The 275,088-nt window shown below is 38.8% G+C and overlaps 13 protein-coding genes and 1 long non-coding RNA gene across 17 annotated transcripts; 8 read left to right on the top strand and 6 right to left on the bottom strand.

Moving 5' to 3' along the window:
• The first annotated feature begins 10,363 nt into the window (after positions 1-10,363).
• On the top strand, positions 10,364-27,312 carry tpp2 (tripeptidyl peptidase 2). Of its 2 annotated transcripts, XM_042429111.1 has the most exons (29): positions 10,364-10,662; positions 12,192-12,320; positions 12,577-12,672; positions 13,097-13,201; positions 13,347-13,471; positions 13,581-13,744; positions 14,289-14,443; positions 14,553-14,629; positions 14,740-14,867; positions 14,974-15,222; positions 15,312-15,427; positions 15,577-15,748; positions 15,870-16,027; positions 16,122-16,198; positions 16,308-16,414; positions 17,255-17,409; positions 17,628-17,744; positions 17,849-17,949; positions 18,026-18,122; positions 18,220-18,357; positions 18,522-18,766; positions 19,182-19,260; positions 20,686-20,724; positions 21,174-21,331; positions 21,448-21,544; positions 21,670-21,800; positions 21,979-22,228; positions 22,617-22,736; positions 22,886-27,312. In XM_042429111.1, exons 1-29 carry the CDS (start codon positions 10,366-10,368, stop codon positions 22,973-22,975), a joined length of 3,972 nt encoding a protein of 1,323 aa, XP_042285045.1. In that variant the 5' UTR covers positions 10,364-10,365; the 3' UTR covers positions 22,976-27,312. The 2 variants fall into 2 exon arrangements, with proteins under 2 accessions (XP_042285045.1, XP_042285088.1); XM_042429154.1 differs by lacking the exon at positions 20,686-20,724.
• A 253-nt stretch (positions 27,313-27,565) lies between these two features.
• Positions 27,566-33,704, bottom strand: LOC121896821 (the record flags this gene model as incomplete). The annotated part of the gene is made up of 7 exons (XM_042410856.1): positions 27,566-28,842; positions 29,769-29,886; positions 30,039-30,157; positions 31,222-31,824; positions 31,910-32,027; positions 33,402-33,562; positions 33,638-33,704. Coding segments are annotated over 7 exons (1,572 nt in total), but the record flags the coding sequence as incomplete, so codon positions are not given.
• A 2,945-nt stretch (positions 33,705-36,649) lies between these two features.
• On the bottom strand, positions 36,650-40,426 carry mettl21e (methyltransferase like 21e). Its single transcript, XM_042417055.1, has 5 exons — positions 40,138-40,426; positions 38,875-39,032; positions 38,593-38,710; positions 38,339-38,436; positions 36,650-37,427 (listed from the first exon to the last, which is right to left on the bottom strand). The coding sequence occupies exons 1-5, from the start codon at positions 40,187-40,189 to the stop codon at positions 37,101-37,103; spliced, it is 753 nt and encodes a 250-aa protein (XP_042272989.1). The 5' UTR covers positions 40,190-40,426; the 3' UTR covers positions 36,650-37,100.
• A 1,655-nt stretch (positions 40,427-42,081) lies between these two features.
• On the bottom strand, positions 42,082-50,849 carry ercc5 (excision repair cross-complementation group 5). The gene is made up of 15 exons (XM_042431221.1): positions 50,385-50,849; positions 50,071-50,246; positions 49,836-49,951; positions 49,491-49,592; positions 48,897-48,957; positions 48,345-48,488; positions 48,049-48,259; positions 46,553-47,434; positions 46,222-46,472; positions 45,929-46,048; positions 45,149-45,362; positions 44,406-44,550; positions 44,003-44,203; positions 43,834-43,918; positions 42,082-42,746 (listed from the first exon to the last, which is right to left on the bottom strand). Exons 1-15 carry the CDS (start codon positions 50,470-50,472, stop codon positions 42,204-42,206), a joined length of 3,339 nt encoding a protein of 1,112 aa, XP_042287155.1. The 5' UTR covers positions 50,473-50,849; the 3' UTR covers positions 42,082-42,203.
• Positions 50,850-51,088: 239 nt separating this feature from the next.
• blzf1 (basic leucine zipper nuclear factor 1) lies at positions 51,089-55,808 on the top strand. The gene is made up of 7 exons (XM_042431569.1): positions 51,089-51,187; positions 51,484-51,570; positions 52,611-53,059; positions 53,210-53,409; positions 53,663-53,791; positions 54,069-54,294; positions 54,418-55,808. The coding sequence occupies exons 2-7, from the start codon at positions 51,552-51,554 to the stop codon at positions 54,601-54,603; spliced, it is 1,209 nt and encodes a 402-aa protein (XP_042287503.1). The 5' UTR covers positions 51,089-51,187; positions 51,484-51,551; the 3' UTR covers positions 54,604-55,808.
• Positions 55,809-55,893: 85 nt separating this feature from the next.
• trmt10c (tRNA methyltransferase 10C, mitochondrial RNase P subunit) lies at positions 55,894-57,761 on the bottom strand. Its single transcript, XM_042431335.1, has one exon. It carries the CDS (start codon positions 57,517-57,519, stop codon positions 56,002-56,004), a length of 1,518 nt encoding a protein of 505 aa, XP_042287269.1. The 5' UTR covers positions 57,520-57,761; the 3' UTR covers positions 55,894-56,001.
• Positions 57,762-57,945: 184 nt separating this feature from the next.
• txnl4b (thioredoxin-like 4B) lies at positions 57,946-61,011 on the top strand. Its single transcript, XM_042431681.1, has 3 exons — positions 57,946-58,157; positions 58,245-58,396; positions 60,196-61,011. Exons 1-3 carry the CDS (start codon positions 58,026-58,028, stop codon positions 60,359-60,361), a joined length of 450 nt encoding a protein of 149 aa, XP_042287615.1. The 5' UTR covers positions 57,946-58,025; the 3' UTR covers positions 60,362-61,011.
• Positions 61,012-61,989: 978 nt separating this feature from the next.
• Positions 61,990-87,470, bottom strand: LOC121910273 (tyrosinase-like). The gene is made up of 8 exons (XM_042431457.1): positions 87,420-87,470; positions 83,586-84,303; positions 83,275-83,485; positions 82,952-83,093; positions 62,796-62,986; positions 62,580-62,684; positions 62,408-62,457; positions 61,990-62,307 (listed from the first exon to the last, which is right to left on the bottom strand). Exons 2-8 carry the CDS (start codon positions 84,246-84,248, stop codon positions 62,263-62,265), a joined length of 1,407 nt encoding a protein of 468 aa, XP_042287391.1. The 5' UTR covers positions 84,249-84,303; positions 87,420-87,470; the 3' UTR covers positions 61,990-62,262.
• Positions 87,471-88,851: 1,381 nt separating this feature from the next.
• mrpl16 (mitochondrial ribosomal protein L16) lies at positions 88,852-92,230 on the top strand. The gene is made up of 5 exons (XM_042411974.1): positions 88,852-89,075; positions 90,379-90,450; positions 90,650-90,798; positions 91,282-91,575; positions 91,942-92,230. Exons 1-5 carry the CDS (start codon positions 89,006-89,008, stop codon positions 92,131-92,133), a joined length of 777 nt encoding a protein of 258 aa, XP_042267908.1. The 5' UTR covers positions 88,852-89,005; the 3' UTR covers positions 92,134-92,230.
• Positions 92,231-94,694: 2,464 nt separating this feature from the next.
• LOC121902489 (centromere protein Q) lies at positions 94,695-101,374 on the top strand. Its single transcript, XM_042419810.1, has 8 exons — positions 94,695-95,016; positions 95,121-95,187; positions 96,259-96,358; positions 96,535-96,603; positions 97,079-97,208; positions 98,692-98,811; positions 99,574-99,648; positions 100,034-101,374. The coding sequence occupies exons 1-8, from the start codon at positions 94,912-94,914 to the stop codon at positions 100,223-100,225; spliced, it is 858 nt and encodes a 285-aa protein (XP_042275744.1). The 5' UTR covers positions 94,695-94,911; the 3' UTR covers positions 100,226-101,374.
• LOC121902485 (prostaglandin D2 receptor 2) lies at positions 100,984-105,954 on the bottom strand. The gene is made up of 3 exons (XM_042419803.1): positions 105,715-105,954; positions 104,585-104,748; positions 100,984-103,413 (listed from the first exon to the last, which is right to left on the bottom strand). Exons 2-3 carry the CDS (start codon positions 104,720-104,722, stop codon positions 102,481-102,483), a joined length of 1,071 nt encoding a protein of 356 aa, XP_042275737.1. The 5' UTR covers positions 104,723-104,748; positions 105,715-105,954; the 3' UTR covers positions 100,984-102,480.
• A 22,487-nt stretch (positions 105,955-128,441) lies between these two features.
• Positions 128,442-135,108, top strand: LOC121899102 (ephrin-B2a-like). 2 transcript variants are annotated; one of them, XM_042414708.1, is made up of 6 exons: positions 128,442-128,932; positions 129,771-130,054; positions 130,811-130,903; positions 133,058-133,168; positions 134,223-134,530; positions 134,841-135,108. In XM_042414708.1, exons 1-6 carry the CDS (start codon positions 128,826-128,828, stop codon positions 134,841-134,843), a joined length of 906 nt encoding a protein of 301 aa, XP_042270642.1. In that variant the 5' UTR covers positions 128,442-128,825; the 3' UTR covers positions 134,844-135,108. The 2 variants fall into 2 exon arrangements, with proteins under 2 accessions (XP_042270642.1, XP_042270633.1); XM_042414699.1 differs by having other exon boundaries at positions 134,223-135,108.
• A 6,678-nt stretch (positions 135,109-141,786) lies between these two features.
• On the top strand, positions 141,787-144,553 carry LOC121899475. 2 transcript variants are annotated; one of them, XR_006096725.1, is made up of 3 exons: positions 141,787-142,034; positions 143,422-143,547; positions 144,310-144,553. It is a non-coding gene; the product is annotated as an uncharacterized LOC121899475 (long non-coding RNA). The 2 variants fall into 2 exon arrangements; XR_006096716.1 differs by having other exon boundaries at positions 143,422-144,553.
• Positions 144,554-146,369: 1,816 nt separating this feature from the next.
• Positions 146,370-264,872, top strand: gpc5a (glypican 5a). Its single transcript, XM_042421657.1, has 9 exons — positions 146,370-146,825; positions 150,026-150,187; positions 172,464-172,924; positions 173,026-173,259; positions 174,052-174,185; positions 174,353-174,478; positions 204,198-204,318; positions 222,843-223,005; positions 264,110-264,872. Exons 1-9 carry the CDS (start codon positions 146,672-146,674, stop codon positions 264,268-264,270), a joined length of 1,716 nt encoding a protein of 571 aa, XP_042277591.1. The 5' UTR covers positions 146,370-146,671; the 3' UTR covers positions 264,271-264,872.
• Positions 264,873-275,088: the final 10,216 nt, after the last annotated feature.

Here is a 275,088-nt window from a genome sequence, read left to right as displayed (position 1 = left end):
TGGCCGAAATGTTTGTAAAAGGGTATTAGAAGTGATCTGTGACGCACTGCAAAAATGGAGAGGAAGTGATGTCGTTAAAGGAGGGGTTGATAGTTGTCAAGTCGGTCTTCAGAGCATAAACCAAAATCCAAAAGCCTCCTTCTTTGCCGAAATGTTTGTAAAAGGGTATTAGGAGTGATCTGTGACGCAAAAATGGAGAGGAAGTGGTTTCGTTAAAGGAGGGGTTGATAGTTGTCAAGTCGGTCTTCAGAGCATAAACCAAAATCCAAAAGTGTCCTTCTTTGCCGAAATGTTTGTAAAAGGGTATTAGAAGTGATCTGTGACGCACTGCAAAAATGGAGAGGAAGTGGTTTCGTTAAAGGAGGGGTTGATAGTTGTCAAGTAGGTCTTCAAACCATAAACCAAAATCCAAAAGCCTCCTTCTTGGCCGAAATGTTTGTAAAAGGGTATTAGAAGTGATCTGTGACGCACTGCAAAAATGGAGAGGAAGTGATGTCGTTAAAGGAGGGGTTGATAGTTGTCAAGTCGGTCTTCAGAGCATAAACCAAAATCCAAAAGCCTCCTTCTTGGCCGAAATGTTTGTAAAAGGGTATTAGGAGTGATCTGTGACGCAAAAATGGAGAGGAAGTGGTTTCGTTAAAGGAGGGGTTGATAGTTGTCAAGTCGGTCTTCAGAGCATAAACCAAAATCCAAAAGTGTCCTTCTTTGCCGAAATGTTTGTAAAAGGGTATTAGAAGTGATCTGTGACGCACTGCAAAAATGGAGAGGAAGTGGTTTCGTTAAAGGAGGGATTGACAGTTGTCAAGTAGGTCTTCAAACCATAAACCAAAATCCAAAAGCCTCCTTCTTGGCCGAAATGTTTGTAAAAGGGTATTAGGAGTGATCTGTGACGCAAAAATGGAGAGGAAGTGGTTTCGTTAAAGGAGGGGTTGATAGTCGTCAAGTCGGTCTTCAGAGCATAAACCAAAATCCAAAAGCCTCCTTCTTGGCCGAAATGTTTGTAAAAGGGTATTAGAAGTGATCTGTGACGCACTGCAAAAATGGAGAGGAAGTGGTTTCGTTAAAGGAGGGATTGACAGTTGTCAAGTCGGTCTTCAGAGCATAAACCAAAATCCAAAAGCCTCCTTCTTGGCCGAAATGTTTGTAAAAGGGTATTAGAAGTGATCTGTGACGCACTGCAAAAATGGAGAGGAAGTGATGTCGTTAAAGGAGGGGTTGATAGTTGTCAAGTCGGTCTTAAGAGCATAAACCAAAATCCAAAAGTATCCTTCTTTGCCGAAATGTTTGTAAAAGGGTATTAGAAGTGATCTGTGACGCACTGCAAAAATGGAGAGGAAGTGGTCTCGTTAAAGGAGGGGTTGATAGTTGTCAAGTAGGTCTTCAAACCATAAACCAAAATCCAAAAGCCTCCTTCTTGGCCGAAATGTTTGTAAAAGGGTATTAGGAGTGATCTGTGACGCACTGCAAAAATGGAGAGGAAGTGGTCTCGTTAAAGGAGGGGTTGATAGTTGTCAAGTCGGTCTTCAGAGCATAAACCAAAATCCAAAAGTGTCCTTCTTTGCCGAAATGTTTGTAAAAGGGTATTAGAAGTGATCTGTGACGCACTGCAAAAATGGAGAGGAAGTGGTTTCGTTAAAGGAGGGATTGACAGTTGTCAAGTAGGTCTTCAAACCATAAACCAAAATCCAAAAGCCTCCTTCTTGGCCGAAATGTTTGTAAAAGGGTATTAGGAGTGATCTGTGACGCACTGCAAAAATGGAGAGGAAGTGGTCTCGTTAAAGGAGGGGTTGATAGTTGTCAAGTAGGTCTTCAGAGCATAAACCAAAATCCAAAAGCCTCCTTCTTGGCCGAAATGTTTGTAAAAGGGTATTAGAAGTGATCTGTGACGCACTGCAAAAATGGAGAGGAAGTGGTTTCGTTAAAGGAGGGGTTGATAGTTGTCAAGTAGGTCTTCAAACCATAAACCAAAATCCAAAAGCCTCCTTCTTGGCCGAAATGTTTGTAAAAGGGTATTAGAAGTGATCTGTGACGCACTGCAAAAATGGAGAGGAAGTGGTTTCGTTAAAGGAGGGATTGACAGTTGTCAAGTCGGTCTTCAGAGCATAAACCAAAATCCAAAAGCCTCCTTCTTGGCCGAAATGTTTGTAAAAGGGTATTAGAAGTGATCTGTGACGCACTGCAAAAATGGAGAGGAAGGGATGTCGTTAAAGGAGGGGTTGATAGTTGTCAAGTCGGTCTTAAGAGCATAAACCAAAATCCAAAAGTGTCCTTCTTTGCCGAAATGTTTGTATAAGGGTATTAGAAGTGATCTGTGACGCAAAAATGGAGAGGAAGTGGTTTTGTTAAATGAGGGGTTGACAGTTGTCAAGTCTGTCTTCAAACCATAAAACAAAATCCAAAAGTCTCCTTCTGTGCAAAAATGCATGTAAAAGTTTATCTGAAGCTAATATGAAGCTTCAGCTGTCCAAATTAGTCAAACCAAGTAGATATCTTTCAACATTACAGTCTTTTTAGTGCAAAAGTCCCTCTTTCTGTTACTGTACTTCCACCGCAGCTGAACAGGGAAACACTGTCCGAAGAGACACAGAGGGAATTTGATGTTAAAAAGACTATAAATGTGGCAGATATACACTTGATATAACTAACTCTGACTGCTGGGGCCTCATACAAGCTTCAGATCAACTTAACATATATTTTTGCACAAAATGACTGTGTGGACACGCTGTGGATTTTGGCCCCCATCACTTACATTGAAAATCCATTTGAAAGGTATCTTTTAATAGCCAATATGAACAGGAGGAATGATTACAGTGAAGAAAAACCTCTTTCAGTGCTCATATGGGCACCTGTTTTATGACAGGCTTGAAAAATTGTGAATCTCTCCTATAAGGAAACTGAACTACAGCCCACCAACTCTCCAAACCCCTCTCAGTGTGTGTGTTCATAGTGTTTCTTTTATCTAAAAAAAGCTGACACATATAGCAAACCATTTTGAAATTTAAAGGGGAAATTTAAAGGGCTATATTTTTTAATCCAGGGCTGTACTGGAATATCTTCGCATGATTTACAGTTAAAAAAAACTCATACTGACCCTTTACGCAGCCCCTCAGTTCAGGCTCTGTCTGAAAGAGGCAGTTTTAGCTTCTGTCTCCTTAAGGGCCCCCTCCTGATGAGTCCACTCTGCTCTGGTTGGACAGCTCTTGGAAGCTGCCTCTCAGCAGACATCCGCCAGCTCTGGATATACGTTAACAAACCATGAAACAAACTACAGCAGTAGGATTTCAGTACTTTTTCTCATTCTTTACTCAAAATGGCAACTTCTCAAATACATCAGCATGTTCAAGCAAACATCTGATCCAAAATATGTGAGTGGACAACGCAAACAACACATGGAAAAACCTTTAGCACAACAAGGTGACATGACAAGGCAAAAACATCACAAACAAAGCATTCAGGGCAGTTTGAACTTACAGTGAGCATTTCTACATACATTAACCTAAAATTGTGGAACTTCGACCATGTTTAGCATGGATATCTGACATCATAACAGCATATAAATAACGGAAAATCACAAAAAGCATAATATGTCCCATTGAAAAAAAACTGACACATATGGAAAACCATTCTGAAATGTAAGGGATTACATTAAATACTTCACTTATCATTTATGATGAGTCAAAATCTTTGAAAAAAAGTCTGCACACATGAATATGCATCAAGTGTGTTGGAGGAAAGCACAACTTGAATAAAAAAAGAAAAAACTCTTGCACACTGTCTCGCTTGCTGCAGGAACGTTTATTATTAATATTATAATTTATTATTAATATTTATTTAAGTTCACAATGTTTCGTTCTGTCGGACCTTCATTAGGTATATTAAGTGTAAATATACTGGTAATACCATGACATGCACTAATAATTGTTCCAGCAGTAAGCCAGACAGAGTGCAGAAGTTTTCCTCATTTGACAAGTCAAAATTAATATTTAAGATGTCTCAAATCGCATTCTGATTAGCAAGAGACTACCATTGATCTTAATAAGAATTTACAAACAATTCAGTTTTTACTGTCTGAAATTTTAATACAACACATTGGTACCACTTTCTGATTAAAAAAAAAAAGAGTTTGATGCTGGAGTAGGATTTTCCACATCCTGGCAACCCAAAAGATATTCTAATTAATGGCTCATGAATGATTTATAAAGCATCAGTGAATTATTTATTAACCATTAATCATTGCTTACAAACCACAGGGAGACTTGTCAGAAAATGTTAAATGATGACTAACTGAAACTCAAATTTAAGATAGATATATGAAACTGGAGTTTTGAGTCGTCACAATTCATTTTGAGATGTATAATAATATCAAAACGTAGTAAATGCTTGAACATTTGTTCAATTTTAACAACTGATTATTTTGATTAACAACTATAGTCCCCATGAGACAAAACCAAATTAGACTGAAACTAGACTGAGAAAGAGAAACAGGGAGAGAATATGCACAGACCTGCAGCCTTAGTGGTGCTTGCAGTATAGAGAAGCCATTAAGCAGTTGTATGTAAAAGTCTATATATCTATAAAATGTCATGTCATTTATATCTTCCTGTAAATTTGTTCTCAGCATGTGTACAAGAGCAACTGGACTCAATTTTCGACTTCTATGTCCATATACTTGCCAATAAAGCTGATTCTGGTTGTGAAACAGCTGGTGAATCTTCTTATTTAATTTCAAGCTCAAATGCAACTTCACATTTCTTTGGCTTTGGCAGCACTTACTAACATATTTATCAAAACATGATGTGGTAAATACCATTTTCTGCCAAAACCAGCGGTGCCAACATACTAATCTCTTTATCCCATTGAAACGTGTGCTCCACCAAATCCCTTGATCACACCGCTGATCCTCTTCCTGCTCCTCACTGGCATGAATCACCCTGCATACACAGGCTACAGCGTCATAAGGCTCCTAGACTCTGTATTGACAAGAACTAGCCCATAATGTTGAGTGATTTAGAAAACATAAGTGTAGGTACTGGCAGAGCTAGGTCACCACACTCATATACATCAGCATTTTATTTGTGCTCTCCTTCTCTGAGCATCGGCCCTGCATCATCTATGGCTGTTCAGTGAAAAAGAGTGTTATTCCCCCTACATGGGCCCCACATGCAGCAACATGGGTCTGACTCTACTAGATCTCCCTTGATTGTTGCCTACATCAAATAGACTGCAGATGCTAAAAGAGAGAAAACAGCTCATGTACCACTGGAACCATCTTTAAGTCATTATTGCTGTGGAGAAAATGATGTGTTGCTGTCACCATGATCTGAACTGTATAAACTGCAAACAATCTAGGATCCTACATTGCAACTATGAACAATGCCAAACTCAGGACATGGTGTATGCAATGCTTTAGTTTATGACAAGTGCAGTATAATGGCATTTGAAGCTTTCCTGGGGAGAGTTAACAGACATCAGCCTCTTGAACCTAATGTGAATTGACTATCAGTTTATTTTTTTCAATATGGCCTTGTAGTGACAGAAAACCGAGACATTAACAAAATGCACAAAGCAAAAACAAACTATCTTACTCAATAAGCATCAACTTGCCATTACTGGGTCTTTAGTGATTTAAAGAAAGGATTTGTTTATTCATGTGTTATGTTTAAAACAACCTAAATTTTATCCATTTACACAGTAAGTAGCAGACACCAACCAACAATACTGAAGCAATAAATTCATATCTCATTCCTGTGTTTTTGTTTTCCATTCATTATGCTGTTCAAGAGGGTACTTCCAGCGTGCTAATCTTCACATACTCTGAATAATATCCCAATATAGCATTGCACTGAGGTCAATAGATTTCTTAAATTGTCAAAAATCCCCAAAATTTGGAAATATCTGTCTCTAAGAGTTCCATATGATTACCACCAAACTGCCTTACTGACAGACAGAACAAAAGAAGCTTATGGAAACCTAACCTCCATGGCCAAGGCAATTATAGAAGTGCTCTAAAACAAAGTGTTGTGAAAGGCAGTCATAAAACAAGACAGCAATAGCCTGGAAAGAATAAGTGGTCTCTATTTTCCTGTTGACACTGATCTTGGGCCAAATTTCACAGATGGAAGAATGGACAAGGTGTTGGCCTGCCCATTGAGAGGGATGTCTGGACATGATTTAAGATCCATTCAGGTGAAAGGCACAGGGTCATCATCAGCCCACACTTGAGCCCATTGGGCCACGCCTCTGAGATCACGATGACCACATTCCTCAAAATAGCCCGACTCTGGTCTGGAACACTCTACAAACCCAGCTGGCCAAGCCCAACCCAGCAAAGATGTGGGACTAAAGAGCAGTTGGACAGCCCTTCTACCAGGAATGACGCCGTTAGTGCTTCTGCTGCTTCTGTGGGCCAAGGTGTTGGGATTAACCCTGACTCCTTTAGAATAGCTCTAAATCTAATTAGGCTATATGTCTCATTGCTCCTGTTAGCCTGTTGGATCCTTCTCAAGAAGAGAAATTACACCCTCCACACAGCAACAACCCTGCCATGCACTATAGCTCTCTGAATGTGCATATTGGGCCTCTGCGTCCATATCAGTATCACAGTTAACAACATAGTTCCTGTGGTTATCTCCTCCAAAGCTCTGTGGTTATTTTCATAGATAATAACCATGGTATTACCCATGCTGTAAAAATAACCTCTCAAGACAGGTTTATTTTTAAAAAAACAACTCAGTAATAGCATGGGAAAAACAGTAATAATGCAGGCACTTCCGCTTCATGTTTGTGAAGCTAGTAGTAAGACAGAAGAGTGAGTTTGGCTCTAACTTCATTTAAATTAGCCCTGCAAGTACATTCTCCTTTATAAGACCAAGACCTCAATGCAAGCGTTGCAAGTTGCCACTATCATGACATGGCAACCAAAGCAGTATCATATCTGTAAGCAAATATGTGAGGACAATACCGTTTTTTTGTTGCTGTATGTACCACATAGGGAAATAATGACGTTTATGACATGCATTCAGTTGAGCTATGTTGACTACGCCCTGTGGTAAACCACAAGCCTGAGTGTGTTTGTGTGTAAATGAGAGAAGAGAAGCCCCTCATATTCTGGAGCTTGAATTTATCTCAAAAAAAAAAAAAAAAAAAAAGGGGGGGGAACTAGGACATTAAAATATGTATCCAAGTACAGGAATGACATTAAACAGTGCATGGGAATGAATATGTTTGTATGTGTGTGAATGACAATGCAGAGCCATTGACAGAAAGAGGAAGTAAAGGCAGATGCCGATTCTAAGTAGATTAGTGCAAGGATGCTGTTGTTTTATTATGCACAAGCCAACCACCATGGCGGAGTTTAAGGGCGTTGGCTCACCTAAAATAACTGCACACTTTCAACTAACCCTCCCTGCTGCAGCTTGTTCTTTTTCCATTTTACAACGACAAAATTGAAACACACTGTGTACATGCTGTGTGTATAGACATAATATATATGTGTGTGAGAGTTTTGAGTTGAACAGATGGCGATTGACATGTGCAAAGTTAATCCTGGTATTATGGAAAAGACAAATAAAATCTCTATGAATAGAGCATGAATTAAATCTCAGAAGAATGCATATGATTTAGTCTGTGGAAAACAAAAACACCCATACGGATCTGATTTAAAGGCTCTGGGTACATAATCATCTTTAGTATATCTAACTCACATGAGCAGTAAGCTACTGTACATGCTGATCAAATGTGTTATTTTTAACTTGATTGTTTCCATTCTCTGACATTTTTCAACATTGCATCTGTAGAAAATAAAAATACAAACCTTCCCCCTCCCCCAAACAAAACAACTGAAATCATGCTGTGGGCTAGTAGTGCTGTTACAGCGAGAAAACTAATGAGCAACACATGCAGATATACTGATTGTCCTTTCTCCGTCCTTTCAGGGCCTCAAAGGGCCAAACCATCCATTTACAGGTTGCTGTTGTCAAGTGAAATATCCTTGTTTATGTTGAATTGTATTATTATCCAGATGATTTGGGATTTTGATGATTTTTTTTTTTTTTTATCAGACTGTGAGGTTGAAAATTGTCCTTGTATGTGTTACTTCAAGAAATACAAGATTTCAGTGACAGTGACAGACTGTAAAATTAAAGTGCATTTTCTGGAAACACGCCCATGTGATGGCGGCAAGCAGCTGCTATTCAAAGGATGGATGTTTTATATAACTGTTTGGCAGACTCAGGTAAATCTTTAGACATCAACATCCATCCATCAACCATGGCTAAAGATCCATTTATTTTGGATTGTGACAGCAGCACTGCAAAACCTTCCTTCGAATGACTTTAATTTTCTCTTGACTTGAATTTCCCTTTCCTTAAAGAGGAAAGAGCAGATACCATGAGACAAATGAGCAGATACCATGAGACAAACTAGCAGCACTCAATGTGAGTGCGGCACTCACAACTATCAGTATTATAACACCATCTAGTGGATTTGACTGTAACACTAACAGCATGGTGTGGTAGTCCTGGATGACAACTTTTAAAGGATAGGTTCATAGTTTTTCAAGACTGTTAGAACAATAGTCAGGTGTCCATATGAGGATTGTTTTACTCTCTGTAATTATTTTCCTGCTAATATTGGCCATTAAAATATCCTTTTCTAATGTGCTTACAATATAAGTGATGTGGGAAAACATCCACAGTCCTTGTTTTGTGCACAAATGTTTTTTAACGTTGATCTGAAGCTAATATGAAGCTTCAGCAGTCCGGGTTAATCAAATCAAGCGGATATCTTCCAAACTTAGTCTTTTTAGTATATAATTCACTCTTTGTGGGTTGACCGACAGTGTTTCCCTTTGAGCTGTGGTGGAAGGATCGAAACAAAAAGAGGTAATTTGGTACTAAAATGACTGTAATTTTGAAAGATATCCAGTTAGTCATATAAACTTATTTCTTAACTTTATAAAAAGCACATTTCCTGTTTACTACCAAATTACAACACTTTCAAAGAAATGTCCTAAGAATTAACAGTTACACAACAGCTACTTTTAGGGAATTATTGAAAAAGCACAAAACTACCCATTTGAGAACTGAGTATGTTAAGTCAGTCAGTTAAAGAACTGTCAACAGTCTAATTTATTAAGAAATGTATTAATTATTAATCTATGTATGAACCCAAATAGCAAATAATGAGTGACCAACTAAACCAACTTAACATCTTTTCAGTTTTTTCTTATAATTTGTAACAAATACCCTAAAAATTAACCATTAAATACCTGCAAATTACAAAAAAAAAAAAAAAAAAAAAAAATCCAGGGAATTAGTAAAGTGAGTTGTTACCAATATTTGTGTATGTGTGTTGTGGAAAATGTTTAATTGGTACTTATCTCCAAACAAATTTCCTGTTAATCAAATTGACCAACACCAACAGCGGTAGAAAGCAACTAAGTACATATAGTCAAGTACTTTACTTGAGTATTTCCCTTTGACGCTACTTTATACTTCCACTCCACTACATTTCAGAGGGAAATATTGTACTTTCTACTCCACAACATTTATTTGACAGCTTTAGTTACTTTTCAGATGAATATTTGACACAATGGATAATATAACAAGCTTTTAAAATACAGCACATTGTTACGTTTTTGGCTGTTGACATCTTACAAAAAGCGATGTGTAGTTAGCGATGTTTCCCTCTAAACTTCTGACATAGTTTAATTTCATAAAATGTTAAAATGATGTTTCACCAAAAATCAAAGATTAGAGAAAAGGTCCAAAAACTGAAAACAGATTTGTGTATCAGAACATTGTTTTTTCTTCTTTCCTCTCCTATTATTCATCTCATGACCCCTCAGATTTATCTGGTGACCCTTTGGAGGGGCCCGACCCCTAGCTTGGGGACCACTGGACAAAACTAGCTAACTGTATATAAAGTAGTTTAAACTTGCTCCATCTCCAGCAGCTACAACAGTAACATGCTGCTTACACACTGATGCTTCAGTATTAATAATCTAATGATGTCATATATAAGAATATATGTCACAGGGACCAAACCACTACTTTTACTACAATACTTTATGCAAACTACATTTTGCTGCTAATACTTATGTACTTAAGTAGGATTTTGCATGCAGGACTTTTACCTGTAATTGAGTATTTTTTCACTGCTGTATGGGTACTTTTCTTCCACCACTGTACACAAACAAGGTGAATTTGGGGCCTACTGGGAGCCATAATCCAGGATCCAGGCTTTTACTGGTGAATTCAGATAAAGCCACACATAAAATAAAATTTAGGTGTGGCTCCAATAGTATAACGAGTGTACTGATAATTGGCCTGTTGACTAAATTAGGCTCCAGCAGCCAGGTGACACATGAGAAATGTGGCTGGACAGGAGCACCGCACTGCCCCTTTAAACCACAGCTCTCCTCCCCGTCTCTCCCACCGTGTTGCTCTCTTCTTCTTCCCCATTTCGCTGCTTTGTTTTCATTGTCGCTCTTTGATCATGGCTGCTCATTCTACCGAAGAACCTTTCCCCTTTCAGGGGCTGCTCCCCAAAAAAGAAACCGGCGCCACGTCTTTTCTCACCAGGTTCCCCGAGTACGATGGTCGAGGGGTGGTCATCGCTATCCTGGACACCGGCGTGGATCCCGGGGCCCCCGGCATGCAGGTACATTATAAACCGGCAGCCTAACGTTGGTGCGCTGGTGTAGGCTAAGCTAAAGGCCCGACTCATTCACACAATTTGTACACAGTCACCTAACGGCATCAGCTAGCAGTAGATACACACAACTAACTATGACAACACGCTTTATAGCTTTTATGACAACTTAATCTGCACAAAGTAATTGATAGCAAGTATTATCTCCTGCTGTCAAATTGTGTTACAGTTTACTAACGTTAACCTGGTTAGCACACGCGCTAGCATGTTAGCATAGCAACTAACAGCTGAAACAGTCAGTCTTCAGTTTTAGTGTTAAGACTTTGGTGAATTTTGGTGAAAGAAGATGGTTGTTGCGGCCAGATGAGTTAATAATAACAGAAATAACGTCAAGTTGGTTAATTGTCGGTTGGTGAGCCGTAAATACATGTTGATTAACAGCCAGGAATCAAGTTGGCTACCTACGTTACTGTCATAGTAATGGCTAAATAAGTTAATAGGAAGCTGCTGTTTTATAGTTATGTCTGTGCAACTGGATTGGTTTGGTTTTATGGCAACATTACACCAAGTAAAGGTCAAGCACATGTCACATTGTTCTAAAAAAAGGCAAGAAGGAGACTGAATCTGACCCCTACAGTGTGTAAACAAATGTGTACATGGAGGACATTAAAGCTGCAGAGCATTTAGCATGAAGGTGGCTTGCACATTACATTGAAGTTCAGATTAAAGATAGTTTTAAAAAAAAAAAAAATTATTATGTGACTATAGGCTGTATAATATGTTCTGTGCACCTACTCCAGTTTGATGTTCATAATAGATACATTTCACGACAGATTTTAACATGTCAAAGCAGGAAATGCTCAGGTGCAATAATCATTCCTCCTGTTAACACTGGCAATTAGAAGATCCCTTCATAATGCATTTACAATGTTAGTGATGGGGGCCAAAATCTACAGCCCTCCTGTGCAAAAATGTGTTTAAAAGTTTATCTGAAGCTAATAAGAAGCTTCAGCTGTCCAAAGTAGTCAAATCAAGTAGACATCTTTCATCATTACCGTCTTTTTAGTGCTAAAGTCCCTCTTTTTGTTATGATACTTCTACCGCAGCTCAACAGGGAAACACTGTCTGAGGAAACACAAAGAGGAAATTTTATGCTAAAAAGATAAGCAGATATCCACTTGATATGACTAAGTCAGACTGCTGAAGCCTCATATAAGCTTCATATAAACATTTAAATGCATTTTTCCACAAAATGACTGTGTGGACACACTGTGTCTTGCACTGAAAGCACATTTGAAGGGGATCTTTTAATAGCCAGTATGAAGAGGAGGAATGATTACAGTGACGAAAACCTCTTTCAGTGTTCATATGGGCACCTGCCCAAAAAATTGGGAACTTATCCTTTTAATGATAGCTGAATCCCATTCAGTTTTTCCAAATTCATGACTCAGGAACAGGTAACGTAATTAGCTCCAACTGCCTGCTGTGAAAAAGAGCTATTGATTGCTGACTCCTTTTGTCTGTTGCTGCATTTTTAGATCACAACCGAGGGGAAGCCAAAGATCGTCGACATCATCGACACGACAGGTAGCGGTGACGTGAACATGACCACAGTGGCGGAACCTAAAGATGGGACGATCGCCGGCCTCTCTGGCAGAACACTTAAGGTCTGTAGACGCCTCTGACACTAAGACTATTAAAAAAATTAATGAACTGCAGCTGCCTGCTCAGAAAGATCCCATTACTGCTACTGTCCTCCATTTCAGAACATTTTGAGTCATTATTTGTTATGATTCCTTTTACCGATTCTGTGTAGCATTTTTTTTTTTTAATCTTAACTATATTTGACTAGACTATTAATCCTGAAGTCTTTATATTTTCCTTCATATCCTGTCTCATACACTGTCTTTTTATGTCATCCAGATCCCTCCTGCCTGGGTCAATCCATCAGGGAAGTATCGCATTGGAGTTAAAAATGGCTATGAGTTCTTCCCCAAGGCTCTTAAAGAAAGAATACAGGTAGGGAGATGTGACATTATTTCTGTGCTAGGCCTGTTGTGGTTTAGATCGGAAACTCAGTGCTTCCTGTGCAAGTATCACCACTCTGATAACCCCTTATCTATCCTAGACATGACTATAAATGGTCAAAAACATGTACATCGGCGGAAGTTTATTGTGTTCTCCTACTCTGATTATTTTTAAATGATACATCTCATGAGTAAACTTGTTTATGAATGAAAAAAACAAGTAAAAAAGTATTGAAAAACTGCACATATATGATGTGGTTGTATGTCCCATCCTTGCTGATAGCCTTTCATAGCTGCAGTGTTGCAGTTAGCATGACAGTCTGCATTACTACTACATGAAAACAAGTTCGTACATTGTCTTGTTATTTGTCTTGTCAGCCTCTGTCGTTAAGGTCTTGTTGTCTTTTGTCTACTAGAAAGAGCGAAAGGAAAAGGTGTGGGACCCACCACACAGAGCAGCACTCGCTGAGGTCTCTCGCCGGACAGAAGAATTTGACCTCTCACACCCAACACCCTCACAGGTCAGACCTACAAACTTGAACTACGTGTGTATGTACACATGAGTGTTTGCATGCAGTTACTAGTCACTTTATTTTGCTATCTCCTAATCAGATTTCTCTGTACTGTCTCTCTCACACACGCTCTTCATCCCGTTTCTGTCTCTAGATAGAGAAGTTGCAGAAGGAAGAGCTGCAGAGTCAGTCAGAGCTGCTAGCATCTCTAGAAAAGAAGTACAGTGATCCCGGTCCTGTATATGACTGTGTGCTTTGGCACGACGGCGTCACATGGAAGTAAGCCATACCAACTTTTTCTCCTGTCACTTTCATCTAAACTATTTACTGCTGTTTACAAATAATATATTTATCCCTGTCATTGTCTATTACTTTTTGTTCTTTTAAGGGCTGTAATTGACACTTCTGAGTGTGGAGAGCTGTCCCAGTGCACTGTGCTGAGCTCCTACAGAGAATCACAAGAGTATGCCACGTTAGGAAATGCCGAGATGCTGAACTACTCTGTTAATATTTATGATGAGGGAAACACACTCTGCATCGTCACCAGTGGAGGTGAGGTATTTGAAAGCATATAATTTCCTCTGAAGGAAAGCTTTCTTATGATGCGGTCATTTAACACAAAGAGATGACAGAATTATATATCCGTTAAAGGCGCAGTGTGTAGAATTTAGTGGCATCTAGCAGAATGGACTTGGCAGAAAAGTAATATTATATAAGTATGTTTTAATAAGTGTATGATCAACTGGAAATAAGAATCGTTGTGTTTTCGTTACCTTAGAATGAGCCCTTTATATCTACGCAGGGAGCAGGTCCTCCTCCACTGAGCCTGCCATGTTGTGCTGCCATGTTTCTACAGTAGCCCAGAAAGGACAAACCAAACACTGGCTCTAGAGAGGGCCTTCTATATTTTTCGTGAGTTTTGCGGACACTATAGCTTCTTCTACACGCTTGGAAGGGGAGGTGTATTCATTTGGTTGCAATCTGCAACTTCATTTCTAGATGCCACTAAATCCCAAACACTGGTCCTTTAAGGTGGCATAATGTGTAGATGTTCACAGTGTAAGCTCCAGTCTGACTTGCTTGTGTGCTTTTGAAGGGGCTCATGGGACACACGTGGCAAGCATTGCAGCAGGTTACTTCCCAGAGGAACCGGAGCGCAATGGTGTTGCCCCTGGTGCCCAAATCCTGGCCCTGAAAATTGGAGACACCCGCCTCAGCACCATGGAAACGGGCACAGGGCTCATCCGCGCGGTATGCTACTCTAACTAAGTCATATGTAGTTTAGCTTTGACAGTTTGCCTTCCTTCATTATTATCGTTTTTTAACCCTTTTATTTATTTATCTCTCTTGTCACTCAAAGATGATTGAAGTAATCAACTACAAGTGTGACCTAGTTAACTACAGCTACGGGGAAGCCACCCACTGGCCCAATTCAGGGTAAGTGTTGTGTAGTAGTAGCAGCAAGGGTGTGTGTGATTGTGTGGGTTCGTTTTGCACACTGTCACTGATTTTTTTTTTTTTTTTTTTTTTGTGAATTTGTCTCTCAGGAGGATTTGTGAGGTGATCACAGAGGCGGTGCAGAAGCACAATGTGATATTTGTTTCAAGCGCAGGAAACAACGGCCCTTGCCTCTCCACAGTCGGCTGCCCTGGAGGAACCACCAGCAGTGTCATAGGTACGCACACTGATGAAACACAGCATTTGATTCCCACTTAATAATAGTTGAGTTGCAAAAAACAAACAAACAAACAAGCAAACAAATCTGTATCTTCTCTACTCAGGTGTTGGAGCCTATGTGACCCCAGACATGATGGTGGCTGAGTATTCCCTGAGGGAGAAGCTGCCTCCCAACCAGTACACCTGGTCGTCCAGGGGCCCCAGTACAGATGGGGCTCTGGGGGTCAGCATCAGTGCCCCCGGTGGTGCCATTGCATCTGTACCCAACTGGACTCTCCGTGGTACCCAGCTGATGAATGGCACATCCATGTCATCTCCAAATGCCTGCGGAGGCATCGCGCTAATCCTTTCAGGTGTGTTCAGGGTCATGGACTGATATCAGGTGTTGAGATGTATTGCAGTTTGTGTAACTAATGTTAGCGGGTGATTTTGTGTGATAAAGGACTGAAACAGACTGGGATACGTCCCTCTGTTCCTGCGGTGAGGAGAGCGCTAGAAAACACAGCTCTGAAGGTTGAGGACATCGAGGTATTTGCACAGGGCCATGGAATAATCCAGGTAACTCCACTACAGCTGCTGCAGGGGATAAAATTTCATTTTCGTCTTCTGCAACAGTCTGAACACAATCTTTCGTTTCAACTGTCCTAATTCTTTACCCTTTTTTGTCTCTTTCTGTGCCACTAATCGTCTCCCGTACTACCCCTCAGGTGGACAAGGCATTAGACTACCTCACTCAACACGCTTCTCTACCCACAAGCCACCTCGGCTTCTCAGTAACTGTGGGAACGCAGAGAGGCATCTACCTCAGGGACCCAGCCCAAGTTCTTTCTCCCTCAGATCACGGAGTAGGAATCGAACCCATCTTCCCAGAAAACACCGGTACTATACATATGAAATTTTCTGTTTATTCTGTAGTCCTTAACAACATCTTTTTTTTTTTTTTTTGTGAGAAGTGTTTTCATGTTTTTTCATATCTTTCTTCTTCTGACATTCATCACAGGAAACTCTGAGAGAATCTCCTTACAGCTACACTTGGCCCTCACATGTAGTTCCCCATGGGTCCAGTGCCCCTCCCATTTAGAGCTGATGAACCAGTGTCGTCACGTCAATGTCCGCATTGATCCGATGGGACTGAGAGAGGGAGTGCACTACACAGAGGTAGGCAAAGAAATTAGTTTAAAGAGACGACAGCGATCTTGTTTTTATGTGTATTAGTGTTAACCTGGTCACTGTTAACATGTGTATGTTTTAGGTGTGCGGATACGATACAGCAGCACCTGGCAGTGGCCCCCTGTTCAGAGTTCCCATCACAGTTATTATCCCAGCCAAGTAAGTTCCTAAATCATAATGCCAGATTGTTTTTCTGTCATTCCTCCAATAAGAGGTTGTTGGAACGTGTCCATGTGTGTCTGACAGCTCTTTATCTTTTATCTAACAGAGTGACAGATAGTCGTAATCAGGAGGTGTGTTTCACAGACGTCCACTTCAGACCGGGGCAGATCAAACGCCACTTCATCACTGTTCCTCAGGGAGCCTCCTGGGCAGGTGTGTGTGTGTGTGTTTGTGTGTGTTTGTGTGTGTTTGTGTGTGTTTGTGTGTGTTTGTGTGTGTGTGAGAGTGAGAGTGAGAGTGAGAGTGAGAGTGAGAGTGAGATAGCTTTCAGGCAGGTTATGAGCGAACAATCACCCACAGTATTCAAGATTTAAAGTGTTTGTTCAAGGTATCAACCGATGAATTTTGCTCTTTTTTTGATTCACAGAAATAATGATTTGATTAATTTCACCAAGGCAAAGCTAATGTCTGAGGAAGTCTTTCATCTCCATTTTTTTAATTTCATCTTAATATTTAGTTTTAGTTAAGAATATTGCTTTAGATTTTTTGTTTGGCTTGACACACCTATAAGTGGTTTTTCAGTAGGCGTCAACAGTAATGCTTACACAGTTGTTGAGGACCATTTTATGTGGTCTTGTTACCCTTATTGGCGAGCACTTGTCCCATGGTTTAAAAAATATATATGCTGCATCCCACACCGTTAGCGTGGCCTGCCTTCCTCCTACCTTGATAACTGAGAGTGTTGCTGTCAAATAAACGATTTATTGTTGGAAATACCAAAATAACTGAACTAGAGAACGGAAAATTGTTAAAAGTCATCCATCAGCTTTATTAGATAGACCACAAGTCAGTTGTGTGAGATGTGACTGTAAATACTCTCATGTAAATGCGGCTTTTTTTTTAATCTCTCTTTTCATCTCCCTCCCCTTCTTTCTGGTTTCTCCTCTTGTTTTTTCACCATCATCATCATCATCATTCTTTCAACTCCTTGCCCCCCCCTGTTTTCCTTGTCTTTCTCTTCTACACCTCTCTGTCCCCGTGTTTCTCCTGCAGAGATCACACTGACTTCTCAATCGGGAGATGTGTCGTCAAAGTTTGTTCTCCATGCGGTGCACCTGGTCAAACAGAGAGCGTACAGAGCTAATGAATTCTATAAGTTCTCTTCACTTTTGGAAAGAGGCTCACTCACCGAAGCGTTCCCTGTGCTGGTACGTTTATTCCATTTGTGGTATCAGTTAAGGTGACTTGGAGAGTGCAAATGACTGTGTAAATTAGCTAAAGTCACCTAAAAAGGCTAGTTTTCACCTGTAGTTCTTTGCTAAATGCCATCAATAAGTGCCTTGAAGTCTTTCCATATTATAGTGTATGAATATACATGAAAATGACGTTATGGTAGAATAATTTGTGTGTTTTCTTTCTCCTCCAGTCAGGTAGAATAGTTGAGTTCTGCATCGCGCGCTGGTGGGCGAGTCTGGGTGACGTCACGGTGGATTACAGCATCTCGTTCCACGGACTCAACACTTCTCCTTCACCCCTGCACATTGTAAGAAGAGCACAGACGCACACATTTGCAACACCGACAAGTAGTAAGCTTCACTCCAGACGGTATCAGATCTCTGTTTGTGACTCTCATTTGTCTCTGGCCAGCATGCCTCAGAAGGAGTGACGAGTTTCGATGTGTCATCGCCTCTGAGATACGAGGAGGTGTCCCCCGCTATCACCCTCAAGTCGTGGGTTCAGCCACTCCGGTAAGTACACACTCGCACATGTTCATTTTGTTGCGTAATGTCAGTCCAATTCATTGTTTTGTCCTTGCTGTTGTAGGCCCTTAAGTTCTAAAATAAAAGCCTTGGGAATGAGGGATGTTCTCCCCAACAACAGACAACTCTACGAGATTGTTCTCACCTACAGCTTTCATCAGGTACGACACCGTCAGCACAACATTAGAGAAGGAAATGCTGACTTTTTGAATCTTCATGTGTGTGTGTGAATAATTTTTTTTTTTGCTCTCTCCACAGCCTAAGAGTGGAGAGGTTACTCCTAGCTGTCCCTTGCTGTGTGAGCTGCTGTACGAGTCTGAGTTTGACAGTCAGCTCTGGATGCTGTTTGATCAGAACAAGAGACTACTGGGCGCAGGGGACGCCTACCCACACCAGGTACACCCACACCTGAACCTCAGACACATGAAGAGCTTGACTGAAAGATTACATGTATTTGCTTTAACAGATGTTTTACCTATATTCCCTGAATATGTCTCTTATCTCACAAGTTGGAGAAAATTGAACTAACACACTCTCTATTTTTTTTTTTACTTCTCCAGTATTCTCTTAAACTGGAAAAGGGTGACTACACCTTGCGTCTGCAAGTGCGCCACGAGCAGTCCAGCGAGCTGGAGCGCCTCAAGGACCTGCCGTTCGTGGTTTCCCATCGTCTGTCCACCACCCTCAGTCTAGATGTCTACGAGACGCACCGTGCAGCCCTCCTGGCCAAGAAGAAGGCGAACTCTGTCACTTTGTCCCCAGGTGCCACGCATCACTTCTACGTCTCAGCCCTGCCAGATGACAAGTGAGTTGAAATGGAAAAAGGAATTTTTGTTTGTGTTATAAGATCTTATTGCAAAGATGTATAATGCAAAAAAATGCCGATTTTAAAATGAAAAACGCATAAGAATCAGCAATAGAAGCCTTACAGAAATAAAAAAAACATATTTATAATGTGTTCCAAGAGTTTGAGTCGTCCATAACGAGAGCCCTGATGAAGAGACAGCTTCCACTTTGATCCTCTCAGACTTTTATAATCTACATTTTAAATTAGCTTTGCATCCTGTGTATCAAAGTTACTGAAATCTAAATACTTGGGTATAGATGTTTGGTCAGAGCACTGATAAGTAAGAACATGTTTGTCTCACAATAGTTTGATATTTCTGTCTTTATTCTCTCCATCCTTGTCTTTTTTCCCCGTGGGTTTCTCCCTTTTTCAGAATCCCAAAAGGGACGAGTCCAGGATGCTATCTTTCTGGGTCTATCGTTGTTCCCAAGAGCGAGTATGGCAAGAAAGCAGTGAGTGGATTTGTTGTTGATATTATTCTCTTGTTCCTCAGGACATAAAAGTAGTTTTCAGTTTTATCATCCTATCTGGGACTTTTACTTATTGTTGAGTGAATGCAGAACAAACTACTCTGCAGAATATGGCAGGTCACCATGGCCAGTGTGCAGATCCCACATTTTCACCTGGTTAATGATGAAAAATCTGATATTAATGATGTGATGCCTGAAGTACTTGTGGTCCTGAGGATCAGGGTTGAATGCCAGTGCTCCAAAGCTTTTGCCTTTTCTTTTTCTTTTTTTTTTAGCTCAGACCTCAGCTGATTGACTTTGTCTTTCACTTAATTGGTTGCGGTCCTTCTAGTAAATGCATGTCTTTTTTTTTTTTTTCCTTCACTCATTTACTTTTGCCCATGCATCTGCTGTCACAAACACAGTCTGATGATGCTCATGTCTTCACCTCTGTCAGACATCAACACACTTGATCTGGCTGTTGTTTACTAAGTCATTAGATGACCGATGATACTCAGAATATTTCTAATTCATAACATGAACATAGCCAAGTTGAAATATATCCTTTTTATTTAATAACATGATTTTACTGACAACCTTTTTACTATTGGTCTTGAGGAAATGTCAAAGAAAGGGGAAAATGATTTTGCATCAGTTTATATGTATGTTCACATGTGTACTTTTTAAATGGAAGTAAATCACATGAGAAAATGTATTTAAACAGCTTGTATTACCGCTGACCTTTGAGGCTGCTGAGATGTGTTTGTGCCAAAAAAAACCACAAATGATTTGAGTGAAATATTTCTTTAAAAGTCAAAAAACAAAAATCCACTTTCTTTTGTACAATACAAGGGCAAACTGTGTGTTCTTCTCTGAGCTTATTCTCACCGTTTTTCATGAGCTGCAGGTGTTTCTCTTCACATCTCCAGATGACAGACATGTCTGAATATTTTTGGTTTACAGCTTCCATTTACCTTTGAACTTTTCTCAGCGGCTGCAATGCAAAGCACGTCGTGTCCAATTTCAGCGGCAACCTATAACTCAATATTTTGCATATTGTTTCACAATACATTGATGAAGACCTGTGTATCGTTTTGAGCCTCATACACACATAAGAAATGTACTGTCTTCAAGTCAAATGATTATATTTACTGTAGTTTTCAGTAAGGTGCAGTACTTAAGCTTTGTTGCAGAGCAGATGTAGCAGAAACAGTCAATCACATTTGTTAGACGTGAACATGAGATATGAATCTGAGCTCGTCAGCAACAAAAACATACACAACTGTTTGCCACTGTAGCATTTATGCAAGTCCAGCAGGTAGGTGGATAAACTCTGAGTGAGGATAAAAGGTAAAAAATGAAGAGAGAGAATCCTTTTTGGTGTGTTTGTGTTGTCTCTTCCTCACTGTGTGTTATTCTGACCACCAGGGGCAGGCCTCTGCAAAACGACAAGGAAAGTTTAAAAAGGTACTGGATGAGCTAGAAACACTGTACAACAGAGCGTCCACTGCTCTCCTGCCATCTGGAAAATGGCTTATTCCACACTTAAGGGATTTTGTTATATCTGCATTAATGATGTCAAAGCATGTCAATGTCGGTGTGTTGAAATATCCAACTAGTCTAGTCGTAATTGGTATTTATGTTGATGTACAGTTTTTAAGTTTTCTGGTGGTCAGTCAAATGACTAATGGATCTATAAACAATGATAGATAATGGGTGCTACTATAAACTTATTTAACTAGTTTAATGACTTTCAGTGAGCATTTTTTCTTAACTGATCTGAAGAAAGACACCCAAAAGAAATATGCAGCTGTAGGACATTGAATTGGTAGGGAGAGAGTGAGAATTTGGGTTGCTGATTCATAGTAGATATTTATTGTTTTTTTTGACTAAATTATCTTTCTGTGTCTATACAGGACATCGTTCCAGTCATCTACCACTTAATTCCCGCACCCAACAAAACAAAGAATGGAGGGAAGGAGAAGGAGAAGGACAAAGACGGAGACAAAGAGAAAGATGTGAAGGAGGAGTTTGCAGAAGCCATGAGAGACTTAAAGATTCAGTGGATGACAAAGTGTGCACAGTTTCTTATCTGTTGTTTTTTTTTTTTTCCAGCAACACATTGTTTATATCGTCTTCGTCTTTCAATTCTTTCTCAACCATCTGTCATGTCCTCTATCTGCTGTTCAGGCTGGACACCAATTCACTTTATGATGAACTTAAGGAAAACTATTCAGATTACTTACCCCTGCATGTGCAAAGACTGCACCAGCTGGACTCTGAAAAGGTAACAATACACACCATCAAGAGAGCTCGTTTCAAGTCACCTTTAGTATTATTAATGGTTTTTGTTTTCACATGTTAAAAACCTTTTTGCTGACAGTCATTTCTTCTTCTCTCGTTTGTCTTTAGGAGCGTGTAAAACGTCTGAGGGAGGTGGTATCAGCAGCCGACATCGTCATCTCCCACATCGACCAGACGGCCTTGGCTGTTTACTTTACCATGAAGACAGACCCTCGACCGGATGCTGCTTCTATCAAGACGTATGTGAAGAATAGTATCAATCAACAATAGACTAGGAGAAAAAAAATGTATAAATCAGAGTTTATATTTCTAATAAAATAGGACAGTATCTCAGGTTGGATTTTCCTTAAAGGTATCAAGCATAACTACTGTATCTACGACCCGAATCCTGACCCGTCTTAACCTCTGTGTTTGCAGCGACATGGAGAAGCAGAAGTCGTCTCTGCTGGACGCTCTATGTAGGAAGGGCTGCGCTCTGGCTGACCAGCTCCTGCTGCCCCTCACGCCTCAGGACGGCACTGGCGCTGTCGCCACGGGACAAGCTGCAGCAGAGGATGTTGGTGAACAGGTGGCCAGCAGCTCTGATGACAGCCTGCATGACGTGGCTAAAGCCCTGACAGACACATTTTGGGAGGTGCAGAAGTGGGCGGAGCTGACCGACTCCAAGGTCAGTAAAACGTGTTTTAGAAAATGAAGGAGCAGCAAAACTAAATTCAAAGTTTAAAGTTAAAGCTGACTATATACTGTATTTGTCTTATTGTCAGCAAAACCCCTGATATTTTTTTTTTTAAAGGCTAAATAATTGGTGAAACACTCTGGCACTGTAGTGTTTACAAAAGCATCTCCAACAGGGGTGAATAATGAATTTGCTGGAACTATTTTCAGCTTCTATTCTATTCTTCTATTTTCTTTCAACGCTTTCTAAAGGTTATAACTTAAAAATTCTGCTTTCCCCCGGTTTTTCTCCAGAAAATGTGAATTTGGTGTATATATCTCACCATAAAATGAACCACTTGGCATTAATTCAGTTTTTCTTTTTCTTCTCCTCCGCTCAGGTGTTGATGTTTTCATACAAACATGCTCTGGTGAACAAGATGTACGGCCGAGCCTTAAAATACGCCTCAAAGATGGTGGAGGAGAAGCCCAGCAAAGAGAACATGAAGAATTGCATCCAGGTATGACTGCAGTGACCGCTGTTCAGATTTATTAGATATTTAAAATGCTCACTCTCTATAGAATATTTAAAAAAAAAAAGAAAACGTGATTAATCAAATGTCAACTTTGTTCACTTGAAACACTTCCTGTTTGTTTGTTTTTTTTTCAGCTCATGCGACACCTCAGATGGACGCACTGCGCCACCTTCAGTGAGAACTGGCTCCCTGTCATGTACCCTGCAGACTACACACCATTCTAGACACACACACACACACACCACACACACTCATGCACGAGCAGCATGGCCATACATACATGATCCATTACACAGTAACTCCAATATCACGCCCCTCAGGGTCACATGGTCTATGCATCTGACCAACCAGCTGCTTCCTGAGAATATTTTCTTTCTTTTTAAATTCAGTTGTAGGTGAACGCCAAAATGAGGGACAACACTGAGTGTAAATGGTTTGATGAATTATAAGGCTGGTCATTGGAATGCCACCAACAGCAAAAGCTCAGCTTAACTTTTTTTAAATTTATAGTAAAAACTCTTGATACTGTCACTCAGTCTTATCTTAGTTGGGTGTTTTTTCTTTATTTTGGTGTCATCTACACATTTAGGAGTCTTTTTACATCAACCCATTCGCAGCTGTCTAAACTCCATATCATATAAGTAACCTCGTTCTCTCGTGTATATACTGTACAAGGGCCAGTATGGACACCACGGATGCATCACAAGTCTTTTAAAAAAAAATAACTGTGACTCCATCTAGTCACCTTCAACACACAGAAAAACTCAAACTGGCCATTATGATACTTCAGTGAGAAGAAAGGAGGACTCGCTGCTGCACGATGTTCGGACATACGAGGGCACGCAGAGTCTGCCTGATTCCTGAACTAAAAGGGAGGCTTGGGTAGAACTTAAAGATATTTTTTTGTTTGTTTGTTTTCTGATCGGTTGTTTCAGTCAGGCCGTGCTGTAAAGTTTAATGTTTAGTCTCGTCTGTCTTTTTAGGCTCCGACACACAACTCGAGTACACAATCTCAGAACACAAAAACAGTTGAGGTGCCTTTCTACATGTACCTTACCATTTCTGACAGGAAGAAGAAGAAGAAGAAGAAGAAAAAGCGGTGTGACGGTTTTGACCACCGGAAGCTGCAGAATCAGTAGCGCTTTTTTAACATCAGTCAACACCCAGCCGCTTGCAGTCATTTCACCCATCAGCCTTTGGTGTCAAATGTGGGTTTAAAAGCTCGTATCAGCAGTATGATGTGTCTGTGCACTGTATGCAGGCCGTCAGTGACTTGTCAGGTAAAGGAAAAGCCACAACCACACTTTCTCAACTTCCACCTGCCTCTAGAGGTGTTGCCACCCGCTCCATACAGCTGAGTGACCCAAGCCGCACATTTGACGACCATCCGACAGACCTCACTAACACAACAGATGCAGCTGCGTTCAGTTGTGAGCAGCAGTAGGATGTTTCTATGTAAAATGTTCACACAGTATTAGAGACGTTGCTCTGCAGCATTCAAAATGTTGCACTTGTACACAGTGTCATAAAATAATGTACATACACACATAACATAAAAAAATATTAAAATGCAATAGGTATATAATACAAATATTATTCTAATTGATGTATTTTGCATATATGCATGTCTTTTAGGATGTAAGGAAAAAGAATAGTTTTATTTGGAAGCAGATTTTTAGTTTGTTCCAATTTAAAAGATTTTTAATCCCAAACAAGATTTTCAAGTTATTTTCATGAGTGTGTTTGTGAATGACTTGGTGTGTATTTGTGGGCACATTTTGTTTACATGAACATTTTCTCCCAACTGAACTGAAATGATAAATGAAAAGCCATTTTGAGAGGGTAGAACATGAGTGATTCCCCCCTCCCTTATTTACTTTAACAGATCATACCAGTAGATTTGCATGTTTTATCTGATTAACTACAAATTGCATGTATTTGAAATCACAGCTGACCATTTTGCAATTTTTTTTATTTTTTTTTTTAGATTTTTTACGTATTTTTCTATTGGTTTCATTCATTTCTTTACAATTGGATAATATTAACAGACTTTTGTTTATACAACACAATGTATACAATAAATGTGTCAATGCAGTTACATTGCAGATTGACTTGAAAAGTCATCACTGCTGTGATCTTTACACTGCAAAGATCATGTAACTCTGACTTCATTTAACTTTGATAGATAACTCAAGCACATTTCAAGAGCCTGACGTTTGTTTTTCATGCCATACAGAAATTAATAGAAACCAATCTGTGTGGAACTGTAGGAAGAAATGCATCTGGAAAATACAAAACCACCTAGCATGTATTTGTAAATGCTCAGCTAAAGTGTGAAAATACATGATTTTTAGTTAACCAGCAAAAACTTGTAAAACACTGGTATGGTCCTTAAACATATCTCACCCGAATTATGTAACGTGTCTGCTATATATTCAAGTTTTATCATTTACATAAGTGATTCTCCGCCTTTTTTGGCTCATAATTCTGTAAAAATAAAACTTGTGATTTTCTGTCAAGTCTGCAGAATTACCAGTTTAAACAAAGAATGATTTTACTGTGAGAAGTTAATGTGATGATAGTTTTAAAAAAATTTGATGTCATAACAATATTGATAGAAGAAGAAAATTGATTTGCCCTCAAATGGTTCCAACCACAGGGCCCCTGGTGGTCAAGAGGTTAAGATGCTGTCCATGAATAGCAACGTCCTCAGTTGCATCGAACCGGGGCAAGTAGGTCTATCTGCGGACTCACAGTACTCTACATGACGCACCCACTTTACTACATGACACACCCACTTGGTTAGGTTTAGGCATGAGGAGGGGGGTGGTTAGTGTTGGGCTGGAGATATACTTGCTTTTAACTCAAGCCCCTAGGAACAGCACTGGGCTTTGACGCCAGTTTGACATAGTGGCCAAACTTTCATGTGAAAGAGACGTGTAAATAAGTGGATACGTTTTTTTTTTTGAGTGTCACAACCCCCTGAAATGACTCATTTTAACATCCATTCCATCCGATCACATTTCGAAAGTCGAGAAGAGTCACATGATGGAATCGTTTTATCCCCATTCAAGTTAGCCAAAGGGCTAAACCAGAAGTTAGTGGTCTCGGCTGGCAGGGGTCAGTAGGCATGTCAGCAGCAACAACAATGGTGGAAAGTTTTGAAAACAAGTTAATAGACCAAGTCCACAATTAGCTGCATATGTTCGATGTGTCGTCGCCGCTACAGATTATATATAAATATGCTTGTTAGAATAGTTGGCGTGAGAGCAGTACCATTTTAGAAGTTGACGTGGAAACCTGCAAAAATAAATGGAAACGAGTCCAAGACTGTTCCGACAAAATGGTAACCTCCTCTAGTTTCGCCATGTTTATTGTTTTAAATCATGCAAATCCAGAAGTTCTGTTTATATCCTTAATTCTTTGTTGTGCCCTCTAGTGGAATCCTCCAGTACAAGTACATAGGCAAGTATATGTGAACAATTCTGTTCACGACTCAGCCGGTTGTCTACATGTGGTTAAAAAGCAAGTATATCTCCAGCCTTAGGGTAAGAACATCCGAGAAAGGGGGGTTGATGGGATTGTGTAGTGAAGTGAGTGTGTTGTCTTAAGTCTGCAAAGACTTACAATGAGACCCTTCTCAGCTGGTGAGCTTTGCTGCATGTCATTGCTCATCTCTCTCTCCCTTCTTTTCCTATAGTAAAGCCATAAAAAGCTCCAAAAAATAATTATACTAAAAAAAAAAGATCCCAGCAACTCAGTTTGAGAACCAGTGGTTTAAATAAAATGGCTGTAAAATTTGGTTTTGCCCCTCCCTGATGTGGAAGGTGTGAGATTAGGAATGTAAAAACAGTTGCTCTAAGCCAAGGCCTTTCACCCTCATGGGAGTAAAGAATCTTTTCTGGGATGACTGTACACACACAGCCAATCAGTGGTGACAACTCATGTTTACCCAGGGGTAAGAACACCTTGTGTTTCTGTTTTTAGCAGTAACTTGTATGCACTTTCTGCAGTGGCCTCAGCACAGGCGTCTCCAAGTGCACAGCGGTTTACTGGAGTCAGTTTGCAAAGTTCGGTCACCTACAGTAATCTTTTTCACTTCTTGCATCTTTTGTGTTCCTGGTCCTTTTTCTCCGTCCTGTGTTTGGGTCTTGGTTCAGACAGACGTTAATGTTCAGGGCTCAGCTGTCTACAGTACGCGTTGCCAATGACAGTCTCTCCGAAAATGGCCTTAACTTTCACCACAGGACTGTAAACCGTCCATTTCTGGCACCAAACAGAAATCTCATATCTGTTGCTCTCACTCTGCTGGTGTCAGAAACGACTTGCTTCTTCTGGATGTTGAGTGTTTATATTTATAGTCATAAAATCTAGTAAATGCCAATATTTTACAGAATGTTATGAGATAAGGTTGTATGCTCTTAGTATTATTTTATACCCCATTCTTCCTCGATGATGTGTGGAAAAGACCTGAGCTACTGTCACTCTGTTTTGTGGTCACATGGAATTAAGTCACAAACAAGGAAAACGACACTGAATAAACATGATTTGGAAGAACTGAGCTGTGTACTGGTCATCACTTGTTCTTTTTAGGAGTTGTCTGAGCCTCATACTTGCCGAAAGTGTTAATGCATCTGATAACAGTTTCTATATTTAGTTGTGCTTTGTAGCTTGACTTACAAATTGTATGAAGCAATGCAAGCTTGTGTTATTACTGTTTTCATTACCCATTGTTACACAGTTATACAGTTTGCATCGCTTTTTCCAGAAATGACAAAGGAAAGCACCAAAAGAGATAAAGGTTGTTCCTTTGATTTATTACTGTATTAAACAATAAAAATGTAAAAAATTACAATTCTCATGCCAAAAATAGACAATTTCATAACTGATGCGGATGCTCTTAGACTAGACTTGCTCGCTTTGTATGAGAAACAGTCATATAGATATGCTGTTTACTATCAAATATTAAAAAGAAAAGCATTAAATCCTCATATTTGAGAAGCTGGAACAAGCAAACATTGCATGACAAAATGACAAACTAGGCATGTCAGTGGATTAATTGACTAATTGTTTCAGTTCCACACTGAAAGATCATTGATATGATTCAGGACAACAACTAAAGTAAAGCACATGCTGTACTTCTCCTCTTTTACTATCTGTGCTGTTTGCAGGTTCAAACAGTGAGATCAGTGCTGAGTATTATTAACACTTTATAACCTTTAACATGATCTTATTTGTATGTAAAATATGCAGCACACAGTAAAAGGCCTTTGTGACCTACTATTGTTCTACTGTTGGCTAAAAACTGCACCTAAACTTCAGTATTGTGTTCATGCAGGTGATGAATAGAGCCCAAAATTTTGTCTACATTTTTCCTAACCCTTCTGCTACAATAGATCCTCAATAACACTCTTCTTCATTGATATTTTACAAAATATAAGCACAATTTTAAATAAAACCTGTGATGCAGGTTACCTTTTCTTAAATCTGGGCTATTCTACATTTTATTACATTGAAAAGAAAATTAAATTCTTTATACTGGGTCCTGCTCTCTACTAGCAGATGCTCAGTAATAAATGATTTGGAGCAAAAAACTGTAATTGATTTGATTTTCCAAAAAGAAATGTTGGAAAAACAGTCACTTTCAACACAGGCTCTGGCTTAGGGGCCCCTCTGGTCCTGTGCAATAACTGTTCCATGCCTCTTTACTCTCTGCACGTTGCCATGAAGATCTTCATCTCCCCAACCTCAGCAAGCAAACTTGTGTTAAAGGTATTTTTAAAGTTGTCAGTGAAAGTCAGATCAGACTCAAATCTGACGCGGTTGGCCCAGATCAGAGTCGTTCCCGGTTGACAGAAATGCTTCATGGTGGCCAGAAGCTCATCCAGGAAGTCGTGACGGTAGACCACATCTGCTGCCAGAACATAGTCGTACCTGTAAACAGATGTAGGATGGGTCTGTTCCAGGTCGTCGCGCCAGGACAGAGCTTCCACCTTGGGTGTGTGCCTGCACCGCCCCCTGGTGTTCCTCACCACATTGGACCTGAGGTTACCCAGCAGCTGAGGCAGGTCTGTAGCTGTGACGGACGCTCCTGAGGATGCAGAGATAAGACCTGACATCACCATAACTATAGTAACAGTAAAAGACCAAACTGGTGCTGAACAGATTGTTGTGTGATGATGAAGCTGTGAGTACAGAGAGTTCTTTTTGGACTGAAGCTGAAGATTGAAGGTCATCCAAAGTTTTGCAATGCAAGAAACGACTCAGTTCATATGATCCTTTTCACATGGCCATAATAATTTATTATGGTCTGGATATAATTTTCAGATGACACAAGTGAAATGTTTTTTGGTAACCTTTTTTGAAGTCTTAGATTTTTTAATACACCAACAAGAAAGTCTCTGCTTGTAAATGCATTAACACACAATGGTGACATCATTTGGACAAAAAAAGCACTAAAAGATTAAACTAAAACTAAAAGATTGCTACATGAAAATTCATGTTTGCTAGATTGATTTGATTTTTTAAGATAAATATAACAGTTGCCTCAGAAATTAAGCCAAAAATGTATAAAATGATTTTTAAAAATGAGTGCAAATAAAGAAAAAAATTCTAAAATAGTTTTAAAATAGTTAATAAAATAGTTATTAATAGTTAATGGGATAAATACAAAATCACGTGCAAAATTATTGGCTAAAGATACTTCAAATAGTATTTTCAGCCAATTAAGAGTACTTTGATTTTTTTGTTATGCACATTCATCGGTTGTAGTGATACATAAAGAGGTGTAAGGTAGCAAAATCAAGCAATAGTTCAAATGCAGTAAATGCCAAAATTATATTATGCCTAATATGTTTACAGTGTTACTTTATAAAACCACTAGTTTCCGTTCTGGGTTGATGTTATTTGGAGTTTAGATTTGTGTATCATGCCATTCTAACATTTCCAAACTCCTCCTGTGTTTGTTGTCAGTATGTAGAATTCATTATATAGTGAATTGGACTGGTGACTGCTCACCCAGTAGACTGGCCACAATGGTAACCAGTCCTGTTCCTGCTCCAAGCTCCAGCACCTTCTTCCCCTGCAGGTTCACCCTCTGCCTGTTTTTGCGGAGGAAGGAGCACAAAGCCGACGCCTGCAGGATGAAGAGATAGAAACTATGGTTTGTTAGGACAAATTTGTAGTATTTTGTCATTAATAACATTGATGCTGGTAGAAAAACAACTTTAATGACTTATATCAAACAATCTCTATAACCGGTGTTCATTTAATCTCAGTGATACTCACTGCTGGCCGCATCACGGCTCCAGAAGAGTCTATGGACTCATAAATGACTATTTCCCGCCCTGCGTAATGGTAGATATTTTTATCAAAGCTGCTATGTACAGCTGTTTGTTTGATGTCTTCTGTGGAGAGAGGATGGATCAAATATTATTAATGCACAGTGAACTCACATTGCCACAACATACATTTGAAACATCAGTGGCTTGATATGGTGCAACAAAAAGAAGCATCAGTACTTTGACTGACATGGTTCACATGTGAACCAAATAAGCTCAAGGCAGTGGAAAAAGTTAGTCCCTGTTTCTCTTCCATTTAAGTATCGACACTCTACACTGGCTCTGTCACTGAGGACATTGGAGGCATAACCAAAAATTGGCTGTACCACCTTTTGGCTTTAGCACATGACTCATATCTCACATTTAATTCTTGCCACCAATCTTGCCAGATGCAGATGCAAAGCTGTTCCTTCACTTATAAGTGATGCTGCCAAGCCACAAGACAGCAGTGTGACCTTTTCTACTTGAATTAGCACAATTCATGAAATCATGTAGCACCACCCTGCAGTACCTGAAGTATATTGTGCTGACTATTGTACTACTGTCATTCTGTTATGCTGCTATGAGCAGAAGACACATTTCCAGATTCTATTATTTTATTTCTCCTTCATAATATACTTTAACATCAATGTAGAGAAGCTGCAAAGCAAGAATTTTCCTCGAAAAAGTTGAGATGGACCGAATCAAAAATCTCTATCTGTATTTATGGCAGCATTTCCTACCATAAACCATGAAAAGACACTGAATATTGAAGTTTTGCTTAACTTGGTCTTTTGGTGTCCCCACTTTTTGTGGTAACTTATCCAGCCATGCAAGTTTCAGGATATTTGCCTTTGAGATTTCTGCCTCACCACAACACAATGGAGGTGAATGGAATTTCATTTGTGATGCTCACAGCACTGAAAAATTCAACAGCAACATCTCTTTCCAGACTGTGAACAGCTCATCATCATCAAAACTACTTTGTACTGAAGAAAAAGTCTATATAACACAGAGGTATCTTCATGACTTTTTGGGTTTTTTGGGTGAACTGACCCTTTAAACAGAAGGAAACAGGACTTTAATTTCAATCTTTATGAAATACTTTTAGGTTGATTGGTGTATTTTCACCAATGAGGATTAAGACTCACCTGTAAAGTCTTCATCACTGCTTGTGGTGCAACAACTTGAATCAATGTTCTCTGGTTGATCCCTCTCATATACTTCACATTGTTCTCTGTCGCCAATAGTTAGTTTTTCATCTTCCTTTTTTTCAGAGCAACATTCTCCATCCTCTAGAGAACCCTCTGCTCTCTCCTTCTCTCTCAGCAGATCCTTGATTTCCAGCCCTGCATCACCTTCTTGCTTTTCTTCTCTAGAAGTCGCCATGAAGATCTTCATTTCCCCATCTTCAGCCAGCAAGCTCGTGTGAAAGGCCTCTTGAAAGTCCTCTGTGAACTTCAGATCAGTCTCATATCTGACCTTGTTGGCCCAGATCAGAGTCGTTCCTGGTTTGCAGAAATGCTTCATGGTGACCAGAAGCTCATCCAGGAAGTCGTGATGGTAGACAACATCAGCCGCCAGCACGTAGTCGTACCGGTAGACAGATGTAGGGTAGGTGCGCTCCAGGTCAGGGCCCCAGGACAGAGCTGCCACCTGGGGTGTGTGTCTGCAGTAGCCCCTGGTGTTCCTGGACAGGTTGACTCTCAGTTTGCTCAGAACCTCTGGAAGGTCTGTGGCTGTCACCCAGGCACCTGAGGATGGAAAAAAAAACATTACATCTGAAATATGCTTTCAAATTCATGTCTGAGAATGGTTTAATCCTCCTTCCTCACTCACCGAGTAGAGCTGCCACAACAGACAGGAGGCCAGTTCCTGCCCCAATCTCCAGGACCGCTTTGTCCACAAGACTCAGCTGTTCACGATGAGTGTCCAGGTAGTGACAGAGAGCCAGAGCCTGGGGGCCATCAATATGATCTTAACAATTCATGCTGATACCTAACAATGTGACCTTTAGTCACTGGTACCTTGATGTTGAAAAACAAGTGTTGTAAAGTATTAGTTACTCGTTCTTTAGAGCCAAAGAGCTAAAATAGACAAGAGACGATAAAAGGCGGATGTTGATTTGTCCGTTGGTGCACCACTTTCATCTAGACTGAAATATCTCAACAACCACTGGATGGATTACCATAAAATTTTGCACAGACATACATGGTCCCCAGAGGATGTATCCTACTGAGTTTTGTGATCCCCTGACTTTTCATCTGGCGCCATCAGCAGGTCAAAATCTGAATTTGTCAGAAAAGTTCCCGTTTGACCAAATACCTGCAAACCTGTACTTTGTGTTTACTGCTGATTGGCAAAATTCTAAAACACTAAACTGCAATGCTGAACATGGTAAACACTATACCTGCTAAACATTAGCATGTTAGCATTGTCATTGTATGTATGCTAGCATGCTGATGCTAGCACAGCCTTACAGAGCTGCTAGCATGGCTGTAGACTCTTAGTCTTGTTTACATTATCTCTTTGCTTTTGTCATAGACAATGCAAACCTTTAAAGGCAAAATCCTCCTTAAAATGAAGTTAACATTGTGCTATTCCAACCAGTCTACATGCAGACTCCTTTAAGATGAAAGTCAGAGCATGAAGACTTAAATGGATGATGTCAGCAGGTGACCAGCAGTTAGTGACCACAAAAACAATCACCTTTTCCTGTCAAAGGCTGGATTATCGGGCTAATTGGGCTAATTTAGTTAGTTGCTAATCCCTAATATGCACGACTACATCACGATTTAAACTGACAAACTGAAGTGATAAACTGAAGTGATAGGGGGCTTAATGTGACACCTGCATTATAACCTAACGTTTACCAAGTTAAAGTCAAGTTGAAAGCATTTATTATTTCAGTTTATCTGGTGCAATTACCAAAATAAAGTAGCGCTTAATCAAGTTACCACAAACTACAAATGAGGAAATTACAAATGACTAACTAATACATACATAGTGACCTGAGGGTGGGCCCCCAGAGGTTTATTCCTGCCCTGTTGCTTTCATAGAGTCCTCAGATGTCAAAACATGACATCATAAGCACAGAGAAGCTCTCTGCTGCTCAGCTTAAGGAAAAACTCCGAAGTTAATTTATGGTGGATTTTTCCTTCAATAGATCTTGTCTTCAGACTGTATGATACAGAACAAAATAGCTTTTTGTTTATAAAGTCTCAGTTTTAGCTGACAGAGGAAATAATCAGATGTCTTGGGATCAAAATATTGCTGATGCTGCTTTGCAAATTGGGATAAGGTTGCAAATCTCAAAAACAGCGCTACTCACCGCTGGCCATATCATGCCTGCATAGGAGTCAAGACCCTCCTCAATGACGATTTTATGCCCGACATAATAGTACACCTCTTTATCTGTCCTGAGGAAGAAACACGGAGTCCAGGCTAGTTTTTGCTGCTTCTGGACAGATGATTCCTCACTGCATGAATCATCTAAACAATACAAAAGTGAGACAATCAGATCTCTGTGGACTGAATCAACATGTAACCCATCATGGTTGAATTTACCTTTATCCTCCTTGTTGACCTCGTCCTCCTCGTCCTCGTCCTCATCCTCGTCCTCCTCCTCCACCTCTTCCTCTTCCTCCTCCTCCTCCTCCTCCTCCTCCTCTTCCTCCTCTTCCTCTCTGCTTCTCATATAATTGGTTTCCTCCATCAAGTATGTGGACAAAGTAGCCATATAAAATCCTGTTTCAACATGTTTGTAAAAACAGTGGAAGTGGATTAAAAATATAACAGTTTTTTCAGTCAAACCTCTCATTTACTTTTTGGTTGTACCTAATTTATAAAACTGTCAGTTCACATTTTGATCATTTACCATGACTTCAGCCTTTCTCTATGAACCTAATCTGATTAGTAGTTATATAATTATTTGTTTTTCTTTTAACCCTAACTGCATTTTTATAGTCTGGCCAGCTAAATTGGGAAAACGTAACTGGAAGAACACACTTCTCCAATGTGGTCATCACTGCATGCAGCTCCTCTAATCACATATTTGTGCATAAGCAGACATGTAAAACCTTGAACTAATATTTTGAAAGATTATTTTTAGTCAGAAATAAAGGTGCCACAAACATACTATCCAAATTCAAAGATTTCATCTGCAACCACTTGCCTGCAAATACGGTGCAAACCTCATGCTAAGGCGCCCCACCTGTGACATTTAACCTACCTGTTGCAGCTTTATTTTCCCAGAGAAAGAGCTCATGCGCAGACTGCATTTGCTGAAATCTGACTGCGTAGTTATAGAGACTCAGCATCTTACTGAACACACCCATCATCATCACAAGGGCATGAGGGTATTTTTAGAGCTGAGGCCAGGAGAAGTGAACACAGGCAAAATTCAAGAGCAGAGCGGATACAAACACACACACACACACACTCAGACACGCACAGCAAAGATGAGTTGATGAAGAAAGAGAGAATGACGGGAATGTCTTGATACCAACAACCAGGGATCTTTGCTTTCAGTGTCATTTCTCTGCTGATGCTTTCTGGAAGCCTCCATGGTCTGTAACCCTGCATGTACAATGGATATGACAGGAAGGAATATTAAAAACTGAAAAGAGTGGCTTTTATACAAGCTCTACTTAGTGTTTTCCAGCTGAAATGGTGAATCTTGGCTCAAATCAGTTAAGATATTAAATTTTGCAACATTAGTTTTACATAGTATTCTACAAATAGTCACAGAGACAGATATGTGATGTGTGTTTGGCTTGAAAGCATCTTGGCAGATAGCTCTTAATGTGTGTGTGTGTATGGTCATTGAAACATTAAAAACCTAAAAGGCTATCTTCTCATTTGACTGTCACTCCTCCTGCAGTACTTGAAATGAAACAACAACAGAGATAATTGGCGATGAGGGTAGGCCTCATCATGCCAAAAGTCTATTTAAAAATGACGCCCGTCATTTGGAATGTGTCCATGTTTGTGCTTACTTGCTCACTTTCCCTGCCTCAATTGCTTCACCAGAGATGGGAGGTAACAGGATCAGGCAGGCATGCAACAACATGTATCAACCCTCAAGAAAAGAAGAGGGCTCCTGTCACATAAACCCTAATCAGACCTCCCCTTGGATATATTTTAACAGCCTTTTCCCATGAAGTATCACCTCCCAGTTTCAGTTGTCGGCAATTTAAATCCGCTTGCATCCCAAAACTTTGAAATCCAACCATGACCTCAGGGTACTTTGACAAGTTAAGTGGTTTGGTCATTGCCCTGCTCCACTCTGATATATTTATTGTTGATGTGCCGCAGCCTTATTTGGATGAAAGTGAGAGTCTTAGCTCTGTGCCTCCGTGAGAGGTTGTTTGTTATTCAGAGGCCATTGAAAGATTGATAAAGTCAACAGATGTCTCTACAAAGCCACAGACACATTTCAGCTGTTGAGTATTTGTTTGTCATGACAATGAGGCATGGTGCTAGATAACCTCTGTGTCCTCCCATCTTTCTACCGCCAAACAACACGTATCCAGGACATGGGCAAAAAGTCAAAATGGAAAATGAGCCTGAAGTTCTCAGGGGCATTGGTATCACAAATTAGATATCAGATATAATAGGTCACATTACTAGCAGGTGACTCATACTTACTCTTTCCAAGATAATCAAGCTAACTGGTGAGCTTCCAAAACGTGCAATATTTGTTTGTGACGCATGTTCTTGTTACTGAAGCCACATGCACTAATATGGTAAGATGTGATATTTAATTTTAACCTCCTCAAGGATGAAAACACATTTTCCTTCACATGCTGGTGAAATATTACATGCTGGTGAAATTTTTCTCGAAGCCAAAAAACAAAAGCAAAATCATTTGATGTTACCTAAATCTTGCAGGTTTGTGTTTATTTATTTATGTATTTATTGGGACAATGTACAGTGTTAAACATAAATGTTATCATTTGATGTACTGTACAAGAGTTTTCTAAAACTAATCTTCATCTGCAGTCCCTTGGGCAGATCACAATTAAAACATATAACAGCACAATAACAAAAAGTACAAAGCAAAAAACACACAGGACACATAATACAAAATACAAAGCTACACACAATAGCACATCACATACACCCACAATGTCAACTAGAAATTAATAATGTAAGCTTGTCAAATTAAAAGCAAGATTATTTGCGTTCATGAGGAGACCATGAGATGAAATTTAGAGTCAGTGGTTACAGGGCTGAGTAGTTTTTAGCAGATTTTTTAAATTTGTATGGTCAGCATTTTAGGGCACCTCAAGATCCAGCTCTTCTTTGTCAGACTTGGCAGGTTAGCAATTTCACATTTTAGTAATTCATGGTTCTCAGAGGATTCATCCTGTACCAAATTTATTGGCAATTCTTCAAAAAGGGTTCAGATATTGAACTGGAAATCAACAACTCCAGATTTGTTGAAACCTTCCCAGGACTCAAACTGTGAAGTCACAGAGCAACAGCTATCCTAAATAAGAAACAAGGGGTCACCAGAATCCTGTTGGAAAGATCCACAGCCATGTTTGCTCAGATTGGCGTTCATCTGGCCTACACCTAAACAACATCGTCAGCCAAGAGCTGAAGTGTGAGAACATGCTGCTGATGGATGAGTTAAGAGAAAATCCCTGAACGTGACCCTCCAGGGGTGCAATTGGAGCACTGATGTCATCTTTCGTTACAGTTAGAGTGAATGCCTTACGATGTATCCAGACACTTTATTAAAGATCAACATAAATACAGCAGATACATACTGACTGTGTGTAAAAACATAGAAATCACAACTTGATTTTGTGGTATACTGAGCAAGAGACCACTGAGATATCAAACTATGAACATCATAGTCCCAAAATAAATCACATGAAAACTTCAATTGCAATTGAGTAAATAGCACCTTTCAGTTCACCAACACAATTCACAAATTTGACTGAATCAGTGAGTTCAGCAATCGCAGACACACTCACAAAAACACACGCAGAACAAAAAAAATGTCCCGAGTGCTAACAGTTCAGGCAGCAGCCTCTCCTTGGTCCTTGGTGCTCTTGTCCTTTCTCCAGGCTCGATACAGTTTGATACTCAGACTGGGGAGGTTGTACAGTTCCTCCAGGTGGAAGCGCTCCCGGAAGCGATCCACAAAGCTGTTCTCTGGGTCCAGGCGGAAACGCATGGCCCACAGGATCTGTGTGTTTTCCTGGCACAGATGGTCAAAGGTGTCCATCAGCTCCTCAAGGTAAGGGTGGGCGTACACAACGTCAGCTGCCAGGATGTAGTCGAAACAATGTGTGGCACGAGGAAAACGCTGCTCCACCTCCTGGCCCCAGATGAGGTCTGTAACCTGGAAACAGAGATGATTTTAATATTTTCTACTCTTTACTTTCAAAGGTTTGTGTTCATCACAATCTCTTATCCTGTTTTATATCATCAATCTCAGGTGTTAAGTACAATTATTTTTTAACAGAAAGTCACACCTAATTGGTGAATATCTCCATGCACCAGAATTACTTGTGACAGTACCAGTGAAACAGGTATATCTTCTACAGTTGATTTCTTCTTGTAAGTTTACAAAATTACATCTTTAAAAGTGATAACTGAAGTTTTAAATTGCGAATTTTCTGTAGTAGTTTTTGTTGTTTGTTTGTTTTTGTTGTAAAAGTTCATTTAAAGATGCAGTGTGTAGGATTTAGTGGCATCTAGTGGTGATGTTGCAGATTGCAACCAACTGAATCCCCCCCATCCCACCACCTCTCCTTCAAAGTTTGTAGGAGAACCTACAGTGGCCACGAAACTTGCGGAAAACGTAAAAAGGCCCTCTCTATAGAGCCAGTGTTTGGTTTGTCCATTCTGGGCTACTGTAGAAACATGGCAGAGCAACATGGTGGGCTCCAGGGAAGAGGACCTGCTCCCTATGTAGATATAAAGGGCTCATTCTAAGGTAATGAAAGTACAATGATTCTTTGTTACAGGTGATTATACACTAATAATACATACTTGTGAATCTTATATTCTATTTCTGCCAAGTCCATTCCACTAGATGACTCTAAACTCTCCATACTGCACCTTTAAGTTGCACTAGAAATATAGAAAATTCTACATTTGGTCTGTAACCCAAATATACACCATCAAGCAACAGAAAATGACCCCAAGTAGCAGCATACATTGCCGATGTCTGTTTTGTCAGCAGTGCCCTTTTTGCATTCTTTCTTCTAGCGAATGCCAGTCTTGTAGAATATAACTATAAAAACCTACCAGGGGAGTGTACTTGCATCTGCCCTTGGTGTTGCACATAACATTGTACTGGAGGTTCCCCAACACATCTGGTAGGTCAGTGGAGGTCACCTTAGCGCCTGGAGAAAGACAGTGCAGCTGAGACTTAAAAGGAATTACATACAAAAAGCAACACCGAGGAAAATGCATTCAAAGCAAGATTAATCCAAAGAGACTAGAAATCAATACAAGTTCGAATTACCACAGCTAAACACTGGATTGTTTTGTTTCCAAACCTAATAGACTGGACACAATGGTGACGAGCCCAGTTCCTGCACCGAGTTCAATCACATTTTTTTCTGTCAGGTTGTATTTGTCACGGTTGGTCTCCAAGAAGTGACACAACACCATAGCCTGTTGGGGACATAAGATCACAATTCACTGGCAGGGTTCAGCCCATCATTAGTATTGATGAGTTACTTATGAGCTGAAGTGACATAGTTAACATAATTAATAAAAAAAGGCTAGTGAAAGAATAAAGCTAAATATTGGAGTGTTGTAAATATGTATTATCGTACTGAGGGCCAGAGTACGGCTCCGTAGAGGTCTGTGGACTCTTTGATGCGGATCTTCAGGTCAGAAAACATGTATCCTTCCCAGGCCTCCGGGCCAAGGAGAGAGGGGTGGAAACGACGAGCCATTATGGCTTTGGCAAGCTCTGCATCTGCAGCAGCGCCTGTTTAGTCATTCACAGAAGAGAAAAATCATATAACCTTTATAGAAAATAGACTTTATTTATATAGGGTTTTAATAAAACCAGAGTTGGGAAAATGCAGAACTTTAAGTACTTAGAATAACACAAGATTAAAGACAGATACACCTTTTTCACAGCAGGCGTTTTGACTTGTCATAGTAGGTGTATTTAGTCACATCAGTTCAGGGTCCTGACATTGTTCGTGCTGGCTCACTGTCATTGTTTATTACTGCTAATGGTACAGAGCTGTAATCAAGGTATTAGTTCCAGCTGTTCTTTTCCTGCTGTGAAAAGTCACATTTCTGCTGTGAAAAAGGGAACATATTCAAACTTTATGGTGCTACTGAGGCAAAATAACAAAAAAATACCATGCAAAACAGTTAAATGGACTTCAGCACAAAAATACTAGTTTTCTTAATATTTTTTTCATTTTTGAGGCCATAGTTTGTACTGTTGTTAAGCAAATTTCCTGTTCAGTCTATTTTTACATTTATTTCATTTTGTGCACCAGTGAAATACTCCAACCTTGAATCAAATGGAATAACTGTCTCGTCTTCGATATCACATTACATGTAACATTTGATTCTCAGCTCTATAAATGAATCATATTGATTGCTTATAATGCCACTCTTATCCTGTTGTAATTGTTTGTGTGATATCATGCCAGTGTGTCGGGCTCCAGCTATGTGTCAGTGCCAATGGTAACTTGACACACAACTCATAACAGTGGTTTACAGAGGTCAGGGGAGCCCAAAGAGCGACATTTAATTTATAACCTTCAATTTATAACCTTTATGTGTGTGCGAATACACCTGGCTGCAGTTTGAATAAATAAAGCTGTTATATCTGTCATCAACAAGCCGAGATGCAGTTGTTTGCAGGGAATAAATATTTCAATACGACCACGTCTACAAGCTCTCTACAATATCTAATGTGTTTAAGACATTAGAGGTTATTTGTCTCCACAATGAACATAAAAAACATAAAAATTGTGAACTTGTTTCCAAAGAATAAAAAGCACTGCCAACCTGCAACCACTAATGACATCTGCAGTTTTATTTCTTGTTGTGTACTCCAAAATTCTTACCTTCCTCTCTGGTCAAGGAGTCCTCCATGGCCTTGGACCGCTGAGTCTCCATATCTGAAGGAGTCCGGGGTCCAAGTAGCCCTTCTTGGTCGGTGGATCCAGTAACGTCCTTTGGATTTGGGTCAACTTGGATCTGGGTCTCTATGTCACCTTCTATGGTTTTAAGTTACACATGTCCATTCAAGCAAATTACAATGATTCCCAACTTCTTGTCCAAACACCCCCCATCTGGCCTTCACCTCCACCCTACATGTCTAGCTTTCTGTGGGCAGCATGCTTAGACCCCCCTCTAATGCGCTAAAATAACTGACAGCAACAGCTGCCCTGTGAGACTGCTGAGCTGGAGCTGAGGAGTAAAGAAGATGTTTTAAATAAAGACACAGAGGAAGACAAAAATAGCTGATTTAACCAACAAGTTCAAAAAGAACTGAGTGTAAGTGATTTACAAGTAAAAAAAAAAAAAACATTAATAGTATATGTGTGTGTTTCTGAGAGTATGTTCCATGCAGATTGAAGAGCGTATACAGTGGCACAGGCTGACTGAAATGCAGCCTAAAAGAAATTTAAAGGATGTGTAGCGCTGAAGACTTGCACCTGTCTTAGTCTCACTGTCAACACATCATCAGTACTAGTTACTTAAAGATCCCCTCCAGACCAAACATGTATTAAAATATACAGAAATACTTTGCTTGGGACAATAATGATATGTTTTTCCACAAAAAAGTATAATTACCACTTCAAAAACCTTCCCTCATTAAAAAGTCCAGAATCTATGAATATACAAATATATTTCATTTGAGATGTTTAACTCATGGACACAAGATGTCTCCTATTTCACTGTAAAGTCAATTCTCGATGTATGTGCACTGGAGGCTTCAAATTTCCACATTGCACTTGTGTAAGTTGAATATGGACCGCGGTCAGCTTCCAAACTATTTGTGATGTCACAAATCATGCTCATAAGCCCACCACTAAAAATCTGATTTTCAGTGAACACAGAGAAACTTTCCCCTTTCAGCAGATAAATGTGAAAACAGTCTTCTAGTGTCAAACTCTGCACGTCATTCTGCAGTGACACTTGAACATTCAACCATAGGAAGAAGAAAAACATTGAGTGGAGGGGGACTTTAAATTTAAGTTTAGCTAGTACAGAACAAAAGCTTTCCCCTGATTAAGAAAAAAAAAGTTCTTCAAAAAGTGTATTTCAAAATTTTATTGCAAAAATATTGTCATTCTTTCACATACATACTTGTAAGCATGTAAAAATATTTTCAATCACATCAATAAAAAGCTCAGTTCATCAGTGCTGATGATTTCATGATTCCTTTACACATTAATATTTATCAAATAAATATCAAAGATATTACAGACGTTATTTGGGAGTGTGTGACCAGTTCTGCCTTTAAAAGGATGGGTTCACAAGTTTTCAAATGTGTATTAAAACATTAGTCAGGTGTCCATATGAACACTGAAAGAGATTTTCCTCGCTGTAATCATTCCTCCTGTTCATACTGGCTGTTAAAAGATCCCCTTCAAATGTGCTTTCAATGTAAGTGATGGGCTCCAATATCCACAGTCATTTTGTGCAAAAATGAATTTAAAAGTTTATCTGAAGCTTATATGAGGCTTCAGCTGTCTGAGTTAGTCATATCAAGAGGATATTTGCCACATTTATAGTCTTTTAAGAATCAAATTCGCTCTTTGTGTTTCCTCAGACAGAGACTTTGGCACTAAAAAGATGGTAACACTGAAAGATATCTACTTGATTTGACTAATTTGGACGGCTGAAGCTTCATATTAGCTTCAGATAAACTGTGAAATATATTTTTGCACAGAAGGAGGCTTGTGGATTTTGTTCCCTGTCACTTACATTGTAAGTGCATTATGAAGGGATCTTGTAATGGTCAGTATGAACACGAGGAATGATTATGGCAAGTAAAACCTATTTCAATATTGATTTGGGCACCTGACTGTTGTTTTAGGACAGACTTGGAAAAATTATGAACCCGTCCTTCTGCTCGGACAATTTATGGTTATGTTAAGCTTGAAGTTCATTTTTTCCCCCCTCATAGCTTCTTTCCCTTTGCCCTTCCTCTCCCTCTTGTGCTTTTAGCACCACGTCCTCGTCGGCTGCTCTCGAACACAGATCGGGCTGTAACCAAAGCAACTTCACCAGTACCATCACTGTCCTCACCAGAGCTGCTGCTGCTGCTGCTTTGCCTCACCCTCTGTGGTACAGCCTTAGTAGATTGAGGGACAGCGGCCTTTACTGAGAGGGCCTCGTGAATGGAGCTGCTCACACCCTTTAAAGGTGTAAGAGGAGATTCAGATTCAGTAATTACCTCTGACCCCAGAAACCCTCCTCCTGCCATTGACCTCTCCTCTTCTCTCTCGCCTCCATTTTCTCCTTTCTTCTGACTCGGGCCTGCTGACTTCCCTTTCTTAGATTTGGATGGGGAAGCCATTTCCTCCTCGATGTCCTCCTCCTCCTCTTCCCCTTCTCTCTCCTTTCTCTTCATGCAGGTGACTGCACGGCGGAGTCGCTGGCTTCGGATCGCCTGCTTTTCCTGTTGCTCCATGCGGAAGAATGAGTCGATCCGCAGCTGAGTCTAAACCAAAACAGTGACAGAGTGTAAGAATGATGTAGAAGAATAAGAGACGGGATACTATGTGCACTAACTAGTACAACAGTAGTTACCAAACTTTTTTGTCTGACGTAGCCCCACTGCTCTATCAGATGAGTTCAAGTACCCCTTCATTGGCACCACCAGTCATGTTCCAAATATGTTTTTTGAATAGATTAACTGGATGTTATTTAAAACTATTAATTTTATAAAAAGTAAATATTTATATTTTTATTTATTTATATTTATATCATATGTTTCATACAGTTGAGTTGTCAATGTTTAGGTTGCTTTGCTTAAGTTTTTATCTGTACTACCACTTGGAGTGGCAGTTTTCAACCTAATTATTATATAGTTTTCAAAAGCTAATTATTTCAACTGTTAATTCATTACCTTTAGCTAACTACCAGTATTTCAACCACTTTTAGCTGACAATTTCAACTAAGTTTCTATGCTTTTAGCTGTCAATTTGATCTTTTTATTTAGCATTATTATTTTTAGCTTATCTACTACTTTTAGCTAACCGCTAACTTCAACCATATAAAACCTAAATACTTTTAGCTAACTATTTCAAAACTATTTATCCAATACTTTTCAATGTCATTATCCATCACTTGTCATTATTAACAGTCATTTTAACTATTATTTACTAATTTTAGCTAGTGTAAACTATCTCAAAACTGTTCATCCCTTACTTTTAACTAATGTTAAGTTCTATCACAACTACTTATCCACTGCTTTGAGCTGACTATTGCAACTTCTAGTTTTCATACACTCTCAACTGCAACAGTGTTAACATGTTACTGACTCAGGTTGATGGGCAGATTACTGCTTATTATAAATATAGTAAAACTCAGCATTACACCATTTTGTAATCCTATTTTCCTTTTTATTTCCCTTCATTTTACAAATAAGTGGACCTGTGTCCAAACTTTTGACTGATACTGTACATATTTTGAAATGAAATCAATTCTGTTTATCAGTTGAATTTTCCACATTCCCCCCTGGAAACTGTAAAAGTGCCCCTGGTTGGGAATCCTACTGTACGAAGGAGACTCTCTCTCTCAGTTACCTGCTGGGTGTTGAGCTGCTTGATCACAGGCTGAAGAGTCTCCTCAGTCTTCCGACTGCTCCAGCCAAAACGACCCTGACAGAACGTGAGAGCCTGGTTAAGGAAAATTTAAAAAGTCACACATTCATAAACATGAGCACACACATACAGACACAAAGAGAAAGGATATTCTTTGAGCATGTCGATTTGTGGACGTCCCCAGCTGAAGGAGCCGCCCGACTGGTCGACAGCAGGTTGTAGGTAAGCCTGAGCCACTGCAGGGTTGGGGAACCCAGGCTGAAGTTTTAGATCCCTCAGTTTCTTCTTAACTTTCGTGTCCCGAGGGTCAGCTACCAAGCGCTTTTTCTCCTGAGCCTCCAACCACCATTTACTAAAGGGAAGGAACAGTTAAATATTATTTTTTCCACTTTTTAACATTTTTTTAAACATTTTGCCAGTCACAGTAGAGAGAGACTGGAAAGATAATGGCGAAAAAAACAGTGAAAGTTTTCCAGACTTTGAAAATCATGTTGAAAATGCACTAACTTTGGACCTGTCAAACAATTTACCAACACAATAAAACACACACATACTTGAATTGAGTTAATGGCTCCAGTCCTAACCCAGGGAACTCGTTCAGTATCTCCATGCCAGTCACATATCCGACCCCTGGCACCCCCTCCGTGTAGTCACTTCCAAGCAGATAAGCCAGGTTTATCAACTTGTTCCTGTCCAAACCTGAACCAGAACAAAAACACTTGTCCCTGATATGTGCAACATAAATGTATCAGATTATTGCTGTGATGTGTCATCCTAGCACAATGTCGACACCTTCTATTTATTCCCATTTATGAATGTCATATAATAGACCATCTACAGCAGCAAGAATGCAACTAAATAAATACCGTATGCAAGTATACAGCTGCAAATGACAGCCTGTGTAACTCATTTCATGTACAGGCACACATAGAGTAAGCCAGGGTGTCTGCAAGTTTGATACAGAACATTTTTAAGGTCCCATGACATAGCATCATGATTGTGATTTTGGTCGATGGTTTGAAAATGAATATTGGTTTAACAGATCTGATTGAAAGATGTCTGCTTCTCCCCAAAAACAAAGACCTGAGGAATTGCTATAAATTCCTTCGAATGCAAGATATTTAGAAAGACCAATTTAATAAAAAGGAAAAAGGGAATTAATAATAAAAAATGTTATATACTTCATAAGGATGAAACATTAAACACTTGGAAATCTTTTCTGGACCAACATATGTATAAGCACGCAAATACACACACACACACACACACACACTCTGAGTTGATGGCAGCCACTGACCTAGTTGGTTCTGCAGGTCGCTCAACTGGAAATGTGTGACGTATTTGTTCTGGCTGAAGAAGTTCTTGTAGACTTGTCGCCCTCCGAACAGCCACACATCCGAGTCGTCCGTGATGGTCCCGTTAGTCTGGTCCGCTCGGTCGAGTGCTGCGCACTGCGCCTCGGCCTCCGTCGGAGCTACCAGGAACGGCACGCCGAATAGCCGCAGCAGCTCCTGGAATCGAAGAGCCACAATATGCTTTAACCTCGCTGTGTTTTGATGTCTTTATGCAACTGACGCTATTTGCAAGAATTTTAAATAAGTCATATTTCATCGACAGACAATGAGGGATTGTGTGCGTGTGTCTGTAGCTGTCTCAGAAATACCTTCGCTCTTAGCAGCTCGTTATCAAAACAGCGCTGGAAAGTAAATACTGTCAGGCACTTTGGAGGTTTTATGAAGAAGAAAATGTTGACAGCTTGTGGCATTTAAGAGTGTGAGTGAGTTGGCAGACGCACACACACCCAGTAAAGACAGTGAAATAATACTGACTGCGTGTCATAGCACTGGGAACTGGCAGAGGCACCATGAAGAGATTTATACCCGAGAGTTTTTCACACACCTGCTGTTGCTTGTCAGATCTCAGTCTAAGTATATGCACAAGTTTTTACATGTTCATTTTCATTTTATCCTTTTTTTTTTTTTTGATATCTCATATGTCAACTATTTTCATAAGGATAGGTGTGAGGGGGGAGTGCCTGTGTGGTTCATATGTGTTGACGTGATATTAAAATGTTCACCTGGCTCTCCAGGTACATCTGTCCGGTGACTGTGTTCGCCATCCTCTCCTGCTGTTGTTTTTGCTCCCTCAGGTTGCTCTGCTCCACCTGCAGAGAGCTCTCCAGAGCCTCCAGTTCAGCCTGCAGCACAACACACACAACAACTCCATCAGCTGTGCATCACACAAACACACACATTACACTGCTGAACAGCTCCACCTAAAGCTCTTTTGGGAAATATAGACATTACTGAAGTTCAGAAATGCACCAATTTCCTCTTGTGAGCTCTTAACAATACTGATAAGAATACTCACAACATCAACGTTTTCAAACTCATTAATTGCTGGAGTTGGGCTGGTTTCTGCCTCTGCTTCCTCCTTCAGCTCATTCTCTTCAATCTGCCCTTTGCTGTCCTCTTCTTCCTCTAAATCCAAAGCAGCAGCTACACCGCTGGGAGACTCAGTCAAACTTTCTTCTGCTTTTTCTTCTTGTTTGGTCCCATCGTCACCGACCTCATCTGCATCCTCCTCTTGAAGTTCTTCTTCTGATACCTCGATGAAGCTCTCTGGGAAAACGTCAAATCTTTTGTTAACATCTTCTTGTTTAACAAATAATGAATAAGTCTGATCTTAAACAGGATATTACCTTCTGACTCGCTCTCCTCACTGCGTTCCGACTTCACGTCGTCTCCATTTTTCTCCTGTAGAACAATGGACTCGTTTCTCCTTTGCTCTGGTATTAAAGGATGAGTTTCAGTCTTTCTGAGGGGCTCCTCTTGTTTTTCTGTCAACTTTTCTTTGCTCGTCTCCTCTTGTGACTTCATCTGTACCTCTATCAGTCTCTCTGCCTCTTTTTGTCCATCAGATCCTCCGTGAGGTTGATGCGGCACTGCGAGGCGAAGCGCTTTATTTCTCTCTCCGATAACTTCCTCCATCTCATCTTCAGAACTACTAACAAACAAATTATCTTTGACATGTAAACTTTGGACTGTTGGGTCTACCTTAAAATAGAATTTTTCATTGGATAAAGAATTCGACTTTGGCAAAACATCTGGTCCTGTCTCTTCCTCTGAGCTGCTGATGACCACTTGTGGCACAGGATGACGAATATGCACCTGTGGCTTGGTGGGTGAGCTACTGATTAGAGTCCTACGTTCTGCTGCATCCTCCTCCTCCTCAGCCAGAGCTTGTTGGATGGCCAGCAGAGTACGTGGAGACACACTGCCATCCTTCTCATCCTGCTCCACCTTCTCCTCGTCCGAGCTGCCGTTCATCGCAGCCTGTATAGCTGTGAGTGTACGAGGCGAGGGGGGTGATGTGTCTCCCTGAGTGGAAACGGAGGGTTTAGATACAGAGGGTTTAGAGTCTTCTGGAGAGGAACCCCGCACGTCTGCGTCTTCCTCACAGACAGGACGCCACAGGGGCTCAGGTTTGTCCGCTCCTCGCCTCTTACAGCCTGACAGGGAGCTCCCAGACCAGGGAGCTGCTGCGGGTTGACTCTCCGGGACATTCTCACTTTTTCTGGAGCCTGAATGGCAAAGGATGAGTGGTAGTTTTAGATTTTTACAGTCTCTTTTACCACATGAAGAACCGTTAAAAAAAGGACCATACTAGTGGTTTGAATGTTTTAACTCATCATCTACAAATCATGCAACCTTCACTTTACAACAAGTACAAACAAACAGCCATTTGTTTCCATATATTTTATTATTGTATTCCAATCTAGAGACTGGTAATCTATCACAGTGAACAACTGTCTGTTTATTGTTTTATATCAGTAATACTACCATTGCCTGGCATTACAGTTGGTCCTTTCACTGAGTAAACACAGGGCTGCAACTAATGATTGTTTTCATTGTCAATTATTCTGCCAATTAATCAATTAATCATTTACTCTTTTAATTTTAAGAAAATACTTTAAATGTCCGTCACAACTTCCATGGATTGGAAATCTTACGTGTTAGAGTCCAAAACTTAGAGATACTCAGTTTATATTGTTAACAAAAGAAAGAAAAGCAACAAATCCTCACATTTGAGAAGCTTGAACCAGATAATGTTTGGCATTTTTGCTTGAAAAATTACTATTATACTATTATAATATTGAAAAATATTAACCAATTTTCAAAACAGTTGCCGTCTCACCTTTAATAAGGATATAGTGGGAATGGTCTTCTGAAACCAGTCGGTGTGACTCTATGTCGTGACTCTGCTGGTCGCCATCCTGTTGGTAGAGCTGCGGGGCGCTGCCGGCGCTCCGCTGGCTCATCTCTTTCTCCACACTCTCCAGACGTTGGTTCAGCTGGTTCCTCTGCAGCAGACCGGCCAGCTGGTACTGGGAAAAGTCTCCTGAACACTAAGTACAAGTGAAAAGGAGTCAATGTTGAGAGGAGGACGTGTCTGTATCTCTGCATGTCTATGTGAATGAGAGTGAAATGTACCTCTGGAGGTTTGTGGTACATAGTCCGGCGTCTTTTGGAAAACTCTTTCATGTCTTTGAGTATCTCATGTTTCATTTCTGGAGGAAGGCTGGCAAACTCCTCTGAGTTGATGTCCACAGAGTTGGGGTCATCATACATTTCCCCCTGAGACATAGTGAGAAATCTGACTTCAAGTATCAATCATCAAAAATGATCGATGATATTTTCGACACAACTCGAAATTCTTTTAGAAGATACTGACACACAAGAAAGTTTTGAGAAAGAATCCTTTTGTAAAGTTGACATTATGTCCAAACTGAGGCCTTCACTGTTAATTTAACTCAACAAGAGCAGTTTAATAAGTTCAGATTCAGTATTACTTTGCTGTAAAACACTTTAAGACAAGGGTCCAACATAATCTAAACTATATGGAAGTATTACAATGTCCAAAATACCAGATTAAATCTTGTTTCTTACCACAACATCAATATACCCAGCAGTATATCAATAGTATTATTTGTACACAAATTAAAGTCTTTCTGATTATTATTATAGTGAATGTGCTAATTTTACCTGATACATGTGATAACTGTCAAACATCTCCTCCGTATCTTTCTCTTCCTCCTCTTCTGAACTGCAGGGACGAGGGAATACAATAAAAAATTGTAAGATTACGGGTGAAATGCAGAGAAGACTGTATAAACAAAACCAGATTCTAAAAGAGACGCACTTTCTGATTTTAGTACTCGTATAATTTTGTTTATATCATTTTGTATTATGAGAAAAAAACGCAACAGAGGTCTGGTGTCAGATGTTCTTTTGATGACAGACAAGAAATTAGTCTCATTGTCAGGAAAAAAGCGATCCATGCTTTCCTTTCTATTCAGCTGTTTTTTTAAACATTTAAACTTATTTAATGTGTTGTAGTTATTGGCTCGGCTTTTCAGGAGTGCTTTTATCCTATGACTACAAAACCTTTTCTCTTTACAGTGGACCTGAACCTACTATCTAACACATGCAAAGCTGAGAAACTTTCCAGCCTTCTCTCTGTTTTCAGCTGACTTATTCAAACCTCAGGGTGTACACTTTAGATATTCTGACTGAATGTACTCGCAACTTCATCCAACATAACTAATGAATAATAATAACCCTTCCCGAGCCTCTGACCTGCTTTTGTCCTTCTCCTCTGCAGGTGGCAGGGCGGGTAGGACATACATATCATCCACCTCATCTCTCCTCACACTGGAGAGGCTGGGTAGAGGATCCTTACTGTGACAGAGAAGAAAAACAAAGAGCGTTACTTTAGACACAACCAGTGAGAATACAATATCTAGTATGAGAGTTCAGTTTTATTATTAAGCATTTACACAGTATGAAAGTAGAAATGTAGAAGAAACAAAGGCAGGAAAATCTCTGGCAGGATTTGTTTCTACAGCCAGTGTGTGGATTTAATTTGCTTCCAGAGGCTGAGTTGTCTGCGGAGGCTGATGTTACCCTCCATCTATCCCTTACCTGCGGTCTCCAAGTGCAGCTTTGATAGCCTGTCTCTTCAGGAATGTCTTGAGGAGTTTCTCATTGGTTTGTTTGGACTCTCGGCTCAGCTCCTCCTTCCTCTGCCTCCTCAGAGCCTGCAAGGAAAAGCCACGGTAACAGACAGAAAAGCTGTGAATCACATCCAATTGGTAGAATTCTGTTTACTATATTCAGAAAAGAGTTTATATGGCTCCTCGGCAACCATTGGACCCACCAGAGTCTGCTTCTTCAGCAGTGGTGCGTCCCCATCATACACAAAGACTGGCCTGATGCGGAAAAACAGCAGCTTACAGATGCGGTGGAAGAGAGTGAGGAGGTGGGCGTTGTGGACACTGTTGCCTTCACGGTCCCTCACCCCCTTCACTGCCTGGTTCAGCCATAAACTGATATCTGGAGGGGATCTGGTTAAGGTTAATGCTGAACAGGAGACAGTCAGTTACACCCATACATCTGACAGAGAGATGTAGGAAAAGAGCTGGATGGATAGAAAAATATGTTAGATAGATGGACACACAATAGTTTGGATACCAACAGCAAGGATCTGTCCCTCCAGTGTCTCGGGGTTGATGGGTTTCCCTGTGCTCTCCAGCAGCCTCCACAGTCCCTGCACTCCCATGATTACTGTAAAAAAAGTTTGAACCCCGCGAAAAAATGTACGCTAAATTGCAAACTCTGGAGTTAACTTGGTTTAACCGTCCTTGAAGAATGTGTGCATCATCGCGAATCAATTTCGTAACATCTCGACTGGTGAAAAATAAAAAACTGCACTACGGTAGCGTAGTAACATTGGTGGCGTAACTGTCCTTTGTCCGTTGAGCACACATCGACTTAGTTTAAAGGTTCCGCGTTATATGCGTCGGGTCATTTTCAACTGTTACACCACCAAATATTTTCTGGTCCTCAGTCAGTTGCAGTTTTTTGTTGCTGGTGTGATAATATAGGTAAATAACCAAGCAGCCGATCGGAGATCAGTTTTATGTGGAGAGACCGGACATGTGTCTTTACACTGGGTATTTAATTCCCTGAGGTTGGTCTGTCAGGCTTTCTAGTGTAGCGCTGCTGATTTTCACCATGTTTGAACTAATGTTAGAAATTGCTAGAGTTAATGTTAGGATTATTTTGTTTGTTTATTGTGCCAAACAGAGAATTTCTCGAAGCTGCGGCTTTCAGTTTTAGGAGAGAGGCAGAATTTGTATAACAGGAAGTTCTGCCTGAAAGATATTTATCAGGGAAAAATTCACGAGAAAACGCGTGAGAAGCCAACTGTATCCGGTGACCAAATAAACAGCTTGCGAAACACAGCGAAAGGAGGAAAGACTAATTGTTAGACGGTATGTTACCTAACAATTTATCTGAATCTCCACATTTAATCCTAGATATAGCTACTGGAAAATGTATATATGTTTAGCCAACAACTAGCCTGTTAGCATAACGTCAGCTTACTGTGATTTAGGCAGATAAACTTCACGTTAACTGCTCAGGAAACAGCTAGCTAACGCTTATCTAGCTTATTATCAGTACCTCAGCTGTTGACCTTTGACTAGCGGCCCCCTTTCATCACTGTCATAAACACTGAATAGTAACAATATTTGTTTACAAAGTGCTTTTTCTCTTAAATTTGTCTCAGGAGGATCAGCAACCCGTTCTTCGCCTAATCTACACTCTTCCTCCTCAGCTAGTGTATCCACCTCCACCATGACTGCTGCTGTGAGAGGTAACGTTAAGCTGTGAGCTGTTTTGATTAAATCTTCAGTGTTTATATGCTGCAAACTGTTGTTTACGTTTCTCACCCGATCTGTCAATTGCAGCACTTTTTCGTCACCACTTTTCTTTAAGTCTCTTCATTCTTTAGTCGATATAATCTGTAGATATGCAATAGTTCCTCACTGTGAACAGTTCATTTGGGATTTTTTTTGTATTGTTTTTAATTTTTTGTTTGTTTCTTGTTCACATGCTTCTTTATATACTTTTTATATGTATTACTGGAAGATGTTTCGTAAAACAGTGGTATCTTGTAACCCCATGTGGGATGGGCCAAATGTTAAACATTGCACAGAAAAAACAAAACAAACAACAAAAATCCTTTCTAATATAATTATTTCATCTTACATACAAGCAGGGAACTCATTTTTCTCATTAAGCTTGCATAGTCAGGTTAAATCCCTGTTTAGACCTTGTGCACTAGTATTTTGAACACAAGACATCTCAAGTAATCTCATTTTCAGATTTTGTGTCTGCTGCTCAACACTAAAAACAGACCTTTGCACTCAGCCACACATTGGGCTGGATGTTGTTTGAAAATGTCTTGTACTAAACACAAGCAGCCATAGAAAAACTGAATAAAATCCAGTATTAGTCTGGCAACAACCCTGGCTTTCAGTACATTACAGTTTTCAATAACATTTTGTTTGGGTCCAAAAAAGTAAAAGTACATTACACTAGAGAAGGAATTTAATGACTATTTGGTTGCATGTTTTTGGAACATTTAAGCCTTTGGTAATGATGTTTGTGATGTTGTACAATAAAAAGTTGACAAGGTGCAGTCAGGAACACATCAGCATTCACACTATGCCATATATCACTGACTACCACCCAATTTGTGTGACTGCATCCCACTGCATCTTCAGTATGTTTTTAGAAATATGCACACCTGCATTTAGACAGCGGTCCACTTATGATATGATCACATCGGCTATATTGTAATGCAAAGTGTGAGTGAGGCATAAAACTCAGCCCTTTGTTTGCTTCTTCCAGGTTCTGCCCATGTGCCCGTCCGAGGTGCTGGTGATGGCATGGAAACTGAAAAACCACCAGCCATCCTGGAGGTAACCACAGATACGCTGCCACCAGGTCCGTCTCCGGTTCCCCTCTTGAAGGTGGCAAGCCCCAAACACAGCCCCAAATCTACCCATCCTCCTCCCCCTGTGGCACCCCAACCTCTCGGGGTGCTCCACCTGGGCAAGGTGAGTCGAGAGGCCTGCACAGAGGTCGATGCTGTGAGGATCGTTGTCCCTCGTGCTGCTATAAGCCGAAGCAGCCGTGCAGGGCCAACTGAGGGGAAAGGAGAGACTGAGGAGCAAGGCTCTCCCCCGCTGCCTGTGGTGGAGGACTGGAGAGGACAGCTGGAGAAGCTGCAGAACTCTGAACGCAGGCTGTTGCAGGACAAGGAAGGCCTTTCTAACCAGCTCCGTGTGCAGACAGAAGTAAGGCCCCTATGAGTCAGATACACACTTAGATATTTGATTTACTAGTAGGGTGGTTTATTTTTAGTGATGTAGTGCTTTTAAATTATTACACATTAAACAATCCATTTCCTCATACATATCTTGATCTTTATTCTTTCTGTGTGGCAGGTGAACCGTGAACTAAAGAAACTGCTGGTGGCGTCTGTGGGTGATGACCTTCAGTACCACTTTGAGCGTCTGGCACGAGAGAAGAACCAGCTGATTCTGGAGAATGAGGCTCTGGGCCGGAGTCTGGCACACACGGCAGAGCAGCTGGAGCGCATGAGTATCCAGTGTGACGTTTGGAGGAGCAAGTTCCTGGCCAGCAAGTACGAAACAGACAAAATGATGTGTGATAATTAGGCATGGTTGGAGATGGAAAGAAAGAGAAAGGGATGGGACGGTGTCATCTCATCCTGGCTTTTAAAAGAAGATTAGTGTGGGCAAGCATCTGTCAAGGATGCTGGAGGAAGACAAATAACATAAAAAAAGATTATTGTTCTACAAGGATAAATAAGGAATGACTAAATCACTGTTATTATGCTGAATGCTGAATGTACACATGCATCAATGTCTCCTCAGAGTCATGGCAGAGGAGCTGACAAATGCCAGAGCAGCTCTGCAGCGTCAGACCAGAGAGGCACAAGGAGCAATTCAGGACCTGCTGTTAGAGAGAGAAGAGTTCTCAGGGGACATGGTGCTCACTCATAGGTAACATACACACTGTAGCATAACCACAAATCTATAATTTCTAAATCAACTAATGTATTCACTAAGAACTCACTTAAAAATACTATAAGAAACCTTGTTATGTACAAAAATGAGGCTTCATTAGTTGGCTATATTGACTCAGTATCTTCCAAAGATAGTCTATTTAGTACAAAATTCCAGATAGTCAGGTTTGTTTTCATTGCTGACCTTAGTTGTCTGCAATGTGCCGTTGACAGAGAAAAGGAGTCTGTGTGCTGACTTACTTTTCTGTTGTCAGATCTCTGGAGCAGCTCCTGGTGTCTCTGCAATGGGGCAGACAGCAGACATACTACCCCAGCGCACAGCCCCTCAGCACAGGAGAGCTGGCAGCAGCCAATCATAAGCTAGCAGACGCCATCAACTCCCACCTGTTGGGCGACACCAGCAGCAGTGTGGCAAAAAGCAGCAGCAGTGCGACACCTGAACAGCTCTGCAGCACACCAGCAGAGAAGATGGCTGAGAAGGTACAAAATTAGTTTTTCTTTCCCTTTTTTCCCCCCTAAAATTTTATACCATTTTTATTTTTGAATATTTGTCAAAAAATCCAAAAGGTTCACAAATGTGTGATGTTATGTTTTCTGTCTTAGGTGCTGAAGATTTTAGATCCAATTTCCTGTTCAGAAAACAAGGTGGAGCCCCCGCTCAGTGACTCGTCCCCCTCAAACTTTCTGGGCAATAAGAAGAGCATCGGCAGGTTTCACCCCTACACCCGCTATGAGAACATCACCTTTAACTGCTGTGAGCGCTGCACTGGAGACATCCTGGTGCTGTAGAGGTCAAAGAGCGGCAACACGTCTTTATCTGAGACCAGCGCAGCATCAGAGCCCACTTAAAGTGACCAAGTATGAACAGGAGCTCACTATGGAGGATATTGCTGCCGTGTTGAGTGACTTTGTTAGTCAACACCAAAAGTTGGTCATTCTGTGACATTTTCCATACCAGTATGAGTCTGTTGCTACTCGTTTTTGTGAAAAGCAGCCCTAATAATTGGATTTTTCACTATTTATGATGAGGATGATTTTAAAATCTGTAAACTTGCTGTTTATTCTCTTTAACTTGAATTTGTTTGTTCAGGAATCATGACCGGATAGTGATGAAAGAAAAATGCATTTCAGAGCCATTGTAGCCTTGTTTAAACCATAGAAAGAACTATTTATTGCTGTGTTGTGAGGTCAAGATGAGTCAGTGTTACACGGTTATTCAGACTTGAACATTAGGCTAGTTTGTTTAACACTATTATATTCATAATGGTCTGTTCTGCATCAATGGTACTGATGAACCCGAGGCCGGAAGGGTCAACGTGTTGTTGAAAAACCCACCAGACAGTTACAAACAGCAGATAGTGAGCCGTCACATACACTGTGACCACAATTACAAAAAGAACTGAGGATGCACTTTATATTGCAGGGGTTTCCCCACTTGGTATAATGGTGCTATCAAGTTTTAAAGCATTGTATTAACATTTTGTGTATTACACCCTGAAAAAGAATAATATGCATTAAGTATTTTGGAGGTGAACTAATGGAACAGCAGTAGACTGTAATGATGCTGCAGTATTGTATCAGTCTTTAGAGAAAGTGTGGATATTGTCAAGAGTTTGACTTTTGTGATGTTTCAAAAAAAAAAAAAAAGAAGCAACAGTTTTCTAAATATTTCAAAAGGGTTTATTTTGTTTTCATTGAATTATGTCAGTGATTTGGATGATGGGTATTTTTTATTTTGCATTATTTAAAAAAAATATTATGGATTTTTTTTTTCACTTCTGTGAAATGACAAGTAATATATTGCACATGTCCTTTGCAATTTTTTAAAACTAAGCTGTACACTATTTTGGTTTATTTAATCTCAGTATAGAAAACTGTGCTCTCTCTGCGGTGGTGATATTATAATTTACAGTGAAAGCACAAAAGAATATTTATACATCTTTTGCAATATTGTTTCTCATGTCAGACCAAAATAAAGACCAAAGTAGTTTCTACATTTTTGAAATGTCTTGTTCTTGTCTTAAGTTCCAATGCAATATTTTAATTAACAGTAAAAAATAATAATTAAGCAGCAATGACTACCTATTGCAACATTTTATTTAGCACTTGTTACAGTTTTTTGACATTTCCTCAGACAGTGATTATAAACAGATGTGTCCTTATTAACCAATTAATGGCAATGTTAGTTCATTCACTATCCCACCACTTCTTGCCTTTGCCTGCACTATTTCTTCCCTCCATGCTGCTCTTAAATGATGTCCGTACTCTGGTTGCAGCTGATTTGTTTTCTCTGTTGCTGTGCAGTCCAGACACTCTGTCCCTACCACTGAACCCAGAGTCTTTACGGTCCCCACTTCTAAATATCCTTTCATTCATTCTTTCTCTAGATCTTAACGACCTGTCACCATCCTCTCTTGGTCCATGACTTGTGACTCTGACTCTGTCGTTGGTGATTTCTCTCTGTGCCTGCTGTGGGTGGAAGCCATCATGCTTCCTGTTAGGCACAAACTTCAACGCCTCCTCCCATTTCCCCGTGTCCTTCAATGTCAACATGATGCGTATCATCTGGTCCAGAGTCAGATTTTTGGCTCCGCACTCCCAGTGGAGGAACTCATCCAGCGGTAAACGGGCTGTAGCCAGCTTTAGACGCTTGGCATTCGCTAGTGACAAGCCTGGCTGGATCGACCGGTCCACTAGAGCTCCGATGATGTAGACCTTCGAGTGGTCAAAGGTGCGGAGGACATTAGGGGAGTCAGCAGTGAGGTATACGAGGTGTTCATGAGGAAACACATCGACATGCTGGCGGTCAGTGGAGGTGATGAGCAGGCGATCCCAGGCCTCTGCACCGTACCGTTTGAGAAACTCGTTCTTGTAAGCCCCGTCTGGCTGCAGGTTGCACAAGTGTAGGTGGTAAGGCTCAACGGCACGCCGGTTCCATCCTTCCACCTCCATCAGCTGGGACACAGTGTTTTCTATCTCCCGCCTGGACATGTTGGGCTCGTAGCTCATGTCAAACACCAGCGGCTGACCGAACACCATGGCCTGGGCGCTCCTCCAGCCCAGAAGCTTGTCAAGGCTCCGGCCCCAGAACTGAAGGAGGAATGTGTTTTTCATCTCTTGTCCTCTCTGGTCATCTCCTTCCTCCGTATCATCTCTTTTCAGCCTCTCCTCCCTTTCTGCCTTCTTCTGCTGCTGCTTCTCCTTACGGGACTTCTTGTGGCCTTCCCTGAGGGCCAGGTACTTCAGGTACTTTTTCCTGGAGGACTTGGTGGTGAGCTTTGCCAGCATCTGAACCTCCAAATCAGTCATCTCCTGAGGTACAAGCTTCCCAGCTTGACGCCACATCGCAACCAGATCCCGGGTTGCCTCCAGGGCAGAGCTGTCCTTTAAATCACCTCCTGGCGCATCCTCTTCCTCAATGACTTGTTGTTTCTCGTCTAATGCAGCTTGGGATCTCATTACAGACTTCCATTTGTCCAAATCTACTGTCTCTCTTTCCTCTGACTGATCTGTCTGAGGCTGAGGGGCATCTTTCCTCGCCGGACTCCCAGTGTTGAAGTGGCGAGACAGGATGGACACTCGGTGCTGGCAGGCACTGCTGGCTGGAAGAAAACTGGTAATTTGCCTCTTGGTGACGCAGGATGACACAAAATGACTGCATTTCCAGAGTTCATAAAAACCTCGGCTTGTAAAGAGCCGTAACATCGTGATAAAAGCTAAACTTTCAGGACTGCAGGCGTGTCAAGTTGAAGGATTTAAACAGAACAAGAAGAGTAGCTGGCGCGTTTTTGTTTCGTTTCCATTATAATAATATTGTGAATAATAGTTGCACCCCCTCAAATGTCCAAATAAATAGTCCTGAAGTCTGGTTTACTTGTCTCAGCGTCCACGCTTGCCAAATATTGCGGAAAGGTCACGTTGTTGCTCTGTGTCACACTATAATGTGTCGTAGTGAAACGCCGCTACGTTGCATGACACCGCTTATTTGGTCTCAAATGTTCAGCCGGTTGACCATAACAAAATGTTTAAAGAATAGTGTTTTACAGTAGCTTTCATTATATATGAAGCGTCGATATAATGTATAATAATCACTTCTTTACTAGTTGGTTATTTGTTTCCAGACGGGTGTTTTATAGCGCTGTACAGCAAAGATGACGTAGTTTCCTCCTGAGCTGTCAACAGAAGCTAGTTAGTTTTTAAAGCCTTGGAAAATGAGTTTGTTTTTGCCTAAATTAACGTGCAAAAAAGACATAGATGAAGTCATCAAAGGCGTAGCAGAAAAAGTCGTAGTTTTGAGGTTTGGAAGAGACGAAGACTCGGTTTGCCTCCAACTCGATGAAATTGTAAGCAGACTGTAACATTAGCTGCCAAGCTGCTGCTAAAAGTTGCTTTGCTGTCGCTAAATCGACGTTTCTGTCCTTTTTTTCTAGCTGTCAAAAACCGCCCATGACTTGAGCAACATGGCCGCGATCTACATCGTCGATGTGGATAAAGCTCCCATCTACACCAGATACTTTGACATCAGTTACATCCCCTCCACTGTTTTCTTCTTCAACGGGCAGCACATGAAGGTGGATTATGGGTGAGTTTATTTGTCCTGTTTGTCAGCTATGATCAATGATTCAGAAGGGCTGCAATTAACAGTTATAGTTGAGGAGATGACCTCAGGAAACACTTATCTGGGTTGGCAATACCATGGAGTAACTCCAGTCAAAGAGACAGGGAAAGGATTTTTATTAAGGATGTCACAATAAGTTACATTTCCCTTCTATAAAGGAGGTGAGATCTTCAATAATAGAAAATAAACAATATACATATAACAGGAATCACTGAAGTGTTGTAATAAGCTCACTTACAGGTTAACAACTAAATTGGCAAAATGCATCTCCAAATAAACCCGCAAAATAATTATTAGTTGACTGACTTGTTAACAAATTAAATAACAGTTTCAAATAAAATTCTGCCATACTGTGAATTAACTCTAGTACTCATCATAGTTACAGAACAGTCCATAGACATTAGAAGACATGCAAGAGAAAGCATGTGCAACAAGGCAATAAAGCTGGCACATGGTCATAAATGGTGGTCAGGCAAACAACCTTTAACAAACACCCAAAATAAACAAGTGAATTCTTCAAATAATAAGTCTAAAGGTAGTGAGTACTTACAGTTGGTACTGGACAATATATTGATATTATATCAACATCATTATATGAGACTATATGTCATCTTAGATTTTGGATATCAATATTGTGATATGGCATAAATGTTGTCTTTTCCTGGTTTTAAAAGCTGCATTACAGTAAAGCGATGTCATTTTCTGAACTTACTAGACTGTTCTAGCTGCTCTATTATTTGCTTTTACCCACTTAGTCATTATATCCACATTATTGATGATTATTTATCAAAAATCCCATTGTGTAAATCTTTTGTGAAAGCACCAATAGTCATCCCTACAATATTGTCTTAATATTGATATCGAGGTATCTAGTAAAAAATATGTGATATTTGATTTTGTCCATATCGCCCAGCTCTACCAACAGTTGTGTCATTCATGCACACAATTCAGCTGAAGCAACTGACCACTATGTGTAGTAGTCACTGATTGGCTCTGGCTCAATTACCAATTAAGGGGGGCTGCAGCTCAGGCTTTCATACAGTTATTTTGATTATCGATTAATCTGCTAATTTTTCTCAGTTAGCTAATCCTCTTTGATCTAACAAAGTGTTTGGAAACAGTGACAGTTTCACATTGCTTGTTTTATCCGAGCAACAGTTCAAAACCTAAGGGTAAACAGATGTGTAAAAGCAGCACTATCCTCTGTGATAGTAAACTGAATGTCTTTGGAATTTGAGGTTTCACCTTGTGCTTTCAGAAACAGTGATTGACATTTTTCACCATTTTATAGACTAAGCAACTAATCGATTAATCAAGAAAATAATCGTCAGATTAATTGACGATGAAAAAAAATGTTAGTTGCAGCCTTAGTATTAACTATTGAGTACAAAGTGGTTTATCATAATTGTATCAATAATTTATTATATTTGAAAATAATTGTTGGTTGCAGCCCTAAAAGCAGAAAATATTCACATGAGAAAACTTGTTTAAATGACTTACAATTAACTGATCATCAGAATTGTTTCTTATTAATTTGCTGTTGATCAACTGATCTGTTTATCGAGATATACTGTTGTTTTTGCTAAAACAGCATGAAACATGGAAATCAACACTTACACAGACATACATTATACACTACCACAGACATACACATTGCATTAAAAAAACCATAATGAAAAAAGAAATGTTGGAAGACCCTCTATACATGACAGAAAACAATTTAATTTGCTGATAATTGTGTTTATTTTTTTCTTTTCTTTCAGCTCACCAGATCACACCAAGTTTGTCGGCAGCTTCAAAACCAAACAAGACTTCATGGATCTGATTGAGGTCATATACAGGGGAGCCATGCGGGGGAAGATGATTGTCCAGAGTCCCATAGACCCTCAAAATATTCCCAAATATGATCTCCTTTACCATGGAATTTAGCATGAGCATCTCCACTACTTAACTGCTGATCATAATTCATCTTTTACTAATAGAAAAAATTGCTCGACTTTCAGCAACTAAGCAACTGAAGAAGTTTTTACGTTACAGCTTGTCAGAAACTCTTGTAATAAAGTGTTTCAGATTAGGAGACTTTAATAAATGTGTACATATGTACATACAGACAGTACAGAACAGTACATTGCCCTTTACTTTGTTTACGTCTTGCTGTGTTTAAAGAATGTCTGTACAGAAGAGCGCTGTCTACCAAACCTCCAGGGAGTATCATGGGGGAGAGTTAACAGGTTGGAAAGACTGAAATAAATGCAAATTTTATACTAAAACTTTGTGACGATATGACAGATACACAAAATCTAATGGGCTTTGTAACACTTTGTTGTAGTTTATATTGTCAATTTTATTAACATTTTTTTCTCTCCATAATTTCAAACAGTTTAGTTTATGTTTGATAGACATTATGTGAGTTTTGATAACTAAGGTTCTGCAACTTTATTCTGTTTTGGGGTTGTTTTCTTGTGAAAATGTTTAGTGTCATTGTGATGTTTCCCATGGAAAACAGTTGTATGTCAGCAGAGAGATACAATGAATTTATCCAAAATACATACTGTGTTATAATAAACTTTTATATTTTATCTTGCAGCAGTTTTCTCCTGATCTCTCTTTAACCTCTATTTACAGTAGGTGTTTTTTTTAAAAACTTTTAATGGGAATTGACACGTTCTGCAAGTATAGAGTAGTAAGCCATGTCTGGATTATTATTATTATTATTATTATTATTATTATTATTATTATTATTATTATTATTGTTATTATTATTCAACACATCTGTCACATACATAAAAAATAAAATGTCACCACTGCGGGTCAGCCTGCGCGGTGCACGCCGGGGCAGGAAGCCTCCCTGGCTGGGCGCTCCAGTGTAAAAAGTCGTTGACACACAGAGCGTTTCTCGACTCCTACTCGTTTTCTGTGATATTAGTTCAAACCAGGACTCCTGCCTGTTGTTTTACATGCTTCCAGTTGGACTGTTGGTTTTGTTTTTTTCTTTATTTTTTTGTCAGTTTCCCTCCTGACAGTTAGTTTGGAGGTTTGTTTGTCGGATTGTTTTTGGCTCGTTTGGGGAACTGGTTGTCCTCTGGAGGGATTTTCTTCAGTTGGAGCGGTGACAACGGGGATTTAAATGGCGGAATGATTCATATAATCAATGAAATAAATAATAATAAAAAAACCTTCCTGTGTGAGGAGTGCATGTGGCTGACACAGAAGTAGCCCCAACCAGACCCCACCATACCGCTTTCACCTCATATTTTTCACAATTGAGCACACGCTTCCTAACCTTTTCCTGTCTAAACTAAATGTAAATAAGATTTGTAGTGAAATGATATGAAACATTCTATTATTGATGGCCATTGTAAAAGTCAACTCTATCAGTTGACGCACACGCACTGTACAGGTAGGCAGTGTGTCTCAGGCGTAACATGGACTGATTTTGACACTGAACATAAATCTGACATGCAGTCCCCCTCGCGCAGAACCGGGCTCTAGGTGGGCGGCCACCTGTTTTTACCGGTTGGGTTGAGAGAGAAAGAAGGAAGGAGAGAGGAGAGAGAGACACGGAGAAGCACAACAATAATAATAACAACAACAATGATAATAATATAAATATGACTAATAATGATAATAACCCCTGTATGCTGATATGAGCTTTCATTTATTGGTGTCCTATACTTAAGATTTTCGTATGTTTCTCAGCTGATCCACTCTCCACCTTTCTGAGTCTAAAGGTGTATTTCCACATTCGCAGTTGACTGATTGTTGCGTCTCGTGAAATATTCTCACAATAGGTGACGTCGGCTGGTAATGATGGTGAGTTGTCAGTGTGGTCAATTCTCTCTTTCATCCAGACAGAGGGCAGAGAGTTGGTGTTCCTGTAATGAACATGGGAGTAAGTCAGGAGTAATATTTAGTGTCCACCTCATCTCTGAGTCATCAAAAATAGGTTTAATGTTAAAAAAAGTGAAGGCTCACCTCTGACTGATCCACGTCTGTGCCTGTGTTTTGCCTTCGACATATTTTGTCTAAATAGAAATAATATGATAGGACAATATATATCTATCCATACTGGATATACAGTATATACATCAAAAGCTCTCTCAAAAGACTTTAAATCTTTTATTTCACAATTCATATTAATTCTTACCTTTGCATTTAATGATAACTCCTAAAATAATACAGACCAGCACAGTAGCACACACACCCAGAACAAGCCACTTCCAGTAGATTCCTGTAAATTTCTTTAGAAACCCTAAAAATAAGGGATACATTGTTCATATTCAGCATCCCCTCATCTAAAAAAATGAATTGTAATGAGATATTAATTGTTCTAATGTACAGTCATCTTTTATGCGGGTCCCACCTTCAGTATTAAAGAAACTGTATTCCATGTAGCTGTAACCCAGGCTCTGGATGTCCCTGCCCCAGTAATAGTCGTTGGTGCGGAGCGGGAAGAAAGGAGCCATGTTGGCCTTCGCTCTCTGGGCTGGTTGGACCTGGTCACTATCAGGGTAGGTCGCATCCTTGTGGTCCTGCAACCACATCTCGAAAAGCCTGATGCCAAGTGACGCAGCACAAAGAATACTTTAAAAGCCAAGTTGTTTGCAGTAAACTCTAATTAATGCACACTGAGATCACCTCAAATTCTTTTTTTTTCAATGATGGATGGGAATTTTTATTAAGAATGAATAAATAGTGATAGATGCATGACCTACTTGTCAACGAAGCTGTGATGCAACATGAATATGGGGTCATTGGCTGCAGTAGGGACCAGAGACATTGTGCCATCAAAGTAATCATGAACCAGGTTGTGCATGGAGGCATTCAGGTGTCGGGAATCTTTGGGAATATCAAAACCTGGGGTGGCCAGAGAAACATATTTAAACTCTTTTCTATTTCCTTGCCTCAATTTTTGTTAAATTGACTAGTCGATTGCTTAACAAATAACAAATTATTAAAGTTCTAGCTGCAGAGATCTGAATTAAGAGTTAACTGGTACTAATAAGAAATGTGATTTAGGTGATAAGCATTTTGACTTACCTTCTAGCTTGTTTCGGAAGCTGTTCCTAGATGTTTTGTCATATGGGAAGCTGTCAAAATGTTGTGATGCCAATATATCTTCAACATCCTCTGCAGATGGCAGCGTATTGAACATAGGATCCTTTCCAGGGTTGCGTATCACAGGCTCAATAGTATTAGAGGGAATGCAGATTATACTACGATCTTCCTTAAATGGACATATGGTCTGCGGAGTAAAGAAGGACAAGTTATAGAAGAGAAAGCACAGGGGGTTGAAAAAGAGTGGGAACAAATGAATGGCCATTTGAAGCTGTAACACCTCACCTTCCACTTTGAGAAAGGAGAAGCGCTGTCTATACGACCACCTGGGCCAACTCCCCCGAAGTACTTGTTGGTGCAGATGTTGCAGTGGTTGGTTCTGGTCCAGTCCCAATATGGGATGAAGAAATCTTGGTTCCCAGTGAGCTCCCTGATCTCTCTCTCAATAAAGAGCAGAAAAACTCGGTGCCAGAAGGGAAAAGCAGGGCCCTTGTGTGCAGCATTGTCATGAGTACCAGGATAGCTTTTAGCTGCATAGTAGTGCATCCATACATACAGATCATAGACAGTTGCGTTGTGAAATGCGTAGTTCCCGTCCACTGTTGTGTCATTGCTTGTAAGGATCATGTAATGTTTGCTGACACTATGTTTTGCCTGTTGCAGGCTAGAGAAGAAGGTTTCTCTCTCCCCGTCAGTCAGATCTGTTATCTCTTTCCTCTCTACATGGTGCCTTTGCTGACATTGGGGTCCTTTCCAGCCCGGTAGACATTGGCTACAGTCAAATCCATCATAGTTTTTCTTGCATTTACACACCCAATCATAGAAAACACGAGGCCAATTTACTCTGTAGTCCACTTGGAGGTCTCTTATAATAAGTAGTTCACACTCTCCTCTCCCTGACCTAAACCCACAAGGAGAGCCGTTCCAGGGGGGGCAACATTTCCGTGTCTTCAGAGCATCTGGTGTGGTACAGGATCGTGGAAACTGAGCCTCCACACTTTGGGGACTCAGATATAGCAGGAGGACTGGCCAAAACCACTGGAGTGACAGCAGCATGTTGGAGGAGATGGAGACCAATTTCTGTACAAACTTGCAATAAACCATCTGGATGATATAGAAAACCCACCAGCCTGTCACTGGCTGCTTCCTTTTAAAGGGTAAATGTCGTAGTAGATTTTTATGCTGCAATATTTAAATAAGTGGTGCGTAGGCACTTCTGTGAAACCTCCTTATGTTGTGTCGAATTGTTGCAGAAAAATGTATCAGAGCAAAAAAAAAACTCCCTCTTCATAAAAAGGGAGTCAGAGGTCCAAGCAGCAAAGTGTTCTTTAATGCCGGCAAAAAAGGAGAACGAGTTGCACTTTTTACAAAGTACCAAATCGCTCCAAAGATTTTTCTCTGGGGCATTGTTTTTATGTCCTTGGGTCAGCTTAGGCCACACCTTATCATCCAGCCTCCCTAATTTTTGACCAATCATTATGTTACTTTTATCTCTGTCACTTGTTGTTGGTCAAAACTCTTCAAACCAGGTTTTTAAACTGTTTCAGGATATGTACTGGCATAATTCTTCCTGATTATATCCAATTTTTATATATAAGTATTGGGAATCATTTTACACCATTATTGCCCACTTGTCTTCTGGCCTTTTATTTTTATAAGTTATTCTAGTCATTTTACACCCTTATTTCTTGATCTCCTCCAGAGGGTATTTTTTTTTAAAAGGTGAAGACTTTAATGCAGACCCCAGCAAAGTGACATGTAATACAAACACACTCAAATTTCTCCAGTGTATGATTATGATTCTTCTACTGTGCCTCTGTGCCTCTACAGTGTGATTAAATATGGTTCGTGAGATTATAACTACACCAATACAAATTGTATCCCACTAGCCCTTATTGCTTATAAACTTATAAAATTAATCTGCATAGCTTAATATTGTCTTTAAGCACACCAATGACATTTAATGAAAATACACCACATTTCCCCCCTTTGGGACTAAAAGTCCCATCGATAATGCTTGGGGATGATAAGGTCCCATTGCCAATCGATATTTATGTACACTGTATTTAGGTTCACAAACCATGTCATCTCTTAATAACAGGGATCCTGCAATATGGGGAATGGGTGACAAATACATCTAAGTCATAGGGGTTCAGGCACATTCATTTAGTTTCAGTATCATAAGTATTAGTAGTAGTCTTAGGTAGCAAGAAAACAAATCAAAAACAATCATTGGACAATACAGTAGTTAGTTGATTGTAGGACTAGATTTTGGTCCTTCCCATAATGAGGGTGGAGCAGGCAGCAGGTCAGTCTCCACTGAGTTGTCGTCAATTTCTCGCTTAGTAGTGGAGCTGACGCCCTTCCCCCCTTTGATGCCTTCTGATTCAGTGTATAAGTACTGCCTGGGTTACGGCGGTTGTGGTTGCTGTTCCTGGCGGGTCCTGCTCCTCAAGAGCCATGGAGTTGATGGTGGCTTGTGGGGTGGTGGTGGTCTGCTCTCAGTCCAGGTGGGTCCTGTCGAAGGTGGCTGGAAAGTCCAGGTATACACACCGGCCCAACCTGGAGCTGCATTTCCCCCTGGTGTTGGTCCTGTTGGCATGTGTAGGCCATCCTGGTAATCTGCATTGGATTGCCCATCCATGCCGTAATAGTACAGCCACTGTTCAGCCATGTCTATCTAGGGTGGAACATCACATAATGAGGATTGACACAGACTTCTGCCAGTTATTACTCCTTTTTCCTCCTCTGCTTCAGCATCCATCTCCCTGCCAAGCTGCCATAACTCAAGTATCCTTTTATACTTCTGCTCGTATCTAGTTGATAGTCATTCTAGTCCTGCCCTACCATATCTTTGTAGGAACATGTGAGTGCTAAACAATATGTCCTCTCCATATAATATAGTAATCATGTTGACTGTATATTTAGTGCTAAGGGGAAAGTAGGGAAAATCAGGATAGTCGTAATATCTTGCTGTTGCCTGATTATATCCTGCTGTTACTAAATCATATTCATATGTTAATGAGATTTTAGCACAGTCCTCCCCTACCACCTGATGGTCTTTTTGGTACTCCAATGGGCTCCTGGTTCCATGCTATGTATATGTTATCATCCAATTTCCATGGAGTCTGAGCCGTTCGCCTAATTCTTTTGGTTGTTCTATCTTTTGCTGCTTGCTCACTAATTACAGTAACTTGTCCGGTTACCATAACCGGCGCGCATATCCCTTTCCACTTTTTAGGTAACGTTACTTTTACTTGTTGGTTGTCGTCACACAGCCAAAATATATCTGCTAGTGGTCTTGTGCCGTTGTCTAAGGATGGTAAGATGAACTGACTGTAGTACCTATTATTGTTCATAACAATCAGTGGTAGCCCTTGATCTATTATAACTTGTTCACATTGTATTGCTGCAGTGTTTGTAGTACTATATATAAAGTAAGACATGCTGCTTGGTAGGTGTTTAAATCTCCCCTGTTCTGGCATACGCAGCCACCTATAATCTAGCCGTAGACCATCTTCTGATTCTACACCTAGCACTATTCCCAAGTCACTAACATTATTCATCGTTGTCCCCTTTTGTTTCAATGCTACCTTTTCAGTTTGTTGCTGCAGCTTACCATTGAGCGCTACCATTTTCTTTTTCATTTCTTGTCCCCTTGTTATACAGAAGGGATGTTTTATCTTTTTAGTTATTTTAGTTAAGGATGGTGTCCAGGTGTTTAGTTCATTATCTACTCGTTGAGGGCATATAGATGTATTTTTAGTCCAATTCATATTTGTTATACTCTCCCAACTTGCCATTACCGTTGCACAGTATGCAAAGCAAGTGGATTTATTTGAACATGTTTCCTCTTTTATCCCTGGAATTGGTTTTATTTCTGGCAGTCTTTTTGAGTTATAGCATGTAATACAAGCGCGTTGGCTGACCTGTCTAGCAGAATATTTTACCAATTGATAAAACAAATTGCTCTCCCATCCTAATACCTCCTCTTCATCACTTTGGTGCACTGTTTCCTGCAGGCTTCTAACTTTACGATCGTTCACATACACCCGAGTCAATTTGATCGCTTCTTCGGCATTCATTATGCGTTTGGACCTTATGTTCATACACTGATTGTAAGAGCATTGCACCCGTATTTGTACTATCCCCTCTGCCAGGCATTGTTGGTGGACTGCATATGTGTCTATTTTCACGTCTCCAGGTCCTAATGTTAGGGTTTGATTGTACTGGGCTGATCTTATGTATGTGAGTGCAATTACCTCTTCCTTCCATATCTTTCCCTCTAATGCTGCTACTAGGCCTGTGGCTAGGGCGCACTCTTCCAACTGCTCTTCTTCTGACACTCTTTCTGTGCTACTATACCTAGTGAGTATTAAACCCATCCCCAAAATTAGTAGTAGCAATGCTTTCCGTCTGTCACTCCCTGGACTTCTCTCATGCTTTTGTCTTCCAATTATAATAACTCTGTGGGTTACATTCAATGGGAATGGCTCTGGCTGATACTTCCTCTCCTGATGAGACACCTGAAGTTTCCCTGACTTCTGTTGGATCCTCATGACTCTGTCTGACTGGGGTTGAGCTACTACTCTGTGGCTCACCACTTGTTGACCCTCTAACTGTCTCTCCTCCCACTGCTTACTGACTCTCTACGTCAAGCAGCTAATCTTTGTGATCTTCTTTCTCCTTGACTTAACAGATAGACAGACAGGAAGGTGTACAATTACAGCATTTACACAAGACTGTGTGTTACATCACTGCACTGTAAAATATTTGACTGTGAGTTTACAGTAAGTATTGCCCCCTTTGGCTTGTGGCTCTTCACCTTCTGTCATCTTACCATTGTTAAGCTGGGTTTGGACAGATAGGTGTAGAGGGTTTTCATGACTGGAAGTAACCTCTTGCTCTCGTCTCATGCGAGCACAGGATCAAATCTCATCTGGAACACAGTTCAGATTTTTTTTTATATAGCCACCATGCACGATCTTGTAGTAAATATGTAAATATTTACTCCTGTAGTTATTGATTTATTTTAATTCACCACTACCACTGGGTTCTGTGTGAATATAATTTTGATAACAGTAACAATAGAAAGAAATTAATGAAAATATTGTCGAAATTAGTCATTTTCAGATCATTTCCAATGTTTCAAACACTCACACTATAAAATTATGTTGGCAAAAAGTTGGATAAAAGTTGGTCTGACCATGAAACAGTCATGACATTTACCATTTAAAGACATCATTATTGTTGTTTTTATAAATTAATTCATTTTTACTTAACCTCTATTTGACATAGAAAGCCTCATTGAGATGACACTGACAATCTTTTTCAGCAGTGTCCTTGCAGTCAATGAAGCGGCAGAGCAGTTGTGCTGTGCCATAGCATTGGAAACACACACACACACACACATGCACAACCACACATTCTTTCAGTAACAGGAGCCCAACGGTCCCTGGCAATGAAAATACTAGTGTTACACCCAGGGCTTGTTGATGTTTTTGTTTGTAAATGTACCTTGGGATTTTCACAGTTATGACCTGCCCAGTCATGTGAAGAATGGAATGGCCCTCATTGCCATAGTGGTTACACTTTAAGTGTGTTATGTGTTGTGTGAGTGTGTGCTTTAGGTGAGACATCATGAAACCACAATCTTTCACTGACCTTAAAAGACAGGTTCACAATTTTTCAAGTCTGTCTTAAAACATCAGTCAGGTTCCCAAATGAGCACTGAAATAGGTTTTTCTGGCTTTAATCATTTCCTCCTTCGTGCAACGCTGGGTTCAGCACAGAACCAGCAATCTCTCCAAAAGTCTTGCCATCACCTTTCGGTTCCTGAACAAGCTTCATTCCATCAATGATGCATGCAGAGTGTTCTCCAATATCTTCAACTGCTGATGCTGATTTCTCTAACTCTCTTGCAAGGGCAGCCTGTTCATTTTCTGCAATGAGCAATCTGGATTGGAGCATGCCCAAGGCAATGGACCAAGTGGATGAACCAGGACATCTTTAGTGTGAAGATCTCTACTTCCCATTAAAGATGTGAATCCCCCCCCAAAAAGGACATGTTGCTGAAAAAATACTCATAGAACCTGTTTATATTCTTTGAATATATGTTATACTCTATGCATGTGTAATTTTATGTGTGATTCAGACTTAATTATTGCATATTGGTGCATAAGATCTTACAATAGGCTGCACACAAACCTACTGTGCAGATACTGTAGGGTGATAATGGCAAAAAACAATGAGTGTCCCAAAAAATTAGTAAAACTACTCATTTGAAATGGTTACCATGTTTCAAAGAACTTATATGGATCCTACAAACAAACTGGTACCAAGAAGATTTTGCCACCTTAGGTGGTACCAAATTCTGGCCTGGCTCATGGACTACATGTTTGGTGTCATGGTTGCGTTTTGTGTTACCACTTCATTTTGGCCACTGTTTGATTGCAATTCAAGCGCAATGGTTTCATACTTCACTCAGGCAAAATGAGCATGTATTTCTCACACCAGTCATACTTAAATGCATGTTTTTCATTGTCAACCTCTTCTTTTCTTTTTTGTATCGGCTAGTTTTGAACAAGACATTTCATTTTATCAACCGGAGCTCCTACATTCATCAAACAACCTCGCTAACTGTGGCGACTAGTTGCAGCTGAATGATGACAGCTGAGGTGACGTGATAGTGATGTGTCTCTCAAAAGCAGTCCGTGTCAGGTTGCGGTTAAATTTTGTTCCCTGTTCGGATTAAATTGCTATTCATCTGGATCCGGACCACAGTCCGCTTGTTAAGCATGTATGATATAAACGTTCTCACAGATTTTAGACTCAAAATCAAATTCAATTTGGAGCTGGTAAATCCTGAACACCTGAGATGACCTATACCCACACATTAATACACGTAGGGCCTACATACCAACACATGTTGTAGGCCACATAAAATGAAGTGCCGGGCTAGAAATTACTGGCTACTAGTTGCATTACTTTCACAGTAAGTTACTGTGACATTTTCACGGCATATTATTGTAAAATGACAGTTGTATACTGTGGCTTCACAGTCTGCTGTGCCATCAAATTACTGTGATATAGCAGTATGTTGCCATGGAGTTACTGTACTGAACTGTGATTTCACAGTAAAAATGTCCACCAGATTACTGTGATATACCAGTAAACTGTTGTATTATTAGTGTATTCTGTAAAAGTAATGCAAATCAGTAGCCAGTAATTTACTCTAAATTTACACTTAAAATAACATTGAAAAACACTGCAAAATTTGACCTTTTCACAGTTTTTTCTCAATAAAGAGCAGAAAAACTCGGTGCCAGAAGGGAAAAGCAGGGCCCTTGTGTGCAGCATTGTCATGAGTACCAGGATAGCTTTTAGCTGCATAGTAGTGCATCCATACATACAGATCATAGACAGTTGCGTTGATAAATGCAACGTTCTCATCCACTGTTGTGTCATTGCTTGTAAGGATCATGTAACGGCTGCTGACACTATGTTTTGCCTGTTGCAGGCTAGAGAAGAAGGTTTCTCTCTCCCCGTCAGTCAGATCTGTTATCTCTTTCCTCTCTACATGGTGCCTTTGCTGACATTGGGGTCCTTTCCAGCCCGGTAGACATTGGCTACAGTCAAATCCATCATAGTTTTTCTTGCATTTACACACCCAATCATAGAAAACACGAGGCCAATTTACTCTGTAGTCCATTTGGAGGTCTCTTGTAATAAGTAGTTCACACTCTCCTCTCCCTGACCTAAACCCACAAGGAGAGCCGTTCCAGGGGGGGCAACATTTCCGTGTCTTCAGAGCATCTGGTGTGGTACAGGATCGTGGAAACTGAGCCTCCACACTTTGGGGACTCAGATATAGCAGGAGGACTGGCCAAAACCACTGGAGTGACAGCAGCATGTTGGAGGAGATGGAGACCAATTTCTGTACAAACTTGCAATAAACCAGCTGGATGATATAGAAAACCCACCAGCCTGTCACTGGCTGCTTCCTTTTAAAGGGTAAATGTCGTAGTAGATTTTTATGCTGCAATATTTAAATAAGTGGTGCGTAGGCACTTCTGTGAAACCTCCTTATGTTGTGTCGAATTGTTGCAGAAAAATGTATCAGAGCAAAAAAAAAACTCTCTCTTAATAAAAAGGGAGTCAGAGGTCCAAGCAGCAAAGTGTTCTTTAATGCCGGCAAAAAAGGAGAACGAGTAGCACTTTTTACAAAGTACCAAATCGCTCCAAAGATTTTTCTCTGGGGCATTGTTTTTATGTCCTTGGGTCAGCTTAGGCCACACCTTATCATCCAGCCTCCCTAATTTTTGACCAATCATTATGTTACTTTTATCTCTGTCACTTGTTGTTGGTCAAAACTCTTCAAACCAGGTTTTTAAACTGTTTCAGGATATGTACTGGCATAATTCTTCCTGATTATATCCAATTTTTATATATAAGTATTGGGAATCATTTTACACCATTATTGCCCACTTGTCTTCTGGCCTTTTATTTTTATAAGTTATTCTAGTCATTTTACACCCTTATTTCTTGATCTCCTCCAGAGGGTATTTTTTTTTAAAAGGTGAAGACTTTAATGCAGACCCCAGCAAAGTGACATGTAATACAAACACACTCAAATTTCTCCAGTGTATGATTATGATTCTTCTACTGTGCCTCTGTGCCTCTACAGTGTGATTAAATATGGTTCGTGAGATTATAACTACACCAATACAAATTGTATCCCACTAGCCCTTATTGCTTATAAACTTATAAAATTAATCTGCATAGCTTAATATTGTCTTTAAGCACACCAATGACATTTAATGAAAATACACCACATTTCCCCCCTTTGGGACTAAAAGTCCCATCGATAATGCTTGGGGATGATAAGGTCCCATTGCCAATCGATATTTATGTACACTGTATTTAGGTTCACAAACCATGTCATCTCTTAATAACAGGGATCCTGCAATATGGGGAATGGGTGACAAATACATCTAAGTCATAGGGGTTCAGGCACATTCATTTAGTTTCAGTATCATAAGTATTAGTAGTAGTCTTAGGTAGCAAGAAAACAAATCAAAAACAATCATTGGACAATACAGTAGTTAGTTGATTGTAGGACTAGATTTTGGTCCTTCCCATAATGAGGGTGGAGCAGGCAGCAGGTCAGTCTCCACTGAGTTGTCGTCAATTTCTCGCTTAGTAGTGGAGCTGACGCCCTTCCCCCCTTTGATGCCTTCTGATTCAGTGTATAAGTACTGCCTGGGTTACGGCGGTTGTGGTTGCTGTTCCTGGCGGGTCCTGCTCCTCAAGAGCCATGGAGTTGATGGTGGCTTGTGGGGTGGTGGTGGTCTGCTCTCAGTCCAGGTGGGTCCTGTCGAAGGTGGCTGGAAAGTCCAGGTATACACACCGGCCCAACCTGGAGCTGCATTTCCCCCTGGTGTTGGTCCTGTTGGCATGTGTAGGCCATCCTGGTAATCTGCATTGGATTGCCCATCCATGCCGTAATAGTACAGCCACTGTTCAGCCATGTCTATCTAGGGTGGAACATCACATAATGAGGATTGACACAGACTTCTGCCAGTTATTACTCCTTTTTCCTCCTCTGCTTCAGCATCCATCTCCCTGCCAAGCTGCCATAACTCAAGTATCCTTTTATACTTCTGCTCGTATCTAGTTGATAGTCATTCTAGTCCTGCCCTACCATATCTTTGTAGGAACATGTGAGTGCTAAACAATATGTCCTCTCCATATAATATAGTAATCATGTTGACTGTATATTTAGTGCTAAGGGGAAAGTAGGGAAAATCAGGATAGTCGTAATATCTTGCTGTTGCCTGATTATATCCTGCTGTTACTAAATCATATTCATATGTTAATGAGATTTTAGCACAGTCCTCCCCTACCACCTGATGGTCTTTTTGGTACTCCAATGGGCTCCTGGTTCCATGCTATGTATATGTTATCATCCAATTTCCATGGAGTCTGAGCCGTTCGCCTAATTCTTTTGGTTGTTCTATCTTTTGCTGCTTGCTCACTAATTACAGTAACTTGTCCGGTTACCATAACCGGCGCGCATATCCCTTTCCACTTTTTAGGTAACGTTACTTTTACTTGTTGGTTGTCGTCACACAGCCAAAATATATCTGCTAGTGGTCTTGTGCCGTTGTCTAAGGATGGTAAGATGAACTGACTGTAGTACCTATTATTGTTCATAACAATCAGTGGTAGCCCTTGATCTATTATAACTTGTTCACATTGTATTGCTGCAGTGTTTGTAGTACTATATATAAAGTAAGACATGCTGCTTGGTAGGTGTTTAAATCTCCCCTGTTCTGGCATACGCAGCCACCTATAATCTAGCCGTAGACCATCTTCTGATTCTACACCTAGCACTATTCCCAAGTCACTAACATTATTCATCGTTGTCCCCTTTTGTTTCAATGCTACCTTTTCAGTTTGTTGCTGCAGCTTACCATTGAGCGCTACCATTTTCTTTTTCATTTCTTGTCCCCTTGTTATACAGAAGGGATGTTTTATCTTTTTAGTTATTTTAGTTAAGGATGGTGTCCAGGTGTTTAGTTCATTATCTACTCGTTGAGGGCATATAGATGTATTTTTAGTCCAATTCATATTTGTTATACTCTCCCAACTTGCCATTACCGTTGCACAGTATGCAAAGCAAGTGGATTTATTTGAACATGTTTCCTCTTTTATCCCTGGAATTGGTTTTATTTCTGGCAGTCTTTTTGAGTTATAGCATGTAATACAAGCGCGTTGGCTGACCTGTCTAGCAGAATATTTTACCAATTGATAAAACAAATTGCTCTCCCATCCTAATACCTCCTCTTCATCACTTTGGTGCACTGTTTCCTGCAGGCTTCTAACTTTACGATCGTTCACATACACCCGAGTCAATTTGATCGCTTCTTCGGCATTCATTATGCGTTTGGACCTTATGTTCATACACTGATTGTAAGAGCATTGCACCCGTATTTGTACTATCCCCTCTGCCAGGCATTGTTGGTGGACTGCATATGTGTCTATTTTCACGTCTCCAGGTCCTAATGTTAGGGTTTGATTGTACTGGGCTGATCTTATGTATGTGAGTGCAATTACCTCTTCCTTCCATATCTTTCCCTCTAATGCTGCTACTAGGCCTGTGGCTAGGGCGCACTCTTCCAACTGCTCTTCTTCTGACACTCTTTCTGTGCTACTATACCTAGTGAGTATTAAACCCATCCCCAAAATTAGTAGTAGCAATGCTTTCCGTCTGTCACTCCCTGGACTTCTCTCATGCTTTTGTCTTCCAATTATAATAACTCTGTGGGTTACATTCAATGGGAATGGCTCTGGCTGATACTTCCTCTCCTGATGAGACACCTGAAGTTTCCCTGACTTCTGTTGGATCCTCATGACTCTGTCTGACTGGGGTTGAGCTACTACTCTGTGGCTCACCACTTGTTGACCCTCTAACTGTCTCTCCTCCCACTGCTTACTGACTCTCTACGTCAAGCAGCTAATCTTTGTGATCTTCTTTCTCCTTGATTTAACAGATAGACAGACAGGAAGGTGTACAATTACAGCATTTACACAAGACTGTGTGTTACATCACTGCACTGTAAAATATTTGACTGTGAGTTTACAGTAAGTATTGCCCCCTTTGGCTTGTGGCTCTTCACCTTCTGTCATCTTACCATTGTTAAGCTGGGTTTGGACAGATAGGTGTAGAGGGTTTTCATGACTGGAAGTAACCTCTTGCTCTCGTCTCATGCGAGCACAGGATCAAATCTCATCTGGAACACAGTTCAGATTTTTTTTTATATAGCCACCATGCACGATCTTGTAGTAAATATGTAAATATTTACTCCTGTAGTTATTGATTTATTTTAATTCACCACTACCACTGGGTTCTGTGTGAATATAATTTTGATAACAGTAACAATAGAAAGAAATTAATGAAAATATTGTCGAAATTAGTCATTTTCAGATCATTTCCAATGTTTCAAACACTCACACTATAAAATTATGTTGGCAAAAAGTTGGATAAAAGTTGGTCTGACCATGAAACAGTCATGACATTTACCATTTAAAGACATCATTATTGTTGTTTTTATAAATTAATTCATTTTTACTTAACCTCTATTTGACATAGAAAGCCTCATTGAGATGACACTGACAATCTTTTTCAGCAGTGTCCTTGCAGTCAATGAAGCGGCAGAGCAGTTGTGCTGTGCCATAGCATTGGAAACACACACACACACACACACACATGCACAACCACACATTCTTTCAGTAACAGGAGCCCAACGGTCCCTGGCAATGAAAATACTAGTGTTACACCCAGGGCTTGTTGATGTTTTTGTTTGTAAATGTACCTTGGGATTTTCACAGTTATGACCTGCCCAGTCATGTGAAGAATGGAATGGCCCTCATTGCCATAGTGGTTACACTTTAAGTGTGTTATGTGTTGTGTGAGTGTGTGCTTTAGGTGAGACATCATGAAACCACAATCTTTCACTGACCTTAAAAGACAGGTTCACAATTTTTCAAGTCTGTCTTAAAACATCAGTCAGGTTCCCAAATGAGCACTGAAATAGGTTTTTCTGGCTTTAATCATTTCCTCCTTCGTGCAACGCTGGGTTCAGCACAGAACCAGCAATCTCTCCAAAAGTCTTGCCATCACCTTTCGGTTCCTGAACAAGCTTCATTCCATCAATGATGCATGCAGAGTGTTCTCCAATATCTTCAACTGCTGATGCTGATTTCTCTAACTCTCTTGCAAGGGCAGCCTGTTCATTTTCTGCAATGAGCAATCTGGATTGGAGCATGCCCAAGGCAATGGACCAAGTGGATGAACCAGGACATCTTTAGTGTGAAGATCTCTACTTCCCATTAAAGATGTGAATCCCCCCCCAAAAAGGACATGTTGCTGAAAAAATACTCATAGAACCTGTTTATATTCTTTGAATATATGTTATACTCTATGCATGTGTAATTTTATGTGTGATTCAGACTTAATTATTGCATATTGGTGCATAAGATCTTACAATAGGCTGCACACAAACCTACTGTGCAGATACTGTAGGGTGATAATGGCAAAAAACAATGAGTGTCCCAAAAAATTAGTAAAACTACTCATTTGAAATGGTTACCATGTTTCAAAGAACTTATATGGATCCTAAAAACAAACTGGTACCAAGAAGATTTTGCCACCTTAGGTGGTACCAAATTCTGGCCTGGCTCATGGACTACATGTTTGGTGTCATGGTTGCGTTTTGTGTTACCACTTCATTTTGGCCACTGTTTGATTGCAATTCAAGCGCAATGGTTTCATACTTCACTCAGGCAAAATGAGCATGTATTTCTCACACCAGTCATACTTAAATGCATGTTTTTCATTGTCAACCTCTTCTTTTCTTTTTTGTATCGGCTAGTTTTGAACAAGACATTTCATTTTATCAACCGGAGCTCCTACATTCATCAAACAACCTCGCTAACTGTGGCGACTAGTTGCAGCTGAATGATGACAGCTGAGGTGACGTGATAGTGATGTGTCTCTCAAAAGCAGTCCGTGTCAGGTTGCGGTTAAATTTTGTTCCCTGTTCGGATTAAATTGCTATTCATCTGGATCCGGACCACAGTCCGCTTGTTAAGCATGTATGATATAAACGTTCTCACAGATTTTAGACTCAAAATCAAATTCAATTTGGAGCTGGTAAATCCTGAACACCTGAGATGACCTATACCCACACATTAATACACGTAGGGCCTACATACCAACACATGTTGTAGGCCACATAAAATGAAGTGCCGGGCTAGAAATTACTGGCTACTAGTTGCATTACTTTCACAGTAAGTTACTGTGACATTTTCACGGCATATTATTGTAAAATGACAGTTGTATACTGTGGCTTCACAGTCTGCTGTGCCATCAAATTACTGTGATATAGCAGTATGTTGCCATGGAGTTACTGTATTGAACTGTGATTTCACAGTAAAAATGTCCACCAGATTACTGTGATATACCAGTAAACTGTTGTATTATTAGTGTATTCTGTAAAAGTAATGCAACTCAGTAGCCAGTAATTTACTCTAAATTTACACTTAAAATAACATTGAAAAACACTGCAAAATTTGACCTTTTCACAGTTTTTTTTTCTGTTAACACATGACAAACCTACAAAATAAAAAGGTTAGATTCAAACAAAGACACAAGTAAAATCAACTTAAGACATTTATTTTGCAATTTTATATACATTTTACAGGTCAGTGTTACTACTACTACTGCAGGACAATGCAATTATTTTGTTAGGTTGACCTTGCAAAATCTTAAAAGCTCGAACATTAATAATAACCATCGATTCATACTTGAAGCTGCTTTACCTCCCAAATTTTGTTTCACTGTTTTCAATTTAGAAAGGTATAACAAACACAATGTAGAATAGCATACCTGTAGTCAAGTAAAATTTAGTGCACTACCATATATGAAAGGATATCAGTTTAACTGTGTAACCGTATATGGTAGAAAACTACTGGCACGTGGCACATTTAGCGGTGGAAGTTTCCACAGGAATATCTTTCTGTCAGATCTTTCTATCTGACAGAAATATTGTCCTGTATTCTTGCAGTTAATGAAGCAGTACAGCAGTTGTGCCATAGCATTGGAAACACACACACACACACATGCACACACACACACTTTCAGTAACAGGAGCCCATCGGTCCCTGGCAATGAAAATACTAGCGTAACACCCAGGGCTTGTTGATGTTTTTGTTTGTAAATGTACCTTGCGATTTTCACAGTTATGACCTGCCCAGTCATGTGAAGAATGGAATGTGTTGTGTGAGTGTGTGCTTTAGGTGAGAGATCATGAAACCACAATCTTTCACTGACCTTAAAAGACAGGTTCACAATTTTTCAAGTCTGTCTTAAAACATCAGTCAGGTTCCCAAATGAGCACTGAAATAGGTTTTTCTGGCTTTAATCATTCCTCCTGTTCATAATGGCCATCAGAAGATCCCTTCATAGTGCACTTACAATGTAAGCGATGGGGGCCAAAATCCACAGTCCTTCTGTGCAAAAAGTATTTAAAAGTTTATCTGAAGCTAATATGAAGCTTCAAAATGAAGCATCCAAATGAGTCAAATCAAGTAGATATCTTTCAACGTTACCATCTTTTTAGTGCCAAAGTCCATCTTTTTGTTATAGTCATACCTACTGACAGTAGGAAGTCAGCCTTATGTGACAAACATCATCCAATTTACATGAAATTTACATGTGTGGTCTACACTAGATACACAGCAACATGATGTATAATTAGTGGGTTTTCTCGAGCGCAACATAGTAGACACAGGAAGTGACATTAACTCCTTTGTGCAACGTCTGATATTCATGAAAATGCATATGCTTGTCAGGCAACCTCCACTAAATGTTGCTGCATTAATGAGCAGCTATCAGCTGCAGTGGCTTTCAATGGTGCATCATTCACTCAAGTCCACAAGGTATGTTGAGGTGTAAAGTCAGTTTATAATTAAACATCAAAATGCCACCATAGCCATGCTGTTGGTGTCTCTGGCTTCTGCATGTCTCTATGGCGTAGCCTACTGCACAACGTCACCCTCTTTAGTGGTTGATTTTCACTGAGTGTAATCGGCATGGTGCTAGTTGTCATCTCTCTTCAACCAGCTTGGGTTGCAAAAATATGATCTGATGTTGCCAACTCATCCCTAAATTGAAAAATATCCCAAAACATCAGTTTGGACCACACCAATTGTCTAAGAGTGGACTCTGCTCAGTTAACGTAAATAATTGCTTCTGTTTTTATTTGTGCTTCATTATTGTGGAATTGATTATGACGTAGCTATGGTGGCACCTCAACATGTTGGTATAGTGACTGTGTTTTTCTTGTTGTTTACATCATCATTCCGGCTCCAGTCTATTTGTGCAAGGACACACTTTCTCTACCAAAGTAACTACCTCCAGCTAACCATCCTTTACCAGTGGAAGATGGAGCAAGCAAAACTCATAGATGAGGCCAAGGAAGCAGGAAAACACATTACTTTTGCATTGCTGTTTACTTATAGACACACAAATGCAGTACTTCCACCCCCCCAAGCACTTGTGCTTGCTTGCACTCTCACCATGAAAGCTGCAGTGCGGCTGGCACAACCACTATGCCTGCCGAAAATATCCACTGAACTCTCTGCACTTTATCACACAGCACTTTATAACTATTTATTGTGTTTTGTTGTTGTTGTTGTTGTTTAGAAATTTGAAAGGTGAAGGCTTGCACTTTGGCACTGGTTGTACTTTGTTTGATATAGGCTATTGTATTTGTTATGCCCCGGCTGGAAAGCTGAGTTATCTTTTTGTTTCTCCCAGTGTTCCTTGTCTTGTACTTCCTGTTTTATTTTGATACTCACCTCTTGTCTCGGTCCAGGTCCTTCACTTCCTGCCCTCGTGTGTCTCCCTCCCGTGTGATTACCTGCTCTGCCCTGATGTGTTGCACCTGTGTTTCGTTTTCTTCCCTCCCCCAGTGTATATAGTCTCAGTGTTCCCTTCCTTCTGTGCCAGTTCGTCTGGTTCCTCAGTGCCAGCGTTCCAGCCTTTTTCCCTAGTAAGCCTTATAGTTCCTTACCTGTTTTGTCTTTGACCTCGCCTTTTGCCTACGGATTTGGATTATCTTCTTGTACTGACTAATCACCTGTGTACCGACCCTGCTGCAATTAAAGGACTGTTTTTTTGAACTTGCATACTGTGTTAGTCTGCATTTTGAGTCCGAGCCGTTGTTCAGTTCTTGACAGTATTTGTAATTATGTTATTGTGAAATTCAATAAAGATCTTTAAACTAAAAAATAAAGAAGCAGGGCGCTGCACCACTGTCTCACTGATAGTAACTAATATTGTAGAAACAGCATGAGAGGACGTGCTCCGTATAGTCACAGTTCGGTTCATTTGCTTAGCGCTGGTTTAAAATAAATATGTCTCTGCTGTCATCTGCTGGCTGAACAGTGAAATACACACTTGCTCCGAACCTGCATTTAAACAGCCATTGATTGTTCTGTTGTCTGACAGAATTAAGTAAAAGTCATCTTATTTGTCTTTATTTGCAGATTTGGTATTAAAGTAATCCAAATGTAACGTAAAGTGATCAAGTTCGTTACATTAATATTGTGATAGGTTACTGATTACATTTTTTAAACAGGAAATTAGCAATTGTATTATATTTGGATTTTCAGTTTTAAGTACCTGCACCAAGGAGGTAATTTAATAATTTTTGTTTACTTATAAACAAAAAGGGTTTCAACCTGGCATGGACTGATAAGGTTTATATCATTTCTCTTCATAGCTTTGTCAGGCAAATTCCTGTCAACTTGCAGAAGTTGTGTATATTCTTAGTATTGCTTTATGAGAATAGAGTGAATAGAGTGTAATTATATTACAACATTGGTGGTCAAACACAACACATGATGAGTAAAACATTTTTAATGTAATAACAAATTGATTACAGAAAAATTTATTTATGTAAGAAATTTTCAAAACCAATGATCCACTATTATGCAGGACACACTGCAACAGTTACCTCTACTTGTCCATTCCAGTAATGCTATACTGCCATCTGCTGGAGGGAAAGGTCTGGTGCTGTCTAGACCTCAGGGGCATAGGTGCCCCCCAAAGTGTATAAAATGTATTTGTGAGATTAAACCTTACATAGAAGGACACAGAATCACATCTGAGAATAGTATGCAAACAATTTCTTTAGTTTATGTTTGATAGACATGATGTGAGTTTTGATAACTGAGGTTCTATAACTCTATTCTGATGTTTTGGGGTTTTTTTCTTGTGAAAATGTTGAGTCATTGTGATGGTTCCCATGGAAAACAGTTGTACATCAGCAGAGAGATACAATAAATTTATCCAAAATACATGCTGTGTTGTTATAATAAACTTTTTTATTTTACATTCTGCATGTATAGAGTAACAGGCCATGTCTAGATTGTGTTTACAATTATTAACTTGCCTTGTCACACAAACATGATATGATATGATACATATGTCAATGAAATCTTTTTGTCAGTGAAAGTAGACTCAACATTCTCAATATAACTTAATGTAGTTCAACAGCATCACAAACTACAGCCAAAATGACCATGAAGCTAAATCAACATCTTTTTAAAACAGTTTCAACATTAACTGACTATTATGGTCTTCATAGAGGTAGGGTTTATTGCAGAACTGTTGTATTAGAGTGCATTAGTTTTAGCTGTGTGTTTGAAAAACAAAAAATAGTGTAATTTCTGTACAGTTCACCATATGATTGAACACTGAGTCTATTCAAATCTGTGTCTATGCTGATATAAATGAGCTTGCATTTATTAGTGTCCTATTCTTAAGATTCCTGTGCGCTTCTCAGCGGATTCACTCTCCACCTTTCTTAGTCTAAAGGTATATTTCCACATTCACAGTTCACACACATATTCTCAGAGGAGGTGACGTCAGCTGGTTATGATGATATGTTGTCAGTGTGCTCATTTCTCTCTTCCATCCAGACAGTATACAGAGAGTTGGTCCTGTAATCAACCTGTATTGAAAAGACAAAGACATGGGAGTAAGTCAGGAGTAATATTTAGTGTCCACCTCATCTTTGAGTGATCAAAAATAGGTTCAATGTTAAAAAAGTGAAGGCTCACCTCTGACTGATTCTCCTCTGTCTCTGTGTTTTTCCTTTGCCATATTTTTTCTAAATAGAAATGATGTGATAGGACAATATATATCTATCCATACTGGATATACAGTATATACATCAAAAGCTCTCTCAAAAGACTTTAAATCTTTTATTTCACAATTCATATTAATTCTTACCTTTGTATTTAATAGCAGCTCCCAAACTAATAAAGACCAACACAGTAGCAAACACACCCAGAACAGGCCACTGCCACTGGACCCCACCGGTTGTAGATTCCTCTAGAAACCCTAAAAATAACAGACACGTTGTTCATATTCAGCATTCCCTCATCTAAAAAAATGAATTATAATGAGATATTAATTGTTCTGACATCAGTTTTTACGATCATCTCTACCTGCAGCCTGTCTTATGCTGGTCCCATCTCCAGTGCGACGGAGGCTATGTTCCTTGTAGCTGTAACCCAGGGTCTGGGTGTCCCTGCCCGAGTAATAGTCGTTGGTGCGGAGCGGGAAGAAAGGAGCCATGTTGGCCTGCCCTCTCTGGGCTGGATGGACCAGGTCATCTTCAGGGTAGGTTGCGTCACTGTGGTTCTGCAACCACATCTCGAAAAGCCTGATGCCAGTTGACACAGCACAAAGAATACTTTAAAAGCCAAGTTGTTTGCAGTAAACTCTAATCAATGCACACTGAGATCACCTTAAATTCTTTGTTTTAAATGATGGATGGGAATTTTCATGAAGAATGAATGAATAGTGTTAGATGCATGACCTACTTGTCAACGAAGCTGTGATGCACCATGAATATGGGGTCATTGGCTGCAGTAGGGACCAGAGTCATTGTGCCATTTAAGTATCTGTGAACCAGGTTGTGCATGGAGTCGCTCAGGTGTCGGGAATCTTTGGGAACATCAAAACCTGGGGTGGCCAGAGAAACATATTTAAACTTGTTTTTCAGTTTCCTTGCTACCAGTTTTTGTTAATTTGACTAGTCGATTGCTTAACAAATAACAAATTATTAAAGTTCTGGCTGCAGAGATCTGAATAAAGAGTTAACTTAATAAGAAATGTGATTTAGATGATGAGCATTTTGAGTTACCTTCTAGCTTGCTTCGGAAGCTGTTCTTAGATGTTCTGTCAAATGGGGGGCTGTCAAAATGTTTTGATGCCAATGTGTCCTCAACATCTTCAGCAGTTGGCAGTGTATCATACACAGGATCCTTTCCGGGGTTGCGTATCAGATGTGGAGGATCAGAGGCATCAGTGTGGATGCAGATTATATGAAGACTTTCCTGAAATGGACATATGGTCTGCGAAGTAAAGAAAGACACCAGTTATAGAAGAGAAAGCACAGGGGTTTGAAAAAAAGTGGGAATTAATGAATGGCCATTTGAAGCTGTAACACCTCACCTTCCACTTTGAGAAAGGGGAAGCGCTGTCTATACGACCACCTGGGCCAACTCCCCCGAAGTACTTGTTGGTGCAGATGTTGCAGTGGTTGGTTCTGGTCCAGTCCCAATATGGGATGAAGAAATCTTGGTTCCCAGTGAGCTCCCTGATCTCTCTCTCAATAAAGAGCAGAAAAACTCGGTGCCAGAATATAAAAGCAGGGCCCTTGTGTGCAGCATTGTTTGCAGAACCAGCATAGTTTTTAGCTGAATAGTAGTGCATCCATACATACAGATCATAGACAGTTGCGTTGATAAATGCAACGTTCTCATCCACTGTTGTGTCATTGCTTGTAAGGATCATGTAACGGCTGCTGACACTATGTTTTGCCTGTTGCAGGCTGGAGAAGAAGGTTTCTCTCTCCCCGTCAGTCAGATCTGTTATCTCTTTCCTCTCTACATGGTGCCTTTGCAGACATCGGGGTCCTTTCCAGCCTGGAAGGCATTGACTACAGTCAAATCCATCATAGTTTCCCCAGCATGTACACACTGAATCATAGAAAACACGAGGCCAATTCACTCTGTAGTCCACTGGTTTTGGGAGGTCTCTTGCAGGATGTGGAGCACACACTCCTCTCCCTGACCTAAACCCACAAGGAGAGCCGTTCCAGAGGGGGCAACACATCCGGGCCTGTAGAGCATCTGGTGTGGTGCAGGGTCGTGGAAACTGAGCCTCCACACTTTGGGGACACAGATATAGCAGGAGGACTAGCCAAAACAATTGGAGCGACAGCAGCATGGTGGACAAGATGGAGACCAATTTCTGCACAATGTCCCCATAAACAGGATAAGCAGGATGATACAGAAAGCCCCTCAACCTGTCATTGGTCACTTTCTTTCAAAGGGTAAATGTCGTAAGAGGCTTAAACATTGACGTCTATGCTGCAATATTTGAACAAGTGGTACAAAAGGCACTTCTATGAAATCTCCTTAACAGAAACACAGGCTGGCAGAAAGACAGACAGACAGGAAGGTGTACAATTACAGCACTGTGTCTTACATAAGACTGTGTGTCACATGACTGGACAGTAGGTTCATCACACTCTTGCTATCTTGCTATATATTCAGTACAGTTTGTGTTGTATCAGCTGTGTCAACATGGCCATACCAAGTTCAGTGTCCTGTGTGTGTCTGTGTGTTTTTGTGTGTGTGTGTTGTGTGTGTGTGCATGTGTGTGTGTGTGTGTGTGTGTGTGTGTGTGTTGTGGTGGAAACTGCTCCCAGGGAGTTAGCAAGATGGCTAATCTGTGGTATAGCAATTTGGTTTTCTGTGTAAAATGATTAAAGGCTGCCAGGTCCATTTTTAGTGTGAGAAAAAGGTGGAAGATGCTGAGACAGTAATTTCCAAGATAAGTCACACTTGTATTATCACCAAAGTGTCAAGGTCACACATGAACTCAGAAATAATGACCAGATGGTTGAACATAATTTTAAAAATGAGGTGGAGTCTAGAAAATAAGCTCCACAAAAGGAGGAGTTATGAAAAGTATATAATATGAGGTTTTATGATTTTGCATCAGGTTTTTCTTTGTCCCGGGACAAAGGCCTCAGTTTGCTCTGTATTTTTTTTATATGTACAGTAAACCTATTCACATTGAACTCTACCAGCCTCCAGTGTATTTTTGAGTCTTTCTCTTATTAGTTTTGAGTTTAATACTAAGTTCTGGGTGACCTGAAGATTTATTTATTTTTCCACAACAGTGTGTGTGTGTGTGTGTGTGTGTGTTCTGACCTGGATGACCCTGTGTTTGTGTATGAGAGACAAACAGAGATAGAGAAGAAGGAAAGATGTGAATGCAAACATAACTTTGATTGCTGTACCATGTAGAGTTATTGTTTACTAGTGGTGCTATATAGCAGTCCTTTTCACAACTAGGTAGCTGCATTGTTTGTGTCACATGTTGCACACAGCACTCACCAGAAGAGGCCCATCACTGATTTGTATGAATTTATGCAGATAATGCAAATGTGCATGTTTTAGGACATTCTTTTTTGACAGGAAATACCTTGGCCTGCATGTCAAATCACCCAACGTGTTAATAAATTAACATTATTTTTTCTTTAAAGACTGGCCGATGCCCCTCTGTTCCATTCGTTCCTCATATGGACAGTTATTGTCATAAAAGGTGCCAATAATGCCAATAAAAGTAATAAAACTGCAAGCAGACCAAACAGGGGACACGGTACAAAATTCATTCAATGTGTTTGTTAAACCGTTAAGAGCCAAAGTCCTGCCCCACCTCTAGGTTAACCTCTATTTCATGAACTTTTAGTTCAATGTACTCCTCTGTAGAGTGTAGAGTGTTGTCTCTTTGAAGAGCTAAGATGGAAGTTACATTTATATGCTATAATACCCTACTATTACTGTTCTGGTCTGGATGAATAGATGAAACATCTGACTCAAATCAGATGTGGTTTTTTTATAGTGCTGCTATTCGATATATATGGACAGAAAACCCCATGTCCCAACTTTTGGGAAATGCCACTAATAGAAAGTCTAAATGGAAAGTATTTTTTTTATAGGTTCACATATTTTCAAGTCTTTATTAAAACAATAGTCAGGTGCAGGTGCCCATATGAAGATTTTGAAACAGGTTTGGATTGCTTTAATCAATCCTTCTGTTCATACTGACCATTAGAAGATCTCCTCCAAATGCACTTACAGTGTAAGTGACGAGGGACAAAATCCACAGTTCTCATTTTGTGTAAAAATGTATTTAAAAGTTTATCTGAAGTTAATATGAGGCTTCAGCTGCCTGAGTTAGTCAAATAAACTGGATATCTTCCACAGCTAGTCTTTTTAGCAAAACTCAGTCTCAACGGACATTGTTTGAAAGATATTGACTTGATTTGTCTAATTTGGATGGCTGAAGCTTCATATTAGCTTCAAATAAACTTTTAAATGCATTTTTGCATGGAAGGAGGGTTGTGGATGTTGTCCCCCATGACTTACATTGAAAATCAAATCTATGAATGTATTGAATTGAGAACTGATTTTGAATCGCAAATTGAATCGCTTTTGAATCGTGGATCGCTTTGAATTGCGAATTGATTGTGAATCAAATTGTGACCCCAAGAAATCGAATCAAATCGAATCATGAGATTTCCTGAATCATGCACCCCTAACTGTTATCAAACAGGACTTTACATTTCACATTCCTCGTTTAATCCCTGCACTTGTCACTTTCATATATTTCATCAAACTGGATTTACCATTGTGCATTACATTCAACCCTCACTGTTACATAATTTAATTATTTATGCACACGTCACATTCAATTTCTGCACTTGTCACCTTCATATATTTCATACATTTCATTTCTTTGTCCGGAGCACAGTCCATATTTCTTTTGTGCAGTCAATATTTCATTTCAAGTTTTATATCCCATTTCAGAACAATTGTTATTCCATTCTATAAATAGATTGAAAGAAATTCTTTTAATTTTGGTACTACGTTGTTTATTTCATTACTATAATTCCTCTATATTGTGTTTGTGGGAGCAAACGTGTATGCTTGCATTGGCTAATAAAACAGATTCTGATTCTGAATATGAACACAAAACATCATATTGCAGTTTTGAAAAAAGATGAAGAAGCCCTCAAAGAAATTTAAATATAATAGGAAGAAATAAAACTTAATCTTTATATGTTTTGATAATGAAACGTTGATTGTATTTATTATCATGTAAGTATATGCTTAAACTAAAAATTACTGAGTGACTAAGAACTAAAAGTAACTAGGAAAACCAAGTTTTCACAATAAGTGTCGGTTTGAGTTACTGTAGATTTATACATACTCTTTTATTGTGAAATATGTACAGGAAGTGTCCCTTCTTCTTCTGGCGGAACTGGAGAAACCGTACATCTCAAGTCTCTTATTTTATGGCTCCTCGCTCCTCGCTCCTCGCCTAAACCGGAAGTTGTTCCTGGTACGCCATTTTGACGAGCGTCCCAAGTCTCTTATTTTGCTCGGAGGGGCGAGGAGCGAGGAGCGAGGAGGGAGGAGCGAGGAGGGATCTCTGAGGAGCGAGGAGCAAGGAAACACGAGAGCAGCCTTCACGGAAGTCTTTCACCGGCCGACACTCCCCCTTATTGGATATCAGTTATTCATTGGACGCTACAGCTGATCAGACTGATCTGATACATCACTGCAGTTTCATACCGAAGTGGAGACAGATTACAGATTAAATTTAAGTGTATCATTCCCAAGTTTTATGTTTTATTTGTTTTCTGATTCATCGCATAGTTAAAAATCTGTTAATTGTCAGTCTGATCAACAAAAGAACCATAAACAACTTTCTTAATTTATTAGAAAGATTTTTTTTTCATGATGTTATTTCCTCCATTAAACTTTTTATTGCTGACAGATAGACTCTTCCTGACTTTAATTTTATCCAGAATAACAGTTAAACACATTTATATTTTACATCATTTATCGTCATTTCCATTCAGTCACATGTGAGGCTGAAAATTCCTGAGCGTCGGGTTTGATATGAGTTACATCATTTCCATTTGCCCTGAAACATTTAGCCAAATAAATATTTTCCAGTGCTCAGACACCTTGATCATATTCTGGGTTATTGAATGATGAATTCACTATCAGGATTATCAAAAGATACAGATGCAAATAATCAATAAATAGTAAACGCATTCTGCGAGTAGAAATGTTTCCTGCGCGTCTGAGCAGGACACAGTATAAATGCAGAACGCAGGTTTTTATTTAGGTGTTTGTTAAACAGGTAACAGGCTGCAGAGAGGAAACAGCTGCTCTAGCGGTGATAACTGTGCACCTTTATTAGTGTCAGCACAGTGCACATGTGTGCAGACACAAATTTACAGCTGATCCAGCCGTGATCAACTGTCGCCGTCATCAGAAACGGACGTCGCTTCACATGACGCTTCAGAGGAGAGGACGTTTCATGTCTCTTAAAACAAATTTCCTCGTTTCCTCTCTCCTTGCATCCACGATGGGAGGGTCTAAGACGCAAGGAAAAGACGCAAGTGAGGGAAACGTGGATGCAATTTAAGAGACTTGGGATGCACCCCATCATTCTTTCCAACATGCATTCTGCGAAGACCCGCCCCCACTCTGCCTCTGATTGGCTCTAACCCTGACATCCTTACCTAAATTCTAACCAATCTCACTCCTCATTTATTAATCGAACCAATCTAACCAACGAAGGCAACGAGTAGTAGCCAATCAGAGGGAGAGTAGGGCGGGTCTTCACGGAATGTGGTGGGGGGGAATAAGGCAGCCACAGCGACCTTGCATGGAGCGTGGTGTTTCTTAGCTGGCAAAAGAATAAGCCACGTAAAATGCTCTTATACCGACCACATAACGTGACAATTTTGTGCTTATAGTGCTCTTTTCAAGGTTAACACCATGATGTCTTTTATCAAGGCTGCTGTTGGGGGATTGACCGGTATCTGTAGAGCCCACGGTCACCAACAAGGTAACATAACGTTAGCTAACGTCAACGGCAGTGACGTTTAAGTCAAAACTCAGTAAAAACTAGCAATCAAAGACTGTCTGTAATTGAATGGGATATGTATTTATTCATTTATTTATTGGTTTAGGGACAGTGCACTTATAAACATTACAGTAAATGCGACTGAGTTAACGTTAGCCATAAAGATATTTTTAACCAGTTGTCCGTTTGATGTCATTGTCGTTATATACAAGTGAAACAGTTTGTGGAAAGGGAACAAAACATGCAAAACAAAAACATAAAGAAAACTGTTAAGATAATATGTACTATACATAGCATTATAACGATGTATTGTCAGTTATTAATTAAATTGTGCAGCACAATACGTAATTCACGCAACACCCACATTAAATAGATACACACAGTAATAATATGGCCACAATGAAACACATGCTAAAATGCTGACTTAGGTACAGAGGCACTTACCACAAATTAACAGGTACAGAGAGACATACTGGTGACAGCAGACAAGAAGACAAGTAAACAGACAACAGACAGACTGAAGATTGCAAGGAGTGATGACCACCAAAAAAAAAAATTATGTGGAGACATACAGTACTGTGCTGATGTTTTAGGCACTTTAGATGTTTAGATTCTTATTCACAATGCAGTACCATCAGAGAGGCATCTGGTCGATCCCAAATTTAGTCTGCAGCATGAGAATGACCCCAAACATACAGCTAGAGACATAAAGAACTATCTTCAGCGACAAGAAGAACAAGGAGTCCTGCAACAGATGATATGACCCCCACAGAGCCCTGATCTCAACATCATGGAGTCAGTCTGGGATTACATGAAGAGACAGTAGAACTGTGGCAAGTTCTCCAAGATACTTGGAACAATCTACCCGCCAAGTACCTTGAAAAACTGTGATCACACCAAATATTGATTTGATTTAGGTTTCTTCTGTTTACTGCACTTTTTATGACGTTAATTGATAGATAGAAAAGAGTCATAGCTTTATTTTTGAAAGCATCCTCACTTAACTTTAAGTGACTAAAACTTTAGCACAGTACTGTATGAACATTTCAGTCTCAAACCAGGATTAAATTAAACTCCACTAATGCTAACAACTCCTGAAGATGAAAAAGACACAGAACACAAGATTGAAATTGATAACACCCTGTGAATTTAGTCAATTCACTTGTTCAAATTAATTTAAACCAAGCAGTAAAATATTAGCAATAACATATTATGATGGTTCTGTGTTAGGCTGAATTTTGTCAAACATAATGCTAAGACGTGTCACCTGCTGTTTGTTCTACAGGTCTTCTGCACAGCCACTTGAAAGTCCTAACTGCTGGACTGAAGACATATGAAGTCCCTCCAGACTACAGAGGTAATGATTCATCTTTGAACCCTCTTGTCATGTATATATTATGATTTTGTGTTGAAATTACATGTCAAAGTGGAAAGATCTGTCACAACACCTGTAGTGTATTCAAGTTCATCTTCGTTTAAGGGGACATGTTTGCCTGATACTGTATTCACTGTATATGTTGTGCGTGGTCTCTCAACCTTGATTTTACCTTTTAAAGATGTGGTGCTGCCGGAGAAACCCAAACTGAAGTTTATGAACAAGGTGCCTAACTTTAAAAAGGCTAAGAGAGAGATGAAGAAGCTGCGGGATATCCAAGGCCCAGCAAGGGCAGCAAATGCTTTCACTACTGGACAGTACGCTATTGTGGTGAGTATATTTATTATCTGTAAACACTGTTGTTTAGTGATATCTGACATCTTTTTCTCTCTTATCCATTACAGACAATCTTACTGTATACTTATGCAAAATTGATGTATTAACTAGAGCTGCAACAATTAGTCGATTAATCGATTAGTTGCCAACTATTAAATTCATTAATAACTATTTTGATAATCGATTTATCATTTTGAGTCATTTTTTTAGAAAAAAAAGTCCAAATTCTGATTCCAGCTTCTAAAATGTGAATATTTTCTGGTTTCTTTAGTCCTCTATGACAGTAAACTGAATATCTTTGGTTTGTGGACTGTTGGTCGGGACTAAACAACACATTTGACATTTTTCACCATTTTATAGACCAAACAACTAACCGATTTATCGGGAAAATAAACAACAGATTAATGTTGTTTGTTGCAGCTCTAGTATTAACTATTAAGCATTTGAGAGTGACTCCCCTCTTCCTCTGATGCTCAGGCCATGGGAGGAGGTTACCTCCACTGGGGTCACATAGAGATGATGCGTCTAACCATCAACCGCAAGATGGATCCCCGGACTACATTTGCCCGCTGGCGCATTAATGGCCCATATAAGCCGATCACACGTAAAGGTCTGGGTCAGCGCATGGGTGGGGGCAAGGGAGCCATCGACCACTATGTGACGCCTGTCCGCTACGGTCGTCTTATCGTGGAAGTGGGAGGAAAGGTGGAGCTGGGGGAGATTGAGCACATCTTGACTGAAGTGGCAAAGAAGCTACCCTTCCCTGCAAAGGTGAGATTACAGATACTGTTCATCCTGCACTTTGCCCATCTTTTTGTCGCTCTAATGTATTCTGAAAGATTTTGAACTAACATATTTGATCACGTTTGTCTACAAACAATGACACCACAGATTTTGGGACTCAATCTACACACATTTGCCTACATGTATTGAAAGTTTTGAGTGTGAACTTTCAAATTCACAAATATATTGTGGGACTTAATGCTTTATGCACAAAACTGGATTTAATCAGACTTAATTTTGTGTTGATTGAATTAAAATTGAAATTTAATATCTGCTCATGTAAACTGCACTTTAGAGTCATTCAAATAACTTAATAATAACCTAATAATTCCTTGTATTGTGCGTTTCCTACAGGTGATGAGCAGAGAGAGCCTAGCAGCCATGCAACAGAAGCAGGTTGATATGGAGCAGAACAACCAGAATCCCTGGACCTTCAAGCAGATAGCGTGGGGCAACATGCTGGGTATCAGGAAGGTCCTTAGTCCCTTTGACCTCCATAACCATGGACGCTTCACAGGCAAATTCCACATCCCTGGGAGGGTGTGATGGACAGAAACCAATTCACTGTCATCCATACGTTTTGACTTCCAGGCATATTTGGGAATCTTCTTTCCTTTTTTGTATTAAAATGTATTTAATTTAACATTTTGTTAAAGGGATGTTTTTTCTTTTGCTTACAAACCTGGTAAACTTCATTATGTATTGCAATTTCTATGGTGGTATTAATGGTGGAACAAGGTTTGGAACAATACTGAATATAAATGTCTTTTTGTCTCATCGGTAAAACCAGACTGTTAAAATCAAAACAACTCTACAGATTTATTTTAAACTAGTACACTTTTTAGCACAAAATAGTTGCTTGCATAAGTATTTACCCTATTTAAATCGGATAATAAGTTTAATAGAGATCATGTCTGTAAGCAAGACGTGACAAGTGATTATAGGTGAATGAAATACACCTGCATTTTGAAGAATAGTGCTGATTAGAGCTGCAATGATTAGTCGATTATTTGATTAGTTGGTCGTCAGAAAATTAATTGGCAACTATTTTGATAATTGAATAATTATGGAAAAATCCCAAATATTCAGTCATTGCAGCTTCCCAAATGTGAGAATTGGAAGCTTTTCTTTGTCATATATGATAGTGAAGTGAATATCTTTCGATATTGATGGTTGGTTGAACAAATCAAGACATTTGAAGATGTTGCCTTGAGCTTTTAGAAATTACAATGGGCATTCTTCTCCATTTTCTGAGATTTTATAGACAAAATGATACATCGATTAGTTGAGAAAATAATAATTTATAATGAAAATGATTGTTAGTTGCAGCCCTAGTGCTGATTGGTTCATTTTCTGGTTGAAGCTACATCATGAACACAGAAACATTGCAAACATTTTTAAAAGATCATAAAGAATAATGTACAACTCAAAATGTGCTTATAATGGGGTGACCACAAACATTGTAGTACACAGCTGAGACGGGAGCTGCTGTGCCAGTAATACTTGTACTAATACCTTTCATTAAAAAGTCACGTTTCACAAGGCAGCAAAGCAACAACATTGTTACAATCGCAACTGATCTGTATCCAGAGAGGGTGTAAGTGAATATGTCTGCATTTTCTTAGTTAATAGGTATATAGGTATTTTATATTTTTTATTTAGCAATACATTCATGTCTGTAAACATGCCAGGACAGTTTTGACAGTACCCTGTCTACAGTATGAACAGTGGTGGGAGAAGTACTCAGATCCTATACTTAAGTGAAAGTACCAATACAGTAATGTAAAAATACACCATTACAATTAAAAGTCCTGCATGAAAAAAGCCTACTTAAGGAAGTACATAAATATTGACAGCAAAATGTACTTAAAAGTATAGTAAAGGTACTAATTTCACCCCTCTGACTGATATATTATTATATATGACATCAGTGATTATTAATACTGAAGTATCAGTGTGAAAGCAGCATGTTACTGTTGTAGCTGCTGGAGGTGGAGCTAGTTTGAACTACTTTATATACAGTTAGCTAGTTTGGTCCAGTGGTTCCCAACCTAGGGGTCGGGCCCCTCTAAAGGGTCACCAGATAAATCTGAGGGGTTGTGAGATGATTAATAGGCGAGGAAAGAAGAAAAAAAAGTTCTGATACACAAATCTGTTTTCAGTCTTTTGACTTTTTCTGTAATCTTTGATTTTTGGTGAATTATTGGATCATTTGAACATTTATTGAAATGAAACCATGTGAGAAGTTTAGAGGGAAAAATCACTATTTGGTGGAACTGTTAAGAACTCAGACATCTGAAATGTGACCCTGATTACACACTGCTTTTCATAAGACTTCAAAAGCCAGAAAGATTGAAAATCACTGGTTTCATCTTTAACAATGTGTTGTTTTTCAGAGCTTGTTATATTATCCATTGTGTCAAATCTTCATCTGAAAAGTAACTAAAGCTGTGAAATAAATGTAGTGGAGTGGAAAGTACAATATTTCCCTCTGAAATGTGGTGGAGTGGACGTGTAAAGTAGCATAAAATGGAAATACTCAAGTAAAGTATAAGTACCTCAAAATTGTACTGAACTACAGTACTTGACTAAATGTACTTAGTGTTACTTTTCACCACTAAGTATGAACTTTATCTAATGCAACAAACGTTTTACTAGCAGGCCCAGTGGCCTAAAATATGATCAGAAAACCGAGAATCAGGTTTAATGTTTTTTTAGGAAGGTTGATGAAAAAAATCCTAGGAGAAAATCCAAGGAGGCAGGCGGAACAGAGCCTGTGGGTGCTTTCCATTCATGGATGTATTATCATGGATGTGAATAAGAAAAAGTTCTGTGGCCCAAAATGGTTTCAATCCACAACGAATGAGTTGCAGTGCTCGCTGCCCCGTGTTCAGCCTCGCAGGTAGCGATTGTTTCTCAGAATAAAATAAATAGTTTTGCATCACAAGGAAGGTAGCTGTATTTTATAAAAAATAAATAAATATAGTGTGCCACCTCTTCTAATTGGTGTTTGATTCGGTAAATAAGTTTTAGGCTGAGAGGAATACATGCCTGACAAGCGCTACTTAGGGAAGAAGGGCTCATATATTTCACGCATGCGTGTTGTGCATTGAACTGTTCGAAAACAGCCGCGCGAAATCGGCAACACGTCCAGAAAGAGTCTCAACAGCCTAGCTATCAAAAACTTGTTTTGGAAGTGTTCTTTGTGGGAGTAACTTTATTACTTTACTACTGGCGTCGGTTTATTTAGCCTAGCCAAACGTTATTACATTAACGTTAACTGTTACATTAGCTACATTTACGTTAACGTTAATTACCTCAGACATGAAGCCTGTGCGAGGTTCTCACCGGGCCAAGCCAAAAGCACCAAACCTGAAAAACAAGACAAAATCAGACAAGAAGATGCGTAAACAAGTAACAGAACATCAGGTAAGATAAGGGAAACACTCATGTCTGCATCGGTTTATTATCACTCTGCTTGACTCGCCAGCTGCTAAACTATCTGCTCGATGCGCTCAATGTTTGTACTTCAGGATCCGGAGCCCAGTGACGATCAACATGTCAACAACACCCACCCAAAAACAGCACGGAAAAGGAAAGGTCAGAGCAACTCTTTTAGTACAGTGTCCTGCCTATTAAATTTTAAAAAATATTAACAATACACAGACGGGTTTCCACACAGGTGCGCTCCATGGTACAATAAGCAATTAACATCCTATCATACTCTGTGGCATGTATGTTGATTCTGATTTTGTATCAAGATGGCAAGAGGAAAAGATCTGAGAGACTTTAAAAAGACTGCTCAACTGGCTGGTGTTTCTGTGATTGTGTCATCAAGAACAGTGTCAACAATTACATAGAAAGGGATATTACAGTAGGGCTGCAGTGCAGAAACCTCTCATTACAAAGATGCACATTTGAGAGCTCAGTATTGCCAAAAAACCACAGGCACTGGTCTACAGAGATGTGGCAAAGAGTGATATGGTGAGATACGTCAAGAGAACGGTACATGCCTGATTGCTTGACCGCTACAGTGACAGGATCCGGTAGCTCTGTTGTAAACATGTACTCAGTGGTGCAATTTCTAAGAAATATTGTGAAAAATATGAAATCTGTCTTGCAACATGGCACAGAGAGATTGTGACCTCCGGTGTTCTATAATGTCTGTTGGTTTTATCAGCTACAGGCTAAAGCTTTGTTTTTTATTTCAGAGAACAATTTACAAAACTGTCATAATACTCCAAATGATGTGAATCATAAGCTATGGCCTTCGCAGTCACAAGATTTCGACCCAATTGAACACCTATGGGAGATTTTGGACCGATGTGTTAGACAGCGCTCTCACCACCATCATCAAAACACTAAACGAGGGAATATATTTTGAAAGAATGGTGTTCATCCCTCCGGTAGAGTTCAGAGACTTGTAGATTCAATGCCAAGGTGTATTGAATGAATGTGTAATGCCAAGCTGTTCTGGCGGCACGTGATGGCCCAACACCTCACTAAGACACTTTATGTTGGGTTTTCCTTTCATTTGTCACCCGTCTGTATATGATGCAGTTAGCCCTGGTCCAGTGATAATGTTGCAGTAAGTTAACTGTAAGATTTGGACCAACCCCAATGTTGTTACCTTCTGTCATTTTGTGTTGTTCCTGCCTGTGTCTTGAATAGCTGGAGGATCATCTTCAGTCCCCCAAAAAGTCAAAGGTCAGGAAAACTTACCAAAGTCAACCATCATTGCTCTGGAGAACATAATGGACTTGTCAATACTGTGAGTTTCACTGTGTGAGTGAGCACTTTTACTACCTGTGAGGCTCTTGTTACTCTGAAAGGCAGTATTTTCTTACTTATGGTATACTGACATATGTAGGTATTGTGTGTATTTACTTCAATTAGTACCCATTAATAATAGTCAAAATCAACTTTGCAAGGACACTGTGTTCACAGAGCAACTCTTGCCTTGAGACGGACAGAGAAGACAGAGAGCCAAGAACATCTAAACATAGTGAAAAACAGGTGAGCAAAAATGTGCAATTTAAGATTCAAATAAATGACAGAAACCTGCTGTGATGGTTAGATATTCACTAACTTCTCCAGTTATACGTTTAATCAATAAGAGCAGGTGGTTGGCTGGGTCTCTTATTTTTCAAAAGAAGGTGCTGTGATGCTGTGGGAAAGTATTTCAGCAACAAACTGTCCTTGCATGCGTTATGATATATTATAGTAATGAAAATCAACATGGAAAGTGACACTTCATCCACTATTTATTCAACTCAATGTGTATAGCAGCATATAGCTTGGTGATAGGTTAATTTTGTGATTAGTTGCAGTGTAATCTGCCCCTTTAGTCAAGCATTATAACAAGTTTTTAAGATAGTTTCGTCTTGGGTTGTGCAAATGGACAAACTTGAGATAATAAAGTAAGGAAGGCGAGTGATATTTGTAAAACTTTGACTTGATATGATATGACACAAAAATCATTCCTTTCCAGGTTCCTTACTCACTGTGCACAGCTCAAAGTTCAAGTGCAGAAACAAAAAGAATTGGAGCATTCGTCTCACCGCCACAACGAGGAGGCCAAGAAGTCGGTGGCTGGAAAGAAAACTCTGAGCTCTCTGGAGGTGAGAGACTCTGTGTATAGATAAGGAGGAGGACACACACATTACTACTCCCTGTGTGATATTTTAAAAATAATCTGTTGGATTCTTTTGACGTTGTAGTTAGTGCTGAAACAATTTCTTGATTAATCACTTCATCTTTTGACAATTCTTTCGCAACTTTTTTGTAGTAATTTCTTAAGCAAAAACATTTGTTGTTTTCTATGGAAGTGTAATGTATTTACGTGAAAAAAAAAATTGCCCTGTTTTTCTGAATTAACAAGATAATCATCTCAGATTTCTGAGAAAAGTTTTCATGGAAAAAAAAATTCTGCTCTGTTTTTCTGAATTAATGAGATACCTCAAAATCATGACTGCGGTAACGCCGCACTCTGAACTTTGTGGCGCCTAAAGTAGCGTAATTATGGTAAGAAGGGCCTCTGAGCAAGGTCCTAAAAGATACATACACGCGTTTTCTTTCATGTTCTTTCTGTGTTCTTTTATGAACATAATGCATTGTACTTTTTTCTCATGTTTGATCTGTTGTAAATTTTATTTTGCCAATAGGTTATCAGATAAAGCCTGAAGATTGCTGGTCCAGATGTCCTCTCTAACTGTTTCAAAGTCGAGTCACCCACTGTACCTGTTTGTGGAAACTGCAAACTCAAAAATAACCTCTTAGCTCTGTAGGCTGTCTGTTTCTGGGCTTTAAAGAAACATTTTTGCGTGTCCTGAGGTGCCAGCACAAAGTCGACAAAGTAATAATAACATCTTTATTACTTAAAGACACGAGTATCTCCCAATGTTTCAAACCAAAACCAAAATAAAACTGGATTAAACTTAACAGCTTGCTTCCATGAAATCAAGCTCTCAAGTAGGAATGAGAACTTCTCTTGGGAAGTATCTCATTAATTCAGAAAGACAGAGCAGAATTTTTTTTTTTCATGAAAACATTATCTCAGAATTCTGAGATAATGATCTTTTAATTTACAAAAACACAGCAGAATGATTTTTTTTTCATGAAAACTTTTCTCAGAATTCTGAGATAATGATCTCGTTAGTTCAGAAAAAAGGGCAAAATCTTTTTTTCTCACATGAATGTTTTACACCTCTGTAGGTTTCAGTTTCAGATTTGCTGCCTTTTTCCACTATTCTCTACTAATTTCTCTACTATTTTCAGTTGTATACCTCATACCTGTTGGTTGGACAAAATAAGATAGATAAGACTAAATGATTAATAATTATCCCAAAAATAATTGACAAATGAATCAATAATAAAAATAATATTTAGCTGCAGCCCTAAATACAATAAACAAGGTAATCCAATAAGAAATTACATATGTTTTGAAAATTTATCTAATCTTCTGTAGCTGCAATACAGTGAAACTACCTTGAAAAGGGCATTATGGTATGTGTGTAAATCTGTGTTTAATAATCTGTAATATTTCAAAGGAAACAAATTCTGATTATGTGTCTTGATGTCTCTGTTTTGTTTCTGGGTTTTCAGGAAGACTTGAAGGCCGTGGTCAGTGCTCTGGAGAGGACAGAGGAGCAGACTGTTTCTTTACAGCACACATGCAGCACACTGAGAGAAAGTGTGGAGGATGAGGAGGAGAAAGCTAAAGAGGTGCAAAACACTCACACATGCTAGCTTACAGAAATAAAACCAGCGGAAACACAACAGAATGTCTGTGTCGTGAACCTTTAATATCTGATATTAATTTTCTCCACCGGAATGTTCTGGCATTAATGCTTTGTTTTATAATTCATTGGTGATTAGTTAAAACAAGGTAGGATTTTTTTACACATGTGATGAGGGACTTTTAAACTCAATGTTTGCTTTTGCAGGCAGGAAAAACAAATGTGACAAGACGGTAAAATTATTTGTCTGACTTTCCATGTATCCATCCCTCTACTGGTCTACTGCATCTATCCATCAGATCATCTTTCAGTCTGCCTATACTTGGACTTCCAGACATTATGTTGAATGTTTGGATGAGAAATTCTTCAAAATAACATAGCCATTAGCCAAACGCTCCTTTTTTCATTTTTTTTCATATATTTATTAACTCTGACAAAAGTGTCTTTGAGATTTTTCTAAATTAAATAGGTTATTTCATTACTGTAGACATCAGTATTGAGGTGAGCAGTGGTAGACCTCACAAATATCAGCCAGTTTGGCAAAAGTAAGTCTACACATCTCTATTAACCTGCCCAGGGACTACAGATGGAAATTATCTAGTAGCTTAATTTGGCACAAAGCATCTTTTCTCTTTCTTTGAGCTTAATGTATTTTGTACATGGTCCCTGATGTAAATACATTTAATAAACTCACCTAAAACTGTCTGCCATAATAGGTGTTTTCTAAAGAAAACACTTCCTTTCTCAGATATTACAGATAACTCAACAAGCAGTCCTTAATCTTCCCCCTCTTCCTCCACAAAAAGGTCAAACAACATTAGAGGTGAGTATGATCAGTTTCATTACTTTCACAGTATCTGCTTGACTTACACAACTGTTTCAACTACTATAGGCATTCATATTGTTCATCAATTTTTTTTTCTTTTTTTTTGTGAATAACATGTCTGAGTATGCACTTCCACAAAAGTTGAACGGGAAGGTCTAAATACGTCTTTGGTGGTGCAATTTCTATGCAAGGTTGTTTCTTACGAAATGCACAAGAGAATGAGACATCCGGGGTTTTGTAATGTCAGTGTTGGTTTTATCAGCTACAGGCTAATGCTTTATTTTTATTTCAGAGAATAATTCATAAAGCTGTCATAATACTCCACATATACCAGAAACACACTAGATCACACAGCAGTGTTTAACATTTTTGTTTTTCTCAGGCTCGGATGAGAAAAATGATTCCAGACACCGAATCTGAGACCACTGCCCGGAAACTGGGAGAAGTCTTGCAGAAATCAGATGCCATTCATGATGTCCAGGCACTATTTATGCAAGCACACAAACATGCTGATCAATTGCTCAACCTTGGTTTCATCCCCATCTGTGGTGCTCTTTGCTCAGAGGAAACCTAGCCAAAACTCTCCTTATGCTGTCTGAAAAAGTATTGTAAAAAGGAATTACAGATCTAACAAATTTGCAAATGTGTGCACATTTTGAACATTGTTTTGAACTTTTGCGGTCTTAATACTACTCGTTCTAGTTCTTCTTTGTGTGGTTGCGAAACACCAAACCAAAAAAAAGTGCTAGTACAGTGCTTGTAACAAAAAAAATTACTGAGGCAGACAGCATTTCAAACTGTGAATTCTTGCAAAAGTGTAAGTTTTTAAATTTGGGGAATGCAACTGATTTTTTTCCCTTACAAGATGCAGGCTGGAAACCTCATATTTTTAGGGCATCATGCACAAACCAGTCAAGACTGTCTAAGTAGAGCTCAAGGATCAAGTTCAGTCATCAGTTTTGCATACTGACTGTGATATTTCACACGGCCCTGCTGCTTGTGTTTCCTGCCAAAACATCAGCTTGATATCTACAGATTAGCATTAGCATTAGCTGCAGTGCCTGGCCAGCAGGGACAGACTGAACAAACTAGAATCTGTAAACTGTTCAGTCGACTCCCAGCACTGCAACTATTGTACCAGAGCCGATGCCTCGTCAGCAAACACAAACCAGTATATTCACTACGAGATATCAAAGCCACCTGGAGTCATGACAGTCCCATAAACTGCAGCAGGTGCACTTATAGTTTACTCATAGTTTAGACTGTCGTGACTCAAGACAACTTATGTGTCATCAGTGTATAATTGAGCTATCATTTAAATTTCTCTTTGACTAAAAATAACCTTTTTGTGCATGTTATAGCTACATTTTTATTAAAACTGAATTGAATTAATGCAATATATCACTCAGTCTTACTGTGGCCCTTCTCCACCTGTCTGCCTTCAGTATTTGACAGTATTAAATTCTTAATGTAAATTATAATTTTATTGGCTGTTAAACTGAGGATGTATTTGTTTTGGGGGGGAAAAGTCTGATATTCAACTTTTTCATAATTTAAATTCTTGCATATTGGACCTTTTTGAGATGAGCGCACCCTGTAGACAGATATAAATTGGGTTAAGTCTGATCTTTTGTGATTGAATAATTGCCATTTAAAGAAATTTACTTTTGTTAATTCATATTTTAATATAGAAAGAAAATAAATGTAAAGTGCTACAAATTAATTAAGCTTTTCCCTTTTTTCAACAATGAATGAACGATGAACATGTGTACTTATATTACAAACAACAAACAATAGTAAAGCTTTCTTAACATAAATGAAGTCTAGTCAGGGACTATGATACATTCATGATGAGATGATGATCCTGTCCATATCGGGCTCTAGTTCTCAAAGAGTCCATAGAAATACATCCAGTCGCCCATTTATTAGGTGCAACTAGGACCGGATCTGAGTCACTGTTGATATTGATAAGGTACAGTCAGTATCACATTCCTTGGACTATAAAGAGACAGAGCATGCAAGCTTGAATGCTGCGTTTTCTTGAAGGCTTACATATGAGGAAGATTGCCTTAGGGTAAGGAAATTGGTGTTGAAATTATATGTTGACATTGGCGTAGTATTTACCTTGAAGGCGTTTCCTGCAAATCAACCAAAGGACAAGATGATTCATGAATTCATTTTTATGACCAATTATGATCCCGCCTTCAGCGTGTTGCAACAGAAGCAGCATTTTTGTAGTCTTCAGTCATTGAGTTTGGCAAATGACACTTGTGTCCATATATCTTCTTACTCTTGTCTGGCAGTAGAGAGGCCCAGCCTGATTCATTGTTCTATGAGTTTGGAGTTCTGGTGTCTTTCTCTGAAATGATGAAATCCCAGTGGCATCATCAATCCAAGCCACTAAATCAAATGTTCTTCTATTGGAGGTAATTTTCTGAACACACAGAAAGTGTTTGTTAGGAGGGGAAATGGCCGAAGCGGATGTAATCAAACTATGATCCAACTAAGGTCTCTAAGTTATGGTCAAGTCATCAGGATTATATCTCTACTTATAGGGAATGTAATACTGATTCAATTAATCTACTTCTTTATTTGCTGTGGCTTTCACACTCATTTGGGAAACACTGGCCTAAATCGCATGCCTTGCTTTACAGTAACTCAATACCTTAATGCTTAAAGTCTTATATTTACATAGCTCACATTTTGGTGAGTATGAGCTTTTTGTAAAAATGGGTAGATGAATGATATTTAAGCCATTTTATCTTGTTTAAAATGCAAAGGCACGCAAGTTTTTTTAGGCTTTTAACATTTGATAAAGTAAATTCTCGGCTACATCTGTGAGTTCTTAAGTGACTTCCTTCGTATGGACTCCATGGAGTCATCATTGAAAAGTCGTTCAATAGTGGAGACAAGTGAAGCTCGGATAGCACGGCCTAAGCCTCGGGCAGCAAACACATACAGCACAGGGTTGAGAGCACTCTTGATGTACACCAGGAACAGAGAGAAGTATGCTCCATAAAATGCTCTTATGTACAGCACAGATCCATTGTCAGCCAGGGCCCGCAGGAACCGACAAACAAAATAGGGCACCCAGCAAGTGAGGAAGAGGAGCATTGTGCAAAAGAGCACGTGGTACATCCTGGTCATCTTGCGGGCATTTGAAGGGGTGGAGGTTGGTGTTGTGGGCACTGCTTGGTGAATGGTGAGCATAACAGCCAAATTACTTCCCAAGAACACCAGCAGGGGCAAGATGAAACCTGCTACAGTCTCTGTGACAAACAAAGCCATGTTAAAACCATCACTCTCCTGGCATTGGTATGTCCCGTTTCTTTCTGTCAGGACGGCACAGTAGAGGTAGGGGGCAGACAGGACGGTTGCTACCAGCCATAAGAGGACACAAGCCAGAGGAACAGCCCAGTAGGGGCGGCGCAGTCGAGCCCACACAGGCCTCAGTAGACACAGGCATCGTTCCAGGGCTACAGCACAGAGGAGGAAAGCTGAGGCGTACAACCCCAGGCCTCGCAAGAACATGATCAGGTGGCAGAAGACACGGCCAAACGGCCAGCTGTAGTTGTGGGCGAGGTAGCCCAACATGAGGGGGGTACGCAGGAGCAGTACCAGGTCAGCCAGGGCCAGGTTCAGTACATAGATACGGAAACTGTTGGCGGCACGTGTCTCTTCACTGCTGCCTCTGCGTACCAGGTGACGATGACTCCGCAGTCCGAGTGCCCAAACCACCAGCCCATTCAGAGGTACGCCAACCTAAAGGAACCAAGAGGACCAGCTGTTAATTACATTGACGATGACTACCTTTTATTGCAATAGTTTGACATTTTGTGAAATACACTTATTTGCTTTTTTTATTTGCCAAGAGTTAGAGAAGAAGATCATGAAATATGAAGCTACAGCCAGCAGCCGATTATCTTAGCTTAGCATAAAGACCGGAATCATGGGGGAAACAGCTAGTGAAGCTCTGTACAAAGGTAAAGACATCTGCCCTCCAGCACCTCTAAACCTTGTTTATTTAATCTGTACAAAAATTGGAGTGTAAAAACAAGTTGTGGTTTTATGGGGAGATATGTGTTGGATTATATCTGGGCAAGAAGTACCGACCTCCTGGAGTTGGGCAAAGAAACATTACGACCCATAACCGCCTGAAAAATCACAACTCGTTGGAACAAGTTTGTGTTGCAACACTTGTTTTTTGTACAGATTAAACAAGCTTTAGAGGTGCTGGTAAGCACATTTTTTTTAGTCATGACTGTCCTATTAACTGTGTCAAGCACGCTTGTAGTCTACTCACAGTTGATGAGACTTGTGACTCAAGTCAACTAATATATTCTGCTATCGTATACGTTACTTTTTGGCTAAATGTAACCTTACCTCAATTTTCACAATTAAGGCATTTTGCACATTGTGCAAAAACTAAAATTTGAATGAATCGCATTAATGTGATGGGTGTAATGGGTGCGAAGCTACGCTAATCAGCAGCTGCATATAGCATCATATGCACTGCACAGGCATGAGTGGTATTGATCTTCTCTAACTCTCTAAAAATAAGCATATTTCCCAAAATGTTGAATTATTATTTTTAAGATGCAAAGAGCACAGTAGTAGGGTATGCTCACCTGTCAACTTGTGAAGTGGAATTTATCATTAATGTGACATTGTTGTACGTACAACAGTTGACATACATATGTATGTATAGCAGGCAACCCCTGCTATACAGATTACACAAACAAATAATAAAAACAATAAAAACAAACAAGCAAAAGCACACAGAAAAACAAACAAATAAATTTGACAAGGAAAATAGATCCATTTGTAGAAGCAGGCCGAATGTGGCTTTGTCAACATTTTCAGCCCAATATGCAGTAACAGTGTAGAATATTTATGGTATAGGGTGGCTCTGGGGCCAAAGAGGATCTCTCACCAGGAAAATGAGCAAGGTAGCTGTGATTTGGGCTCCCCTGGCTAAATCATCCTGCCAAGAGCTGCTGGAGCTGTTGGGGCTGGTTACAAGTTGGTTCACTCCACGGACAGGAAACAGGGTGCCATTCATATCAGCCATTGGGGTGATGTCAAACTGGAGATGAGCTGAAACAGTTTAAGGACAGATAATTTAATAAAACAGCAACGTAGACATCACAGTTAGTGACTATTCTGCATTTTTTAATGTTAACTGGAAACATAAAACACAAAAGCAAGCCAGTTGCTCATCAGTTGCTTTAAACACAGAGACCACATACTTCCTTCCTTCCATTCTCTCATTGTTGAATTACATTGAGAAGATAGATTATACTATAGGTTTCATGCAACCAAATAAATGTAGCATTGCAATCTGTGTTTGTATCATACATTATCTCTTCAACTCCCCCAAATAATCTCTCACACACACACACACACACAGTTGTTTTTATCACTTTAGGAGGACATTGCATTGATTTGCATGCATTTGCTGGACACCTTAACTATAACCAGTTCATGTATAACTCCAAGACTTATCCTAAGAAAATGTAATGATTAACCACACAAAACCAGCCTGTTGAGCCCTAATGGGAGGTGTGACAAAACCAGCCTGTTGAGCCCTAATGGGAGGTGTGTGTCTCTAATGTGACTGTGTGAACAGATTTGTGTCCCCCACAGCGTGATTAATACAAGCATACATACAGTACACACTCACAGTACTCGTGCCAGGTGTTCTATTAAGCAGTAATGATTAAAAAGACAGGAATCTGTTCTTTTTTTCCCCCTGGAGCCAGTGCTGCTCCAGGGCCCTGAGTGAATGCATCTAGACTGGGCATGTTTGTATGCAGCTGGAATGAGAACGACATGCATGCAAACACTCCTGTGTTAAGGAACGCACCTTTGGTCTCCACACAGTAGCAGCGCTAACCTGTGCCAAAGTTGCTGATAGCATTTGTGGTTCCTTGATTATAGGCTTATAAAGTTCAAATTCTTAGAATCTGGCTTTTAGGCAACATGAATTATGTGTCCTAAAATAAGTCAGAAAGTCAGTGTTAATCATGATTTGGATGCTAATTTAAAGAATTTGCTTCTTACCTCCTTTATTTGCCTTGTGTGTAGAAGAAGTGGAGCAGGAGATGAAGAAAAAAGGAGTGCCTGCCCTATAAGTACAATCTCTCTCCTTCTCTCTCTCTCTCTCTCTTTCCTGTGGTTACGACACTCTCCTTCCTTTGAACATATCTGTAGATAACGACATTTGTTTCGATGATATTATTCTCCAACTAATTAAATGCTGTCTTTCCTCTGTATCTAAACAGCTTTTTTTCAGCTGCTCTATGGAAGCAAATATTAAACTTAGATGTATAAAATGGCAAAAGTTCCCCATTGAACTGACATTAAGTTGTGTTCAGTTGGGAAATAGTTAAAAAGACAGTAAGCATTTAAATGATTTTGTAATTTTAGTTTTTATGGCTTTATAGAATTTTCTCATCAACACAACCTAATTAGTGTGCTCGCCTTGTTCAATTTACTTCTTCATTCCTCTGCTGCAAAGACAAAACTTTGGTGCTTAAATAGTCCCACATACTTTTAGCTTGATACATTTAAAATAGTTTATATTTGCTTTAGTGTTTTTGACTACTTTTTGCCTTTTAATAGATAGCAGGACATTATGGAAGACAGAGAGGGAATGACTTGCAGCAAAGGTTCCCTATTGAATTGAGGATGTTGCGATAACATCCTTGACACTCTAGACGCCCTCAGACACCAGGCCACATTCATTTTAGTTTCTATTTGACTTTTTATTTTAAAAAGGAAAACACTAGAACATACATTAAAACATCAGTCTCAAAGTTTTAACTCTTCACATGCATATGCATAAAAGATGGATAGCTAAAGTCTTTGAGGTTTGTCTTTTTGTTTGTTTGTTTGTTTGTTTGTTTGTGTTGTATATTGCTGGTGCATTTAAAAAATGTATGCATGGTTGTAAGTGTATGGTTGTATTTGCAAATGCACATCTATGAGTATAAATGTAAGGGTGCATGCATGAATTTAGATATATGTAGTTTTATATTTTTATGATGTACATTCATGTATAGATACATTTCTTTTTTTATTAATGAAAATTCTGCTCGTATTCAGTTGTTAACTGTGAGCATGAACACTAATCTCAAACCATGTAATACACTCACATTTTGTCACCAAGTGCCAAAATCACAGGAGTTACAGTTGTTGAGGCTCAACTTTAAACTTCTGGTGAAACTGAAAGCTGAATTATTCCTCACTTCCTCTCATTTCTCAACATACAGAACTCTGTGTGTGCACTCTTTTCACCTATCTATATTCATCACATTCCTGCTGCTGCTCATAGTGTAAAAATCTAAGAGCTACAAGTTTGACTTATTGGACAATGATTGTCTCAATGAGGGCCGTCACCTTCAGCACTCTGATCATTGCTTCTGCTAAATGAAACTTAATTGCTTCACAAGACATTGTCTGGCTTACAAAGGTGTGCTTGCGCAGTTTAGTCTGCCTGTTGGCTCAATGGTCAGTGGTTTTGTGTTGTTGTCTCACATACCGAACATCACTGTTTTAATTCTCGGCAACTTGTTGCTTGACAAACTCCTTTCTCCAAAACGCTGTCATAACTTATTGAGGTTGGTTGAGACAAGGTTCTGCTTTTTTACGACCACTCGTCTTTACCACAACAATTGCTTTACATGTTGAGCTGTTTGGAGTTGGTCAATAAAGGATCTTTAGTCTCTTTATGCATTGAAGTATTGTCCTTCAGCTAAAGTGTATGAATTACAATTTCACATTTACATTAACATAAGAAACATACTGTAGGCTCTTAAATCAGAGTTGTGTTTGGAGATAACTGATTTATTCTGTGACTTTAGATCACAGCTGAGAAATCAGGTTCTTAAATAACGGTCTGTTGTAATAGTTGGTTTTCACCAGTAGATGGCAGCGCTGCTCATTTACAGTTACTAAATTGGGAAATTCAAATGAGTCATCTCTGTCTGGATGTGGTTTTTAGGATTTTTCTGTTTTTTTTTTTGGGATAGGAATTGCATCACTGTAAATACACAAGGAGCTTTAGAGGATTCATGTCCAAACTGAATCAGAATTAATTCAATCATTTAACAAATTTGTGAGTTGACATTTGATTAATACTAGATAATAACCTTTTCTGTCTGTCTGCTTTCTCCTGGAAAAGGAACATTTCTGCAGCTTTTTTAATGAACGTTTTGTCAATCAGCCATTTTATAGCTAATTCAAACAATGTGCACAAACATGAGAATCATGACAGGCATGACATTCTTGTGAATAATTAAAACACCACACTTTTCCTTTTTATTACTGTAAGCAGTTTGTCTTTGTTCATTTATGAACCGCAAATAAAACACATGTTCATGATTTAGGGCAAAAAACCCCACCTGATTCTATAGGAGCATAAATACAAAGAATCTTAAAATTTAAACAGCGTTAGTGACCATTTAAAGAGACTTGTTACAGTGTGATGTAAAATGTGTTTTTGTGTGATATTGCTACACCTGTGAGGGAGAAGTGTAAATGTTATGATCCTATAGTCAAGATTTGCTTATTTTTTTTCATCATTCTTTAATCATTCTTACATCAACTAAATGGTTGAAAACACCTAATTTGATCAGCTAATAAAGTAATTTAATTACCCTTTTTGAGAATATGGTAGCTAGCCTTAAAACGATTTCAGACAAAAAAAACCCAAAAAACAATCTTAATACTAGAGACTTTTCTAAAATGTTTACCTTTCTGGGTTTATTATGTATTTACTATGATTACATGTAGGTTTTGAAATGTCTGAGAGGATCCAAAAGATTTGCTTAATTTTTTTCATCATCCCTTAATCATCCTTACATCCACTGAATGGTTAAAAAACAGATGCAGATGCAGGTCACTTACTGTCGTCCTCTGTAATCTTCCATATGATTTGGTTTGAATGGTAAATGCTATGATGGGTGGCAGTAACTGCAAGAGGAGGAAAAAATGATGAAGTGTTTTTTTTTTGTTTTTTTTAAACTAATGTCTTGCAAAAGGTCAGAAACAGACAAACATAAACAGGCTGTAGGTGTAACAACCTTTACAAAACCACTAACGTCACATTATTAAAATCCAAGTCTAGAATGTTACATACATGTCACATAAATGTGCAAATCTGCCTTATACAATAAATATTGACTAAATATTGATCAGTCGTGTTTGTCACAAACATGAATAATGAATGTTGTTAACTGTAAATGAAAATTCCAGATATTTTCTGGTTCCATCCTCTCAAATGTGAGCTCTGTGGAATAATAATGAGCATTTTTCACTATTTTCTGACAATTTACAGACAAACCTACTAATCAAACAATCGAGAAAATAATCTGCAGATGTATCCATAATGAAGGTAAGTTTAGTTTAGTCACAGCCCTACTTTATTTCTTTCTTCATGCCAAACTATTATAAACTAGATCTTATATGAGATATTTCACGTTATGTGTTTTGACATTTTCTAAAATAATTATCCATTGTTGAAAATGTTTTGGAAACTGTCAAAGTCTCAGACCCCCTTATGTTTCACATCAGTGTGACGTCACAGGTTAGGAGGAAGAAAGGACTTCACCTCAATATCTGATCAGTGGCAGTTTACTTTTTAAAATTCACGACACCAGTTTTCAGCTGTTTCTCGTTTTATGTGAATATTTGCTAAGAAATGAAATAATTATCACATAATATGTTAGTAAAATCCTCAAAAAGCAAAAATTATTAATTTTATATTTTTATTTCTAAACAAAAGTGACATCATCTTGTTCTATTATTTAAGTTATGAACACTTTATTCAACATTGAATTTAATAGTTAACTAAAAATGCGTATATTTAAATTAGTTTGTGGAATTGAATCATAACCGACACTGTTCTTTCCACCTCTGAATTCACCCACACTTCCTTTAAACTGGCTAATTTTAGATGCAGGGGTTTTGATCGGGGAAACCAAGCTCTTTTATGTCATCGTGAAAGAGCCGGAATGAAAGACAGCTCTCTGCTTTGTTGCACTTTGTCACTCTTTATCTAGATATTAGTTACAGTGTGGTAATAATATGAAGATATGTTTTGTTCTCACTGCGTCATATCTCTCTCAGAAATTTTCCCATGTGGTGCCTCATATGTCACACTTTGAGGACACACAAACTAAGTCAAGATGACGGCATAGTGGGCTGGAAATGTTATCAGATCATATCAGCTGTGTCTGTATGTCTGTCAGGCCTCTCATACATATCCCACATATGACAGGAAAACAGAAATCAGGCCATCAGGTTGCCCACGTGGAAACACTCAGTGAGACAGACAGGGAAATATGGTACGTCCATGCTGTAGAAACAGAGAACAAACAGAGAGAAGAAAGTAATGCTTTTTTTTTGTCGCGACAAAATCCACCATAAAAAAAACAAACTTTCACACTGCTGTCATTCTAGTTTCCTCAGTAGTAGCTCTCAATAGAAATGAAAGCAGATGAGGTTAAGTGAAGGTGTTGGCAGTGATAAATGTCTTCTTGGTGAAATTTTATGTTTTGTCCCTTCAGTTGAACTTCAAAGGAAAATTGTGATCTGATTTCCCCTTAACACTTAAATAGACATGAGCTGATGTATGATGTCAGTTTCCTTTTTTTTGGCAACACGCTCTCTTTGTCTGATGGGAAACTTTCTGATCAGCAAGACGCTACATAACTTCTTTTTTTAAAAATGAAAATGAAAACTTAAACTTATAAAGTGACACTAAGAGAAAGAAACAGAAAGCCAGACAGAGAGAGAGACAAACTGAAGAAGTAGGGATTGAGGTTTGAGGCCTCCTCAGCTGGCATATTACACATTGTGAATTTCCAGTACATGAAGGGGGGGGGCGGTCCCTGTTGCGTTTCTGCTTCTTCCCCCGCCTCCTCATGTACTTTCAACCGTTTCCCTTCAACTACTACATCATCCATCTGTCTTTTCTAATGTGTTACCTTTTTAACACGCTCACAGGAATATGATTTATTTGTCACCGAGGAGTGCAAGAGAAAGTTTTGCATGAAGTCACAGCATAGTCAGACAGTCAGAGAATCAGACAAAGTTATTCTCAGTGCTGGAGAAACAGAGGTTGTGAAAATGGATGGGGAGGCACCTTGTCTTCTCAGAAACAGAGCACTATGACTATGGTTACTGGGTTACCACAAGCAAACAGCACAGGCACTGAGATTGTGGGCCAGTTATATGCAGCATCTGAGAGGTGTAATGAGGATAGTGTTCAGGATTGTTTAGTCATTTAGTGGAAAAGGGTCTCTTTCAAAATCCCCACTGGTGACACTCCTATAACCGACAAACACAAATCCAATTCATCTCACGACCCTGCACAGTCATAATGCTCAGTTATTTCACAGGTGCCTTGATAAGAAATGGATGCTTCATGTCTGAGTAAAGGTGTAAATATGAAAATCAGACTCTTTGTATGAAGTCTTCTTTAACAGACCACTATCCAAAGACAAATTATATATATCAGCAACAAAAACAGGATGTATTATGGACATTTTGCAGGTCTGTACATTTATTTCACCCCGGTTTTTCTTAAGAGGAAGTGGGGAATCATCAACGATTTTCAGTTACTATTTGTTCAGTCTTTTAGAGGCAGTAGTAAGACAAGATAGTTTGAACAGTTCAATAAAGAAGCAGCCAGATTCTGGTCACAAATCACAAATTTGGAATTATTGTACTAATTCTTGTAACCATAATAGGGTTAGGGGTTAGGGCTGCCTCTATGCCCCCTGGACAATTAGCTGAAATGATCTTCAGCTATATAAAATCTCTTTGAATATAACCTTAAAATGGCCATAATCAATATTTTTCATAACGACAATATGTAATGTCAGAGGTGTCACTCATAGTGATGAACCTACAGAGAATTATCACCTGACTCTCCCCTCGGCTTTTATAGCGAGTTTCAGCTCATTGTTTATAGTAGGGCAGCAGAGCTCAACATATCATAACAATTCTGTGATAAAAGCACCAAATTTGGCAGACATGGTGATAGATATATTGGGAATAAAACTGGATATTAGGCCATCACAAACTCTCACCCTGGTGGCCTCGGCAGCCATTTTCAAAATGGCCACCAGCAATTGCTCAAACTTTCCTAACCCACTGGAACCACATGCAATAATGGACATAATCTAGATCCTAGTAACCCTGACAATCACATAAAATACTCACTCACAATTCTTTGGACTTTTACAAAGTAATTAGTCATTTCATTATATGGGCCATTCCACCAAATTGGTGCCTTCCATCCCCAGGACATTACATGCATAAATATGCATGAAAAGTATCTGTATAATACATTATATTATCAAGCAAAGTGTCCTGTGCTTTTTCCTAATTGCAATTTGAAGATACATCATGTAAAACCTTAATAAAAACGACCTAGAACACTAAAAAAATAAGATTTTCACCCGTCCCCACTCTTTAACACTACACTTCACCATGAAATACAGTACAGACCAAAATTTTGGACACACCTTCTCATTCAATGAGTTTCCTTTCTTTTCATGAGTATTGACATTGTAGATTCACACTGAAGGCATCAAAACTATGAATTAACACATGTGGAAATATGTACTTAACAAAAAAGTGTAAAACAACTGAAAATACGCCTTATATTCCAGTTTCTTCAAAGTAGCCACCTTTTGCTCTGATTACTGCTTTGCACACACTCTGCATTCTCTTGATGAGCTTCAAGAGGTAGTCACCTGAAATGGTTTTCACTTCACAGGTGTGCCCTGTCAGGTTTAATAAGTGGGATTTCTTGCCTTATAAATGGGGTTGGGACCATCAGTTGTGTTGTGCAGAAGTCTGGTGGATACACAGCTGATAGTCCTACTGAATAGACTGTTAGAATTTGTATTATGGCAAGAAAAAAGCAAGAAAAACGAGTGGCCATCATTACTTTAAGAACTGAAGGTCAGTCAGTCCGAAAAATTGGGAAAACTTTGAAAGTGTCCCCAAGTGCAGTCGCAAAAACCATCAAGCGCTACAAAGAAACTGGCTCACATGAGGACCGCCCCAGGAAAGGAAGACCAAGAGTCACCTCTGCTGCGGAGGATAAGTTCATCCGAGTCACCAGCCTCAGACATCGCAGGTTAACAGCAGCTCAGATTAGAGACCAGGTCAATGCCACACAGAGTTCTAGCAGCAGACACATCTCTAGAACAACTGTTAAGAGGAGACTGTGTGAATCAGGCCTTCATGGTAGAATAGCTGCTAGGAAACCACTGCTAAGGACAGGCAACAAGCAGAAGAGACTTGTTTGGGCTAAAGAACACAAGGAATGGACATTAAACCAGTGGAAATCTGTGCTTTGGTCTGATGAGTCCAAATTTGAGATCTTTGGTTCCAACCACCGTGTCTTTGTGCGACGCAGAAAAGGTGAACGGATGGACTCTACATGCCTGGTTCCCACCGTGAAGCATGGAGGAGGAGGTGTGATGGTGTGGGGGTGCTTTGCTGGTGACACTGTTGGGGATTTATTCCAAATTGAAGGCATACTGAACCAGCATGGCTACCACAGCATCTTGCAGCGGCATGCTATTCCATCCGGTTTGCGTTTAGTTGGACCATCATTTATTTTTCAACAGGACAATGACCCCAAACACACCTCCAGGCTGTGTAAGGGCTATTTGACCAAGAAGGAGAGTGATGGGGTGCTGCGCCAGATGACCTGGCCTCCACAGTCACCGGACCTGAACCCAATCGAGATGGTTTGGGGTGAGCTGGACCGCAGAGTGAAGGCAAAAGGGCCAACAAGTGCTAAGCATCTCTGGGAACTCCTTCAAGACTGTTGGAAGACCATTTCAGGTGACTACCTCTTGAAGCTCATCAAGAGAATGCCAAGAGTGTGCGAAGCAGTAATCAAAGCAAAAGGTGGCTACTTTGAAGAAACTAGAATATAAGACATATTTTCAGTTGTTTCACACTTTTTTGTTAAGTATATAATTCCACATGTGTTAATTCATAGTTTTGATGCCTTCAATGTGAATCTACAATTTTCATAGTCATGAAAATAAAGAAAACTCTTTGAATGAGAAGGTGTGTCCAAACTTTTGGTCTGTACTGTATAATGATTAAAATTCTTCAGAAATCTTTTTTTTTTTGTATTAATGTGTGACTCTATTTCCAGTTTAGACATAAAATACATTTTCTCATTGGAAATTCATAATATATTAGTTAAAATATGCATTTTAGTCGTGTCTCCAGACTCGTGTCTTCTGTCGAATGCTGTCATGAAACATAATTTTGGTTGTTTATAGCACAATAACATCTAATTTAATGTGATGAAGAAGTGTAACAATCAGTATACTGTATAATGCTGTGCAATACTGTATGTATTGTGAATAAATATGTAATTTACCACAGCTTTAAGGTGCTGGAAAAGCTTGAAATGCACCTTGAAAATGCCTGAAAAGTGCTTGATATGACTTTGGAAAAGGTGTAGGAACCCTGTAATATAAATAACCGAGTTATGTGCTTGTTAATATTTGCAGGGTTAATCTTCCAGAGATTTTCTTATCAGTTCCGAGTGGGAGTATCAACAATTCAGTAATTTGTTCCTGAAACCTGTGCAGCAATCTTTAAGAGAGAAGATTAAGAGAAATACCTGAAGCTGTGAGTGATATATCTGTTTTCTTTTTTAGATACTTTGAGGCTTATAGCGCAGTCTGTTGGCATTTGGACAGTGACACATGGCTACATGACTACAAGTTATCAAGGGTCTGATATGTTCATAGTGCGGTGGAAAATGCTTTTGGCATCTTGGCAACCATTTTCGAGTCTTTCTAACTACCATTAACATTCAAGACACTGCCAAAGTGGAGGACATTAGTTTTGGCTTGCTTCCTGCGGACCGAGAGCTGTGACCTATACCTGGCGGGAATCGTTGACCAGGAAGGATTGGATCATGACACTGTCACAGGTAGATGGAGACAAGACCATGACCTACGGCAGGCCTCCCCGCTACACACAACCGATGCTAGAGGCATGAGCCAAGCAGCACAGGTAAGAACTATGCTGTTACTTTATTTCTACTATCTGTGCAGTGCATTTCAGTGGGGCAAAATATAGGAAATGTGTATGCCTATCCTGTTTCCTATCTAATGGATAATGTGATATGAGGTAAAGATCTTTCATTGCCACATAGCGGAGCAAAGAGGAGGAGGAGGAGGAGATTACTGTATTATAAGATCTGATGTGTCTCACTGACAAGAAAACTTGAATGTATGAAACACGATGAATAGTATGATAACTTGTGACAGACATTTCATTATCTGCTTTGCGAATAAACACATTTGTTGATATACAATGTACTCCACATGGTATATTTAAAATGATGGGCAACTTATATTAACCCAAATTTCCACTTATCCCTATACATGTGGCTGTGTTAAGTCCAATATGACATACACACATAATGTTAAAAAAACAACTGTTCATTGATAATTAGATTTTTTAAAATGGTGCTTCTTGATAAATTGATCTCCAGTGTAAAAAAGAAAAAGCTATTCGGGTCACTACACCTAAGTTGGGACGTGTTTTGAAGTATTATATTTCACACCACCAGATAGAATGGTTGCAAAAGTAGTGCGTGGAAAATGTGATAATTCAAAGCTCAATATCTAATTGTTTTTATGGAATGGATTCACAATATTCTGGATATTAATACTGTTAATACTGATGTATGCGTGTGTATATACATACTCAAAAATATTGACAAACCAAGTGCACCTGCCTGTTGATTTCATGCTTCTCTTCCTTCTTTCTGTACCACTCAGCATAAACTTCACAGTATTCAAATTCACAGTGATGGTAACAGGTTTTCACAGGTGTTGTTGGTTATTTTCCAGAAGTCGGCTTTGGTTTCAGTTCTATGGCTATAGTCTAAAAATACAAAATAAAGTTTTGTATTTTGCATTTTACTATCTTGTCTGGTGTTCAATCTTGCCAAAGAAGTGCTATTACAAGTACCCTTTATCAAAGTCAAAGTGTTTTGTTATCAAATGTGCAGTACAATGGACAATGAAATTCTTATTAGGCAATGATCAACTGCGTAGTACAGCATTAAAAAGAAATATAAAAAAAGTTTTTAAAAAGCAGGTAGTAGAAATATAAAATATAAGTGGGCAGGAATTATTTACATTTACATCTCTGTTACAACTGGTACTTTGTTGTCCCATCCAACATTACAGATGAACAAACTGTCTGTCAGAGGTTTCTAATGCCAGGCTCTGGTCTACCGAATATTTGAAGAGGCAGCTGTCCACCTCATGTTGGAAATGTGGCAGTAAATGTGGGGGCAACTTCCACATTCTGTTCTCAGTGTTGCAGTGTTTGCAGTAGGCGGAGATGTCATCATTGTGGTATTCCTGAGAAACTAACCTTTCTAGGGTTTTACCAATGGTGCACATCAGGTTTGTTGACCCCTCACTAGCTACTCTCCCTGCACCTTCCTGCTGCGCTTCACCCTCTCTGACATGTGTCGGTGTCGACTCTGCTCCACAGATGGCGGATTCTGCTAGGGGAGTGCTGGGCCTTGGCTCAGCCTCAAAGAAACAGGGCTCCTCTGAGGTGCTGGCCCAGGTCTGACTGCTGGTGTCATTTGAGGGTGAATCAGAATCAGCAGCAGCCGCTGAAGTTTCCTTAAAAAAAGAAAAATAAATTCACAATGAGGGGGATTTGATACAATGGATTCTTAAAACTGTTAAATAAGCATTCATGACAATAACAGCATTATTATCATTGGGTAAAACAATACCCTGAAATTTGGGCTCCATTTGGTCGGGGTGAGGTCTAGTGTGAAATGCCTGGTGTGAATAAGCTTCCCTCACAGAGTAGACAAATTGTGATTATAAGGCTATGGCTTTAATCAGATGCTAAAAACTTCATGGCATATTGTGGAAGATAATGGGGAAGTTAACGTATGAAAGGCTACATGTGAATGGAGGAGTTGAAACCCCCATCTGGACAATCAGTGGCCACTTCTTCCAAATTTGTATTTAGCTACATTTTTGTCATTTAGCAGATGCTTTGATCCAGAGCGACTTACAATAAGTAAATGAAAGAAGCAAGAAACAATGTTTTCTTTTTACTCAACAAATAAAATAGTTCAGTTACCCTGACAGTTAGGTTGGAAGTGGTCTCCTTCCTTTTTGTGTGGGGCTCTACAAACTGCAGCCAGGTCGGGATCCATTGCTGCCTGCCAGTCTTCTGTGCTCCAAAACTTCCTGAGGGTGCAAGTTTCTTGAACTGGGTATACTACTACAGATGAGATGAAGATGAAAAAAATGAAAAAAAAAAAAAAATTTGCTAAGCTGAACAGCCAGTCAGTGATCTCTCTCACTGATGGGCTCTGCTGCTGATTCAACATGCTCAGGTTAGGCATTTAAACACATTCTCTCCATTTTTGGAAAGCTTTGTTTTACATCTCAAATCATCATAATGCCTCAAATTGAAATTTATTTCATTTATTTCCATGCTTGTGTGTGTCTGTGTGTGTGTGTGAGAGAGAGAGAGAGAAAGAGAGTGTGTGAGAGAGATTGATTTTCCCAATTAATCACAGCTTTTGTTTGTTTATTTTCCGGTGTGGAAAACATGACTGGCCTCATGGATGAAGAGTTTCATTGGAAACTACAGACAATTATATCTATCTGCATGTGTTTCTGAATGCCCGAGTTTGTACATTTCCTTTGGATTGAAAAGACAGTTTGCTGGTGATTTCTGAATTACAGTGTGTTCTGTGTCATCATATAAACTTCTGTTCTTTTAAAATTATTAAGATGTTCTCTTAAAATTTTTAAATATAGGTTTATACAGTAGATAGGATTGATTAAAATGACAAAATCTGATTGTTAACTTTGTTTATTCATCTTTAATAACTTTGTTTTAATGAAATTGTAAAATGTGAGTTGATTGAATTATAACTTGCAGTAAACATATTTTACACATTTTAAATAGTTAAATGTGTGTTCTTAGATACAGTGCTGAAAAGACAGAACTATTCAGTTTCCTGTCCAAGGTCCTCCATTACGCGTTCTGTGAGGAAGACAGGGTCCTCACTGATGGGAAGGGAGTGTTCAGCACACAGCTATTTCAGGATCTCCACACCCTGGCCCCATGCAGCCATGAAGAAGCTGATAGTTGTATGCTGCTGCATGTATCACACACTGCACAGCATGGCCACCATCAGATGCTCATTCGCACTGTTGACAATGATGTTGTGGTCTTGGCTGTGTTTGCTATAAGTCAACCACCAGCTGAATGTGAAATGTGGCTAGCATTCAGAACTGGCAGGAGCTTTCTCTACCTGGCAGCCCACCAAATAGCTGCGTACCTCGGACCAAAGATGTCATGTGCGCTGCCAGTGTTCCATGCGTTGACAGGCTGCAACACTGTATCCAGCTTTGCTGGACATGACAAGAAGGCAGCATAGTCAATATGGAAGTCATTGTCAGAACTGACAGATGCACTACTGATGCTGACAAATGGACCAAAGGAGATCCCAGATTATGTAATGAGCATTATTGAGAGGTTTGTCATACCTCTTTTTGACAGAACCAGCCCCTGCACCAAGATGGACCATGCAAGAAGGAAGCTCTTTCCACAGAAAAACTTGGGGCAGCAAATCCCACCTACCCAAGCTGCTCTGGTGGAGCACATCAAGAGAGCAGTCTACCAGGGTGGTCACATCCGGGAGAAGACTGCTACCAGACTCTGTGCTGCTATCACCATCTGACTCGGGATGGGTGAATACAGAGGGAATGTATGAGGCCCACAGGATGATGTTGCCACAAGCATGAAAATCCTGCCATAAGCTGATCTCTAGTGGCTGCAAGAGTGGTTGTAGAAAGCACAGCACGGACAAGTTTCTCTCCATCTGACAGGGTTAGAGAGGGGCCGAGTTTAGAGATGTTTTTGAGATGGTAGAAAGAGGTTTTGCACAGATGCCTTATATGGTCATCAAAAGTCAGCTGAGGGTCAAACCTAACACCCAGATTAGTGACTAATCAAAGGTGAGATGAGGTATGGGGGATGACTGAATCTAGTGTGGAGTGCCAATAAGGAGAGCTCCAGTTTTGCTGCTGTTTAACTGGAGGAAATTTGTGCTCATCCAGGACTTTATCTCCTTAAGACAGGTGCTGACATGGCTGCAGAAGGCTTGGGGCAGTTTTGATGTATAGCTGGGTATCAATCGCATAGCAATGAAACAACATTTCATATCTGCTGATGACATGTCCAAGGGGGAGCATGTAGAGGGTAAACAGGATGGGGCTGAGAACTGATCCTTGTGGAACACCGCAGGTGACAGGGAGCAATCTAGACCTGCATCCTCCGAGTGACACATACTCAGGAGAGGAGGGGACCCTGCATCAGCTGCCATCAGCAGGTCATTCACAACCCTGCGCAGGGCTGTTTCAGTGCTGAACAAAAACCTAACTGAAATTTTTCAAACAAGATGTTGTTTTTAAGGTGGTCCTGAAGCTCAAAAGCAACCACCTTCTCTAGCACCTTGGACAGGAAAGAGAGGATGGCAAGAACTTCTGTGTCCAGGGTGGGCTTCTTGAGGAGGGGGTGGATGACTGCGATCTTGAGGGCAGATGGAACACTACCGGTTTGAAAGGAGAGGTTGACAGTCCAGATGATCAAGGGGCTGAGAATGGGGATGTATGATTTGAGCAGAGCTGTGGGAATGGGGTCCAGGGCACAAGTACAGGGTTTCATCTACCAGAGGATTTCCTCAATGTGGCTCTGCCTGACACCAGTAAAATGGTGTAGAAACAGCGAGCTCCCAGATAGAGGGTCAATGAGATTGAAAACAGAACCAAAAGGAGAGTGAATATTGGACTTACATATATAATACTTATAAACATAAAGGCACATTTGGCAAATTGAGTTTTTGACCTGATGGTAACACTAGATGAAAAGTCTGAGGATCACCATGGTCATTAGACTTTATCCTCTCAGGACCTTATCCTCTGTATCAAATTTCATGCCAATACATCCAACAGCTGTAAAGATATTTGACTCTGATCCAAACATATCAACGTCATGGTGGTGCTAGATGAAAAGTCAGGGGATCATCAAAATCGGTAGGATTCATCCTCTGGGGAACATGAATATCTGTACAAAATTTCATAGCAATCCATCTGACTGTTGAGATATTTCAGTTCTGGACCAAAGTAGTGAACCAACCATTAGACTGACATACCATCCATATAGTCACGCCTCTAGTGTGGCTGAAAATCTTTGAATATGGGTTTTAAGAGGAGGAGATTGTGACAAATATTATTTGACCCTTTAGTTTATTTCTACCAACATGTTGTTCAGACGCAGCCATGCATTGCATCTATTTTCCTGTCAAATCTTTGATGTGTTACAAATTTAAAAATATGATTTACATTCATGATGTCAAGTTGCCACTATCCTCAAGTCATCCTCTTTTGCTATCATCACAGTTGACATAACTGTAAATAACCATTTTAAAGTCAAGAAATGAATATCTTTTCTCTTCTGTAGGCAGCATTTACATAAAAGATAAATGGCATCAAATTTGTTGCGTGACTTTAATAGTCATTCTGTTAGAAGGGGATTTTACATGACTCACACAAGTGTATAAAAGAGATGTAAACCCACATTTTGGTTTACTCCTGTTCAATGGGAGAGAGAGAGAGAGAGAGAGACAAATACGGAGCGTGGTGAGAGGACAGAGAGGAAATGAAGAGAGAAAAGAACACCAGTTGCTGAAAGAGGAAGTGTTTTGTCGGTGGAGACAGGTCAGTAACTAACAAACTAACTACCATATAACAAACACACATACAAACACACATACAAACACATACTTCCTGACAACTTCACAACTTAGATTTGTATCTTGAAGAGAGTCGACATAACAACGCCTGTAACATCCTGTCATTGCTTATAAAGTCTCTGTAGAGAGATAATAGATACAGAACTTTACTGATAGACTTCCGCACACCTGCACCTTTTGAGCCTCTTAAAACGTATTTGAGAACTCTTAAAACACTTTGAAGGATCCAATACTATGAACTCACGCCTGAACACACAGATATGTATTTCAGATTACTGATGATACCAAACATGCCAGGCTGAATTACAGAGAAAGGAAATGGTTTAAAGGCTGTTTAATGAAACTTTAAGCTGTTTAATGGTAAATATTGAGAGAGTAGTGAGAGAATGGTGGTTCAAAGTGTGTACAGTTCAGCATTGTTTTGTTCTCTATTGAATGGGACAATCTGAGTTCAGACAGAGATGAAAGCTTTGACACAAATCAAAGAGCACAAGGATTTTTTTTGAATGAGGACTGCAGTGACAGTCTTTTGCTCTGAAAGACTTGAACCTAAACAGAAATATAATCTATTAAATTAAATGGCAGATAGTTTTAATGTAATCCATTCTCCAAAACCTTTGCTCTCATAACTTAATGTATCTCAAGTCTAGGATACCACAAAGTTCACGTATTGATTCATGTACTTGTGTAAAGTAGAAATGATCTCTCAAAGCCAACCAGTCAACGATCATTGTGTCTGTCACCCCCTGCAGGACTTTCCTCAGCAGTGAGAGCACCAGCAATGCGGTAAGCATGTGGGTGATGAAACTACCATCAGGTCTTGTCCCAGGTTGAGGTTAATGCTAATCGTGATAGGGGTTGTTCATTATCAGACACCTAACATGTTAGCATTAGCTTCGCCTTTGGGAGATCTCAACCAAACCAACTGGAAATCATCACTAAGGCGGCCACAGACAATACCGCCAACGCTAAAACCACTGGTGCTGCTACCGGGAAGAAGGAGTCATTGTGCTACTGAGGAATATGACGCATAAACAGGCACTTAGTGAAACCTGCATGGACTAACTGCTCACACTCATACACACACAAAAGATCCTGTAGTTGGGGCACATGTACAAGAGTACCTTTAATGCTTTTAGCACATCTTTGATTTTATCTTTATTTGGGACAGCAGACCTTTGAGTTGCATCCTTTCAAACACATGTGAAAGACAACATGATTTAAGATGTTAACCTCTTAGGCCTGTGCAGACCTTGCTTGATTTCCATCTCCCTGACTGCTTTATGATTGTATTGAGTGTATTCAATTTGATGATCTGAGTACATTTGCAACAGAAACATAAGAGGAGATCTGATCACTCAAAAAAAAAAAACCCAAAACAACTGTCTGGGTGGACAAGGGTGTTGAAATAGTATCTAGTACTAGTATCTAGTACTAGTATATAGTATATAGTATCTTTTTGAAAACATCATGGTACATAGGAGCATTTCAATACTCTACATAAATGTAGTGTCATACACAAATGCAATATTTTGATATTTATACCAGTCAGCATGGAGTCCATGCAACCTCTAACATCAGTCATACTGAATATTAAGTAGAAGGAGATTTTCATCAATTTTTATCCACAATATTTAGTCATGATGATTCAGATTGTGTGCTCGATCATAATCCACCCTCTGTTTTCCTTTATTGTGCATAAATTGGCACCATGAGAGTAACTGTATCTGATACTGCAGCACTTGGAGAAAAGGGGGGGAGAAGGAAAACGGAGAAACAAAAATCTCAAACAATTCAACAAGTGAAACCAAAAATTTTATTGTAACACTAAAAACATGCATGATGTCTGTTCTGACATATGGGAGAAAATAAACTTACACTGCTTCATATTTGATCTATTTCTTTATTCAACATTTCTTTTTATTGGGATAGGTATATGGCATGGGTTAATGCCAAATACCACAACATTTATAACCTAAGCTAATTGCACTGTTCCTATACAGGCCTTTAAAATACACAAAACACTTAAATAATTGGTTCATATTGTCATGATCTGGGAAGTATGTTTACTGTTTGCCTTTGGTTAAATCATTATGACAAAGATTTGTTTCTGACAAAAGGTGGATTCATACTATTCTACTGCTGTGATACCTGATTTTGTGTGACTTTGTGTTGTATGTGTGGCATCTTCCTTGTAAGTGACAAGAAAAAATCAACCATACTTGTGACTCATGTATCTGAAGTGTGTTTTGTAGTGTAACATAGCACTTTATATATATAAAACATAACCTCTTCTGGGCAGCACCTCCTAGAAGTAACCTTTAATGTCTGGAGGAAACATTAAAGTGTGAACTTAATTCTCAATTTGGTCAGTTAATCAGTCTTAAAACCGTAAGTTCTTGTCCTGACAGTGACCTGTCAACTGTGCTCAAAGAAAACAATCAACCACAGTTTCTTAGGATATATGAAAACCTTTATTAATAGTTAAACATCTTGAGGATACATGATAAAACATAAAATAATAAATAAAAAGAATAATAAGGTCTATAAATTATAATAAAATAAAATAAAGAAAATTGTTCAGGAATAGTGACTCAAAGTGTATGAAGGCTATAAGGCTGATGTATTGCAACAGGGAATGCTGAGGGAAAGCTAATTCAACTTCTCTAAAGAAATTATCTTTTTAATTTTAACGTTATTCCACATCAACCCTTGATCACAAAGCCATGTTATGCCTTACTGTTGAAGAGTTTTGTTGTTGTAAAGATGTCAGGTCCAGCTTTGTTTTGGTAGGTGGCTTGAGCAGTGCAGTGTGGTCCTCAGATGAGTCTTCGTGGTACAGCGGTGTTGAACCACTGGGTGGAGGAGTCAAGCTGTTTCAGGCTGTTCGGGAATGAGTCTTTAAGTCAGCTTAACTCCCAGTTTGCCGTACTGCTCTCAGCAAGCAGACAGAGATCCAGTTAAAGCGTTGCTTTCTTTTTCAGGCGTTTAAGTTGAGGATTCAGGCTTTGGCTTGTAGTAACCTGAGTTTAATGCCAAATAAAGTTTAATAAGACTACACTCAAATCTTCAGTAGCGTTTACTTCAAAAATAAAATACTATTCATGGAAACACAAGACTTCATTTTACAAATAAAGCAAAAGATGCTAAACTCGTTTCAATAAAAGAATAAAACACATATATTTAGTAAAAAAAACAACAACCGAAAAACAAAGAGAGGAGACTCTAGGAAGAATTTGTCTTGGGTCATGAGTTTGGAGACCAGCTCAACTAAGTTCAGTTAAGCTTTCCTATTTATAATTTTGGTGAAAGTAGGCGGAGCTTTGGGTGTGTTTTAAATTTTTTTCATGCTAAATTGTTGATGAATATTCAATTCTTTTGTTCTGGACTTTTCAGGTGTGGTTGACTTCTACTTGAGATGGTAAATAACTTTCCTTACACTGGAGAGTTAAGTTTTGAGTTTTGCAAAATCTCACTTCAGAGTCACTATCTCTGAACATTTCATATACCATATATTGTAAAACCAATCAGAAAAACAGTTCAACATTATACATTCATTTTGTAATGAGTTCATTCTTCTATCAACATATCAAACATTAACCTTCCTATTAACATGTCCTGCTGTCTAGACATCCAACTTTAATTTGACTGATTCAACTTTCTCAAACCATTTACACTGAAGTAAATTTTAATACTATAGTGAAATGAAATAAAGTTAAAGCAATGACTATGTGAATGAATTAAACTTTCAGAAACATATTCAAATATAAATTTCACATAACTCTTATTTCATAATATCAAAACATTCAATATGACTATTGTTCAATAATACAAGAAAACTTCAACTTAAAACTCTTCAAACAGTATGTCTATATTCCTATTACTTCAGAAAATTCACTCTTTCAGTACCACTACTTATCTAATTTAACTATTAGAAAATGATTGTTTATAGGTCAATAGATCAAAAGTTAAACACTTGGGTAATTTTAAAATAATTTGATAAACTTTATTTTGAAACATATAGAATTAACAAATAATAATAATAATAAATCTATAAAAACGGAAAATAAACAACAACAACCAACAGAATTTAACTTAAGCAACTAACTGCCAGTAAACAAACCAAAAAATATCACATGTCCAAAAAAGAGCAGGAGGAAGTTAATACTTATAATTTCCTGCCCCATCTCTAATGCTCAAATCATAAACCTACATAATATAATATATTATACATAATATACTTAGTGTTAATCACACATCTGAATACATTTATCTGATGATCAGCAAGAACAAACATAACAATAATGGCATCCACCATGAGTGTCACAGTCATGAGAGAAGCAACGACCCCTCCTCATTTCTGTACCCAACGTTGTTTACTAGTCTTATGTCTGTCTTATGACTCTTTTCTGTAATATGCATAATGATTGTAGGGTACTTTTGTAGGTGTTTCCCCAACAGTAATTCATATATGACAATACAATGAACAATACAGAATGTACAATGCTTTATGATCCAGAATTACAATTACATAGTTACCAAAAATTCATTAACTCTTAACATAAAGAAATTTAACGCTTGTCACTAGAGGGCAGTAGTGTCATGTGTGGTTGATATTGTAATAAAATCTAGAATTAATATCTCCTCAACAGATAATCACACAACTATCAAAGTTATACAATTCGTTGTGTATTTACATGACAAATAACACTACATATCTTACATAATGGTGACGTTTAATTTACATGAAATTCAGGTTTGGCTCAGATTTGCAAGGAGACTTCAGGAATGTGAGTTAGAGTTTATGGCTTAGTTTGTTTAGATAAGAGAAGGGGTTTTCTGTCTATGTGTTGTTGTTATCTGGTCCTTTCTCCTGGTTCAAATGACCTCAGAAGTCCTTTATACTTTTAGTTCAGGTTATTGCTCAGAAATGGTTTCTCAGGAGGTCTGTTCAAACTCCATTTTGTCACAGTGTTTAGATTTTGGGTAATGTCCTGCTAACAGACACTCACTTGGCAAAGAGGTCAGTTCAGGGTCCAGGGGCTCTCTCCATGTCTCTCAGTTTGAAATTAAAGAAAGGCTGTTCTACCCATGAATTATCCATGAATCATTCAAGATGTCCTACAGATGTCCTGTTTTAATTAAAGATAGCAAAACCAGAAGTCAGACTTGTATATTTTGGTGTTTACATAAGAACACGTCTGTGTGTCTGCTCTCTGTGTAGTTGATGTCAACAAAACTCGAAGTTTAAATGAATTATAAATATGAAAGATGCACTTTGAACACACACAGCCAGTCTGTTACCGGCACAAACAGACATTTCAATTTCACTGCTTTAATTTTGTGACAGAAGACGCATGTGTATTTGTATATTTGTAATTGCATATTTGTTACTTAAACTATTTCTATTTTTGTAAATTATGTAAATGTTATGTAAATTAGCATTTTTGCTAAACCTGGAACGTTTACAGCTTTTATTTAATACAGATATTCATGAAGGTGCTCTGTCCCTATCAAACAAACAAACAAACAAACAAACAAACAAACAAACAAACAAACAAACAAACAAACAAACAAACAAAAACACACACATAAACACACAAACAAACACACACACAAACACACACACAAACAAACAAGCAAATAAATGTGTAATCTTTAAACCACTTTGTTATTAGTTCAGATTCCCTGAAAATTGTCTTATTGTTTATAGCATTGCCTTAGATGCAGAATATACAGCATTTTAAAGAAAACTTACCCATCCCAACCCACTCACCAACAATTTAAACTGGTTTAAAATGTTTCCATCCATGTTGAAATGGAAATCATATAAATTCAGTGTATTTGGTGGAACTTTTAGGAGTAGGTGGACATCTTTATTACCTCATCTCATTAAAGTCTGTGTGTATTGGGTGGTGTGGGTTCATTTGAGGTGATCATTGAGTCACAGCTTTCACTCATTTTTATATTTGTCACCACATTAATGCTTCTCAAGGACAAGTGCATCATCAATCAAATCTGTACTTTCATATCCTGAACTTCCCCTTATGGTTTCTTCGCTGAGAAGACTTCAGATCTGAAGTTTTTGTTCATAAGTCTGGTAGAATTTACCCTAATTTTGTTTTTATTGTTGTGTCTTTTTGTTTTTTTTAATACAGTAGTATTAAAAGTTAACAGTAGTATTTGAGCTGCTTACATGTATGAAGAACTACCAAACACATCTAAACATGCTGCCAGGCCACGTAAATACAAAACAGAGCTGAACTGGCTGGTACGGGGAAGTTGTCTCATTTTGAAACCAGCTCAGCTTTAACAACAAGTTGGACTTGTAAGAGTTTCTGTGAATAATTGAGAATAAATATTCAGTCTTTTGCAAATAAGTGGCAGTTTATATATTTTTTTAAAAATTGTGGAGTTTAAGGCAATTATGATGCAGAGTGAGGGTCTCTAGCACAACTTCACCTACTTCCAAGGTAAACGGAGAAGAGAAAGAAGTCTACAAAGATGAGAACTCCAGCAACACTTGTAGTATGAAAAACAACTTTTCTAGTTGATCGATGCGTTTCGGCTTGTGGTCTTCATCAGGGTCATCATAAAACACATTACAAATACCATTTAAATAAAGTGAGTTGGTATGAAAAAAGGTAAAAAAAAAAAAAAAAAAGTTTAAAAAAAATTATAAAAGACAACCAATCATAAACATCCAGACACATATCAGCCAATGGGACATTTACAAAGATGGGTTGGATATATTGTCATGTGGTTTCAGGCCAATCGTTGTCCAAGATTAACAGAGGCAAAGGGAGTGTCTAAGAAGGGACATGGGTGACACCATATTTTACCCCCATCTACATTTTATTAACTAGAAAGGTGCAACTAGGGGGTGGTACATAAAAGGCTTTAGTATAGTTCTGTGTATAGAGGGAGCAGAAAGATGTATAGTGCAGAAAGATGCATAGTACAACAACAATATGATGATAATTTTTTTAATCAATTTATATTGTTGTACTATGCATCTTTCTGCTCCCTCTATACACAGCACTTTATAAAGCCTTTTATCTTTACTATTACAACTATTATTATTATTGTTATTATCCCAATCAAAGTGTTTCTAAATGTATGCCATATCTTATAGGCACATTTTTGTATGCACAAAAAACCCAAGTACCACCCCCTAGTTGCACTTTTCTAGTTAATGGACCAAATATCATGGGTGTCACCCATGTCCCTTCTTGGACACTCCCCTTGCCTCTGTTAATCTTGGACAACGATTGGCCTGAAACCACATGACCATATATCCAACCCATCTTTGTAGATCTCCCATTGGCTGATATGTGTCTGGATGTATATGATTGGTTGTCTATTATAGTTTTTTAAAACTTTTTTAAAATTTATTTGTTTTTACCTTTTTTCATACCCAATTTACTTTATTTAAATGGTGTTTGTAACGTGTTTTATGATGACCCTGATGAAGACCACAAGCCAAAACGAGTCGGTCAACTAATAAAGTTGTTCTTCATACTACAAGTGTTGCTGGAGTTCTCATCTTTCTAAGGCAATTATGATCAAATAATTGAGGGAAATAATCATAAATACAAACACGAGAAGGTTTCCACACACACCAAAACTTGTTTTTTTTAATTCTCTTATAATATAAACTGCCAGTCGTGTCAAGTTGGTTTTATTTATATTGCCCAAAATTACAATATTTCCTCAAAGCACTAAAATCTGTCCAGCTTGGCAACAATCTATTGTTAGACTCTTGATTCGGATTTTTAAAAAATGGGTATGTTGTGGGGGGAGTTTTAAGGTTCAGAGTTTTTATAAATGTTTTAGATTTACTTTTAATAAATTGGTTTTAAAAGGTTTTGTAAAGATAAATCAACCTCTACTATTTCCATCCAAGACATGAAGTTATTTTTTCGGTATTTTATCTTAATGTGAGGAAATTTACATGAGAGGGGGGAAAAATGTGCCAACCAGCCCCGGTCTCCCCTACGCATGAGCCTGCGTATGGGCGGACCGGTCAGTCAGCTGATGACTAAAATACTCCTCACAATCTCCGTCCTCAATACATGGATTTCGTCGCACGAATGATTTTCTAGCCAATTACGCACAATGTGGAAAAATTCATACAAGTGCAGGAGGAAGACTCGTAACTTGATGGGCTCTCACTCAGGGATGTGTCCTCTGCGCGCACCTGGAGCCACCGGAGACATGCAGAGGCGACTGATTTTAGCCAGTTTTAACTCTGTTTCATGATACCGAGCCGCTGTGTTGCCACCTGCGATTTATTCCTGTGATGGGGACAGTCACATGGAGCTGCGGTGCCGTGATCCTGCTGGCCATCATTTGCTCATGTCGTGCCATCACTCTGGAGTCCATCCACTGGAGTAGCTCCAACACAAAGTAAGCGGATGAATCAGTTTCACACTTGGAGGAATGAGGCAACTTTCTACTGCTGCTTTATCCCTGCAGTGCAACCTAGACAGAGGAGAAGCAACCCTGACGTTACCGTTTGATGTTTCATATGAGCAGCTGTAATGTAGAGCAATTAGTGGATTGATCAATCAATAATAACTGATTCATTGATTAAATCATTCATAAAGCAAATATGCCAGATATTCTCTGGTTGCAGCTTTTCTAATGTGAAGATTGACTGGTTTTCTCTGATTTATAGCATTGTAAATTGAATGGGGCTGCAAGTAAAGATTATTTTATTATCAATTCATTCACTGGTTATTTTCTACATTAATCAATTAATTATTTGATGTCAGAAAATAGTGAAAAATGCCCATCACCAATACCTAAAGCCCTAGCTGTTGTCTCTTGAAATTACTATTTTTTCCAACCAACAGGTGAAAAGCAGGGACTTTTTCTGTTTTTTTTCCTTGAAAAATGACTTAAGCAATTACTCAGTTATCAAAATAATTGCTGATTAATTAACTGTTGATCAACTAATCCATTAATAGACTAATCATTTCAGCCCTAAAATGAAATATCTTTGAGTTTTGAACTGTTGGTGAGACAAAACAAGAATTGTGAAGGAATTGGGTTTTGGGAACTTGTGTTGGGCATTTTTCAGTATTTTGTGATTTCTATTTCTTAATTCATGCTAAAAGCTTTTAGAACATTCAAAGCTACAAGATCTTGTTGTTGTTTTTGTTTGGCATTAATCCTAAAACTTTGCCAGTTTGTGTTGAAATAATGATGCTTTTTCTTGTCTCTCATGTTATCTCACACACAGATTTACTCCAGGTCAGGGTTTGATCCTCTATCCTCAGATAGGGGACAAGATGGATATTGTGTGTCCCCGAGCAGACGCTTCCTCCGGGGGAAAGGAGGAGTTCTACCGAGTGTACCTGGTCTCCCGAAGTCAGATGGAGAGCTGCACCATCGACAAGAGGGACACGCCCCTGCTAAACTGTGACAAGCCTCACCGGGACGTCAAGTTCACGTTCAAGTTCCAGGAGTTCAGCCCCAACCTCTGGGGTTTGGAGTTCCTTAAGGGGAAGGACTATTATATCACCTGTAAGTCACTGTGTGTGTGTTTAACCTCGCAGCTCATGCAGCTCAGAAACAATACCTGAGCGCACCCACACATATATCCATGGCACATATGATCATCTTAAAATCAGCAGAATGGAGACACAGGCTGCTGGTTCCTACAGGTGGAACAGCATTTGAATCTTTGCTAGCAACTGTTTCTTTTTTTTTCTTTCCTCCTCCTCCTCCTCCTTCTCAGAGAAGAGGAAGCCATCGTCCTCGCCTCTCTCTCAATTTGTCAGTTCGCGTGAGAATCAAAAATGTGGCCTCGTTATTGGACCGCTGTCGGTTAAACCAGCATCTTAGTGGCAAGTGATGCATGAGATAGTGAGCAAGTCTGACCATGTAGCCTCATCCACCTCACCACGCTCTGACAGCACACTTCGCTCTGGCAGGGCAGTGTGATTCCAAGGGCTTACATGCCCCAAATCACACAAGGCTTTTACAGCATCAGGCAGATTTGATGGGAGCTTTCATGGCAACGTGGCTTGATGCCTGTGAGATGTTGTTATCTGACCTAAATGCTCCTAACAAGTCTATGTGAGTGTGTGTGTGTGGGAGTGACAGGGGTGACAGAGAGTTCTTGGTGCGTGTGTGTCTGTGTTTTAGTGATCGCTATGTTGGTTAGTTACTAAAATAATGGGGCTTTGCATTGCTCGATAATCTTGTATTATGATGATTGCATGAAATACAAACTTAAAAAGTTAAACACTTTATGTTTGCCTCCTCTCTCTGTATCAGCCACATCTACAGGCTCTCTGCAGGGTCTGGATAACACTAATGGAGGGGTGTGTAGAACCAAATCCATGAAACTGGTGTTGAGAGTCGGCCAAAGTAAGTACTTTGTGAATGTACATGTGTGTTTGGCTGGCTGTGAATGAAAGACAGAAACAGGGAGGTGTAATAATATGACAAACAATGCTTAAAGGAACAATATCACAGTTGTTTGCTTCTGGTTATTAGACGTGTAATGCAATAATATCACTTCCTCTCTGGAATTACTAAGTGGTCAGATGATCTCGATCATCTATTTATTCTCTTGAAGAGAGATTGCCATCATGAATTATCTCAAATCTCTAATTCAAACCACTGGCAGCTTAAGGCCATCAGTATTATCTTGCATGCAATCATTGGGTCTGGCTGCAGCAGTCAATCTTTTTTCCCCCTCTGTATTAACATCTGAACAGCAAATGGTCCATTTTTATCATTTTGTGTTCTTATCACATAGCATTAAAATGTAATAAACCAGATTATAAACATATTCACTGCCTTCACTTCAAATAAATAAATAAGCAAAAACATACTGCTTTTTTATTTCCTTGTAACATTATAACAGCAGTTTGTTTACCTCACATATCAACAAGAATGCATTATATATAAACACACCATTTCTCTGTGTGTTGCCGAATACTTTCAAAAGATGAATCTCTTCAAGCCCCCAAATGTAATTTTTGACCTCAGAAATTTGCAGTATTATTCATATGAATAATTAAAGAGTGTGACTCAGAGATGAAAAATCAGCATTTTGTGTGTTTCTCATCTGATCTTGAAAATATGCGGCTGCTTCCCCGCTGTGTTTACAAACACTGCTGCTGTAAACAAGCCTTTAAACAGCAGCAGAAAACATTAATAACTTAGGTTTAGTTGTAATCTCATGTTAATCCCAACATATATTAAAAGTCCTGTCAATCATTGTGGGGAGTCACTGCGGTTTTCAGTCATGTGCTGTGATTTTTGATGGTAACGTGTCTGTTTAGATTTGTATTCATAGATTATGCTTTTGAATTGAGATTGAAAATCATATAATTATTTTGTACATTAATGGCTAAATGCAATGATGAATGAATGATAATGCACTAGCAAAAAAGCTTACTGCACTAAAAATGTGTAAATAAATCCTTAATATTTTAGAGAAAGAAATTCAGATGGTTATATATCGGGAAGCTAGTACAGTAAGAGTCACATAGTAGATACTACTGGTCAATAATCACAAATGTTGGAATTTACTGTTTGCTGTAGTCCAGCAAATTCCTCTGCTTAAGTCTGTGGTGTAAAGTTACTCAAGTACTGTACTTAATTACAATTGTGAGGTACATGTACTTTACTTGAGTATGTTATTATGTCCTTTTTATGCTACTTTGTACTTTTACTCCACTACATTTCAGAGGGAAATATTGTACTTTTTGTTCCACTTCATTTATTTAATTTTTATAGATACTAGCTACTTATCAGATCAATATTTCATATGTAAAATGATTAATTATTAAAAATATGCATTGTTATAGATTTGACTATTGAACACTATAACTACCCCTACTGTTACAACATTAAAATTCTGCTTACAACGAATCAGTAATATCTATCTATCTATCTATCTATCTATCTATCTATCTATCTATCTATCTATCTATCTATCTATCTATCTATCTTATCTACACATTAAATGGGTCATTTTGTTTATTAAATACTTTTACTTTAATACTTTAAGTACATTTTATTGCCGATACTGAAGTACTTTCATTTTCATTTTTTCATCGTGGTATTCCTACTTTTACTTAAGTAAAAGATCTCAGTACTTTTTTCGCCACTGGTTATTTCCCAAAATTCCCTTTGAAATAGGGTGAATTTCCTCTATTCAGTTATGTGCTATGTTACATGTGTAGGCGAAGAGAGTGATAGTTTTTCCAGTCAAGAAAAAATAAGAGTCACAGTTATGACTCAAAACATAACTTTTCTGGTCAACTGAGGTTAGAAATAGTTTCACTGCCTCCTTTGTGATGCATTTCTTCCTCAATGTCAATAATCAGTCCAGAATGGAGCTCTTCTTCTTTGGGGACAGTCACCAAACTCATGATTCAATGAACATTTTTTGCACTGGAAACATTTTGACATGATGTAACCTCACCTACACAGGAATGACAAAGACATGTGAGGTATGTTACTGATGTGATTTAATGTGAACTGCTCAACCGTCCTGCTTTGTTCCAGGCTCTTCAGACCCACCTTCAACACTCCAGGAGTCCCCCACCAGATTTCCACCCACACGACCGAAATCCAAGGAGCCCTCTGCGAAAGAAAAGGATGACAAGAGCAAAACTGGTATGAAGATAAAAGATTTTGCCTGCTTGTTAAATGGTACTATTTGCATTTTGATACACAGGAACAGACTTTACAATATTTAGAGTCATCATGTGTTTGCATTGTTTTAACTTTTTAACTGAAAATTTTCCAAAACACACACCTTGTATCTTTACTTGTGTGAATGGGGTGGGGGGGGGGCGGGGGGTTAGGAATGATACTAGGGCTTATTTTCGTTATCAATTAATCTGCAGATTCTTTTCTTCATTGATTGATTCATGTTTTAGTCTATGAAATATGAGAAAAAAAGTGACAAATGTCTGCTATAATTTTACAAAACCTAAGTTAATATATTCAAGTGTCATTTTAGTCAACTAACAGTCCACAACCCAAAAACTATTCACTTTATTTTCATATAAATGATTAAAGCATTAAATAGTCACATCTGACAGTGAAATTTTGGCATTCTTGCTAGAAAAATGACTGAAACAATTGTTTTATTATCAAAATAGTTGCTGATTAATTCTCTGATGATACATTTAAATATCTTTAAAAATATGCTTTTTAAATCACCTGTCAGTATGTAAAGTCTGCTTTATTTGAGGTAAGTGGGATTAAACATGCAAAAACACTGATATAATAATTATTATTTTGCACCAGAAAGGCAAAATATTTTTCTTTACTGATATTGTCTGATGCATTTGAAAAGAACAACAAAAAAAAAGAACACAAATTGTATCCAAACTAATAAACCAGGAGCCAAGAAACACTGTCTTTATTTTTTGGCATCATTACTTCTTCCATATTTCAACTATCTATTCAAACCTTCAGGGATCATGACTCATTGGGCCATTCAAAGTCAGTGAAAGGCAGCAGACTGTTTACCAGTATGACACTAAAGATTAGAGAATATTCTCTGGTGTCCAGCTTTGACAGAGGTTTTCATGTTAACACATACTGATCAGGATGTACCAGGGCATAAACTGACTGAAATTGTTTTTATATCTCTGTGTCGCGTGTCCTGATTTACTCTTTCATCTCTGTTTCTCCTTCTTTTTTTGGTCTCTCATGACAGACGTGGGCTCAGAAACAGGACAAACAAACCCCAGTGGCAGCGGTGGCTCTGAGCCAGGACTGCTCATGTGGGTTGTCTCTGGCTGTGTGATAGTCCTTCTGGTCATCATAATTCTGCTGGCCCTGCTGTGGAAGTACCATCACCGTCGCTGCCTCCCAGATAGCCAGCAGTCTGCCTCCGTGTCCCTCAACACTTTGGCTGTGCCAAAGCGGGACAGCATCAGCAGCGACAACAACGGCTCGGACCGCAGCGATGTTGTCTTTCCTCTGCGGGCTTCTGACAGCATGATCTGTCGTCATTATGAGCGCGTGAGCAGTGACTACGGGCCCCCTGTGTACATAGTTCAGGAGATAACGCCCCAGAATCCCACCAACATCTACTACAAAGTCTAATGTTTGCTGCTGTAATGCCAGTCTTTTGCTGATAATCCTAAATTTTAACTGTCGGGGACACACTCAGGCCTAACACATTATCATGGCTACAGTTTGCATTGGATGAAGAAAAGTCACATGTGGTTTGCTCATCTAAGAGCTGTGTTGACTTTACAAGGACAAATGTCATTAATATGCTTGTTTGTATCACACTAAACAAAATTCTCCTTTCTTTCTCTTGATTTAGTGAGGAGACAATCAGAGAGGAACTGCATTAGAAACAGACTCTAGTGCTTCGTCACATCTCATTCATAACTTGTTTCCAGTTTTTAGTGAGAGACGTTGGAGTAAATGCAGTAAATGACGATTAGTTTGTTTACATTTTTATTTTTCACAGAAAAAAAAGAAAAGCAACACATTCTCGCTGCCACTGCATGTGGCAACTTTATAGGTACAGTAAATGTGTATTTTATTTAATTTATTGATACATTTGAAAAGATATCACTAAACACTAAATTTACAAGCACTTAAATGTAGATTTTTTCACAAATGAATTGTGTAAAATTGTTTGAAATGTTGTTAAGTGAAATGAAAATCATTATTTTGTGGCTTTTATTAAAGTTAAAACAGTTTCAAGGAAATCCACATTGAATCTTTCCGACCAGTGTTGCTTCCATTTCTGCATTTTATATTGTATAAACATCTTTTCAAACATACAGTAGTTATTATTAGCAAAGTTTATAGAATATGTTCACAATTTTTCAACTCCGTCTAAAAGCAATAGGCAGGTGCCCATTAGAGCATTGAAAGAAGTTTGGCCTGCTGTAATCATTCCTCATGTTCACTCTGATCATTACTAGATTCCCTCCAAATGCACTTTGGGGGACAAAATCCACAATCCTCATTTTGAGCAAAAATGTATTTAAAAGTTTATCTGAAAGTAACTTGAAGCTTCAGCAATTTTAATAAGTCAAAAAAAGTGGATATCTTCCAGTTACAGTCTTTTTAGTAAAAAAAATCCCTCTTTGTGTCTCCACAGACAGAGTTTTCCTGTTGAGCAGTGGAAGGATTGTAACAAAAAGAGGGAATTTGGTGCTAATTTGGATGGCTGAAGTTTAATATTAGCTTCAAAAAATTTTTTGCACAGATGGAGGCTTGTGGATTTTGGCCTCTATCACTTATATTGAAAGTGAATTATGAAGGGATCTAATGATCAGTATGAACAGGAGGAATGATTACAGCAAGAAAAACATGTCAGTGGTCATCTGGGCACCTGACTGTTGTTTTTAGGACAGACTTGAAAAATTGTGAACCTATCCTATAATGTATATCTAGGGCTGTGCCTACAAAAATCATCATTTGAGATGAAACTACCTGAAGAAACTACTCATGAATGGTTTGTTTCTTGTTAAAAAGGTTTGAAAGGTTTGAAGGTTCTGAAAGGTTCAGTTAAAACAATTCTCAAATGTCTCTTCTTCACTGTCTGTGTTTTCTCTGTTCTCCAAAAACAAAAAGGACAGAAAGTGAACAGATTACAGAAATGAAATGGAGGTTTGAATTAGAAAAGACTGCTGATAAATCACAGCTTCAGTTTCTCCTGTGGTTACAAAATTACAAAAACAGCACAGTGCATGAAGAAGTAGGGCTACAACTAATGGTTGTTTTCATTATTGATTAATTTGATGATTATTTTTTTGGTTAATCAATTTGCTTTTTTGGTCTATAGAATGTCAGAAAATGGTGAAAAATGTTGATTGCTATTCCCAAATCCAAGGATATAACTAAAATGTCTTGTTTTGTCCCAACCAACAGTCCATAACCCAAAGATATTCGGTTTTACTACCATAGGAGACGAAAGAATCCAAAAATATTCACAACTAAGTAGCTGAAACCAGTGAATTTAGGCATTTTTCCTTAAAAAATGACTCAAAATGATTAATCAATTATCAAAATAGTTGGTGATTAATTTTCTGTCGATCTACTAATCAATTAATCAACTAATCATTGCAGCTCTAACTTCAAGCAACAGAGAGTTGCAGCAGCACAACTAGTTGCATATCTCTAAATGTTAATTTAATCATTTCAGCAGTTTATGGAGAAAAAAAAACATAATTGTGAGAAGCTTCAAATCATTGGATTATACTTACAGGATTATAACACATTTTCTTCAGTACATATTTTTGGCTGTTTTTGAGTTGAAAGTAATTTTTTGGGGGAGGATTGGATGAATGAGTTTAGACATTGCTCAGAGGAGCATGTCTCATCATTACACTTCTAATGATGCGCTTGGGATAGTGACTGTCATTCTGCAGTGAACAGCACCATGGTAAGTGTCTCACCATGTCATATTGGGTTCAACAGGCAAAATGTGACAAAATTAAAAGTACTGTTGGATTTATTTTGCGTGAGAGTGAATATTTTTTATCATTTCTCGAAATAGCAGACTTTACTGTCATACAGGTAATCTTGATACAAAAAAGTAGGCTTCTTTATGCATTTGCAAGGACCAGGATTATAAACCTCAGATTGGTTATTTAACACGTTTCTCTAAATCTCTTATTCATGAAACTACATAGCATTGGCTCCAGTGCCATCTTTGCAGGTCAACAAATGTGTGTAATCTGTCCTATAAGACGTCAAACTATCTGCAAAGGCAACAGAAATCTTTTTAAATGTAAAAACACTCAGCATTTAATTGTATCCCGGTCTCTCCTGTGGCGCTGTGCACAGCATCCATGGGTGAACATGTTTCATGCTCCTTCAGCCACATCATGCCGCACATTTTCAACCTGTCAGCTTCCATGAGCTTCCTCTCCACCAGGGACACTGTTGCTTCTGAATGCGAGAAGCCAGGCAGGATGGTCTATGCAGGACATGTGCTTTGTGTTTTAAACAAGGACACTGCTCAGCTACAATCAAACAACAGGGAATATAGGTGAAATGGCTTTTTGAAATTTTTTTTGCAGTGAATTATGGTTTTATTTTCTATCGTGCACTTTTCTTTTTGGCCTAAGACATAAACCTTAATAAGAGCAGAAGATGACAGGCATCATTCTTATCCTGCAGCAAAATGCAATTTCCCCTCTGGCAAGAGATGTATTTAAAATATCTGAAAGAATTAATAGAAAATGTGTCAAAGACAACTTCATTACTGCTTTAATAGACCAGGGTGTGTGTGCCAACTTAAACTACCATTAATATTTCAGGAGGGAAACACATTCTATCCAATACTATAACTGATTCAAATAAAAAAAAGATCACTTTGAACTTGTGCATAGCTCAAATGCTGTACTACATTGTGAAAAACAATATGACACAAATTAGCTTCTGACTCTGAAACGCTGAGGAGCGCGTTTGTTGTCTGTGTGCATGTGTGTGTGTGTGTGTGTCTGTGTCTTCCCACCCCCTCGCTTCAAGTGATCCTTGCTCTTGTGAGATGTTTTTGTCCTATGTGAAGCTTCACAGCTGAATGGGCCGTGGTTGAGCGAGGTGAGTTCAGTTGACCCCGGGGTCACGCGTAGACAATGGGTAGCCAGGCCTCTATAGGAAGAACAAAACAGAGACCCCCGGGCTCATGGCCCCTGTCGTGGGAGGAGCCTGGTTATGGTAGGCCATTTTAGAAAATAAGGGCAGAAGTGGTGCTGCATCAGAGGGGATGTTTTGGATCTCAAGTACAGGCTTGAATGTCACAAGTGCTACCAGCATGGTGTTTTAAGTTGCCCATTTTACCTGGGAAGCCTTTTCTCAGCTCACTGTTATGCTGCAGAAATAAAAACAATGATTTCATGACCTTATGTGCTACTATACTGTCCACATGTACGACTGCTTTTCCTTTACCTTCATTCCAAATTACATAAACTAAAGAGTATCCTTGAATGTTTTTTTGCAACTCACATATAGACAGATCTTTAACTATCATTTGTGCAGAGAGCATACAGAGCTTGCAGAGGGAGGGGAGGGGAAGGGGGTCTAATAAGAGGAGCCGTAAGCTTTTATCTGACCACATGGGACGATGTGAAGTCTACAACCTCCCCGGTTCACCCACCCCCCACCTCACTTCCATATGCAGAGGAACTAGACCCACCACTGGCTTTGTGTGGGGGGTTGGGGGTCATGACTGAGCGCTCCCACTCCCACAGTGTGCTCAGGGAAATGGAGGAGAAGCACAGATAATTTGGTATCAGGGTGAAAAGTGTTCAAGTTGCTGGTCAGTTGCAAGAGTGGGAATTGCAGATCTATCACACACTTCTGGTAAAAGTGGACTAAAATATCTTGAGCCTGTTTGAGGACACTATGCAGAATTTATAGCAACATCAGCATGCAGCACAAAAGACACTTAACAGTTGAATATTTGGAGGGTTGAACCTTTCTGCTGAGAATGAGTACTGTCATCTCCTTTCTGAGCCTCTGTTAGTTGCATAAAGACAATTTTTTTTTTTAAAACAACAGAAACTCCTGTGATGGGGAAGTTGGGGTTTTTTCACTTCCTCTTTACAGTTGAAAAGCAATCATGTCTTATAGTACAGTATTTAGCTGGCTAGTTCCATCTGCTGGCCAGCTACCATACTGTATCTCGCTCATATGTTTGACAATTTACAGGATTCAACACATGACAACAGAATAATTAACCAGCAGCAGATTGAACCATCTTCATTTTGTCACACCCACTTCAGGGAAACACAAATTTTTGACTTCTCGACAGAACATATTGGTAATAACAGCATGCTTTTGTAATTAGTGCAAGTTGTATTGAAAGGTAAACAACTCTCTGCATTTCATCAACCTCCGTTAAACTCAGGAGTTCAGTTTAATGGAGGAAAGGTGATCGTGAATGTGTAAGCTTCCCAGGTTGAAGCCATCATTCTGTTTCTTTGTCATTAAACTCCAATGCATATGTATTGGCTGAAAAACACTTCTTTTATCATTTATGTAACTTTACTCAAATCTTTGTGTTGTGAACAAAGACATTGTTGGAAGGGTTTTTTTTTTCCTCTCTTGTCCTCCAAGCCACAGGAAACTCAATCTGTAGCTTTACATGATTTCCAACTGACAATAGACCGAAAATAAAGTCTAGTGAGGTGTGCCATGGCAGTTAAACGTTGCATTCATTTCAAGTTAAAAGAAAATGGCCTAAATTACGTTTAACGATTGAGTTATCTTTAAGACTTTGTCTGATAATGAAAAGCTGGAACTTTTTAAACAAAGTACAAATTCGAGGCCCTGATCATCTCCAAACTAAGCATATTAGAAAACACAAAACATTAATGTTTGAGAGCTTATTCGATACGGTTTATACATAGATTTCACTGCATAAATCATTCCTACTTCTAAAAATGCAGAACAGTGCTTGAGAGTTCATTTTGCAGACTGTAGAAACTATCAGAGGTGTGCAATAATCTATGTATGTTCTGTATTTCACCATACAGTATCATAATAATTCTTTAATTTCACATTTAAAAAAGATCTTCTTTTTAAGTGCTCAGAGAGATTTAAATTACAAGCAGCCAAAGTGTGGAGAGTTTAGTCTGCATCGGCCCTGTCCTGTCAGAGGGCCCTGAATTTGTCGCAGTACTCGACTGCTCTTCTGTTGTGGTTTGATGTTTATTCCTCATGCTCACATCATCTCTATAATATCCAGCTGTTTTGTTTTCAATCAGAGAAGAAAGTACGGCCAGGAGATGAGAGTATTGCCAGCTCTCTGTGAGCATGAAATGATACGAATATTTTGATTAAGTTCAGAGTTGAATTCTGAATCACAAACAGCAGCCATGATCATTGACATTTTATAATCCTAATTAAGTTTCAGTTACTATAATTTTTCACACAGCATGAACCAAATAGGCAAGTGTGTAGTTTTAATCATTTTAACTTATTTAAAGAAAAGTACTTTTGTGTTTTGCATTGAACTATTTAGAAGGCACAATACAAAAAACTTTGACAGCAGACTAAAATCAAAAATGGTTTTAATAACTTAAAACAATTGTTTAAATGAGTTTAGAAAACTTTATAACTTCTTTATCTGTCTCATTTTTATATTTCACTTAGTGTGTCCTGATTATTATGACATCACATTTCTATTTCAGTTACAGATGTTTTGAATCAGTTGTTGGACCTCATTTTTGTAAAAACCATATTAACAATTTTTGTGCAATTTCTGTAGAAGTGTTACTTCAAAACTAAGTAAAGTAACTTTCCCGCAAATTCACACCCAAAACTTACTGTTGTGTCATCATAAATCAATTTTAAATAGAAGTATACAACTTTTCAAAAGATAAATGTAATGAATAAGCAGCAATCTGACAAAAGAATTGAAAAATGTTTCTTTGAACATTTAGGCCTTTTTTCCCCAAAGACTTATGAAAAGAAAACTTTTGAAAGTCTTTTATCCTACAGTTCACACTCTGGGTTTATGATGGATGCTTAATAAATTTACTGAATTTCTGTGCTCAAGTTTAGGCCTATATATAAACAGTTTTAGTTATATTACTTTATATATTACAAACACTTGATCATGTCCTCTGGAGCAAACTCTAAACATACAAATGAGTATAAATCATTGAGGGTAAATGTTAACTGCCCCATATGTTTAAATGTGGCTTGGATAACAAAAACTTGTTTAATATGATTATCTATGATTCTTATTACTTTTTCTTTTTGTCTCACTATATGCAAGCCGCCAAATTATTATTTTTTAAATATGTAAATGAGCTACAGGTCGATACATGTGAATATATCAAACTATAGGCTGATATTAACGTGTTGTGGAGAAGCAACAGGTTAATTATTCGTTTCATTTTCCTTCGTTAAACGAACATATAAGCCAAAAAAATAAAGAATTAAATGAGTTCAGATGACAAAAATAGTTCAACTATGAGGCGCCGTTATACTGCTGAAAAGTGGTTTAATGGTTTAAGATAATTTATTTATTTTTATTATAATGCATAACTTAAATGGCCATAAAACTGCGTGAATAAACAGACTGTTTCCTGTCATACATGCATATAATCTGTATATTAAAAGAAAGATAAAAAAAACAACAGATCCCCTCCTGTTTTCCCTCTCCCTCCTCAGTGTGGAGAGGTGGAGGCTGTTGGGTTGGAGATGTGGGTCGGAAGTACCGTAGTTTATGTATGCTAATAGGGAGAGTTGGGGGTTGTAGCTAGATATTTACGTTCAGTGGGAGCCGCCCTTCATTCACCCACATGGTTACCAACTGGTCGCCTTCGCGCCACTTTCCTAACCCCGCAATCATTTTTAAGCAGCGTATCTGCGCTATAAATTGGCTCGCGATCGGCTCAGATTTTACTTAATGTTTCCTTTTGGTCCGGCGGTAGAAAAGTTTGCGGAATAGTTACGTATTTATTTCTCTCTTTTTGTCGGCGAGAGAGACCTACACGGCGGCCAGCCCAAGCAAGTGAGCGAAGATGGTGGATTTCGGCTGGTGAGTGTCTGCCGAGCGCATGTTTATCGGCAAGGAAGTCGGGGTTTTGGGGTTATTTTTTCAATCTGTTTTCATGTATGAAACCCCTCATTGGTGTGTTTCACGTTTGTTTTTTTACGTGTCTTAATATTATATAGGCGGAATACCCAAACATGAACGCTTAAATGATATTTTGGCGATGAAAACAGTGCAGCGTGAGGCGCATGGCAGCCCCCTCGGCTCCTCCACCATCGAGGGGAATGAGGGAGATTTGAAAAAGCTGTCCGGAGCTCTCTTTCTCCGAAACTAGTTGGGAAAAAACATCTTGATAACATCCCCGAGTTTGTGTGTGAATATACTAGTGTGCTATTTTACAAAAAGTAAGTTTGCAAATGTGTTGAATTAGCTGCTTAGTGTCGGGTGCAGTGGTGTGTGAGTTAAAGTGCCCCCCAGAACAAAGCAGCAGCACATGGGGCAGCTGTAGGCCGCGCGTTTTAGCTTAGCTAGCCTAGCCTAGCCGCAGAAACTTAAAGATAAGCATGATAACCACTGAACATACCACTAATAAGGTGACTCTACTAATAAATTAAACGCCACAGTAGGTAAATGCAGCTAATCAAACAGGGAAGATGCACCGTTCATGTATTTATTTAAAGGCGTGCTCGTTTGTTGTTGGCTAACCAGTGTCTATTTTATTAGCCTGCGAACCACAACATAAAAACGAGCCAGCTTGTTTTTACTGAAAGCACTCATAGCTGCTCCTGTGTCATCTCCAGAGAGGTTGAGTGTGACTGTGGTGAATATCGCAGGATAAAAGCCATGTTTTCATCGAGCTAACAGCAGCTAAGCTACCTGCTAGCATCTGTTCCTACATGGACGTTCAGGCTTGTTTTTTTCTAATAGCCGCGAAACCGCAAGCCAGCGCTTTCCCCCCTTTGAGACAAACAAACACGCAGTTGCAAAGATTTTGGTGTTCAATGCTACGTTTTGCGTTTAGCTTGGTTGGTTTTAAAGTCATTTATGCTAAGGTTGGCGCACTTCGAGGCGCCATGTTAAAGACGGTGGGGGAGGGGTGAACAACACCGCTCACTGCGCAGGCGCGCCCGTGTCGCAGGGAACGCGGGCCGCAGGCTGCTCATTCATGTTTTCTAGTGACCTCGTGCTGCTGTAATAAATCATAACATCTTGTACCACAACAACTAATTCCTGTAATTATCGATTAACCAGAAATAATGATGTTCAATTCTGATGGAGGGAGACGCAAATTCTTCGATTTTAGATATTTAATCACAAGGAATTTCTCACATGTGCGCCACATATCAACATGTGCAGCATGTAACTTGTTGCAATATCGTGTTTGTCTTAATAAGCTCTCCTATGTGTGTGTTTTTTTTCTTCCACCCCTCAGATCCACCTTGAAGTGAAGGAGCCCAAAAAAACTGCAACATGGAGCTGTGTGACCGTCTTTCCCATGAAGCAGGAGAGCAGTGATGCTGTAATCAGTCTGTGTATTGTCAAAGTGCTTACAGTGCAGGTAGTACTATGTAATACCTACTGCAGTGGAGGCACTTACAGCAATACCCTGACACTGATGTGCAGTTTCTTTGATGTTACATGTCATTATGAAGTACTGTCTTTGTGCTAAGGTGCATCTAGTGCAGATAGTGACATAGACTAGCACCTACTGCCCTAAGTGCTCCTTCTGGCATAAGGGGCTGTGATATGCGCCACCAGACCATTCTTAATTTCTAATTGGGCTCAAATATCTTGCAGTTCTCTGCTAGTTTTGCATAGTTGCACTACAAGAATAGATGAGTTGTGCAAATCTATGCAAAACTGATGGTGGCCTGCTTGCTCTCCACCTGTTTAGATCTTTGGTTTTGGGGGTGTCACATCATCCACAATCTGATTGCCTAATACACCCGTAACATTGTAAAAAAACAGATTTTTGCCAGTTCTCATCCAGTGACCTCAAAGTTTCAGCAGTACTAAAGTGCTTATAGTGCAGGTAGTGTTTTTCTCCTATCTACTGCAATGTAAGCACTTGAAGTACTTCTAACTAACTGCATCTTTCTGAAGCTCAGATGTCCGTAATCACCAGGGTTGATCTTTGAATCATTACTTGGTCAGTTTTGCTGGTTTGCATTCAGCTTTAACTGATGTTCGCTGTGCAAATCCATGCAAAACTGACTAGGTTGATGAACTATGTGCTGTCAGGTGGGATTGTTAAATCAGATTATTATTTTTTTTTACCACATGACAGTTTGGATAACTGGAGCTGTCCCTTCCTGTGCAGGTGGGGATTAGTAGCAATGCTGTGTACCTTGAGGTATTGCACTTGTCCCGGCCTGTGTAGGAATGAGGAGATGGAGCTGACCTGGACCCTGACCCCACTGTTGATCAGAAACCTATTATGCTCAAGCTATAGGTCCTGTAATTTGAGAAGTTTGTTGTAACCATACAAAATGCATGTGAGTACTGGTGGATTGTATGTAATTAAATTTAATTGTAATTTGTAAATTAAATTGGTGATATTCTTTCCCCCCCTCTCCATGAATTTATTATAATTATCTCTATGAAAATGCAAATCTCAATGAATGGACTCACAGTTGCAGGTGTAACATGTACCAACATTTTGGGCCAGAGTTAATAGCAGTTGTAGTTTAATTTTTTTTCAAAGGTGTGTCAGTTGGATATATGGAAAATTTAGAAATAGTCTAACTTTTTAAGATGGCTCTAACATACCCCCCCCCCAAACTGCAAAATCTTACAACATTAACCTTTTTTTGCAAGATAAGACTGGTTGGGGGGAAAAAAAGTGCAGAAGCTAATCATCATGTGATAGCTGTGCACTTTAGTCAGCAACCTTTTTTTTTGCAAACAGTAGATTTTCTGATTCTCACTTTTTTTTTTTTTTTTTTTTTTTTTAGCAATCTGATTAAACTATTTAGCACTATTATACTAAGTGGTGTCACATTGACCACCTTTGCCTCCAAATTAAGTGAGTGCTCTCACCAGCTGGGTTTATGCATTTATGTTCTAATCTTGTAACAGTTTGTAGCAGTGCTTCAGTCTGTAAGGAAAGATATTTTAGATCACAGCCCTTATTGATAATGGCTGTATCACAGGTGTTCATATTCAACAGCAGTGCTGTATATAGTGAAGGGCATGAATGATGCAAGGTTTCGTGTATTCATTTTGCATATTAAGACTTGCATGCCAAATATAGAATATGCTCATACAAATCAAGTGAAATGATCTTTAAACACCTTTACAGCACCTGAAATACGTACTTATATTCAGGACTGAGTTTGATGCAGTTTATTTCTGATAGAAACCACTATGTGGATCACACAGGTTACAATAAGGAAGTATACAAATGAAACTTTCTACAACACTCACTCAACTCTTAAAATCAGTTGAGGGAGTTAATGAAGACAAAACAATGCAAAACCAGACAAGCATATTATTCAACCTCTTACTATTTGACTGCTCATTTTCTTATTTAACCTGAATCCTACTGACTGGGGTCCCAGCAGACCCCAGAGGTATGCTTTTTATATCTCACGTGTGCTTTATTCTTCATGACTTGTCAATCAATTTGTTCCCAACGACTTTACATCATTTCATCATTTCTGTTTCTGTTTTAATTAGTGTTTTTTGAAAATACCAATGTATTGGGGTCCTTGGGGACCCCAGTCAAGAGCACCTAATTCAGCACTACATGCAGTTTTAATAGACGGAACTATTTACTGAGTTCATGTTTGCCATTGGTCCTAATTTAAAGTATCACACAATATCAGGGGTGGGGTACTCTGTCAGTCATTTTGAAGGCTTTGTACTTTGGATTCAGATGACAGTAATTACATAACTAATAATGATTTAGAAGAAGTAAGTTAACATTTTGCTATGGTGGTTGTTTCTTACAGTGGGTTATTCTTGGGGTCCCCATCTAATAGAATGAAAGTTAAAGAGAAATTAAGTGATAAAAAATGTCATTAAAATCTCAAAACCTCAGTTTAACTGTATATAGAAGAGACATGTGTTTGTCCGTAAGCAATTACTGTAATTGAATACCATTAATTACTTCACATAAAAAAGATCTAATTCAGTATAAGTTAAGAGTCAGCCAAAGGTCATTTAGTTGCACAAAGCGAATGAAACATCCTAAATTGAAAACTCTTGATAGTGACTTGTTAAGTTTATGGTAGTTTTAATGAATAAAGATCAAACCACATTACGGATTAAATGTGTTCTGGATTTAAACGGATTTGTGCATTCAGATTTATTTCATCTCTCCAGCCCACATATGAATCTATTGTCATGTGTCCGGTAGATGGCGCCGCCAGGCTTCCGTCCAACAGCGGATCCAGCAGGTAACGTTACGGTTCCGCCTCTGCTGTCGGTCCAACCAACTCTGACAACATGCCGCTCAGAAACAGACTCCTCACACCGCCGCAACTTTCTGTCTGACTGGATGTGAGTGATTATCCGGACGGGTTTCCTCGACACAAACAGAGACGCCTCACACACGCTGAAACCTGACATGTGGACGGGACTCACCTGAGGGGACTACACACAGGTTTAGAAGAAACCTCAACTTCAATACAGGCTTTTTTTTGGGAGGGGAATTACCCGGTATTTTTTTTTTTATTAAAATGGATGTGCCGCTGCGGACGAACTGTATTTTCTTCCTGGCATGTTTCTGTGGATTAGGGTTTGGAAACCCCAACAGATGCGATGAAGTGCGCAAAGTTTTCCAACTCAGGCAAATAGGACCAAATCAATTATTGCCTTTAAGTCCCAGAATAGGTATGTAGGAGTTTATCATACAGCCTGTATAACATTGTCTGGTTTATTAATTGATTGGGTTTTAGAATCTAAAAATCTTTGTAAACCAACCATTAATTGAAACTGTCATGTCATATTTCCACTTAATGAGTTGTATATTTGTTATTTTTTACCATCCTCAAAGCACCAACATGTTAACCACTGAAAGAGCTTGTGAAGTTGTTCAACACACAATATTGCATTTCTGTAGACTGCACTGTCATTTACTGCCTTCTTGAAGGAGTCTTTGTACTGGAGGAGCTAAACACACCTTTTTCAAACTCATTTTAGAGGCGTGTGTGCAGTTATAATAATAATATAGACAATAGAAGAAGAGAGCTTTGAGCTGCCTAGACTACACCTTTTTGTGTGTGTCTTCAGTGACCATATTTGTAGGAAAGATGTGTCTTAAAACAGTGCAAAAACTGTACATACTCAGAAATCAGATTGTAAGTAAAAGGTCATGCTCTGGCACATGATGCTTATCATCAGGAATAGGACTGTACAACAAAACAGCAGATTACTTATCATTGTTTACTTCACAGTTGTGTCCAGCAGTGTGCTGATAAAAAATATGCTTTTTCAATCCTGTAAAACCAAGAACTAAACCTAGTGAGATTACTTGTTGGTTGTCACAAAGGGGGGGGGGGGGCAAAAACTAAACTCTGCTTTGGAAAGCAGATAAGTGGCTTGCAGGGATAAACAGGTATTATTTTGTGTAAAGTTAGGTAAACTAGGCTTCATTTAACTTTCTGAACATCACCCATAATGTAAATCCACATGATACTTCTCCTACAAGATTTAGGGGAATTATGGGTGTGGATTTTTCATGTGGGCTGTCATTGAGTGCTGCTGCTGCTGCTGCTGCTGCTGCTGCTGCTCTGTGTTCCTCTTGGAAAAGTAAATCTTAATGGCGTTGACTACCAGCCAGCCACAAACTGCTCCCTCTTAACTTCATCAAGCTTCCAGCAGCAGATTCAATTGACAGAAAGCCCTCAGATGCCTCCTAAACCTCTAAATAACCCTTATAACACCATCACCGCTCCTGCCCCCTTAAACAAGACTGTGTGGCTGTGTGGTTTAAAACCTCAGAGCTGTAGTGTTTTGCAGAATTACAACCTGAAAAGTAAGTGGATGGTTTTGCAGATAAATTGTCTGCAATGGGTGCCTCCCATAGTGATGATAAGCACCTGGTTCAGTGGCCACTAAACCTGTAAAAACACTTGCTACTGTTTTAAAAATGCACCTTCGCTGACCTTTCTGGCAGCCTCACACAGCTAAAAGTCGAAATGCATCGTGACATTGGAAAGATGCAAAACATTTCCTTGATGAATTCAGATTAATGTACTGAAATACATCAGATAGTGTAATGTGAGATAGCAAGGAAGCAGATACGGACGATCCTTGAGTGTGATTTTTTTGAGTTATCTATAATTGGGTGTGGGCCGGTGAAAAATAACCTCCAGAAATTCCAGGAATCCGAGAGAGCCGTTTCCATGTTTGAGGCTGCCTGTGTGATAAGAAGTGCCAAACAGCCTTCAGTTGAGGTCAGAACACAGCAAGTCAGAAGTCTATCACCCCGGCCAAAAAGCTGTTGTCTGCGGCGTTGGGAAGTGGAAATAGTTGTGTGAAGCATTTAGGTTAAAAAAGCAAGACCTGGGGCGCTTTCATGTTGTCTTATCTGGAAGAGTCTGAATTCCTCCACGTGTGCCATTGCCTGCTCTGCTCCCTCCTTGAACCTCGCAGGGAGCTGATAGCGTCTTTGGCAACAGCTCCTTACACTGTGCCTAGGCATGTCAGAGAGGCTTTTGCGGAGTTTTGGGTCGCTTTTAAGATGTTTTGATTGTCCCGTATGTGTGCAGATTGCTTACATTTGTTCGGAGTGGAAAATCTGAGACATCTCCCGGGGCGAGCGATAACTCTTTGATGGAGATCTTCTCTCAGAATCTAGGTGTTTTGGTTTTCTTGCTCCACTTAAGTGTTTTCTAACTTGTGCATTAGATAAACATGTTCTTTTTGCATGTCTTTTTTTTTACCCGAAAGTTTTAGGGATGTTTAATACCCTTATAGTCAGTAAATCATTTATCCACTGCTGATATTTCACACAGACATGACCAATTGTAATTTATTTAGATTTCCACTTATTCCACTTTTGTTTTACACCTTAGTTCATTTAAGATTTCATGGATGCTTTTTTTCTTGTCGAATGCATCTGACGGAAGGAAATCTGCTTGTCAGCTCGGGCAGATTGTCAACCTGTCATACAGATAATGCGGAGAATAGTTAGACACATTCACACATTCACACCTTGGGGCAGTTTAGGGCGTCCAAATACACCTGACTTGTGTGTCTTTGGAATGTATAAAGGAAAGTGGAGCACCTTCAGGAGAGCATGTAAATCCCTTGCCCCAGTTAGTGCCTCTCATGTATTACCTTTACATTCAAGTCACAGAGGTAAGCTTTCATTTCACTGTCAAACACAAAAGGTCATTTAACAACACTTACAGGTTTTGTGAAGGTATTTGTAAAATCCCCAATGACTCTTCTAACCATCTGGATGAAATGAATATTCTGCTTTTGAGGTTGCGACTCTGTTTCCTGATTTAAACAAAGATGCTCGCTGGATATGATATATGTCTTTGCGTAATTTATTGAACTTGAACCAAAATTTTAACCAATATCAGTCATATTTGTCTATATTAATGTTATGTTTTGTCATTTTCATTCAAAATAGAGCATGTAGCTCTAGTGTTGTACAAAAAAAGCAAGAACGTGTCGTTTTTGGCTACCAGGATTAGTCCCAATTTGAGAAATAAGTTAAAAATATCTATTTTTCGTGCAACAGATGAAACATATTTTCATTGAAATGGTTAGAAGAGTCTTTGAGGACTCAGGAAATACTTTCCTAACAGCAGCAAGTGTTACCCAACATTCTGGGATTTTCAAAGATTGCTGGGTATTTATTTTTCAGGAGAATGGATGTTTATTTCTGTTACTTGAATATAATCATATCATAATGTATGAGAGAAACAAACTGAAGAAGGCAATTACCATACGGAAATGGCTGAAGATAAATGGGATACTAAGTTCTAATACTGAGCCACTCTGCTTCTTAGTCTTGTTCCTTTTTAATCCTAGCATCTGTGTTTCTGGCTTCTAACATATAACTTTATGACCCTCAGGTTCAGACCTTCAGGTGTGCATGTCCAGGAACCAGACCTGCTGCACCAAAAAGATGGAGGAGAAGTACCAGGTGGCGGCCCGGAGAGACATCCAGAACCTTCTTCAGACATCCAGCTCCAGCCTCAAGTTTCTCATCTCACGCAACGTGGCTGCTTTTCAAGGTGAGCGTCAGCTGTGTGGGAAGCACTTTTGTAAGGTATAAACTTCATAAGCGCATGTTGAGATTACAGCGCAAAGTGTTTACGTGGGTAATTGCACGCGTGTGGATGTTTGTGTGTGTTTCCCGGTTTCGAGTATACATTCAGCAGTCTGGATTGTGTGGGTGTTGTAAAAACAGTGAATGAGTCAGTGTGTGTGCGTGCAGTGAGGCTCCACTTCAGGGCAAACAGAGCAGAGTCTGTCCTCCTTCCAGATCTACCGCTACACTCTGATCTTGAGATTAGATAGTTTGTGTGTTCCTGAAGGAGACTCAGGAGGCCGTCTGTAAGGGATGTACTGAGACCTCTTTCTAATTGCTTCTGTTACTGTGCAAGGTGTCTGACTCTACTATATCGTGATAATAAAGTCAAACCACATTATTTAGAGGTCTGGAAAACAATTATGCCATCATAAGCAGCCTGCTTTGCTCAAGTGGACGTCCGCTCTTGCATTTGGTTTCAACATCTTTCTCACATTGTTTCCATTCCTCACCATCATATCACTCTTCAGCACCGACTGACAGTTACAGGCAACGACCTGCCTCGGTCTGAGTGCTCCTGCTGCCCCTGTGTGGGATGCCTCTCTCACTCTAGCTGATAGCTGTCATATGACGGCTGAAAAGGGTGGGCAACAAATACAGAGCTTATGACTTGAATGTACAGTCTCAGACATATCATTAAGCCAATTCTCTTTAACGACGTCTCTCAGTCTAAAGACATACAGTTATCCTCCTCCTAAACTCAAATGATTTATAGGAGAGTCTCGCATGATCACAGTGTTTTAGTTGCGGTTTGCAGGGGAATCGCCCTGTTTTTGTGTCGTCAGATGTTTCGTGCGTCTATTTGGGGTCTGACGTTGAGCTGAAATATTCTGCATTTGTAATAAAGGTAATTAAACATGACATCTTTAAAAAAACTTTGAACTTCAAGCAAAGTCGCAAACATTGCTGGTCTTTATTAAAGTTGTCAGAATGTTTTAAAAGACTGAGAGACTGGCACTATTTTACATTCTTCTTCTTGTCAAATCTCAAAAGAACATAGCCAACAATCATTTCCTGAAACAGCTGGGTACTTTATTTTTTTTTTTAGCCAATGCTACTCAAACAGGAGCAAATAGTGTATTTGTCGGGAATTATTTCTGGCAGCATAAGAATACCCATTTGTTGCTCGAGTGAGTATGTACTGAAACAGGACAGTGTATTTGGGATTTGAGTGAAAAAGTACTGCGCCCACATTCATGGTAATGAAGGAACAAGTCACCCTGTGCAACAGTGTGGTTCATTGATGTGTATTTAATAGTTTTTGGACGACAATGTAGGTGTATTGCACATGTATATACACACAGATCTATTTTATTGTATCAATTATTCTATTATTTTATCTTTTACTTACTTTTTTGATATATAGGTATTTGATGTTAACTACATTCCCTTGTGCTGATGTATCAAATTGAATTTCCCCTATGTGGGATCAATAAAGGTACATCCTATCTTATCTTATCTATGGCACAGAGGAACAAGTCATATCAGGCTCTGGCTGCAGTTGTTAGCAGGTTAAATTCATTGTTGGTTTTTTCATGGGCATTTTTGACAGTAAGTAAAATATAAAATATCACCAGCCTTATCCTTTAAAAACTATTTAGGCTCCTCTTTAAATTTCTGAAAGTGTATTTTTCTTTCTACCCCCAAAAGTTCCTGTTACATTCTAGGTGTTGACAGCTTTGTTCACACAGGGCAGCAGTCAAATAAGGCTGCAGGAGCTGGTAGCTGTTTGAAAATGCTCCCAAAATGAGCAGCACTCACATGGTTTCATCTGTGGAATGGCAGCCAGTGTGCGCCCCTGCCAAACCAAACAGAGTTCCCTGTCAACATCGGCTCTCATCAGTCAACAAACATTGGCGGCTGCTTGCAACATACAGGCTGCGTAATACAAATGGCAACAGATGAGACTGGAGTTACAGCGTTAGAGAAGTCATTATGTAGTGTTCTCAAGGTATTTTTGTGATTTCTTTAATCGTCATCCAAACAAGGGCTGCAACTATTTTCATTATTCGTTAATCTGCTGATTATCTTCATGATTGATCTGTGAATTGTTTGGACTCTAAAATGCTCTTCGCAATTTTCCAAAGCCCGTGTTGACATATTCAAATTGCTTGTTAAGTCCAACCAACAGTCCAAAACCCAAAGAAAACCAGCAAATATTCACATTTGATAAGCTGGAAGTGAAGACTGTTTGGCATCTTTGCTTGAAAAACAATTAATCTATTATCAAAATTGTTGGCAGTTAATTTCATGTAAATCTACTAATCCATAGTTGACTAATCGTTTCAGCTTTAATCCAAACAGTTTTTCTTGAAAGTTATGAATTATATTACTGTAGATGTTAGGATAGATTCTTATATAATTTGCATACAGAATTATGTTGGTTGGTTGGTAAAATGTGGTTTATATTTATCATAACAAAATTACAGTTGAAAAAATGTGTACTACCTCCTAAAGTATTCCTCTCCACATGTTCAGTATTGGTTGTTGTTGCTATTTAAGTACCAGTAAACGTTAATGCAATCCACAATATCTGTTTACATACACACACACACAGACACACACACACACACACGGAGCCACCCACGTGGCATTGTTCTATTTGGCCGTAGAGGTTTTAAGAGCCTTTGTCACATGGAGAAAAACTCACTGTGGCACCATATGTATGGGAAGCACGGAGGGACAGAAATGTCTGGCAGGTTCTTAGATCTTAACGGAGTGGAAAAAAGAGCTGTTTTGCCGTTCATGTGTGGACATAAAAGAAATACAAGTCAAGCATTTAATCCCTCTTTCCTATCTAGGGAATGTTCAATGACGCTGAATTAATGTGAGCGAATTGTTTCTTATTCATCTTGTGTGGCTGTGGGTTTTTGTTAAGGCTGTTTTCAGATTATAATGGCAGTGGAAGAGGGCCAACCAACTTAAGAGATCATCTTGGAATCAAAATACAAACACCAGATAAAAAAAAAATTCTCATTTTGCGTCTATCAATTAATTTTGAGAACAAGTTAAAGAGCGGAGCGGAAAAAAAAGTATCACTTTTGTGTTTCCGTCAACACCTGCAGTTTTCTTCAGTTCTCTGCTTCCCCATAAACACTCTCATGGAGTACAGGAGGAAAATAGACAGGAAGCATTTCTTTTCTGGGGGTGGGTGGGTTCAGGGTATGGAGAAACAAACAAGTCCCTTAGTTTTAGTTTGCAAATGATTGGCAGCCTGCGCTGTAATTTGAGAGACAACAGAGAACAAGCAGAGTGTATAATGCATCACAACCACAGACAGGAAGGAGGACGAGTTAAAAGGGGGCAGGCTAATGTGGTCATTTGTTTTGTGCAAAGCCTTCAATTAGGCATCTTTTATATGATGCAGCTGAAAGGCGAGGGGGGATGAAGAAATTAGAAGAATGTAGATGGATAACAGTCTGAAACACTCAGGAGACACCGGGAAATAAAACGAACCCATAAAATGCTATTTAAAATGTTTTTTCCTGGGGGACTCGACACTCATGTTTTTGTGCTTGTAATGGGCCACAGTTATAAAAAAATCTTCAAGGGCATCTTTTATGTAGAAAAAGTGCTCAATACTATAATATAATGAGTAATGCAAATAAGTGAAACAAGCGCCTGAGCTGTTAATTATGAGTGAGCCTCAAAGCACAGCTGATCTCGCAGTAATGATTCATTACATTTTTCTCTTTTCTTCAGAGCAATGTGCCGCAACATTTCAATATCTCTCGTCCTTAAATGAACCCAACCGCTGCCTTTCAAGTCATTTCACAGCCAAAAAAGATATCCGGGCAACTGGGATGGGAAAAAAAAAAAAAAAGAATAAAAGACTAAGTTGATGGAATACTGTCAAGCAGACGGTCTTTGAGCTTTCCAGCACATCACTTTTTTTCCCCCCTCTTGCTCTTGGTCTGTCAGTAAGTCTCCCAGGACTGCATGTTTTTATTCACTGGTTGTGAGGTTCCTGCACAGCGTCCACACAATGCACAAATATGCAGCCTGCTGAGCTGGGCTTCAGGGGAGATCTTTTTTCATCCTGTGCAGGTTTGTCTTACATCCATGGCAACCAACCTGTGCAATCCCAGTGCCCCGTGGGGCAGGAGTCAAACAAAACCCAGGAATATAACTCACTATGAATCAGCTGAGAGAGTGTCTGAGGAGGGGCGCTCAAATCATAGCAAAACGCTCTGAGATCACCAGATCAAAGGAATGCCCTCCTTTGGGACAGAGCTTTGATTTTAGGAACTATTTGGAAGGCAGTGTATTGCCTTGTGCTGACTGCAAAACTGAAGGATACTCCAGAGTCTGTAAATAATATAATGGGTGTGTTCCGTATGTGATGTAATGAAGGATTTTATAATAACTTTGTTCACACTGGAGTTGCAGTCAGTCGTGGTCCAATTGAACCTGAATTTAGTAACAACTTTAAAGACATACGTACCTGCACATTCAGATAAAACATCTATGATTTTACATTTGCATGTGCAGTTACATCAGCTATTAGTTTTAACTCAATCATATAAAGTCATAGCTTTGAACTTTTTGGATCCTTTGTGATACCTTAAAGGAATAGTGACTCAGTTTGGAAAAAATCTGCTCTCTTGCTGAGAGCTAGATGAGAAAATCAATGACACTCTCATGTCTGTTTGCTGTTTGAGTATTGAGCTAGAACTGGGGGGTGTTTAGCCTAGTTTAGCATAAAGACTGGAAGCAGAGGTAAATGGCTAGAAAGCTACAGCTACAAAGGCAAAAAATTGAAACATCAGAAAAGAAAACGTCAAAAAATAGACGTGAAGTAATAAAATGTGTTTTTTTTATATCCCATAACGCATCTGAAAGCCTCCACAAGTATGACATGACCACTTGAGAGCGGCTGTTATAAATTTAATGTTACTGTTAACTTGAATGTCTGCGGTATAATGCTTTTGAGGCCATCGACACTCTGTGGCTTGTGGTCTTCATTCCAGTCAATGTGTCATTTTGGTTTCCAGCCTGGGAATAAAAAAAAATCAAGTCAACATGAAACACAGGAATCCAGCGGACAGCAGTCAGTCTGCCTTTGCTTTTGCATTTGCACTGCTTCTAATTGTGAGCTACTGTTTTGTCAGGAACACAAGTGGTGCAGATGAAATGTAAGATCAAACAGTCAGGACTGAGTGTTGCTATTGTTGGACTGGAAAGCCAGCCTTTTCTAGCTCAGGACTTGCTATTTGCACTCATAAATGCTAATTGTGTTTTTGTGTACCAGCTCTTAAAGGATCCACTGCCCATCTTTTACTCATTGAATTGAGAAAGGAACATAGTTGAATGGCAGTGGCCCCACAGCTTGACTGAGAGGAGACCACAGTCAGCTGTCAAATTAGTACAACACACTCTGTGCCAAACAAGGAGGTCTCAGTAGGGCGGGAAATAAAGCTGTTCTGATTGTTGCTGATTAGACAGATGATGTTTAAGGTTGTTTTTTTGAAAAAGTTTTTTTTAAAGCAAAGTTTCTATTTCAGTGCATAAATTCAGTTTTTGTTGAGTCCAGTTAAGTCAGTGATAACGCTCATACCAGAGCTTTCTACAAGGATATGGAGTAGCCAGCCAATGGGAAAAAATAGCCAGCTATGGGGGTCCGGGGGTGTGACCTCTTGGAGAAAGATTTTGGCTGTAAAAGCCCAAATTTTGTGGCCTCTGGCACCTTCTAATGCCACTATTCCATCATAAACACTGATCTTAATTATTGCATATTATTGCATATATTATATCATAATGAACATTCACTTTGTTACACACAAAGCAGGAGAAAATTACTCAATGACAGGATAACTAAAAATGTAAATCATGGATAAAACGATGTGGAAAAACATATATACTTTATTATATATATTACTGCAGGAACTTCTATTACATCATATTTTATTTTTAAAACATGATTTGGGGCATTTCACATTAGTTAACATGATAGGTGTGAGGCTGAGTCATAGCCTACATTTTTCTAATATGACATGGGCATGTTTTACAACATTGCCTGTTTTAGTGTTTGCTTGCAATGTGTCTTAGAGATGACTCTGCTGTAAAAAGCACAATGTAAATATCGATAATTCATTAATTCGTTCATTCATTAAGCCCATAAACATCTGTGTGGTGTATATGGAGAATGCAGCATTTTCAGTGGACATTTTAATACTTACTGCGCAGTCAAGTTGCTGCCACCGGTGTTTTCCGAAGTAGTCCGTCTAATGAAGATGTCCCCTCTCTGTGCAATCAATGCAGTTTTAAATGTGTTTTGTCATCAGTTATTTTGATAATATTTGTCAAACACTGTGGACGATGCTCCGCTCTCTACTCGGCAGGAGACAACCTCTCAGCTGAGCGCGCACACACATTCATATAGAGCATGTGGGAAGCGGGACCGATACAGACAGATAAGCATGTTTCTTTATCACAGTGCTTGCATTGTTTTGAAGCAGAGGCTAGTGGTTGTAATTGTACATGCACAGCGAATTGCAACTTGTCTATCTAAACGATTTTATTCGAATTAAAAATTAATATAATAAAGTAGCCGGCTGGACTTAAATGAATAGTCGGTTGTTTGGCTGGCAGACGGTGCTTATGTAAAGCTCTGGCCCATATCATATAACCACAACATCCTGGATTTGAGTCCTGTAAAAGAATATTTTTAATTTTTAATTTTAAAGACAGTAATTATGCATTTTTGTAATTATTAATTAAGTAATTGTTTATTTTAGAAGTTTCCATTTCGAGTAAGGAATGAGAAAAAAATGTGAAATCCTACTACTGCCGAGCTTCAGAGAGCAGGCCAATCAGAACAGAGTGGGTTTGTCGGGAGGGGGCTTTAAAGAGACAGGCGCTAAAATGGCCTGTTTCAGACAGAGGCTGAACAGAGGGGCTGCATTAAGGGCCAGTATGAGTTAAATAAGGAGTTTTTCAAACTGTAAATCATGCAAAGATATTCTGGTAGAGCCCCAGAGTATGAATATAGACTTGGAAATGTGCATGATACATCTCCTTTAATGCAGGTAATGCCTTATTACTTTGTTTTTCAAATTGACATGGTGTATATTCTTAAATGCATTTTTGTTCAACTAAATTATCACAAACCCAGTGCCAGTGGGGACACATGACTCATGTTTGTCTCCTAGTGGGTTAATCTGTCCATGCCTAGAGGTTGTTGTTGTTACACCCAAAGTGATTTGAACTAACAAACTGACACAGTGACTGATGAACACTGCCATCTTTAGAGCCACAAGCTCGTAGTGAAAAACAGTAAAACAACCACAACTCAAATGACATTTTATTTATTTTATTTAGCAATTGGTATTGTGGAGTACATGAGACATGGATGTCTGTGCAGTTATTGTGGTTGGAGATGCTCTCCGTAATCTACCATTGAAAATTGAAGGACATGTTTGTCAGGTTGAACTTGTCTGTTTTACAAATGCATTATCATCTAACTGCATCACTCATGTGAAAATTATTAAATATTTATTTATAGTATATATTTCCACTATCTTCTTCTCTTTTCACATGAATTATTCTAACTCAAACCTGCTGTTATCTTTTAAATTAAATGATTCTCTGTGTGTTGCAGAAGCTGTTATTTGCAGAAAATATTTTGAAATCTCATTTGACTCATTTCTGCTACAGCTGCTTCAGAAGCCTGGCTTTCAGAAAGACATTTTGTCTGTTTACTTTAATATTCCAGTGTGATTACCAAGCCAGTCTTCAAGGGATATTGTGCAAAGAAGCTGTCCTAAAAGCAGCGCTGCAGCAGCCACCACACATACCTAACTGCTCCTTTGCAATCTACATTTCTCCAAAAATCTCAAGTTCAAAACAGTAATTTCTTTACCAAGGACAGATACTGTGTTGTGACCAGCCCTGAGTAGCACTGCATCACTGTCTACAGTAACATAGTGTTCCCTTCCAGTAAAGTTTCTATGTTGGTCACAAATTGGCTGCGCGCCGCAGTCAGGGAAAATATGCTTCTTTTTATAGGACTCTGCATTTTAGGATCTTTTGTCTTGAGGATGACTGTTACATTCCCTTCAAGAAACACCAGACTTTCTCACACAGATGCTGCTTTTTATTTTATCATGTCAGAGATTATTTTACTGTAACAGAAAAAAACACACTGCAATATCAGAGGTGTGAAATAAAAGATATCAGTTTTACAGTTTGGCTCAGTAAGCAGCATGGCAAATGTTCTGTTTGGTTGCTGTAAAACAACAGTTGTTATTTCTCTCTGCAAAATGACTGGAGGGAATCCACAAAATACCATCTTACATACATATTTGAAAATATTAATGGCTTTAGTGAGGGAAATATCAGTCTGTCAGTTCACCACTTTGGTCCAGACTGGAATACCTCAAGAACTATTGCCATGAAATTTGGTACAGATATCCTCAGATGACTTTTAATGACTTTAGTGATCCCTTGACTTTTCCTCTAGCGCCACCATGAGGTTAAAATTTTTGGTTTTTACTGAAATGTCTTGACAACTACTGGATAGATTGCCATGAAATTTGGTACAAATATACATGTCCTTAGAATGAAGTAGGTAAAATCTTTCACTTGTCCAGTTATATACTGTACATCAACATACTACATGGATTTGCACAAAGACATTTATGTATAGTCCTAAATGATGAATGACTTTGTTGATCCCCTGACATGATGAGGTTGATATTTGTAGTTTTAAAATGTCACTTTTGCTTGGATTGATGAAATTTTATACAAATTCATGCCCCCCTCAGGATGAATTGAAATAACTTCAATAACTACTTTGGTTTACGACCAAATACCTGCCAAACTCTTGACATCCCATCATCCTCAGCTGTATTTTGTGTTTAGGGCTTGTTAACAAATGTTTGCATGCTAACACGCTAAACTAAGATTATTAGAATTTTGAAAGAAAGAAAGCCTCTGTTCAGCTTCGCAGAGCTTCTAGTATGGCTGTAGTCTTTTATTTTCCATATCATTAGCAAACCATTAGTTCCAGACCTGCCTGTCAAACATAAAAGCCATCATAGTATCTTGCTGGTGAGTGGATGAGAAGCCTTAAATTTGATTAAAAACACTGATTTCAAATAGTAACTCCAACCACGCAGACGTGGCTGCGTGAACGGTGCGATGAATAGTTGCATATATTGAATATGTTGAGTGGTGGTTGGACTTGTTTGAAGATTTCATAGGTTGACACTCACAGCTGGCCCTCAAATCCTTTCTAACCTGCTCTGCGCTCCTTTGTGTGGGACCTTTCATTTGGCAGACTCTTTGTCCACCGGGTCTACAGCCGTGCCTTCTTTGTTGTCACTCCTTACAAGAGGAGTGTGTGTGTGTGTATACGTGTGTGTGTGTTGTGTGTGTGTGTGTGTGTGTGTGTATGCCAGCAAACGCAGGGGCCTCCTCGAGATTCCCACAGAATTTGTGCTTGGCTTTGTGATTCAAGGCTGGACAGTTGATCCAGGGGAGGACAGAGAGTGAAAAAGAATGCGAAGAAGAAGAATGAGCGACTGATGGAGAGAAAGTTGGGAGGATGCCAGATTCTATTGAAAGTCTTTGCACAGCGTTTGAAGTCAGAGGATGAGGATTTAGAGGGAAGCAGGATTATTCAGAGTCAATACCCTTCAACAATCCAGGCGTTTGGGCTGCTGCAATGAAACAACGTAGTCAGACTAACCGCGGCTGCTTTTCCCCCTCTGTCTCCCATTTCAGCTCCTGTGTAAGACACGCTGGTTAGCGAAGCGCTTTTCCTAACCTTGTGTCCTGTTCTCTGTGCTTAACGACACGTATTGTGTGGTCATGTTTTCATTTACAACATGTTTGTGTGCTAGAGCATGTACTGTAGCTCTGTTTCTTCCCTGTCAGTTGTTATTTTAGTTTACTTTGAGTCTTTTTGAGCCACAAAAATCCAAAGCATGCAAATTGCAATTTTTATTGTCTTTTTCCATGAATAACTCTTCAATTCCCGACTCTTGAGTTCTGTTAGTGTCAATAATTGCTGACTCTCCATCATTCTGCAAGTGTGTGTGTGTGTGTGTGTGTGTGTGTGTGTGTTCAGTTTACTGCTGATCCAGCTCATCCAGCTCATTTGACACACTTCTTCAAATCCTGGACGACTGCAAACACACACACACACACACACACACACACACACACACACACACACACACACACACACACACACACACTGACTTTCTCTCACTTTGTGTCTCTCATATTTTATCTCTGTCTCTTTTAAACACACTTGCGCACACACACCTTTTTACACACACACACACACACACATTGCACTGTACAGTATAGCCACTAACTGCATAGAGATGAGCCCTAAAAATACACACACTTGTCAGCACTTTACATTGTCTGTCTCCTGTGTGCCGGCTTGAAATGGAGATTTATGGCTGCTGGCTGTTGTCTTAGGGCCATTTTCTGGATTAGATGATGCAGCACGTTGCTAAACAGGAACTGTATTTTTATGACAGATTTACACTGTTTTTTCTTTTTTCTTTTAGAGATTTACATAGTGTTGAGCCGTGTGTGTGTGTTGGGCTAGTAATAGTCCAGTGTCATGTTTGTGCAAGAGAGCTGACTGTTAGCAACGTACAGCAAAGACTGAGCTGACACTCCACACAAACCATGTTTCTTTGATTTGGTATGTTAAGTGAATGCTTCAGGCCATAATAGTCCCTTCTTCTGGAAAAGTTTAACCAAGATTCTTTAAATAATTTAGTTGTCCAACTTATGGGTAAACCAGACACAAATTAAGGCTGTGCTTTTTTACATCCGAACATTTGACTGAGGAAAATGACTTTTTATAACTTGTATTAAGAAGAAACTGTGCAAACATGTTGTAATTTTTATGAAAACATCAGTATGAATTTATTTTCCTCTCAGCAGAACTCTTGGCATGTCTCTTAAGTTTGTGCCTCTCTGTTTCACTGTAGTCGTTTGGAGGAAAAATCACTTCTTCTGTCAGTCGTACGGAAGGAAGTATTTCCTAAGTAAGGAAGGAGTCTCCAGGGATTAGTCTGTAGTCGCCTGGGCGATGAAATCCTAAACACTGCAACACACAGCAACACACCAAGCCTACTGTCTGTTCCCATTCTCCCCTCTTCATCCCCCCCCTCCCTCCATCCTGTCCTTCTTCTCTACATGGCAGATATAATGGCATAATTGTCCTGCTTATCACCAGTATCCTGACATGAGTGACAAATGAGTGTTGTTTTTACTGCTGGGAGTCCAGTTTTCCTGTTCATCTCTGATGATATAACTGTTTGATATCAACATTTTAATCCCCCCTCTGATTTGTCCTTTGGATCTATTTGTTTTGTTGGCTCAAATAGGCTCAACGAGAAAATTTTAGCATGATTTGAGTTGTTGCTCATCTTTTTTAAATGTATTCTGTTTTTTAGATGCATATACCACAATGTGTGACACTTTTAAATAAGCTTAGCCACTGCTTCAATCACAGCTCATTCACCAAGAGTCAAACCCAAACTGCAATATAAAACAACTCTATAAAAGCTGTTTGAAAGTGGTTTGGTTTTCTGCCACAAAAATAACATATATTAGACACTTGCAAGATACATTCACACATAAGGTCACACATTTGACATATTAGGATTAAAAACATATACAGACAAAGTACAAAATGTAAAACAAAATCAACTTGACCACAACATACTGACTACCAAACAGACTACTTTGTCTGTGCTACTTCAATGAATGACATAAAAGTTGTGGCATTTTTTTAAACCCAGGGCCAGGGTTACTATCTCGTTTAAATAGTATATCACTTCCTCATCTCAGAGTTTTCAATTTTCATTAATGTGTAAATCTGTCAGTGTGATGAGAATCCAAAATATGTCAGGTTTTAAAAGTTTACAGTTAAACTTTACAGTTAAAACAATAATAGAAGCAACTTACACTAAATGTACATACAAGTGAATACCCCGGGCAAGAAAGGAAGGCAATCATAGTCTTCTGATTTCTGTATTAACTTCCATTGTTGTTTTCTACCAACAGCTAATATTCTTCGCAGTGAAGATAAGACCTGCTTTCATCTAATCCATACACTGGAAACACACAAACCAATGCAATATGCTTCCATCTGTTATAGCAAAATAATATGGACAATAAATCTTGGTTTTACACATTTTTAGCTTAAAGGGCCTAAAGGTCCAGTGTGTAGAATTTAGTGGGATCTAGCAGAATGGATTTGGCAGAAATGGAATATAATATTTATAAGTGTGTTTTCATTAGTGTATAATCACCTGAAAATAAGAATTATTGTGTTTTCATTACCTTTATATCTACATAGGGAGCAGGTCCCCTTCCATGTAGCCCACCATTTTGCACCAGCCTGTTTCTACAGAAGCCCAGAAAGGTCAATCCAAACACTGGCTCTAGAGAGGGCCTTTCATGTTTTTCGCGAGTTTCACAGCCACCGTAGGTTCTCCTACATGCTTGGAAGGGGAGGTGAGGGGTATTCAGTTTGTTACAATCTGCAACTCACCGCTAGATGCCACTAAATCCTACACATGGGCCCTTTTAAAGGAATGACATAGTATAAAAATAATATTAAAGTGAATTGAACTCAGATCTTTAGTTTAAAACATAACTCCAACGAGGTAGATTACTAATAGCTTATCAAAAGCACAGGAAACAATCCACAGTGATGTTAAACAGTAAGGGATCATGCAAAGTGACCACAATATCCACTCAAACCTTTTTACATGATGAATATTAATCATGTCATTATTAGAGTTGTAACACTTTTATTAATTGATTAGTCAACTATTTTGATAATTGAATAATTGTTTTGAGTCATTTTTAAAGAAATAATACTAAAATTCTCTTGTTCCAGTTGGAACAAAACAAGACATTTGAAGTTGTACCTTTGGGGAACCGAAGACTGGACAAGTAATTGATTAATCGAGAAAATAATTGACAGATTATTTTATTGCAAAAGAGTGTTTTGTATCAATTACTGTACTTGCTTCCCAGTAACCTAGATTTCTGAAAAAGAGTTTGTGCTGTTATTTCTTTGTGGAGAACAGTGCTTCCAGCGATAGGAACCAAAGCTGATCAGAGATGAATTTTAACAACAGCAAAAAAATATCAAATTCTCCAAAAAAAAACAGTCAAAAAAGTGTTTTTCTTCTTGTTCCTACAGTTGGATGTTTGAGCTTCACTGTGCAGAATGACGTATGTGCAGAGTTTGACACTAGAAGGCTGTTTTCACATTCATCTGCTGAAAGTGGAAAGTTTCTCTGAGCTCACTGAAAATCCAGTTTTAGGAGGCCGGCCTACAAGCATGATTGGTGACATCACAAATAGTTTAGAAACCAGTCGTGGTCCAATATTCAACGTACACAAGTATGATGTGGAAACTTGAAACCTCCACTACACATACACTGAGAATTTACTTTACAGGGAAGTAGGAAACCTCTTGTTTCCAGCAGTTAAACCTTTTGAAATAAAAAATATTTGCATATTCATAGAGGCTGGAATTTTTAATGAGGGAGAAGGAGTAGATGTCATTTGAAGGTAATGAGGTAATTATACATTTTTTTGTGGAAAAAACATGTCAGACACAAATTATTATTCAGAGTAGAGTATTTTATATACGTCTTAAAAAATGTCTGGAGGGGATCTTTAATATAGCATGAGTGTAAGCTGTGACTGAGCAGGACTACAGGAAAGTTTTTATGCATGCTTTGAAATAGACTCACCATTGTTAAAACGGGTCTCAGACATGTCTACCACTTGTAAGAAGTACGTTTTGTAGGCATACCAGTGTGCTTTAGTTCAAGTTAAATGCTTAGTTTAGGGCTATTGTGAACTAGGTAAAATTACACAGCTTACCACTTTCAGACCCTTGAACCTAATGTTCCACATCATCTTATTTTTTTATAAATGTAATGTAATTATCCAGTTCAATAGAGTAATCACAGGCGTGCTGTGTGCATTAGGTCTTCTATTCAGGCTTATGACAGCGCTGTTGGCTCCCTCGCTGGCATCTAACAGCTCCCCAAGGCCAGCCACAGGAAGCCCTCAACAGCACTCACACAGAGCCACCTTTGAAAGCTAATGAAAGCTTTATTATGATTTTATTATTTTCACTCTGGCTCTTAAAACTGCGGCGGCTCGCTCTCCTTCTTCCTTCTGTCTGGATTCTTGAAAAATCTTTACAAGTCAATCTGTGCAAAACCTGACCTGTGTTTCTGTATGTGCAACATGTATGAAGGGATATTTGACCTACACACACACACACACACACACACACACACACACACACACACACACACACACACACACACACACACTTCCCTACAAGAAGCACTTGTGCCCCCACTTTATTGACCCTCTCTGCTTCTTTTCCTGAACGGCATATTAAAGGCTATGTTCACAGCGGAGCTCTGTGCTCTTTGAAGTGTTCAAGAGCTGCAACAGATCCTCAAATATTGACTTTTAAGCCTTCTGGAGGAAAGAGAGAGCAGCAGAGAGTGTGAGAGAGAGAGAGAGAGATAGAGAGGAGGAAAACGTACAGGCACAGACAGACCGACACAGAGGCAGACGGAGGGAGTTGCCTTTTGTTGTAATTCAGGTGGGTGTTGTCAGATTTATGACAGCAGGCCCTAATTTGCTGCGGCTGAATATGTGTTTGTCAACTGTTAATGTATGTGGGGAGGAGCGTTTTTTTCGTTGATGTAGAGGAGGAAGTACACAGATAAGGGCTGATGTGTAAGCTGAGCCTGACTCCGGGCAAAATAGATTAAAATGACTTACGGTTGTAATTCTGCCCTCCTCTCCTCTCCTCTCCTCTCCTCTCCTCTCCTCTCCTCTCCTCTCCTCACCCCGACCCTCCCCTACCCTTCCCCGCCCTCCTCTCGTCTCCCCCTTCCTTCCCAGCGAAACTCTGAGCCAGACCACACTTCTGTAACACCTCTGTGCTGGTGACTGTTTTCAGTTTTAAAACAATGCCCCCTTTATTGAAACTGTAGACAGAAGGAAAAAGAAAACATCCCAGGGCTTTTTAACTTCTCTCAGGAACCCATTTTCTCTGCTGTTTGCAGGTCAGAGTGGTCAATCTGTTGGTGTTTGTGGTGCTGCTGTGGCCAAGTTAGAAAGGAGGCAAATTATCAATCCAGAGGGCCGAAACTTACTCAGAGAAACCTTTTGACGTGGGGCAGTCTGATATGGCTCAGCCAGATTTGGACTTCTCTTTCTCCCCCCCTCCTCATGCAAACATGCTTTCACATGTTCCAACACACACGCGCTGATAAAAGGCCCAGTCTTTCTTGGTGGTTTGTTTGTAGATCATAGCAGACAGGTACACTGAGCTCACTCACGCACACTGAATAACACTTTCTGCTTCACTTCAATCTCCTGCTAAATCGGGACAGTCTGTCAGGCTGCGTGCCTGCTTGTTTGTGTATATGATAACACTGCCTTGATGCAAGGTCCGATTCATTTGCCTTATCTGTTTTCTTGACACTACTCTGTGTTTTTTCATATGTTAGTTTGCTTTCTGAGCAGCCAGCCAGCTTGTCTTTCACTAGATGTAGTGAGGTACGGTTGTCAAATCCTTCATTCTTCATGTCATGTCATAAAAGCTAAAATAAGATCACTTAAAACTTTTATCCCAATCCCAACAAGCCTGAATTCTGTAGATTTTGGTGAATAATCGCTTTAATATTGTAAATGTGCACCAGTGCGTCTTGCAGAGATTACAGGCAGGTTTATTTTTACTTTCTATATCCAGCAGCTTAAGAGTCATTTGGTTTGTTAGGATAACTCGGTCAGAGCAGCCCGGTTTCCAGTTTACAGCTTCAGAGGGAGTAGGGCACGTGTATTAAAATAGACCTTATTTATTGACAGGTAAATCCAGGGCAAGTTTGCACACATTTTAAGGAATGATGATTTATAGTGAGGCAAAGTTAAAGTTCTTTTTTAATGTGAGGAAAGCTCTCTTAGTCAAATAAAAGTGCATGTCACTCAGCACCATGGAAAAACTTAGCTTACAGTAAATAGCTCTTCTGGACGTCAGTGTCAGACCTTTTCTCCCACAAACATTTGTGCAGAAAACAAAGTCATCAAACTACATCCTGGAACAACAGAACGTGCGAGTGCTTTTCTTTTTCATCCTCTTATAAGCAACAATAAAGTCATAGTTTTCTGTTGACTGTACTGACTGTACCACCCTGTTAGTCATTGACTTTCATTGTGTGTCTTTTGCTCTGGGATGATGTGAACCCACACAGCCACTGACTCATCCTCTCTAGATGGCCTTTTCTGCAGCCTATCAGATGTCACTGGGCTTCTCTGTTGTGGTCGCGGCCATTGAAAGAGGATGAATTACATTAATAAAAGCCATCTTCGCGTTGCTCAACAGCCCCGCTGAGGTCGGCTGGTGGCATTTGAGCACTCTAAACCTGGAAACACGGGAAGCTTCAAACAAATGTTTTGGTGATACTGATGTGCAGGCTCTTGAGGCACATTACAGCGCGCATTTAAGGATGCATTGCAAATAAAGTAAATATACAGTATCTACCTTTTCTCTGCTTATTTCTCTGTGTGTTTGTGTGCGTGTGTCTGAGAGAGTAATGAGAGATTTTGGTCTTTTGTCAGTTTTAAAAGGGTCTTCAACTACAAAGGCTCATCTTATTTCTCATCCAGCTGACTGATCCTTTTCCTCAATGACACTCCTATGAATACAACACACACACACATACACACACACACACACACACAATACACGCAGCCAAAGCAAAATATTTATCAAAAGATAAAGAGCCTTTATACATTTTTTTTTCTTGCTTTTTTAAGTTAGATTTTATGCATTTTAGCTTTTGGAGTTGTAGAAAGATTCATTAACTACATTTGATGACCTTGTTTTAATGATAATTAAAGATGAACTTATATGCTCAATATGCAGTATGTGATGGTCAAGAAAAGGTAAAATTGTCTCATTGACAGTAGCTAAAGCACAATGAAAACATTACATTTTTCAGTTTGTAGAAGGTTTCATTGACTCCCAGAGCAAGTCAGAGTGACCTTGAGGAAAAATCTGGATGCACATTCTTCAATTAAAAACATCTTCTGTAACATTTTAGCCTAAACGGGGGATGGAAATGAGAATGTTTGCGAGTTTACCACTGCTTTAGTAATGTTTTTAATATTCTTTGACTGTACATTTACCAAGTGTACAACATAGAAAAAAGGATCTGCTGCCTGTGGCTGATTCTGGAGATGGTTGGCAGTAGTTTGAGGAGGCATGCAACACATGTTTACAGCAGACAGTGCTGTTTTCCTCTGCTGCAAAATCACACTGATCCAATTTTCTGTATGTGCATATTAAAATGAAAAATGTCTCCCTCTGGTGGAGAAAGCATAGTTTCCATGGTTAATAATTGGCTACTTTCACATCTGCATGTGATGTTTGATCTGTACACTTTGTCAAAATATCACCTTTGAAACCATTCAGAGACAGAAGAAGCAGAGAGCAATAGTATGTAGCATAAAGGAGGGTAATAAAAATGATTTCCCCCTTTTTAGTGCCAACCGCCAGAAGCCCTGACCTTATGTGTAACTCATCACTGTCACACTTAACCAGATCATCCTACATTAAAGGAAATGAGAAGTGCAGCAATTATGGGAGAAAGGAAGAAAATGGGATCAAATATAAAAGCCTTTTAGACATGGAGAAAAGCTCAACTATGGTTGGATATGACTGAAGGGGCTGTGTGATATGTATATAATAGCTAATATATCTGAATGATAGCCAGTGACACACAAGCTTTCAAGCATTAATTGTTCATATATCAGAATTTATTTAGTATGCCAGCAGGCGAGGGAGAAGTACCCGCAGGTTGATGGGTGGCATGTTGTAATAGCTTCTTATGTTGACTTTAAATGGTGCACAAGATGGATTGAAAGATACACTTTTCCCATAATTTATTTAAAAAATAATCAGAAATTGATGCCATTTAAATGAAATATGAAAGTGTGAACTGAAAACTGCATGCATCCTCATTTCAAAACAACATACACAATCTTGTTTTGTTTGTGAAAAATACAAACAAATATAAAGTTTTTCTCACACTTTAGGGACTGTTTGCAGTTTACATGTCAGTTCAGGCATCAGATTTCGGAGAAAGTGTATCATATGAAGACATCTTTTTTAGTATTAACATAGTTGTAACGCAACTTAAAAGAATGAGACCTTCCTGACTTTCTTGGTTTTGTATAACCGCTTGTGGACTATGTGAAGGACTCTGGCTGGTTTTTCTGCAAAAATTCAAAGGGTGTGACATTTTTGCACTCTCCCGAGTGCCTTGCCTCACTCCTGCTAACATCAGCAAATGACCGGCACCCACCACAACAAAAATGTTGCTAACTTATCCAACTAGAAGCACCCTGCAGATATTAGCTCTCCAGCTCTGTGGTCCACTAGGCTTGCTGGGAGGGGGGCTGACTGACTTGGAGTGAGAGATGCTTTGCTAAAGCACCATACAACACAACATTAGAGATCCTTTATGTTACTATGAGAAGTCTAAGTGAGGAAAAATACATCACCTGTTACAGTCTTGTGCAGCTGCAAGCACGAGCAACAGGATGCTGACTGCAGCTCACTAAATGGCCACCGGTGTCGCTAATGAGAAGCAATTTGTGATTCTTACATATAAAATCTTTTAAACATGATACCCACCATGTGTCCAGCTAAGCAGACCAGACCTTCAGCAATAGAAGCCGCTCCACAGTATGAGAGTTTTTTCTATCATGCTGGCTCAGCCTCTTCTCAGTGTTCCTCCTGCTGCCTGTAATGCAAACATGTCTGCTCTCCTCTTATCAGCTGGGTCATTGACACTCAGAACACACATAGGCGAAGCAGACAAACTGTTGTGGTACCCTCATTACACAGAGATCCTCTCAGTCCTGATTTCAAAATTTAGTGTCAGTTAAGGTGATTATTTGACCTAATCAGGGTTTCTCTAAACTTATTTAGCCTAAAACCTGAATTAAATGACTGTTTGGCCATTGGGGGGGATAGAAACAAGCCACAAACATATATATTTACATATTATCACCTTATACAAGTTATGGTATTTTATTTATCTGCTGATTGGTGCTGGGCAGGTAGTGTACAATGGGTTTATCTGCGCTTTTTTTTTTTTTTATGCTGAAAACAGCTGCCTATTGCAGCTGGAAATGTGGTTGATGAGAGCAATGAGAGTGAACCAGAACACTAAAGTTACAGGTTGTAAAACCAAAACAACGAGCTGTAGGATGTTAAAAAGCTCTGTAGAGCTTAAGGAAACTGCAGAATTGGGCGATGATTATGTGGCTTTGTCACTATAAGTGACCTCCTTCATATTACACATGATTATATGACCCATCGTTGATATGAAAATAATGATTACAGCAGCTTTAATGAACATATGTGTTCTGTTTCAAAGTGTGAGTAGAGGGTCTGGTTGGTTTGACTCCTTCGGTTTCAGAAGGGAAAATTCAAGAAATTTACACTTTTCTCCACCTCCTCCTCCCAACTCTTCTACATGAGCCCCCTTTTCATGTTCTCTTTTTCTTCTCACTGTATTATTTCTGTCCTCAGGCTTACCCAGAAGCCTGGCCGCTAGTGTAGGCCTCCAAGTGAGAGACGATGCTTCACACTTCCTCTTTGGTGAAAAATAACGCCATTAACACTGCCTGCTAGGACACAGCTAGCAACTTCTGTGTGGGTGTTCCTCTAATACTGCAGACTTGTTTAGACAGCAGAATTACTGATCAGGTTATTAGCCATGCCTTTTAAAGTTTCCCTTTATGTACCTATGAGGGGGAAATAAAGCCTTGATGACAAGATGTATTTCTGAGGTGAGACACGGAGATAAAATAGAGACAAATTTGTTTACTGCACAGATATTCTTTATGTGGTTTGACAGGTGGGATTCATTAGCTCCACAATTTAATGTGGTAAACTCCCCCTGAAGCACGTGCTGTAATCCCTGTGGGATCCTTCATAACTCTGCCTGCTCTGCTTTATCCAACGGAGGGCTGTAATAATATCTAACTGTACTCCATGAGCACATATTTCTTTCTTTCTCTGTTCCTCTGCCTGTTTTCTTGTCTGTATCCTATCTCTCTATTTCATTCACGCACACACACGCGCACGCAAACACACAGCATCGATCACACTATCACAGCTGCCACTCTTGTCTTAGCCATTCTTTACACACTCTCTGTCTGTTTTTCATGTGGTGCTCTGACCCGAGTGCTTGCTCTGCAGGAGGTGCAGCTTTCTTTCTTTGAGTCTTTTACATCTTGTTAGACCCCTTATATCCGTGCGTCACCACAGAGGACCTGTGATCAAATTCTGTTCCTGGTACCTCTGTGTTTAATGTTGCCTGCTTGAGACAGTGTGCCTGTAGGCATGCCAGACCCCTCTCCGTTCCCCCTCGCAGTCCCCCCTCTCCAGGGGGCTTTCGGTCAATCTTTCCACGTCGGTGCATATTGTACAGCACTCGACCGTCTAAGCCCTCATCGCACTGGTTGCTCCCCCCTCAGCCTCACAGCCCCCTAGGCAGCTCCAGGCCTTCACCCTGACTATTGCCTCACAACTCATGACAAGCACATGAGAGAATGGCCATGGCTCAGGTATTAGCTGAAACAAAAAAAAAAAGGCGGAAAAAAGAGAGTCAAAGGGATAAAGGCGAGCTTGTTGCACTGGTGAAACATTTCCTATTGTGCAGAGGTTATTTCTGCATGTCTGTGTCTAGACATGCACAGCTTGTCTTATCATGTTCCAGGCCAATCATACCGTAATGTCTAATAATGTATTGAGTGATTGATCTGTTGTGTAAAATTATTAAGCAAAATGTATTAAAACAAAATCATTAATTGAACATATTACAGGTTATTTTAAAATGAACATTTCTATGCATCTCAATGCCATGATCATTAATTTGAATATTTAACATAACTGACCAATCTGATGAATGCTTACATATCTGTACATCTAGGAGTAATGATCTGCACCGATACAATGGATCGGTGACCTCATTATCTGGAAGATGGCAAGATGTGATTATCCACACGAAAGAAATAGTTTGACATTTTATTATTTGCTTTCCTGCCGAGAGTTAGATGAGAAAATTGTTACCACTCTGGTGTCTGAATCTTGTATGATACACTCCTGTGACAGACAAAAGAGCACAAGGTCTCCTTCTTCCCACTTGGTGCTGATGCGGCAGTCTGTGAGCCAGAATCCTGTTATTCAGTATTTTCAGGAGTATTTAAACATTTGTGTCAGACACTGCTTTGGAAAAATATCTGGACTTTCAAGGTGATAAAAAGAAAAAAAAAAGTGCTGATGATTTGATTTTGTATGGATGTTTTAAGGTTGAAAGTGAGCTTTGTAAAGAGGCTGTTATGTAAGCATGCTTGAATAATGGCAACCAGCACATGTGTGTTGTATGCAAATGGCAAGGACATTATTATAATTGCGTATTCTCTAAGGAATTAATTTGTAGAGTTCCTTTCCTCTATCTCCCCTGCCTCTTTTAACCTTCCTTCTTCCTCATTTCTGTCTCTTAACCTTTGCCTCTCCTCTTTTACTCTGTCTCCTCCTCCCTCTCTTCTGTTTTCTCTCTTGCTCTTGTTCTCACTCGAAGAACTCCCATGACTCAAGTCTCTCCTCTTCTCTCCTCTCCTCTGCTCTTCTCTCCTCTCCGCTCCTCTTCCCCCGTTCTCTCACGCTGTGTTGATAGAAATGGTTAGTTTATTAAAGCGCTGTGTATAGCTCTGTTCATATTATATCACAGCAGTTTCCACAAAGATGTGTTGTAGCCTCTTTCTTTTCCACTGTTCTTTGTCAGTTCAACTTTTGATTAGAGAACAAATTGCTCCCTTACTACATACTCGACTCCCTTTAGGGAACAACACAGGGAACCGCAGTTCCTGCTGGGACCCCTGAAGTCTAGTCTCTTCTCTTCTCTTCTCTTCTCTTCTCTTCTCTTCTCTTCTCTTCTCTTCTCTTCTCTTCAATCTGGCAGCAAGGACAACTTAACTTTGAAGCAAGATGAAGAAGAGAATGTGTTAAAATGAGTTTCTGTCTCTCTGTAATCTTCTCTGTTTTCTTTGTTGCTTTGATTGACTATCTCTCCCTCCTGCTGTCCATCCCACAGAGACCTTTGAGGTTCTGATGAGGCAGGCGGAGAATTACACCAACGCTGTGCTCCAAGACTCGTACGGCAACATGGCTGATCAGGCCATGGGCTCCGTGCGGGAACTCTTCACCGACATCAGTCTCTTCCTGCTGGGATCTGAGCTCAACGTTGATGAACTGGTGCAGCGATTCTTTGACGCCCTCTTCCCGCTGGTGTACAATCACCTCATCAACCCAGGCCTCAGCGACATATCTCCAGGCTACGCCGAGTGTGTGAGGACATCAAGCCGTGACGTGAGACCGTTTGGTGGGACACCTGGCCTCCTGGCTGATCAGATAGCTCGCTCTGGGGTCTCTGGGAAACTTCTGCTTCAGGCTTTGCACCTCGGCATCGAGGTCATCAATACCACAGACCACTTACAGCTGAGCCGTGAATGCCGACGGGCCCTGCTCAAGATGCACTACTGTCCTCACTGCCAGGTATGGATGCATGTCTCTGAAGTCAGCTTATTGATCTGAATTAATGCAAGCCTTTACTAGCATCACCGATCACTGATTACTGAAAGTAATATGCTTCACAGGGCTTAACCCAGTCCAAGCCCTGCATGGGCTATTGCCTCAACGTGATGCGGGGCTGTTTGGCGAGCATGGCTGAGATTGACAACCACTGGAGGGAGTTTGTTCGCTCGCTGGAGGGCCTGTCAGCTCGGATGCACGGACCTCAGGATTTGGAGCAAGTACTTCTAGGAGTTCACACGCTGCTTCATGATGCTGTCGGACACGCTCAGAAGAACGGACCCCGCCTCTCAGCACAGGTCAGATCCTCTTGGTGTAGTCGGTGCCGTTATATTGTTATAACTTCACTTGGGCTCAGAGTGAGGCGAAAACCAGTGAATATGATTCTGATAAACTGGAGAATAGATAAAGGATAAAGCATTCCATTCAGTCCTGAAGCGATTTTTAGTCTGAATTTAAACTGCTGCAGGCTTCATGTCAGAAAGGTACGTAGTGTGTAGACCAAGAATAAATTGCTCGAAATTGGCACATACCACACACAACAACGGGTTAGTCAAGCCAGAGCAGGACAAAACTCTCTTGAAATACATCCATGCGGGCAGCTCTGAGGTGGTCAGGAGCTTAGTAGTGAAACTGCCATACAGAGGAGGATTCAGGCTACTTCCCAGGCTTTGATTCATCTACCTAAACCAGTCTTTATCCATAAAACCCAAGTAATACATGAAGTTTTTATCTTCATATGTAATTTCTGTCTATATTGATGTTCTGTATTATGAAATGGATGGCAACAGTGTGTTCCTGAGCTTCACTGTCTTTGCTGTACTGATAAAGACACCACAGCTCCATCTAGTGGTTGTCTAGTGTCACTGCTGCTTGGTAAACTGCACATGCAGCATTCAGCAATTGGAGATAATAGGCTTGGCTGCGCTAATGTACTATGTATAAACACCTGTCACCCAGGCATCTAAAATAAAGCGTATTTATCATGCACCAGTACAGTTTAACAAGATTTGCAAAGTCTTAAAAATGCTTGTTTCCTAATTCCATGTTTAGACTAAAATTTGAGTCTCTTTGTGTTGATCGGGTATTAGGTGCACAAACTGTGTGGCCCACCGAGCAGGAGGCCTGCACAGTCAGACAGCAACCAGCACAGCAGCAACAGAGAATTCATCCCTTTTAAAGCTCCTGTCAGAGTGTCAGGGGAGTCGCTCGCTCTCAAGAGAAGGTAAGTGGGTGACAGATGCCAGATGTGTGCATAAAAAGAAGGAAGGGAAGCTCATTTTTCTGTGGTTTTCTGTCTAATTTTTAGTTAATTAAATCTGCAATTAATATGTAAAACACTTTGTTAAACAAGTTAATAAGGCGTGTGTCTGCATGTGGGTGATTATACAGGGACTTTCTGAACAGTCTGCGTTTCTACCGTACATACTACGGCGGCCTGGCGGATCAGCTGTGTGTGAGCGAGCTGGCCTCTGGTGATGGGCACTCCTGCTGGAACGGAACCGACATCGTAAAAAGGTTTGCTTATAAAGAAGTTAATAATAAAGATGACTGACAAATAGAACAAAAACAACATAAAGACCGACATGTCTTAATAAGGTGTAGGGCCATTACGAGCCTGTAGAACAGCTTCAAAGCCCTTTGAAATACATTCTTTGAACTCCACTGGAGGCATGAACACTTTTCCTCCAGAAGATATTTTGTTTTTTAATGATGTTGGTGGAGAGTGATGTCACCCCAAAATCTCCCATCGGTTGAGAACCAGATGACTGCAAAGGTCATAGCATAGAGTCACATCATTTTCATATGCCTCAAAACATTCAGTGACCCCTCGAGCCCTGTATGAATAGATCTGATTTTCCACTGATTTATTCAGTTCAATTCAATTCAGTTTTATTTATATTGCACCAAATCGTAACAGAAGTTATCTCAGGGCACTTTTCACATAGTTCAGGTTTTTCATTCATTGATGTTATGTCAGTGTTTCATATCTGTGTGAAAACACAGTGACATATTACCATACCTCTCTATGAATTTAATTTAAATGTTTAAATGTTAATGAGAATTTAAATGTTAAATGTAGGGTTAACAAAGCAATGTTGAGTAGTACTGAGGTGATGCAACTTTTTATAAACTGATTTCAAACATCACACACAAACCTCAATAACATGCATTTTAATATAATCACAGGTGAGTAGAGGTGGTTAGAGCTGCAACAATTAGTTGATTAATTGGTTAGTTGCCAACTAACTTCTGACATTTTGTGGACCAAACAACTAATTAATTGATCAAGGAGATTGACAGATTAATTATTATTGACAGATTAATTGTTAATGAAAATAATTGTTAGTTGCAGCCTCTGAGATGATCTTGCCTTCGTTTTGGATGTGTAGTTCATGAAATTACTTGAAAATACTGCAGCACACACGTGTCTTCCAAGAAGAGCTTTTGCTTTAATTTGGTGCTTTTTAAAAAAAATTTCTCGACTCTGCCAACAGAGTATTAGGATGTGGAATCACGTCTGAATTTCTTAGTTTATTAGTTATTGTTAAATAAATGATTGGTGGGGCAGAGATCCAATTTCTGGCTTTAATTGAAATCTAAACCGTGGTTCTTCAGCTCAAGACCTAACTGGACAGCAAATTTCATGGAAACCTCATCTTCTGCGGGCAGACAGACAGATAATAAACTATCCAACAGTGGTGAGAGCATGACCTTAGCAGAGGTAATATTACCTAAACGTGCACACATGCTGGGACAATTTCACTTTATTTTCAGTTTGCAGGAAGTCAAAGGTTTTCAGCTCCTGACACATCCTGCTGTATGATCCTGGCATGACTAGAGTGTTTTCACACCGTTTGACCCCGGTCTAATACACACACATACACACACATGCACACCCCCTTCACTTATATACTGCCCCCACAAACAAGCTGACACCGATGTAGAATTCATCTATTAGCTGTTAGTGCTCCCAGACATAGATCTCGGATATGAATGGTTGTGAACTGGAGCAGACAAACTGGCCTCTTTCATAGTATCAGTCAACGGCCTTGTCTCCATTACATCACAGCTCTCTATCTTACCCATGCTGTCATCACTCAAGGACCGCCTCATATATTCTCAGTCTGTGGTTGTTCCTCTTAACTGTCAGCTGCTGTCAGCACTGTTGGAATGGCAGGTGGGCCCGTATTTCAAACTACGGTGATGTTGGAGTTGCCAGTTCTGGTTAGACGGTCCATTGTAAAGGATGACAGCGTTGTTGAGATTGTTTCACAGCTGCTGTGTGAAGGTAAGAAGGAAGGAGGCGAAAAGGGGAAGAAAGGATTTCATAGCAATCTCAGCAACCGGAGAGATTCAGTCTTCTAAAGAATGTGTCGTCTGGTGTTGCTCATCAAAAACGGCATTACTATGGAGACAGAGTATCAAGGTTAAGTTTCATTCTGGCATTGACAATTTACTCTTTTCATCTTTGTTATTTTCCAACATAACACCTCAAGTTTCCATTACAAAGGCAGCAGCCATCTCTAAGAATAGAGATATTTCTTATGTGCTGGATAAAAAGGCAGGCCAGCAGGCTACAGCCTGTCTATCATCTCAGCCAGCAGCCTCTGGGAGATGTTTATGGTCTGTGGAATCTTTTACCCTCCTTCCTCTTTTCTCCTTCCTTTCCTTATTCACACTAACTTTTATTAACAGGGGCTCATTTACCTCAGGTTCACACAGAGGTTTTCATTTTGATTCGCTCATTACCAAAGAAGTAGAAGACGAGAGCTGAGGAATTGAGAGACATTAGGAATCTGGGGAGACAAGGCTCTGAGGAGAACATCGAGCCAAGTCCCTGCAGCTTTGCAGGCTTCCTGCAGATCTACAACCCAGTGTTGCTTTCTATTAGCCTAGAACCATAGATGAGTGGCTGGGAGTCAACACAAGCTGAGACAAAAGCAATAAATAACCTCCTGCCTACAGGTCATAACCCAACATCCACTGAGAGAGAGGGGAATAAAACTCACTGCCGGATGGTGGCTGATTTACAGAAGCTTATTGAGGCCTCAGAGACCTTAAACGATTGGTTCACTTCCTCTGCGTGTGTGTGTGCGTGTGTGTGCGTGTGTGTGTGTGTGTGTGTGTGTGTGTGTGTGTGTGTGTGTGTGTGTGTGTGTGTGCGTGAAACTGTACACATGCCTTTTATAACAGCTCTTTGTATGTTCTGCTGCAGATTGTTTTACGGTCTTAAAGAAGTAGTGAGTTGCACAAGAGCTTTGTCTTATTTAATAAAAAAGGAAGAGCACAAAAACATGACACATGAGCCTGAGATTTAAGGGAGATTTAATGCACGTCCTCATCTGGGTCCCTGGTAAACAAAAAGATAAAGAACAATCAGATAAGATCATAGAGGAAGAACACAAGCAGCTTTCATCTCAGTGTCTATGAATGTAGATGATGGGGTCTCGCTTCAGGGGAGATTTGGTAAACACATTCTTCCTCTCTGTTTGTCTCTCTCTCCATCTCCTGGTTTCTCACTTCCACATTGAGAGAAAGAGAAAAAGAGACTGGACATGGAATATTCCGATAATAATTTTTTGGCATATTGACAGTTTTGTCATCTGTTGTGACAGTGGATTTTATCTGTAAAAATCCAGCAATGAGTTTCTGTATTGAATTGCAGAAAAGTGCAAGCCGAGGAGGTGTTAATTTGCCCACAGTAAGAATGTGAAAAGATGCTAAATAACTGGGAAAAAAAAGATTCAATTTAAAATACCTGCAGAGCAAACAATATCAGATTTTTTGGTACCAACAGTTTGTATCAAATTCCTTGTCAGATCTGTGCCTTTGTTTACTTATTCTTTAATCAGATATTTAGTCATTTAAAGGGGACATGTCATGCTTTTTGTTATTTTCTACCATTCATATACTGTTATAATGTCAGATGTCTATGTTAAAACATAGTCAGACTTCCAAAACTTGAGGTGAACGTATGTAAAAAAAATGCTCCCTTTAAGTCAAAATCCGAGGCTTCAGCCTGTTCTGAACACTCTATTTTCAAAGGTACCCCTGCTTCCTCCTCATGATAACATCAGATTGCATTCCCACAAACAGCCGTCTGTTGCAAAGCCTTTGTTGCTAAGGTTTTTGCTAAGGTTGTTGCTAAGGTTGCCATGGGTTTTTGTGTTGTCCATTCACATATTTTGGATTGGATTCAGGCACAACATGTACGAATGTATTTGAGTTTATATTTTGTAAAGAACGAGAAAAAGACGTAAAATTCCGACTAATACTGTTTATCTATGTAGCCTCCAGAGCTGGCAGAAGTCTGCCAAGGAGCAGCTTCAAGAGGCTGGCCAGTCAGAACGGAGTGGGCTCATCGGAAAGGGAGCCTTAAAGAGACAGGAGCTAAAACAGCCTGTTTCAGACAGAGGCTAAACTAAGGGGCTGCATAAAAAGCCAGTATTAATAAATAAGAGGTTTTTTTTAACCATAAATCACAGAGATATTCCAGTGGAGCCCCATAATATAAATATAGACCTGAACATGTGAATGATATGTCCCCTTTAAAAACTTAATACATTTTGTATGTATGTACTGTGCTGATAGACGACAATAGTGAGATAACAGGAAACGAGGAGAGCGAGAGAGATGGGGAACATGCAACGAATGGTCCCAGTCTGTCTCCAAACGGGCGTTGTGGTTCATGGTTGGCATCTGAAAACCATGGGCCACCAGGGTGCCCCACTTTTGCTTCTTTTGTTAAATGAAAAAAGGGTTTTGTCTAAGAAAATATTTATACTTCTTGAAGGAAGGTATCAAAAAGTATTGTTTTGGTATCTGTGCTGAAACTCAGGTATTGTATTGGTAATACTATCAAAATATTTTAACAATACAACAATACCCAACCCAACCCTGGTGTGCAGGTTTAAGGGGTGTGGTGATTGCTATGCCTTCATCTTCATCACACTGAAAGAAAAATTAAAACGTTAATGTTGATTGATGACGCTGGACAGACGGAAGAATAAACCGTAAAATAGTTTTAACATCCCTCAAATTGGTGCTCCTATTTGGTTGGAGAGGCTGTTCCCCTCTGGGCAGAAAGGTTAAGACATTCCCACATGCTTTCTCCATCCGTCATGGATACACACACACACACACACACACTCACACACTGAAGGAATGGCAATCTGCCATGAGCCGCCTCCTTTCTATGAGCACACACACATACACTCGCATAGCAGTTATAGTGGCAAAAAGAATGAATCCAGCACTAGTTCCACCAACCATTTTTTTTTCTCTCTGTTGGAGTAACTGACTGACAAAATTGCATCAGTCATGGGAAGAGTTTATAGGGATCCTCAGGTGCCACACATTAAAATTCGGTTTGACACCTGGTCTTCAAACTTATATGTGAGCATGTGCAAGGTAGCAAATCCATTTTGGAATGTATTTTATTATTAAAAAAAGGTCATTTTTCCCCTGTTCTTTTCCCATTTTCTCTGCCAATGGGACACAACAACCAGGAGTTATAGCCTTGCTAAAAAGCTACAGCCCCAACAAGCACGATAGTCTGATGTTTAATTCATGATTACCTCCTCTGGTGGAGACTCTGCTTTAATTCATCCCCACCTGCAGTCTGTCTCACGGCTGCCAACACACACCAGGTGTTTGGCGGTGTGTTTATATTTTCAAAGTGCCTTTTTCTAATTGAGTACAACAGTTTTTTTATTTTTACGATAATAAGGCAACTGACCTTGCATGCTGTTGGAATTAAACACGGAGGGATGAATGCTACAGTATGTAGCTAAAAGATGCTTGAAGACATGTGGGCAGATTTGTGCCTGGTCTTTCGTTTTAATAGGCCAGCCCTCATGCTGGAGTGGCTGTCTGAGCGTTGACCTTTGACCTTTCCCGTGTCTTTGCTGCCCGCATAATCCTGAAGAGGTTAATCACATGGTAATAAGAGCCCTAGTGTCGTAGTGCAGGCCTCTTCACAATGTGTGGATGGTTAGCAGAGGAAAGGATTGATTCTGTAAATGTAGGTCTATTATTCCCTCATATTGTATTATATTCTATTGTATTTCATTCCTCATACATCTATTTCTTCATTTGCCTTTCATCATTTGTCTCATTTTCTCTTCCATCCCCCCACTAGACGTGAAGCTCAGGTGATTTGCCTTGGCTTAACTGAAATGACAGCTTTTAAGCTCTGCTAATAGGAATCCACTGAAGAAGCATCAAGAGCTTAGGTTACCCCAGCCTGCTCTGGGAGCATACTTCCTCATTTGAGGGTTGTCTGAGCCATGCCACAAAATCCACACAGTGCTGCTATCAGGAGACAGCATGTGTTGAATATTAAGATATCGCACTGCTTCCTGACCTTTTCAGCTTGTGACCACTTTAAATGAAGCAATGTCACAATGGTTGCATGTGTCTCAAAGTTGGGGACAGTTAGCTAAAGAGTAATTTTCTCTTTCAGAAATGATTCAGTTGAGTTGTTTTTAGAGGTGTGAGGAGGTGAAATTATTCAGTAATTAAGAAGGAAGAAGCAAAGATTTAAGCAAAGTCTGAAAGTTACATATTCATGTTGCTGAAATATATTTTTCTTTTCTTTGCTGTTAGTCATCTCATGACCCCTGACCTCCTACCTTGCATCCCCCTGCAGGGGTCCTGACCTCCATGTTGGGAACCACTGAAATATAGTATGTATATTTCAGAATATATGTCAAACTAGATGTACATAAAGTGCAGACCTCAAATAAACAAAATATCACAGCTGGTTATCTTTGTAACAGTCCACATATCAATGCCTACTCTTCAGCCATTAATAAACCTGCTGGCCAAGCCTTCGCATGGCATTCAGTAATGACTGTGCTCATTGCAGTTGTAAATCTAAATGCTTGTGCTTCAGGCCTGATTTAGTGCTGTTGTAGCTTTATTTGACCAGCAGGTGGAGCCCTGCACTTTAGGTTACACTCACATCAGAAACACGCCAGAATGCTGATCACTCCTCTGCCTCTTTGCATCAGTTTTGATGATGTATGCCACAGAGTGGTGTTTCTTATCCGTGTTGTCCCTGACAGTGACAGACAGAGAGTGGAATTTAAATGATAAACTGATTCACTGCAGAACATCAAGTCTCACCGCCTCCTCTTGCATTCGTTTGCGGTGAACTGACCTAATTTTGAACGGAAAGGAATAACCTTTTAAACATGCACTGTCAAATATATTATGCATAGCTGTCCTCTTAGTCACTCGCATGCGAGAAAGTTAGGAGTTGTTTCCCTCCATCCCATGAAAAAAACAACTTAAAATAAATGTGGTATAGAGTCCCCAGTACCTCAAAGACTACTAACTGTTCATAAAGTTGAATATAGCTGTAGTTTTTTTCCTCTCTATTCCTGCCTGAGAACCAAAAGAGTAATTTACTGTCTTGTCCTGGACTATAAACAAAAATTTGTAGTTTTTATGTCGACTCATTCTACGTCTTAATGGAGACAAACACTAAAAACAAATTAACTAAAAGCAACAAACAAACAATCCACTTGAAACATTCATAAAGGTATGCATGCTAAAATTAGACAAGAGGACGGCGGAGGTGGGTGTGCAGATTTGGATGGTTTTGATTGAGAGGGGAGAAAGATGAGAGGCAGAGGAAGAGGAGAGGGGACGTTCTTGAAGAGCTCCTCTGTATTGCGACAGCTGGCTACTGCAGATAACCACAAAACCACTGGAGCACTTGAGGTCTGGGTGCTGCATGGATAGAGTTCCACTCCAACATGACCTTATATCCTGCCTGGGTTTAGACGCAGGGCTCGGTCAGAGTACCACATCCTGACGATTATCCCAAGTGACAGAATCAAGAACTCTGTCTGGCTGACTAAATTGAGTTCATAAGTCCCTCTTGTATGCGCACATGGATGTGTGTGTGAGTGTCTGTCTACTTTAGTCCCCCCATTCTCAAATTATGCATGATTGCTCTGAACAGATGAATTTTCAATCTAGCTCTCTGGAAAAGAGAGATTTCAGTTATTTGTGCTCAGATATTATCCCCGTTGTTGCTGCAGTACTGTTGGCCTCAGCCAGCGAGACCACTGTGAGACAGTAAATTTCTGAGCCGGCTGGCTGGAGGTAGTGCATGCATACATGTGTGTGTCTGTCTCATCCCATTCATTTTTCAGTGAGTCCACTCCCTTTTGCTTCTCGAGCACAGATTCTCCCCACCAAGAGCTGGAAATGTGCCTCCAGCATCTGGAGCAGATTGTGACCCTGCAGTGCGCCAGGTAGCAGGACATTAACAGCCAAGGCCTTATTGTCCACTGATGAGCTGTCAGAGCACACCCTCACCCTTGTGTGATATCAGCCTCCATCTACCGTCGAGGAGACACACACCCGGTCCCTGCGGAGCACTCTTCCTCTTTACCTCAGATATAAATCAGAGGCCGCTGAAACCGAGGAACAAAGAGTTTGAAAAAATGTGAAGTTAATGCACATAAAAGCAGGAGCAGAGGTGGAGTCTTTGGTGAGAAAGACCACTATGTGAGCAGGATCTATTTGCTTTGTCATAAAAGGCTGTTAAAGACTCGGAGATGCTGACAGAAAAGTCCTGCCATGTGATTTAATCACAAGGACGCAGCAATATTGTTTTGATCACAAAAACGGTTTCTCACAGTGCTTAGCAGGAATAGTGCAGCACTACAGACCAGTGAACAACAGACTAATAGAGCAATTTCAGTAATGGGCATCTACAATAAAGCTCCTGATATTTATTTTCTTGTTTTGCTTTGTGTATGGAGAGAGGAGAGTGCATTCCCTTAAGTATTTTTCTCTGTTAATTGAAACAACCATAAGGTTGGGATGAATACAGAATGAAAGCTCAATGTTGAATTCAGCGTTTTTCTGCTGTAGCTCTAAGCATGTTTGCATGAGTTTGAGCTGTGCACCGTCTCACCAAGGGCGCCTTATTTCATATCGACTTTATGACTGCACATGGACCATAGCCATGTTGAGTTCTGCTCCAGAAGAGACTTAATTTCTCTTTCACAGGAGTGTGGTTGGAAACAAAGACTCTCATATCTTTGTATCATTGTCTTGGTTTATCTCACAGCTGCAGGCTTTTAACAATGTGTGAGGTACCTTCTGTTCTTTTGATTTTCCACTCATTTGTTAACTAAACATGCTTCCCATTTACCGCCACAAAGTGAAAAATGTAGTAGTCATTAAGTATTCATTACCTGTGCAATTTGTTTCTTCTTTATGCACTTTTAGCCTGGAGAATATTCTGAATGTGTAGGTAGTTCGAATTTGGAGTATTGACAGTTTTAGAAGGCAACCTTTATGCTGCTCAGTGTTTTATTATTTATTGCTTCACAACAAATGTTATAGCCAGCAAATCTGCAATCTGCACTTTCATATTTTCTTTAAATATTACAAGGCAGTATCATTTCCTTATCAAAAAATCCTGACAGACATTGGAGGTCTAGTTTGTCTTTATCAGGGAGTTTGTACCCACAGAAGACTCAGCACCTCTTTATAAGTGGAAACCTACCTTTTAACTCCTGACCTAAGCTGAAAGTGAGGTGTGAATATGCTCTCATTAATCTCACCTCCCACAGTAAAAGGCCTGAGTCTGGAGGCTTCCTGAGAATTAATCTAAATAGCTCTTTCATTTTCACTGACGCAAACACACATGTCTCCAGCAACAATGTGGCACACTGCGGGATGCCCTGAGACCAGACTTTGCTCTCTTATCATTGTCCCTGTAATGTTGTCCTGCAGTTTCTATGGAAACCAAACCGGCCTTATTAAAAAAAAAAAAGTTTCACCTTCTCTGAGTCTGCCCTTTACCTGACAGCCAAGATAAACGAGCAGGGTCCTGGGAGGAAGGCAACACAAACATGCATCTCTGCTCAGTGGCCCGTGCTCATTGGCTCTCTGCTGGAAGCCCTTATTTACCTTAATGCTGGGAGGTGGTTGGGAACGGGGTAGGCTTGAGGAGGAGGAGTAGCTGGTGAAAGGTGTGTGTGTGTGTGTGTGAGAGGGGGAATTGTGATTACTCACAAAACCTCCCATCAACAACCTTGAGCCACGCTGCAACAAAAGAAGCAAAAGAGGCAAACAACTCTTTCTGTCCCCCGTAATGCACGTGGGCCAGATGATGTCATATGTCACCTTCAGCTAATGAAGGTGATGATGACATGCATGAGCGCCGCATACGTTCACCATCTGCTCGGTTCCACCACGGTGGAGCTGCTGCTCCCCACAATGCTGCAGAGAGGAGTCGAGGCACGTCCGTACCACAAGTAGTAGTGTCCCTCGGCGCGTGTGAAAGACCGCTGCCTGCATCCTGATGACTCGCCTCGAGTTTAATCATACCTTCACACCGCAAGCGACTAAATTGACTAGTCTCTGAGGCCACTTATTTTATATCACCTCAACAACCGGGACGAGGCGACTCACATATCAGTGATCATCTGCAAAAAAATCATCACACACATCTTAACTTACAGCCTGTCATATAGCCTGTCAGCAGCCAAACATATGCTAATGTTGATACAGTAAATTATGTGTTGGTTCACCTGCTGGTTTTATTTACATGTTGAGTATTATTTTATTTTTCTGTTTCCCTGTGGTTTAAGTAAAGGAGAGCAGGCTGTGGCTGAATGTCATGGTAGTGAAAGACCTCAAGAAGATATAAATGTATATATATATATATATTAAGATATAAAAGGTGGAAAATAGTTGTCTGCTAGAAATTAGTCTACAGATTTATACACTGTAATTACATTATCTACAATATGTAAAAAACTTTTGAATCATTTATGTATTTTGATTCATATCCTCGAGGGAATTAGATTGTTGCAGTAACAGCAGACCTAACATTTCAATAATTTATGATGTGAGATATTTAAAGAAATACGAGTCCCTTTCAAGTAAGAAGACCAGTGTTTCAAATGTATAGACCAGAGTGAAGCTAGGTGGGAAACAGGGCTGCAACTAATGATCATTTTCATTATCAATTCATCTGCTGATTATTTCCTCAATCTATACATTATTTAGTCTGTAAAATGTCAAATATTTTTGAAAAATGCCCTTTATAAGATGCAAGAGACCAATGTGACATCTTCACATTGTTTGTTTTGTCCAACCAACAGTCCAAAACCTAAAGCTATTTAGTTTATAATGATATAAAAAACAAAAAGCAGCAATTTTGTTTAGAAGCTGGAAGGAAAGAGGCATTTTTGCTTGAAAAATTATTTATTGATTAATCTTGATTCTACAAGATTATCTGAATTGTTAATTTTCTGGCAAATTTACTTATTGCTCACTCAACTAATTAAATGGAGCCTCGTGGTAGTTCAGGCAGACACGGAAGCCAGTTCATTGTCACGTGTTCCATACACCCATCAATTATATATGTCCACGGCCTATTTCTCCTAATAGGTGATCTATATGAACATTGGGCTCTTATTCAGTCTGCCTTAACCGATGCTGAGTTCTGCCTTCGCTGCTACACAGCTACCTGCTCAGATTTGTTCCAGAGTGTCACATGAGCATGTCAGATCCTGTTCTGTTTGTCATTTACGGTTTGTAGTTATACTCTACACAGATTTTAAAATGTGTTTAAAATAGACAAAACTATTGATTTTAAACAAAATTACTGATCGCCTTTTGTTTTGGCTTGTCAGTGGTCATTGTCCTGTTTTATTCTGAGAAGCGATAAATTATAGATCAGTTGATTTGTTTATTTAATTTTCTTGTCAGAACATTCTGTGTATTTGGACATCACTACATTTTATTTCATATGTATGGCTGGTTTCAGTCTTTTTATTTAGTGCTCGTGCTAATACGTCAGTGAGAACGCTCAGATTGATTACACTGAAGGGAAGAGAAAGCTACAGCCACTGTGATGTAGCTACAGGTTATGAAAGTTTTGATTGACAGGTGCTTGACTCCAGCTGTTGAGTAGAGTGTAAAAGGCGTGCATTGGTGACTGAAGATGATCTTTAGATAACATCAGATGACCTTTGAGATCAACTGAAACTATCGGTCTCCACGGGGATACTCTCCTCCTCTTGTCATGTCTTGACACTTGTTTTTCTTCCTCTCTCTCTCTCTCTCTCTCTCTCTCTCTCTCTCTCTCTTTCTCTTCTGTCTTCTCTCTTCCTTGTGTCTGTGGTGAGTGGAGTTTCTGTGAGTTGGCAGCCTGTATCTGATCTTGAGGTAATTTACTGGTAGCGATAAGGAAGTGGTGCACACAGTCTTTCGTTATAGTCCTTTCTGACAGGGCAATCTGAGGCCTATAGAGACTAAATTGGAGGAAAATTTTCACTCTAGATAGAAGGGAAACATGCAAGGTTATTATTATACAAATTCAATAAACTGAAATTGAGCAGGGAAACAATCACCGATGACTGCTGCTGGTTTAATTTTTAGTGATGTGCTTATTCCAAGGACATTGGGAGAGGAAATAACTGCAGAGTAATAGCAGGAGCAAAAAAAAAATTTCTTGTTTGCTAATGAGATGGCCGAGACCTTGGCCACAGCAAGAAATGAGTGCTTATTAATGCAACTTTGGTTATTCAGTTAATCCTGACTTTTAATTTTGTTGTTGACTATATAGCACATTTTGTTTACACGAGAAAGACACAGAGACTTTGACTTGTTTGCGTTTGCCCATACAAGCTGGCATTAGCTTATATGTGCATACTATGTACAGTACATGCGTGTATGCGTGTGTGTGTGTGTGTATGTTGAGTCCAGGTTTGCCCAGCGGAGCTTTTTTTTTCTCTCAGGCAGGCCAGGCAGACCAGGGTCAATGCCTCAGGGTATCTTAGAGAAATGCTTCTCTGCTGTGGGATAGAAGAAATATGAAAGAGACCCTAAATCAAGACACAGAGCCCCATGAATCATGTCAGCGGCAGAGCTGAAGAAGAGGGATGGGACCATCTGTAGCAGCATATGAATGGCTAACTGACTCACAGTGCTGTTGACACAAGCTGAAGAAGTGTTAAGAGGTTGTGAAGATTAGCGCTGCTGCTCACTGCATAGCCTGGAAACCTGCTTCAGTCAAACATGAGCAAATCCAAATATGTTGTATGCTCCATTCGTCACTCTGACGTTTTACAGTATTGCGCGGGGCAACGTTCTTTTTTTTTGTGTGTTATAAAAATAATTTGAAATCTCATTACAACACATTGGTGATGTCTAAATCTAATCTATGCTGCTTGAATTGTTTATCAGCGTCTTCCTGAGGTTTCTCCCTTTTCTCTGTTTTAAGCTTTTTTTTAATGTGTTGAGTGATGTGCAAGATGCCCCACAGAATGATTCAGAAGGTCTTTTGTGCTTCTGAGATATGGGTTGTTTTTCACATAATTTTTAAAATTTCATTTCATTTGTTTTTACTTTTTAAATTTCGTTAACTTTTAGGGTTTCATTGTAAATGTATTTCCTGTTTTTATTGTTCCTGTTTTCAGTCTTTTAGCAACACTAATGTTCTCTTGAAATATGTGTTGGTTCCAGTGGCGGCTGGTGACTCAAAAAATTGGGGAGGACAGGAGGAAAACCAACATGGAATCTTACAACAAACTGCATCAAACTATATCATTGTCCCGCCTGATGAAATCGGAGGGGTGGGGGGCAATTTTATATGCCAATAAAACAATTTGCTTTCAAAAACAAAAACCCCTGAGTAGTGAAAAGGCTGCTTCTTTAAAGACATTTAGCATATACATAATGTCTCTAAACAAAGAAGTGCTCATTTTAGCCATGGAGTGGTTCCAATGTGTCATTTTACCAACAAAGTGAAATTCAAATTTATAGTACTGTTCTATTGTGACAACAAACTTATGTTCTCATCAAAAACAGACAACATATCACATGATTTACACGTGTTTCCTATGTATTTTCTTAGTATACAGAAATATATAAAGTAGCACAAAGCTTATAATATGATACAGGTTCAGATCAGTGCTGAATACTAGAAAGATTGAACACTAAAAACATTCACAGATCTAAAAGTGTGGGTTCACATCAGAAAGTATTAATGCATGTATCAAATACATGACTGACACACTCTTATTTATATGCACCACATACAAAATATAGTCTACAAAGCTGACATGTTAACACTAGGGGTGTTAACATGAACACAAAACTCACGGTTCGGATCATATCACGAATTTGCGTCACTGATCAGATCATTATTAGGATCAGCGAAAAAAAAGGGGAGACAAATAAAACTTTGTTTTCCATTTATTCTATAACACACTGACATCCAGAAACAGCAAGGAACTTTTGCCCATGGTCTTAAATGAAAACAACATTTGAGATGTCCAATGTTTAAATTAATTAAAAATAATATAACTTAAATAAAAATAAAATAATATATAAAATATTCAATGCTCAGTTATTGCAATATGAGGCATGAAACCTTCCTCTTTTAAACAGTGAATGAAACAGCCTCTGTCCACATCATCAAAACTTGATGATAACAAACATTCACCTCTAACGTCAGTTAGCAGCTAGATGCTAATTAGCTGCTCAGCTGCAGCACATTAAACAGCAGGTAAACATAACTCAAATGTCACATGGGACCGTTAGATGCTGGTTTGATCGTTGCTCTTCAAAATAACTTCAACAAGCAAACTAACGTTACCCCCAACATATTATATGATCTCTGCTGCATTCTTGTTAAGGAGATAAAAAAACACAAAAAAGCCATACAGAGACATTTAACCATCAGAGATGAAATTAGCGACCAAAGAGACAGAGAGAGAGAAGCTGTATCTGACTCACGTTATCTGACGTCTTCTTCCTTTCATGGAGATGAAGTATTCATGTCATAACGTCCATTTGTAGCTGTTGGTCATCTTGTTCGTTAGTTAACAGAACTTTGTGGCTGCTGGTTAACCAGTCTGATATCATTAGCAACAATGACAAACAAGCTAACTCTCCTGGTTGTTTCTCCGGTTGCTTCTCTCTCCAGCCTCCCCGGCAGCGTCCTGCTGCTGCTGCGCTGCCCAGTCCAGATAATTTCTCCCACTAGCTTAACAACAGTCCTTAACAGTCCTTCCATGGATGTATAAAGAGTCCTTCAGGCTGTTACAACAAGCTAACTGTTGCGTTGGCTAACGCAAGGAGCTATCCACTGCTGCTACTCTGCTTTACAGTGGAAAGAATTGAAGATGAATTCTGGAAACTATCATTAGACCAACTTGATGTCAATATTGCATTCTGGTTGTCGATTGGTAAGGGAGGACAGCCTCCCTTGGAGCGTCATTTTACGTGTCATGGCCAATGACAGATTAGCATGAAAAAAAATGAAATACATTAAGTCCAATGTAAGAGATCCCGCCCTGCGGAGGACAGCAGGCACCCGTCCTCCTCTGTCCCCCACTCCACCTCCACCAATTGCACCCCCCCACCACTTCACACACTGCTCTTTCTCCTCCCGCCCTGCAGGTGTTGCTGTTGAAGCATTTTAAACAGAATTTCAGCAATGGATTTTTTCCAAAGAAGAGAGAAAAAATACTTCATAAATACTGAGATTTGGTAATGGTTTATTGCAACCAAATATTCTTTTTTATATTTTGATCTTCCTTTTGCCTCTCAAAAAATAGAGGGGGATCAACCTCCTCTGCCTCTATGGACCAGCCTCCACTGGTTGGTTCGTGTGTTAATGTTACTACTGTTGTGGCAGTATATGGGCCAGGGTATGCTGGCCACGTCGGAAGGTAAAAGTGTTGGCCAAGCTCGAAGGCGGCGTGAACAGCCAGCCGTCACAGAAAGGGGTGAGACACAGTAACCTTTTAAATATGCGGATAACAGTGCACATTTTAAGACAGTCTCTGCTGGAAGGCATTCATAGTGTTGCACTCATTTGTTCACATAAAAAGTGACAGAAATAGTTGCGTAACAAATGAAAGAAGAGAGTTTGAGAGAGCAGTTTAGACCCATCTGATGGAGTATAACAGCATCATTTGACTTGTGACCCTTTTGTTCTGTCACTGGGCGATAAAACTAGTTTCCCCTCGGTGGATTAATAAAGTTATATAATCTTATCTTTCCTTATCTGAATAATGCAAGAATTGAGGTTGTTGTATGTTGTACATATTCTAACGGCATCTGAGATAAATTTCAAATTAGGAGCTGCTGTATATAAACAAAAACTGAATTGGCATTTTCATTTTTATTTTATTTGATCTTCAGGCAGTCTCATTGAGATTAAGATCTCTTTTCCAGGAGAGACCTGAGAACAAGAAACATTCATAAGAGAAGAACGTAATTGGCAGATAGAAACAAAACAACTACACAACAAACTTGAGATAATAAGGCTTTAAAATCTCCAAGAGGAATGTAAGACTCAAGTTTTAGGGCAGTTTGCAGTTTATTCAATTTAAAAGGTGCATAGTACCTAAAACCAGTTGCCAACATGCGCGAACATGAGGCGTATCTAAGGTTAAGTAGTTTCTGGATTGTGTTCTGTAGTTACTAGATTTAAATGAAAGAGCAGATGTGAGTTAGTGTGGAAGCTTCAGCAGTAGAGCTTTATAGATGAATAAAATGGGATGGCTGTTTCTTCTTGACTGTAAGGAAGTCCAGCCAACCTTGTGATACAGAGAGCAGTGTTGACTATCTGTGACTACCCTATTGTCTAAAATAATTTTTTTTTGTGAGATTGACAGAATATTGTGGAAAATTTGAAAACTGTTAATTAAACAAGTAGATGAGGAAGGTTGAAGTAAAACCATCTTAAAACACTGATTTCAACACATAATCATAAAATCCATCCATTTTATGTTGACATGTAGCAGTGTAGAGGAGCGTCAGATGGGTGACTCACTCCTATTAACTTAATCTTAAGTAAGTAATATTGAAAAAAACAGTTATAATTAATTTTATGCAGGGGTCAGGCTTGTGGAATCAGAACTAATTGTCACTGAAGCAAATTATTTCGCCCTCTAAAGTGAAATAACAGTTAAGTCATTGTTTTGACATTTAAATTGCACTGACACTACAAAGAACCTTGTGGCAGCGGTAAATTAGTCTCTTTGAGAAAGGACTGAATCTTAATCGCTGTGCCCGGCGGTGAGGGCATGTTGTTAAAGCACAGTAACAGGACAGGTGATAATCACAAAACTTCACGGCCGACCCTGGGGCTTGTTATTTAAACATCTCCCCAAATAAATTAACACATCATCACACCATTGGCATACAATCCACGCCGAGGGCATGAAGTGGTATTTATGAGTGTGTGGGTGTTTCCAAGCTGATAAATAGCAGGTATTGTTAAGTGCTTTGTGTAATGTGACTGAAAAGTTGTGGTGGAGGATAATGCACAGTCTTCCTTACATAAATTATCATCTCTACAGAGTGTGCAGAGTAGGCCTATTTGTACAAGGCTGACAGTGGGAGGATGAATTATTTTCTCCCCTAAAATCTATAGTCAACAAGGAAGCATATCATAGTTTGTGCTAATAAGGATCAGCCCAATTTGTGCTCTTCAAATGAATAAACATGTAACTTTAATCTAACTTTGTAAAATGGTGCGACAGTGTTTCATCCAAAACAGCACAGGGCTGTTTGTTGAATGTTTTGCTGAATATGCTAATACTGAATTAGCCCATGCATCAACTTTTTTTTTTCTTTTTAGATGCTGCACTTGTTTGTTTACTGTTCATGCATGCCACTTCTCATTCCCTCTTTAAATGAATAAATGTGTTGTTTAAAGCTTTTTGTACCAAAAAAAAAAGAAAAAAGAATGCACTGCAGCTGTGAGCAAAGCATCCGAAAGCTGGTGTTTGTTTAATATTTCCTTTATTACAAAAGCCTGTTAAACAATGAGCCCTACCTGAGGGGAAAACATATTAATGGATTTAGCATCAAGCAGAGAGAGATTGAGAGATACGCATAATCGTGATGGGCTTGTGGGGGAGTACAGCAGTGGTCTTAAGAGCAGTAAGGGCTGTTTGCGATTGTATTATTCTCCTGCGATTGACTATACAGAGGCGAGTGAGGGGAGATACTGTGTGGAAACATAAACACAGATAAGCCCATCACAGGATGAAGGGAGGGACGCTTTGTGATCAGTCAGCTATAAAATTGTCTCAGACCAAGCAGTTTTACTGTCTCTGAAGAAAGATTGGTGATATGACATGGAAGGAAAATGTTAAACAATCCTACCATATTCTATCTCTTTTCACTCTCAGCTCTACCGTTCACTTGTTTTTCATGCGGCCAGATAATCACCAAAGACACTCAGTTGCCTGTTGTTGATTATACAGGCGCACCCAGCTAAAACTAATGCAGTCTAATACAACAACACTGCGATAAATCCAGCCTCCATGATGTTCAGTTAATCTGGAGAAGCCCCGAATGCACCTCAAATCAGTCTGACTGGTGTTTTGCAGCCGTCATTCACTTCTGAGCTGCAGGAGTTTGGCTTCACCATTAGCAGCAGTTTATTCCTTTGCTCCTTCCAGCTGCTGTTACACTGAGTAAAAAGAAGAATGGAGGAGAGAGCAAATATCCACAAACAGTTTCACAGGGATGATTAGACTGTTGGTATTGTGGTCCCTTTTGCCAATGTGTTGTTTACTGCTGCTTATCTGCAGTGTTGTCTCTGAGGTGTAGTGACAGTGCGGTAGATCTCGGTGTCTGTGGCTGGAGAAAACAGCAGATGTGGCTTCTTGTTTCCGCCAGCTGTGGTAAAATAATCAGAGATGTGCAGTTAAAAGCTTAGACACACAACACAATCTGCGGCTTTGAATTGTGTTGGACCTTAAATTGCTGTTTGGCATAATTTCCTGTGTGCTGAGCAATGCTTATTTTAGACATTTCTCATGATTCTTGTTCTTACACATTGAATTTACAGTGTACATATATATATATATATATATGGTCTGCTTTTGGTCACGCTATAAGAAGGGTCACGCTATAAGCACCTATTTGCTCTTGAATGATAGGTGAGAACTTCTTTAGGTCTATCATAATACAATACTCACATGCCAAATGTACCTTGAAACAATATTCAGGTGCCCAAATGAACACTGAAAAATGTTGTTCTTGCTGTAATCATTCCTCCTGTTCATACGGACCATTAAGAGATCCTTTCTTAATGTGATCCACAGTCCTCCTCCACACTGGAGAGTTTTAGTCTCATATCATGGTCCACATTGATCCAGTTGCGCTGCTTTGTTTTCAGACCAACAAGTATGGAAAATCCAACTTCACAGTTGTAGGTGGTTGGAAACGGCATCAACAGTTTCACAGCAGAGTCAGCCAGCTCAGGATGCATAGGTTGAATGTGGACCCAAAAGTCTGTCAAAAATTCCTCTCTGAAAGATGTCCACAAGGCTGTCAACCTGTCTTGGTGGAAGCTTGGAACTGACATGTTCGATGTGCGTTTTGTCCCCAAATGGATTTCTGATCCACTCAAAGCCTGTGTCTAATTCTGGTAAATATCTACCCAACTGTGAGTGAAAGCTTTGCAGATGTTCCATGAAGGCTACAATAATGTCGCCATCCAGCTCCTTTTCAGCAGCGAGAAGAAAATCTGTGAGCGTCGGGAAACAATGGAGTTTTGTGTGTTTGCTTCCCCATTTCTTCACACAGAGCTTTAAAAAGACCTGTGTTCAGTGATTTGTTTGTGAATATATTAGCTATTTTCACAGACTTGTCAAGTACTGTTTTGAGGCACTGGTGCATTTTTTCACAGCCAGTTGTTCACTGTGAATGCAACAGTGTGTTGCTGTGGCAGATGATGCCACTGTGCATAAATGCGTTGCTCGTCCCTTCTGTCTTCCAGTCATCGCAGTTGCACCATCTGTGCAAATGCCAACACATCTTGCCCAATTGGGGTTATTCTGCACAATGAAATCATTGAGTAAGTCAAAAATTGCCTCTCCTGTGGTATTGAAACGACACCACCAGCATAGATGTACCTCAAAGTTGTGAAATTTGGCATGAATGTGGAAATTACTAAAGCGAAACGAAAATACCACAGCGACTACATAAAATTCAGATTTCTTTGGACTGGGGATGAGGAGGATCCCAAACCACATTGTGTTTTGTGCTATGACTCGTTGGCTAACGAGACTATGAAACCTGCTGAGCTCAAGCGGCATTTTGAAACTAAACACAAGGAGTACATGTGGAAACCTACTGGATTTTTTGAGCGACAACGCGGTGAACTTAAGAAACACATGATGAAGGGGGCCTCAGCTTTTTGCACCTGGGGTGCAAAAAAATGTGAAGGCTACAGAGGCTTCATACTGGGTATCCCTGTTAATGGTCAGTATGAACAGGAGGAATAATCATAGAAAGCAAAATCGGTTTCAATGTTCATATGGGCACCTGACTGTTGTTTTAATGAAAACAACAGTTAGCCTGTTGTGAGCCTATCCTTTAATAATTCCTCCTAGTCACATTATCCATGAATTAAACCCTTCCTTACATGACTGCAGTTTATTACATGGGGAAAATATCCACTGTCCTTGTTTCATGCAAAAATGCATTGTAAGGTTCAGCTGAAGCTAATATGAGGCTTCAGCAGTCTGAGATAACCAAAATTGTCTGTGTTTTTACAGACACACAGAAGGAATCTGTGGATTTTGTCCAGTATTTCTTACAGTGTAGTCATGTAAGAAAGAGATTTCTTCATATTGAGTATAGAGAGGAGGAATGGTTATTTTGACCAATAGCTCTCTCAACATACATGTGAGTAAGATAAACTTAAAAAAAACTGAAGCTAATCCTTTATGGAGGTAGGTACTTTTTGATCTCACACCTTTTTCCTTTTTTATTTCTTAAATTATAATTTTTGTTAGGATTTTTATATATACTGTGTATATATATAGCTCAGCTAGGTACACACCTTAAACAGATTCGGTGAGCACAGAGAAACTTTCCTTCTTTTTTTTTTCATTCCCTGTTATAGAGAGTGAAGATCTCAGTAAGCAGAATGTTTCAAGTGCAAAAAGCTTTGCTAAATTTGTGTTACTAAAACAGATAAGATTACTGAGACTTTTTTTTTACTTGCCTAATGTTGTCTTCGCTATCAACAGTCTCCACCAATATCAGGAACTTGTAGGAGAAATCACAAGCAGCCCAAGCCTACGAATCACGTGGTATCTCGTCCTTTGCTCTGACGTGCAGTTACATTATTACTCGGTCAGCTATGGTGTAGCGTGGGTGTCTATGTGTGTAGGCTCTGTAGCTATACATTGCAATCACTTAGTGCACCACTCCAAACCACCCTTTAGTAAACACATTTATATCTGTGAAAACAAATAAAAGTCAAATCATGTTTTTCTCATCAATGTACGAACATTCTGCCAGCTTGAGATTAAAAGGATGCAGATCTCTCAGCTCTCACCTCAATGTATTTTAAATGTCTGCGGAAATTGTGTGCTTCTTTTTCTAGTTTAGCATCAGATACCTTTTGAAAATAAAGGACTGATCATTTAGAGGCAGCGGGAGGCTACAGTTGCAGCACTGCTGAGCATAGCACTGACAAATTACATGTTAATATCCTGCTTAAATATCCCAACACAAGAGTGGTGCGGCAAGCTTCCTCCAGCCATATTACAATCTATTTGTGCTCTTTTGACTCCACTGCTGGGCTGGATAGATACCTTGTTATGAAACAGAGCAATTGTGAAAAGAAGTCCAATCATTGCTCAAGTGTTTACTTTAAACCTGACATCCTCGCTGCCTCGACTATTTGATAGCCGGGGAATACGGATGTTGCTCTAGGCTTGTTGATTTGTTTATGCTTGTTTACAGAACTCCTCATAAATTCATAATCATCCTCTCAATGTTTGTCTCCGCATCTCCATGAAGCAGGTGTTGAAATTTGGACAAGCTTTGGTCAGTGAATGAAGATGGCAAAGATGTCTAAGCCTCTTAAGTTCTGTGCCAGAGAGGAAAAATGTTTTTCATCAGAGTGATGATTTTGATAATCTGCACTGGATTGAGACCAAGAAATCAGTACACGGGATTCTGCAGGATATTTTTTCTGCATTCTGAAACTAAAACTCTCAAACAGATGGGGCAAATACACTATGTATGTGTGCACTGTAAAGAAAAGACAGCAGAAGATTATTTTGAATGTGAGTGTGTTGATCACTGATATCATAAAACCTCTGATGAGTCTTTTACTGGCTGCCCTGCTCTTACCGCATCTGTTTAATCCTGGACATTATTGCCCTTATGGGGCATTGACATCTTTAAAAATTCACTCTTTCGGTGACCATGTGGTTTTATGAGGCCATTGTACCTCCTAGATAGCCAGCTTTTCCATTTGTCCTTATTACCTTCCATAAAACTCAAATATTTAAGAGGTGTTATAAAAGTTCCATCGCTGTTTGAGGACTTCTGATATCTATTTGGCATTAACCACTCGCATGATGCATCAGCTCATTTGCACACAGAGCCACTTAGCTTCACAGGGAAATTATCAGTACAATATAATACGCTCTTTACAACCTAAATAATGGATTTCTGTGAATGTGAAGTAGGTGGGGGATGTGTGTTAAGAGAGGCACTGCACCATATGCTGGCACTTGTCTATATAAATGTGTTTAAAACGTTGGAGAAATTCTGTTTATGTGCAGTTTGTTCGGGTGTTGTGGCTATCAAGGTGAGGCCGGAGGCTACAGCAACAACAACAGTGTTGGTAGGAAAAAGGTGCAAAAAAGCTAAACATGCGGCAGTCAATTTTCATTCAAACACTGGAGAACATAAGCTTTGTTTTTCCACATGTGCCCCATATGAAATACATGTGCATTATTGAATTTTTTTGTCAGACCTCACTGACTTCGATATCACCACGTGTTTACACCAAAGCGTACTTTACATAGTGTTGTTACTGAGAGAAAACGATGAATAAATTTCAGTTCATGTATTGACTTGACCCCTGTAGTTCTAGCATACTGTCTGTTCACACTGTGCTCCTCTTCTGCTGGGATCTTGGGGCTGTGTGCCATTTAAAGAGCGTGTGTTGTAATTTCCCCAAGCACTGCACGTTGTAAAAAAACATGAATGAACAAACAAACACACAAACAAAAGACACAGAGTGCACTAAGTGCCCCTCTCAAGCTGCTGTGTCACTTCTGCAGTGACTGAATGGGCACATGAACTTGAAGTCAGAAGGAAAAACGTCTTTGATTCATATGAACATGCCGATATTTGGTAGTTCAAATCTATCTCCTACAAAATATTTTTATATATTACTAATTTGCTTTGCCAAATATGCTTTGAAGGAAACATAATTGCTCCTTGGAGTAGTGCATGCTCACTGGCAACATTTTTCACAATCTACGAAGTGCATTAAGAAGTCACAGAGAGGAGCTCAGGGTGCACAGAGCACAGCTGGAGTATGTCCTGTGTCAAATGTGTTGGTAGATTGTGGCTACAAAAACACTTGGTTAAGGTGAAAGGAAAAATGTTTTGCACTTCGAGTCAGAGTTGACTTATTCACCATTTACTCAAGACCTTGATCTTTCCCTCACCTTAACCAAGCGCTTTGAGTGCCTAAAAATGCTATTCATGCTTTAGTTTCTGGGAGTGGACATCGTGGGGAAAAGAAATTAAATGCGTCAAAGAATGTTTTGCACTGGCAGCAAAAAAATGAAAAATGTTCAATATAAATAGATATCTTCATTATGCTGAGTAAGAAATATAATGTGGGTGATATTACGAAGGCCATAATCAAGTTTTATTTTTTACTGTACTTAACACAAATATAAGTAGATAAAATGTAAGGTAATTTTCTAATTTCCCAGGTAGATCCCTGTTAAGAACTATGTCATTTGGTAATTATAGAGAAAATAGGAATATCCTATAAGGAACTGCTCCATTTAAACCCAACTAAAATTCATTTGTTATTGGAAACCTCTTCTCCGTATGGTGTATGTTGAACTGTGCACTTGCCTGTTTACAAACTTCACATAATTACATGTTCAGCTGACCTGCTGTGCACTGACTAAAATACTCTCTAGGTTACATTGATAATTGCAATTATTTAATTGTTAGTGTGCTAACTGAACTTTGCCTCTACATTTAATATAATTAGTATCAAATTACATATTTTTGAAGCAAATTATAAGGAAATTAATGGAAAATTATGAAAGAAGTATGACCAAATAAACTATAAATATGTAAAATAGAAAATGTATTCAAAAATGCAGCTCTTATTTTCACCTTTTGTGTCCCTTTTAGGACCATGTAGACAGGCAACTGTTGTCAACAGAAGAGATTCTTATGCAATCTACTTTGTTTTTACATTGATCAGTCTTAAATCCCTAATTTCCTCAAAGTGGTGTTTGCTTCAACACCATTTGAATGCATTTACACAGTCAGCCGATTCCTTAGTCTTTTATTTTTCTCAGTCCTGCAAAACTTTTGGGTTTATGAATCTGTAATTAATCTGTCTCTTTCTAAGAGCAAGTCCCAACATCTCAGTACAGCAGTGTAAGTATAAATTCCTGACAAAACATGCCCATTACCCACCGACCAACTACCAGACCATATTAATTACCGCTGCCACCTTGCTCAAACAGCTCTGTCTGGCTAATTCCATAGCGTCTACCTGGCACACGTCAATACAACTTCAAGGCTCAGGGCTTCCTAGTAATTGGAACAAACATGGCAGTAGTCATGTTTAGAGCTAAATCTTTGCCAGAGGCAGTGTTGACTGTTGTTGTATTATCCTCTTTGTCACAGCTCTCAATAAAGTTACACAGTTCTAGATACACATACTGGTAAACCTTGTAATCCCGATTATAATAATCCTTTATGAAAATACCTTATTATAACCTGTTGGACTGTCACAACCTGTCTTGGAAAGTTTTGTCACTCAATTTATTTGTCTGAATCAGAATTTGCGCACGAATAAGAATGACATTCCTGCAGATGTCAAAACATTTTTGACGTACTATACATGAAATAGCCACTTGTATGAACAAATTTGTTCTCAAAGGATTAGGCTGGCAATTTTCTATATTTTTTTTATTGTCAACAAATCTCATGTGCAGAGCAAAACCAATAATGAACTTATCCTACTTATAAGTATTGTGTGTGTATCCAAAGCCCGATATATTGTATTCCTCTGTGCCTTAGACCTCCGTTGTCCAAAAACTATTGAAAACACGTCAGTGAGCCACACTGCTGCACTGGGTGATATGTTGCTTTGCCACAAAGGCAATGGTTAACATAGCTTTTTTTGTCCTACAATAAAAACAAAGCATTAAGCAGACAGGGTAAAAACACAAAAAATGGTATTAAAAGGGGGACCTATTATGCTTTTCCTTATTTTATATATGTTATTTTACAATGTGGGATGTTCATATTAAACGTGGCCAAAGTGTCAAATAATGAGGCAAACATATGTAGAAGTAATCCCTGTGAGCAAAAAGCACTGGCTTCAGACTGTTCTGAACGCTCAGTTTCCAATGTTTATTTCTACTTTCGGCCCAAGCTGACATCAACTTGTGGCAGATTTCTTTATATGGACATCTGTTCACTGCTCCACTTCGCTAACATTATGGCATTTTTCCATTGTTCTGAGGGTAGTCATGCCGAGTCATTTCCATTACACAGCACGGCAAAGTAAAGTAAAATATGTAGTTTACCTGTTGGAGGTGTGCTGGTCATCTGCAGCTCTTCACATCATCATCACTGTGGCTGTTTCTGCTTATACTACTCTTCCCTCCAAACAGCTCCAAATTTCTCCATATGTTGTTGTGTCACCTGGTTTTTAGTGCTGCTATCGAAGCTCTGTTTCACTTCCTGTAAATTCTACACAATAAAAGTCTCCCATTATTTAGTCATTTAAAAGCTTTTAATTTGAAGCAGTGAAGCAGGAAATGTTAGGTTTTCATTGGCGGTAACTTAACACGACTCTGATACAGCTGCCAGAGCCAGTATAAGATAAATATATTTTTTCGAACTGTGAATCATGCAAAGCTACTCTAGTGGAGTCCCAGAATAAAACATAGAGCTGGAAATGAGCATAATAGGTCCCCTTTAAGCAAGGATAAGAATATGAAAATGTTCTTGCACAGGGCCCGTTTTGGAATATAAACATATACGTATCTTCTGCAGGAGGTATTTAAATCTTGATGTGTTATTTTACTGCAGTATTGTGTCATTGTGCCTATTGCTTTCTTTATTACCATATTAACTCTGGGTTATTGTACCAAACAGATGTTTGTTTGAAGCATGGCCCTCTTGTTGATTTTACACATTAAACTGCATATGTTCCATTGTCTTGCCTGAAGTATTTTCTGTTCTATTGAGCTTAAGTGAACAGCCTGCTTTGAAGTAGCGAACTCTCCCAGATCCTCTCTGTGCTCAGCAATGAGCCAGAAGGACTTTCGTTTCCTCAGTGACAACTGGAAGGCAGGTATTGCCTTCTAGCCTACTAACCGCAGGCCTGCTTTGTTTCTCTCTCAGCCAACCATGAACAGTGTGCATGGTCTACCTCCTTCATCTCCTGAGCCACTGAAATCCTCTCTCCATAACATTTTGATGAAGGTGCTCTCGGGAAAAACACATTTCTGCATCTAGACAGCCAACTGTTTTACACTGCTGTGTAACTAAAAGTAACATAGAAGCTTGATAGATAATGCTGAATTTGATTTTACTCAAAATCTGATTTGATTTTAAATAGCCAGCTAGCATATTAAGAAATAATACCACCATCGTATTTATCACCATAGTAATTAAATGTGAACACAATTCAAAGACAGATGGTGTGACTGCAATGATTAACAGGCATGCTCGGCTACAACTCATGACTGATACCTTTAAGGCAGTGTAGGCAAATAATAGACTGAAAATAGTATGAGCAGTCTATGACCTGATAGTTAAATGATGTTGTAAACATTCAACAGCCATCAATAAACAGCTTCCAGAAATCACAACAAATGTACTGACACTCAGTTTACAAATGTTTTTACATTAAAAAAAGAAAGTGAGTAGAATTATATGTACTGTTTTGAATTATTAAATAATGAATTTCAGGCACAATTTACACAAAATACTTTTATTTGTTTAATACTGTTATTTTCTTATTTTATTTTCTTCAAAAAATGATGGTCAGTGCAGCCAAATTGTCGTCCAGTCCTGTCACAGTCCAAATTAAAGTGATACAGATAAGAAAATGTGCTTAAAAGAATGGTAGTCCTCCTGTGCTATGATCAGAGTAAAGTACTTTGACGTACCAATCCCACTTTGTCCTGAAGTCAAGGAATAAGGCGAAGAAGGCCTCAGAGTTTTTTCTCTTCAACGTGAAGATTTTGCACTTACAGACAAATGTAGTTGAATGAGATAGGGGTAAGGGTCAAGAATGAAATGATTGAAATTTTCAATCTAGGACTGAACAGCAGCGTGAGCAGAGATGAGATGCAAACCAAGCGTCCCTTTGGGGAGAAGGATATGGATTATAGGATCCTGCTGCTGGTCCACAGAGACATAGGCAATCACTCAGCTGTTTGATATCCTCATGTAGGTCGTGCTTGATGCAACTGTATGCTTTTACTCACCCCGAAGAATATATGATGACTATGATCAATGCTTTTTTAATCTATGAAACCTTTTAAGCAGCAGGCCCTTATTTTCTGGTGTTGCAACCCCCCGAGAGTCTTTGTGTTGCATTGAGCCTGCAGCATGTTACAAGAGATTGTGTGTATTTCAGGTTATAGATCCCTGTGGCATAATGAAATACATTGCTTACTGTGTACTCTTTGTGTGTGTGGACACAAATGATATTTCATATGTGCTTCCACATCTAAATGCATCTTAATTCATGCATGTCTATGGTTTGCTCAGTATAAACCAGTTTTTGTCAATAATATACACGCTTCCTTTATCCAGATGTGTGGCTGTTCACATTTTCATTGGTTGAAAGTGGGCACAGATGGCTCTGATGTAATCTCCTCAATCTGCTATTAATCACACTGCACAGAAAGGAGGGAAAAGACTGCAGCAAAGGTCACGAAGAGGTGGATTTAGCACTATTTGTTACATGGGATGGCATCTCATGATAACTATATGAGATAATCACAGGCTACAAGTGCGAGTGGATGAAGTAATCTACCTTTACCATAGATTTTTTTAATCTTTATATTTTTTTTAACAGGTGGACCCTTAACAATTCATAGTAACCCAGACCCAGCTAGCAGGACTATCTTCTTTCCAGTTCTTGCACATACAATCTAAATAAATCTCAGCAGGTGTGTCCAGGGATTAAACAGAGCTAGAGGCAGCTAGATCATAACTCCAGTATTCAAGGTTCAGGTGCAGCTTAGTCTCAACACATCCACCCCCAGCCGCAGGCGCCTGCTGCACTGAGCAAACAGGGCCTTCACTTCCACAGTTTGATTTTTGTCGATCAGTATGTTTACTACATGCACGCAGGAAGTTATTCAGAGGAAGAAATGAGGTGAGGGCAGAAAATCTGAGAACCTGTTGACATGCACTGTGATGACAGTTACTTTAAAATCGAACATGCAGCTGTTCGACCCACAGGATGTCCTCAAACTCTTACATCCAGACTCCTTCTCATGAGAACAGAACTTTGCCCTCATGTTTGGAAGATGATATTACTCAATTTTGATTGAAGAATCTTTGGCGCAGAAAGACACAACCATCAGAAAAGAAACCAATTGGCACAAGCGCTTAATATCAGCATTTGATCAATTGTGTTAGAAAAATTTGAGCTACTAGGTTTTATAAGAATTAATAAGACAGTAAGACGTTTATGAGGATTTCTGTGCCATTCATTTGTTGAAGGACCCTAATGTATATGCTCTATGGGCAAAAATGCGTAAGCCTGAAGAGTACAGCATTGATAAAACTAAACAACATGAGTCACAAATGGAGCCAATAAAAAACTAGAACTTGAATTTATTTCTCGCAAATTTTTGTGATGTGTTTTTTTTTCACTTTGATAAAGTTTTATGTGGGCAACTCCAACACAAACATCTCAAACTGTTTTTATATAAAAAAACAAAACTTCTGCACATCTGCTTCTGCAAGTGACCAAAGCACTGTTATTGTAGACAGATTTTAAATGTTCACATTAATATTTAATTTGACACGGCTGCCAGAAGAAAGACAGCCACAGCACAGACAGAGAGGACAAAGGCCACAAAACAGAAGAAAGAGCCCAATAAGAAAAAAAGTGGAGATAACAGACTAATTGCTGATAAAAAGTAGAAAAGGGACACTGAATGGCAGCTGTATTTTCCCAAAACTAATCACATTTAGGAGCTCAGATTGGCAGGAAATTAACATCAAAATTACATCTCAAGGACCTAGAAATTCTGACTAAATTTGAATTCTGCCGCCTACCTTTTCTTTTAAATAAATTAGACACCAGTGCATCCTGCACTTTATTTATTTATACTGTTTTTTTTTTCTCTTCTTGACCTTGTATTGCTTAAATCACACACTCAATTATGTGTAAGCTGCTACAAAATCACAAAGTAATTTTAACTACTGATGATTTTTCTATTCAGTTTTAATTTTCTATCCATAATCCAGATATTGAAGTTCAGCACTGCTGAACCACATTCATCACACAGTGTACACAAAGAGCTCAGCAGATCTTTCAGCAATGAGTGACTTTACCTTGATCTACTAGTCTGATTAAATGATATGCGGTAGATTGAGATGTGAGTGAATTGTGCTCACTCACCAGCCGCCATGGTCAGGGTCATTACATCTGACAAACTGCAATGAAATGAAAAGAGTGTGGAGGCCTTGAGGTGAACTGACGCCTGTTACCGAGCTTTAACAACAATGAATGGCTTTAACAAGGATTAATGCAGCAGATGTTAAGATGCAAATCATAAGTTAATGGTTGCGTCCGTTGGTACTCAGCGTGGTTTAATAGTTGCATTTCCAAAAGAGATCATAAAGAGCGTGATATACAGTATAGTTTTCATGAACCATATGTAATATGCAGCATTAGCACTGAAGCAGAGACACACATTCATGCACACATGTGCCGACTGAGGTGAACCTTGCTTATTCCACATTGCAAATCCTCCTTTAACCCCAGGGTATGCCTACAAATGAAATATGCCATCACCTTTGTGTGAGTTCAGAATATTGATAAGAGAAGAGACAATAATAGGTTTGACACATCGCTGGTGTTTTACTCATGTTATGTTTCAACATGACTGGAGGGTATATGAAAACACTTAAGTCAACTGTGTCTTCTGTACTTTGTTCACAGCTATACCCTCCGTGTGGTGGGCAATGGGATCAAGGCTCAGGCTGCCAACCCCGAAGTCAAAGTGAAAGGAGCAGATCCTGTCATAAATCAAATCATAGACAAACTGAAACACATCAATCAGGTGAGACTCTTTCACTCTCTGTACATATTTATTGTATATACACATGATTTTTTCTCTCTTTTTTTCTCTTCTCCTTTTATCACATCTGCTTGTTAAACATATAGCGACTGTCTCCTTAGGCAATCTGCCAATTCTCTATGCTTGTTAGTTAGTTTGTTGAACATTAAAGGAAAATTCTGGTTTTATTTCAACCTGATGCATTTCTTGTCAATGTGGCCATTATGGCTCTATGTGCCATGCTAATTTTGCTCTCTCCTGCTCTCCAACCTCCTACATCTTTACAAATAGACATGATTTTTACATGAATCACTTCAAAAGTTTGTTTCTGAGTCTGAACGAAAGTAAACACAGGAACTAGCTGCCTGTAGCAGCCATTATGGCTAACTGCATATAGAGCTATATCTGGGGCAACTTGCTGGCTAACCTAACCGCCCTGAATATTCATCCCCACACGCCTGTTTGTTTTGTTTGTATGAAGCTGACTTTCACTGTGGTTTCTTTGTAAGGAAACAAAAAAACTAAATGCAATTACGGATTATCCAGTGTACTATTAGGAGGATGATTGTGAGTCATTTCACTTTGAATGGCCAACTGTATTTATTTGAGCTGGAGTACACAGAGAGGAGATAAAACAAATGGAAGAATGGAGGCATAAAGGCAACAGGACCATCAGGAAAGTCAACATACAGTAATGGTTACCTCAGAGAAACTGCTGGTGTCCCAGTCACTGCTCTCCTCTTCTGACAAGTGAAGAGGAAAACCTTTTCATGCAGAGTGAGTGCGACCTGTTGCTGCCGGATACGGAAAATCTATATGTGTCCACGGATGAGTCACCCCAGCTGTGTATTTACTACAACTGGATTTACAGCGTTAATCAACAATGTTGTCCTGTTTCACCTTCACAAAATCAACAGAACACAACACTGGCTGGACCCACTGCTTAGCTCCACACAGTAAGAAAAATGCGATTACAATAGTCTATGTAACATGCATGATGAAAGTCTCTATCGTCCAGCAGTATAGTCCATGAAAACTGCACGTATCTTGTCATTTTATCCTTGCAAATTGGAAACAGACATGAACTATTTTATTTCATCTTCTTCTCTAGCAGGAACAGATGCTGTGCTATCCGCAGCCTCAGACATAAACAAACCAATGTGCAAGTTGCCCTGGATGTAGTTCCCTATGCAGTTAGACATAATGGCTGCTACAGACAACTAGATTCTGTGTTTACTGTTTTTCAGACTTAGAAACAAATGATTCGTGTAAAAATCATGTGTATTTGGAAAACTGTAGGAGGCTCAGCAGCTTGCCCTGATGATGGTCGTTTTTATGGGTTTCCCCAAATCTCTATAACAGAGCCGGAGAGAGCACAAGTAGCATGACACATAGAGCCATAATGGCCACATTTATGGGAAATACATCAGGTTGAAATAAACTATAATTTTCCTTAAAGTATTTCTTGTTAGCCTTTGGCTTTGTTCTTTGAGGTTCACAGAAACCTTAACGAAATGGCTGCTCACAAAGCTGAAACCCTTGACTCTTTACCTTTCAATAATTCTCATAAAGAGAAAATTACTTTATATCATCTTTCATATTACCGGTAAGTATCAACTAATAGAAACCAAGTCTCAAACGCAAAATCAACTAGCAATGAAAAAAAAATCAATCATTACATATTTAGAAACCCATTTGATCGAGTTTTTGTCTTCATATTTACAAAAATTCTTTTGTGCTCTTTGTCAAAATCCATGTTGCTTTTCTATCATTATTATCATTATGCACATTTGTGCTGCTGTAGCTCCTTTCAGTGCTGTTTATCTCTTAGGATGATGAGATTAGGGCAGTTTACGGGAGCACTTTCTCTTCTGTAGCCTCAATAACAGCTGCTGTAGCAGCTTCTCGGTTGTTGCACTGCAGCAGCAGCAGCTTCTCATGTCTGTTGCTTTGGTTTCCCAAGTGGCAGACTGAAGGCCAGGTCATCTCTCTTGACCTCGTGCTGGCACCCCCTCCCTGACTAATTCACACCATCTGTGGGGTGTCAGAACACATAAATCTATATCATAACCATTTGAGAGCTCCTGATCCTCCTCACTGTGTATATATATTTTTCTCTCTGTGTGTGTTTTTTTGCCGTTTGCATTTTAAATGTGCTTCTTTGAATGTCCTTGTGGTTCTGTGATTTTTTTAGTTCAAGGAGAAATTTGTTTCATGTGCCTGAATTCTTTAAAGTTGTTTATCTGCTGCACATTATTTACTGTAACCCATATGAAACAGAACATGATCAGTCAGCTCAATCATTTATAACCTGCAAGTACGTCAGTGAGTGTAACTTTAAACTCTTTGTCTGTTTGTTTTTTATGCAATATTTTTGCACATACCTTTTTGTGTCTACATTTCCTGTTCATCTGGTATTCTGCTAACTTTTAGATAACCTTTTCATTAACATCATTAACTCACAATCTGTTTGTTTTGTCTGTGCATCTTCAGTATTTTGTTCATTCTGCACGCTTTGCTTATATAATTAATCCACAGTCGGTAATTCACTCATTGATGTCAAGTAGAATCATGTATTTCCTCATCAATTAGGGGCTTTGCTAAAGATTTAACTTCATTATTATCATCAGCTTTAAGATAGATGGAAGAACATCCATGTCTAATGATAGCAGGTTGCACATTTTACTTGCATTTAGTGTTTTTTTGCCACTTGAGGGCAGCAGAAACAAGCTGTAAACACAACACTGACATACTACCACCTCATGGCGAACGTTTTAGTAAAGAGCTGCCCATACACATCCAGCAGATATGGAGCAACATTTTTGTCCACCTGGCAAATGTTAGTCCAGAATGCACTCTCCTGCTTTTGATCTCCATAACTCCTGATGAAGCTCCTAAATTCTACTTCACTGTGTTCACTAGCTAGTCACTAACTTGTCTGCAGTTGGATGCTTGGCAGGCAGTGCACAGTGCGTTTTTAGAGCTTTTTTGCTGCCTGTTGAGGCTGGAAACAACGTCATGAGAGGTGAGACTGAATCAAAACAGTTAAGTTGTGAGCCATAAAACCAAAACAATGACCTGGAAGATGCTACAAAGCTCCATAGAGCTGGAACTACAGAGTCAGGTGATAATTCTCTGTGGTTTCATCACTATGAGTGACATTTTTCACAAAATACACATTCATTTGATTTGATGGTTAAAAAAAAAAGATCATAGCAGTTTTAAAGGTACAATACAAAAAACACCTTCACTGCTAACATCCAACACACAGGATTGGACCTGCTGTCCCTGCCAATTTGACTGACAGGTGTTTTAATACCTCTGCAACACTAGATGACAATTACATTTTCTTTTTAAATGTTTTCTGACACTGTTAAAGGTTTGGTTACATCAGTGATAATTGTAAACACAGCAGGTAAACAAACTTAACTGTCAGTTATGATGAGTTGAGAAATGCACATATGTGAGTATACCTGACTATACCTCTATATGGTGAAAAATGCTACTTACTGGATCTTTTCCTTCTTGTTTCTTATTTTGTATCTTAAGTAAGAGATATCTTTTCCTTACACTAAAACTTTGTTTTATTTTAAAGCTGTGACATTTGTGAACTTATTAGTACTGTCACAAACAGTGATGAAAAGTGACACTCGAGCACAACATCTGATATGTGGCTCATTATCAGTTTACTCACTCGTGTGAGAGGAAAATCTTTAGTGGAAACAAACAAACTGAGGTAGGTCTGACTTGTAGCAAAAAAAACCCCAAAAACAATGCAGTGACATTTTTTCAGATTCACAGCTTGTACAAAAATCTTTGTATTGCTGTAGTAATGGTGTATCTAAGTTGTGTTTTTTGCTTCAGGTTTGAAATGGTATTCTGTTTTCAGCAACTGCACAGTAGTCTTTGCAGTGTCTTGAATATTTGAACAAGTCGCTGTAACAATTCAAAGACAATGACAGAGCAGATGCATGATTGCTGCCAAAAAGTTCTGACCTTGGTTTTTTCCAGGAATATATCTTCCAAGTTTACTTGGAAAAAAATGGAAGTAGTTTATTAATGCATGAATAAGAAGGAGTGTTTGGTATGAATGGAATAAAAATCTGCCATTTTACAGGCGGTGTTTAATCTTCTGTAAATAATGTAATCCAAATAACATCTAATACTGACTGGCTGGCTGTCAGTTGTCCTTAAAAATCAACTGACTGTGAATTCACTGAAATGTAAATATTTATGAATACATTTGCAGAATTTACTCAGCAAAAGCAGCATGAAATGAAAAGACAATGTAGCCTAAACAGAATTTATACCAAGCTGATTTACAACACGCTTTTTCTCTTCGTTATGCTGAGTGTCTATCAGGATGTCGCCTGTAAGCAAGTTCATACAGACACAAACTTATGGCTATTGTAAAAAAAAAACAAAAAAACATTGTGAGGTTGCCAAATGTTGCTAGAGCTGTTGATATTTTGAGGGACGAAGACATACAGAGCTGGTGATCAGTTCAGTTGGCTGTTAAAAGCATTTTTTTTTACATATTTTAGCCATGCTAAGGTCTACAGGATGGCGGTCCACCACTTTGGTCCAGACTAAAATATCTCAACAAATATAAATATGTACAGGCAATGATGGCCTCCTTCCTTATACCACCAGAAGGTTAAATTGATCACTTAGTTAAATATCTCAACTTAAACTAGATAGATTGGCACCAAATTTTGTATTGACATTCAAAGGTGTGCCAGCACTGCCTCCAGCACATGTAGACAGAATAAAAATACTTTGTCTGTACTAGTTGGATAAATAGTGAACTTTGTCTGTTTTGTGTCATGATAGTAACCATCCAGATCTTGTGATCAATTAGCTGCTTCTTGCTGTAGGGTATGCTCTGTTTGGGTTTTATGGTAATTCAACATGCAAATAACCAAAAATTAATTGTAGCAACATCATGAGTGCACTTGAGCTAAATTACACTCTATCACTGGCTCAGACTGATTCTCAAAGGGAAGTGCTCTACTTGTAAGCTTTACATCAGTTACATAATGCATCAATTTGCACAATCATTTTTCACTATGAATGTTTTTTTCCCAAATGCTCCTGTGGTGCAGAAAACCCTTATGGACAGTATTGGTATATAATTTGACCTAAGCTAACAGATAAAAGATTTTAGAAAATGGTCTCTGGCACCAGAGAAACAACATTGGTTGGTTAAGTTAATTAAAAGCAACCAATGTTTAAGTTTTCCTTATGTGTGACCCCCCCTGGTAAATAAATTAGTAACAACAGCAGAATTGGTGTGATGTTCTTATACCACCGTGAAAAAGTCTTTCCTTGAATACACACTCAATGCAAGATGATGGTGATGCAGAAGTGTGTTTAATTTTATTTATTTATATTTTATTAGGGCTTTAACCAATGATAATTTTCATTATCAATTAATTTGCCGGTTGTTTTCTTGATTAATTGTTTGGACGTCTTCAAATGTTTGAAGATGTCTGTTTTAACCAACAGTCCAAAACCCCAAAGATATTCAGTTTACTGTAATGTATGACAAAGAAAAGCATTAAATCATCACATTTGAGAAGTTGAAAATAGCAGATGTTTGGCATATTGGCTTAAAAAATGACTAAAACACTGAATCAGTCATCAAAATAGTGACAGGTTAATTTTAATTCAATTAGTTTTAGTTTACTAAACTTCATATGAGTTGTTTTGGAAGGCAATGACAAGCAACCTATTTTTTCATTTTAATATGAGGACTTGTTGGTATGGAGTGATTTTTTTTTTTTTTTTCCCCCCTGATGAAAACAGCTCTTCAGGCCCTTATACAAAGAAAGGCTGCTGTCTCAAGTATTTTACTAATATTGTTGAGCCCTGGCTTTCTAAAGTATGAAATGTTTTTTAGAGAGCTAATTAATCAACATGGCACATCTAAAATAGTTCAAAACTGAGGAAGAGGAAATGTTGATGTGTCTTAGGGACGCAGACCTTTGTATTGTACATCTGGCATGATTCATTTAACAGCTTGTGTGTTCACAGTCCTTGAGTCTAGTTTGCATTATCATCTCATTGGGACTTGATTTGCAAATACCTCTGATTGGCATCTCATTAGCTTCTGAAGTATGGCAAAAGTGTCAGTAAGTGTGTACGACCTGAATTGTCATTTAACTCCAATTTTCAACCCACCTATTTTATTACTCTGCTGTCTTAAAGGTATTGATCGTTGATGTCATGAGGCACATAGGCATGTTTTAAATAGAATAAACAACACAGAGTCTCAGAAAGTGGTATCTCCTGTAATTCAGGGACAATGAAAACTGGGGCTTGAGTAGGATATGTGGGTCATGTTCAGAAAGTTGTGATTTAAAATGCAGCCAGAGTTAAATGGTGATTCTTTGAAATTTAAATTTATTGGATGTAGAGGATGTAGAGGAGAGCTAGGTGTAAGGGAGTGTATGTGTGGGGGGTTAATGGCAGCTCAGTTTATGGCTGGCAAAAACATCAATTACATATACCAGTGCACACACTCATGCCTTTGTACACAGGAGTAGCTGTGCGCACATCTGGGTGGACGCTACACAGTAAAATGCTTCTGTAAATCACTATTGGTGCACCTTATTAATATGACGAAACTTACCTTTAAGTGCATGTATGCATGAATGGCAGGTTGTCTGGAGAGGAAGAGAGAAGTACACATTGAAATATGGATGAAAGGTAAAAGGTGAAATTCTGTTACCTTTAAAGACGCCAATGTTGGGCATTTTTATGAGGAAAACAGTGATGTGCCCATGCAAATGTTGATTTTCATGTTTTTCATCTACATATCAGAAATGTTCTTTGCTATTTCCATTTATTTCGCCCCTGACCTTGACTAACTGAAGTGCAGAAACCACTCCCAATTTCCCTAGAACCAAATGGAAATGTATCATTACTATTCCATAGCCGAGACTGCAGGAAAACACAAAACAGCAATGCAGCTATTGACAAATTCATCATGCAGTCTGAGCGTACAAACCCTGGATTTCATCATCTTGCTCATCAGCAGCTCTTTCCTATGAATTATTTGTTGGCTCCTCTCCTCCTTGCCCGTCCTCTCCTCTTGATGTGGTAAAACCCATCAAGAATCTATAAGTAGGTCCTGTCCCTGTGTCTCTCAATCATAATCAGGGGCAGGCAGCTCCTCACCCAGTCTACGGGCTGAATTATTTACCAGTCATTGATGTGGTGGTTGACCAGCAGTTTTGCTTGTGAATTATTCATGACCCCTCTCCTCTTAGTCCAAAAGATTAACACTGAGGATATATTCACATTTTATTTGTTGTGCTCCAAAATGTGCATATAACATTATAACATCTGACTGAAGTTATAGAAGTTCAGTTAAATAGAAAAGACAATTTTGGTTATAACCATTATCCTGTTCTCTAGATTTAAGAGATATTTTACACACCACCACACCTGCTGAGCATGACTAACAAATTCAGCTTGTTCGATTAATTCCTGTCACTATCCCAAGAATCTGTAAAGTCAGATAAATTGGGACTGTTCAAGGGAGGCATAATTGGAGACAAAACCTGCAGCATAACAATTTTCAATTTTTAACCTATACTCATTGTCATTAATTGTACCCATAAAGTACCCACAGTAAATAAAAACATTAAAAAACAAATCCAGCCAAGCTGCATACCTGTAGATTACAACTTTATCTTAAATGATTGCATGTGCTTAACCACGATTAAAATACAGTTTGAGCAACAGCAGCATGATCCGCTTTGTAGAATATGAATACAACTGATTATGATCAACTGCAATAAATATAAATATTGCAATTAATAAATATTGCATAAACACATCTGATTAATATATATATATATATATATATATATATATATACATTTTCTCTAAAAATTACATTGCAAAATTACACATACACATTACATTGAAGAATGCAACACAATATCAGACAAAATGTACAAAGTAACATATTTTGTTTATTACCAAATGCATTTTATTAACTTTTGATGACAATTTTTCAAACTCAACATATGCTAAATGTTCATTGTCACTTTTTTCTTTTACCTTCCCCTATATCCACTCATGGCAACTCACGTAAGGCATAAAAATTCAATTCCATTCCACACAATATTTACTGACTTTCCTACCCTTTCTGTGGCTCTCAGCCCCAAAGCCCACTAGCTCCTACTGAAGACAGGTCAGCGATATTTCATTTTAAAAATGGTGCTTTTCTTGAGGACTATTTTCAGCTGCGGATTAATACGCATTTGGTGTTCTAGCGAGCATTTATGACAGCAGGACGATGTATTCATTCATGTCACCCAGTGAAATGCTGTGTCACTGATGAGTTTTTAATAGTTTTTGGACAACAATGGATCTCTTTAGCACAGAGGAATATGGATCAGGCTTTGACTACACAAACAATACTTGCTAGTAGGAAAAATTAATTGTTCATTTTTGTCTTTTCCTGAGATTTCTTGACAATCAAAAAATGTAGAATATTTCCAGCATTATATTTGAAATTTTCCAACTGTTGAGTTGTGATTTGAACGATAATATTATTCTACAACTCACATTATATTCTAATTTCTGCACTGGCCTCTCATTCACTGACCTGCTGCCAAGCTGCTGCTGCTGCACTTGGTCCGGATAAACACCCTGTCAGTGCTGCTGCTGCAGTGAGGGAGATGGAAAATGACAGCGTGTGTCTTGGGAGCCGACTCACATCTTGACACTTTTCTCCTCTGACTGGCAAATATGATCATTGTAAGATCTCTCCTCCACCCTCTATTTACAGATGGTAGAACGTGTTCAAAGAGAATACTAATGAGCTTAAAGATCCACACAGTGCTCGATTCATCACTTAGATCTCTGAAGGTGTGATTCGTTTTGCCACATGACACCCTGCACCTCTTTAGGAAAATTACTTTACACATCTAATGCCATAATGTACACTGCAGATTTTAATTAACTATACAAATGGTATGCTATTAGTTGTCACTGACTGTAAATCTGAAAGTCTGAATTCTTGGCAGTTTTTTGGGACAAGATCTGCTTTCTTCTGTGGTGGGAAATGTAGACTGAATAGTTGTGTGGGCAGGATAAATATAGTGATAACACCCTTACATTTAAAAGATACAGAGTAACATGGCCATAACCTTGTTCCATTACTGTACGTAGATGTAGCTAAAGTACATGCATTAATAGCTTGAGGTCACGAACTGGAGTGAAAGCTGGATGAAAATTTCAAACATTAGATGGGAGTACAATGAGTTTTTTCATTGTCTTTTGTGCTGTATGCTGTTCCTCTCCTGACAGTGTTTTTAAAATGCTGAAATAATGACATGGTTGAATTTTTCTGATGATTATCCAGAGGTCAAACAAAGACGATTAAAGCCTGAAACTAAAGTTTAATTACTCTTTTTTTTTGTTTGTTTTTTGTTTTTACCTGCCTCAGTTTGTTTACTCCTGAGGCAGATGCCAAGATCAAGTTCATCTGTGTTAAAAAATGCAATAAAGTTCTTGTACTGTGGCACTTTCAACCTTGGAGAACAAATAAAAAATACAATAGATGGTATAATTAAGCAATACCACAGAAAACATACAATAAACAAAACTTTACACATCATAGGCACAGTTTTAGTGTCTGTGTGTGCATATGTGTGTCTGTGGGTACTATTCATTATTCTGTCTACCTGTGGGAAGAAACTGTCTGAAACAGGTGGTGCGTGATTTAATGCTCCGGTAGCGTTTTCCAGATGGCAGGAGTGAGAATAGTGTGTGGGCTGGATGACTGGTGTCCTTGATGATGCTTTGGGCTTTCCTTATGCACCAGGTAATGAAGATATCATAGAGCTGTAGCAGGTCTGTGCCAGTAATTTTTTGATGCTGCTTTTATAGTGTTTTGCTGCCATTTCCAGTCCTCTACAGTCAAAACAGCCATACTATATACTGTGATCCGCCTTGTCAGAATTCTCTGTATGGTGCAACAGCAAAAGTTAAGCCAAGCATCGGTTCCCATACCAAATCTTTTGAGACCTCATGAACTACAGTCTTTGTTGGGATTTCCTGAGGAAGAGGCTGGTATTACTGTTGCGACGTGTACAGCAGTGAAGTTAAAAATTTATAAGTTGGGCCACAGGAGAGATATTTTTGGGGTTTTTTTAGGGTATGGAGTGGAGGTGGCACAAAGACTAGGAAGACAAGCATGTGTGTAAATATCAAAAAAGTCCCAAACAGAAAGATATACAACTCAAAAGAAGCAATAGCTGATTTCAAGAACATTCAAATAAGCAAATGTTATGATAAGGAAAATTTGTATTATCAATAGATAAATAAATAAAAAAACATATTTATGCTAGAGGAATAAGATCCACAAGAAAAAACAACATGATAAATAATTAAATCAAAGAAAGAAATTAAATTAAACATATTATAGGATCTATAAATCATGTTAGTTGGCAGTACATAGAGTGCTGCTTTGTTGTGTTGCGTGTATTAGTGCACAATGGAAATATACAATATAGTGTTTTATTTTGTTCTGATTAGTGACATTTTTAAATGATTTATGTTTTTGAGACTAAAAGATAGACATTGAGACAGACTGCCTGCATTAAAGCGCTACCTAAATATCATATTTTATGTCCAACGGTTAGTTTGAGCCGTGAACTGGGGCTGTATGGTGACTATTTTTCCTAGTATTTCTGTTCTACTTCACTAATACTGTTCATTTTTAAACAATTTTCCTCATTTTCACTTCTCTCCAGTTGGTTCCTCTCTTGCCTCCTGTGACCATTGCTTGTTTATCCTCATTATTATTAACAGCAAACAGCAGAGACTCAGCAGTTTTCTCCACTGAGTGTGTTTCCTCCCATTGATCAAACAGGAACTCCAACGGACAGCTGATGAAATGTTTACTTACTGCACAGCAGTTGCCACGGCTACCATTGTGGCATTTGCCTGAGCATTTACTTTACACTTTACGAGGGGAGATCAGCACTTGGGTGATTTAGATGAGCTTTTTAAAGTTACTTGTAAATGAAAGCCACTTCTGAACTGCTGTAAGCCTGTGGCTGCACATGCTATGTAGATAATTTGTAATGCTGATTACAGACTAAACGCACAAGAGCAAATCATTTGTGCAAGACAATATGCAGAATAAAGAGTAGCATATAATCTAACAGAGAAGCTAACTAGAATGCTACAGACTATATCAACACACATTTTTTACCAGCTATCCTCGTCCTCTCTGTTATATTCTGCCATGTTTGAGAGTTTTCCCCAAGTCGAGGTATGACAGGAGGGTAGAGTTACTTAACTCCGGGAATTTAGAGATGTTCCCCTTTTCCTCCATTCCTCTCGACAGTAAAATTGTCACTGCCATAATTCCTCAGTGAAAGCTGCACTCAGTGCAAGGATCTAATTGGAACCTCTTGGCAAAGTCCACAAAAGAAAACTAAAAACAAAAATGAGTCAATCAAGAGAAAGATTTAAAGGTGACATTTTATGCTTTTTGTCATTTTCTGTCATTTATATACTGTTATGATGTTGGATGTTAAACATGGTCAAAGTTCCAAAACTTAAAAATGTAAAATGCTCCCTGCAAGTCAAAAGTCCAGGCTTCAGCCTGCTCTGAATGCTGCGTTTGCAATGTTACCCCTCCTTCCTCCCTGTGATGACATTAGATTGTTCACCCACAAACAGCTGTCTCTTCCGTAGTCTTTGTTGCTATGTTTATTGCTGAGGTTTGTTCATGTTGTCCACTCGCATTTTTCAAGATCGGATTTGGATGTATTTCAGGTCTTTCCATTTCAAGTAAAGAACAAGAAAAAGATGTGAAATCCTGCTACTATATTTTGTTTATGTAGCCCCTGGAACCACCAGAAGTCTGCTGAGAGGCAGCCTCTGGAAGCTGGCCAATGAGAACAGAGTAGGCTCGTCGGGAGGGCAGCCTTAAAGACACACTAACAGTCTGTTTCAGGCAGAGGCTGAACTGAGGCCGCATGAAGGGCCAATATAAGATAAATAAGGAATTTCTTAACTATAAATCATGCAAAGATATTCCAGTAGAGCCCCAGAATATAAATATAGTCCTGGAAATGTGCATGATATGTCCCCTTCAAGACACAATATAGCCGACCATGATCAGCAAAGTCAACACAATCATGACTCAAACGTACATGGATAAGCCCACCGATTAACACCTGCTGCCACGTACAAGAGCAGTGCCCTCTCCCCCAGTTTACTTCAATGCAGTAATGGCAGTCAGAGTGGCCAATCAAGGGTGTGCCGATGCCAGAGGGGAGGCCACCCTGGAGACTAAGATCTCCAAGAAAAGGCTTTACAGTTTCAACAGACACAGAAGGAAGACAATAAGACACAGAGGGAAACAGGAGTTTGACTGCTAAATCTCAGTTTTAGTGTTCTTAATACTTATATAGGAAATTCAGTTAACTTTGAATAATTCCAATTAGATGTGTTTTAGTGTGAAGTAAATAGAGAAAGTGTTTGAATTTGCATCAGCAGTAAACAACAGCTACAGTAAATTAACACAGCAAACTGAAAGGATTTCCAGAAAAGGTATTGTTCATCTCCTGTAGTGTTAACTCTTAATTGGAAGTTTTAAAAGAAAAGAAAATGACCAGTTAGTAAGTAATCGCTATGTTCAGAAAATTCATACTAAGCGCGTAGTAGTGCAGTTTATTACGCATGGGGAGACAGCTTTTAGCCACTGTGGCCCAGTCTGCCTGAGGATCTGAGGACCTCCACCTCTGTGGACATTTTTAAAAGAAATCTTAAGACATATCTTTTTAGCTTGGCTTTTACTTAAGGTGCCTCATCATTTGTTGTGTTATTCATCTATTGTTGCTTCATTTTTTATTTGTTATTTTACTCTTTTTGCTTTTGGTCACCTCTGTTTGTTTGTTTTTGTTTTTGTCGCATTGTCTTTCAGTCATGTGCAGCACATTGGGCTGCAGCCACTGCATGAAATGTGCTATATAAATAAGATTGATTTGATGATTTGATTTGATTTGATTTATTATGGCATGGGCAGTTTTGTTTGTGGAAAGAGTAATTGGTATTATTTGGTTGTCACTAACTCTCCACACTGAAAGAACAGCCGGAGGCCTCCCCCAAGGGTGCCTACTCAGAGCAGTTTCTCATCTGGAGAAGCACTGAATGAAATCAGAGCACCTGTCTCACAGCCAGTGTTAGACAAAGCCCCATGTCATTCACAGAACTGAGACTAATAACACAGTTTGGCTATTCAGGCTTCCTTCATTGTGTGTCAGAAAGAGCAGTACAGCTGTTCAATACAATCAAATGCAGAGCAGTTACTCCCCTGGCCCTGAAGAGTAAAGGAATTGAGTTGCCTGCTGATTGACAGATTTGGTCAAACATGAATGTTTCCCCAGCTTCAGAACAAATGAATTTGCTGTGAAAACCAAGGTTTTTCTACTTCACTACTGTTTGGTCCAAATCGTTTCATCTGCTAGTAAGAACCAAACCAAACAAAAATAACATGCTTAGGTTTTCTTTTAAACTCATGTGTAATTTATGTGAAAGCAGATTGTACTGACTCATGAGGATGAAGACATGAAAGTCTGTTTAAAATTCAGAAGTCTGTACTCCCATGACTTACAGCTGAACTGAAAATGTGTGATGTTTACACAGATCCAGTCTTTGATTACAGAATTTTTTTTTCAACATTATCTTTATTGGTTTTGTAACATACTGTAACAGCCCTTGAGCTGAATAATGCAACAATGTACAAAAATATAATCACATAGATGCCAGATCAACCATCCTACCCCTCCCTTTGCCCTCCGCCCACCCCACATTATCCACACACATCCATCCCACCATCCCTTCAGGTTGATCACTAATTTCTTCAGCATATGTGCCTTTTCAAAGACAAAGGAATAAATATAAACAGTATAGAATATTTTAAAAAAACAAAACAAAAAAAACATAAAACAAGATAGTTGCAGAGAGGGAATAAATAACAGCCCTTGTGTATCAATTTAGTTGAAAGAGTGGGATAAAAAGAAAAGAAAAAAACAACAACCACTATAAAACAAACATGTCTAACCCACAGATGACAGTTGGATTCAATACTTATTTGAATATAAAAGGAGTACTATGTTATGGACTCTATCTCCAGAAACGTTAGGAAACCACCCCAAATCTTTTAAAATTCCCCATGCTTTCCCTTCAGGTTATACATTATCTGTTCATTTGGTAGACATGACACTAATTCATTAGTCTATATAGCAGATGTAGGTGGATGATGGATCTTTCCATTGCATGGCTATACATTTGTTGGCTGTGATAAGGGCAATCCTAATAAATTTGAGTTTGTTTTTATTGACTTTTATCATAGATTTGTCGCCCAGTAGGGTTACTATTGGTACTGTGGGGATGGTTATTTCTGTGATGTCATTAAGTATAGCAGGCCCAGAACATATGCAGTATGTATCAGTGTTCCTATTCCAGTTTTACATCTTGGGCAGAACTGGAAATACTGAGGCTTTATTCTGTGCAGCCTGTTAGGGCTATAGAATATTTTATGAATGAGATTGTATTTTTTAATTTTATGTCCAGTGTTAAAAGAGAAATACTGACTACCAATACACAGTTTTTCCCATTGCACTTCTTCAATATTATACTCAAGGTTTTCTTGCCATTTGCATTTTACTCCTAACACTTCCCATCCTATGGTTTGAAAAATTCTCGAGTAAATATAAGATATAAATCCTCTTACTCCCTGTTTGTCACACACAAGTTTATCTAGAGGCAACTCTTCTAATGATTGTAGAAGGCCACCTTGTTCCAAGATGATAAGGCGCCTAACCTGGAGGTTTTTGAAAAAGTGAGTTCAGGGTAGCCTGTACTGAGGGGAGACCTCTTCAAAGGTCTGAAGGGCTTTATCTTTAAACAATTCCCAAAAGATTTGATACCTTTTGTAAACCTTAGTTTTGTGATACCATCTCTAAGGGCTTTAGGTAAAGAGAGATTTATGTGAAAAGGGGATTTGTCATAAATAGACTGAATAGAACCTGTTTTCTTCCAAAGTTGTCGCCAAATCTTAAATGTATGGATAGTGATTGAGTTTGTTGTTATAACGAGGAGAGAATTTAAAGAGCTGATGTATGGTACTGATTCCAATTTCAATTTATTTTGGTGATGTTGTTCAATTTGTTTCAATTGGTTTGTTTCTGCTCAAATTTGTGCCGACTAGTAGAAGTACTCAAAATTAGGGACTTCCAGTCCACCCTTTTCAAGAGGGCTTTGTAGTACTGTCAGTTTTATCCTGGGTGGTTTGTTTCTCCATTTCTCTCGTGTGAGACAAGACTTGAGTTGTTTGAAAAATAGTTCAGGGACTGGAATTGGTAGCATCTGGAAAACATGCAGGTATTTGGCAATGTATTCATTTTTAGGCCATTAATTTGCCCAATTAAAGACAAAGGTAAGTCATTCTATCTCTTGTAATCCTCTATGCACCTCATTTGGAATTTTGAGTCCTAAGTAGTTGATGTGATTAGAGCTCCACTGAAGCATGGTACCAGAAGATTGAACATTAGCTTTGGCATTAAGAGGCATGACTACACTTGTTTATATTAATCTTGTAGCCTGAAATTTTACCATTGCCTATTCCGTCAGTGTATCCATCAGAGCTGGGATAGATTCGTCTGGACTTGAGAGGCATGCCAATATATCATCTGCATAAAGAGACAAAGTGTGGATGCAGTCACCAATTTGTATCCCATGAATGGCCAGGTTAGACCTCATTGCTGTCGCCAATGATACAATGGCAATGGCGAATAATAAAGGCGAAAGGCAACAGCCCTGTCTAGTGCTGCTTCATAGAACGAATCTGATCGAGATGTCCTTATTGATTTATATATATATATATTTGATCAAGTTGGCGAATTTGGGAGCTATATTAATTTTTTCCATTGTCTCAAACAAGTATTGCAACTCAACACGGTCAAATGCCTTTTCCGCGTCAAGCGACACTACAAAACATGGGTTTTGGTCAGATTTTGAGCTATGGATTGTGTTGAAAAATCTTCTTACATTGTCAGTTGATGACTTATTCTGAATGAATCCTATTTGGTCCATGTTGATTATGTCAGCAAGAACCTTTTCAAGTCGTGGAGCAAAGATTTTAGAGAAAGTTTAATATTTACTGGGTCGAAATATTGAAATAGGCCTGTATGAGCTGCAAAGTTTGGGATTCTTGCCTGGTTTGGGCAAGACAATTATGAGTCTCTGCTCCAAAGACCCTGGGCGTCGACATTTTTCTATGGCATCATATAACAAATAATAACATTAATAATTAATAATAATAACATTGTGGGTATAGGTTCTATCAGTTTGGGACTAAATGCCTCGAAGAATTCTATGGCTAGTACTCATTGCCTTCATTGATTAGGTTTGTTAGGTTGGTTAGGTTTAGGCATGAGGAGTGAGATGGTTAGGGTAAGAATATCAGGGTCAGAGGCAATCAGAGGCAAAACAGGGGCAGGTTTTCGCAGAACATTCTGTCACCATCCTAGGAAAAGAAAACTTTCAGTCCATGTTAACAGTAACAGCCGTGTCTCATACAATCTGTACAATGTTCAAACAGAAAACAAAACGAGCGTTCCTAGAAGCTACAACAGAAACTGCGGTAGGGAGCCAGTCTGAGCCAACAGCTGTGAAGTGATGCGTAAACACTATTTCTGAATTTGAGAAGTAGCTAAACAGTGTTTATGTGTGTTTAGCCTCCACTACAGCCCTGATTAGAACACACCATATATAGTCTATGCAACACACATATGAACATGTGCGAGCCTATCACGTTCCTGCTATCCTGCTAGTATAAGTTACATTTGTTTTTATTTGTTTCTTTTAGGAGGGACGGTGTGTCCCATTGGTGGGGTGGGCTTCCCCTCCAAGGCAATGGTAGGGGAAACAGCTGTGCACTGTGGTTTTTAGTAAACATTTCTTAAACAGGAGAAAATACTGCATTTGTCAGGGACTATTTTCAACAGCAGATTTGGTGCACTAGAAAACAGCACTTTCACTCACATAGATATGCACAGACTCGTGTAAACATATATCTAAACCTTTTTATCTCTTTTGAAAACTATAAACAAGTGAATCTAAAACCTCAGGTTGCATATTGTCTCCCATGTGCACACTAAGTATTGCAAAATGCTGTTTCCTCTGTAAACTGCGTTCAGAGTTACAGCCTTTGAACTTCACATACTGAGCCCTTGAGCAGCGATCTACCTACCGGACTATGAAGCCTGGGCTGTAGACACTACTTTTCTGATCAACACAAAGCATTCTCTCTTGTTTCCAATGACGCACCATGAATTTAAATGTGCCAATTAGTGTACGTATTTCCCCTGGCATTGAGTTCACAAAGTATTTGATTGAGATTCTGCTGCACAGCAATACAGCAGAAAGTTCAGATGCCCTACAGGCCACTGCGGCTGAGTGGGGTGAGCTACATGTTATTCATAGTATGGATTCATTTAAGTGTAGTCAGTAGGTGGTTGCGTTCAGGGTAATTGTTAATGCTCATAGTTTAATTAACTTATATTCACCAGCCAAGTGTGTATATTTCAGGGTCATTATTTTTGTTTTTTTCTGAATTAACAAAAACATAGGAATTAAACTATGTATTTTAAATATTATAGATTCTCTCAAGATATGTTTTAAGATGTATGTAAAATGCTCTACTTTGAATATTACCATGTGTCTAATATGGTTTTTCCACATGGTTTTCTCATTAAAATCCTTAAAATGACATCTCCTGCTTTCCCCTCATTAAAAAGTCCAGAATCTATGAATATGCAAATATTCTCAATGTATGAGCACTGGAGGCTTCAAGTTTCCACATCACACTTTTGTAAGTTGTATACTGGACCACAAATCATGCTCATAGCTGTTAGCTTGCCTTAAACTCAGATTTTTGGTGAACATAGAGACACTTTCCACTTTAAGCAGATGAATATGAAAACAGCCTTCTAGTGTCAAACTCTGCATGTACATCATTCTGCACTGTGAAGTTCAAACATCCACCTGGAGTAACAAGAGGAAAAACACATTTTGAGTGGAGGGGGACTAAACTATCTGAAATCATATACAAAAAAAAAAAAACAGAAAAGGGAAAATCTGGGATGAAACCTGTACTAAAATATGCCATTTGCTGCACATTTCCACTGTTTTTATATAGAGGACTGTGGTTGATTAGTAGTATAATCAGCAGCTCTTTTGCATTTTGTCTTCATTCTGAAAGCATATTTGGAACTGCCCTTGCCATGAGAGGACCTTGTTCACTGTAACCTACTGTGAATATTAAATGTGAATATGATAAAAAAATAATGTGGACATAATGCTTCTTGCAGCAGTAAACACACCAACCTTTGATATGTGGAAACATAAACTGATCCACCTAAATAAATCTGTGTATTTTTCTGTGAAAAATCTATAAATGTCTGTTTTCTGTTTTTCACAACCAGCTGCTGCAAGGAAAATCCATTCCTAAACTGGGGACATTGGACCAGATTGAAACAGGAAGTGGAGATGCAGAGGGACGTTACAGTGGGGACTGTGATGATGAGGATGGTTGTGGTGGTTCAGGTGGTGGCGAGGTTAAGAGGAAAGTCCAGAGAGTCACCAAATGTAAGTCTCAACCTTTTGTAATTTTACTGAACATTAAACTAATTAATCATTTTAACACCCAGCAGACATAGCTCAAGAGCCCATATTTTGCACCAAGGAGACCTTGTTTACTTTTTAGCTGCAGTGCTTAAACATTTTCAACCTTTTCTACCTTTTCAAAGTCGCAGGATTTAAAAATGAAAAGTAGGATTTGATCATTCAAAGGTGTAGTTGCATAATACCATATTTTAATAACACTTGCTCCAGTCTCCATTTTATGACAGTCATAATAATAGTCATTAAAGATAATAGTTGCTATGGGGACATTATTGCAATCAAGGCCTGTTACTTCAGAAATTATTGCTCCCCAGAGAATCAGTAACCCCTGATGAATCACAGCGTCTGAGCTCTCCTCTTCATTTTGCTACCTTTCACACTCTCCTCTCTTCTCAGCACATGGATTCCTCCTCTCCTTTCTCCTCTACTCTCCATCAAACATGCTAACAACCTGATTAATCACCTCTCTCGTTTTGCCTATGGCGACAGCTAGGAAGGGGGCGTCATCCAAACAAGCCGTTCTATCCGTGTAAATGTTTCCTCTACTGGTTGTCAGTCTGTCTCGAGGCTTTAGCAGCTCAGGATCAGTGAAGCTTCTTAACAATCGCTCATCTGAGGCTGTAGGGAGGCTCTGACATTTATTACCCATTACAGTAGAGCCGCCCTTTCCTTGTCATAGGCCAGATCAGCCTGTCTCCTATATTTATGACCCGCTGTCTGCTGTGACCTCTGTCAAGTATCTGCCCCCTGCTGCCTGACCCTAGCACAAATACAGAGGATTCCCCACCTTAGCCAGACCCCTGGTCAGTCCCTCCAGGATTCTGCAGTTTTTTCTCATTATTTCTGCAAAAACAACTTTCAGTTTTTTTTCTTAGTGGCTGTTTGCTGTAGGTATGTTTTTTAATTTAATTGATATTAAATGAATTAGGAAAAATTGAATGCCAAGGACAAAGCAGGCCAGCAGGTTTAATACAAAACACCTCGTCAACCTGGAGGAGGTGAATAAAGGTAACAAGGCTAACATTTTCAGACACTAACTGGTGTATGATACAGGTTAATAAACATGTGTTGAACCCTCATTTGACAAATGATTTGAGAATGTTAGTCACAAATAAAGACTTGGTTACTGCCTTCACACAAGACCCGGTCTGCTAATGTAGTAAGCTTGCATAATTTTCATCAGACAAATCGGTGTGCTACAGTGTTGTCAAATTTCACTTTCATTAAATATTTTTACTGCACAGCAGATTATGTGGGCGAAGGATTATTTTTATTTATTTTGTCAAAACTTTAAAAAAAATTTCCAAATAATCTTCTAGTATCTGCCATTGTGAATTACAAAGTTTATGGTTGAGAGTTGTTGAAGTGAGCACAAACACCTGTTAGAAGTTACATTAATCCTATAATTAAAAGGAAAAGGCTTGGAATTTTCTATATATTTCTAATTTTCTCTTATTGTCAACAATTCTCATGTGCAGAGCCAAACCAACAATAAATGGATCTACTAACTAGTGTGTGTGTATCCAAAGTCTGATATATTGTATTCCTCTGTGCCGTAGACCTCCGTTGTTGTCCAAATACTATTAAAAACACATCAGTGAGCCGCACCATTGCTGGGTGACATGTTCCTTATATCACAAACAGTTTGGGCATGGTAGTTTGTTAAAAAACGGCTCCAAAGAATAATAAGAGCGATCACATTTTTTAGTGTCTATAGTGTAGTTCCATGTAGGCAGAAGCTTGGCTCCTCTTAACAAGGAACTCCCCTGAAAAAATGATTTGTGAAATTTTGGAGGGTCTCTAAAATACTCACAGTATGCTATTTTTGCCATCCATTTCTATTTTTCTGTATCTTCATCACCATGGATCATGCATAAAATTAGGCTACTATTGATGTATGATTCATACATGAGGGTGATTCATCACTAATTCACTTTAATAAAGATACCGGCATGCATGCTATTCTTGCCATCAGAATCGAAGTGCGGTGGTGCAATATCCTATATTTAACTCACTTTGTACTAAAGGGTTTTGAGAAATTTGCAATGTACAATGTAATATCCTTTCCTTTTAATGTAGAAACCTGTGTTTCTCCTTGTTTGTTACCAAAACCAAGGACTGCCAGACCACTGGCAGAGCAAGGCTGCAAATCCATGTAGATCATGCTATGTGCAGTCTAACCCCATGCACACTGATGGTAAACTCCAGGTCCTTGATTCAGCATGTAATGTAAAATTTTAGGCTTTATTTGGATCATTTTATACAGGAAGTACAATGACAGACAACATCACAAGTGCTCTGCTCATTTGGTTAAGTTGCCTTTTTTGTGATCTACATGAAACAATAACGGACCATTTCTCAGAGAACCATGAACAGGCCAACTAGAAATACAAAACACCTGTAATTAGAAACTCGTTACTTGAAACTTGTAACTAGAAATACAGTTTGGGAATCTGAAAAGCTACTATGTCTGCTGTAGCCACAAAGCTGATAAATTGGCTACCATGAGGCTAAATCACTGTGGTAGAGATACAGTATTAATGAATGTGGTTAGTTTTTTATTTCAGTCTGTGTGCAAAACCTCAAAACAGAAAGCCAAAAAGACAGAAGTAAAATATTAAATACAACTACAGAGGCAGAAACAAATGCAACCACATAAACAAGTAAAAAAAAATCTATGATGGTGAGACAAAAATAAATGTAATAATAACATCTCACAAAACACATGATCAACAAACAAACAAATGATACTATTTACAAGTGAATTCACAGGGAAAGTCAGAGATATGTTAAAAAAATAGTGAGACAAACTTGTGTTTTGTGTTGTGATATTTTCTGTAGTTTTCTGAGTTTATATGATGTATTTTTAAAAAAAAAAAAACTTAGACTAATGGATAAATATTATTTATAGTTTATTATTTATGAGACTGTGAGTGTGCCAGTCTATCAAAGTAAATAGACTACAGTGATATTGCATGCCCCAGTGCACCGTGGCAGATACAGCTTAAACACCATGTATAATTTAATTTGATTTCTTCCCCTGCAATTATCCATTATCCCTCTTCTTTGTGTCTTTGATGTTTATCAGAAGAACATGCTGATGATAGATCAGCATGATAAGGAAATAAAATGGGATAACCTCAATAGTGACAATAGAGGCCTGATTTAAGGGATTATCCTCATTAAGCAGAATTACTGTTGTGTGAGAATGATATGTATGTGACAAGAAGAAACAATGTGAGTTCATCCCTCTCAAACATTTCAAAGTATTTGAATGCTTAGCATTTGCAGGATGGTAGTATTTACTGCACTGCACTCCAGATAGCTGATCGAGCTGACCAAGTCGTTGTTTTTGTAAAAATACGATTAGGCTGATCTGTTTGTGCAAACCCACAGAATTATTGACAGCATGTAGGAAAAACAGAAAAAGATTGATTTACTTCACCTTGTTCAACATGGAGGTGCACCGTACACAGCACGTCAGATAACACTAACCAAAGAAAAGTCAGGAAATTAAGACATACCCGAGAGAGTATTTGGAATATTTCATGCACTTTCTGCATAGCACCTGTCAAAAATGGTGGTTACAAAATGCTTAAACACACATACAAAGTCTTATAATCACGAGAAACCAACACATTCAACACTGTTTTCCTCACTAATTACATGAAACAAACATTTAACACTGATGAGAACTAGCACCCCGTTGTCAAGACTAGCATAAGATCACATCGATGTGTGTTGCAGCCTATTGCAGTGAATGTAAAACCAGTATTATAATTACTAATTATAATTGACATAATTGGAATAGTAATCAAGAAAAGATCTAATATAATCCAACATCAGTGGAGCTGTAGTGGTCCAGACTGTGGTTGTGTTCGCTTTGTGCAAGAGTAAAAGGGTTAAACTGCTTCTATGTACTTTAACCCTTACAGCACAAATTGAAGGTCTTAACTAGAAAACTACACAGCCAAATGACAACAAGAGAAATATTTGGAATTTCATTTTGGTGATAAGGTGAAGCTGATGGGTCTCAAGTGGAGATGAGATGATTCTCTGCTGTAGTGCTACTGTATGATTGAGGTTGATGAGAAATTTGCACACCTGGTTTAATCACATAAAAACCTTGCCTGGCTCAGATTTAAATATAATAAATCCACTTTTGCCATTCTGGATAAGGTAGCTTATTAATCTGTACACAACTGTGAGATGATAACAAACAAGACTTAGAGCTACAGCCATGTTAGCAGCTCTGTGAGGCTGTATTTGCATAGTCAGCATGCTAACACGCTCATAATGACAATGCTAACATGCTGATTTTAAGGTATAATGTTTACCATTTTCAACATCTTATCTTAGGCTTCATCCTTTGGAGACTATGGATATCTATACCAAATTCCATGAAAATCAATTCAATAGTTGTTTCCATCAAATATTTCTGTCTTGACCAAAGTGGTGTGCCGACCGACCGAGATTTCCCTCCCTAGAAAAGACCACAAACCGATTTCACACAAACGTACATGTAGGTCCCTGCACGATTACAACATATAAATAGTAGAAGAGGAGAAATAGAGGTTTTTCTCAACTGCCCTTTATCCAATCCTGTGACCTGTCAACAATGCCTGCAGTGGAGAACAACTAAGAGGTTTTTTCATGCTCCAACCCCAACAGGCAGCTCTAGGCCTCTTATCTGGCCTGGCATGATTAAGCTGCAGACACTGTGACTGCTTGCAGCGTGAGCGTTGTACTGCAAAAAGACATCTGTCAGACACAGTGGCAGCAGGAGAGACACAAATCGATTTCTAGCAAGCAAGCACAATGAGGGAAAGGGGAAAGGCTCCTTAAGCATGAGTCTTATTAATTAATAGTGTCTCAGCAGGAGAGTATTTGATGTTATCTGAGCCTCTCCCTCGCAGGGTGGTGGTAAATGAGTGCTGAATGTAGCTGTTGCATGTAGAACCCCTCCACTACCTAATGTCAAGTGATAATGGACATAACAGCATTCAACAGGGGGACCTGTGCACATTTTGCAAAACCAATTTTCTGTGATAATTTACGGTATTGTATATATTTCAACTATAACGAGAGACCTGAGAGATAGGGAACTACATCAAGGCCACTTTGTTGGACAAATACAGTAATAGGCCTATCACTGGGAGCCATTTGGAGTTTTCCTAACAGGCCCTGTAATACTTGGCTGTGCCTATTAGAAAGATCTTTATCCTCATTACAGTGTTAGATCAAATTAGGTCACCTGCTGTGACTCCTGCACTCCTCTGTTCCCGTAATAATGGGATGGAAATCATTTACAGCAGTGTGTCTCATAAGCTTTTGACCAGTGAGTCTCACTGGGTGGACTCCAAGGTTGTCTGATTATCACTCGATTAAATTAACCCTCTGAACTAATTAATAACTAAATGATTCATCATTTTCATTTCATTCAAGACTTTCATGTCTCAGGAAGACTGTACTGTTATACGTTTAGAAAAAAGTGTAGTTTTAAACTGAAATGCTTTATAAATACTATTTAAAATAGAAAATCAAGCAGTTGTAACTAATTAAGTAATTTCTTAAAGCTGACTTAAAAACACTAATAATATGATAATGATATACAGCAATGGTTGTCAACCTTTTTTGTCTGACATACACCTGAAGTTGAGCTCATTGACTCCACCTATCAGGAATACATTTTAAAGTGGATGTTATTTAAGACTATTAATTACATAAAAGTGGATATTGTTAAAACATATACATCTACGTATTTTTTATGCAAGCCATGGTGATACTTGAATTGTCACTTGAAGTGGCAGAAGCTCAAATATTTATTCATTACTTTTAGCCAGCTACTTCAGCGTCTCTGCCCAATTAGTTTTCATGCACTCTACATTGCCATATGTGGAGACTTGCGTATGTTGGTGGAAGGTGTGTCTCACACCAAAGTATAAATATAAATAAATGTTAATTTTCCTCCTCAACACAAATACTATTACTACTACTACTCCACAATCTTTCCAAGTACCCCTTGGCAACCGCAGAAGTACCCTGTTACATGTAACCCTGGTTGGGAATCAGTGATGCACAGTGTCGCTTCACACTTCACACATCACTTCACATTATAGCAAGGGCTCATCATTTTTGGTTTTTGATGACATACGATATCAATGTATTCTTATTTATTTTGAATATAAATAAAGAAAATATCTGATACATAGAAAATATATATGTTGAAAGGATATCAATACAAGAGTCTGAATGACATTTGATTGAAAAAATACAATCAATTGCGCAACCCTCTGCACCTTCCCTTAGCCCATGTACTTTTTGTGTACATGATTAGCAGTTCATTTGTGTTTTCTCTCTATTTTTATCCTCAATTTCAACAAATTTAACCATCTTCTGAGATGCCCTCAAATAGGAGGACATTCTTTGCTGAAAACACGACAAAACACATAAAATCATCACATCAACCAATAAAATCTGATGAAAATACCAATCTCCCCTAGTTTGAAAAAAGGCACTTTTCAATGAAAATTGGTAAAAAGCAAAAACGATGAGCCTTTATTATAGCCACAATAGCAGTCATGTAACACAGGAGACAGGAAGGATTGTTTGTTTGTAGGTCAGGTTATGTTGAATGTCAGTCTCTGGCCCATTCTCATCCACAGAATTTGGGAGGTAAAAAGTCATAATTTAAAAGGTACTTCATGCCATTTTAAGTAGGGAGAGGTTAGTGAACGTATAATGTGTGCAATATCAAATGGCAGTATTTTCTCTCTACATATGTACTGATTTAATTTAATTGATGCTGAGGAGCTACTGTCTCTTGACCCTCTGCTATAGCTGTTATGTAATATGCTGTAGTTATAGCTCTAGCAGCTAATGTTAAAATACAGCTTTGATTTAGATTTGGGACTGATGCTGAATAAACCTACAGGCCAGTATGTGCATGTATTTATGGGTGAAAGAATAATCACGTAACACTGACGCTCAGTGGCTTATTCATCCAAAGCCAGACTACTGCAATCATCCAGAGCAGGAGCCTGGATGATTGGGTCCTAAAATGATCCACACCTACTGGTTGTAGAAACTAATAGTGCTGCTATGAACCAGTTACTAACAGCAGACTCCCACCCTGCCTGTTTAACACAAGGCAGGATATTGCTGATCATGAAAGATCCCCACAAGGGAACAGCAACATCCAACTACTGTCCAATAACCTGTCTCTCTTCAACATGGAAACTCCTGTCAGGCATCATCTTTTTGAAGCTGAAGGGACATGTGTGTCAATACACTAGCAAAGCTCAGCAAGGGACTGGAAACAACACCAGAGGCCCAAAGCTGCAGCTGCTGGAAAACAGAGCTGTCAATGCACGACTACAAGTTGAGATGGACCGATCTCAGCACAGTTTGAACTAGAGCTGGCAGATATGTTGTATTACAGTGGAGACTGTTTATAGTGGTCACGGTTACAGTGATCAACCACTTACATAAATCAAAAAGCTTGAGACAGAATCATTCCTATACAAATGCTGTTTGAATAATTTGCTTTTTTTTTTTTTTTTTACCTTACTCATATATGATACACGTATGTACTTAGTAGCTGCGGCACCGTTATCAGGCGTTGCGGCGCCCCTCCACAGGTTTCTGTGGCCCCCACCTGCGCAGCGTAAACGCACAACCTGTTTGTTTCCAGCTGGTTACCTGAGGCTGGTGCTGTATGCACACTGAAATCATGATGGGAAAAAGAAAATCATTTTCTCTCAATGAAAAACTTAGTCTCCTTGAAGCTTATGACAAACTGCCAAAAATGACACAATAAATGCAGCAGCAAAACAAAAAGCATTTGAAACAGCTGTACTGTATTTTGAAACAGTCAATAAAATTCAGTAAATAGTGAAGCTGTCCGTTTCATTACTTTATATTCATGTAATAGATATATACAAATGTTGATTAGGTGGTAATCTGCATGAGAAATAAAGGAACAAAAAGGTTATAATAATCATTTGCTTATAGTGATCAATTTGACCCAGATAGATGTGATCACTTTAAGCAGTTTCCACTGTATTATGATACAAAATTCAGAGAATTGATTTCAAGCAAATTACAAAAACTAACTGGCTTTTCTGGTGTTCTGCATGACGGTGGTGCTCAGTTCATTGTACTCAGATGTATTCAGATTAACCAGTTTATGATTTTTTTCATTTGGACATATTGCATTTTATAATCTCTTTAAGGCTCCCCTCCTGGTGAGCCCACTCTGTTCTCATAAACAAACAGTCGTAGTCGGATTTCACCTCTTTTTCTTGTTTTTTCCTCGAAATGGAAACTTCTCAAATACATTCATGCATGTTCAAGCCTGAATCTGATCCAAAATATGCGAGTGGACAATGCCAACAACCTGTGGAAAACCTTAGCAACAACCTTAGCAACAAAGGCTATGAAAGATTGCCGTTTGTGGGCATGTGCGAACAATCTGACGTCATCACAAGGAGGAGGTAACTTTGCAAGTGGCTGAAGGCTGAAGGCTTTTGTCTTACAGGGATCATTTTTACATACATTCCCCTCAAGTTTTGGAACTTTTCATTTCACATAGACTTCCAACATTATAACCGTATAAAGATAACTGAAAATCACAAAAAGCACAATATGTCTTTAAACCATATTGCCAATCCATATTCTGGATGAAAAACTGCAAAGCCCAGGATTCAGTGCAGCACTCACTGATCCTTGACTGTCTCGCAGTATACAAGGTCAATAAGACATTAAGAGACTTCATCAGAAACTCAATGGACTTGTGGAGAAAACCACTAAAAGATGCTCTCAAAGTTGAAAGTCACTAAAAGCTGCTCTCAAAGTTGATCACACAAGTAACTATCGTTCACTGTGCCATCTGTCCTCGCTGCTTGTTTGCAAAGGCTTTAGACAGCATGGTGGCTCAGTGGTTAGCACTGTTGCCTCACAGGAAAAAGGTTCGAACCCCAGCCATCCTAGGTCCTTTCTGTGTGGAGTTTGCATATTCTCCACATGTTTGCATGGGTTTCCACCCGGTGCCCCGGTTTCCTCCCACCATCAAAGACATGTTAGGGTTAATACTCCTGTCAGTGCCTCTGACCAAGGCACTTGCAAAAGAACTGGAGTTGGTCCCTGGGCACTGCACTGCGGCTGCCCACTACTCCTAGTCTGTGTGTATAGGACGGGTCAAATGCAGAGGATCAGTCTCCCCTTGAGGATCAATAAAGTACTTCTTCTTCTTCTTTAACCCCTTCAGTCAGAACACCATTAAAGAGTGGACACAGGTTCAAGAGTGGGGTCACCATCAGTCACCTCCTCTACATGCAAGCCATCAAGCTGAATGACAAGAGGATCTACAGTAATGACTCTGGAAAGCCATTTGGAGTGGAAAATGTGGCTGGGTGGGAGAAAATGGAGGGAGAATAATTGGAACTGAAGGGGTTGAAAGACCACATAACAGACCAGCCACAGGACAGCTACATCCAAGATACTGAATTGTCACATCAATACATACAGTTGTCAGATATACAACTGATGTAGAACAAGCAAAGAAAGGATATTAAAGTTTTTGTCAAGAAACTGAAAACTCTAACATTTTAAGTTCATCACCCTCCACTGCAGCTGGAGACAGTCAAGGTTAGCATCAAGGACACTGTATGAAACAGGAAGCATTCACGAGTACATTAATAAAATGGCTCCTGTCATCTGCAGATGGATGAGGTGGCTGCCAGAGATTGCCAGAAAAAGACACCATCTGCCATTATGAGGGTCCAAAGCTTATGGAGCAAATGATTTGATAATGAGAATTAAGTCCTAATTCAGCATTTTTCTGAAAAGTTTATCTCTGTCAGAGTATTTTGATTAAATTTCTACAACTGCAGGTAAAAAGGTCACTGACATTTGTCCATTAGGAATTTCAACTTTGCCAGGATGGAGATTATATTCATCACTGTGACCTTAAAGGTGCAGTGTGTAAAATTTAGTGGCATGTAGCAGAACAGACTTGTCAGAAATGGAATATAATATTCATAAATATGTATTAATTACTGTATAATCACCTGAAAATAAGAATTGTTGTGTTTTCATTACACTTTCGTTCGCCATGTTGCTCCACCATGTTTCTACAGTATCCCAGAACAGACAAACCAAACACTGGCTCTAGAGAGGGCCTTTCACGTTTTTCTTGAGTATCGTGGCCACCAAAGATTCTCCTATACAGGGGGGGGGGGGACCTACCATTTTCCATCTGTTTGGAAAATGGTAGGTCTAACAGTTAGGAATTTCCTTCCTGTTTGTGCATGTTGCATCTTAATCAATGTACAATTAACCAAAAGTTGTGCTACAATAATGATGTAGAGAGTTGCATTATGAGGAAGAAGAAAAAACTGGCATCATTGGCCTAAAGTTGATCTTGTTCCACAGTGATAGACATTGTTGTAGTATGTTATACTTGGGAAGTATCAATCAATTTCATTTTTATACCGTACCAAACAGTTTGGATCTTCAAAACTCCAATGCAACAAATAAATGTGTATATAATGGATTTATCTTGAGAGAAAATATTTCATACTAGACCTCACATACCTCACATACATACCTCTTAGCTCAAGTTTATTGTTATTGGTTAAACATACATACTGTAATATTTTGTATTATACCACTGGCAGTTCTGCTGCTAACTAGTGGTGGAGAGCTCTGAATCTTATCCAAGATTGGCTTCTCTTTGAAGCCTCTGTTGTAGACATGCAGAAAAAAAAGGAAAAACTTTAACACAAACAGTAGGAGCTCTTCCCTACAGACTTCAACTATATTTGGATATATTCATATATTCAAATCAGCCTTATCAGAAAAATTAAGGCATTTGTCATTCAATTTTAAACTCAATCTGTTCCTCTAATCTATGAATGCCTGTGTATGGGCTTGTTTCCTTGGTAACTTTAAACCTGTGGTTGATTTGTTTCATGTGTTACATGAAATGTATTTTATAATAAGGTTTAATTTTCAGTTGAATATAGGTTACCTTGACATGCCCAAGATTGCTAAACTACCTTAAACAACATATTAACCCCACTGCCTCCTACTCATCCACAGATCGTTCAAGGTTTTAGCTTCACAGTGGGATTAGTTTATGTAAGCAGTCTCTTGTGACTCATCATGAATGCCTCCCCCGTTTGGTGTGGGCTTATCTTACTCATATGGTTAATCGTGCACCTTTCTCCGACTCAGCCTGCTTTCAACTTTTGAAAATGATAAATGTGAATGAGTTATCAAATACTTGTTTTTATCAAACTAAAATTAGGTATGGAAGGTAATGTAAGCAAAACAAAAATACTCTGTGTAGCTGCTCTGTATCCTTGCAGTTGGCTCTTACCATTGTAGTTACTGACATGGTTTAACATTTAAAACTCATGAGATTTGACATTGCATATTAATCTTAATATATATCCCTTAATGAAGGCTTTAATCAAACCACAGTAAAGCCATAAAAGCCCTAGAAAGTCTGAGTCTGGATCTATATTTACACTTTTTCATTAAAGAGGACATATGCTTTTTGTGATTTTCTGTTATTTATATACTGTTATAATGTTGCATGTCTATGTTAAACATGGTCAAAGGTCCAAACCTTGAGGTGAATGTATGTAAAAATGCTACCTGCAAGTCAAAAGCCCAGTCTTCAGGCTGCTTTGAACACTTAGTTTGCAATGTTACCTCTACTTCCTCCTTGTGATGACATCAGATTGTTTGCGCATGCCAACAAATGGCCGTCAGTTCCTCAGTCGTTATCGTTAAGGTTATTCCATGGGTTGTTTGCTTTGTCCACTAGCACATTTTGGATCAGATTTGGGCTCAAAAATGTAGAGATATATTTGAGAAGTTTCCATTTTGAGTGAAGAACGAGAGAAAGAGGTGAAATACTACTATTACTGTTTGTTGATGTAGCCACCCGAGCCACTAGAAGTCTGCCGAGGGGCAGCTTCCGAAAGCTGGCCAATCAGGACAGAGTTGGCTCATTGGGAGGGCGGCCTTAAAGCTAAAACGGAGGCAGAACTGAGGGGCTGCATAAAGGGTCAGTTAAGATAAAGTTTTTTGAGCTTTAAATCATGCAAAGATATTCCAGTAGAGCCCCAGAATATAAATATAAACCTTGAAATGTCCATGATACGTCCCCTGTAAATATTGTTGAGGTGAAGGGATTGACAGTATGTCTTGTCACTAATCAATCAGCAATAACATTGATTGTAGATCACATAACAAACTGTATTATCACACTACCTTCCACTTTCCAAGTACTCCAGGGCTTTTTCTCTTTGTTTTATGCCCTTGTTCAAGTGACAGGAAAAATAAAGAATTTGTCCCTGCTTGTTTACAAATAAGAATTTGTTTACCCTGTCGCACAAGTAAGCTGCAAAGCATGGAAATGAAAGCATGCAGATTAAGATCTGCTGTGTATTAACATATGGTCACAGCTCAGATTGGATTCTGTTTCAGATGACACACACCTTGGGTATGTGCTTTGAATGCCATTGCTGCTTGGCACTGCTTGGATAAAAATAAAATGCAATTGCTTTTTGATTTGCCACGGTAAACATAATGACATTTTTATTGTAACATAATAGAAACCTTGCATTTTCTTTATCATTTCCCGTCCAGGTGTTTGTGTTTTTTAAGCAAAGTGTTTTAACCGCTGTAAGTTATCATTATCTTGAACAGCACATTCCCATTTTTCAATCATTTTCTCATACCTCGCATGATTTAATGGCCGGCTTAATGAGCTGCGGCTTGCATGTGGAAGGACATCTCATTGTGTTAATGAACCATGAAAAGGGCAAGCACACATCACTGTGCGAAGTGTTTTAATAATCAGCTCGGTGTCAGACACACAGCCCATCTACCAAAAGCCTGCTCTATCAATAAGCACAGATGCTGAACGTTTCATTAAGACAACTTATTCTCTGATGGCGTGGCAACCAATCGACTTTGACCCTCCTCCTACTGCTTGTCTACTCCTAGTCTCTCTGGCTCCTACTCACTGTCTGTTTTGCCACCAAGTAGATGCATTAAAACCTATATTGGACCTGATCTCAAAACAATACAGTAGCTTTCCTATTTCTATTCCTATAATTACTGTAATGGAAAATCCAATAAAAATCTTATTTCATTAGGCCATATCACTTGCAGCTTTACTCTGATGTTGACTGTTGAGATGGTTGTACTTCTGCAACACCTCCACCATTGCTGACTACATTCTCCTTTTGTTTTAAAAATCATATTAGGCACCATTCTATATTTAAGTCCCAAATGCACTCAAAGTGTCTAACGCATGCGTTTTTGAAGTATACCTATTGTTTTAAATGGCTGAATGTGCACTTTAAGTGTTATGAGGCGTGTCAAACTGCCTTGACGCCCCTATTCGGACCTTGTTTTGATTTTGGGGCGTCAGATGAGGACCCAGCAACCAAAGCTGTTTTCTGCAGCTGTAACAGAGAGCGGGCGTGTGAGCTGAGAACACCAGCGAGTGACAGAGAAAGAGAGAGGCAGCGCAGCGGTGGTCGAGCGAGGAGAGCAAGTGGTAGTGAGACCAAAGCCGGTGAATGAGACAAATAAAATGTTATTTTCTGATTATTTCATGGTGGTTACATTCTAAAGCACAAATAAATAACCATCAAACACTCAACAGATACTGTGGAAACAGACATTCTTTCTTTCATTTTCCTCCTCTGCATTTCTCCTTTTCATTCCTTCATTACATCCAACTAACGCAGCAGTAAATACAAAGAACAACAGGACAAATCTGTGTTGGTTCTGTGGTGTTGGCATTTCAAATCTGATGCCTGCAGTGCACCATAGGAGCATCAATTGACACATGTCAAATGAGGCGTGTCAATCATTGCTTTCAGTGCAGTTGGGCCTTTAGATTATTTATTAGGTAATAACTGGTTTTCTTCATTTCTCATTAGGTTGGTCTTGTAGCCGCACTGAAGTGTGTATAATTTTAATCTTTAAAGTAAAACAACACTGTCTACAGCCACAGGTCTGTAAAGTTATGGTCACATTACACTTCCGTCCTATAAATATCCACTCCATTTCCCAGTGTCTTCTATTGAAGGATGACTTTGACTGGATGGATGTGCTTGTTCTGTCAATAGAAACACTGCTGTACTGTGTTTAGAAATAGAGAAATTATCATTGTGTTTCATCACTATTTTTAGTACATTATCACACTGTCAGACTAAAACTGTAGCGTTGCTCTCATACACTGTTTACCATTTGTGATTGATCAATATTTATTTATGACCTTCATCAGAAATATGATGTGGCATGTAATGCCTTATTTTTTGGGGCTGAGTGTGGGGAATTTTGGTTGAACAGAAACATAATGTGACCGTACCTTAAGGCTGTACTTAGGGACGGTGATGCTTTTGGCTAAATGATAAATTTAGCATGCTAACATGCTCACAATGACAATACTCACATGTGGATGTTAAGAAAGTATAATACTTAATCAACCAATTCATTCTTCCTGAAATGAATGTCCAAATTTGTAATGTACCATATTTCACACCAGTCCATCCAATAGTTGTCAAGCTATTTCAGTAAAAAAACAAACTGTCAACCTCATGTTGTCAGCAGCAGAAAAGTATGGGGCTATGGAGTTAAGTAGGATTCATCCTCTGGGGATCACACATATCTGTACAAGAATTTCATGGCAATGCATCCAATGGTTGGGATTTACCGTAATGAAAAATCTAATAATTTAAAATGGTGGACCCACGTTGCCCTTTATAGAGCTATGCTCCTAGAAATTATATTTTTACTACTGTATACGTTCCCCTTTTCTCTAAACAGAATTATATATTGCAGCGTGTGGCATCATGAAAGTAGACTTTGCATGACCCACACCACTTGTCAGCATGGCGACATATGACAGGCAGGTTTAGTCTCCTTCCTCTTCATGTCATCTGAAAATTTCACTCAGCCTTCATCCTCAGACCTCCAAGGTCATCCTTAGATGTGCATCAGCAACCCTGGCAGACCCACGCACTGCTCTCCCATCATGCCTCCTCTCTGTCTGCCTGCCCTGCCAGGCATAAAAAAACCTATATACTGTTTGTCTGCTGCAGGAGCTCTCAGCTCATCTTCTTCTTCAACAGTATGCACACCCACAATCCTGTCTATACACAAACATGCATGGACACACACACACATAGTTTCACATGCACTCTCACTCTCTGAAACACGTCAGGTGAACTGGTGAAAATCTGAGTCACCCAACAGGAACAAGGTGTCTGAATCTACTCAGTCTGATGTTCTGTGTTGACCTTTAGTGATAATGGATGAGAAATAATGGAAAAGGCTGATATCCAGGCAGGTAACATTGCTGCAGCAGCTTTATTTTTGTCATGGTCACAAATGAAAGTTGACAGACATGATGCTGTTACACTTTGATGTTAAATTTTCAGTTGTGATTTATTTCACAGCAGCAGTTACATTATCATTAAAAACATGGTTTCTCAACAGACCTTTGTCTGACTTAAAAGATAAGCATACAGAATCCATCATCTTAAATAATCTGCTTTTGATTGCTGTGTTCCTTTTCTGCATCAGTGCACTGAAATAAGAAAAAGCTTTTTGTGCTTTATAAAACTCTCCATTCCACTCAGTTTCAAACCTGCTCACAGTCTCCTCATTGAGCAACATGTTGGTCAAATGTGTCAGGTATTAATTGTTATCTCTATGTTGCCTTTTAAACTAATAGCCTGTTTGTAGTTGTGCAAATAAAAAGGCAAAAAAATATTCTGAACTAAAATAGTGTTAGTGTTTTGTGTAAAAACAACTGTTTTAGTGGTCCTGTGTATGCTGTCTGCTTTTAAAGGACATTTGTACAAGATAGGCATAACCTTCTCTAAAGTCTATTTTCAAACATCTGCTGTTTCAAACTTCTCAAATGCACAAAAGAAATACTCCTACAATACTGATACTATATAGATGACAAAGTGCTTTTTTGTTTGTTTGTGAAAGAGACACTTTGGCAACATATTGGTATTTGGTAAATTGTGTCTGTTGTAATCAAATGCTATATATGTTCTAACATTATTTAAGTTCATGCAATAGTTTATGTATAGTTAGAGTATATTTTGATGAGTATTATAGGTGGACTTTGCTAAGGTTATGTATATACTTGCTATTATTCTGTTTTTAAGTGCTGGGATCCAGGAACATATATTTTTATTGTTTATGACAATAGATAGTGCCATAAGGCAGTTTTAATGTGCATGGGTATAAAATGCCCTCCAAAAAACATGGTGCTAACATGTAGAAGAATCGAAAAAAGATTTTGATTGTGTATAATGTATATAACCTTTGTACATGAGATAGTGGGTGATAAGATGGACTTGTAAGTACATTGGGTTTTCACAAGAAAATTGGATTGAATTCAGTGGAGCACAAGTCAAACTTAGATACTTTGCAGACTAAATGGCTTAGGAACTTGGAACATGGTAAAACAGCTACTATAGTTTTTCTGCTTTTTTACATTTCACACAAGAACTGAGAACATTATTTACTGTATATGTTAGATAATTTCAACAAGGACTACTGTTGTAGGCATGAATATAAAAGATGTTTTGTTTGGAATTTTGGCTCATGCTCACTTGATAGCATCACACAGTTCCTGCAAATCTTCTTTCCGTGCATTCATGTTGCAAACCTCCCCTTGCAGCTCATCTCAAAGGTGCTCTGTTGAGTTGAACTCTGGCGACTATGATGGTTGGTGGAGTAAACTGAAGTCATTGTCATTTTCTTGGCTACAAAGCACTCTTTATCTTCTAGAGATAAAGAGTGCTTTGTAGCATGGTCCATTATCCTGCTGGAAGTATCCTTTTGAAAAAGGGTAGACTGTGGCCATGGAGGGAATACTCCTGGTCAGTAGCTGAGAATGGTGTAGCATTTAAATTATGCTCAGTTGGCATTAAAGAGCCTAACGTGTGCCAAGAAACGCAGCTCACAGAATTACACCACCATCACCGGTTTGTTCCTGCATGACTGGATAGATCCAGGATACCCTTTAGCAACAAGTTCTCACCCTACCATCAACAGGTTGCAACAGAAATCAAGGTTTGTGGACAATGTTCCACTATTCAGTCATCTAAGTTTGGTGAACACATGCACTCTGTACCCTCATTTTCTTCATGTTAGCTGACAGCACTGAGACCTTGTTTGAGTCCTTTGGTTCTGCAGCCCACACATTTTCAAGGTTCAACAAGATGTGGCACTGAAAAGCCCTCCTGGACCTCACTGTTGTGCTGCACTTTTATTCCTGTGCTTATGGTTTTCCTGTTAGCCTGAACAACCCCTGCCCTTCCTTTGACGTCTCTCACTGACAATGTGTTTTCACCCTATAAAATTGCCACTGAATGCATATTGCTCTTCACTACTCCAATCTCTTGAAAATTTGGATGTTGTGGTGTACAATTTGGCAGCTGATTCCCTTTTAATCAGACAGTACTGACCTCTTGACCCTGTCTTTATGCTCCCCTATATTGAGTTGCAAACATGTAATTCGTCCTTTGGAGGACAAATTAATAGGTATACCTAATAACGTTACCACTAAGTGAACATGTTTGCTTTGGCTGAGCACGGCTCCATCAATATTTGCATGAAACTCTCTCTCAAACACTGGTAAACCTCAGGAACAAGACAAATAATTGTATCTGGATGAATAAGATGGAGCTTCTTGAGCTGCAAAGAATGAGAGGACTGAACATTTGACACGATAACCATCTGGGACAGAAAATGTACTAGTGTCAACAGCCTTGCAACCACATGATTGTATCAGTCAGATATCAGAGAGCTGATATCTATCAGCGATCTGTGATCCCCCTGTGGGAGCCATTTTTCCCCAGGTTTTCCTCCTCAAGACCCACAATGACTGATTTTCCACGTCGGAGTGATTGAATGTCACAACACTGTGTACAGCTCTCAAACACCCTCACTTCTCTCAAATCACATATTAGGTGCCTATTGTGTGAAAACTGAATTAGCAAAGTTGTATCTAAAGTAATAGTAACTAACATGTATCTATTTTTCTATCTCACAATTAACAGCAATTTAGATACATGTTCTACAATCCAATATAAAAGTGATACATGTAATTTGTAACAATCCCATACACTGCCATTCAAAGCTGGTTTGATACAGTACAGTAAGATTAATCTCAGAATTAGTTTTAATTCAACTCAGATTTGGCATGATTTAAAAATCATACATTAATTAAATTGTATTCTGTTCAATGGTATGTGAATTAAGGTTTTTCACTGGAAGTATGTAGTTACTAACAAAAATACATATTCCCTGATTTTTTATCTAAACTCATAAGTACACTACAAAATGGTGCCTGCTCCAACAACTGTAAAAACACACCATATCATTATCATTTCGCATTTTCAAACTAATTGATCAATTATGATTGCCACCTATTCTAAATGCAAGGCTTCACTCTCACTCTTTTTGTCACAATTTGTAAAGCTTTAGCATGAGTATATCTTGTTTAGATGCCTTCAAAAACAGAGCAGTCACCTGTAGCAATTGTGAGAATGAATGAATGAGAATGTGTGAAAACACCATGTGAATCGCACAAGATCTATGAATTTTTGCCTTATAAGAGCAGATAGTGAAGGGAGGACCTAACCAGTGCTCCTACAATGGGGGACAGCTTGTTTTATATTTCACCCAGATTACATCGAAGGACATGCTTTTGTAGAACATGCTGGTGAACACAGAAGTCACAATGTTTACACTTCAAGCTATTTTCCATTCCAGTTTAAACAACTACAATAAATCATATGTTTATACAACAATAAATGGTTCCTTTCAACATTGTTAATTTAAAGATGACTCAAGACTTGCGCAAATACCAAATATAAGTGTCAGAAACCCTCATACATTGTTTTGTTCAAAGCTACATACCACAAATATAAATCAGTATGTGCGTGTGGAAGCTACAATTTGATTTAGCATGCAAACTATTCAGAAAAGAAGGGATTTAGTTTAAATTACAGCTGTCTAATTGGTGGGCACCCTGTTGTAAGAAAAGTGTCTTAAAAGAAAAAGATTCTTAAAAGATGATCTATCATTATGCTGATGTTTTGGATAATAAACCAGACCAGATTTAATTGCCAGCATGTTTTGGTGATACATTCAGTTCACAGTACAGACAGGTGCACATTATCCTGATGAGAAGCAAATAGGACTGTGAAATCAGAAAATACTGTAAACACTTTAGCAATCCAGGGTTTAGTAAATAATTTGAAAAATAATCATGCCTTTTAGCCCTATTAGTGCACCATATTGTCACCTGCACCACACAAACAACAAATAGAGTAAACAGCAGAGCTGAGCAGCCCAGCAGAGTAGGTGCCTTATTAAAGCAAACATTTAAACTGCCTTTTGTGCCTCTTCTTGGAGCAGGAGGAAATGTTTTCCATCTCAGGCCAAAATTCATATTTTCATTTGAATGCCTCCAATGAATGAATGATTGCGCAGTTAAAGGCACACAAGCCAAAATTGGAGCAGTTGGCACACACAGGAGGTTTTTTTTTTTTGTGGTTTCTGCAATAGGTTTCTTTATTCCTTTTCAATTAACTTTGAGTGGTTGAGGCTGTGCCTAACAATGAGAAAGACATAAAACATTTCGGGAATAGCAGATCCTTAATTTCCTAAAGACCTGAATTACAGAATGCTGTGTTAGTTTACATGTGTCCACCTCTGCCAAAAACATAAGCACAGTCATAAAACAAATGCTCTGGGTGTTTTAATATGCTGTGAAAACCTGTTAATAGGGTCAGATTTTGCAAGCAGTTTAATGGTTTCAGCTTGTTTGTTGCCAAAGAATAATGAACATTTACTCAACAGTAATTGTTCCATCAAACACGAGAGGCTAATGATATGACTTAAACACATATTTAGATTAGAGTTAAAAAAGAAAAGAAAAGAAAAGAAAAATATTATACAAATATTTTGCTGTCAGAACTGTACATTTAATATTGAAATGCACTTATTTTAGCAAACACAAAGAAGTGGAACTGTGTAAACATTTTTTTTTTCTTCATCACTCAAGTCCAGAATGTCTGTAGAGTAATCAAAGCGATGCCTCACTGACCTCAACAGTTTGCCTGAAATTGATTCATTGCTATTCAGAAACACTTCCTTGCAAAGTGAAAAGGAAATAAAGTCAAATATTATGTTGTGGGCCATTTTTGAGCAATTAAATTCTCCATTAAGACTCGTGTTGAAAGTGTCTCTTATCTCTCCAATTGCTTTTTGAATTATACTGTAGAAAGAAGCCATGACATTGCGTTTATTATGTGTTTCCTGGATCAAGCCTCCCAGTCCACTACAGACTGAAAACATTTCTGACATTAAATGAATGGAAGAATGTGTTTGGAGCTTCTGAGTAATGTTTCAGAAAGTTTAGGAAGTAATGTTCAAATTCGATGTGAAAGATTCGATTTTTTATAGAAGTGCAGGGCGGCATCAGTCATTCTGTTGCTGTCAGAAACAAACAGCACACCTGGTGCAACAAACCTTGTAGACACAGTTTCAATGAGGAAAATGGAGGGTTGCTGTTTGGTTCACCTATTTTACATATCTCTGTTGTCGTATAAACTTGAGCGCCATCCAGGCATTTTTAATGGATCGGTATTGGGTACATAAAGCCCAATGCCTTTCGAATCCTTTGTTTGGTTGATCTGGGTATTGGATCAGACTACGTATTGGCAGATCCTCAATACTGAAGGGATTGAATCAGGATCGGGAGGCACAAAAAATGTGATCAGAACATCCGTAATTACAGTGCAGCTAAATTCTTTTCATACACAGAAAAACATGAAGATGTGTTTCATAGTTCTCTTTGGCAAATCTGCATTTCTGTGTAGCTTTTGCCAGTTTTGAGAGATTGCAGTATGTAAATCTGAGGGATTGTGCAATAAACCGGATGATGCAAATAAATTGACAGTTTAAGTGTCCCAACAGGATTTGGTGATCAAAAATCAGTGTTATTCCAGATTGTACACCATCAGCAGCACTTTTACCCTGGTCTAGTGTGTTTGATCTGTTGCTTAGTCTCCTTATATATCAGTGTGTGCTCATTTATATATGATGATTTCATTTTTTGAGCTTTTGGGCAACATGCAGGTGGAGCTGATGAGCAGCAGTGGGAACAAGCTGTTTTGTTTGATTAAATTAGCTGATTGACTAAATCAAATCTTTCCTGATTTTGTCTTTTTTGGGTTTGCAACTTATCTGGTTTCATGTAGGTTTATTAGAACTATACTCCCCAAATTACAGTGTCTTGGTCAGATATACTGTACAAATTGACCTTTTAATCTAAGATGGCACTGTTGGTTATCAGCCACCTCATAAGTTTTGATATCTGAATTCAAATCCTTGATAAAAGGCACATATAATCAACTTTTCTTCCATTTTTGGAAATGTATTTGGAAATGTGTGTGTACTCGGACACCAATGGTTTAAATTGCATTATTCTATCAGTGAGGAGATTTTCTTGAGGTAAACTACAACTACAAATAGAACTTCCCTCATATGGGGATTTATATAGTTTATATAGCCCTGAAGTGAAAAAGTCTAATGAATTTATAGTTTAGGATAACAATATCTACACCTATGTCTCCAATAGCAACAGACTATAAAAATAGGGCATTTTATACTTAACAACTATAATATATCTGTTGCAAAAAACACTTTTCAGTAACACTGTTGTCACTAGGCTTTGAGGCAATGAAGTACTTTCTGTCTCACAGTTGCAGAAATTCGCATTACATCAAGCGTCTAATCCAATTTTTACATGTCAGTTGAGAGTAAACAACCAGGAGTTGGATTACCAAAATGATGAAATCACTAAAATGAAAATATAATGGTAGTCATCCTTTATCATTATTGTTATGGGTTTCCTCAGGATCAATTACATTTCTGTCGGTGTCATCTTAAGTATTTTTTAGTCATTTTTGCATACACCGTTAAGTCAGAGATGTACAGTTTTAGTTATTGAGAGATAAAACCAGTTTAAGTACAGAAGCTGCTATTATGTGTCAGACTATATATATCTTTATCCATAAACTGCTTCATTGCAGCGCAATTTTTTTAGGGCCTGTATTTCAAATTGGTTCTGATTTCAAAATGATGCTTTACAGATGGTATGTAGTGATGACTTTTATCAGATAAGAATCTGGCAAGACATGCTGTGCAAAGGCTTCGCTGTGTGTGTCAGAAAGTCAGAAAGCTCCTGTGGGATACATGTGGTTTCAAATGTTTGAATGCCATGCTGGTCTACAGTACTCAATTTTGTGTGTGTTGAGTCATAAAAATTCGATTAGATAGTTGACATTATCAGCACAGACTGGGCTGGATTCAGCTGGATTAGGAGGAATAAGATTGAGATGTCACTCCATCCCACTACAAGATAATCTGTACAGAGCTTCTGCCACTTTGGTCCCAAAATGTGGTTGAATCATCTCAGACTTTAGAGCTGAAATTAAGAAATTATAGGATGTTTCTATTTAGGTAAAAATAGAGAACATGAGTAATACTTTGAGAATAACAACATCTATTATTTATCTAAAAAAGTCAGTAATAGAAAAAAAAAATTGAAAACCATGAAAAATGCGGAGGATTACAAGTCAGTGTAGTGGTCGTAAAGTGGTTGTGTCCTTTTCCCTTTGGAGCAGGGTATTCCTGTTAGAGCAGAATCTGAGAGGATGGACATCCATTATCTCTGGTGCCGTGGAGGTAGAGAGAGGATTATCTGACTCCTGCAGGTTTAGCTGGCGTCCCACGGTTTGCAGACATCAAGATCCATCTCCCAACTGTCGATCAGAGTCTGGCACTCGTCTCCATTAGCACCTTGTGGCAGATGTTTTCCATCCACCATCCATCGCTTAGTGTCACACATCCTTAATTGGGCATGGTAATTATCCAATCACACAATATTAAGTGTCCTATTTGTGGAAATGCGGTTGCTGAAAATGAATAGTTATTGATTAGCAACACTGACATTCAACTTACTCCTCTTCACACATTAGCCTAGCATTGATTGCTGGCAGCACTTCCTGTGTGCAATACTGAGAATCGACCGGATTCCTAATGTGTGGTCCAGGCTTGACCATTAGAACCATCCATTATCACACTCGCCATCCACAGGCTTGTCACTAAGGCCTGGTGGGAAATTGGCAGACATGATTGTGACTGTGAGGCAGATTCAGGTTCTCTGGTTTCTGTCAGCAAGCTGTTGCATAATTAATTGACCATAGCCTATAGTGTATGGTTTTGTTGCAGCTTAGAATATGTATGAAGCTGATTTAAGTGTGCGAGTTAGCCTGGTGTTTTGTTTTGTGTCGACCACAATATGTGCCCCTTATTAAAGGCATTAAGCTTGTGGATTAAGCCTCACCATTTGAGTGTTGTCTTTTGTTGTTAATGTATTTCACATACATTTTTTTTTGTCTGTCACTTCTTTGGCCTATATACAGTAGAATATATGCACAACTCATATGTATTTATCCCAGCATGAGATATATGGTGGTGAGTGATTTATGCTCAATAAATTAAACATCTTTAATCAACTACTTTGATTATGATATATTTAAGTTGCATTTAAGGAGGCATTTTTCACTTCCTGTTCTGATTTTACCATGAGGGAACGATATTTAAATCTTTTTGGGTGGAGTTTTGCCCATTGAACTTCAATATAATTAGGATTTATTGGTTAATTCTTTTTCACCATTGTCATGTCACTATCAAAGTCAAATATAGTCAGCTTGCATAGCTGGCTGCTTATCATTCTATCCCCTCCAGTGGCCTTCTGTTCAAATAAAGACCCAGTCAGCTGTGTGGAGCCTGATTTCATTGCGTATACCGGTTGTCCGCACAAGCAATCTCTTTATGTTCTGCATTTATGGGTAACCTGGGCTTGCTGGGGGTCCAAGGTTTGGGGAAGATCTATCATTGTAACACAGGTAGGCAGTTTAATAACGCTGCTGGACTCCTGAGAAAAGCCAGGCATTTATTTAATGTAACGTGGGCAATGTTGGGGGGGCTGACAGATGGCCCAAGCAGGAAAAATGATGTCCTGTTACCTCTACCTGCTGAACTCATAGAGCACAGCAGCCCAGGATGGAATGTGCTGCCTTGGACTCTCTTTTGGGATTAAAGTGTAAATATAAATGAAGACACTGATGATTTGTTTTTTTGTGTACATTTTTGGAAACATAAACATCATTGGATTAGAAACTAATCTAAATATAATCTAAATTCCACTTGCCCCACTTAATGAAACCTGATGTAATTCAGGCAGGATATATCATGGCTCACATTAGCTGAACTATAGAATATGTTTCTATAGTACAAAAAGCTTTCTAAATACATTTGGGAATGTAAATCCTGCACGTTGGCAGGCAACATTTTTTCTAATACATGAAGTGTGACATCCTTATACTGCACAAAAGTAATAAGGAAATGGTTTGGTGGATGGTTGGACACACAAAACACAGCACTTTGAGATCAGGGTTCATGTCCTTTGTCCCATTAATTATTAGGGTTACTGTAGGCTACAAAACACTTGGTCAAGGTTGGTTAAAGACTGGGGAATTTGGTAAATATTGAAATATCCATTCTGCTTCAAGTCAGCATTGACTTTAAATATTTAACCAATACAAAGATCCTTCCCTAACCTTAACCTAGAAGTTTAAAGGGGACATGTTATGCTTTTTGTGATTTCCTGTTATTTTTATAATGTTATGATGTCGGATATCTATGTTAAACATGGTCAAAGTTCCAAAACATGAGGTTAACATATGTAAAAATGCTCCCTGCAAAAAAAGCCAGAGCTTCAACCGGCTCTGAACGCTTTGTGGTGTTTTTTTCTACCTTGCAGACAAACTAACGTCAGATTGTTTGCACTTGCTCATAAACAGCTGTCTGTTCCGTAGCCTTAGTTGGTAAGGTTGTTGCTAAGGTTTTTCCATGTGTTGTTTGCGTTGTGCACTCTCATATCTTGGACTGGATTTTGGCTTGAACATATAAAAATGTACTTGAGAAGTTGACATTTCAAGTAAAAGATGAGATAAAGTAATGAAGTTCTACTGTTATTTTTGGATGGATTGTTGACATAACCTCTGGAGCCAGTGGAAGTCTTGCGAGAGTTGACCAATCAGAACACATTGGGCTCATCTTGCATCCAGATGAAACAGTGAACACACGCATACTTGAACATAAAACATAATAAAACACATAAACCTATAATAAAAATATGTAAAATGTTATGCTAAAACCCACCAAAAAGCTCACAATAGAATTAAAACAATGGACATCAGTGACAGCAAATCATAAAACCTGCTGTTCAGCCAGCCATCGTCATCCTAACCTTATTATCAATGATTAAAACAAGATCACCGTCATGGCCCACCAGTACTACATGATAGACTGATCATCAGCTGACTCACCCTGAAGATTTTGCATTGGATGAAATTCAATTTGATATGGATGTCCCATATCAACATTCTGTAGTCCAATATGATCAAAATAAATCCACAATTAGACTACATGTTTTAAGCTTTTAATCTGCTAAATCCTATGCACTAGAGGAGATGCACTCCTAACCTGGCAACACGTTAGTAGTAGTTTGGGTAAATAACACTAAACATACCCATTTACTCACTCATAATACCACAAGCCTCCAGTTGTGTCTGGTTCAACAATCATTTTGAGAGCTCTGTACAATCTTTGTGCTATGTTTTGAGTTTTGTGTTGCACCATGAACCATCTTTTGTCAGCACTTGCAGCAAAGTAACATTCTTCAAATATTCCAGTAAAAAAGTCTGTGACCTGTGTCCTCATACTCTGAATTCTGACTATGTGCTCAGTACATAATAACAACAGTACTTATTTTATTCAACCAGCACAAGACTCGTCTTTATAGAGCAAATTCATTAATATAAGAGCAGAGTTTAAAAAGAAAGGTGTCCTCTGCAACTCGCTGCTTCCGAAAACAGCAAAGATGTTTACAATTTGCTTTGCTTATGAATATTTTAAATGAAATTACAAAGGCCCTTTAAATCTTCATGCTAAGGTACAAAGATCGAAGAAAACAAAGTTTAACTACCTTGAGGTCCTGTGACATTTCATTGCATTAAGCACTCTCAGATATGTTCAGATCTTATGCATAAAATATACTGCATGTTGGCATAGTCTACATAGCATTTGTCGAGATTTACAGAGTGTTGCTCCAGAATACTTGCTTCCTCTGTGTGCTGGCTCTGTATACCTCTTCACATTGATGCTCCTTATTGCGTGGAAGGTTTGCTGTGGCAACAAGCCCGCTTGTAAATCATGCATATTCAATGAGACATGCAGCAGATGAGCCTGGGCCCTCCAGTCAGGCCTAGCATTAATTAAATATCAATTGGCCCTGCTTTTGTACCTCATTTCATGTCACATTCACACCTTGTCTGGGTTTGTTGAGGAAAAGTTGAAATGAAAGTTGTGGCCTTGCAGCTTGATACAATTCGTAGCATTGCTTGGCTTGAACACGTTGATCTTAACGCTAAGAATTCTGAATTGATTTCTACTGGGAGCACACAAGAAAAAACTTCAGAGTTGCAATGAGTCCTGTACTCAGTACAATTTTCACTGAGGGCGGCTTTAAATGAGAAATGATTGCAGCTGAATGCTAGTTTAGTACCTCATTCTGCTCATAAAGATTGTATTGGACGGGGTGGTAAACAAAATGATTGTGTCATTATTTTGAGAGAATAATTTGATATGTAGTGTATTCACCACTGAAAATTTGCATTTTAAAGTTATTCTAGCCTATCCATAGTTATAAACTATGGCTGTGTTTGGCACCAAGGTTTCTGATTTGTACAATGCTGAGAAGTGCTGCACATGATCTGTGACAGCTTACAACAATCACAGATCAATTCAAAATGTTGTTGGTCGCAACCTGCAAAAATGCATCACTGTAATATTACAAGTAAATGTTTGAGTCTTCTAATAATAAGCTACATTTTGTATCCGTAATAATGCCTGGATTATGAACATAATCAAATCAACATAATAGCAGTTAATTGCAGCATCCTCATAATCAGATGGATCAGAATATTCTTAGCGTCTGCTTGAGCCAGGATGTGTCTTTACTGTTCTTACACTAATATTTATCAGACCTTCACATTTTCTGTTGCTCCTTTTCTGTGGTACTTTTAATAATAAGAGTTTCCTCACTCTGTGTTTTTTGTACTTTTCCATTTATCTAGAAGTCTGTGGCTTTTTTACAGCAGACCTCAAGACTGATTTCTGACCTTTCTAGCAGCCATTGCATTCAAGGATACTCTAACATTCAATATTTTAAATTCAAATGCCACACATTACTTTTTTTTTAGGATTTCAGTACAGTATGTCTGAGTTTGATTACCTTAGTACAGATCAGGAATGCAATGCTTATTAGTTGCTGATTCCCAAATGTTGAATGTTGTAGCAACTGTGAAAGTAATGCCAAAAGTTAAAGGCAACAAATCATCACTGTGATGGATTACTTGTCTGAGGCAAATTTCAAGTTTTTGTGAATTGATTTTCATTGAGCACTGAAATGTTTGGAAACTGATGGCTGCCTGGATATCAAATGTGCTAGGCTTTGCAAATTAATCTGCATTAATATAGATTTGGAGTTACTGTAATGGGTAAAAAACATCAGTATATTTAAAAAGAACAATTATGAAAGTGTTTTTTTTAATCATTCACAAGATAGCACACAACCATCCAAAGAATAAAACCTGCTTGATCATGTATATAATAATGTATATCATATATGTATATAAATGTATATACAATATGTAAAAATAGTCTTAAGTGAATTTAGTATAAAATGTTAAGATGTATGCAGTGTTGTCATATAGGATGAATTATTAGTTTATGATATTTATAACATAGCCTGACATGTAATACACTCAACTGTTTGTGGCAAAAAGAATATTTTTGTACATGTTTTGCAAGACACTATTTTTTTCAATTATAGCTTCTAACAAAAATACTTCAAAGGTCCTTAAGCATAAGCAGCTTTCTCAAGGAAAACAGACCATAGAGTAACTTGTGTAAAAACTATGGCTCTTGCTATAAAACCCTATATACTGTATGCTTAAAGAAGACATACAAGTTTGGGTGCGATGCATGGTGTGGTGATCATGGACTAGTAATCCTCAAATGGGTCTGGCAGCATCCAGACAGGAAGTGATATCTCCTTATATACATATATGTATTTATTTAAGATTATCAAAGCTCTGATAAAGTGTGTTTTGAGAAGATAAAAAGTACTATCTTTACATGAGGTCACTAGGGAGTTTCGGGAAACTGCAAGTTCACAAATATCACATTTACGAGGATTTAGTTGACTTCTGAAAGATCATATAGCACCAATTTTTCACTTTGAAAAGCATTGAGGAGCTTTTACATTTCACCAACCTTAACATTTCAAATGTCATCACATCTGATTGTTCTTGATGCTGTCATAAAAAAACTTATGAGTCTCAAAAAGTCAGCTGAAATCACCTAAATGGATATTGTGCTTTAAAAACATCCTGTTAATGGGTATGTTCACTTGCAGAAAATAATTATGTATTTTCTAAACACAGTGAAAATAATGACCTTTGCTGTTAATGATTTGATCTGTCAACTCAGGGCTCAAACAAGAGATATTTATTGGATCAGTCTTGTATTTGAGCGCATTCAGCAGAGTTGCTGCTTATCTTTCACCAACTCTTTACTGACACTTCATAGCAAGTCAGCAGCACTGTTCACCTTGGAGTCCTTTTGATGATGTCTAAGGGATTCCCCTAATCCTCAGAGGGTATGGTGGAGGGCACTCTCTCCCTGCTGAGGGGATGAAGCCACTTAATGGATCACAAAGTTAATCAACCGCAGGCAGACCCTGACTGAACTGGAGGAATAGGTTGAACCGTTAGACTGGAGTCCTCTGGGACGCACACGCACACGCACACACACACTCACACAAACACACACACACACACACACACACAAACACAAACACACACCTGCAACACTTCCCTTAAACCTAGTAAAGACTTTAAATAACATCTTAACAATTTGTAAAATAATGATAATAATGTTTATTCATTAAACCAAAAAAGAAAGAAAAAATAAATAGTGTAAATAGAAGAAGAAATTGTAAGAAAATAAATGATATATGGAAAATATGATGTATCGTCTATACTAAAATATCCATAGGAGACAATATGACATTTTAAAATTTAAAGCTTTCAATGTTAATACATTTTAGCAGTGGTTCAAGCTTTTTATGCATATTAAGTACGATCAAAGAAGCTATATACTTTCAGTAAAAGACGCAGACAAACAAAGACAAACAAAGGGATGGAAGAACCACATATGTTCTATATGTACTTAGTGATCTGAAGTGTCTGCAGGCTGATGATGTTGCCAGAGAAGTCATTCGTATGTGCTAAGACAAGCATAACAATTGGAGTAAATACTTATTTGTATTCAAAGAAGTAGGATTTGCATATAATTGCAGTAATAGTAGCTTAAAAGACACGCAAATCTGTTCTATCAAGCACGAAATATGTTACTCTAAAGAAAAATACTCATGGGACATGGCCTCTTCTCTCTTTATTTATTTATATTTTATTTATGCCTATGATATCAGAAATTTTGGCTGTGATTTTCTATTGCAGCTCGTCTCATTTATAGTTGCCATACTTGTGTCGTCCCTATTGTGACTGTCAGGAGAAACAGGTGCCTAAAATGGTCTATATTTATGGTTACCTGGCATGGACGTCTTGTGGCCATGTTAATAATGACTCTTCTGTCAGGAGCTAAAAGGGAAGTAGTGTGATGTTGGTATAATGCTGCAAAATCTAAGGCAAGAGGTTTGAGTAGATGGACGGGTCAACAAAGCGTGTGATTTGGAGCTGGTTTCCTAAAGGTCAAAGTTTTTTTTTCATTAACCATGAATGCAACCTTTCTCTAACCTTTACCTAGTAGTTCCTCCTACCACCTCAACCATACAAAGGTGTCAGATCAGCAAACAGTCATATAAATGATTTTTGTACCAGTCATATGTGACAGTTTTGGGGGACAAACAATATCATCCTGCTCATGTGTCATTTTAGAAGGCAACAATGAAAAACATATATATATTTTGCTGTATAATATGGAGGTTGTTGTCACCACTTTGCCTTGGTTGTGTCTTTTATGATCTAGAATTAATGATTGTTTTCTACAAAATATCTTTTTTTGCAAGATAACCACCAGTCAGGCATTTATTTTATGAATGACAAACTCAAATATAATGCCACATTTTGTTCTTTTACAGTGTGTATTCTCCAAACCTTTCAATTCTTTCTTAGTAAAAAGTTGTTCACATCATTTCCCTCTAACAATTCCAAATGGATGAATACTTCCTGGAGGTCCTGCAGATCTCTCTCTCTCTCTTTTTTGTTTGCAATCTGTTATTATAAGTTTCTGAATAAATACTGCAGTGGAAGGTATGATTTTCATCTCTCAAACATTGTCGCTGTGCCTCAATCCTTCACAAAAGCAATTATAAAAATGCTCTCATGTATTTTTAGCCATTAGTTAGTGGCACGGTTATAGATGGTGAAGTCAGTTGGTCTTGCACCATTTTGGTCCAGACTGAAATATCTCAACAACTGTTTGATGTAATGCCATGAACTTTGGTACACACATTCATGTCCCTCTCAGGATTAATTGCAAAAACTTTGGTGATCCTCTGACTTTCATCTGGCACCATCATAAGGTCAAAATTTGCCCTATGCTTTGGTTTATGGCATTCCCATCAGCCTCAGCTGTACTTTTTGTTTAGTGCTAATTAGCAAATGTTAACATGCTAACAAGCTAAAGGAAAATGGCATTAGCATTTAGTTCAAAGCACAGCTACTATGGCTGTCTACTCTTTCTTTTTCTTTCTTTCTTTCTTAAAAAATTAAAATCATACTTGCTGTTGGTATGGCTGGTTGTGTGATACTGATAGTCCAGTTTTGATGATACATAAGTGCAAACTTAAATTTAATTCCACTGGCATTAGTTTTAGACAATACTATCAGGGCTTCAGTTTACAAACACTGTGGTCAAAAATGGCCTCCGTCAGTGTTTCTCATATTGATTTACCAATTACCTGTTTAAAAGTGGACATACAGACTCCAACAAAGCGCTGGCTGCCTTCTAACCTCCTGGCTCCCGAGCAGCTTCTACGAGATCTTCGGCATCGGTGAGGCGAGGAGCTATCAGTGGCCTAATCACCCATAAGCAATTCCACAGCTGGTCTGATGAATTTGGGCCAAGCCTTTTGCTGTGTGATCCCAGGGAATAATGCTCAGAGCTGCCTATGTTTATCTAAAGGTTAATGGAAGGTTAATAAGAGAGGGAACAGAGCAAATTCAGAAACCTTATTATGCAAATTGTGTTTTCTGAAAAAGAGTATGTGATTGTGATGCGGTCATGCTAATTAGCGGATCGTCTCTTCACTAGTTAAAATATGGCCACCTTTGAGGTATAATTTGAAGAAAGGATCTCATTATTTACAAGGCCAACATGAGCTGATTACTCAAACTGTGAAATAATTCTTGATAGAGGTGTTTCATTAAAACCTGTCAAACTGATGGTGAGCCGCTTGGCTTAGCAGTCTCCTCCTTTTTTAATCAACTCTCGCACAACATTTTCTGACTGTGTGTGCATGCTTTATTACGTGCACAATATAAACTGGGACCAGTACGTTCCAATTGGTTGCTGATGCAGTTAACGTCATGCTGAGCTCAGCATCTTAACCATACATAATGCTGCAAGGCTGGAGAGAAGAGTGCAGTATCAGTGTCCCTCTGTTTCTCATGTGCAGTCAACAATCACTACGAGTAAAGCCAGATGGGAAACGATACACTTGCTCAAAAAAAGCTATTCCCACACCATCATCTGAAACTGCCCTTTAACATTTGATTGATAGCTGCTAAATACATTTTAATCATGCAGGAAATGCTTTTTTTTAGCAGTTCTAATCCTGCCTTTATTAAAGAACACAAAGAGCGTTGATCCCTTAATGCTTCCATTTAAAGTTATATGTACTGTATTTCTGATAAAATAGCTGGATGACCTTGTCCTGTTTATGTAGAACTGGAGGTGGTTGGTTTGCTGTTGCATGAAGTTGACTTCAGTGAGAGTTATAAGAGGATATAAGCTGCTGCCGGGAAAGAAAAAGAAGTAGGAGACGGTGAAGGGCAGGTTTGCAGAGACCTTTACCAGCGCATGTCAATTTGATCAGGCCAGTATGTTTTGTTTTCCTCAGTGGAAAAAGGAACTGCACATAAAAATTTAACACATCCCCTCCTCTTGTTAACACTCTCTGACTCCATCTGATACAATATTAACAGGTTTGTTTTGAGCTTGTCTCTTATCACTCGCCAGAAATGAACACAAGAAATGACGTTTTTTTAATTTATGCCAGTGAAATTGTTCTCATTAGGCGATGATCAAAGATTACATTGCCAAACACTGTAGTGTGTTAGTAGCACATCACAATCTTCGTCTTCACTCATTTACATTTGGCCAGCACATATCACAAGCTAATAAGTAGCCTCATGTACAGTATGGGGCTATGTTTCTTAGGAATTAATGTCAATTTTAGTTGTTAGTTTTACTTATTAACCCAAATTTGACTTCATTCTAATATTTACAGCTCATGTCTTCAGTGATTTTTCGGCCTTGTTTTCCTATTTATGATATCATTTGCTTCGTGACACGTTTGTGGGAACCGGTTGTCCAAACAGCAGCCTGCTAAGAAAAGGTGTGGACACAGAGTGGATGCAGAGCTTTGAATTTTCCAAGCTGATTTGTATTCTGCCTGTGTGTGCAACCTGAGAGTGACTGACTGGCGGTCAGAGCCCAGTATTGACTGCTCTGAGGATGTAATAGAGGCTGGGGTGATGGGATCCAGGACATGAACACTCTCACTGTGGCATGTGCAGCAGAGCTATACAGGATATAACCAAGGCACTTAATCATTCTACTGGCTCCATGCAGAGATGCACAGGGCTCCGTGTTTTAGAATAATGCTTCTGCCTTAAATTAGATTGCATTGATCCTGCTTTTCTCTATAATTGCACAAACAGGATGGATGCTGGTTTTATCAGGGGGTCAGACCAGACATTTGAAATACTTAAGCTTTAAGTGCAGAAGGTAAATTAAATAAGACAAAAGGCAGGTTGACCTGATTCAAGGTGATTGGACTATTAAGGGATTGTCAGACAATGTTTATATTTGGAGAGCAAAGGTGTGTCTCTGTTTTAGTTATCCATATTCATATATGCATCCTTATAAACCTAAACTAATCATTTATATTAATGTAATTACCCCCAATGTTATACCTGTGTAATACAATGTATTTACTTAACTGTGATAGATAACTTCACATGATGGCAGTCCCAAATGGCTGCAAAAGATAGCTGTTTGTTTTATCTTCACTACTCAAACAAGCATGAGATGTGTTGTCAGTAAACACAGTGTGTTTATGTTTACCAGAGATGGCTGCTCTCTGATTGCTTTGCAGCAGAAGTACAAAGAAGGAAGTATGGCTGTATCTGGACAGAGCCATCACTCTCCTCACTGCTGCTCAGGCACAGGACTTACTTTAAATAAATACATATTTTATATTGAATATCTATTTTGACATGTCATTAAGTTTTTTTATTTATTAATTTTAATCAATCATTTTTTGGATATAAGATGTAATGAACTGATTATGTGTCTGCTTTAAAGCTGACAATATGGTTTATTTTTCTTATTGTCAAAAAATCCCTTGAAAAGACCAAAACCAACAATGGTAAGTTCCTACTTACAATTATTGTCCAAGTATCCAAAGCCTGATATGACCTATTCCTCTATGCCATAGACCTCAATTGTTGTCCTAAAAACAATTAGAAACACATTATGAGCCACACTGCTGCACTGGCTGACACGTTCCTTCATTATGATGAATGTGGGCACTGTAGTTTACTGGAGTCAATCTCACATATACCGTCCTGCTGCATTAACACTTAATATTGTACCAGTGTGTGTTAATCCGCAGCGAGAAATAGTTCCCCAAAAAACACTATTTACTCCTTTTTGAGTAACATTTGCTAAAAACTACTGTTCCCAGCTGTTTCAGAAAATTAACTTTGTTTTCAAAAGTGAAAGATTTTTATCTTCAGTAGGAACAAATGAGCTTTTTAGTATTGAAAGAATGACTAAACATTGTTGGTTTTGGTCTTATCGTGGTATTTGTTGACAATAAGAGCGACACAAGTCTACAGCCATGCTATCGCCATTAGACTTCGTCCTCTGGGAACCATGAATGTCCTATAATATATGAGATATTTCAGTCTTGACCAAAGTGGTTGACTGACCAACTGACCGATCGATATTGCCATCCCTAGAGCTATGCTGCTAGCTTAGCTAAAATGTCGATCTTTTAAGATAAAAGCATTACACCATAAAGTATGCATATGTATGGCTGTGTATTTTGTATACATAGCTTGTAAATATATCCTGCTGTATGTGTGCATGGCTGATTGTGTACTGTCGGAGCTATAAAATACCAAGGGTATTCTTACTGTGGGGCGTGTGTGATCCTTGGGTCAGATTTCATTCTGCTTCATCCATGCACTTGCTCCAATTCAGGTGTTGCACACTAATGTTGCTGACAGTTTCTGGTACTGCTCTACAGTAAATAGATGCGGCAGCTTAAAAATTCAGATGTGACACTTCTCGATTGTGTCAATATTGAAAAAGGGAAAGAGAGAAGAAAACACAAAAGGATCATTCACGGTGGATCAATCATCATAAACCGCCTATTCATTAAACACTGTAATTGTACAAACACCATAAATGAATGAAATTGTGTAAAATGATATGATTTATGTGGATAAAGAGTTAATTTATTCTGTTTTCTCTGGGCGTCTGAATCTAATTGAAAGGGGATGCCGTCTCCTGCGCAGAGCTATATTCAATTGTTCTGTTTGAGAATGGGAGCACTCAGCCTTCTCTCCAAGAGGTCTCGGGTGGTTTCTCTTCATTTAGCTTCTCTCCTTAGTTGATCTCATTCTTTTGTAAACAAAACAATTCTTGGGAAAAACAACTGGCTCGGTATGCATGTGTCTTTTTATTTACACTTATCCTGCTTGTCATGCTCTATATGTCACGCTTAGATCGGGCTATATCCTGATCATTAAAATGCATGCTAAGAAGCTAAGCCATATGCACCACGAGCATGTGTGTGCAGTGTTCATGTACATCTATGTTGTTGTTTTTATAAAGGTGTTAAAATTCATGTTACGTGTATGTATACAGACTCTCATAATAAGATACTGGATAGCAATCAGACAGTTTGCATTTGTGTGTGATGATGTTGCACTTGTTTGGTGGATATACGCGACTGCATAGGCAGATACAACAAGACATAAACATCTTTATCTGAGACATGACGACTTGCACACTTTGATTTGATGGACAAGGTAGGGGACAGGTGTATCTCTTCTGACACGTTTGATTGTGTCAAATGATTCACACAGTAAGGCCAGTCTAAGATGTGAAGGGAAATGTGAGGAAGGCCAACGACTTTTCCACTGTCACAAATGATGCCCTTGTAGACCTAAACCAGTTTTCCATGATGAGATGAATCAAAATATATATATTTATAGGCAGGCACGATTGTCAGAAATGGAAAGAAAAGGTTTCACAAAAAAAATACAAGTTTGCCATATGGCTACTAATACAGATTAATGAAGTAATTCAAGAATAAAATGCCTAAGAACAACAACAGTACCATACTGCAAAGTATATTACTCTGTGGAAAGGTTGTTTTTAATAATTGTGAGATGATCCCATGCATATAATGTGATTAACAAATATGTGTATTTAACATGGAGTGAGCCAAAAAGTACATTTGGGGCTATTCAAAGTCCCGACCAATGTCCAGATCCAGACAGCAAAGTGAATCAGTGTGTAACAGACCATGTGACACTTATTATGTAATGTAGGGATGTATTTTTTTTAGTTTAAGCATTGTTAGTTTAATTAAATATCCCAAACATACATATTACTTACCTATTTTATAAATTTTACCTTCAGGAAGGTTATAATCAGATTTCGTTCTGTTTTAGAGAGGTGTTGACACATCTCCACATCATTTTGGATGAATATCAATGTGGGTAGACAGAGTGAAATGTGTGAAAAATCCATACTAAGTACAAGTCTTGTTGAATGTGTGAATTTTAAGTGAATTTATATGATTGGCTGTATTTTTGTTACATTTTGGAAAACACTTATTTGTTGCTGCCTTCAACCTCTAAACATAAAGGAGATTCAAAGAAAAAAAAAAAAAAGTAAAGAGCACCCTTGGTAGAAACTTGATACACTATTGATACACACAACAAAATAATATATATTTCAACATCCAGTCCTTTTCATTGCTTGAAAAAAAGAATTTACAACATGGCAACAGCATCACAGAACACAAGTTAGAAATTAATCTTCTAACAAGACTGCTTTTGTTCATCATGTAGTTCATTATTAACAGCAGCAGCTTGTACAAAGCTTATTTGCGATTTGTGACATGATTTGTCAAATGTCTGCAAGTGTTGTTCCCCATTGTCTTTTGTGTTTCACTCCATTTCCAAATGTTAATAGATTCCCAGGCTGTAGCATTCATGCTTTCTTCCCACTTATTTCTATTATCTGTTTTATTATGTATAAACAAAAGGCATCATCCACTTCTGCTAAATAGCTGTTACTTCTTAATTTGTTTTGGGGATTTTTTTTCTTTTTGAAGAAGAAGAAGCAGCTAGCACAATCCCAAGACAATCATACATATGATTAGGTGATGATGATTTTTGTACTCTATACAAAAACATCCATTTCAATGTTGGATACTTCACTTGGATTAAAGGATAGGTTCACAATTTTACAAGTCCTAAAACAATATTCAGGTGCCCAAATGAACATGACACATGTTTTTCTTGCTGTAATTATTCCCACTTGGTCACACTGACCATTAGAAGAAGTTATTGTCTTTTTGCTGCCAAATTCCATCTTTTTGTTACGATCCCTCCCCTGCAGCTGAACAGGAAAACACTGTCCATCAAGACAAAAAGATTGTAATTGTGGCAGATTTCCACTGTATTTGACTAACTCAGATAGCTGAAGCTTCATATTAGCTTCAGATAAACTTTTAAATATATTTTTGCTCAAAATGAGGACTGGGGATTTTGTCCCCCATCACTCATGTTAAAAGCATATTTTGAGGGGATCTTCTAATGGTCAGTATGAACAGGAGGAATGATTACAGCAAATAAAACCTGTTTCAATATCCATATGGACACTTGACTATTGTTTTAAGACAAACTTGAAAAATTGTGAACCTGTACTTTAAATGTACTCAAAAATCTCCTTATAGTCTGGATGCTGGGCTATTATTCACTTTCCTTCTTACCACCAAACTGTATAGAAATGTTAAATAAAAGGATTGGAAAACCAAATCACTGATTTTGGCTTTCATTTCTTCTTAATACAGTGATGATGTAATCTCTCTAACTGTACTTGTTCAAAGCAGACAGAGAAGGAGGCTCTGCATCCTCTCTTAGGTTCAGTTCTCAGGTTTATTTCTGGCAGCCGCAGTCTAATAACACTGTCAAATAACACAGAAATCAATGTGGTTAAATGGTGCTGAAGCTCCGCCCCAGGCAGTAGTCTTCAGCAAGCTGGATGGGTCTAGCTCTTTCACAATGTGATTGTTTACTTCTGAAAACAAAAATAACCCCAATGAAGGCGTATTCAAACGAATTTCCATTGTCAAATATCCATGTGTGTGTTTTCCTGCAAACACTGCTAACACTGAAGTGCAAATACATTTATTTTCTAAAATAAGCAGCTCAAACTGTCACAAAACACAGTAACACTAACATGTCACCTTTTTGCTGTTTTATTTCAACTGTGATGAATTTTACAACTTACAAAAATATGCTGTTTTCAGTACCAAGCTCATCATCAGCAAGTGACTGAGGATGAGCAGACAATCCCCATTCAGGAGGCCTCCCTAAAGTAATGGAAGCCGTAATGAAGTTTGACAAACTTGAACCGTTTTATAATAACTCAGTTGCTCAAACAGAGCAGCTGAAGATGTGGACATAAAGCTCTGGACTCTCTCATAATCACACAAAAGAAACTTTCCATCACTGCAGTTGTTAAGTGTTTTTCCTAGTGCTGTTAGTGTGGTATTGATCATTGTTGGTCTAAGTCCTCAGGAATCAGCTTCTATTGATTTTGCTTTCAGTTGTAAGCCCCTCTTTCTGGCCTATGTCTCTCTTCAGACCAAGCACCTTTCCAAACATCCTAACCTCCCTGCGATGGGTTTACTAAAACATGTCATTAGTGCGACTCTTTGCAAGCTAATCTCCAAACTCAGTTGTGCTTGTATCCAAAAATGGTCAACCAATACAGCCATTTTCAGCCATTAGGTTTTGGAGGCTAAATTTGCCTGAAACACTTAAATGGCATAAGAAACATGTGTAGGGCAGTTATATTGAGGTCATAGTTGGTCTTTTAGAGGGATAATATGCTCCTTTGTCTGGACCTTCATTATCGTTCATAAAAACAACCCACTTCTAGCCAGAAGATTCATCAGTGATGATGGTTATTAATAGCTGTGATGCAGTCAGAGTCAATACTGTGTGTGCATATGAGATATTAAATAACACGTGTATGTCTCTGTTTGTAATCAAGTATGCGTGTGCCAAATGGAGAAACATGTTCATTTTATGGATTTTAAAGTTTATTTTAATGCACAGCTGGGTGCCGCAGATAGTTCAAATGTAAATGGAGCACACATTTGCATTCTGCGTCCTGTTTCTTTCTTCCTTTGGTCTCTCACCCTTCCTATATCAGGCTTTTTAGTAACAATTGTTGGTTTTGGTCTTTTTATGGGATTTGTTGACACTAAGAAACCTATAGAATATCACATGGCTTGTCCTTTAATATGATTTTACCATTAGGACCCTGAGATTTGGAGCTTATGGAGAACTAGTTCAAAAGTCAGTGATATTAAAAAAAAAACTGAAATATGAAACTTGTCGTTTTTGTAATGCTTTAATTTCCTTCCATAAATATAACTGCATATTCACATTTAACATGCAGTGTGCATTCAGTACCTGCACATGTATCCATTCTTTAAATGTACTAAATACTTTTTCTTAATGAAACTTGAGGTGATCAGAGCTGAGCTATTCACCTTAGAAACAGTGGTTGTGTAAGCCTGGTTTTGTACTGAACTGAATAACAGCTTGAACCAGCAACACACTGAACGTACTACTGAACTTAAGTTGGTATGAATCAGCACTGAACGACGCGTAGGTGTGAATGATGATGCGTTCAGAGCTTTCGACTGATCAGCTCAGACGAAAAGTGAACAAACTATGCAGTCAGTGAGTATGTATCTTTGAAAGGCAAAAAACAGCAAAGTGATTTGTAATTTCCACCTGTAACTTTGTATGCTTTTATCACTACCTATAAATGTGAATTTATTTCTTTTAACAAAATTGTGTAGTTTTTGTATTTTTAAGATACTGTGAGATCTCACAGGTCTTATTGTTTGGGGTTTTACTCTTAGATCAAGAATTGCTTGTTGTTTCCACTGCAGTAAAGAATGGCTTCAATGGTGCAGACTTTATTCACCAGAAAGGCACATTCTGTCATTCTGTCTACAGCTTGTTGTGTATTAGAAACCTTGAAGCTTCAGTAAGAGGAATTGATCAAGGTGTTGAAGTTCAGTGCTCTTGGGTACAAAACACAGACGGATTATCTGTGAGCTGTATACCTTCAAATAGCTGTCCTGGGGACTCCTCGGCAGTGAATCAATAGGTGGTTAATTTCAGGCCACACTCAGATGCTTCAACAGTAGCTCATGTATGGACTCTTGAAGAGGCTGTCAGTGATAAATATTTGTATTTATATAAAAACAGCACATTCCATTGTAGTGAAATTTGGCATGTTAGAAATCAAAAGTGGCTATTCAGAAGCTTAAATTTGGATGTAAACAATGAGATTAGATAAGATTGGACTTTAATTATCCTTGTGGGGAAACTCAGCCATTAAAGCAAGAAGCAATTGTTGTGGATCCTGCTTTGGGGAAAGGAATTACAGGCTATTTCATCTGCGCCATAAAAAGTCAAATTGAACTCCACAGAGAACAAACAGCATCTGAAGCTGGTTTTATTTTTTCTGCTAGTAAGAGTTTCATATCAGAGCTTTTATAGACTCCGAAAGTGTCTGGGTTAGAGTCATCTTGCCCACGACAGACTTATGATTCTTGGGTCTAAGTGTTGGGGTGCAGCCTCACTTCTCCCCTGTGAGGATAAACCAGGATGGAGTCTGAGGTATTCTGAGCTAACATCAGCAGGGCTAAAGAGGACATTCTGTTTAACTCAGGAAGGGACGCTGAATTTCTCCTCTCAACACTTGAGGCCTCCAAAGAGATGTAAACAGCAAGATGGATGTTGACAGCTGGTATGGTGCAGTTGTCTGAATTGATATCCGTTGCTGTTAAGGTGTAATTTCAAAGGCTTAGACAAAAATGGGTGTTTGAGGTCAAGCTCAGGTGATTTGGAGAATATAATGTGAAGGTTAGAAGAAAAAAAAAAAGCTTGCTCAGAGTGTTGTTCTATTTTTCAAGTTTATATAAGAAGTCATTGTCTCATTGTCAAATACTGTGCAGTATCTCGACTTGATGAAATGTTCTTACACTTACACTCCTCAAGGCAAATATAAACCTCCCTGAATAATCACCTCACCTGTTTTTTCTAACCCCATCAAAACTTTATCTAGAGTTAAAAAAAAGGATATTAATGCAACTTCCATGATGTTATATTGATTACGAGCATCCTTCTGACTGACATGTTGCTTTCTGCTCTCTCCTCAGTGAGTCCAGATGTGACCAGTGATCGCAATCATCATCATCATCCTCATCATTATTCACCTGCTGAGGCTTCTGAAATAGGGGGCAGATCCAGGAGTCTCGGATTGACAGGATCCATCTCCCTCTTGATATTGCCTTGTTTACATATGCTCCTGGCCTTGTAACGGCTGCCTTTTTGCAGCATGCAGCAACTTTCAAGACTTGATTTCAAGCGTATTTATCAAGAATTTAAAGGGCCAGTGGACTTAACGAGCTCCAGTATGTAATGGAGCACCACTTCCACACAGTGCAGGACACAGGGTAGTGAGTGAACACTAATGACCGTGTGGAAAGTACAAGACACTGTGGCTTATATAAGAGAGCATATGCATCAGCTTTGAGAATTTTAATTGATGATTATTTTTTATCAGTTACCCAGCATTCATTAACACTAATAATGACTTATTTATAATAGCTAATGTCAAAAAATAACTACAGCATATTTTGTACAAATTTGGTATTAATTTAAATGTATTTCTGCATATAATATATATGATCTGTAGATATAAATAAGCAGCAATCTCACTGTAATGCACACTGCACGCACAGTACAGGTTGTATATTTTGCACCCTTTTTTAAAATAGGGCTCTACATCTTCAGTGAAAAGAGTCAAGTAATCTGAAAGGTTACTTTTGGTGTTGAAATTTAAATGAAAAATACAACAGCTTCCACAGGTCTTGCAATTGAAATATTTGTGCAACCCCTAATTAAAATGGCGCATTCTTATTACGTCTTCATAGGAATCCCTTTTGTGTGAATAAATCTATGGTAAATGTTTTTTAAGAACGTTTTTATACATAAGTACAGATTGTGCTTCAGATTATTGTAGAAAATCTACAGTAAGGTCTCAGACGTGTACTATATGTTCTTGTGCGTCTTGCTAACAGGAGGCAAAAAGGAGACATCTGCTTCTCTTCACCTGTTATAGCTGCTGTGCTGTCCAGAGTCAATTTAATTGGTATATTTCAATTGCAAAATTGACCTGCAGTGCTACTGCTCAGAGAAATGGTGAAAGGGAGGGGCAGGTGAAGGTCCGGGCAAGCGAGCAAATTCATACTCCTTTCTCCTTTAGAAATAGATTAGTTTCATCAGGAGTCTATTATCATCTTTCAAACTCAATCCTACTCTGGCTTCATAGGCCCTGGACGGTAGCCGATAGCTCCTGGATCCACTGGTGAGGAAGAATCCAATTCCTTCTACCTGTTACCTGGCTGCATACTGCTACTGCTGTGTTTCTGGCAGGTCTCTCTGCAGAGAAAGAGAAAAATGATTTGTTTCACATATGCCATGCGTGTCTGGTCAATGGTTGAAAGAGAAGGGTGCTTAACAGTACTGAATATTGGCTCTCTGGCTCATATATGCTGGGGAGGCAGTTGTAGAGCTAAAAAAATCACCCTTGAGATGCTGCAGAAGCTAAAGTGATACTGTTAAACCAAATTTCACTATTCATTTACTATACACAGTATATATATATATATATATATATATTGTGTGTGTGTATATATATATATATATATATACATATATATATATATATATATATTTTGTGTGTGTATATATATATATATATATATATATATATATATATATATATATATATATATATATATATATATATATTACACCCCACTGAATAATAGTAAAACATCAAAGCTGCAACTGTAAATACTGTAGATGTAAAAATTAACTGAGACATTTCCATTAGGGCTCAAAAGTGTGCAGAAAGATGTATTCTATAGAATATCTGTTACTGTAATTGCATAAATAAACTGTAATGGTGTTAACATGATTCCTAAAATTAAGTGACTTTAATTTATGGAGCAATATTACAGTTAATTTGTACATACAAATGTGTGTGTAACCCGTGACTATTTAGTATTCTGTTCATCTCAACGTGAAACTGAGCAATGCAAAGTGCAAATTGGATTTCTTAAAATAATTTTTTTATCAGCTGCAGCTTTTTTCCTTTTTTCTTTAACAGCCACAGGTACGATCTCCTCAGGTACTGTGTTTGATCTTATATGATCATATTTTAAAATCGTGTGACCTTCTTTACACTGCAGTTGTCCTAAAGCGTGCATAGTAATTATTGTCATTAGTTATTTTTACCTTTATATACCACATTAGACTTTCATCATGGTGTCAAGGCTGTTTGAGCATTTGAGCCACTCAGGTAGTTTGGAGAATTTCAACTACAATCTCAAGGTATATAAATTATCAGTTTGATGTGAATTATTATCATGCCCATTTCTCAGATTGAATTTGATGTCCTGTAGCTGTTACTGTGCAGTATATGAGTCTCTTGATCTGGGGTGAGATTCACAAAACAACAGTCATTACTTAACAACCCTGACACAGTTTAACTACCTACTGTTCCAAGTCACGACTGCCTCCCCCAAACCAATTATATCACAGGTTGGCACCATCAAAGTCAGGGCCATCATCAACTGTGTTAATGACACTATCAAAGAATAATGTCAAGTCTCTAACTTGATAAAACGGCAGCAGGCACAGACACAAAGGTGTCTTGAGGCTAAATATAGGTGTCAGGTTGTGCTGGTTCTTCTTTACTTAGAGGAAATAGTTCAATTTAATGTCTTATGTGATTATTACAATTATCCAGAGGATGGGGAAAAGGGGGAATCAGTTATGTGCACCCACATCCAGACACTGCAGGCATCTCAATGTGTCAGAATCTCATAAATAACATGTTTACTCTCTGATATTCAGTTTGAATTGGAGAGTGAATGTGTTACTTGAAAATGGCGTTCTTGTAATACATACAACTCTTTTTTGACCCAGACTGTAATTGGTCCTGCAAGAAAGATTTTTATAATGTCCTTTAGAAGAAAACTCTAGTTTATAATAACTTGAGTTTTATTTTCATAGCTTGGGCCATCCATTAAATCTGTTATGATAACATTTTACTCACAACTTAATGAGATCTCGGACAGCAACATTGAAAGTAATAGGTCAGACAGGACAATAAACACAAGCTGTCAGAGAAGCGTGCAGGTTGTAATCAAACCCCCAGGTTACTAAAACCTATTTGGAAGAGAAAACAAAGGCAAACGTTAAAATGATTACCCAAACTGCACACTGAAGGCATTGATCACAGTTAATAGACCGAATGTCAGGTTCAACTTTGACTGACCTCACCTGCTGTAATCGTGCAAACTAACTGCATTGCTTTGCAGTGATTATTAGCAAAAACACAGGTGGGCTCATGTTCAGTTTTACCTTCAAATATTGTTTACAACCTGTCTGATTATCTGAGTGTTTGTGGTTTTTGCCCTGTTCGACCTATTTTTGCTGCCACATTTTCAGATCTCAGTAGGTGGGCAAAATGCTATTATAACTGACAGAACAAATAGCCAAAGCTATGAAAGGCCAGGCAAATTCATTTTTGCTTGAATTTCATATCATACAGTGAGTCTACAACCTATTTTAACTTGAAACCTCCTTTCCCAGCAGTATCCTGAGGCTTTAGGTTGTCATCCATCCATTTTGAGTCGCTTGCTCCTGGTCAGGCTCAAAGTGGCTTCAAGACAGCATGCACAGCAGCCAAAGTGTCTTTTTATTGACCAAACTCCTTCATCTCTTTCTGTGGGACACCCAAGTGTTCCCAGGTGTGCTGTAATGTGAGATGTTATCTAGGATTTCATGTTTTCTCAAAGCTTTAATATGATTTCTTCATGGGAATACTTTGCTGATTTTCCCAGTAAAACTGCAATTTCTCATCATAACCTAAATTTGATTTTAAACAAAAGTTGGGAAAAATGATGTATATTTCTGTTCTGTCCAATCTTTAATATATATTAGATGACATGTTAATACTTTTTTAATAAAATAATGGAAAATAAAGGCTATACCACAATTCCTAATGATGTTTGGCCAGCTTCTCTCAGTGCTGATTTGAGGTAATTACCACATGCAGCAACATGGAAGAAGAATCTGTCACCAAATCACATTTGGCTTATTTTTCATCCCACTGTTCAGTGGTTTGAGTGGAACAGCCTCAGAGCCCCTCACTCTACAACGCTCTATCTTCATCTCAACACTTTGAATGCAAGAATCTCACCCTTTGGTCAATGCTGACTATAGGTGAGAAGTTAGAACAAGAATTGACCAGTAAAATGAGACTTTTGGCGCTCTTTACAGCTCACCTGTTCTCACACCCAATGTCCCTAACTGGCAGTCAGTCTCGGGACTTCATGTATCTTGAAGGCTTTGTCTTTGACTCTTCCAACTCTGCCTCTTTTCAACAAGACACATCTGTGAAATGTCAATTTTCCACAAAAAGCGTACTTCTTAAAGAGGACAGATGTATTCATGTAAACCTCACGGTCATTGCTTTATTAGAACTATGATGCTACCTGCATTTCAATAACTACAAATAAATAATATATCTAACTACAGCTTTAGTGCTCATGGTTTCAATCACTTATTTTGACTTAATGTTCATCTGAACTTTTAAATTGTTTTTTTTTTTTTTTTTTACCAAGATTCTTCATGATAATTCCTTTGATGGACAATTCTGTGATTTTTAGCTGCCATATTTATGAGTAAAAGACTGATTTTTAGGTGATATTCATGCTTTAATGCACATATGTTAACATGCAGTGGCTGTTTAGAAGTTGAATGTGTATAGAACAAGCAAAGTCTTTGATTGCAAATCATAAGATCAGATTTAGTCTCAGATTTTTCTGCACCTGAACAGCCAAATTCCCAAGAGGTCGGTAGCTACTGTTTCTTTTCTGTCATCTTTGTTATCTTTATTGTTCATTTTTGCACATCCTCATAATGAGGGAATAATAAACGACCACATAGGTCGATTGTACCATGCACTCCAGAATGACCCATAGGAGCGTTTTCTATTATGCCGCCTCTATCGGTGCTTTCCAAAACCGTTACAAATCACTGTTAAGAAATAATTGTGTTTTATGATTTGACAACGCTGTGGTTTGGGTTTAGGCACAAAAACCACTTGGTTAGGGTTAGGGAAAGATCATGGTTTGGGTTAAAATGATCACTTGAAACATGGTGTTGGTTAAAGTTACTACTTAAAGTTAGGCAACCTTCATTGTCATGGCAGTAAACACCACAACAATTGTAGTTACGTTTTTTAAAAAACTGTCCCAATTCATGGTTGGAAACATGACATTCGCAGTTGGAAATGGGAAGCGAACAGCGATCTCCTTTGGCTAAGTCCACTTTTTGCCATCTGTGTATCTGACCATCCACCCAACCCGCCTCCTTCGATTTTGGAAATTTGTCATATTGTTTATATTGACGTCATCTGACCTGTGTCACTTCTACGGGTCATAATTACTACATCCACTAGATGGCGTCTGTCACTCAAACGTAACTATAAATCATTTTTACTGGCTGAATTTTGACCTATACTGTTGTTTTTCTGTTGAGGACGAGCTGATAAAATGTCATGACACTAGCTTTCTTTTTATACAGAACCACTTTTAAACCAAAGAACAATAACAACAGTATGGAGCCAATGAATGAAGCACATATTGGAAATAAAAATAATTCTTCAAATTACTATTTAGAGTTCAGCTAACTAAACTACACCATCTTGTTAAATATCGAATCACATCAACAAACCAAATTCATGTTTAATTTTGGACAAGTGTGCAAAGTGCAGTTATTCTTTGTAGAAACTGCCTTTGGCATGTTTCATTACTGATAATTGGGAGTTGAGAAACCCGGACAGTAATAGGACAATGTTCACTTCCCACACAGAGACCAGAAAATGAATGCTGATATTAATGAACTCCTGCATTTTAAAAGAGGCGAGGACAGGTATTTTTGAACAGCTCTCATTGCAGCAGCTTTTGTGCTGGAGTGAGTCGAATTACAATACACTTTGGTGTCTTCAAAATTACTCAAAGGTAAAGCCTCAGATAGTAGGAGCCGTTGTCTTTGGAGTCTTTTATCTCTGCATACTGAAGAAGAGCTCCTGGGACCCTCTAAAGAGAATTTTGCTGAGCACTGCTTAAATGTATACAGAGATTAATTTCATATTCCCATCGAGGTTTCTGTTTCACTCAAAATTATTACTGTGACCTTGACAGCGGCTAACGTTTAGCCTCAACTTAGATGGGAGCTTTAATCATCACAGTGCAGACACAGACAGGGCTTTGTATCATTCTTAAAGTTGTTTGCAGCTGTTTGCAGGAGCTTAACTCTGAATGCAAGGTATGTCTTTGAATAAATCAAGGAGATAAACTGTTTTTTGTAATATAATAAAGGTATTCTTTTAATAAGAGAAGGCCTATTACTGTACTAACATTGAATTTCCTGAACAAGTTGTATTTGCCTGACAAGCTTTGTGTATTTTATCAGCTAATGAATTTGAATTAATGTCTTTTAGTATGATTTTTCAGCATTGCCTAGCTAGCCATGCTAGCAGCTTGGATTTAGTGACGTCGATGTTGGTCAGTCAGTCCAGCACTTTTGTCCAGACTGAAATATCTAATGAACTATCAGTAGTGTTTTGTAACGCTTTACAGTAATTTAATGACTTTTTTCAATAACAAGTAGTGTAAGGGATTTGATATTCATTACAGATACTAATCCCAGTAACGCTCTTTTACTTTAACACTTGGGCGTCCACATTCTCACTGTCTTACCGATGTTGTGTCAAAGTCTGTTTCCCTGTCGATATGTTTCCCTGTACCTTAACCTGCACCCAACCTTATCATTAACCCCAACCAGTCATCTTCTGAGATGCTTAACCTGACCCCCACCAGTTATCTCTGCTACACCCAACCCAAACTGTAACCTAAGCCCTAACCCCGATTCTGTGGAGGTAGTGCTACAGGAAACACAATTCTAACAGGGGTGGAACACTATTCGAGCAGGGGAACAGACTTGACACAAGACCAGGATTAACGGAGGGTTGATATCAGTATGGTTTCTGCATTCAGCTGACAGACCGCTCTTGAGGAGGAGGGAATGCGACTCGCTGTAATTCCAAAATTGTCATATTCACATATTGTGTGTTCTTAGCTGTCTTGCTAACGTTAGCCATGGATAAACCTACATTCAGAGGTCACCTAACGCTAGTTTTACTAGTAATGTGAGTATTTTGTAATCAGTAATTAGTTACAGTTTTCAAGTAACTTGCCCAACAGTCACTATTAAATGGTTTGCCATGAAATTTGGCACAGATATCCATGGTCCACAAAGGATGAATAATGACTTTGGTGTTTTTCTGAATTTTCCTGTAGCACCAACAGCAGGTTAAAGTTTTCTCTTACTGTATTCAGTTAACTACCTCAACATCAGCAGCAGGTTGGATGAATCTGACTTTGGAGTTCGCCTGACTTTCTCTAGCGGCTCTAGCACCACGAGATTTACATTTGTAGTTTTGTGTTCAGTGTTTCAACAACTACTAAATGGATTTCCATGAGATTTCTTTTTTCTTTTTCTTTTTTTTAATTTTTTTTTACAGAGATTCACTCAGTATGAATTATAATAACTTTGGTGCTCCCCTCATTTAGCGCCATCATCAGGTAATTTTTGTTTTCATTCAATTATGACCAAAATACCTGCTAAACTAATGAGCTTCAGCTGTAGATTTTGTGTGTGCATGGTGCTAATCAGCAACTGTTAGCTCTAACTCTAAACTAAGATGATGAACATGGTAAACAATATACCCTCTAATATACTGTTCACTTTCATCGAAATCCATCCTAGTGTTCAGCTTAATTACAGGTCTGCGGTCTGTGTAACATTCAGTGAACTTTTAGTTAAATCCCTCCCACACAAATGTCACACACATCTGCTACACACAAAGGCAAGCACGTACACAAATGCAATTACAGTTACAAACTGAAGTGGGAACAGTATTGATGCCAACAGGTGGAGCTCAGGTCAAGTGCAACTGTTGACCTGCACAGTGTAAAAATACAGAGACATTATGGATTATCAGAGTTATATTTTACTGAACATTCACAGCTTGGATCCAACAGTGAGGTTAAGAACCTACATTTATTCATGACTGCGCTGTTCATTTTCTATTATTCATTTATTTCATTTTCAGAGGACAGTCAGTGTCAATGAGCACCAAACTGAGCCACGGTGCTGCCCCACAGGTACTTTTACATTTCTTGATGTGTATTTTGAGACATTAATGGATTAACTGAAGGCACGGCCCAATGGGACACACACACACACACACACACACACACACCTCTCCCACCTCCTGCAGACGGCAGTCTGTGCCTCCTCACCACTCTCTCGTTTTCTGTGTTCAAGCTTTTTTTTCCCAAGAGCATGGGGTAAACAGTCCCATCAATATAGTGTTTTCCTGCTGTCTGCCCACCCACTGCTTTCAGATTATCAGGCAGGACTACAGCACAGGTTTCACAGTAAATCCTCTCATCCCTTCCCTCAATGGCTTTCCTCTTCACTCATCTTATTTTTTCATCACTCTGACTCTCTCTCTCACAACTTATTCTATAATGACGTTTAGCTTCACTGTGTCAATCATCATTTTCAATCCTGTCTTTTCATGCAACTATATCTCTTGAGGGATGCTTAGTATATAAAATGCTAATGTATTGTATATGTTTATATGCCTTAAACTGTATGTTAGTTTATTGTCATAGTATTACACATGTATGTGTCTGCTAACTCGACCTGAAATCTAAATTTGGCAGATTTTCTTGGACGTGAGTCATAAGTGCTGTCTCCATGAACTGAAAACCTTGATCAGGTGTGGATAAGTGACCATAAATTAGCTTGAAATATGTGTGCAGGAGTCTAACATTTATTAAAATGTTATTTGATGTACTGCTGTGGTGTCAAGTGAGCCTGCCGTCTGCTAAAGAAAATCTAGGACAGTTAACGAGGAGCTGAGAAACACCAGCAAATGACAAAAAAAAAAAAAAAAAAAAAAATTGAAGAGGTGAATAAAATAAAGTGTGTCTTTAATTGAAGTCATGTCTCCAAACAAACATCAAACATTTGAGTATTTTGCCATTTTCAACAAACTAAACAAGATGATTATCATTCTGTCCAAATGTAACAAAACAAATATTTTTCACCTTTTATCATTTTCAGAACTAACAGGTTGAGTCCCTCCTGATGTGGCCACAGCCTGGGAGGTTTTTTGTTCTCTTCATCTTCCTCATCCACATGTCTGCTCTTGGAAGGTCAGTTGGCATTTGGCCACACAAAGCAATATGCAAAATGTGCCGCATGAAACAGAAGGCTAACTTGGCACACGGTGAGATAATCAGACATGCTGTTGCTAATCCTTGAAAATGTTAAAATTCACATGTGCGGTAGTAGGGTGGAAAGGATTTAATCAGTCTTTCCCTTGTTTACACCTTACTACTAAAAAAACTCAAATTAGTGCATTATCAACTTATAATTAATATATTAAAATGTTCCTGACATAATGCTTCTGTGATGCTTTGTTGATTAATCAGCATCTGACATTTGCATTCATGCAACAGCTTTACCATCATCATCATCATCCCTTTCAATGATGATTTGGGGGAAGAGTTCTATTTTATTTACTGACCTACTTATCACAGCTCGCACAAGCATGGCTGCCACCACCAACACCATCCCCATGGCCACTGACCCATTTGTCAGACAAGCCAAGCTTTCTCTTCGAAATTTCAAATTTTCAGATCACATAAGTCATGCTTAAATCTTCTCTCTAATAATTCTCCTCTGCTGCACCATCACCTAATTTTCCCTTCTTCCAAATTCCCACCCACTTTCTTTTTCCCATAGTTCTCCGGTGCAAGGTGGGTGTCCCGCTTAACATCAGTCCCTGACTGAGGTCTGACACATCCTCTAGCTGCATCCAGGGCGGAGGTACTGCCAGTTCCATTTATGACACAAGCTGATACATTATTCATGCTTCTTAATTAGGTGGTGAAGCAGAAGCTTATACGAATGAGACATTCAGTAGATCACGGTCTTGGATGGCACTTTCAACGTTACTTTGCCACCTCATACAAAAGCAAAAATGATTTTTTTTAAAAAAGCCGTTAGAGAGGATAGAGATGATGTGGTAATTTTAGCTACAAGCAATGATATTGTGATAATTTTAGGAAAGGTGCACATGAGTACAGGATGTTCATAAAATATCAGGGCACACAGTGTGAAACCCACATAGGGGATTATGAATATTATTCACAAACAACTGAAGACAACCTGGATGTTTTTTCTTCATGGTGTCGACTAGGAAAGTTATTTGACATGCTTTTAAAACATGAACTGAAACTTTTTGATTTTTTTTTTTTTTAGAGAGGAGTGGAATTGCTGCTTTTCTATTTGACACTATACAGTTGGTATGTGTTATCATCATGAGCTGTTATTACTGTAGCTGGTTATACTTTGGTAATGATTTATTTTGCAAGTCCAGAATGGATCCATTTAGATTTCTAGTTTGGACCAAATGGCTGCTAAAACATGCAGGTCATAGGCCAAAGAGGTGAACCAAAACCTCTCTGTTTGTAACCAAATGAAGAAGTTGGATAGAAATACAAATATAATAATAAACAATAAATGTTATTTATACAGCACTTTTCAGAACTTAGTTACAAAGTGCTTTATATGGTTGAACAAGGATTATAACATTTCAGCAGTGCAATAAGGGAAATTACAGCAGATAGATCATTTCTTTCTTTCTCTCTTCTTTCTTTGTATTACTATTATTATGCATTATGCATTAAGTGTAAGCTGCATTTTAATGTTAATGCCAAGGTGGAGCTACTTTTTTACAACTTCATAATGGGAAGTTTAACCTATAAACAAGGCATAATATTTTATAAATTGATCATGTTATATGTACAATCTGAAAAGTAACCAGTGACTGTAAGTGTGAAATAAATCTTGTGAGGAAAAAAATATTTACCCCTTTAATGTGGTGGAGTGCAAGTATAAAGTAGCATAAATACCT

This window comes from Thunnus maccoyii, chromosome 1 (assembly GCF_910596095.1).
Source record: "Thunnus maccoyii chromosome 1, fThuMac1.1, whole genome shotgun sequence".
NCBI lineage: Eukaryota > Metazoa > Chordata > Actinopteri > Scombriformes > Scombridae > Thunnus > Thunnus maccoyii.
This window is presented reverse-complemented; position numbering and strand designations above follow the sequence as displayed.

What these genes read in the sequence shown, in the direction of transcription:
- tpp2 (XM_042429111.1), top strand. Translation starts at nt 10,366, where the DNA reads ATGAGAAATGTGGCTGGACAGGAGCACCGCACTGCCCCTTTAAACCAC. An exon ending in TCTCTGGCAGAACACTTAAG is followed by an intron (nt 12,321 to 12,576) that starts GTCTGTAGACGC and finishes TATGTCATCCAG; the next exon opens with ATCCCTCCTGCCTGGGTCAA. An exon ending in ACCAGCTGGACTCTGAAAAG is followed by an intron (nt 21,545 to 21,669) that starts GTAACAATACAC and finishes GTTTGTCTTTAG; the next exon opens with GAGCGTGTAAAACGTCTGAG.
- mettl21e (XM_042417055.1), bottom strand. Translation starts at nt 40,189, where the DNA reads ATGGAGACTCAGCGGTCCAAGGCCATGGAGGACTCCTTGACCAGAGAG. An exon ending in CTCCTTGACCAGAGAGGAAG is followed by an intron (nt 39,033 to 40,137) that starts GTAAGAATTTTG and finishes ATGACTAAACAG; the next exon opens with GCGCTGCTGCAGATGCAGAG. An exon ending in GATGCAAGTACACTCCCCTG is followed by an intron (nt 37,428 to 38,338) that starts GTAGGTTTTTAT and finishes CTCTGTTTCCAG; the next exon opens with GTTACAGACCTCATCTGGGG.
- ercc5 (XM_042431221.1), bottom strand. Translation starts at nt 50,472, where the DNA reads ATGGGAGTGCAGGGACTGTGGAGGCTGCTGGAGAGCACAGGGAAACCC. An exon ending in CGACCTGCAGAACCAACTAG is followed by an intron (nt 44,551 to 45,148) that starts GTCAGTGGCTGC and finishes GTTCTGGTTCAG; the next exon opens with GTTTGGACAGGAACAAGTTG. An exon ending in CAAATCGACATGCTCAAAGA is followed by an intron (nt 43,919 to 44,002) that starts ATATCCTTTCTC and finishes CCAGGCTCTCAC; the next exon opens with GTTCTGTCAGGGTCGTTTTG.
- blzf1 (XM_042431569.1), top strand. An exon ending in AGCTCCGTGTGCAGACAGAA is followed by an intron (nt 53,060 to 53,209) that starts GTAAGGCCCCTA and finishes TCTGTGTGGCAG; the next exon opens with GTGAACCGTGAACTAAAGAA. An exon ending in GACATGGTGCTCACTCATAG is followed by an intron (nt 53,792 to 54,068) that starts GTAACATACACA and finishes TTCTGTTGTCAG; the next exon opens with ATCTCTGGAGCAGCTCCTGG.
- trmt10c (XM_042431335.1), bottom strand. Translation starts at nt 57,519, where the DNA reads ATGTTACGGCTCTTTACAAGCCGAGGTTTTTATGAACTCTGGAAATGC.
- txnl4b (XM_042431681.1), top strand. Translation starts at nt 58,026, where the DNA reads ATGAGTTTGTTTTTGCCTAAATTAACGTGCAAAAAAGACATAGATGAA. An exon ending in GCCTCCAACTCGATGAAATT is followed by an intron (nt 58,158 to 58,244) that starts GTAAGCAGACTG and finishes CTTTTTTTCTAG; the next exon opens with CTGTCAAAAACCGCCCATGA. An exon ending in CACATGAAGGTGGATTATGG is followed by an intron (nt 58,397 to 60,195) that starts GTGAGTTTATTT and finishes CTTTTCTTTCAG; the next exon opens with CTCACCAGATCACACCAAGT.
- LOC121910273 (XM_042431457.1), bottom strand. Translation starts at nt 84,248, where the DNA reads ATGTGTTGCCCCCTCTGGAACGGCTCTCCTTGTGGGTTTAGGTCAGGG. An exon ending in CAGTTTCTTTAATACTGAAG is followed by an intron (nt 62,685 to 62,795) that starts GTGGGACCCGCA and finishes CCTTATTTTTAG; the next exon opens with GGTTTCTAAAGAAATTTACA. An exon ending in CAGACGTGGATCAGTCAGAG is followed by an intron (nt 62,308 to 62,407) that starts GTGAGCCTTCAC and finishes TGTTCATTACAG; the next exon opens with GAACACCAACTCTCTGCCCT.
- mrpl16 (XM_042411974.1), top strand. Translation starts at nt 89,006, where the DNA reads ATGATGTCTTTTATCAAGGCTGCTGTTGGGGGATTGACCGGTATCTGT. An exon ending in AGTCCCTCCAGACTACAGAG is followed by an intron (nt 90,451 to 90,649) that starts GTAATGATTCAT and finishes TACCTTTTAAAG; the next exon opens with ATGTGGTGCTGCCGGAGAAA. An exon ending in AGCTACCCTTCCCTGCAAAG is followed by an intron (nt 91,576 to 91,941) that starts GTGAGATTACAG and finishes CGTTTCCTACAG; the next exon opens with GTGATGAGCAGAGAGAGCCT.
- LOC121902489 (XM_042419810.1), top strand. Translation starts at nt 94,912, where the DNA reads ATGAAGCCTGTGCGAGGTTCTCACCGGGCCAAGCCAAAAGCACCAAAC. An exon ending in AACAAGTAACAGAACATCAG is followed by an intron (nt 95,017 to 95,120) that starts GTAAGATAAGGG and finishes TTTGTACTTCAG; the next exon opens with GATCCGGAGCCCAGTGACGA. An exon ending in AAGGTCAAACAACATTAGAG is followed by an intron (nt 99,649 to 100,033) that starts GTGAGTATGATC and finishes TGTTTTTCTCAG; the next exon opens with GCTCGGATGAGAAAAATGAT.
- LOC121902485 (XM_042419803.1), bottom strand. Translation starts at nt 104,722, where the DNA reads ATGGCTGATATGAATGGCACCCTGTTTCCTGTCCGTGGAGTGAACCAA. An exon ending in CTACCTTGCTCATTTTCCTG is followed by an intron (nt 103,414 to 104,584) that starts GTGAGAGATCCT and finishes TGGTTCCTTTAG; the next exon opens with GTTGGCGTACCTCTGAATGG.
- LOC121899102 (XM_042414699.1), top strand. Translation starts at nt 128,826, where the DNA reads ATGGGGACAGTCACATGGAGCTGCGGTGCCGTGATCCTGCTGGCCATC. An exon ending in GAAGGACTATTATATCACCT is followed by an intron (nt 130,055 to 130,810) that starts GTAAGTCACTGT and finishes TCTCTGTATCAG; the next exon opens with CCACATCTACAGGCTCTCTG. An exon ending in GGTGTTGAGAGTCGGCCAAA is followed by an intron (nt 130,904 to 133,057) that starts GTAAGTACTTTG and finishes GCTTTGTTCCAG; the next exon opens with GCTCTTCAGACCCACCTTCA.
- gpc5a (XM_042421657.1), top strand. Translation starts at nt 146,672, where the DNA reads ATGGATGTGCCGCTGCGGACGAACTGTATTTTCTTCCTGGCATGTTTC. An exon ending in ACTACTGTCCTCACTGCCAG is followed by an intron (nt 172,925 to 173,025) that starts GTATGGATGCAT and finishes TATGCTTCACAG; the next exon opens with GGCTTAACCCAGTCCAAGCC. An exon ending in AACTGAAACACATCAATCAG is followed by an intron (nt 204,319 to 222,842) that starts GTGAGACTCTTT and finishes TTTCACAACCAG; the next exon opens with CTGCTGCAAGGAAAATCCAT.